Raw genomic sequence first — 260,027 nt, forward strand, 5'->3', positions numbered from 1 at the left:
GTATTGTTTGTGTATATTGGATATTCCCTGGATCTATCCATTTGGACTTTATATGGGTCAATAAATGTCTCTCTTTCGTTTTAGTCTGCCTATGTGTGCTGCATTTGGGTCCCTCTCTTCCACCCTGGACACCACCACAGTTTGAAGACATGCTGTACAAGATGAAACACGAGACAGCGTTTGCGATGAAAAGTGTTTTAGTTAGACACTTTGGTCAGACTTTAATAGCTTTTATCACAGGAAGGAGCCATTAGAAAATAATTTCACTGTAGTCATAAAGGGATGGACACAATCGGCTACATGCTGTGATGTTTAAGTGACGCTCAAGTGGCCAAAAGTGGCCCACGCCATTAGCAGCCTGAACTCTATATGCAAGGCAGGATAGATCCATGCCTTCATGTTGTTTATGTCGAGTTCTTGTCATCCAAGTGTCACAGCAGAAATCGATCAAAGCAGCCAAAATTTTTCCAATCTTCTGTTGTCTGGTTTTGTTCAGCCTGTGTGAATTATACACTCAGTTTCCTGTTCTAAGCTGACTAGAGTGGGCATCCGGTGTGGTCTTGTGCTGCTCTAGACCATCGGCTTCGTGGTTCTATGTCCTGTGGATTCAGAGATGCTCTTCTGCATACTTTGGTTATAACGAGTGATCTTTTTTGAGTTACTGTTGCCTTCCTGTCAGTGCAAAGCAGTCTCCCCATTCTCCTCTGACCTTTGACATCAACAAGGCAGTTCCACCCAGTGAACTGCTGCTCAAAGCATATTTTCTCATTTTCTTCTCTGTAAATCATAGAGATAGTTGCATGGGAAAATCCCAGCAGTTTCTGAAATACTCACATCAGCACATCTGGCACCAACAAACATACAATTTTCAAGGTCACTTAATTCACCTTTCTTCCCCATTCTGATGCTCAGTTTGATTTTCAGCTGGTCATCTTGACAATGTCAGCATGCCTAAATGCACTGAGTTGCTGTCATGTGATTGGATGATTCCACTTTTCATTTCAAATAAACTTCCTAAAGAACATGTGATGATTCCACAATAAAGTTGTATTTTAAATTCTTAGCAAATTAATCTCATCACTCCACCAAATATAGCTTTCAGACAAAAAGAAAAAGAGTACAAAAGTTCAAGTTTAAGCTGAGATATGGTTTACTTAATGCTGTGAATAAGGAGAAGAGGGCAAAAAGACAGAATTGCCCCAAAGCGTTTGTCATTATTTCATTGTTTTTTGTGAAAGAAGAGACCATAAGAAGACCAAGTAGGGAAAACTGAATATTTATCCTTGCTTTTGTTGTGCACAGCCCTATTTAAACAAGAACACTTTCCTGTATGATCCTGGAACACCGGCCTGTGTTTATCACAGAGCACAGTATGGACATTGGACTGGACTCCTGGTGTAAAGTGGAAAAAGTAAACACAACAGTAGAGAAAAACAGATGGTAACTCTTAACAGCACTAAATGCTTCCCTCTAACAGTCAGCATTGTTTTATGTTGTAGACTGTTTTCATCATGGACCTACCCCCCTCCCATTAAAGTACAGAAGCAGCTGTGTAAGTGAGCCCTCTAAAGGCCAAACCACAGGAAGCGTCTCAAAAAAGTAAAAGTAAAAATACAGATGATTAAAAAAGAAAAGCTCTGAATATTTTCTTCTGTTTATTTGACTGCATCAATCCCAAAAGCATGCAAAACAACTACAGACTGACACTGTGAGCTCCTGCTGCGACAGACAGGACCCCTCAGCACATATCAGTAGCTGCTCATGTTTAATGTCTCCTCACTTTTAAATCCAGCAAAATGAGTTTTCTATAAACCAAGCTCTGGTTTTGCAGCTTCTTAGAAAAAGGACTAAAGCTCAATGAATAATAATGTGCTTGTGGTTTATTGTTGCTACCAGTGACAAGCCTGAAAACCGAGACTTCCGCTGTGGACTTCAAAAATAAAAGCCAGATGAACGGAGTATCACAGTGGGATGCTTGTTGTGTTCTGAATGAGTACATTAATGAGATTTGATACTTCTATGTAAGTCAGACTTAGATCCCATACTTAGATTATCACACTTTACTGTGATTGTGCTCTGAACCACGCTCACCTTTGAACTCCCCCGCTGTTTTGATACCAAATACACATCAATAAGGTTTCATGAGTGCACCTTGCACAGTTCCGAGTGATTGTTTTGACGCAGACAGACTCAGACTGATAAGCTCAACTATCTCACCTAATGAATAGGCCAACAGGTTTATTTATAAAAAAATCATAAATAAACACAAATGGGCTTTGTGTTGATCTTGTAAATGCACACCGGATGAAGGTTACTTTATATGGCGTCTTTCAAACAAAAATAATAGAACTTCCTTCCTTTCTATGCTTCAGATAACACCCGCGGTCAAACTTTATTTTGATATCTACTGCACACATGTGAAGTTTGATAAGTGCATGTTGCACACATGCTATTGTGGTGATGTAATTAGTCCATGTAGAGACAAGCATACCTTCCAAAGTATTTGGAGCCTCTGTGGTAAATCGTATTGCACAGGGTGTCACCAGGATTACAAGTTGTGAAGATGTGAGGCCTGCATATGCTCCAAAAGGGCTTAAAGGAACATGTCATTGTGTTAGCAAGTTTTAGTTCTGTGGTCAGATTTTGCATACTTAATTGGTTTTATTGACAGTTGAGTAATTGTTTTGTTAAAGCAGTTCATTTAATGCTGTTTATGAAAGTGTGCATGGGCTCATGCATCATTCAGAGGCAGTAATAATCACACAACTCAAGCGGGGAATAATCACATAAACAAGTTGTTTGGTTTTTTGATTCTATTGTTTCATTTTTCGTTATTGTATGTGATGTTGCTGCTTTCAGTATCCCTGCAGCTGTGGTACACAGTGAAGACTAAGGTTCTCAGAACAACTGAGACTTAAACATCAAAAATTGGAAATGCAAACCAACACAGTTCATTTATTTGATTATATATTTACTGTTTTTTTATTAGCACACTAGACAAGGTTGATTTCATAGTGTGTGTGTGTGTGTGTGGGGGGGGGGGGTATTGTTATTAAGCATTTTGTATATTTCTTATTTTGTGCGTTTGTTGGCCTCATTGAATGTTGATATAATAATAATAATGGATTGGATTTATATAGCGCTTTTCAAGGCACCCAAAGCGCTTTACAATGCCACTATTCATTCACTCTCACATTCACACACTGGTGGAGGCAAGCTACGGTTGTAGCCACAGCTGCCCTGGGGCAGACTGACAGAAGCGAGGCTGCCATATCGCGCAACAGGGGTGTTTCCAGGAATCGTTAATGGGGTGGAACAGGATAGAAGAATAACAGGGCAGGTTGGGTGGAAGAGGGGAGGCTGGAAATCAGAATATTTGATCAGAAGTAAATACAATTTGAGGCTGGTGTAGCTCTATGCCCTAATATAAATGATGTTATATGACAGACTCTTTGTGTAAGCGAATATCATGTTTCATATTTCTTAGCCTAAAGATGTATTCATGTTAGCCACAAAGTGAAATTTGCACTGGATGATGTGAATAGACACTAATCTGCATTAAAGGTATTTCAACTTTGCAAAAACCCATGAGCGGGGATTCTCCTGACACTGCCGACAGTCAGAAATGAATGATGAGCTTACTGAAGTCATTTGAGGGAAGCTGGAGTTTAATAGTTCAACTTTACTCTTAGATAAAGACCGATGGGGGAAAAGGAGAGGGTGTGGGAAAAGCTACTGATTGTACTCCTCCTTATCCCCTTGACTTTTGGGGTTTTTCCACTGTGACTGTGCAGCGAGGCATCAAAGTGCACTTAATGGAAAATGAAGATTATACAGAATCGTCCTTCTTCAGAATCATTATCATTTTTAAAAATAATAGTTATTAGTCGTTTCCTTATTTTTTATTAATGTGTTTATCACTTTGATCTCCAAATCCCTCCCAAATTACTGAACTTCTTCCACAATCTCATTCTTTCAGCCACTACCCAGACCTCGTGATTGTAGATATCATGATTACATTAGACAACAGGTCTTATCTATGTTTAGCACTGCAAGATTAACAAGCAGTCATTTCTTTTGGGGGGGGGGGGGGGGGGGGGGGGGGGGCAGATGTCACCCTATGCCCCCCTCTGGACATGCCCCTGAAAATAAATTCCAGTAAGAGTTAGTCAGAAGCCTGCGAACTGTTACCATGTCATCCTAATAGAGCACTTTGCTCTCAGACTGCAGGTTTAATTGTGGTTCCAAGGATATTTAAAAGTAGAATGAGAGGCAGAGCCGTCGGGTTTCAGGCTACACTTCTGTGGAACCAGCTCCCAGTTTGGATTCAGGAGACAGGCACTCTTTTGGATCAGGTGACCCTGAATCCCCCCTTAGTTATGCTGCAATAGTCCTAGGCTGCTGGGGGCTTCCCATACACTAAGTATTTCTTCTTCACTCATCTTTTTCACTCATTATGTACTCACACTCCATTTTGCATTTAATCATTAGTTACTACTAATCTCTGACGCTCTTCCATAGTATTTAGTCTTTTGTCCCGTCTTCCTCCGCTCGCTCTCAGAAGATGGTTGCAGATGACTGTTCCTCCATGAGCCTGGTTTCTTTCTTTTAAAGGGGAGTTTTTTTTAATTCCCAATGTCATCAAGTGCTTGCCCAGGGAGGTTGTTTTAATTTTGGGGTTTACCCTGTATTATTGCAGGGTCTTTACCTTACTCTACACCACTTGAGGAGACTGCTGTTGTGATTTGTGGCTATATTATTAATAAATGAACTTAACAAAAAAAAATGAGAAGACACGAAATGGAAAGTCATCAATGGGTATATATATATATATATATATATATATATATATATATATATATATATATATATATATATACAAAGCCTTAGATAGTGTGCTTTTATTTTGATAATCACAAAGTAATTCCGCTCTCACACCCGACTCTCCGGCGTTTCTGCGCGCGCGTGTTCGCGAGGGAACATACTGTGTGTGTGCGTTCGATCACGCCACTGGGGATTCCCCCGCGTGACAAAAACAGCTTTGCCTTTCACATGTCAGCTCTTCCCCTTCTCGCCTTTCATTGCTCATATGCTCTCCGCCTGGAGCTCACGCATTTACCGGATATTTAGTCGACGGGTAGTCGTTAGTGTCTCGTTTCACTCGTTTTAAACCCGATACACCATGTTTTCGAAACTTTTTAAAACGCGTTAAATCGGTAAAAAGTGAACGCCTCTTCCTACACAGAGGGCACAGTGTTGTCGGTTAATGGCATGATACGCAGCGGCTCGTTCCTCTGGTTTCACGAAGACGGTGCGGCGGTTATCACAGGTGTCACCGGGCTGTCCGGTCACATCACCGAGCACCGAGCGGCTACAGCGCCCGCAGGAAGCCTTTAAATCCTCGGGGAAGGCGGGAGGGGGAAACCCAGCGAGGCCACCATCATCATCACCACAGCAGCACTACCATGGCGAGCCATGACTGTACTAAAGAACACTTGCCGGAGGATAACCGCACAGACTCAGGCATTGATTCGTACCGCTCCATAGTGAAGTCGGAGGAGCCCCGGGGGCCGAGCAATGACCTCAGCGGGCCGAGGGACAAGTTCTCCGGCGGGGAGGAATGGCTGGACTCAGCCTACGGTTCCTCGTCTCTCACGGTAGAGAGCCTGTCGGATATAGTGGAGGGCTGCACGATTTCCAGCAGCAACCAGCAAGTACAGAGCTCTGAACTCTCTGAGCAGGAGCAGGAGGAGAACTTGCTTACAACTATTACAGAGGATGGAGACACGTAGGTTTTTAATTGTTATTCATTTAATTTCCATCAAAAATAAAAAATTCTTGCTCATCTTGCTAGAATATTTGCTGAAAGGAATGCTGCTGCACACTGGTGGGTGAATACAAACCTTTTTGCATTTTAACTGTTTCTCTCTTAGAGGTTTCACCAGCTTTTTTGGCACCCGTGATTTTTATCCTTAGTTGATATGGTTGGCAATATCCTACAGTTAGTTTGCAAAGCTCTTTATGATTATCATTTCCATTATCTAGTGATTTGTACATTAATGCCACCACATTAGTTTTAATTGGATCACTGCCTGATATGTAGTGATGGGGATTTATTAGACAATGTACGATTCAAAATGATTTAAAACAAGAAAAAAAGTATATATTTTTTTTATAATTGGTGACCTGTAATTAGAAATCTTTTTGTGTATTTGTTCTAAATATTGCACAGAATAATTTAAAGGTTACCAGAATAGTTGCTGGTTTAATTTTGAGCAGGGTAGTAGCTTCTCACTTTTTTTTTTCTTCTTCTTCTTTTTTTTTTTTTTTTTTAAGTCTGCTGTAAGCTGATGAACTTAAAATCGTCATGAATGGCATTTCTACTGCAGCTGGAGTCTGTAAATCACATTAAATTTCAGGCACAGTTTTTCCCATGGCGATACAGGTTTTAAAGGGGATTTCATAAGAGTGTGATACTGCAGACTTTTATAATGAACTTTGTCCTTGTCGCATATGTGACCGGTCTCCATTGAGTTGTCGACTCTCAGTCAGAAAACAGAAGTGAAACAGATAGGTCTGGACTTCCCCCATGCAGCACAGACAAAGCACATGCTGTGAGGTAGCTGTGTGGCCCGCTTTTCATCCAAGAAACTTGTTGATCAGGACAGGACAGTGTGTACGCATGTTTTCATTCCTCACAGGCTTCTTTCTTTCCCCCTTGCTTTTTTTTTTTTTTTTTTTTTTTACTTTCTTCCCCCTTCCTTCTTCCAGACAGCTAAAAAAATCATTTGCAACTGAGCGGCTTTTCGCTGCTCTTCATTTCTCAATTTGAGTCAGTGAAACTTTTGCACACAATCTAAACACCTCAACCTCCACACACACACACACACAATCTTATCAGCCCATGCAGACCTTCTTGTTTCTTATGTGACCCACTCATCTAGAGTTGCAGCGTCATCAACCAGCAGACCGATTTAATGAATCCTGCAGCCACGACCAGCCGGTGTGATCCTGATGTAGTCACATCACACTGCACAAGTGTTGTTGTGTCTCTGACCTCTTTTCATTTCCGCTTGCTGATTGTTGGGGCCACATGGTTTCATTCTCACACCCTAACTATAGATACCTGGTGGAGGGGGAAAAAAACACCTGAAACACACCACAGTGCATTGCTTCGACTGACAGAATCATGCAAACACTAATTTTCCCCTGTGGGATTTTTTTTTTAAAGTTCTTATTCATTCAAGTCTTACTCAAACCAGGAAGTCCCTTTCACACAAAGACATTTGCTGACAGGTTTATGTCAGTGCAGCTCCATCAGTCTGCAGACGTAGCTGACATTTAAGCATCACAAAAATGTAATGTGGCTTCTCGTGCAGTATCCTCTCATCTTAACCATTACTGGGGTACTCGAGCGATGGATTAACACTCACAAGCAGCTTTGTATTTTTACATTTATTTTCATTTTCTCTACAGTTTTTGGGAATTTTACATTCCTAGAAATACACAAGGAATCATGCACTTTGTCACCTGCAGCCTTCCTAATTTACTCACAGTGAGAAATGCCCCACATCTGTTTCCTCATTGCTTCTTCTCAAACAGCCCAAAGATATTTAATTCAGTGGGGGAAAAAAAGCCAACTTATATGCTTAATCGGTGTTGATAATAGTAAAGTAGTAATACGTTTTATGTATTTATGGCAGTAACTACAAGAAATGCTTTTTTCCCCTTGTTTTGTGCCAAAAATAAGCGTAAAATATTGTCACCTTTTTAAAATAAACCTTATGCAGGTACTTTATCTTTTTTTTTTCTTTGTTTCTCAGTGTCAGTAGCTGCAAACAAAATGTTCAGTTGCATGATTAATCCTTATAGATTTCAATAACTGATCACTTTAAAAAAGCAGCTGTATTATCGCTACCGCTGCACATTAGTTTTTGAAACGCTGATATTTTAAATTTGTGACTAAATAAAACTGAATTCTTTTTCCCCCCTTTGGTGTGGGTCTTTTGAAATAAAGTAACCCCATTTACCATTTAACAAATCGATAAATGCCACGTTGTTTACTACTTTGTATAATTAGACATGTGGCACTGTAAGTGTTCAAAGCTGAGTGTACAGCGAGACGTCGTGGGAACTTTTGATCCCACTCTGTCTGCGTCTGAAGCAGCCCGCGGCGTCCAGCTTTGGGTTAAATGACATTTACTCTGAAAGCAGAACGTCTCGCTGCTAAACTAACAGAGAAGTAACTGCTGCGGCGAATCGTGCAGCAGTAAAACATCAACGCTTCAAGCCCGTAAGATAAAACCTGATGTCCGCAGAATTTGGACTCAGCAGTGAGTTTAAAGAACTTGAAGCCTCAAACTTTGATTTTAATCTGTTAAGATCCCTTTTCCAGATGGGGCCCTCGCTATGTTGCTGTTGAGTCTAAATTAAGCACTAATGCTCAGTTCCATTTCCTGCTTTGCGCACACATTTGTTTGCTACAACTTCCCACTGTGTTTTTTTTGGGTGGCGTGCTTTTTGTTTTGTTTTGTCTTTTGCTGTAAGCGTTTAAACTGAAGCCTGTGCGATTATATCTGCTCACAGATGTTTGATTTTTTTTTTTTTTTTTTTTTTAAACCACCAGCACCTTGCTGTGCTGTCTAGAATTTTTTTGTATTGCTCAATACCCCAACGACTCAGTCTTGCCATTCAGCCCACTAAGTGTTACATTTCGAGGTAGTCTCTTGAAATGAATACCGAGGAAAATTGTTAGGCAACATTTGTTGAAATTCACAGCACTGCTTTTTTTTTTTTTTGAGGGGGGGTAAGTTGCTCAATTTGAGATAAAGTAGGGCTGCAGATTTTTCCAGACGTAACGGTTAATGTTCATCTTCTCTTTTTCTTTCTCACTCCCGTAGAATCCTGCACTTAGCAATTATCCACGAAATATCACCACTTGCTAAGGAGTTGATACAGATATTCCCAACAGAAGTCCTGGACATCCAAAATAATTTATATCAGGTAGGTACAGCAGGTCCTACAAGTTGCTTCTGCTGGAATTTTTTAATCCACAAATACTTCCTCATCTGCACCTTGATTGTGGAAGCGGTGGCTTTATTTATATCTCTGTACTTCCAGAGAACTCTTGTTCCTCTTTATTTGCAGTCCGTCCTCACTCGGGACGTCACTGTGGGTGGTTCCAGTGTTAACTCATAAGGGACTTTGAATGGAAACTCCCCTCCTCTACTTCATGTAGAAATAGAACCACAGGGAGCTGTGGAGTGTATCCTTGTGTGGATGTGGGTGGAGGAGTTGTTCCAGTCCTTCAAGAAGTCCGACCAGAGACTTAACTTGAACTTGCAGAACTGTCAAAAGGAAACATATGAAGTTGAGACTCAGCACTTCACGTAGTGACTCAGTTAGCTCTGTGCTGGGCTCTTTTGGTTTCCTAATTTCCTCTTAGTAGTCATTCTAAGATTTCACATTTGGACACATTACCAAGAAGAAATTTGTTTGCAACCCAGGGGGTTTAAAATAAAAATGCATCTTCATTTCTGAAGGAAAAGGAAAACAAATGGATTAGGGATTTTTGCCATATTTTAACACGTGGTCCTGTGAGTACAGTCTTGCAGCAAAATTCTGATAACACAAAAAATTGCAAAACACATAAAAAAAAAAAAAGGGAGGGAGAGAGAGACAGCACTATCATACTCTACACCTACAGCAGTCTCAGTAAACCACAGTGCAGAGTAACCGCATCACTTGTTGTGGATTAAAGATAAAACTCAATTTCTCGGAAAGGGTTTTCCTCACTTGTACCTGAATGCAGCAGGTACAGGCCTGCGCTCTGGGTATTTTCAAAGGGAACTATTAGACTTTTACCTATTTCCTCTCATATTTATACCACTTCAGTAATGGGTGCTCACATTAAACATGGCAAAAGTTTGGTATAATGAGGTCGGTAATCTCAATGAGCCGAAATTTTAGTGAAGCTTTGGATTACTCTAACGCTCAGAATCATCATTCATGCTAAGCTACTCTACTAGAGTCCAAAAATAATAATGAGGAGTTAGAAATGAGGATAAGAGCATTCTTGGAAATACAGGGAAGCTGCAGCTGTGAAGGAGAAGTGACAGGGTATAAGGACAACAGCTGAAGAAATATATAAGACCACCATCAACCTGTTATTGTCAGTATGTTTGATGAATCAATGGACAGCTAGTATTTTTTTTGTGTGTCTTTGCTTAATATCAACTCAACATTTTAGTAGATTATTTAACATCTCAACTTAAATATGAACTTCTGACGTGTTTTTGTTTATATTGACCAGAGACACACAGGTAAAGTTTTTGTTTTGTTCCTCAGAGCCCTTTGCACCTCGCCACCTACCTAAACCTGAGAGAGGTGGTGCAGTGTCTGATGGAGAAACAGGTCAGCATAGAGCTGCAGGACCAGGACGGGAACACGGCGCTCCACGTGGCCTGCCAGCACGGGCAGTTAGAGTGTGCAACCGAGATGACCAAAGACGTTTCTCCCAGCAAGTTGGCTCCGGTCCTCGAGACCCAGAACTGGAGAGGTGAGGGGAAAACAGTCATGGCTGCTACTAAATCTGTTTATGCGAGTTTTTATGCATTAAAGTCAAAAGTTGTTTTTGTTTTTGTTTTACATTTTAATGTCGCAGAAATATTTAACTAGCTTGTCTTTCCCTGATGTCCTCCTAAAAGATACATGAGGATTTTCTTGGACAGTAGCAGAAGAAATAACGCCCACATTTAGCATTGATGTAGAACATGTTTTGTGTTGTATCGATACAGTGTTGGTCTGTATTCTGCTTGAAGTTTGTAAAAACTGTTTGACCTAAAAGTGAGCTCCACATTGCAGATTTCAGACAACATTTGTAATTTCAGGTCTTGGCTGTCTTCACTTGGCTGCACTGAACAGGCAACATGAAATTATGAAGCTCCTGATCAAAAAGGGCGCAGATCTGAATATACAGGTTAGTCTGTGGATTCCCCCCCCCCCCCCAAGTCAATGCACCATATGAGCTGTATTTGTGTAATTAAGTTTTGCATAAAGGCAGAATTCACACTAAACAGAAAGCCTTTTTTGCACTCGTGTAATTCAGCCTGAAATGATCACAAACAGTGCAGCTCCACTTGCAGACTTCAACTCATAACACTGAAAAGGAAAAGGTTGAAGGACCGGATGAAGAGTTTGTTTTTGTGGAAGCAAAGCTGCAGTCTTTATTTATTTTTTTCCCCTAAGAGGGCTTTCCGTACTTGTTTAATCCAGTCATATGTCTGCATTTATAATCACATACGTCCTGTTTAAACTGTGTTTACCACATCGGGACCTTATGTTGTGTTCCTATCATAAATCAGCTGCACCTGTGCAATGCTGATAGTGATATGAGCTGAGCTCGGGGCTTCCTGCAGGATTCAGTGAGACATAATTAGATTTGAGATATGATTAGGTCAGACTAGCCGGCCGCTCTTAACTTTCTATTGATGGTAGGGAACGTGGCAGTCCCGAAACCACCCCAGACATTCCTCTTAGTTTAAATCAGTGGCCTAACATATCAGTCTGCCTCACGTCCGATGTATTGAATTATTCATTATTCTAATTAGAATGTACTTTGACCTTTTTACTAGCTGATTTCAAGAATGTGGAATTGCAAAAATAAAACTGTGAAACTGTTTAAATTTCATAATGAATTTCTGCCCTTTTTGTGGAATTTCTCATCGCTTTTCTTCGTCCGCTCCCCTCGTAGGAAGGAACCAGCGGCAAAACGCCTCTTCACCTCGCTGTGGAGCTGCATGACATCACATCTGTGAAGCTGCTGCTCGGCAGCCGAGCCAACGTGGACGCTGCAATGTTTAATGGCTGCACACCCCTGCATCTTGCGGTGGGGAGACAGGACGCCACCATCGCCACCATCCTCTGTCAGAATGGCGCCGACAAAATGCTGCGAAACATGGAGGACGAGACGGCGTTGGATTTGGCTGACGGCAATGATGATGTAAGCAAATATTAAGGGTTGAAATGCACTGTTGTACATAGTTTAAATAATAAGACTTAAATCCTGTTTTAAAAAAACCCCCACAAAACAAAACCAGCAATATGTATGTTTTGCAGACTTTCAGTGGTAACTGTGCACTAACTCGACGCACAAACCTAATCTGTCAAGCCTCCTCCTACTGCCTGACTGAACTCATTCTTCGTTTACTCTTTAAGTGGTTTAACATCACTAACCTACCAGTTCAGAATAACCTACCAAAGCATACAAGCAGGGGACCTGGTACTCTTTTAAAAAGCAGAGTAGTCACAGCAGAAGTGGATTTGGTTCATTTGTTTTCATTTATTTTACTCCAGTTTGTATGAAGCTCACAGACAAACACTATTCATGGTTTCAATTTTGACCTCTTGTGCTCTAAATGCTCTGCTTAGTTCTGGGTTTCCTAGAAAGACATTTAGATAAGGGATAAGTCATCTGTACGGCAGCGCTTGTATAAATGCTGTTCTCTGGTATTTTTTCTAATCATTATTTAAGGATCAGTAAAGTTTGACCTGCTTCTTGTTCTTGTCTTTCAGATTCTGGCTCTATTTCCTTTTGATGACATCCAGATCTCTGGAAGGTCGTTGGTTGGCGTGAAGTTTTGAGCTGAGTCACGGGCTGAACAACAGTCCTCTAATTGTCTGGAGCCTCACTGCAGCTCATATAAATAAAAATTTTAAAAACCTATATTTTGAGCTAACATTGTTGATTAGTATACATATGCTTAGACAAGTATGTGCACAGTATAAATCTCACTTCGCTCTGATTAAACAGAGTAGTACCGCTTAATTGAAAGATTTTACAAGCTTGGTTATTTTGCTTCTTTCTGCATGCCTCTGGAGATGGTTGTACTCAGCTGTAAAACCCCACCTCACTGTGAGTACCAGACTGTCTCTAAACCTGTTCAGTGCCCACAAAAAAAATCTACCTCTTTATCATTTTGACCTGGTTTCAGTGGCTACAAATAGAGTATGCAAAATGCATAGTTTCGGTTTCTCAAACTTTATCAGTGACTTTGCATTGAAATTGAAGTAAGTTTTCATTTTTTAAATTTTGTTTTTAACTCTGAAAATGTGGCCTTTCACTGTAGTGCATAAAAGAGATTTTTGGAAGAATGCAATCAGAGGTGTGAACAGATATTTAAAAAAATGTAAATCCTGCAAAAAACAAACTATTCTCATCTCTGCTTTTGCTAAAAAAAAAAAGTGACAAGTGGTTAAAAATGTAATGTATATAACAGGAAATGCAGCTTGATCTTTTTGATTTGTAGTTTTTGTTTTTTGCTTGGAATAGTGAAACTATTTATCTCAACCTAGCTTTCATCAGCAGAAACTGTTCTTTGTGTAATTACACTGGCCTGTCTAGTTAAGAGTTCATTTATTTTGTAATAAAAAGACAGGAAATTCATGAATGTTGTCTTTTTTAATTGCAAAAACAGTCATGGTAAAGTACGTGTTTAATTTTGAAGGTTTTACATATCAGCACTTAATAAAAAAACTAATCAGATCTTAAAATTAGCTGAATACAGCTTCAGATAAACTACAAAATGTGGCACGGTTTCATTATTTATGTGTGGAAAAACTAAGTACAGTCTGACGTCTTTAGGAACTAAATAGATAAACAGCAGCCAATCAAGTAGCACGGGCAAGTGTAAGCACCTCTATGAAAATAGAAGCTTTGGTAATTTGCTGCTCTGAAACCTTAGGGTGTGTGTTAACATGATGACAGAGGAGGACAAATCTGGGAAGGATTATACAGCCATTTCTTCACAACTGTGCAGACCAGCTGTCAAGCACAGTGGTGGAGGAGTCATGATTTGAGTTTGTTTTGCACTCACTGAGTCACTTGTAAAATCCTCTGTTTACCAAAGTATTCTAGAGCCGAACATGACACCATCTTTTCAGCGTTTAAAGCTTATTCAGGACAATGATCTCAAGCGCAGCAGCAAATCTACAACAGAAAAGAATCAAGGGAGTGCAATGGCTGAGTCAAAGTCCAGACCTGAACCTGCCAAATGCCTAGGCGGGGCCTAAACGAATCCCCACAGACCTCCTGAGGCAACGTTGTAAAAAGGGAGAGGCAAAATTCCTCCGTAACGATGTGAGCGGGTGATAGTGAAATAGAAACAAAAATGCTTCTACAAGTTATGGAATCATGGGGAATATCGAATTTCTCACATGCTGCCAGTATGCCACGTGTTGCTGTTCATCTGAGGCTGTTTACCTAATTTAAAACCTGATTAAAAACTGGATTTTTTAAAATCTCCTCATATGTAAAACCGTAGAATTGAAAGAGGGTGTCCTATCTTACTCAAGCATGCATCTCTATCTAATGTGTGCACGTGCACAAGCCTGACACGGTTTACCAACGGTCTTACATGTGCAATTCCAAGTTGTTGAAAGCCTCAAAAGAAGGTGTTTCAAATACGCACAGAGACAGGTGATGCAGATATATTTTAGCTTCCACTTAAATGAAAGTAAAGATGAGATGATTAAATGTTATGTTGTACAGGAATGCTCCTAACAGCAAAAAATCAGCTGACTGGAAACATGGTTTATTTTTGTTTTCCTGTAAGTGGCTTCTTCCTTGTGGGTCTTACAGTACAATGACCGGTGGAACTGTGGAAATTCCAGTTGGTTGGATTTCTATTATAAACACATTACCCACCGCAGAACAGGTTCACTTCATGTTCATACAGGTATATTGACCTGACTAACTACCTGGCAATTACAAAATTACTTTCCTTTGACCAGGTAAACATGACAGCAGAAGCAGTAGCTGCAGATTTGTCTTTATCTATTTCCTGGTCAAATTAGCTGTATGGTTGCAAAGCACAACTCAAGTTTTATATTGAATATAACAGTTAATTTTATGGGATTTTCTCATCTTTCATTATCACATGTGCACAAACAAAACTTATGGCAACAGCTACCAAACCGACAAACCTCTGTGGTCAGTAGCTAGAACAGAGTTATGAAACTATACCAGTCTACTTCTCCATTCAAGTGTAATCTGGAAAACTGATACTGTTGTGTTATGTACAGTAAAGACCATGCTAGTGCTGCAAAAGGTTTTAAAAATGGTGTGTTCAAGTCATGTATTCCGCTCTGTGCGATCCTTCTCAATCAACATCTATGATGATAGTATGCGTAATACACTCAGCAGGTCAATTATCTCATCAGGTCTGACTAACACTCCTGGAAATAACATTTCTTTCTAATGGAATGCCGGAATTTCCATTCTTGCAGACATCCACCTATGTGGACATAGCCTACGTGGGATATTATTCAGATAAATATATCAGCTGCTATTATGTGATATCTTGAAATACGGTTTCGCTGTAATAGCTTGGTTTAGTTAATGATTAGCTGCTGTATTGAATTTGTTTTTATGACGGAATGTCTCTCTTCACTTTTGCAGTCAGAAGGAAACAAAGACGAGACAAACGTTGGAGGAATTACTACTGAGGTGTAGTGGAACGAGGGCACACATTCCCCTGCGTGAAAATAAAAGGAATTCCTTACTGGTGACCTGTTTTAGAAGTGAGTCAGGGGTACGGCAGGCACTGTGGCGTCGTTGAAGAAGCAGCTCAGATGTGTTTATCAGCAACAATGACAGCAGCCTATTTCGATGCTCACTCACTGGCATGAAGGAAGTGCTTTACTGTGCACGTGTTTATGAAGTAGGATTCATTTGAAATGCCTCATGCATAAGGCTTTCCAGCACAGCTTAACCTTCTTCAGAGATGCATAGAGTGGATGTCTTGGTTGTCTGGGCCTTGTTTACTGTCTTTTATACTGGAACTCTTCAAAAACTATATATATCTTTACATTTTAATCATTTTTTCTTATATATACATATAAAAACGGTATGTCACGTCTTATATGCGATGCTTCATGTTTCCAAGAAACGGCAGAAATGAGTCATTACATGTAAAGAAGAGAAGATCTGTTTGCTGCTTTTGCATTTATTTGTATTTACTTACATATCAATAAAAATAAGGAATGTCATCCAGACAGTCATCTCTATGAGCAGGGGGGGAAAAGCCAAATTAAGAAACACAACAACAGCTTAAAAGTTTAGACTATGAAGATTTTCAGACACTGAGCAGTGGGAAGCACTGGCATCAAAGTAAAGACCTGTATCTTTACATTTTAATCTTTTTCCCCCTGTTTGTTTGTTTGATTCATTTTCAAAGATCTGAATCTTTGAATTGTTAATTTTCTTATGTTATGCATTTACATTTACACCACAAATATGATATGTTTTGGTCCAAATTTAGGTATTTCTTTAACTAGAGCAGATAATTATTTCAGGCTCATGTGCCATCTTATAGATATGGTATATTTATACTTTAAAATGTGACAAATAGTATGTATGTCAAGCTTTAAAATGAATAACACGGAGTATAGAGTGGAATACTTCCAAACTATAGCTTCCACCATCTGGTGTAAAATCTTGGCCCAAAGAAGATTTCAATATTAGATTGGTTGAGAAACTTGTGCTACTGTTGGCCAAAGAGGAGAGGGGGAAAGAAAGGCAAGAGTGTGGAAGTGAGTTTAATTACTTCTGGAGTTAACCATCCAAAGCAAAGGACAATGCACAAGAGAAGTGCAGGAGAGAGTGCAAGCAAGGTGGAGTGAGTGTAAATGAGTGTCAGGGCTGAGGATTGGCTCAGGATAAGTGTCAGCAGCAATAGTATGAAAGTTTACAAGACGATGATGTAGACAGCAGCACTGATAAAAAGAAGGCTGAGCTGGAAGTGGCAGAGCTGAAGATGGGCGTAACCAGGATGGACAGGATTAGAAATGAGTAGATCAGACTGACAGCTTAGGTTGGGCCTTTTGGAGACAAAGAGAGGCGAGGCTCAGGTGGTTTGGACATGTGCGCAGGAGAGATGGTGGATATACTGGACAAAAGATCACCATGGTGAAAATTCATGGCATTCCAATCACAATAGTTGATCACAGGGCTATGGTGGGCCCACTCAGTGCCCTGCTGTCTGTGCACGTCATAGCCCAACAGCTCTGCAGTTCCTCCTCCACACCGACAGGGGTCAGGGCCGCCGGGAGGGCGCCGTTATCTCTCGCCAGCATCCTGTGGTGATGCTGCTGAGTAAAGAGGAGGTGGCCTTTCCTGCTAAAGTGAACACATCGGCTATTGAGGAAAAGTCGAAGACCTCTGATCTAAAGGCGACTAGCCTGAAAGAAAACAGCATCTCATTATTTAGTCATTTTTCACCTGGCGGACCCACGGGGCTTCATGGTGTGTCACAGCGGGGACGCTTGAGTCTGTCGGCGTGTGTGCTACGCCGGGTGTCGGCCACGGAGTGCAGGGAAAATGCCTTCTTTCTCACGGAGGTAATATTTTTCAGACAGAAGTGTAGCTAACTGGGAAAATGTGTCACGCTGAAGATGAGTTTGAGGTATGGGCTCATTCAGCTCACGGTGAACCTTTCTGTGATGCAGCCTTACGGGGGCAGATTTTTGAAGCTGTAAGCAGCCTACGGAACTGGTATTAGCTTACACTAATTTAGCAACTAACGGTCCGACCTAAACACCCTTTCGTTTGCCAGCCTTTACCATAAATGGGTTAATTTAGTTTTATAGCGAGCGAGAGAGAGAGAGTCCGCTTTTTCTGTACAGTCTACGGCCGTTTGATAGTGGGCGTGTCTGTCTGCAGGCAAATATGTTGAAATATGTTTCATATCTAAGTCAGTTTACTGCAACTAGCCCAAGAGTTATGTGTGCATTCATTAAAGGTTTAATAAATGGTTCCAACACCTATGGAAAAATACCTAATACTGGTACAAGTATTGGTGTTTTTCCACTCTACACTTTCTACATCTACCCCACCAGCCTTTTTTTTTTTTTTTTTTTTTTTTTTAGCAACTTGGGAGAAACAGTTCCGTTATTGTAATGAAGACCTGTTGCTCCAGTTTTAGTGGTACATATATGTGCACACGTCAATCTAAACAAGTGCTCATTTTCTCTGTTTGTGTGTCTATGGCGTAGCAGCATGTAGGATGGCTTGTCTGGTGCAGTGCATTCCTTCATGTAATAAGCTTCTTGTTCAGGGCCCAGGTCTCCCTGCAGTAGGCTATTGGCTGACCAGGGCGCTGCAGAGTCCCAACACAAAGAGGCTCTGTGTTAGCCGGGCTCACAGGCCCCCACAGGAGGAGGCCCTGCCTCACTCCAAATGGGATACATCTCAGTGCTGTTGTCGGCAAGGAACACACCTTTTCACAGGAAGCCTGAGTTTCACCACAGGTGTCCTTTAGTCATTAGTAACACTTAAGCTGTTTGTGGGAATGGGTGATGAAGAACATCTGATGTCTTCACGGCTCAGTTAGCAAGTTGGTTGTTTTAACTGATTCCATCAGCTCATTTCATCATCCAGTGCTCTCATGCTGTAGCCACAACCAGACTACACTATGCTTGATGCTTTATTATTATGTTATTAGCTTGGAAAAAAGTTTTAAGGTGGGATTTATGGCTCTGGAGGAGGTTTTCTGAAAAAACTGCCCTATTTATTTTTTTTAAAATGTTTTAACATGCTACAAACTGCATTTAAAAGATAGCAAGTTAAGTTTATAACTATTTTCAAGAGAAAGCTGCTTTTTTACAGGATGCTACAGAGTTAAATGCACCGATAGTGGTAAGTTGCCCCATAGTTTTGGAGCTCAGGTCTGGAAGGAAGGCAGAATCCCCCTTAGTTTCAGAGAAAGGGAGATATTTGAGGACTTGATAACCCAGTTTGGAGAATAAGGGTGTAGTGGTTCCGTCATATAGGTGGATCTGTAAATAGACAGATCCACCTACAGACAGACAGATCAGGGAAAGATAATTAATTAAAGATATTGTGAAGATGCATAATGTGATGGTGTTTTCTTCTGCAGTATTCGTCAGTTTAATCAAACCTTCACCCAAACTGTGATTGGGGACAAGGTCACATATGTCATTTTACGGGCATGTTTTCATTTTTGCTAAGAATCGCTACTCCGTGTAGAGGATTGATTAGATTTTAATGAAAGTGCGTGAAAATTGAATAACCATTGCAATGCTCACAAATTAGCTTTAATTTTAGATGCTTAAATGAGCAGACATAAACAACATTTGTGTATTGTTCATTTAATATTTATCATCAGCCTTGTTAAAATAGAAAGTAATGTAAGCTGTCTTGTTTATGTGTATAAGCTGTAATCACCAGCAGACTCTCATTGATATTGTTTCTGTTATGTAGCCTGATTGGTAGTTTTGTGTCACCCTGTAGGATTTGGCCTGCACTCGTGTTGCTCCTGTTCCCTTCCGCTGTGACTGCAGAAGAGCCTTCGCTGCTGGATGGCTGGCACGATGTCTGGCTCTTCCGCTTTCTCGTCAACATGCTGGGATACTCAACCATTATCATCCCTGGCTACCTCCTCATTAGCTATTTCAAGCGCACCAATTATGCAGAAACAGGTTCGGGTTTTGAGAGAATTTTACTGTCTTATTTTTAAATGCACGAAAGCTGCTGATCTAAAACTCCTTGGGCTTTTGTCTTTCTCACGTTTATTTAGGGAGTGGGTTTTGCTTTCCTCTCATAAAGACCTGCGTGTTTGGAAACGAGGCCAAGACCAGCTTGTTGGATGACACGTCTGCAGCAAGCAGGAATGAGGCTGATTCGGGTTCAACACTCAAACAGGCGTTAAAGTTAATCTTTTGCGCTGCCGGACTTCAGGTATCCTCCCCCAAAACCTTCAGTCATTAATTGCATATGCTAATGCTACCACATTATGTCCTATTTCTGAGGACCCAATGTTTGGAGGTTGAAGTATGCCACTGTTTGTCGATACTGTATTTAGAGCAACATCCAGCACAGTGCAGTACAGCAATAAAGGTACTGATCCATGCAGACAAATTAGTTATTTACAAGATTTGTTCAAGGAGTGAAGGTTGTATAATTCTTTTTTTTTTTTTTTTAAAGGCGGCATGATGGTAATGTCGTCACAGACCAGTCGTACTGGATACTTTGTTCTCTGCCTTCATTGATAACAGAGCTCACTACAGGCAGACCGGACATCCTCAGATTAAAGCAGATCGCAAACACGCCACACCTGCTCGACCATAAATTTCACTTGTGTTGAATTAGACTGGCGACCGGGGATGGCTGCTTAGGGTGTGCCCGCCTCTCACCCAGTGATAGCTCAGATAGGCTCTCCTCTTTGTTTAAAAACAGAGTGACCGTAAGCCCACTCCAGTGTTGTCTGAGTGACTTTAAAACAACACTGGAGTGGCTTTGGGATAACTCTTGAGCGGCACAGTTGAACCCCCTTCTCAAACAGAAACATACATCGCTGGTGAGATCTCAAATTTCTGACACTCATCTTCCATTGTGATAGCGCTTTAGATACTCTGCAGTCAAGAATGGCAAAACATTTCCAAAAACGAGGTGTACAAAACTTCAAAGCTTCAGCTAAGTACTCAGTAAAGGGCCTGAATACTTCCGCTTTCCTTTCAATATACAGGCAGTGAGTTTATAATAGGGGAAATGATGGATTTAATTCAGCCGTTGACAGTAACACGGTTAAATGTAAAAAGAGTAAAGGGTTTGAGTAGTAGTAGTGTGATTCCTGCTTTTAATACTACAGTGGCAGAAACTGGGGTCAGAATTCACACCACCTGAAATAACTCTTTTAACGCTCTTATTTGATAAAGTGATTTAACTCAGTGTTAAGAATAAACTTCTTTTCTTATCTTAGGTTTCATATTTGACATGGGGAGTCCTCCAGGAGAGGGTGATGACTCGTTCTTACGGAGCCGCAACTACAGATCAGGAGGGAGAGAAATTTAAGGACTCGCAGTTCTTGGTCTTCATGAACCGTATCCTTGCTCTGACTGTGTCAGGCATCTGGTGCGTCATGTTCAAGCAGCCTCGCCATGGAGCACCCATGTACAAGTACTCCTTCGCCTCGCTCTCCAACATCCTGAGCAGTTGGTGCCAGTACGAGGCCCTCAAGTTCATCAGTTTCCCCACTCAAGTCCTGGCCAAGGCCTCCAAAGTCATTCCTGTCATGCTCATGGGCAAGATCGTGTCCCATAAAAGCTACGAATACTGGGAGTACTTCACTGCTGTGCTGATCTCGGTTGGCGTCAGCATGTTTTTGCTCTCAAGCAAAACCGACAAACATCCATCCACCGTCACCACTTTCAGCGGGGTCATCATCCTCATCGGCTACATCGTCTTCGACAGCTTTACCTCCAACTGGCAGGACAACCTGTTCAAGTACAAAATGTCATCAGTGCAGATGATGTTTGGAGTCAACCTGTTCTCCTGCCTCTTCACCGTCGGGTCGCTGCTGGAGCAGGGTGCCTTCTTTGAGTCGTTGGGTTTCATGACCCGCCACTCCGAGTTTGCCTTTCATGCCGTGCTGCTGTCCGTGTGCTCGGCATGCGGTCAGCTCTTCATCTTTTACACTATCAGCCAGTTTGGTGCTGCCGTCTTCACCATCATTATGACCTTACGGCAAGCTTTCGCCATTCTTCTCTCGTGTTTCCTTTACGGTCACACTGTTACCTTAGTAGGTGGCTTTGGTGTCGTTGTAGTGTTCCTGGCACTTTTCCTACGGGTGTATGCACGTAGCCGTATGAAGTCAGGTCGGCGGGGAGCGCAGCCGCTTGCACAGAAGGTGTAGCGCTCCAAACTGGGAACTAAGACCACGTTTTCTGTGGTGCTATTTGTCTATTTGTGTGCATCTTTCTTTCTTTTATTAATTTTTTTTTTACCGTTCAGTTCTTTTTAATTTTATTTTTATTAGCAATGGTACAGAAAGGGATTCTGCAGTTTTTACTCTTACACCAAGGTACCCCCAAGGGGTTCATGTGATTCGTTAGGTCAGAGAAGTTTTGAGTGCCTGCAAACTGCCTCTTCAGCTCTTTGTTATCTTTTTTTTTTCCTTAAACCTCCATACGTTGCCCATGCATCCAGTTTAGGGTTTCTATGACCATGGAAAATGTACGAGTTTAATAGCTAGGCATTATTTCCCAAGCGTTACTGATATTGTCCCTTATTTAACTTTATCCAGGCTAATGGCACCATTTGTTGGGTTATCCTTCAGTCGCAGCAGCCAGATGTTTATCTATCAACCTATTGTGTTGGAGAGCAGGGGTCTTTATGTGGCTTAAGATGGTGTCAAAACATGTTGCATACATTTTAGTTTAATTTAAAATATATTAACATGTCACATAGGCTAGCATCAGTTAGGGTTCAGGTAGACAAAATTCTGGGTCATAATGAAAGAATCAGATGCTGCTGTGGGTTGTTTTAGAATTTTTTCTCCACACTATGTTTTACTTAATGTTTTGAACTTTGGGCAAAAAAAAATGTGTGTATATATATATATATATATATATATATATATATATATAAAATCTTAAATCAGTTTTTTCAAGCCAACTTGTCAGTTGTGTACTTTTGTAAAAGGACTGCTTTGATGTGAATGTTTGGGGAACACTGAATGGATGATTCTGATGCCTCATTGCTGTCACAAATGATGTGAAGATACTGTAGACCCAGGGGTCAGTTTGCAGAATGGAGTGCATACAAGGGAAATGCAATGTAACTGGTACCTTGTTTTTATCATTCTACTATTTCCTCTGGTAACTGGATTAATATTAAAATAACTTAATACTATCAAGTGTTTTGCAGTGATGTTTACATTGTTTTTATTTAACCAGAGGAGACTGAAAAGAAGGTAGTAACATCTGGAGAAATTGAACCAGCCATGTCGCCAAAGAGTTATTGGACGTCACCTATCATTTTTCCTGTTTGGCCTCAGCCCGACATTCAATGGCATTGACCACAATCTTAGAACCTGGTATTTACAGGGAGTTCATTGCAATGGTTTGAATCATTTTTATCTAATACACTCCATTTTTTGTGTAAATGAGCAATTTCTTTGAAGCTATCATTTTTTATCAAATTGGGTAAAACCAGCACGGTGGCACGGTGGTTAGCACTGTTGCCGCACAGCAAGAAGGTCCTGAGTTCAATTCCTCCATCAGGCCGGGGTCTTTCTGTGTGGAGTTTGCATGTTCTCCCCGTGTTTGCGTGGGTTCTCTCCGGGTACTCCGGCTTCCTCCCACCGTCCAAAGACATGCAGCTTGTGGGGATAGGTTAATTGATTAATCTAAATTGTCACTAGGTGTGAATGTGCGAGTGAGTGTGAGTGGTTGTCTGTCCCTATGTGTTAGCCCTGCGACAGACTGGCGACCTGTCCAGGGTGTACCCCGCCTTTCGCCCTATGACAGCTGGGATAGGCTCCAGCGCCCCCCGCGACCCTGAAAAGGAGAAGCGGAAGCGAATGGATGGATGAATGGATGGATGGATGGATGGATGGGTAAAACCAGGTGAAAAATACAAAAAGAAACTAGATGGAGTTATACCTTTTTCAATCAAATACAATGGCATTGTATTATTCGGACCATGAGGTGCACCAGATTATAAGGTGCACTGTTGATGGATGGGACTGTTTTCATACATAAGGCGCATTCAGCGAAATGAAACAGTCAGATAAGTCAAACTTTACTCAACTCATTTTTCTTGCTTTCTCCACTTCCGTACCATTGATTCATTAATGTTGAATTCTCTTGCAGCTGCTCTGTTCCTATGTTGTTGCAGTATATTAATGACTAATCTCGTATTGTGGATTGATTAATTCATTTGTTCTCATGACTCAAGTTTGGTCCATTTACAGCACCCTGCGTTGCGATTGCATTTATCCCTAACCATCAGAAACCCTCACGTTAACTTTTTTCGAGTGGAAAAAGTAAGTGTTCATCCTCCGGCTTCACTGTGTTTATGCTAACATAGCTGTGTCGCTAGTGATGTCATAGCAAATCATTATATACCAGCTAGTCCAACTTCAGTAACCCTACAACAGTCACTGCTGTTTAGTTTTCTGTCTTCATTTATGTTGGAAGTGATAGCAGAGCTGTACGTTTTAATTTTTTTCAGAAATCTCTCAGTCAGAACATGCTATATCATGCTTAGGTAACTAGCGAGCTAACTTCTAACTTATTTAAATTTAATAAATCCTGTTTTCATGGATGCTTGGATGTTAAACTTAACTGTTACACCTGGTAAAGCAGCAACGCTGATCACTTCATTAAAGATGAAAGAATTTAGACTGTTTTTAACTCTCAGTGATCCAGCAGTGTAGGGCGGGGCAATATGGCCAAAAATATTCATCACGATATATATATTTGAAAATTTGCGATAACAATATAACTGACGATATAATTGACATGAGACAAAATACTTTACATCTCCACAACTTTATTAGTGCAAAAAAAAAAAAAAAACCCCATTGATGTATTTTTACTTAAACAAGCAGCTGTTTTTTATGTGCATTGAAGCTATATAAAAATTTAACAGTGCAAATGCAAATTCCTTGCTCACAGTTTAACCAAAAGGCATTTCCAGTGGAAATTGGCCAACATATCCTGAGCATAACCATGTATAATTTCCACAAAACTTAAAAAGAGGTTATACACACTAGAGGTGGGAATCACCATACATCCCAGGATACGATATTATCACAATACTTAACGCACGATACGATATTATTGCAATTTTTTAAAATATTTTGCGATATTCAGATTCTGTACATAAAGGTAAACTTTATCAATATTCATTTTATCTAATATCAAAGTCTCACACTCAGTCTTTCTCTCATTTCAGTCAGTTTTATTGTTGACAAACTGAACGGTTTGTATTAGTCTAGTCCAACTTAACTGAATGCAACCGTCTGGTACAATTATAGCTATTCTGAACTATGCAATTTATGAAAACTATGCAGCCCATTCAGCAACTGAAGAATTTGAAAGTAAATTAAAACAAAATATAATTTTACATTAAATAAAAAAGTTTTAAACTTAATTAAAATAAAACATGTCTTAAATTAAAATAAGTAAACTGTCATGTTTGTTGCTGCAAAAAAATAGTTAAACACATTTGGACAGTGAAGGAATGTCAGGATTCTTGCTCAGAAAAAGGATCAACATGCTCTGAAGTCAGAGCATGTTCCAGTCCACAAAAACCTTTTTTGTAACAAAATATCGATTTCTGCTGTCCCTGTATCGATACATTATTAGCAAACAAAATATCACGATACTACACAGTATCGAAGTTAAGTGGCAAACGGTCATACCTAACTTACATTTGTGCTGGAATTACTCTGTGAAAGCAGCAATGTGCATAAACTACTGACGGTAGGACGTTTTGCCAAAGTAGGATGGTTTGTCAGAACACCGTGTACCACATAAAATCAGTTCGGTAATAACGACGGCCCGCTTACATGCTCTACCAAAAATGTGCTTTGGTGTGTATCTGACGGAAGAAAGCCAAACCAGTTCCACACCACTGAAGTTGCACCATTTTTACAAACCAATTCTAGTTCAGCTTTAAACAATCCGCTTTCGCCCTTCTCATTCTCCGTCGCCGCCCTGCTTTTTCCGCTATGTGCGTATAAAAACAAGGCCACTGCGCATGCACGTTTTACCCATATTCTATCACGATATTTCATTTTCTTATTATTGCCTGACATTATACCGGTATTACCGTGAACGGTATGATATGGCCCAGCCCTACTGCAGTGTTCATTTGACTTTGGGACCTGAAGCAGGCATAGTTTTGGACCCAGATCACTCTGCGAGGCTCCTGACTAATGATCGGTGCGGCTTTGTACTTTACCAAAGTGGTACAAAAACATTTTTTGACACATTTGTGAGCGCTGTGTACCACATAAAATCGGTTCGAGGTCAGTAAGCACAACCAGAATTCATACATAAGGCGCACTGTCGATTTTTGAGAAAACTAAAGGATTTTAAGTGCGCCTTATGGTCCTCCTTCTGTGATGTGATTTGTAAATTCCAACAGTGTGCCCCATGAATCAAGCCTGTTTTATGCATTTCTGCATGAATACACCTGTGCATCCTTGATTATAGTTAATTTAGCAAATTGCTTCTTGCTTGTAGTTGCATTTCAGGAATGAAGACCTCCTTCATTGTAGTATACTGAGATTTGTTACAGGATCACAAGCAGGAAGAAACTTTACTCTACTTTTCCTGTAATCTTGCTCATAATGAGTCAATCACCAGTGGCCCAATGGCCCACTGGTGATTGACTGGTGTAAATATTAAGCAGACTGTCTTAAGGTTAGTCTATGATAAAATTGGTGTCACATTTTGTATGAGTGGTATTTGATTTACCGACTTTTTCTGAACATGTATGAAAAGTTCAATGTGGTTATAAAGCACACTTGGCAGGTCTGAATCTGGTGATATTATTTCAGTAATCTTATGTTGCTACTAAGTTCAGTCTGAGTCACATACAACACACTTTCAGGAGGTGTGAGGTCCCGAGATGGTAAAATCAAAGTACAGTTTTACTCTCTGCTCTTTCACAACCAATAACTAGAATCTCGGTTTTGTCTTTTGTCCCTTGGAGGTTACTTTGGGCCATCTGTTCATGTCAGAGATACAGATTTCAAAGGAGTAAATTTGGCTTTGGTGAATAGGATTTACATCTGTGTAAAGGTGGGTGTCATCTGCAAAAAAAAGCTGACAATCGATTTTCATGAAGCGAATGTATATTTCTGTATTGGCAGCGATAGCAGCAGCAGCACAGTGCTGAGGCTGCTGTGCTTCAAAGCTTTAGGGGCCTGAGTTTTTACCATAACTGCAAGTTGTTCAGTTCAAATCATTTGATTCTCTTTCCGAAATGCCACGGCTCCCGTGTCCCTTCCACCCTCTCCTGTCTCATCGAGCGACAAGACAGCAAATATAATTTTCGAAATACGTTTGAGGTACTCTTTGCGCTTGTCACTGATTCATTAATCAGTCCACTATTATGATTCACTGAACATCAAAACGAAGACCGGGTTTGACTGTGAAGTGCCAGAAAACATTTCCCCCTGGTTTATCGATCTCAAAGCGGCTCAATTGGGGAATTTCCCTACACCTCTCGTTTTCACAAGTCCTACACCCCATCTGGGTTGTAGAAGTGCGTCACTGCGTCAGTCTTAGCACTCTTCTTTTCAGTGAGAGAGATTTAAAAAGAAACAAACAAACGAGAGGTGGGGTATAATAAGAGCTGCAGACAGATTGACCTTTGGTTTCAGCCCCCACTGGACCAGTCACTGTGAGCTCTCGCTCTGACTGCAGGGATGACACATTCCGAGTGTTTTTTATTCCTTTATTAAAAGAACATTTGACTGTTTCCATTACTTGGGAGCTTCCCGAAACAATATTTTCCTTCCACAGAAGCTGCACTACTGTGCAAAAGTCTTAAACCACCCTAATTTCTTTCTATTTTGAATATGGACAATGAAACATGCAAGCTTACATATGAATACAATATATAGGATAGAAAACGCTGTTTCTTTTTTAGCGGTAACACTGCAGCACCAGAGAAATGTGAAATGAATAAAGATCAGTTACAAAGCATGCCTCAGAAATCTGCAGTTTCAGAGATAAAATGTGCTATTTCTTCTGGATTTTGATACATGAAATGATAATATGATATTGATAATACAATCATATGGTAATATACACCTAAAGAAAATATATTTACTGCTTTTATTTAGAGCCCAGCTTGCGAGGCCAAGGGAAGATTCTGTGGGGATGTTGTCACATGGATAAATGTCAGCTCATTAATAACCTTGAATATTGTGACACAGATGCAGTAATGTGCAAAAGGTCTTGAGCCACAACTTCATTTTTGTTTTAAATATAGTGCTTAGAAAATGGGAAATGGGTGTTGCAATTTACTGAAGCATCCGCAACCATACAGCATATAAGCTTGAAAGTCAATACTTGGTATGATCACCTTTAATCCCAACATAGCCTGAACTCTCTTAGGTAAATTGTCTTCTGATTTCTTTAAGTAGTCATCCGGAACAGTTCTCCAGGCTTCTTGGAGAACATTCAAAGCTCTTCCTTGGATCCTGGCAGCCTTTTATTATTTTCTTTGTCAAAATAATCCCACACTGGCTCAATAATGTTGATGTCCGAGCTCTGGGGAGGCCAGTCCATGACTGATAGTTCAGGTCAATTTTACTGAATTGGCAGTGTGTCTGAGGTCATTGTCCTGCTGAAAAATAAAGCAGAAGCAGCTGCCGATCAGATAATTTCCATATAAATGGTGGATCGAAATCTGACAGTAGTTTTCCGTGTTCATACTTTCATCAATTTTGTATGTGATGTATGTGAAATGTAGGCCCAACTTACTTTCAGATACTGTTCATCTGATGTACTTAGTTTTTTAGGCCTGTAACCTCTTCTGCCCTCCATTAATTCAGCTTCCTCAAATTTTGTAAGGACACAGTGCACACAACGGCGAGATACTCTCAAGGTCTCAGGCTAATAACTCTTTGGGAATCACCTTGTTGCTGCAAAAATACTATACTGTTGAACCAACACTGTGTTATGTTTGACATTTTTCATAGATTCAGATAAAGAACTAGTAAAAAAAAAGAAAAAAAGAAAAAAAGAAAAAAGAAGCCATTTGTCGTGTGTAGATGCATCACTGATTCTTTCCCTTATGTCTTTTTTATGCTTGGATGATTCATAGGTCATTTCAACAGCATATTATGAAAATGAAAAATATTACGTGCGGTATATATTAATATGCTTTTTTTTAAAAAAACAAAACAAAAAAAACCTTTGTCTTTTAGTTTTTTAATAGATTTCCTCGTTGAATCAGAGTACAGTTCAAAAGGTCAAATAATGAAAATCTAAATATAGAAGGAAATTTTAAAGAAATGGGGGGCAGCTTAGGAATTTGCACAGTACTGTAATATAAACATTTGAATCAGTCGAATTAAATAAAAATTATAAATCATTTTTACCCTGAAAAGACAATACAGAAGAATTTGTCTTCACTGGTTTGACAATTGTGAAGGAATCAAGAGGGAATTTTGCAGAGTTTAAAACAATGCAGATGTTACCAGACTTCAATAAGACTTGATATAATGATAATGACTAAAGGTAGTTTGCTTTGTGAGTGTAAAGGATTTAGGAACTTTCATAGACAGACTAGGGACACCATTTTTTTAGGTCAAAGTCATGAAGGTTTGAAGTCATGGCTTGTTTTTGTAATTCTCCAAACTCCAACTTCATGTTTAATAGCAGTATTTTCCAAAAGACAAAGATCTCGAAATATAATTACAATTCCAAGAATCAGAGCATCTGGATTTCTCTTTGGAATCTTATTTTTAGGGGGGAATTACATAAAGATGGAATGTGTTTAGATTTCCAGATTAGCCAGAGAAACTGACCTGCAGCCAGAATGCTTCAGAAATAATTACAGTAAGATTTTACTAACTCTGGGTCACTGAATCTGAAACAGATGCTTAAAATGATTAGCTGTCTCTAGTTTTCATGATATGCTGAGAGGTCAGTTCTTGGACCAAAACTTCTTAACTGAAACCAGAAAGGAGTAAAACACATTTTGACCAATGGGTATTGACAAACAAAGACCTAGATGTGAGTCATTTGAGTCAAGTATTCTTTTATTTTGTAGGAACTGAGCTTTTTTTGAGTTGGATTTCCACCAAGTCTGAAATGCCGTGTCCAGTTTCAAATACTAAACTTTCTCTACTTGCCTTTTGACCTCTGCTCTGACGTTATGTTTGAATCTTAGTACTCGGAAATCCAGATAAAATCTAGATAGGAAATCTATATATTACCACAAGTAATATTTTTCATTTTCATAGTATGCTGCTGAAAGTTCTGTGACTCATGGAACTTTCACCAATGAAATTCACTTAACCTTAACCTGGATTTCCTCTCTTGGTACATGTAGCTATGATGAAACCAACATACAGTACTATGCAAAAGTCTTGAACCACCCTTATTTCCTTACTCTTTTTGCTTCCAAGGAGCCAGACTTTCTTGTGCTTTTTAAAGTGGTCTTAAGAAATAGCACTCCAGGGTTTCTGAAGGTATTTTAAAGTTTGGGAGTTTTATTTTTATGACATTCACTCGTGGACTCGCCAAGACCTGAGATCTGGCCCTTCAGTTAATCTAGTGACTGTTCACCAAAGCTTTGTCTGAAATGGGTCAGGCAATTGTCAAGAAGCCATTCTTAAGGGAAAGAAAACAGGGAGAAAAGGCTGGGGTATGTTATTTACACAAGAATCAGTAGAAAAAGATTTTATGGATTGATATGAATGCAGGAGATCAGAAGAGAGGTACAACAGTGAGTGTCTACAGTCATCTGTAAAACACGCTGGAGGCTCTGTCATGGTTTGGAGCTGCATTTCAGCCAGTGGTGTTGGACATCTTCTTAAAACTGATAGAACCAACAACGCAGAGAAGTACAGTCTTGCCAAGCATCTGATTGGCAGTGGCTTTATTTTTCAGTTGGACAATGATCCCAAACACAGTACCAATGCAGTAAACTCATATCTGGATAGATAAACACACAATGGAACAGCATCCGTCATGGATTGGCCTCCCCATAGACGTAGCACAAACTTTCATGTAATTAAAGCATTAAAGCAGTGCGGGATTCTCTCGACACAGACAGAGCAAAAGGACCCCAATATCCAAAGATATTAGAGTGTCCATCAAGAAGCCTGAACCAATTCTGACGACTATGTAAAGAATTTATAAGAAAGTTTAGTGAAGAGAGTTCAGGCTGTGTTGGAGAATAAAGGCCTGAATTTCCACAAATGCTTGCACATCTTTCAATAAATCGCTGCATATATTTCCCATTTTACTAGCAAAATATAAAGAGGGACTGGCTTTTCTCCATGTGGTCACAAGAGCTTCACGTGGCCTGGCAGGCTGAGGTTGAGGTGGGGTGGTAATAACTCTGCTATGTTTTCTAGTATACTATTTCAAATTCATTTTTTAAACTGTTAGATTAAAAAAAACCAGTGACAATATTATCATATGAAGCAATCATAAACAGATAAGAAGGCTGATATTACAATTAAAAATTAACCCTCATTTAAACAGTGTACACAGGTGTAAAATGTAAAACACTGAATGGCTTTTTTATTCATTTTATACCACTGAAAACTGTGTGCACATGTGCACCTCACTTGATTTGCATTTCTCTGGCACCACAGCGTTCCCCCTAAAAACTCAGTAACAATTTAAACCAGATTTTACTTTAAACACTCTCTCAGAAGTTTTCCCTGGGCTGTAGAGCAACACAAAGAGCTCGTGTGCCACCCTCTTACAGCTAGTCATAAAGGTTAACATTTAAACCGATGTTTGTGTTTTATTCTTCATGATAAACTGTTATCTGCTCATCTTGCTTCCTTCCTACTTAGTGTGGGTGTTTATCCTGTTCCTGTATAGTATTTACTAACTGCTGTCAATATGACAATTATAACACCCTGCCTTATGGGTGTAATAAAAATGTTTCAGATCATGAGTAGAAGTTATGATTTTTCTGACATTTAGTATTTCAAATGTCAAGGAAACGAAAATACGCCACGCTTAACACATGACACCAAGGTGATGTGGTCGCAGTAAGCATTGTAATGTCAAGTTAGATTTGCGGTGTATATGATAGGTATTGTTTACTCATACTAAAACTACACGTCCGTGGTGGTCTGTTATCAGTGGGCCACAAACACACAAACTCTCTCGTTTAGGTCATCATGACATAGGCAGAGCCACACAGAGAGAGGAGCATTTCGATTTCTTCTCAGGGTCCTCCAAAATTATCAGGAGCACTCCTTTGCAAGAGCAAAAGCCGTGTAGTCTGACGCATTTTAAACCAGTTTCTTGGCATTTCTGCGCTGGTATCGCGCACCAGAGCAAGACAGACTGCAGTCTGCAAAGGTCGCAAGATGCATTCACAACTGTGACGCTGCTGCCAAACAGCAGGAACCCCTCCATTATTGCGCTCAGCATTTGTGGGCTGAGAACAGACTTGCAGAAAGGAGTTATGTTTCCACAGGATGTCTTTTGTTGAAAAAAGAAAAAAGACAAGTCAGATCAGAAGCACCTTTCAACTTTACAAGGGAAACCTATTCTGACTCTTGATTAACCTCACAAGGAAATTTCCATTAGTGCTGTCGGAAACAGATGTCACCGTATATTAGAACATCCCTTTGAGGTTACCTATTTGTCAGTCTAGATTCAGTTTATTGGGAAAAACAGTTATGCATCTATCCCTGTTTCCCCTTTTTCCTTCTAATTAAATCTGCCTTTCCTCTAAATGAAGAACAACCATCGTTTTTTAGTGTTTGAGTTCAAAATGTTTTTTTGTGCATGTAAAAAAAAGCTAATTCTTCAGCACAGGCTAGAATTAAACTTCATGTTGTCCAGCTAAAAGCATGTGGACTACCAACAGTTCATCACACAGAGGACTGAGAATGAGTAAAGGAATTTGATACATATAAGTAAATATCCACTTTATTAGGTACACCTGCATAGACAGACCAATAATCAGTAATAATAGCAAGAATACTATAAAGTGCATGCATGTAGGCAAGTCTGTTTCACAATACTTTTCTTGTTGGCACCAAAGTTCATTCATGATAATATTTTGCATTATGGGGGCCAAACCCAGACCAGTAAACCTTTTTTTGGAACACCTGAGTGCCTGAAAACGGTCTCTTTTTAGCGCAAAGTACAAGTGCAATCTGAAAAACTAGTATTTTAATGATAAGCTGGGAAAGAACATTTTTTTAAAAAAGGGTCCAATTTGAATAATGTGCCTCAGCATTTTCACATTTAGTCAGCTTACTGATCCACAGTGGTCATGTTTATTGTTTGCTATAAAGGTGTGATGATTCAGACTTCTGGCTCAGATGAAATTAATAGTTCAGCCACTCTCGTGCTGTGATCCATTCTGAAAGACTCGTGTCACCGTGCTTACTGGTGCAAAATGCAGTGAAAAGTCCAGAAATGGGTTCTCCTCCTCCTCCTTCTGCTCTTCCTCCTCTGCGATTTTCACACTTTACATAACCATGCTAGGCCGCACTGAACCCTTTGGGAAGCAAGTTCAGACTCCTGGTGTGCATCCATGCCGCAGCAATAAAGGTTTTGATTATGCTCAGCGTCAGTGTTTGATGCATTAGCCTGCTGATGTAGTGGAATCTTTCTTAATAAACGAGTGAAAGAATATTAATTTACATTTGCTCACATGCTTAAATTTCATGTATGGTTGTGCTTCAATAGTTTGAAAAGGGAGTACGCTCAGAAGGCAAGGGCGATGATGACATGTGGGGATATCGATGTCCTTGCCAGATAAACAAGATGAGATTCTCAGGGCTGTCTAGACCAGGGGGTGTTAAACATAAGGACTGGGGGCCAGAATCGGCCCAGCAAAGACTCCAGTGGGGCCCACTGGATTTCTCTGCAGAAAAGGTTGGAAGAGAACATATATTTTGGACTTTTAATTGTACTTTCATAAGTTTTACAGCTTTTCCTCTTCTCCTTGGCCCTTCATGCTACACCAAAGTAATTAAGTTATAGATTTCTGTAATTTTACTCATTTGCTTCTTAAAATTTAAGCCCAAGGAGTTGTGCTGAGAGATTTCTTCCTGTTAAAATAGCACTTCATTTTTTTATATAAAATATCTCAGGGATTAAATGTGTAGTTAAACTTCTGTACACTGGCAGAAAGTACAGTTTCAGTGGTCCAGGCAAGTTCCAAGTTAAAATATTCCACACATTTGATCAAACCTTTAAGATCAGCTATATAAACACATAACAAAAACTAACATTTATAGTGTTATTTGATTTACCTCATCTAACCCTTATCCTTTGATGAGTTTCCACAACATATTTATATACACGTGCTTCTGGGAGAGCAGAAAGAGTATCTAGAAATGATGAATAGGACCCTAATATTTAGGAAACTGGCTCATATGCCCCAGCTTAAAATGAGACTGAGTTTTTAGAATTGTGGTTTTTAAGCTGCCAAATAACCAAAGCTACAAACATCAGCCAGGAAAACATGACAAGGTATAGCAACGAGTGGTGTACCTTCCAAGCCAACCTCAGGCATGTCTTTATCTACACCATACCACATGGAGAGAAAAAGACTTGCACTGCTGCTGCAAGGTGAGTAGGGTTTGCAAAGACACATCAAGGGAACACACAGTTCCCTAACTGTGTCATGGGGATGGTCTTATCCAATCCTTAAAGATATTTAGATTTTAAAAACATACTACTGTATCATTAACTACTGTTAGGGGTTTGAGTGGGGGATAGGCTGGGATAGGCTCCAAATGCACACAATGCTCTTAAGTGGCTGAGAAACGTAGATGTGTTGATTATACGGTGATATTTACACTGATATCCTTAAAAAACCAACTCATTTACTTTTACAGAAATGGACTGGTTCATTATGGTGTTACTGATAGGACAACACAGGGTAGAGAATGGCACTGAGGGACACGGTCAGCCCAAGCTTCACTATATGGCTACACCCCTGATTAAAGGGGCTCACTGCTGTAGTAGCAACTTAATTTTCATGTTCAGTGTCCACATATTTATTGTAATATACTTTGCACAGTCAGCTTTCCCTTACTGTCATGGCAAGTTTAACATGACCTTTACTAACCGTGCCTGGTTGATGCCATTAGTCCCGCTGTCACTTTGTGCCGTATTTTTACATTTATTTACATAACGTTGTCAGTATTTGCGCACACAGCGCAAGTCTTAAGAAGGTGGTCAAGTCATAGAGATAAGAGGTGGCAAAGAAGCAGCGGAGTCAGTTTCTGAATGACAGAGCTCAAGTTTCCTCACTATCACTTTGACTGGAGCGAGTGTGAGTGAGTTAGTGTGTGAGGGGACAGACACCCACACGTCACTGTTTTACTGACAAGAGTAGAAAAACTGCTGCCACCTACTCAAGCTTGTACAAAACACGACTTCCAGGAAAGCTACACGCTCTACATTTCCCCCAAGTGTTCAGCTGATACCGCCTCACGCTTTGAAGAAACACGTGCCTCCAGCACATGGCTGTCCTTTAATGCAACGATCTGCATTTCTCAGTGCCGTTCTTTGTCAGATTAACAGGATTACTTCGTTTCTTTTTACTCCCTTCTCAGGCACACCTGCACTGTAATTTATGCAGCTGTATGAGAGGTCTTAAAGAGAAATTACAGATTTTAGTGAGAAGTAGATTTACATTAAACTGACCAGATCATACATTAACTCATTCACTGCCAGCCATTGGCAGTGAATGAGTTAATATGTAATGTAGTTGGCATTTTGATGCAGCTTTAAGCAAGGCGCAGGGCAGGTCTACTATTTACAATAGTAACACTTACAAAACTCATTCTTCTGGTTCTAAACCACTTGCATGCTGATGTTTGGAAATGGCTCTCACACTGTAGCATGTCCCCACCTAGTGGATACATTGACCAACTGCCCCAGTAAGAATTTTGAAGAAGTGTGCCAGGTCCAAGTATGTGTGCAAACACTTAGGGAATTTAAACTAAGGCATAAAAATACAAGACAAATAAGGTCTCACATCTTTAATTTTTTTGCAAAACAAGACTTGGAATTACAGACGAGCCTGAACTCAGGCAAAGGAATCATACAGTCCTCTCTCCATGCAGTGTTGCACGTGAACAGCACTCCCCAAACCCTCCAGATGCGACTGTGGAATGTACTTGTGTTCACACATTTACCGCTCTGACATTTAAAACTCAGTGCAACAGGGTTCTCATTAAAACAAATGTGGCGTCACCATGAACTTCTACAGGAAAAATCAAGACAGCCTCTTAAAGAGCTCTTCAGTGTGAGGTGCCACACTCAAGAGCACCAATATTGGTCCACCACACAACATTAATAGCTATTTTTTTTTACAGTTTAAGGATGAACAGTTGGAAAGGGAGGATTATGTGTTGAAATTTGGGGTGCCATCTTGTTTAATCCACTTCTTCCATGCGTGAAGCATCGTCCTCAGCTTCGCCTTCTAGGGGAGGCATCTCATCTGGGACTGCTGTAGTGGTGGTCTCCTCTGCGGGAATGTCGTCATCGTCAATACCTGAGAGCAAAAAAAGGAAAGGAGTTGTTCACCTAGATCGATACCCACTTCTAGAAAGTAAAGAGGGTCTGGATCTGCACAGTTTTCTTACCAAGACCAAGTTTGATCATTCTGTAGATGCGGTTTGAGTGAGTCTGTGGGTCGTCCAGGGAGAAGCCTGACGACAGCAGTGCGGTTTCGAACAGCAGGATGACTAGGTCCTTCACAGCCTTGTCGTTCTTGTCAGCCTCAGCCTTCTGCCTGAGAGTCTCCATGATGGGGTGGTCAGGGTTGATCTCCAGGTGCTTCTTGGCCATCATGTAGCCCATGGTGGAGTTGTCCCTGAGTGCCTGGGCCTTCATGATCCTCTCCATGTTGGCGGTCCAGCCATAAGTACTTGTCACAATGCAGCAGGGGGATGACACCAGTCTGTTTGACACAGTTACCTGAAGGAGAAAGAAGACATTAAGATTTAAAGAGGCTCAGGTGACACATCTGATAATTTAAGGAGACAAAGTCAAGTTAGTCAAGCATGTTAGAAATAATACCAGCACATTACAACTTTAAATCTAGTCTAGTTAGTTTACTTCCCCAAATCCTTGCAAAAACGTAAGTACTAGATGCACATTACTGCAACAAGCACGAGTTTGACTGCATTCACTTTAGGGTTCAGAGCCACATCTGGCAAAGAATACAAATCATTCGCATCACACCAAGACTGCAGGAACTCACCACAGTAGAAGTTGGGACCAATTAGACTACCTGTTACCAAACAAAATCCTGTCATCTACAGCTGTGAACTTTGAGACCCTAAATGTTAGAGCACGAATGGAAGTTTGGGTTAATCTTAGTTGGGCTCTCATTAGGATTACTGACCTTCTCCACTTTCTTGTCAAGGATCTCCTTCATGAGCTTGCAGAGGTTCTCAAATTTAGCCTTGTCATCCTCCATCTTTTTCTTCTCCTCCTCATCCTCTGGCAGCTCCAGACCCTCTTTGGTGACAGAGACCAGGGTCTTGCCATCAAACTCCTTCAACTGCTGGACACAGTACTCATCAATGGGCTCCGTCATGTACAAGACCTCAAAACCACGCTTACGGACACGTTCAACAAAGGCAGAGTTGGCCACCTGATCCTTACTCTCACCTACAAATGACAAAAAGCGATAAAGTTTGAATAAAACTGCATTTTTAAAACTTGTGTAAATGCAGTTCTCTCCTACCATTTCAGAAGCTACTTAAGGTTTATTTTACTCACCAGTAATGTAGTAGATGGATTTCTGGTTTTCCTTCATGCGGGTCACGTACTCCGAGAGGGAGGTAGTCTCGTCACCGGACTGGGAGCTGTGGTAACGCAGCAGCTCAGACAGCTTCTTGCGGTTTTGCGAGTCCTCGTGCACACCCAGCTACAAGTGAACAAATAAGATTTATCATCTTATCCAAAAACAACCTCATACACCAGTAGGTTAATGGATTCAAGTAAAACGTCAATCCCACCTGTGTATGGTCAGGTGAGATGGACTGCCAACAATGTCAGAATTCTAGTCACACTGACATTGCACACTGCATGAATAGTTTGTCACTTTAGGCTTTTAATTAAATTCATGTTTTCAGGCTGCAGCATAAATGTAGGAAGTTCCTATTCCTAATGCAGATTTGACTGCATGGAATTACATAAATGCCAAAACAGCTATTCTACTGGGTTTTAAATATCTGTTTACTACAAAAACATCTACACTACTTTGAAGAACAAGAGGGCTTTACAAACCAGATTAAAGAATAAAGAGGTAAACCTTTGAGGTCCATGAAGATGCACGGACATGAAACGAAGAGAATTTTAAGAGCCAACTTTCCTAAAGTCAAAGAAAAAAAGAAAAGTATCTAGAATATTATAAATACCTTGAGGTTCTTTGAGAAGGCTTCGTAGAACTTCTTGTAGTTTTCTTTATCCTCACCCAGTTCAGCAAAAAGCTCAAGACATTTCTTGACGATGTTTTTACGAATGACTTTCAGGATCTTGCTCTGCTGCAGCATTTCTCTGGAGATGTTCAGGGGCAGGTCCTCGGAGTCCACAACACCACGGATAAAGTCTGGAATAGCATACAAATGCTACACTAAACCTTTGCCTTTAAGCAATTCTTTACTGTGTGCTAAGCTGTAAATTAAAGTACTTTCAGACTAAAGGTAAAAAGCAAGTCATCTTACTCAGATACTCAGGGATGAGCTCTTCACAGTTGTCCATGATGAAGACTCTCCTGACGTAGAGCTTGATGTTATTCTTCTTTTTCTTGTTCTCAAAGAGGTCAAAAGGCGCACGGCGGGGGATAAAGAGCAAGGCACGGAACTCCAGCTGGCCTTCCACTGAGAAGTGCTGTAGAGGAAAATGACTCAGTTTAGCTTTATTTGTAGTTTATGACTAGATTAAAAGCCCAGTAGGCCAATTAAAACATGGAAGAGCTGTTCAGGTTAACCTGCTTACCTTAACAGCGAGGTGATCCTCCCAGTCATTGGTCAGACTCTTGTAGAACTCGCCGTATTCTTCGTTTGTGATGTCGTCAGGATTCCTGGTCCAGATGGGCTTGGTCTTGTTCAGCTCCTCCTGGTCGATGTACTTCTCCTTGATCTTCTTTTTCTTCTTCTTGTCCTTGTCTTTAGAGTCCTCCTCATCATCTGAGCCAACATCCTCAATCTTTGGCTTGTCCTCACCTTCCTCTTTCTCCTCCTTTTCTGCCTTTTCTTCCTCTGCCTCGTCGTCACTGACCTCCTTGTCACGCTCCTTCTCCACCTGCAGAGTCACATTACTTTAATTTTTACTTTGCTGTTCTTCAACGGTATTCTAACAACGTCCTCTCTACAAGTCACTTACAAAGAGGGTGATTGGGTAGCCAATGAATTGAGAGTGCTTCTTCACGATCTCCTTGACCCTCTTCTCCTCGATGTACTCTGTCTGATCATCCTTCAGGTACAGGATGATCTTTGTTCCACGGCCGATGGGCTCACCTGTGAACAGTTGTGATGCTTTTAATACATTTTGTACTAAACAGTGTCCATGGATTCAAGATTCGATTTTTTAGATACTTCAACTCCATATTTAAGCCTCTAAAGGACGATGCCAACTTTAACGCCAAGAATGAAAACCACCCTCGTAATATTTTAAAGCTACATCGTAACCTCAGACACATGAAAAACAATACACAATTAACAACATCAAGACCATTAATAGTAAGAACTGCTTCCAATTAATGCGCAATCAGGGACATCCTTAGATGTACCCACAATATTTAAAAACAGGTTTAGTTCTGATATTGTAACATCAAGACACTTACTGTTGTCAACCTTGACTGTGAAGGAACCTCCAGCAGAGGACTCCCAGGCATACTGCTCATCATCATTGTGCTTTGTGATGACAACCACTTTCTCAGCAACAAGGTAGGCAGAGTAAAAACCCACACCAAACTGACCAATCATGGAGATGTCAGCACCAGCCTAGAGGAACACAGTCAGTTCTAATGTTAGATTTCAGCTCAATTGCGAACATGGAAAATGCTGTCCTCTTATAAAGCGTCCCTACAGTTCCATGATGCATTCCCTTCATACCTGCAGGGCCTCCATGAAGGCCTTGGTACCAGACTTTGCGATGGTACCCAGGTTGTTAATGAGGTCGGCTTTGGTCATACCGATTCCAGTATCGACCAAGGTCAGGGTGCGTTCAGCCTTATTGGGAACGATGTCAATTTTCAGATCCTTGCCACTGTCGAGCTTGGAGGGATCAGTCAGGCTTTCATAGCGGATTTTGTCCAGAGCCTGCAAATGTTTAAACAGGATTAAAACTAACATTCTTCAAAGCATTCAGAAACACAAAAAAAGGCTAAAAATAAATGCATTAGTACTGAATGAAAAGCTCTGCGCCTGCTAACTTACATCAGAAGCATTGGAAATCAACTCCCTGAGAAAGATCTCTTTGTTGGAATAAAAGGTGTTGATGATCAGCGACATCAGCTGAGCAATCTCAGCCTGGAAGGCAAAGGTCTCAGCCTCCTCATCTTGGTGCATTTCTTCAGGCATCTGCATTAAAACAGTTTGTGTATGCTTTAATAAAATGGGTGGATTTCGATGGAAACAGGATGATAAAGCTAATTACGGGGAGACAGATCCGGTTAAACTACATACATTCAACTACTTTCAGTTTCGCAAATTGTATCGTCGTTTGATCCTGTCAGAAGTCGGTTACATAATATGGATAACTGCCGTCATGTTGCGGAAGTGGCCGTTAACCAACATGGCGTCGAGCGGCAGACAATGGACCCCGCAAACACGTGCTAAGGAAAAGCTACTGATGAAAATAACGAAAAAAAAGCTTATGCAATGCGGCAAAATAGGTTCCCCCAGAAGAGCAACTTAAAGCCATGTATTAACGACGGCAAACGTGACTGTCATATAAAACGGCTCTGCCACCAATTCGAATAAATAACAGCTAAAAACACAAGTCACTTAAGACTAGCATAAATCTGAAAGCATTGGCAACTTGAGACTAACTCGTGCGTTTTATAGAAACGCGAGAGCAACGTGAACAACGGGGACTAAGCGAAATCGACTCAAGCCAGTTCACTTTATTCTTATAAACATTTAAGAGGATTTATTCTGTTAATGTGGACCAGTCGTACAATATATGAACAGATACAGCGCTGTCATGTTCGCCACACCACACCTGCCTTGGTACTACACACGGCTGGGGCAGTGCGGCAGAGTGCAGCATTTACACTGCTCGACGTCTACATGACAAGTGTAAACATTTCTTACTCCACAGTAATTAAAATCCAAAATTCTGACTACTACAGTGATAACTGTGATATGTTAGCTGTCCCTGACCAGAGTTACTTAAGGTTACAACCGTAACTCGTGAGAATAGGAGCTGTATACTTCAATGACTGTTTAATAAAAGGTCAAATATCAAAGGTTAAAGCACGTAGCAACCGACAAGAAAACGCTCGTCTACATACCTTGTTAATTTCGTTGACTTTTCTTGAATAAAATGCAACCAAATCGCTATCCCTTATGCTGTCTGACGCAGAGAAATGGAAAGGGGCCTCCTTTTAATAGACCGGTATCTTTATACACGTGCTTCACGGTGCAGTCGTATCCATCCGCGGTGCGCCATCTAGTAAGGAGAAGTGCATCAAGTGAATTACAGTTAATGTTTTAAGGCTACATTCACCATGTGATGAGTTTGAATGAAGACTTGAGGAAATACGATAGCTAAATAAATAAATATGATATTATTAAGACATTTTAGCAGGTATTAATTCAGTGGATTGAAGTGCAATGTGTACTAAAGAAAACAAATCTCTGGAGATTTAAAGCCATTATATTAGGTATACAAACACAAGGGGACTTTTTCAAGATTAATTAGTAAAGTGAATCCAAAAACACTATACTAATCTCCTGGAAAACACAGTATTACAGTTTTATTTCTGAGACAAGCGCATCATTGCTGCCATCTTGTGGCCGTTAAAACCAAAAACGAAAGTATTGTAAGAACCGATCTATTTTATACCAGTTTCCAGAGCTGCCGCGATATGCTATCAATGTAGAATTTAAATCAGTCTAACAAATAAAGTCAATAAAACTCACAAGTATACTGTTAATTTCCCGAGAGACCAACAAATACTTTGGATCTTTTTAATCTGATGGAGGAATATTCAAAAACATGCAGGGTGTGCTTCGTTTCTTCTAGCACTTTCCATGAAAATCCCGCCTAAAGTGACGTCACGCGATGTCAGTCGCAGTCTTCACATAACAGCCGCTGTCTCGGAGAGGCACCGACAAAAAACAAAACGAACATACAAACAAAACAAATAAACAAAACCAAAACGCTGCTTATGCAATAAATAAATAATTAATCTTCAGATATTTATTCTGTCGGATGTCAAAATTATTATTTTATTCGTAAAAGACATTATGGAGGATCTCCTATGCACAAATAATAGACTACGTCTTTGGATTACATATTAATGTAATTAAATAAAAATCTAAATTGACGGTGTCTTAAAATTTCCACAAAGTAGTACATACAAGTGCAGGAGTTATCTTATAGTATTGAAATCTATTTTTAACCCAGCAAACCTTCAACATCGACAAACGCTCCCTAACGTTATGTTTCATTAACCTTCTAGACGACCTTTAGGAATGCTATCTAAATATTAATAATAATAAGAGTAGTGATTTTTCTTATGGATGTTAATATTATAATACTAGTATAAAACTATACTCTAATGCTAGTAATAATAGTAGTACAGTTATTGCCGCAGTAGATACTAGTATCGTTAGTAAACTCCGTCCAGTGGTCAAGTCTTGGTGTACAAAGCAAGCGCTCATGTAGTGTTGCTCGTAAAGCGCTTGCGTCAAATGTTTTTTTTTTGAAGGCCCGACTAGCCAACGTGCTAATCCAACATTTGGAACGTTAGAGGAATTTTCACAATTACTAACCTTCTGAGAATATTTTTATTCTTTTAAACACCGCCTGATTAAAGGTATGTATACCTGGGCATGTGTAGATTTATCTTGAACTTTAACCTAGCCCGCTAATAGTTGAGTGTTGTTTGTTAAGTAACGCCAGGTTGCGCTAATATTAGCTTAGCCTAAGTCTATGCCGGGGACACTGGAGCGTGCTCGGTGCTAGCTTTAGCTAACTAAGCTGCTAGTTTTTTGGCCGCATAAACAGTGAACAAATTAACTCGTTGTAACACAATAACAATACGTGGCTCCTGGGACTTTATAATAGTCACCCTACAAACGCCATCCCATTGAGCTAAGCTAAGTTTAAGTATTGTTGCTGCTGGGCAGCAGAAGTCACCGACGGGTACTTCAAATTCATATGACTAGATACCAATGAACATCGCTGTGCTTTCTCACTTATAGTGTTGTTGGGTTAAACTAATCTTTTTACAAGTTTGGCTCTTTGTTCTAATTTACATTGTTTAGAGGACTTGATTTAATTACACATCTGGTGCTGCTGATAACGGGTATCTTGGTTCTTTCTTCAGGTTGGTCCAGTTCACTTCCACAATGTCCTTCCCCCCTCATTTAAATCGGCCGCTGTTGCCACCTCCAGGCATCCCTCCTCAGTACACAGGCTTCCCCCCAGGTAAGCACCCTTCTGTTTGGCGTTCATCTGTTTTGTTTCAGGTTTACCACAATGTCATTATTAAGAGGCATATTCGCAACACGGTAGTTGAGATTCGCTACATTACTGAAAATATTTGAGAATCGTTTTACTAATCTGCAGTCATAGATCTTAAGTGAAAATGGTGTAATTGCTTGTTGCATGTTTTCTTTGGCTGTTTCAGGAGCCCCTATGATCCCAGTTCACATGGGTATCATGGCCCCCACACCAGTAATGGTTTCTTCAGTACCAGTGCTCAGCAAGCCTGCAGTCCCTAAGAGGGAAACCATTGCTGTGATTGCCAAAGACAGTGATGAGAACAGTGGCCCCACCACAACAGTGTTTGTGGGGAACATATCAGAAAAGGCTTCAGACATGTTGATCAGACAGCTGCTGGCGGTAAGATGGGGAACACCCATTCTATTTGTAGAACTACACCAGCAAAGGCAGACACCCTCTTAAGTTGACAACTTTATTTTTTCTTTGTAATTATATAGAAATGTGGAATTGTTTTGAGCTGGAAGAGAGTACAAGGAGCCTCTGGCAAGCTTCAAGGTAATTTTTATTATTAAAAGATGAAGAATATCTAGATACATGGCAAACCGTCAATTCAGTCTATAAATAAACATTTGATCATGCCCTTATGTCTATTTATATGTCAATATTTGTTCCAGCTTTTGGTTTCTGTGAGTACAAGGAGCCAGAGTCCACACTGCGAGCCTTACGACTGCTTCACGACCTCCAGATTGGAGATAAAAACCTACTTGTGAAAGTTGATGCCAAGACAAAAGCACAGCTGGATGAGTGGAAGGCCAAGAAGAAGACTGCAAATGGGGTATGAATTTTGTAACAGCAATTCAAATAAATGTTTGCAACAGCTAGAGAAGGTGAAAAATTGCTAAACTTGACTCATTTTATTGACAGGATAAAAAGAGTGAAGATGCAGGAGAGGATGAGGAAGAAGTGTTAGATGAGGAGACAAAGAAGAAAGATCAGATTATCAAGGGCGCCATCGATGGACTGATGCGGGAATATGCTGCGGAACTTAATGCACCTTCACAGGATGATGAGTCCCAGCGACGAAAGAGAAAAAAGGAGAAAAAAGAAGAGGTGCTAACCTTGATTAATTGTTAACTTGTGCTACTGTTTTGTTTACTCCTTAGCTTGAAAGTGAGCATTGTTATTTCAACCTGTCAATGCGTTGTTTTTCCTCAGGATGACATAAACACTATTGACATGGAGGAGGACAAGAGGGACCTGATTTCCAGAGAGATTAGTAAATTTCGTGACACTCACAAGGTAAAGTGGCTTCTTTGATCTTGTAGTTGACATTTCAGGTTTTGGACAGCAGTTCACTCCTAGAGCTTGCACATTTAGTTGACACAGTTGTTTTTTTGTTTTTTTTTTGCCCTAACTCAGTAACATGCATACTCTACTATAGATTGGCGGTCCCTAAAACAACACCACCAAACATATTATTCTGCCCTAAACTATATGAAATGTTTTATTTTCAATGTTTGAACACTACAAGTGGGCAGACAGCTAGTGTATTCTTGTCACCTTTCTCAGGCGTGATTTGACACCTGCCACTATTGCCAAACTATCTAGGTGTGACCATTATAGATCCATATCTTCATTCATCACACAAAAATGCATGGAGACGATGTAAAGTTACTTAAAAGCTAATCTATTCATTAAACCCCACCATTATGATAGTGATCATATGGTGACTAAAGCAAGATGAATCTCAGAGCTTTGGAAAAAGTTGCCAGGATAGGATGTAAGTATCAGCCTTCATTTACTATATACATATACTGGGCGTCCCCCTCTTGAGGACTTGCATTGGGGCAACTGTGCTGCTCAGTTGTGTGTGTGTGTGTTGGCCTTGATTTAGCCAACCTTTCCACCACGCAAAGACAGTTTCCCTAGATCATCCTGAATTTATGACAGCATTGGTGCTTCACTCGAAAGCTGATGAGTCAGTGAACCTGTGCGAGTCCTCTGTAAATTATGGTCTGTCATAATGGTGTTCATGTTGAAGCACAAGGACTCAGTAACTACTGCAGTGACTTTGGCTGTAGCCTTATTATTCTAGTGTGGGGTGGGGGCGCCCTCTCCACAGCAGTAAGATGATCTGAAGACTAACAAGGTACGTGCTCTCTGTATGTTTTGTTGTGGAATTTCTTTCTTCTCTCTCTTCCATTTGATAAATATCTTACTCTCTCTGCATTAGTTTTTATTTTTTTATGAACGATTAGTTAGTGAGTTTATTCAATCAACTGTTTAAATTCTAATTTTTATTAAAACAACAGGGACGGTAGCAATCTAGTTGGGTTTTGGATGCATAACTGTGGTTTGCTTGAAGTGTCCTCCAGCTGTAATCGTGATCTTGCCAAAACAGCGTTTAAACAAAGGGAGAAATTTCTGCTGCCTGTTGTGACCTACCATATTTGGGCTGATTGATTTTTAGCCCCAGAGGAAAAAAAGAAGTCATACTTAATTCAATATCATTATGATTATTTAATGTGGTTAATCAGTTTTTAGTGAGTGACTTTGCAGGGAGTGAATTCAGGCTTTTTATGGGGAAAGAAAATTAAAAGAAGCACTTAAATGCTGAAAGTATTTTTGCAAAATGTTTTAATAATACCAGATTTTTCTTTATAATTATAAGTTTGCCTAAATATTACTGCTTATATACACCCATACATGCTTACTATAAATAAATAGAATTAAATTTATTTTTTACATGGTCGCATGTTTATTTAGCCTTGGCAGACAATGCAGAGGTAAGTAAAAAAAAAAAAAAAAATAATTAAAAGAAAGGAAAAAAACACCTAACGTGAAATCATAGATTTTAATTAGAGCTAGGGTATTAAATAATATAAAGACAATTTAACTGGAGCGTTATAGATTTTTAAAATAATTAACATCTATGTTATCTCTGTCATGTCACATGTTTCTTTCTCTTGAGATGCATAACACCCAAGGCTTTTAATTAGTTAGTTATTGTAAAGACCAACTGACTGCATATGACTTGTACAAGAAAACTTTGTAAAGTTATTTTCCATCTAACCTCAAATACAACAGTGCCAATGTAAGAGGAATGCAAAATGATGAACATAGTATTATATTAAGGCTCAGTATATTCAATCATTGTTTTTAAAAGTCTTATTTTGCATCAGATGCCAGTATAACTGCAAAGGAATTCTGGTTAAAGCCTTGTGTGTGATGTCCATAAAACCAGAGTTTGGTGTGTATGTGTGTGTGTGTGTGTGAATAATCAGTCCTGAAGAGCTCCTGAAGACTTCTGCAGGGGTAAGACCGTTTCTACAATTTCATTTATCTGTTCAGAAATATAACTGATGTTCATAATGTTTATTTTTTTGATTTTAGCAAAAATACCAAATGCCATGTTACTCATTGAAGGAAAGGCTGTTGTTGTTTGATGACGATGATAATGATGATGCTTAAGCAAGACAGAATCCCATAACATTTTTCCCTTGTATACCGTGTGACCTGCTTTCCTCCCAGGCCTAACTTAAAAGGCTTGTAAGGGCAGCGAAGGGCTGAGTCCATAGTTCAACACCTGTAAGTCACAAATAACTAGTTCAAAAAAAAAAGACTGATGCCTGTTTTCTGTTTTTGTTTTCCTTGTTCTGAGAGGAGGACTCTTAAGGAGACAAAAAGCATTGTCATTTCCCGCGTTTTCTTTTGTTTTTGTTTTTTTTGTTATGAATGCCTCAAGTTGGATATGTTCCACGGGTCTTTAAGGCCATTAAAGTGGTTTCCAGTTCTATTCTTGCTAAGCTGTAGTTTATGCTGCAGGCTTCAAGCAATAAACTTTGTCCTATAGTTTTAGATTAATGTTGAAGCTGTCTCTCTGTGGGGGGAGAGCTTTTTGATTGTTCCTGGTTTTCCATTTAGGATTCTGGCTTCTTATACAAGCTTTGCGCTGATTAGCAAAGAGCATGTTCATCTATGAAACCAAAACCTGGAAACCACTTGATCTGTGCACAGCTGTGAATTGGTTGCAGGGGCTCCCTGCATCTTGTGTGGCATAAGCTGAACCTGTCTGTATTTTACTCTGCAGAAACTTGAGGAAGAGAAGGATAAACGAGAGAAGGAGCGGCTGGAGTTTGAACGTGAAAGGAGGGAACGGGAAAAAGAGCGAGAGCGGGAAAGAGAGCGGCGGGACCGCGAGAGGGAAAAGGAGCGAGAGCGGGAACGGGAGAGGGAACGAGAACGTGAGAGAGACAGAGATCGAGACAGAGACAAAGACCGTGACCGCAGGACCAGGGAAAGGGAACGAGAGCGAGAACGGGAGAGAGACAGAAGCCGTGACAGGAGTGCCGACCGCAGCCGATCCAGGTGAAGCAAAAAAACCCCAGAATAATGTATAAAGACACATGTTGCAATTAAACACATGCAAATGTTTGCAGGTACTTTGCTGGTGACTGAATTCTGACAAGTTTCTGCAAGCTGATTTTCTCAGGATTTAATTGAAACCGCTTGAATTTTAAATTGAAATGTTAAAATTCATATCATCTCATTTTGATGAAACTCCTTAAGACTATGTACCATGCTTGATCAACACCTTAGTACTTGGATTTGCCATGTGTTTCTATATGGTCACAAATAAAAGAAAATGTATCTATGATTTCATTGTTGCAGGGAGGTCAGCCGAGACAGAGACAGAGAAAAGAAGAGAGACCAAGAGGATGAAGAAGAAGCATATGAACGCAGGAAACTGGAGAGGAAACTTCGAGACAAGGAAGCAGCCTATCAAGAGGTGGGACTGGCTGTGCTAAAAATGATAAAAGCCATGCGCTGAAGAGCAATATAAGCTATCCTACTAGCAGTGAGGTCACAGCTTCTATTTCCTACTATACAAACTGTTTGTCTGAGAAAGTCAATACAAGCAGTAAAATTCAATTAAAATGATTCTTTATACGTCAAAAAAAATCCAATAAATCTTCAGCATCATTTCTATTTTTAGCAGAGTAACAGCCCTTGTATTACTCGTTTACCTTAGCTAGGGGTAGTTCTTGTGTGATGTTTGCAGCTTGCCTGACAATATATTTGTTGTAGCGGCTGAAAAACTGGGAGCTGAGGGAGAGGAAGAAGGCACGGGATTATGCTAAGGAAGCTGAGAGAGAAGATGAACGCCGACGAGAAATGGTAAGCGGGTTCTGAATGATCACTGGTTCTGTACTATTATACAAGTTAAGTTCATACTGTATTTATTTAACTTGGGGTTTGTATAGCAAAGTAACTTTGGGGTTAACTCTGGGGTTACAGAGTTAAAGTGGTTTATTTATTACCAGACTACATTGATATGTTGCGCTGCAGACTTAACCTGCTCTGGTAAAGGTTAGAATAGAGATAAGAGATGAACACACAGAGCCACAGCCTTCAAACTAATCAGTTTTCTGGAAATGGTATTGCCTTGTTTGGAGAAACCTTTGGACCTCAGGGTGCAGGTAGTTGGAGGCTTTGTATGTTTTTGAGATGGTCTGCACCCTAAGCCTTGTACTCGCCAAATTTAATTTAAGATTTGCAAGAAGGCTAAACCTGCTTACTAGTTTGAATTCTTTACTAACAGACCCACTAACACACCCTGTTCATCTGAATGCACTTATAGTTAGACCCAAGGCTGCCTTATCGAATTGATAACCACCTTTGTGTAAATGCTTAGCCTAATTTTTTTTATCTTGGTGTGATTAAAGCCAGATAAGGAAGTCATATCCTGGGTATGTTGATTATATTTTATAGCAGAGCAGTCAGTTTTTCCCGCAAAACTACCTAAACACGTCTGTTTTTCAGTTTTAAGCTAAAACGTTGAAATGTTGTCTTTGTGGGATGCATTTAACGAGTTTGAAGTCTGCTATTTTTGTCAGTTAAAAAGAATTCCACTTCATATCTTGTGTTGTCCATGCTGTGTTCATATGATTTAGTTTACTAATTCAGACAGGTAGAATTTGTTAGAAGTAATTTTTGTGGAGAAGTTCATTTTTGTCCTTTGTTTTCATTAGATTAAAGAAGGCAAACGGTTAAAAGAGTTTCTTGAAGACTATGATGATGACAGAGATGACCCCAAGTATTACAGGTGAGTGTTAACCCAGGTCATCAAAAACAAATGCACTTATGCAGGATCCTAATTGGCTAATTATAGGTCACTATAAATCCACTCTAACAAATTTCCTATACATATAATGTTGTTTGCCATACACTGCCGATTTCCTGTTGCCACCAGGCAGCACTATGAATGTGACCTAATATTGACACATACAGTGAAGGAATTCAAATTCAAATTTTATTTGTCACGTACACAGTCATACACAGTACGATATGTAGTGAAATGCTTGGACAACTGCTCGTGACCTAAAGAAAACAAAAAAGGAAAGGCTATGAATAAGATAGGAAATAAATATGAAAAATTAAAAAGGGTAAATTTAACTAGGAAGGAATAAAATATAAATTAAGGTTAAAAAGGAAATAACTGTACAACACAAATTAGAATGAAGGGTAAATTTAACTGGGAAAGAATAAGATAAAATATATAAATTAAAGTTGAAAATAAAATAACTGTACAACAAAATACACAATATAGAACTATATAAGAATGTATGAAGAAATATAAATATATACACAATAACAGCAGCTGTACAAGTATTAACTGGAAATGAAGAATATAATGTCCAGTGTTGTGCAATCCACATTATGTCTTGTGCAGTGCAAATATGCTTAAAGTGATTTAAGTGATGAAGTGAAAACAATGTCCAGAATGTCCAGTGTGTGTGTGTGTAAGAACTATATGTGTGGGTCAGTACTGTGTGGTGGTGTGATTGAGAGACCGTATCGCCTGCGGGAAGAAGCTCCTCCTCAGTCTCTCTGTGTTGGTCTTCAGGGAGCGGAATCGCTTTCCTGACCTCAACAGAGAGAACAGTCTGTTGTTGGGATGGCATGGGATGAAATGAGCAATCTCAAAATTTTATGGTAGTGGCTGCAAGAGTTTTACATGACATTTCCAGATGGCAATATGTAACCATATTCATAGCCGCTAATCTATGATTATAGTTAAATACTGCCACGCCCATGTTCAGAGGCAGACCCTTATCAAACATGAGAAGTTTGGTTAATGAGTGAATTACAGGAAATTAAAATTTCATGGGGAATGATTGAAATTTTCTATGGCAACATAGGGGCGCTCTTCAGTGAAAACTTAAATCCTTTGCAATTTACCTACAAGAGTTTTTATTTATTTAATTTTATTATTTATTTATTTATTTTTGTGTGTGTACCGTGCTGTGTTACGTATGTTTATTAAATGTTATACATATACACACAACACAGCAGCGGGGCTCCTGTTTTGCAGAACGGTGCTATAGAGTCATTTTGCTCCACCCATGCACATGCCCATAACATGTGTATATTATCAGTAGACCTGACACGTGCAAAATTTAATTAGAATTAGAGCATGTGTAGGACTTTAAATAAGCCAATTTCTTTTCTTATTATTCTTTTTCTTTTTTCTTTTTTTTTCCTTTTTTGGGGGGGGTAAGAAATAAAAAAACCAAAACAAAACAGAGCATACACAATAGGGCCTCCTCACTATCAGCAGATCCTGTGTGACCCACATGTGGCTCATGGCAGCGCATGCAGTACTGCAGCCATTGTTCTGAAAGCTGTTATTTTCCGTATGACCCCTAGGGGCAGTGCACTGCAGAAGCGTCTCAGAGACCGAGAGAAGGAGATGGAGGCGGATGAGCGTGACAGGAAGAGGGAGAAGGAGGAGCTGGAAGAGATCAGACAGAGGCTGTTAGACGAGGGACATCCAGACCCAGACGCAGAGCTACGCAGGGTATGCTTGTCTGTAATGTAATATAAATGTGTGTGTTTGCCTGTATCTGTCTGAGCTGAGTGGGGCATGCTGTCTGTTGTCTGTGTGAAGGTCACTTTATCGTCTGAGTCGCTCTGCACATTATGTACGTCTAGCTGTCATTATCTGTTGACCTTCTTTTCTGTAAAATGCTGTGATTGGATGATTATTTTCTGCATATCTGCCTGTTATTGGTCCAGATGGAGGAGGAAGAGGAGGAGCGTCTGAGACAACCTCCCATCATCCAAGAGCCAGAACCTGAGGAGGAACGTGAGCGCCACAGGGGTTCACGAGATCACCGGGAGCGCCGACAGGAGCCGGAGAGGGCAGATTCACGCTCACGACCCCCCCAGTCCGACAACGAGGTGGAAGAGGGTGAGGAGGAAGATTATGACAACGATGAAGACAACCCAGACGTGAAACCACGCCTAAAGCCCACAATGCGACCAATCACAGCAGCGCCTTCTGTGTCATCAGCCAGTGGGAATGTGTCTCCCAACACGCCCGGGGAAGAGTCACCCTGTGGCATCATCATCCCCCATGAAAACTCCCCACCTGAGGCTCTTCCGCAAGAGGAACACCGGCCAAAGATTGGCCTCAGCCTGAAACTGGGTGAGTCTAAAAGATCTTTTACCTCATTACAGAATGAACAGACACACAGCATACCCATGTAAATATGAATTCAATAATCGATTAGTTGATGGGCAAAAAGTAGCAAAATGTTCAATAAGTGATAAAAAAAAATTCATAACAAGGAAATAAGTTTTTTGCATTTTTTTTAAGTTGCATTCTATAGACAAATAATTGTTTAAAACTGGTTTTAGGGTTAAAAAAAAAGAATAATAGGTGATGTGTTGCTTTTCTTCAGGTTTTGATCTTGTCTGAATGTAGTCAAGGTAATTTGGCACCTGCTACACTGTTTGGTTAGTGTGAATTGGACTGAAGGAAAGGATATTTCTATATTTTAATTTATTTTGAAGCTAAATAACTTCATAGGAGCAAATCTATAATACACAGATTCCTACATGGATCAGGCCGTGTTCCAGAAAGCATGTTTAACAAACTCTGACTCCCGTCCACTTCATTGTTTCTGTCACCTCAGTGTCTTCACTTTGAGTGTTTGTGGGTATTTAAAGAAAGCCATCATCAATGGAGCTCAAATACCAATATTCACCATGGCAACAGATAATTAAAGAGCAGAGCCTCAATTTTCATCTAGTGGACTGAGGAATATGAATATGAATCATGAAATTCGTCTGAAAAACAGAGGGGGACTTATTTTAATCGGTGTCATCTGCTCAGGCATCATTTATCAAACCTAATTTTCCTTTAATAGATGAAATCTGGCAGAATTCCAGTTTTACATCTGATGTTTTCTTGAATCGAAATTTTAATCCGACAGTAACAAAATGGAAGTTATGACAGTGTTTTTAGTGTTTTTAATCAGGTACATTTTTGCAAGGTAATGTGCCTGAATATGAGCTTTGATATGAACTATATGAATGTCAGGCAGGTGTTTCAATTGTTTCAACATTTTCAGATGCTGTTAAGGGCGTTTAAATAACTCTGGGGTTGCAGAGACAGAATTCTTGCTCCTTAACTACAGACAGAACAGTAGTTAAACTCTGTGTCCTTGCCAGGTGCCACGGGAAGCCCCAGTCAACCCAACGCCGGCAAGAGGAAGAAGCTTCCGGTGGACAGCGTGTTTGACAAATTTGATGACGAAGAGGCCGATGAGCAGCCGCGCAAGAGGAAGCTGGTGCCCCTGGATTATGATGATGACAAGAGCCTCGGGGTGGACGGTGCTGGACTTTCCAGCATAAAGGGAGCCAATGCTGAGGAGAAACGCAAACACATCAAGAGCCTGATTGAAAAGATTCCCACCGCAAAGCCCGAGCTCTTCTCGTACCCACTGGACTGGTCCATGGTTGACACGGTGAGGAGAAGAGGGACAATTTGTGGCATCTCACTGAGTGTGTCTTATTTTTAATCCATTTATAATTAAGCAAGTTAGAAAAGAAAACCTGTGCTAAGAATATTTTACTCGCAGGATTTAAATGATCAAGGAGGGTCAATTCACAACCTTATTTTCTGCTTATTGCTAAAAAATAATATAGAAACGGTGAATATTTCTCTTTGTCATCCCTTTTCCTACAGACGTTAATGGAACGGCGTGTTCGTCCCTGGATCAATAAAAAGATCATTGAGTACATCGGAGAGGAAGAGCCAACGTTAGTGGACTTTGTCTGCTCCAAGGTAATAGACATGTCACTAGTTGACATCTGTCTTAGAGAAAGTGGAACGATTAAAATGTAAACTTTCTGATATTTTCCTCTGTGTACTTTCAGGTGATGGCCCACAGTACACCGCAGACTATCTTGGACGATGTTGCCATGGTGAGCAAAGACACAGTTTATAGATGCTTGTTTATGTGGTTTCTCTGTGATTGTATTTCTTGCCAGGATGCAGGTTTTTTTTATTTATTTTATTTTATTTTTTTTAAAAACCTCCTTACTAACCTTCTCAATCAAATTATACCAAAATACACTTCATTAGGTACACCTGTTCAGCTGCTTAATGTCAATATCTAGTTAACCAATCACATTGCAGCACCTCAATGCATTTAGGTATGTAGACCTGATCAAGACAGCCTGCTGAAATTTATACTGAGCATCAAAACGGGGAAGGAAGGTGATTTAAATGGCTTTGGACGTAGCATAGTTTTTGGTGCCACAAGCATGGTCTAAATATTTCAGAAACTGCTGATCTGCTGGGATTTTCCCATATAACCACCTCTAATGTTTGAAAAAGAGAAGATATTCAGTGAGTGACAGTTCTCTGGGTTCAAAAGCGTTGCCAGGCTGCTCGAGCTGATATGAAGGCCACAGTAATTCAAGTTTCCCACTTGTTACAAATAAAGTATGCAGAAGAGTATCTATGACTACACCGTGTCAGACCGTGAACCTGAATGGGCAAAAGCAGCAGAAGACCACTCCTGTCAGCTGAGAACAGGAAACAGAGGCTTGGATCACACACCGTCTCATTAAAATCAGACAACAGAAGATTGAAAAGTATTGAGTGATCTACTGAATCTTGAGTTCTGCTGCAGCAGTCATATGGTAGGATCAGAATCCTACCTTATATCAACAGTTTAGCTTGATGGTGGTTGCGTTATAGTGTATGGGGATATTTTCTAAATCCGTTTTAGATCCCTTAGTACCAACTGAGCATCACCTAAACTATGCAGCCTACCTGTGCATTTCTGCTGAACATCCGTGTACAGTGTACTCGCCTTCTGATTCCAGGAGGATGTGTCACAAAGCTCGTATCATTTTAAACTGGCTTTTTGAACATAATAGTGAGTTCACTGTACACAAATGGGCCTCCAGTCACCTGATATCAAACTAAGAAAGCACCTTTTGAGATGTGAAAAAGTGCAAGATTCACATCATATCAGCAAAAATCTCAGCGCAGTGGTTCTAGCGCCTTTAGTAAATCAGGGACATCAAGAATTAAGGCAATTCTGGAGGCAAAAGAGTGCAACAGGTATTAGCACGGTGTACCTAATGAACTGAAGAGTATGTTAGTTCCATCTGATTTAAGATGTGTGGGGGGAGATTTATGAGGGGAGATTTCAGGCGCACCTCTTATCGATCAAGGTGAGTGCCAGATAAAAATGTAACCCTTTAAGGCAACTGAAATTGTAACATTTGACTAAGAGTTCAAGATCTTTAAAGAAACTGGCCTTGAAATGTTTTAATGTCTCTCATTCGATGGCACAAGTAGAGCCATGTCAAATGAGATGTATTTTAATTAGCAGTTCATGGTCAGTATTTTAACATATTCACCTTTTCCACATTCTCGTCATGAGTTTTGGTTAGTCCTAAGTTTCTTTCGATATCTAACTTTCCGTTTGTTCCGGGTCAGGTTCTTGATGAAGAAGCTGAGGTCTTCATAGTGAAGATGTGGCGGTTGCTCATTTATGAAACTGAAGCAAAGAAGATTGGGCTGGTAAAATAATCGTTGGCTGACTGAAGATGAATTCCTCTTCTCCTTTACCTTCATTGTGTATAATACTGTAGCGAATTTATGTCACCCCAGAAGACGTGACTGACCATACCAGTACAGACTGTAACTGCAGATTCTGCTCATTCTCACATTTGCACCAGTTGTTAGGTCTTTTTTTTTTCCCCCTCCTTCTTCTGTTTAAACATACTCAGGCTGCATCCACCTCCTCCACTCTGCAGGTGCTGATTGTGTCTGTGCTTTTGTGTATATACAGTTTGTCATTATTTGGTTATGAAGAAGCTACAGCTCTGGCCACCCAGGGTCACTGTGTTGGAGATGAGACCCTTTAGTCGCATACTTTTTTTAAAATTATATATATACATGCCAACACACACCGAGTGAGAACAGTTTGCAGGTTTGCTACAAACAGTTCACCATTTCTCAAACTATTCTTTTGAGTTGTGAAATTGGGCTTACAGTTGAATGTGGGTTGGTTAAGTAGACACAAACTAAAGCGTATAAATGACTACAGCTATGTTTTTAAAATAATTACAGGGGTATTTATTAAGGGTTTTTGGATGCAACTGAATTTTATTTCTGTAATCAGTACACACAAATTCTTCCCCTCTCCCTCAATTTCTTGTCACATTCCTGACGAACAGGCATGTTGTTTTCAGACCATCTCTAAAACATCTAGTTGTCATTTAAAATGTGTCTACTGACAAGACCCATAGGCACTGTGTCATCCTCAATGCTGTAAAAGCACACGTCATAACCACTATAGGAAAATGAGCTAAGAACGAAAACAATTGAAATTGTGAAGATGCTCTCCATTTGTTTTTGTATTGGTGAACATTTGAATAAATAATTTTTATAATCATTTGACTTGAGATCTAAGTTTTCTGAATATTAAATCAATGTTGAGGGGTTTTGGCATTCATACGCTGATATACAGTCAAACCTATCTCCAGTTGGCTTCATTACAATCTCTCTATTTGAAAAAAACAAAACTAAAAGGCGAGAGTAATGGACAGGATTTACCTTTAATTCATCCAATAATTGCTGCTTTTTGGGAGAATAAATGTTATTTCTTGTTGGTGGAACAATTTAATTAAACTGACAAAAAGGCATTGAGATCAAAACTTCCAGATCTTTATTGATACGATGGGAGCTAAACAAGAGCCAGTAAAAACCCTTTAACTGGAAGAGAATCAGCACATAAAGTCACCGCTGGCCGGTGTAGAGACAGACGAAGCATATGCGTTTCCCCTTCAGTCAGTCACATCCAGCAAGCAGCCGGAGATAAAGCGGCGTGGATACTGAAGACACCGGGCTCTTAAAGCAAGAGGTAAAATGAAAGGCCACAGCTTGAAAACAGCTTTTCTTGTCTTAGAGTTATTTAATCAAATGGGGTACTTTAAAATAAAAACTATAAGTGATGTTTAACTTGTAATTTAACCATCCTTGTGTCCGTGTCTGGTTAAAAAGACCGCGTTTCAGTTACCTTCTTCTGAGACAAACCTCTCTTGAACAAACTGGGATGTTGCCAATAAAAATAGTAACACCAGTTAATGGTTGCAATGTGAAAGTTAACATCTGTTGGACTGGGTGACTGAGGCCAGGTCTGTCCACGTTTATTTTTCTTCTTTCCTCCTTTGATGCTTTTCTCCCCACCAGCTTTCCAAAGAGGACCGACTCTTAATCCTCTGCTTTGGCCTCCATCTCCTCAGCGTCGTCGTCTCCATCCACCTCGGCGTTCTCGCGCTCTAACCTCTCCAGCTGCCGGGCGAGCTCTGTCTCATCCGTGTCCGTCACCACCTTAGGCTGCAGGACAAAGTTTACAGTATAGGCAGATGAGCTAAAGACAAACATGTCCATCCATCCATTTGCTTCCGCTTCTCCTTTTCAGGGTCGCGGGGGGCGCTGGAGCCTATCCCAGCTGTCATAGGGCGAGAGGTACACCCTGGACAGGTCGCCAGTCTGTCGCAGGGCCAACACACAGGGACAGACAACCATTCGCACTCACATTCATTTACACATTCACACCTAGTGGCAATTTGGATTATCCAATTAACCTATCCCCACAAGCTGCATGTCTTTGGACGGTGGGAGGAAGCCGGAGTACCCGGAGGGAACCCACGCAAACTCCACACAGAAAGACCCCGGCCTGATGTTGGAATTGAACTCAGGACCTTCTTGCTGTGCGGCAACAGTGCTTGCCACCGTGCTGCATGATCATGCCAAGACAAACATGATCATGAAAAAAAAAAAAGAAGAAAGAAAGAAATCATTCACCTCCATCTGGATATTAAACACGCCCCTCTTCTCTTCAATCTTCTCCTTGATAGCAGCCATGGCCTGGTTGAGGACAGAGAGGCCCTCTGTGCGCTCCAGGGTGGTCGTCGTCATCACATAGCGAGGGGGAGCGATCAGGTTGATCTGTAGAAGGTAAACACCATGAGAGACAGATCCAAGTAGAGCCTACAGCTAGAGACTTTTTACTTCTTGATGGAAGAGAGAAGGATTACCTTGATGGGCATGGCCTCTGTGGAGCAGCCCAGCCCAGCCCTCAGAGCTTCTTTCACGGCGTCGATCCCCTCGTAACCATAGCACGCCACTTCAATGTCTGCACGAGGTAGAGGAGGTTATCTTCACATTTCTAATTTATTCCTAAGTCCAACTGAGAAACACTGTGAGTAAACAGTCACCTGCTCTGATTTTGACAGCCTGTGGAGTGAGTCGCCTGTTGATGTTATCAATCAACACATTCCTCTCCTCCTCTGTTAAATCCAGGCCATCCAGAATAGCAGGATCTCTGCAGAAAGCCATCAACATGTAAATGTGTGCACACACTGAACAACCTGTGTTTCATTTTAATAAGAGTTGCTGAAATGAGAACTTACGATACAGCCTGTTTGAAGACATCATAAGCGCCGTATCCTGGCCGCTTGTATTTCTCGTCGAAGACCCATGCGGTGCGCTGGTACAAGCTCTCTAGCTGCTCGTCCTTACTGTACTCCAACACCTCTGCCACGTGTCGCAGGATGCTGTAAACCTGCAAGCACTTTCAAAATCAGCTCAGCGCAAACAAACAAGATAGACATTTACAATTTCTTACAAATACACGTCTCACTTGTCTCACAATATTATAATGAACGCCTGAACCAAATGACCACTACTTTGACCACAACAAGGCTCAAAGGCAAGTTCCATCTACCTTAACTTTACACAAGACAAGGAAGTCCTCTCCAGGCTGGGCAACTTGCACCAAAATGACCGAGACAGATAAAAAGCACCTGACCAACTTACAGTTTTAGATTTGGTGAATTTATCCTCACACTTGATGGCCTCCTCTGGCGAAACTCTTCTTTTTGATAAATCAATGTATCCTGAGAAGAAAACAGAAGGAATGTAAAAAAAGCTGTTTTAGTGCAGCAAGTAGTTTCTTACGATTAGGAATGATACGATTAACTAACAGGGAGGGATTCGATGGCCACTTGCTGGTCTAAGTTTCAAAATGTGCTCGTCTTTATTTCCTCATTACCACCTTTGCATTTCCATCCTGTGTCTCTACTCGAGTGTCGGTACATGGATCACCTGTCAAATCTGCACAACTATCTATATAAAGAAAATAGCCACGTAATACGAGTCAGATGAGCTGCATATTTTGCGATTAGCAGAAAATGTCCAGTTCAGTAACTCAGTTCAAAGTGCTCATGCTTAATTCATGTCAGTTTTGTTTTTCCTTTTTTTTTTTTTTTTTTTTTTGAATGTATGAAATATGCCGATGTGTTATAAACTCAAAAATCATCATCTTCATTCATCTTATAACGAGCCTCAGTTCACCCACTCTCTCAGACAAGCTGTTTAAGGCAAACTTGCATCTGATTGGGCTGCTGCTGGTGGGTGGAGCTGCAGTTCCCACAGAACTTTTGAACAGATAAAGATATCACCTTCTAGTGACATCACACAGAGCCGAAAGCACAAGAAGGGTCTGAAACGGTGCATTAAAAAGCAGCCTGAAGCCTGAGCTTCAGGAATTACTCATACATATGGTGACCTCATCAGGTCCCCTTTAATTATTCCAAATGAGATATTCTGTGTGTCATGTGAGACTGTCCTGACATTAAACTGGTGAATGCTATAACATAATGCAAGTTATTGATCATATTACCAACCACAGCCTGTCTCAGTCCACCTGATGTCACAGAATAACACCTCTAGCTTCAATTCAAAAAAGGAAATGTGGACCACACAAAAAGATCTCATTTCATATGGTTTTTATTCCACCACTGCCCTGCAGATCCGACACACCGCCAGTTTCAACTATACTAATCTACACTCACCCTTCTCTTTGTCTACTCGGATGACGACCACGCACTCGTTGCGGCCTATGCGGATGAGCTTGTTGATGGAGCGGATACGTCGACGCGACAGCTCGCTCAAGAGGATCATGCCCTCGATGTTGTTGTACTCCAAAAGGCTGACGTAAGCACCCATCTCAGCGATGGACCTCACGTTCACCATCACGACATCCTCCACCTCTGGGAACCGGTGCTGGTAAAATCGACAGCTGAGCCCCGGCATTGCTGTGAGGTCAGAAACAGTTAAGAAGACAGGGGGAGCTTAACGTCTGCAAGTCATGGCACAAATCTTCACTTTGCAGTTTTAAACACTGTGAAAAGTGCTGCTCGGCCTGTAACTTGGTGTTTCGGTACTAATAAATACAGTTTTTATTCTAGTTAATAAAAAAAATAGTCAATAACTTGTAACTAGCATCTCTGCCTCCACTGCTTCAGTTTTCACCAAAGGTTGTTTAAAAACAAGTCCCACAACTAAACACAATCAAAGCTCAACATTAAATTAGCAGAGAACCATGTATAAATTATTTCATTCTGGTTTTCTTTGTCTTTTTTAATCTCAATCATAGTGATTTGTGAATAATCTGTCACACCATCCCTCTGACAATCCTCCTTTTAGATGTAGTGAAAGAGACATGCAGAGCACGTGTCAGAGCAGATGCTAGAGACAGAATGAGAGGATCTGGTGTGGTGACCCCTAAAGGGAGCAGTCACCTACAGCACCTACAATGTAACCTAAGTAAAGGACCCATGACCCATTCATGCTTGTGTATGGTCTATTACGTGTTAATTACTTAATGGTTGTGAATCAGTGTTTTATATGTGGGGTCAGCCACAAATTATAGAGCCAATGATTATTATTCTCTCACTAATAAAATACAAACTATGCTGTGAAAAAGTAGACAGAAATGCACAAGAGGACTCAAAAATACAGAACAATCGTAATAGTTGTGGGCTGCGTCCACACGATGTCTAATTACATGTCAGGTTACAACATAGGCTTTCAACACAGAAGCACAAATCCCTTGTTACCAGGGCACATCACCGTGTTAACTTCTAGATTAGCTTGTATGAAATCACTGCCTAATGACCAAACAAACTCTCCTTGAAACAGCGTCATCATTCCATTCAAGATCTCCTGAACATTTTTCTGTTACAAACACTCATACCGCTGACTGGTCTGCAGCAGCCGTGCTGCTGTCGGCCTGTATTATGTGTATGACCACTTTATATTCTTCTAATATCACAGTTGTCTCCTCTTTAAAATCAACGTCCCTGCTGGCAGTAGGCTTATCCAGGTTTATGACCGATTGGATGCTGCTAATGCAAACTCTCTCATGTAACTGCACTTGTAGCTAGACTGAGATGACAAATAAGGGGACAGCCTTGCTATTCCCCAAATCTTTTGCTTTTAACATCCTGTAGTCCCTGTAACCTGAGGACAGCAGCCTACCCCCTGGAGTGTTTGACCCTTAGATCCTATCACCGTTGTTTTCCCATTCTTTGATCTCATCACTCCTGATTGTTGTCTTTAAACTCTAGTATCTTCTGCTTCTGTTTAACATTTACATATAAATCATCTCCTAGTGATAGTCCAGTGTGTGAATGTGTGTGAATGGGTGGATGACTGAATGTGTAAAGCGCTTTGGGGTCCTTAGGGACTAGTAAAGCGCTATACAAATACAGCCCATTTACAAATACCATGCCTCTTTGGTGGGTCAGAGTTGGCTCATCTTCCAGGACCCACTATCTGGGCTAGTATATGGCTAGTCCATTTCTTTGAGAGTTGATATCACATCAAGATGATAACCACCTTGATGTGATATCATGGTTATGCAGGCCACAGACAGGCAATTGGGACACAATGTCAGCAACCACAAGTACTCTGAGTTTGAATAACAATCTGTTGGGTGTAAAATGCTGCAGTCAGCCAATTAACATCAACCCCTTTCTACATCAGAGTATTTCAACTATACACTGCAGTGCCTGTAAACTCAGCTACCAGTAAAGACATTCCTTTATGGAAGAACACTGTAATGAAAAATATCACTTTTTCTATTTTACTCAGATTTTAAAATATTAGCTGTGGTCATTTTTAGAGGCTTTAACCTATAAGAAGACTTTGGCCATACAGATGTTTTCTCTCTAATCCTTAGTCTACTATCAAGAAAGGTGTGGACAAAATAGAGAGATACCTTCAATATTAAACGAAAAGTCTCAGGATGTTTGAATGGAGCCACTTATGTGTGTTTCTCTGTTTTCCCACCGAACAAAATCCAATGCCCAGGTTTAGCTTATAAAAATATCCAGGACATAAAATAAAAGCAGCGAAATGAAACAAACTTCTGCCATTTGTCGTTTTCTCCTGTTGCTGTGAATGGACTGATGTAACGCATCATCATCGCAGAAAAATCACTTACTGTTTAAAAGACAGAATCGGCGACAAAATATGGACACAAAAAGCTGCTTACCAAATATTTAGTACGTGTTACCAGCGACTGTATGACTTCCTAGTTATCACATTTAAAACCACGAGAAGAATGTTCATTCAAGCGCAGAAACGCTTTCTTTCAACATCAGTTAGCTTCCCAGCTAATAACCCGGTGCCCAGCTCACATGCGGCACACGCAGGCTAAGCTGTTAGCCGGCTATCTGCCAGTTCCGATCGTTCCCCAGTCCCCGCCAAACGACATCTTCATAAAACAAACTCACCTGTGTCATAAGGTTACAGAACGACGCGCCTGAATGTTCCGTGTTGACTTTGTTTAAATGTCAGATTCGGTTTTCTTTCTGGTGTTTTTTTTTTTTTTAATGAGTAACTCGGGCCCGCTAGCTCACATTCATGGGTGTGCTAATTTGTCGACCCGGAAAAGATCGTAGGGACCTTCCACACTGGCGCATGTGCAGAACGAGTTTGGTTCTTTGGTCACATGACGCGGAGGGCCAGCTGATCATCGCCGACAAGATCACGACCGTCAACTCGATCTGCTCTTCTAATCCTACACGAAGAGCAAGATTTTAGCTGTTATATGTCTAGATTAATAATTCAGGATTCGAGCTAAAGTTGTAGTGTTGATTTAGGGAAGCGGGAGTGAACTGAAAATCTCAGTAATCGACAAAAAACGGAAAGATGTCTGGAAAAGACAGGATCGACATATTCCCCTCCAGAATGTAAGCAGCTTGTGCGATGGCTAGTTGCTAAAGCAATGTAGCTTCGTTAAAGCTCATATACCACTGTTTTGTTGACATATTTGCTTTTATTTATGAAAGTTGTGGATAATTTTCTGCATGCATTTGAAAAGCAGGGATCGCCGTTTTGTTTTGTGCCAAGGTTACCGTTTAAAAGAGGAAGAATCCTGCTGCTGTCATGTGATATTTCTAACGTTATCCAAGTGTGAGCTGTCAGTCGGAGAGACTTCATTTTAATCTAATTTCACCTGCTTCCAGTTATATTACATTTAGGACTACTGAAACTGTAAAACACCGAGGTTTGACCCTTTTATCAGGTCCTGGGTGCAAATATCAGTGAGCTGTGTATGTAGAGGAGTGGTGCAGATTGTGTTGTTCCTTACCTTGTTTTAAAAATAACGCTATTACACAAATCACAGCATGTGACACCTTCTGTCCGTAGACTCTTGGATCAGATAAGATCTCCTGAAAAAAAATCTGAAATTTTTGAAAATTTCTAAAATTCTGAAATGGTGAAAAACAGAAGAAATCTCAGGAAAATTAATGGGATCTCTCTTCCATGATGGGAAGGGATTCAGCAGATGTTGTACAGCATAGAGCAACAAAAGTAAATTTATATTATAGACGATCAGGATGACATCGTTAACAATCTAACATGTAACAATCTGTGAGTAATGTGACACAAAAGTGGGCTTGAATGTTGATGGCTGTATATTTTCGGCTGCTCCCTTATTCACAAAGAGGGATCCACAGAAGATGGATCCCCATATTTAACTGGTCTTACTCCAGGGATCTCTAACCTTTACACTATGGAGCCATGTTAAATTCCAACACAGGCCTAAGGCAGCATATGAGTCACCTGCTCAAGTCTGGAAAGAGCTGGGGAAAGATTCTGATTTGGAAAATCTTATTCAGCCTTTATTTAAATTGAAAGTTATCAGTCATGATAATTTAAATGAAAAGTCAATGAAGAGTCAATGACAAGTGAGTTACAACTACTTAGCCATTTAGCAGATAAAATTCAACTTGTCAGCAGCTCATTGTAAGGTCTCCCACCAGAACTACAACACATGGACTTATATATTAGCTAGATGAAAGAGACGAACAGATACTACTACTTATTCATTTTTAAGGTAAGCTAGCAAATGGCTGGATGAATTACAACCCAGGCCTCCACACTATAGCCCTATAATATACAGGTTTTCCTGCTAAAACCAGTGAACCACACTGGTGCTCCAGAACAAACTACTACTCTTGACAATTAGCATTTAGTAGCCTGGTAGAAGAGGGAACAGAGGAGTTTCAGTAGTGGGTTTTTTTCCGCTTCATGGGCGCAGGATAGCCCTGACCTGAGGGCATTGAAATAAACTCACTAGAGAGAATGTGGCCACCTTGATTAATAAGACCCTTTTCTTTCTGAACTACACGTTTCTTTGGACTTGGTACTCTTGGAGTATAAGACTTTAATAATGCTATTAAGGCTGTTCCTGTCCTTCAGAGATGACCCATTGAACCAGTATATGAAATGGGGAAAATAAGAAGCAAATCCATTTTTAAAAAAAGAGCTTTAACAAGCATAGAGGTCGAGAGAGAAAAGAGGAAAATCTGCCGGTTTAAAAAAAAAAAAAAAAAAAAAAAACTGGGGTGAGGGTATCAACTACCAGAGAAGAGAGACAGAGACCTTGGGATGGCCTAAGGTCTGAGTGAAAACATGACAAGGAGATGAAATGAATGAAACTTGGTTGTGTCATTTTACCCCTAATTTAACCATCTGATTCAAATAGTGTTAAAAATATGTGGGTTTTCTCTGGATTTGCAGGGCTCAGACCATCATGAAGGCTCGGCTGAAGGGAGCACAGACCGGCCGCAACCTGCTCAAAAAGAAGTCCGATGCCCTCTCCATGCGCTTCCGTCAGATCCTTCGCAAAATTATTGAAGTCAGTTTAAAATGAGCCTTCGTTTTTGGTCCTAATGTGGTCAAAAGAACCGATGATGCAACAAATACTTTATTCATACATCATGATCTTTGGTTGGAGGCTGTAGCTCATGATAATGCTCAATTAATCTGATACTAAGAGGTGTTTCTATAGTAATTAATTGGGTACCTTCATTGTTATAAACTAACAAATTACAGCCAGTCTGAATCAAAACCTCATGAAATAAAATCTTCCTGAAGGCTTTCAGCTACATGTTTCCCAAAAGTGTGTTTATTTATACTTTTAGACTAAAACCAAGATGGGAGAGGTGATGAGGGAGGCTGCCTTCTCTTTGGCTGAAGCTAAATTTGCTGCAGGAGACTTCAGGTAAGAATGAGAATAACGTGTCAGCGACGTGATGTTGTGTTCTGGTGCAGATACACAAGCAACTTCCATCTGTTGTTTTTGGCCTACAGCACAACTGTAATCCAGAATGTTAACAAAGCCCAGGTGAAGGTCAGAGCCAAGAAAGATAATGTGGCAGGTTAGCATCAAAAAATATTTTCTCATTTTTAATCATTTTTTTTGTTTTGTTTTGTTTAAAATATCTGCTGCTTTTCTTCTTTTAGGTGTCACCCTTCCAGTATTCGAACACTACCAAGAAGGCGGAGACAGTAAGTCCAGTCACACGTCTGAGTTTGGTGTAACTCTACATCGGGTTTGAAGGGAATCGCAGAGAGCGCTCACCCCACGATGTGTTTGTGTCTGTCAGGTTATGAGCTCACCGGTTTGGCGAGAGGAGGAGAGCAGCTCTCGAGGTTGAAGAGGAACTATGCCAGAGCTGTGGAGCTGCTTGTGGAGTTGGCCTCCTTACAGGTAGGAGGCGCTGTTACATATTAAAAGCATGCTTTATAGTTAGGGTTTTTTCCCCCCAGTGGTATTGTCATTGAAAAAAGCACAATGTAACGTCCCTCATTGAAACTAAAATTGTATTGATGATCTCAAATGTAACTGTGCACAATGTGAGTGTATAATCAAAGGCTCACATCCTAAATGACCAAAACAACTCGTGAAAACAAAGGGGTAGCGTCTCCCGCTATAGTTTGTGTATTCCTGCTGTGTGGCATATCACTACAACATTACCACAAAGGATACATTCGTACACTGAGCCTGTGTGGATTAAAGATGCAGATAAAATGTAATCTATACTCTAGAAAAGCTGAAGTTTAAGTGGAAAAAATTGCTCAATTTTGGTTTGCAGACATCTTTTGTCACTCTGGATGAAGCCATAAAGATCACCAACCGCCGTGTGAACGCCATCGAGCACGGTAAACACACTTAACATTCAACTGCAACCTTTTATTAATACATTTATCTATTAATTAATTTTTTAAATAAAAAAAAAAAGGGTTGGTGCAGGTAAAATAATTTTGAATCCGCTTTGCAGTGATTATTCCCAGGATTGATCGCACCCTCACCTACATCATCACAGAGCTGGATGAGAGGGAGCGAGAGGAGTTTTACAGGTGATGATGTTTTCTGTCTGCCTCGTGAAGGTTTTAGTGCATAAACCTAAAAAAAAAACTTATCAGGAGGCATCTTTTGCATGTTTATTAGATATTCTTGTTCCAACTGGCTGTCCACAGCTCCGAATTCATTCTGTCACTACCCCAGCAACTTAAGTCCAAAACCAGACTGCCCAATCCTCAACTTTTGGTTATAACACAGAATGTTCTCTGCTTTGCCAGACTGAAGAAGATCCAAGAGAAGAAGAAGCAGCTAAGGGAAAGGACAGAGTTGGAAATAGCCGCCCGTTTAGCTGCTCTGGGACCCATCGCTGAGCCCGCCAACATGCTGACAGAGGAGGCGGATGAAGATCTGCTGTTTGAGTGAGGAACATTACAGGCCACCGACTTCACTAATCCTTTTATTTATTCTGTGCCTCTCTGGCCACGTCTGCGTGTCTTTACGTCAGCGATGAAAGTTCTTTGTTTCTTTTTTTGTGTCCACGTCGTGATGATTAGTTCTGAGTGTTTCCAGATGTGTACAGGGATCAAAGTGCTGTTCGGTATAATACACAAGTGAGACCAAAGCAGTCTCTAACAAATTAAGCAAATATTACAATGAATATGTTTACACATGGTGTGCAAGTGATGATAAAGAAGCGTCCCGTGTGACCGATCACCTTGTAGATATTCAAGTTTTATCATATATAGAGGCATTGCATGCTGTACAGCTTAAAGTGGTTGTGGATTTCAGAGGGTGCGAGTGTGCGCCGTGGAGACCCGTCCTGCTGCTCACTTCATATCGTGCGGTTCCTGTTACCTCACTGCAGGCTGTTTACCATTTCACCAGAAGCCCCAATGTGACCCTGTTGTAAAATGTGATGTGCAAGTCAAAACAGCCCAACACTTCATCCAAATAAAGATGTTCTAAATATTCAACCACTGAATTTCTTTTTTCCCCACTGAAGGGAAAACATTTTAAGTTCCATATGTGAAGACTGCTAAGAGACTGCTTCAAAACCTTTAATCAAGTGCAAATTATACTGTGTTTAAGCAAAATTAAATGTTATCTTTTTTCAAAGGAGATCCATTTCAGAGGTGTTCTCACTATTGGATACATCCCATTTAAGTGAGAGGAGAAACTGAATAAGGAACTTATGTTAGTTACCCAGTGGCTCTGGCAAGAGTGGCACCACAGTAGATTTAGACACATTAACACTGTGTTGAAAAATGTTTTTAACTGCAATCTAAACTTATGAAAGAAAAAAAACTCTAGCATGCTGATAAGTCTTTTGCCAGTTTGGTCAAATTTGTTTTGTAAACGTGCCTGATGGCCTTGATGGACATGGTTATTGCTTCCTGTTCTTAGCTGCAGCCGGTTTGATAGTCTACTGCTGTCACCCATCTGCTTCAAGGTTCAATTGTGCATTCGGAGATGCTCTTCTGCATACCTTGGCTCTGACAAGTAGCTAGTGGTTTAGACCAGCGCTCCCCAACCCCAGGGCCACAGACTAGTAACAGGTATCAGGCGGCGAGAGTTGAGGCTCGGGTGTGAAATTGATGGTTTTCAGGGTTTTTATTGTTAACTTGTCCTGACAAATACCCAAATATAACCATATAAAAAAATAAAACTAACACTGAAAACAAAACCTAAAAATTCTCAAACATTAAAAGCTAAACTCAAACCACCAAACCTGGAATCTGAACTGAAATGGAAACTCAGAACTACAGAAAAGATAAAAAGAAAACCTTCTCTTTGATATAAAAGCCAGACAAAATATGTGACTTGTTCACATGTGTTTTATTTTATTAACAATTCATGAGCACAAAATTGTGCTTATGAATTTGCAAATGAACTGCAAAGAATCAATACAGTATTTGTTGGAATCACACTAACTGCTCTTATCAATACTGATAGAAAAAAACAAAAAAAAACAAAACCAGAAACTCGGCAGTACTTAGCAGCATTACTGTTTGTAACGACAACCAGCTACAGTGGTTTGTTATCACAGCGTAAAATCATAAAATGAGACACAAAATCAAATACTGACAATGGAAGTAACTCCAAACTGTGCAGATTACAGCAGATCTCTCTCCTGCACTTCTGAGTGGAAGACGGTGCCCTGCAAAAAGCACTGATGCTTCTCTTCTGTTTGGTACCTAAAGAGTTTCTGATCTGCTGCTTCATTAGGGAGTCAATTAAAAACCAACACATAAAGACTCCCACACACAAACTGTAACAGTAAAACACTTGATCCTTTGGTCTAGAAAATATGTATGTACAGTTATAAATAACTATTAAGCATAGAATAGAAATGGTTCTATTTTGTTGATAAATGACTTTGCATAAAACTGAGATCAACAGAGAAACAAAAATCACCAACAGACACACGCACACCGACAACAAAATCAAAGATTAAAATTGAGTCCATCCCTGTAACGATCACCTCCTCTACAATCGAGGAAAATGTGCAAGTCAAATTCCAGTGACAGTTTACCAACCGTCCCTGGTTCGTTTTTCACTCTCCAGTCTTCTGTTTACGTCCTTCGACTCATGGTGCTGGGACACAGTGACCTCTAACACAGCCAGGACGTGGGCACCCACTGCGGCTCAGTGTCCAGTTTATCTATCATCCTGCGCAGCTCGTGGAAAGCCTGGTCTGGATCCACGTTCAAGATGGTTGCATCAAAGTAGTGGCTGAAATTTTGCTCCATCTCGCGGGCCTTCTCAATGACCTCCTTCAGCATGTCCGGCTGTGCACAGGACATGGACATCAGTTCAAGAAACTGCAGTAGTGACTCTTATTATCACGTGTCTTCATTCTCAAGAGCAGTCTTCATGAACAGAGGCAATGTTTATTTACTGATTTTTATATCTAAATTGGGATCCAATACATTTAAACAACGGTGTACACACATAAAAAACGTGCCTGGGACTTTTCCCCACATATTAACTGCGATCTATAAGAATGTGTCATGTGTACTTCACACCATGTGTACACACATTTTTTTTTAAGAGTAAGTCTGTTATGAAGTTCAAGTCAAAAATAGTGTGATAAAATTTAAAATAATTAAAAAAGGCATTTTTTTTTATTATGGAATCACCTTTTGTTCTTCATAAAATAATAAAACTGATTTGCCTTTCTCTTCGGGTGATGCTATAAATTCTTTTCTCTCTATAAGTTAACGCATAAATGAAAAGGATGAGATCTTGTTTTTGTTTTTTGATCCATTTTTTATTTTTATTTTTATATCATCATCTTGGCCAGCACTACTTCAAAGACCGGTGCTGTGCTGACAGACTTTTGAAAAGCCGATGATGTGATGATGTCATTTTATTTAGTAAAGTGAGTAAAATTTATTTATTAATTAAGCGCTTTTCACAGACAAACAGTCGCAAAGTGTTTGTGTGGGCTTGGTTGTTTCTGAGACCATTAAACCAAACACCTTTCCTTCTCTCTACTTCTTCAGTCACAGTTTTGTCTAAGAGTTTATGGTCTAAAGAGTCTTTTTTCACAAGCAAAATTACCCAGATTAATTCATGACTAAAGCTGGGATTGGGAATTGAGCTAACAGTGTATGCAATTTATAAACAGGACTATGTACTGCTCTCCATGACTGATGAAACAATGCCCCTTTCTGCCTTTGTGTTTACACACAATTTCACTTTTGTTTGGTTTGTGTGCATCTTGCCTCTAGTTTTACTATCTCATGGCGATTCTGTGAGTCAGAGACCAGTTTTTATGCAATATATGTGAGTAAATAATGGTCATTCCCTGCTCTGCCTGAACTATGTTTTCTTTTCTGAGCTGGTCAGCGTTTACCTTTGGTGTTTTCCCCTCTGTGGCCAGCAGGGTGCGTAGTCGCTCCTGAGAAGGAGGAGCTATGAAGATCACATATGGCTTAAGGTTGGAGGATCTCAGGACTTGCAGTGACTGACAGAAGAAAAAAATCAAGGCACAAAGAAACAAAATGAATGGAAAGAGCAACACAAGGGGAAAAAAACAGATTAAATATGGTGTCTTCAAATGTGTTATTTCAGCTTTGATCAGGCTTAGACAGGATTAAGACTTATGTTGAGGAAATGAAAGGGGGTCATTATGTTCTGGCAGGGCCACAGTGGTTAAGATCACAGATGAGGAAGGATCTAACGGGCTTTGTAATTAACATGTTAGTGTCTGGACAGTAACGAGGTCTCTTACCCTTGTGTGTAGGCAGAGCAGACAGATGCGTCCAGAGTTGATGACGTGTCGGACGGAGTCTGTGCTGGTGCCATACAAGTTCTTCTCGTACTCCCCCGATTCAATGAACTTTCCCGTTGCCAAGTCGGCTTCAAATGCAGAACGGGTTACAAAATGGTACTCGCGCCCATTCCGCTCATGTATCCTCGGGCTCCTGGTTGTATCTGAGCCGTTAAGAAGGACAGATATAACTGTTTTACATTTTCTGAGCTTTAAGTTGTCTATATATATATATATATATATATATATATATATATATATATATATTATATTTTATTACTATTTTTTTTTTAAATTTATCTGTGTGACAAACAGTTGTGCATTATGTGATAAGTTAAATGGTTTCACTTCTTTACTGAACACCAGAAACACGTTCCGCTCATCATCTGAGGTCTGTGTTTAACATTTCACGTCGCCTCGCTCTGGGCTCTGTTGCTTTGACCAAGCGGAGACTTACGTGGAACAGCGACAGCAAACTTCTCAGGTTCGATGGAAAGAAGCCTCCGGCGCAGCTCATCGTGACCGCTGTTTGTTGGGCCGATCAGAGCTATGGGGCGTTTGCGGTTGGCAGGCTGGTGATAGAGCGACATCTCCTCATAGGTCAGGATGTCATCGTAGTCTGAGGAGACAGCATGGGAGGGGTTATTGAAACATCCCTGACCTACATACCAAATTATTTTGAGCTCTTGGGCTGACCTGTGACCTCTCTGTGGAGGATAGAAAGATGCATGGGATTAAGAGTTCAATAAATTTACTGTGTTTGAGTAAAGTTTTTTTTCCATAGTGCTTCATATCTGACCCTCATGGCTCACAGTCTGCCACTTTTAGCCGTGGATCAGGTTCATTAGAACAGTATGTGTGCTACTTAGTGAATATTTGTGTTTCTATGTGTGAGCCAATCACAGCACAGGTTCCTCCAAGCCATTTAGGCACCTGCTGGTCACCTGTTCGTGCGCCCTCTGATCCTGTCTGTGAGGGTAGGACTAATCTGACCGGAGACACACCAAGTCTGATCAAGCTGAAGTGAGAAAGACGAGACGTGTCAGCTCTGGTGTGGAAGTGGTCTTTCACGTGTGACAAAGACAGAGCGACACTGGGTTAAGACTGTAACCAGAGCCCACTTTTAAATGGGATTATTGCTCAAACCACTGAAGAGCGACACAAGAGAAGAAAGCCTTACCTGTACTTTTGCTGGACTGTGACGTGCTCTTCTTCCTCTGTTTCTTACTCTTCTTTGGGTACCAATTCTTCCCTGTTATTACAAAGAAATTTGCTTTAAAAGGCAAATTATCACAAGACTGTTAAAACACGCTGAGCACGTTAACTTCGTCTTACCTTGCTGCTCTCGACTTCTGTCTGTTAGAGTTTTCTTTAATGTCTCTCTCTGTTGCTGGAAGCTCTTACCTAAAAAAAAAGAGAACGTACAGACAGTTATTAGTAATTTATATAAATTCTATTATACTGGAACATTATTTGTGCCTAGACTGGACGATTACTACGTGGCCAGAAACCACCAATATTACAAATCCTAAGCTTTTGCAAGCCTACTATTGTTTTTCTTTCTCTACCTAAAGAGGGGGAGACAAAAAGATGGCCCGCTTTCGTCCCACCACAACAAGGCCTAGGTCAGAAAGTAATCACAAATAATTCTCAGGTGTTTGCTTTAATCTGCTTGACGTGCCAGATGGATGCTGATTCCTGCCAGGGTAGTAGTGCCAGATTAGCTATTAGTCACTTTCAAGTACTCTTCTGAGACTGGGTTTCCAGTTACTAGAAGGGGTCGAGCACATTACTGGCTTATCATTATTTTATAAGAAGCTCTCCTATGTAGCCCATGCATTAATTATTAAAGATTTTATTTCATGTATCATCTCTCAGAAATATGCCATTTTGGAAAGTTGTTACCACGATGTGAATTAATTATGTGTGTACGCTACAGGCAGTGTCACAGTTATTCTTTCTGGCAATTTTAAGTGTGTAACCCCACAAATAGTATTCGCTTTGCATATATCCATATACGGGCTCCAGTTTTTTGTGTTGCTTTTCCATTATAGATGATACTCAGTACATCTAGTAATGATTAATAATCAACAAATCTACCCAAGTTATATAATTTCATATCTTAATGTACACATTTCCACGTAGCATTTTGTTTGTGCTTACTGACCGACGGTTTAACCTGACCACAAAAATAAATACAATTCAATTAAGTTTTATTTATATAGCGCCAAAGTACAACAACAACAAAGCTTCGGTGTGCTTTATACTGTAAGACAAAGACCCTACAGTATTCTGGAGAAAACCCCAACAATTAAACGTTCTCTATGAGTAAGCACTTTGCGATGGTGGAAAGGAAAAACCCCCCTCTTAACAGGAAGAAACCCCCAACAGGACCAGGCTCAGGGAGGGGCAGCCATCTGCCACGGATGGTTGGGGTGTGAGGGGAAAGAGAAAAGAATAAATAAAAAGAGCTACTCATACCAAAACAGGAGCTTAACATTAAATAACATTTTACTGCTCCTCCTCTTACACATTTGAGCCTTGTACATTGCAAAAGGTATTAAAAAACAGCATGTATATTTTAAAATATAATACGATGTGGGGTTTTTTAATATAGTTATATGTCTTTTATTACTCCATGCTGTGTGTATGACATCACAACTATATGTATTTGTAAATATTATGCAGCATTATGTCCTTGCTGTTATTATTTGTCCTTGTTAAGCAATAAACTTCATAATGAAATTCAGCTCCGGTCTGACTTCTACCTGGAATGAGTCCAGCCAGGGGCTGGTTTTCCTCATCTCCATCCCTGTAGGCTTGCCACCAGTTGGAGTCATCCTGGCTGATGACATGGAGTATATCTCCCTTCTGGAAGGACAGGCCCAGCTCTCGACACGGCACGAAGGGGTCATCAGACGGGTCGTAGTCAAAGTACGCTCGTACGTGCATCTGAGGGCAGGGTTTTACATTGTGAAGGACTCTTGCACGCATGCAGACAGGCCATCTCACGCACATACGGCCACATACTGTAAGATACTTACCACAGTCTGTCTGTGCAGGGCAGGTTTAATCTGAGAGCTGGGGATGAGGAGGAAGGTCAGAGTGCCATGCATTTGTTGCTGTGGAAAACATGAATTGCAAAAAAATTGAACACAACAGGAATATGAAGAGTCATTATTCATTTACTTGTAATTTAGGAGATGGATTTTATATTCTGAGAGCACACTTAGTTCAAACAACTATTATTTGCATATCTTTTTTAAATGACAGCTTGAAATTCAATTTGCCTAAACAACATTTTTTTTAGCAGTAACATTATTTTATCTATTAATAAGAATTATATGTTAAAACTCTTTTAGAAATATTCATTTATTATTTCAATTTAGAAATAATCATTTTTTAAAGTTATATTCTCTGTGAGTGAAACCTACTGCAACCAGCATCTCAAGTAAGATACCTGTTTTATATATATATATATCCCGATGCCCTTTGTGACATTAAAGTTACAAACAAAGTGTCCAGGCAGCAGCAATCTGAATGTTCATTACAACATGAAAAAGTATTTGTCCCCTTCTTGATTTCTTAGGGTTTGTTTTGCATATTTGTCACACTTACATGTTTCAGATCATCAAACAAATTTAACCCCTTAAAACCTGAATCATGAGAGACCTGTCAGAAATCTTTAATTTTTTGATAATGGAGTGTTTGTTGAATCTTTAGACAAAATATATAAAAATATATCAAATCTGCATATGTGAGTTTTAATTTGAAGAACATTTGCTACATAAATAATATTTTCGCAATTTAGTAATTAAAAGTGTGTCATGCAATTTCTATCATCTTTTGGGGTAAAAAAAAAGTCACACTGATGATGTAGAAGTCTCAAAAACTCACAAAAACACATGTATCAAATATGATCCGCTTGGCTTTAAAGGGTTAATAGTAGTCAAAGATAACCTGAAGAAATACAAACTGCAGTTTTTATTTTTGATTATTTAATTTATTAAGGGAAATAAAATCTGCCCACTTATTAACTGGTTGCGGCACCCTTGGCAGCAAGAACTGTAATCAATAACTGGCAATAAGTCACAATTCTGTGGAGGAATTTCTGCCTTTTCTTCTTTGCAGAATTATTTTAATTCAGCCACACTTAGTAATCCTTACTTGGATTAACTTTTGATCTTAAAATCTGTTTGATGAGCTGACGCTTAAGATTAATTTAACATTTATGGGGGACAAATATTAAAAAAAAGAAATCAGAAATGGGACAAATAGTTTTTCATGTCACCGTATTGAAATACTTTGTGCCATTATTAAAACAAAACAAACTGCTATGAAAAATAAAAGAGCACTTGAAATTACCAGCAAGTCGTGGACTTCATTGACGTGTTTCCCACGGATAGAAATCCCGTTGATCTCCAGGATCTCATCTCCTTCACTGAGGAGGCCACTCCGCTCTGCTGCTCCGCCCTTTACAACACGGCTCACCACCACACTGTCCATGTCATTACGTACTGTTGCACCCTGATGACCACGCACAGACACACACTTACAAAGTTTGTACAGATGGCATAACAAGAAAAAGACCTTACATTGAGCAAAGACACAAGTCTGAAGACACAAGGAGAGGAACGGGTGTGAATACAAAGAAATGCGACCACCACTTTCATTTCCAATTCATTCCCATTGGATATGGGACACTCAGGCTGACAGGGATTCATTCTCCTCCACAGTTTGAATGCAACAACCCTTCCAATTCCATCCTCATTTCACAGGAAACCAGAGTCAAAGGAGAAACATATGTGGGCGCTAGGGCAGGTAGTTAATGATGACTATGTACTGGTGCATGAAGACATGACTTAAGTAATTTCTGCTAACTATTCTCCCTCGGAGGCCAAAGGATGTTATAGTACAACTCTACATTTAATATTAAAAGGATTAGTATACCTTGCTTGCATTCCTAACATGATGAGCCACCTTTGGGAGTGGTATTGTAGGCTCAACTGAAAACTACCGTCTGGTATCTGTTCTCTTCTCTACTGATGAAGTAGGGTCAGGTTGACAGAGAAGCTGATGTACGCTACTGAAAGTAAGCAGTTTACAATCCATGATGAAATCACAGATGCACATGTGCAACTGGTCAGAATGAGACTTTCAGACAGTGAACTCAAAGTAAGAAGCAGCGCAGAGACATACGACGAGATAATCTTGAAGGAACACTAGCAAAAATGAAATCAGGTGAGGCATTTTTATGACATAGCTAATTTTTATGGGTTGTGTTGCAATAAATTATGATTGACTATCCTTGTTACCATGTTTCTTATTCTTTCTTTGCAGATACAACCAAAAAAATTGATGACATCTCACCAGTGGAGTGTCTCTGGCCTTCTCCAGCCGCACTAATTTAACCGTCTCTCCGAGGTACTGGGTCACACTTTCCTCTGCCATTTCCTGCACTGCCACGCTGTCATGGGCCTGCATCAGTGCCTGCAATGCAAACACACACATATATTGTAGAGAAAGAGTATGATCATGCAGAAATATACAAACATGTAATGAACAAAAATAAAGTGTGAAAGGAATAAATGAGGACTTGAGGAGAAACAAAGGATGCTGCGTTCTATAGCAGTTGACATGGGAAATAAAATGATCATAAATCTTATACGGTTTTAATCAAATTCTTCACGGCTGTGATTTTTTAATGTAAAATGATGAAAGACGAAGTGATACCAAACAAGTTTCCAGACCCCTTTGACATGCACCTGCAAGCAGAAGCATCCTGCCACCCAATCTTTTTTAACAAGACCAGTCTGCAAACCCACCTCTAAGCCAGAAATAATACAGATATTGCTCCTTCACTTCATTTAATGTGACAAGCGCTCGGTACCCCACGATTAATAACCGTCGGTCCAAATTAGTTTCTCTATCCTGCAGCAGAGGGGACCTGAGAGAGCAGAGGCCGGGCTAAGCTTTGGCATACACGCAATCCGTCTTAATCTCCCCTGCATTTAGGAGTCAAAATGCACGGCCATCAATCATCAAACACCTTTGGCTGGACTGCTCCCGAGGAAACGGTGTCCCAGAAAACAATGAGAGGGAGACAAGGGGACTTGAGGGGGCCCTGCTCGTCTCTCACATGTCTCTATTAGTTTTTCACATGAAGCCGTTTACCTGTACTACAGGGTGACTCATGTGAGCCTCTGCTCCCTGCAGAGAAACAAACATAATCTGTTCCAATTTCTGTGCCACAAGGCAGACTCACATCTCATCACTCTGCCCCTGCCGGCTACACGGTTCCAACTCAGTGGAGGGGTTAACCGACATCGGTGGTGGGAGATTGCGATGCTTCACATGGTCATCTGGGTCAAACATCAGACCCCGTGGCGCTCCCCTGTCAAGACCCTCAACCATAAAAATCATAGCAGAGTAACGCACCTGGGGTCTTTTCTCACCTTAGTGCCTCGCTAATAGACGATGACAGCCTGATAATGTGACTTCATTTTTTCCTACAGAGGAGTCACTTTAGTCTAAACTGACAAAGGCAGAGTGTCACGCAACATCAAATAAATGCATTTTCTGTTGTTCTTTTCACGTTGACACACCAATTTTTTTTAAAACAAAAACTCCCAATGTAATGCTGCAGGGGTTACCCAAAATGAAGCGTGTAATGTTTTTTTATTTTGTTTTTCTTTTAAAACAGAGCTGTGGGAGTGGCCTTTGTCTACTGCAATGCTAATGTTTCTGTAAAGATGCAAAAAGCAGAACATGAGAGAGGAGCATCTTAATTGTCCAGTTGGTCAGCTAGGCCAGCAGCAGCCTTTGGCAGTGTACTGTCAGGTCATTACTACACGGGTTACGGACAAGTCGGACCTCGTTATGTTGAACTGTAGCCATGTCACAAACAGTGGACAAAAAAGCTCTTTAAGCAGTCCGACAAGAAGGTTGCTCAAAATTACATATGCGTAATTTAAGGACAGATATAACATTTCACCAATTTACAAATTACATATACCTAAAGTCATATTGCCACATTTAAGTTTAAATTTTAAGTGTCCCTCCATAACAAGTAGGCATGGGCCAGAATGGTCCTTTTTTTTTTTTTTTTAAACAAATTCAATTTGTCTGACATCATTAGTGCTAATTTCAGTGAGACAACTCCAGTTTAAAATGATTTATTACAGCGGCAAAACATAGTTAGAGGCTGGCATCTAATTTCTGAGCTCATCCCTCCCTGCAAATATGATTGATGAGTAAATACCCCGCTGGAGACTACATATGGATACTGGGTTGGTGAATGGCTCAAAACAGGTGGGAGTGGAGATGGGCAGGACTGACATGTCAAAGAAAGTGATGGTATATTCTGCAACTTGAACAGACCGGAGGAGGGAGTGTTTGGACACATGAGCATAAAGTGCTAAAGCTTGAGCTCAGTGTTTGTACTCCTTGCAGGAAAGCTCACCAAAACACTACTGCTTCAACAACACTACACATCTATATTAAAACTTATGGTTGTGCTCAGTAAAAATGTGTAAAAAATAAACTAGCATAACAAACCTAATTTTTCACAACCTTTATTAAAAAAATAATTTCATTAAAAAAATTAATTTAAAGGAGGTGGATGAACAACACACCAAATGGCTAATTTAAACTGCTTGAGGAACAAGTTGATCTTGAAAAAAAGCCTGACACACACACAACCTGAATAACACCTAAAAATAAGAGTTTTAGAATTAATATGTCATAGAGGATTTAAGGTCTTTAATAACCATCCGCCCTGGCCAAGTGTCCTTGATCAAAACAGTAAATTCCATCCATTTCATAACCCTGTGGCTGTAATGATGGAGAGCCTGACCTCTATATCTTTCATTCAAGAGAAAGGGCCCTATTTCACCTTCTAATAAAGTGCACATGACAGCAACAGAGATGTAAAACTGTCCAACTGTCTCTGAGCTGGTAGGCAGCCAAGTCTTATGGTTTATTGGCATATTCTATACTTCCACTAGGACCTCTGACATCCTAGTGGAAGGTGCAAGAAAAACAATTAGCCTTTTGGAAAGAGTCCAGTAAAACATTAATTATATTTCCAGTTGTGCAATTATCAGAATATTAACTAAATAAATGAGTTGGCCCAAAAGGTTCTGCAAGCTTTCTCGGCCTCAATGGTGCTGCCTTATAATAAAATTGCGGGTAAGGAGAGGTCATGGCTGGGAGGCTGATCTCTGACCTGGAGATGAGGATTGGTGAGCAGAGCTCTGAGCTCTAAACCCTCCTTATGTTGGCTGGACTGGAGAATCTTCTGTACCTGAAGAGAAACAGAGACACACCACAGTAAAATAATTCTGTCAAGAGCTATAAACAGTGCATCAAGTCAGAACAAACTGTCAACGGCTAATTAAAAACGTTTAACACAATAGGGACAATCAACCTCTTAATCTTTTATAACATGACTTTTAAGTCATCTAATAAGTCACAAGAATCCAAGTAAAATTAGAAAGTTAAATCCCCCTTTATCAAATTAACAGATATCAAATGTAGACCTCAAGGATAATTATGTATCCTATTTACTAACTTTACAAGGTTAGTTCTTCTTTCACACTTTAACATCTGAAAGCAAACACTTGATAGTTCCATGGTCTTCTCCTTACTGTACAGCTAAGGGGTCTAACTTTTTATGCATAGGAGTAGAACGCTATGATGAATAATATATAAGTAAAATGTGCATGAAAGGTTTCAACTAATGACTTTATCACCATTGTCATGGACATTATTTTCTGAATCTGCCCTGTTGTATCATATTTTACAAATGTAGCTCTTTCATCTTGTGACCCTCACTTGTTTTGCTGTCTGGGTACCAAAACGTACATACTGTAAATATCTATATGAAGTTTAGATGCTAAACTGTTCCCATCCTAAACCCACGTACACCATAAAAACCATGCTAGTGGCACATTCTGGTAACAAGCCTGTGGCATGGAAGAAACGTTTTCCAAGAAAACTGCAAGACAAATAACATGATCTATGTATAACACAAGAATTTCCAAACATTTGGGGGGAAAAAAGTATATCTTTCAAAGTGCACACAAACATAGGTCCCTCACACAGAGTTAATTTGGAACCGCTCATGTAACTCACAGCAGGAGTTCGAATTCCGTGCAGAAAACTGCTCTACATACAGTCTTGTTAAATGCAAGTTTCATCCTGTGTTTATAATGTGCGAACTTTGTGTTTCACCAAATTTAACAAGCACTGGGGACTGGAAAATCCCCGATCTGAACGGCAGCATGTCAAAATTCTGGTCGATTTCCAGCCTGTCAAAAAATGTTCCGGTTTTCTTTCTTTCCTCTCTTTCTCTCTGTGCCATTTTAATCCTTTGGCTCTTGTGTTGTAATTTCATGAAACAATGCAGTGGCTGTGGCTTTGGACTCTTCATGAATAATCGCTAATTATTTTGGCCTTCTGTTTCTTCCCCTTCTTCTCTTGTTTGGAGCTTAGTTCATCCGTTACACTAATCAAAGCTCTCACTAACAAGGTGACGCACTTTCCCTCCCCCCCCCTTAGTGGTGCGGCGCCGCGGCCCACGCTGCTGTAAGCTGCTGGAGTTTCTTTTTCTGGCTGCCCAGATCCTGGCTTCCTTCCCGCAGTGCGCTGCACTGCTCAGCCAGCATCAAGGGCTGCCGAGAGATTAGTTTACCCAGTGGTCAAAGTGAGTGTCACACAGAACAGCCACTTAGTTTAGACATGCTGCAGCTCAAACTTTAATGCACTGATAAGCGCTTCGGGAGCTGGCCCGGCGGATGGGTGCGCACACTGATTTACTGTACACAAGAAAGGGAAGGGAAGACAATGTGCTGTGTGCGTGAGGCAAAACAGATCATCACACCCAGCCTCTTTATCTTCAAACCACTCCTGTCATGACTGGAATAGCAATTCTGTTGCAGTGCTGCTTGCTGGCCTTTGAATGAACTCTACACAGCTCACAGTCTGTTTTGTTGACACAAGTTGTACTATTACACATCTAGCCATCAGCTAAACATCACACTGAACGATGTCCTGAAAAGTCTCCATTACATTCTTTCATGTTACACCTATCACAAGTTGACACTAATCCTAATGAAGTGCCTATTGTGGGTGTAACTTGCCACAGATATACAGAGCTTCTATGTGTTTCATGGCAAACCACATCAGAATTTCAGTCTTTCTACAAGGTCTGTTCTGTGTGACAGGCTCTATTTTGAACACTGTGTGCAGAGGCTCAGTTCTGCTGGGACACAAATCAATTACTGCTGCTTTGCTTCAGCAGAGACCAGCTGGTGTTTTGTCAACAAGGAATTCAGGTGTGGCAGATTACCACCTACTCAAACCTAAAGATTGAATTGGTTTGTTGCTCTCTGTCACCTTCTGTACTGCAGCTCTGCAGGCACTGTAAACTGTTATTTAAATAGAAAACAGCAACTACCCGATGAAAGGTATCAAAAATAAAAAAAAATAGTTAAAAAACACTCATTATTTTTTATATTTACAAATAACCTGAAATACACCTTCCTCCTTTATTTCCCTGTCATATCATCCACTTTTCAACCTAATTGTCATATTAACGTTCTTGAATCTCTTTTGTTGGCAGCTCACTCAATTTTTATGCGCAACCTGGATTTCACATATCCCTCATTTTTGTTTTGACTCACCTTGTTAACCGCAAGACAATTTACATTTCATAATTATTCAGACTGGCATGGCTGTCTTTTGGGCAGCTTTGTTGAATTAATCATCACCTCGAGCAAAGATTTTTCACGCTTCACTGAGTTTGCTCAGTTGCTTTACTCACATATGCGCTTTGAAAGCAAATATAAACTGAAAGGGTCCAAGGAATTAGGAATTGCAGCCCGAGTGCCTTTTTGCCTTTATGCATAAAATGCAACCTCTGCAGAGGCCACCCTTGGACTAATGAGGTACAAAACTGGTTTTGTGACGTGGTTCAAATAATTAAAGTGAGGACTTCATTATTCTCACCGCAAGACTGTGAACAGCTTCATCTGCAAATATAGTATTGTATATTTGTATACATAGTATTGCCAATGTTTCAGCCGTAACAAACAACTAGAAAATGATCATCCCACATACCTCCAGGCAGAGGTCTTGAGCTTGTGATGTAAGGGGGGAGGTGGGACTGACTCTACTCATCTGCTGAGACACAGCGCTGTATATTGAATAGGCAGTCCTGAAGTCTTCCTTAGTGAGGAGCTGCGTTATAAGCTCCACATCCTGCTGGCTCTGAGCATCAGTCAAGCAGTGCTGCACCCACTTCAGAGTCTGCAGCAACTCCTCCAGCTCTGAGAAAGAATCACAGACAGTGAGTAGGGGAACAATAGTACAGAGGCAATGCCGAGGAAAAGTCAGGACTTTAGCTTTTAGTCCTTTAAGTTTAAAATTTTCCTCATTGTTTGTCTTCTAGGTTTACTTTTCTGGCAGCATAGCTTCTTACTGCAATTAAATTCTAAGTCTTATACCTGTATATCAAAGTTTTCCACTAGCACATTCTGTATTTGGCCCAGGGTAATCTCTAGCTATATCACACATAGATCTACAACCTTAGTACTGCAGCACACAAGCTGTCTGTTGCTCTTAAAACATGTTATTTCTAAGTCATGTACAAAATATTTTCATTTTCAGAGGCATAATTACTTTAATTTTAGTGGAACTAGAGCTGATTTTGCTCCACTGCTTTCAAAGGTAATAGCCACCTCTGCTGCAAAGCCACCACGCATACTGTACATAGTATGCTTCTGCTAAATGAATAGTTGTTTACTTTCAGTGCAATGAAAATATAAAAAGAAGGTAGAAAATTTTAAGATTAGCAGTGCAATCTTCAGGAGTCATGGCATAAGAAAACATTTGGGAGCAAAAATCAAAACAATAATTAGACATCTTGCTGTGGAGGTCCAGAAATTTGCTCCCAGGCCACTAGTTATCTATGAGTCTTTATTTTTAGTCAACCTTTGTTTCAGTTCAGTAGTTGCTACAGTGTTTACACTGGAGATTTAATATGGAAGATAGTAAGAATACATTTTGTGGCATCCTTTTTTTTTCACTTCACATTTTCTTGGACAACGTTCATGAAGTAGTTTACAGTCTAGAGTAATGTTTATTATTATTTACTACTGACTGAAATTAGATTTTTATAACTGAACGTGCTAAAAAGTAGCTTGACACCAATATCATCTGAAGTATTTATATAGTAAAGAAATAATAGAAACTTTTAACTAATCCTACAGAATATTGTGTGTATTTTATTATACCACAGCAAAGCTCTGTCAAACCAAAGTCTTAGACGGGTCAAGGTACACAGGGACTGTCTGTGAAAAAAAAAAAGATAAGACCCTGAAGACCCGGTAAAAGTTACTTCCCAGGAAAATCACACTGTTTCTGTCCAGCTGTGATAAAAAAATTTTTTATTATCATTATTATTATTACTACTGTTGTTGTTGTTGTTATAAATACATTAGAGTATGGGCTGAAAAAAATGACTTTAACAATTTGTATTTTACCCACTAAAATAAGGCTCATACTACATAAATCATGATCACTGAGTGCATCCTAGCTATATACTGATGACCTTAAATGATCTTAAACTGTATAGAAAATATAACAAAGACACTTTTTTCAACATAAACAAACAAAAAACATGTTGATCCATAGTGGTGTGCTCTTAACAAAACGTATGACGCCTTTTGTATGGCCTGCTTTAACAACGTGCTAACCTTATTTACAATCAATATTGTATGGATGTAAATAATGGTGCTAAAGATACAGAGGGCTGTTAAAAAAGAAAAAGAAAGTTTATCCACTCTTCTTCTAACAACATTTTTTTTCCTGGAATGCTGAATTTTTTATTTTTTTATTAATTTTATTGCTATTTCTGGTTTCTGTTATTTTATTACCGGTACTATATTTATATTTGTATTGTACAGCACTTTGGTCTACCAGGTGTATTTTTAAAGTGCTATATAAATAAATGATGATGATGATAATGATGATGAATTTTGTGCTGGGTTCAGCTAATCACGCACCCTATGGTAGCTGGGATAGGTACCCTGCAACCCTGAAATGGATAAGTGGAAGAGAATGGATGGATAGGTTCAACTAATCAGTGGAAACTGGACATCAGTGACACCAAACCAACCATCTTTAGTAACATCTTTCAATTTACCCTTTCACTGTTTAGTCACTAGTTTGACTCTTTCTGTTTTACCAAATTTTTTCTTAAGTATGCATACATCCCATTCTTTCAGGCATGTCTTCCTCACTGCAATCTCTCACTTCACACCTGTTAACTCACCGACTACAGAATCCAGGGAACATGTGTCTTTGGTGGCCTTTTCCTTTCCCTCAAAGGTGGGATTGTCAATGCCCACTTTAGGGTTCTGCGACAGCTTCTTGAGCCTTAGGGAAGAGTTGAGGTCAATTTCATGCTTCAACCTGCTGTCCTCTTCCCTCCTTTTTCTCAGCTCCTCTTGGTAATGCTGGATCCTCTCCATGTGGGCACTGCACTGTGGAGATTTGACAAGGCTGCTTTCATCCCCTGGACAGTCCACGGCCCTCTCCCTGTGGCTCTTGATCAGGCCTGAGGCCTCTTGCACATAACCGTTCATATGGGATGTGATCATCCCTGCTGCAGCAGTGTACCGCTCAAAGCACTCCAGTGTTTCCTGAGATCTGCTGGAGTGTTAGGAGGGACTGATGCTGAGACTGCTCAACTCAGGGGCCATACTGAAGCAGTGGAAGATGTAGTCCTTTTCCCTTTTTCTGTAATTTGTCATCCTGAAATTCAAACAGAAAGTTTCAAAGGTTTAAAACACTTCCTCTAAGTGTTTACATGCTTAATTCTAAAATATCTTTGAGGTCTTTGCTGCCAGCACATTTACTTTTTCTATAATTTTACAGATTGTAAATTAAAAAGAGTGTCACTTAATTTATAAATAAATGATTTGTTTCTTGTTGTTGTTGTTATATGCTCTCAGCATTTATTTGTTCACACTTGAAATAAAATACACCCATAGAAACATTTGCAAGCCTTATTAATGTAGTCTATGATCATGTAATATAAACTATGATTTAAACACACTATTTAATATTAATTTATCATTTAGACCTATTTTCAAACTAAATATGCAAAGATTTCCTACTTAGTTTCTCAAATTGTTTTCCCTTCACCTTAACTTTGCAGTAAAGCGAATATGTTATAGGACTGTTTTCTGCTACTACTAAGTAGCAGTTTCAGAAGTTGCCGTCTGAACCTGAATAACTGTGTTACTAAAAAACTTGCTCAGGCATGTAAACCTCATACTGAATCTGTGATGTTTCAGCAGCCTAGACTTGTCATGTTGAAGTTCTTTAACGTCTCAAATGACTCACATTGCAAAATTTCAGTCATGCTGAGACTTTGTGTTGCCTGTTGATCAGTGCCAGCACCGGCTCCCACGTCCTCTCATCAGTCTCACCACTAATCTAACTCCTAACAGGAAAGGCTTTTTAACCTTAGTCAATTAAAATCCCTTGAGTGCAGCTCCATCCAGCCATTTTCTTGTTTACACTTATCCCTAATTGCTCACCTGAAAAACTTAATCAACTCTATTGTATGTATGGGTGCCCATTATTCGATTACATACATGTATATAGTAACTGCTACTTTATTTACTTTTAAGGACGTAACATGCATTCATTTGATTCTGGTAGTACAGCAGACATGAAGCTTTGGTCAATTCATGAGAAAACCCCCCAAAAAACTTTCAATAAGTGAGTAGTGAAAGTGTTTTATAACAGGACATGTAGAAAGCCAAAACCATGTCTTCATTTCTTACATAATGTGTTTGTGTAAATACCATATTGTGGAATAGCTAATACAACCAGCTATGGCTTAAATACATTTCAGGATTAAAAGCTTGATTTTGAAAGCTTTCACCTGACCTTATTGCAAAGGCTTTGCAGTTAAGACAACCTTTACATGCAACAATAAAATAAATATAAACAAAAACTGTTGCTGAATGCCACCTCGCTTTTGTAGTAAGTCATATACTCACGTCACCCATCACTACACGGCAATCCCCCCTCCCCCCCCCTTTTACCTACTTCTCAAAGCTAATTACGGCTGGCAGTCTTGTCTCTCAAAACCCTCCCTCATGGAAGCATTTAGCTGTGTTTAGAGTGGCGATGTACTGCTGACAAACAGCAAAGACTGCCAGCGTACCATCTGTTCCCAAGGGCTTAATTAAGCATGGGATCTCATCCTAGCTTGGTGGCCACAGCAGAAGTGGGAATATGCTGGGAGGGGACAGGATACCTGTGTGGAAGACTGAGCATGAATGTGCACACACGCACACAGACCCACTCACCCACCCACCTAAACATAAGCAAGTAAGACAATACAAACAAAAAAAAAAAACTGGTTCCAGTTAGATATTTGCTCAAGGGATTAAATATTTCTGGGAAAATAAATACTGATGCCAAATTAGACAGCGATAAATGACTCAAATCAGCTCACCTACCTACTAAAAGATTTAGGTGACAGTGGAACACCAAACATATAAAACCCTTACAAAATAACATCATGAAGGAGGACATCCCATGACCACACACAAATAAATAGGAAACGTTATCGTGAATCACCCTGAATTCCTAGTTTTTCAGACTATGGCTCCATTAAACTTATCACCCCGAAATTAGCTTTGAGCAAGTCCTGGAATATTTGTCATGTATGTCATTTACTTACTGAGAGCAGTTTAAAAGTCCTGAAAAATGTTTGTCAAGTGAACATGGTGCACATAATAATTTTGCAACAAAAGTGTTAAAGCCTGCTCCGAGGATAAGGTATTACAACTCACTGTAAAATGCGGATAGCACCCTACACTGGCATGCTTTTTCTCGGCCAGTTTCTCTTTATATGGCCTTACAAATGATTTCATAATAACTAGTAAACATGGGAAATGGGCTTGTACCATTCCAGCATAACAGTAGATACTGTGAAATGTCTAATAAAGGCAAATAAAGACACAAAAATGCTTCTTAGTTAATTGGTAACTTTAAAATTTGCACAGTGAATCTTAAAGCACTTGTAATTTACTTTCTATTCCCAATGAGACACCAACTGTCTTGTTAGTAACAAAGGTAGAAATAAAATAAAATAAATGAGTTTCAGTTCATAGTATCCATAATTCACTGAAAATATGAATATGATAAATATGACATGATAGCTGGAACAGGCAAATTGTAAGGAGTTAGTGTCTAAATATTACTTATTGGGTTGAAACATTAATTTGTAGCTTCGTACAACTATTAAAAAGTAGCAGCACATTTCTACAAAGCAGTACCACATCCGCTTAGAATAAGCAGCGGTCCTAATTTAAAAGTGTAAAATTGGATTTTTAATCAGCTAACGTAACAATAGCAAGGAACTTAGCTTAGTAGCATGGTACCGCTAACTGCGTAGCTTAACGGTAACTGTCCCGCAACAAACTCGGTGTACTTACCGCTTTAAAAAGAGCGAAGTGGATGAGATTTTCGTATTATTTTACTGTCCGTCGCTCAGAAAACGTGTGATTTGTTCACACAAGTACGAGCAGGATAAGGAAGACGTGTCTCCCGGTCTTCACAGAACCATGTTCAGCCGCTGCTGTGAGTTTTGTCCGGGCACAGTCGGGAACACTTGTGGCCATTGCTGTGGAACTGCGCTTGTTGTTTTGAGTCGTCTCCGTGGCAACACTTGCGCCCCACAGCGCCCCCTCCCTGTCAGGCACGCGATGACCCCCAATCTGCCGAACTGCACCATGTACTTGAAGCCGATTAGATCAGTGACGCAGTGAGTAAGAGTGAAAATTTCCCCCATAAAATCCCTGTTAAAAGTCGTGGAATCAACAATAAGGTTAATTTTGTTTTCTTTGCTGAAATGCTGTGTTTATACATACAACTTGTGTGCAAATGTGCAGACTGCATGACAGAAAAGCAAGGTTCTAAATTACTGTTTCATTTTGTTCTTACATTAAAGATAAGATCAATATCTTTTAATCACATGATAGATCACAAAATGTCAACAGTTAGGGAAAGAAATGCATTTATTTTTAATAATTCACACTATAAATGAAAAAAAAGTGAAACCCTTTAGAATATAAACAGAAATAAAACTGGATAGTTTCAGAAAACACTCACTTTGAGAAAATATCCTTTAGAGCACTGTATTTTTAAATTCTTCCAAATTCGTATTGGAAACTCGCAAATAATGCTTCATTTCTTGCCCAATCCTATACAAGGTTTTAACCTCAGCAGGCTTGACCACGTCTAAATGCCTAAATGTGGTTTCTCCCATGTGATTGAGTAATACGATATTTGCATAAACAAGAAACTGAACAGATGTAGCTAAAAAAAAGTGACCAGCGGGTGTGAGTACATATGAAACATCATTCATATGATTCTTCGCAGACTAGCGTGTGAGCGTTACTTTAATGCCGCAGCCTGTAAAAGTCAAGTTAGTTCTAAGCGCTATATAATTTATTTTGTGACTACATTTCTTGAAAATGTGCTCTAAAAGTCCAAGCTAACTGTAAATTAACCTGTCTTTATTTTAGTGAAGTAAAAGTGGCATAATTACCTCCAAAGTATAAAGTAGTATAAAACGGAATTAATGACAGCACATCCACAGATCACAAAATATCACAGTGAATTTTAAGGAAGCGTGTATAAAATTATGACTGAAGATCACAGAGGAAGCTGCATCACACTTGGAGGACTGCCTTATTCTCCTCCTAATAATAATATTACTTTCTATAAGCTTTTTCAAAAGGTTCAAACAACAACTTAGTATCTTCAGAGAGGCTTTGACTGATCATAAATCCTTTCATTTGTTTTTTTAATCTAAATGGCCTAATTTAGTTGAATGTATTTACAAAAACTAGACACTTATGTATATCTTCTAATGAATAAACACAGTCATTGCACTTGAGGGTATGAAGAAAGCGCCATTATTCCTGCCGTCATCTTCACTCTTATCCTCTTACATTCAACACATTTTACACACATCCACACTGATGACTTTAACTAAGTTCTTGTCACAGTACTATTATTCATTGCAAGCTAATTGGATCTACTGTCATTTTACCTTGCTGAGAAGAAGAGAAACTGTCTAATCTCAAGCTGCCTAAGAAATATCTCCACTGAAGCCAGGAGCTGCCTTTTCTAGCCGTACTTTCTATTTGGTTAATCCTTTCTGACACTTTTGTGCTTAACCTCTTTTCCTTGTTAGGCTCCCTTCTGCCAGTTCCCAATTCTTAAATACTTAGCTTCCCTAGAAAGATAGACAGTTAAAACCTCCTAGGCTCTTCCAATGCAACTGATTTTTTCATGTTTATCTAAGGAGCAGTGAGTAAAAGAAGTACTAAAAAAGTAACCGCAAAAATAAATAAAAAAAAATTAACAGTGTAAAAACCGTTAAACTGTGAAAAAATCTCAAGCCATCTCTATTTTTTTCTATATATGCTAAGAAAATGGGAAACAGATGCAGTGATTTATTGAAACATGCGCAAACATACATGGAAATGCATTGAGGCAAAACCAAGTTGGTATAATTCTAATGAGCTTGAAAGTCAATATTTGGTATGATCACTTTTATTTCTCACCACAGCCTCTCTTAAGCCTGTTTTCCATTAGTATCCACTCAGATCAGCAAACTCTCTTATAATTTCTTTAAGTAGTCTTCAGGAATAGCTTTTCGGGCTTCTTGAAGGACATTCAAACCTCTCTTTTGGAATTTCGGTGCCTTTTATTCTTTTCTCTGTTGAGATGATCCCACACTGCTTCAATAATTTTGAGGTCTGGGCTTTGGGTAAACCAAGCCATGACTGACTATCCAGTTATGCATCAAACAAGACCTCAAGACAAGATGGATAGTGAACTGCAGATGGATACACTGAAGGTCTACATGCTTCTCTTAGGTTGTGTTAGATTTTTTCCCTCTTCTTTATGTCATTTTTTTGTAGATTCAAGTAAAGAAATGGAAATAAATAAATCTTTTCTTGTGACAGGCTGCTAGTAACGACGTGCCTAAAGATACAATTTAAAATTGGTTCCTTGATAAGTTTTCTGATATGTGTAGCCACAACACTGGTTCATCTCTCGAGTTAGGTGTGATATTGTTGAATGATTTACAGGTCAGAGTTAAGTAGCTTAAAGAAGGAAAAATCAGCCAGTGTCCGAAGAAAGACTTTGAAAGCCCCTCAGAAAGCCTGAAGAACTATTGCTCAAGACCACTACAAGAAGTCTGGCTCCTTGGAAGTAAAATCTTAAGAAATGAGCAATGACTCAAAACTTTTGCACAGCAATGTCCATTCACAGTCATATAAATGAAACCACATTAGTTCAGTATTAAAAAACAGACCCTAGTTTTAACAACTTTACATGCTACTCCTAAGGAGGATGAGAAAAATAAAGGGATAGAAAAACTGTAAAATAGTGGAAAGCTGAAATTCTTTGGACCCTTTAAGTTAAAAGTCACAAACCAAAAAAATAAACAGAAATTGTGATTTTTCTTGAACATTTAGTCAAATCCATATTTAATAACTGTATTCACTGAGTCCCTCTTGTTATGATCAGTGATTGTTAAGGCTGGTAAACTCTTGATTCATTCATACACTCCTCTAACCTTCACGCTACTTTTAGCCCCAATGAAGAAATTCACTGCTTTTTCATTAGATATATTTTATTTAAAAAAAAAAGGAAACCCAACAAGAACTTGTTTTTTTTACATAATGATCAAGGATTTTATTTTCGTAGTCTCTTTCATCAGTTTCATTTCATTACAGAAAATGTTATAGTACAGCGTTGTTCAATGTCTCCTCATTGCTTAATAATTTCCTTAGGAGTGCTGGTCACATATATCTGTACAATATGATTCTTATTTTTTTCTGTACATTTTTTGTGAAGTTGGTTAAAAAGGCTGTCAGCACTTAAAGAAGCTGTTTCTTTTCTTTCATTTTTTTTTTCTTAAATAGTTGATCAAATAAAAGATTATTTTTCCCAGGTTCAGCTCGCTCGTGGTGGGGTTTGGGACGGAGTTTACACCCGGTCACCATGAATATAAGGAAGCTTTAGGGTCCTGGGCCGACTGGGGTGTGCCCCCCCCCCCTCCCCACCCTCCCCGACACCGCCTCTTCCTTGCCCAGGCATTTGGCACTGCGCACATAAACAAGACTCACAAGATAAACAACAAGCAAAGCTCTTTGTGAAGCCATTATGATGCATACTAATGAGAGAAAAACAGAAGTGTCACCTTGATGGGCACTCCAAAGAGGAAGTGGCCTTTATGTGCCCCCCCTCTTCCTCTTAGCTGAGCACCGTGGGGAATCTGGAGCCTTCCTCTGTGTTTTCTTTATTTTCATAAAACAGAGTATTTTTTTTTCCCACTAAAGATGAGAAAATAATAATTTTCTTTTTTTTTCTTTTTTTTGTCCTGGCAGGCACCTACAGCTGTCTATTAAAATGCTACTGCTATAGATAAGGTCTAGCATTGAACACACAAAGCAATTGCAATGAAAGGAACAAAGTTGCCTTAATATAATAATGATAATAATAAGAATAATGATAATAATAATAAGAATAATCATAATAATATATTACAGAATAAATCTCTTTTTATAATTAGATTTTTTTCATTAAAAGTTATATTTTCTTTGTTTGAAATACTATAATCTTTTTAAATTAGTTTTTTCATATGTATCTAGGTTGTGATCAAGATGTTGACTATACCTCAACGTTATCCAAATCAATAAAAACTAGCTGTGCCGTTGCATATTACAGAATAGTCAATGATATGTGGACATGCACCGTGAACCACCCATTCCCTCGCTATGTGACGCCGTTTCTCCGTCCCTCCGTTATGACATCATAGCCGGCCGATGACCATGACGTCGACCACCTCGCCCTTGTGCAGCTCCACGTATTGCTCTGTTTTCGGAGGTAGCATCAGGAGCCCGTTAGCACTGCGCATGCTCATCAGTCTGCTGTTCACCTGGTTCCCTGCATCAGAAAAGATGATGAGGGGAAACAATAATTGCTGTTAAAAAGAGCAGTTTTTATTTTTTCCACTGCCAAACTGGCTAGTATTCAAAAACTACAGAAACCATGTATTTGAAGTAGTTTCACCTGCAGTAAATCAAAGAAACCCCGAGGCGAGCCTAGTATGGAATCATGTCTACTTCTGCTCCGTGTTCCATATAGAGATTGTGAACACTGGTAAGTCTCTTTATTATTTCCACTCTGACGAATACTAAACGGCCAAAATGATCACACGTTTACATGACTGGGAATCGAAATGCTGATCTTCAAACTCGTCTAAGAAACTGCTGCCAGTCTTGTCAGTCCTGATAATTTAAGGTGTTCTTAAATGATTGCACTTATGTTTAAAAAAACAACACAATTTTTGTAAATCACTATAAAACTAACCACACCTATGAGTGTTATTTTATCATTGTGCTCAAATGTTATTTTCCCCCCACAGATGCTGGTTTTATACCTGTGCTCTGTGCCCACGGCAGAGGCTCCTGGTGATGCCATGTCAAAATGCAGCGGTGGTATTCAGGGCGAGGGTCCAGCTTCACATCACAAGACAACTAGAGCGAAGAAACACACAACATAAATTCTAATGCTGCATCACCCTTTTTTAATCACCACTGTGCTTGAAGTATGAAATTGAAGAGGATACACCCAATGTAGTGGAGAAAAAAATGCAAAATTTGCTTTCAGACAATTTCTTGGAATCCATCTGGCTCTCATGTTACTGTTACCTGGAACCACAAAGACAAAAGTCACAACAGGAGTCTTGCTTGAGTTCAGATGTTCACGTACACTGATTACAAAATGCTAAAGATGCTGGTGAAAGCCACAATCTAAAACATGCATGACTTTCTTTCCGACTTTCCTGTGCACTCTGGTCTGGACAAGCTTTTGGACTCAGTCACACTTCATGTTTATTTAGCATGTCTTTTAATTTTCAACCAAGTCCCAGAAGTTGAATAATAAACAACCTTCCTCGGTCTTGAATGCCACACAATAGATGGCATATCTATACCAAGTGAATTCCAACAGAGCTATAATTTAAAGCCTAGCAGAAGTGAAAAAACCAGGCTCGTCCAAATATGGCCTCTTCTAAAAAAAACAGAGTGCAGTAATCTTCAGAGCCACAGCCATCTTTTATATACAGTCTATAGGCTAAACACACATGTACACACACAAATCTTCTAATGGCAAAAATCCAGATCTGAACTGTCACAAAATGTAAGCAAGTTGGGTAAAATTCTGCCAAACACATTTAAAACAGGGCAAATACATTAGTTCAAAGATTATCTAAGTTTGCTGGCAAAAGGAAAGGTTTTCTCAGAGTATTATCTGACCTGTGTCTGATGCCATCTGCTTTGGGAAATTGTCTGGCTACATCTGGCGAAGGCCATCATTTGCACCCCTAAGTGGCAGTAATGTGTTCAAGTTGATTTCTAACTGCTTTATAACAGCAAATGATGTAACACTGCACCCTGAATAGCACCCATAATGGCAGGGGACCAGATTGCTCACTCCATGATGTTAGTTGGGGACATAGGCTGTGTGTGCTCACTGTGTATTATCGTGATATGATTTTCTCACTCTACAGTTATGAATATTCATGACCGGGGAGCAGGCCTTTGGGTCAGTGTGGGCCGTGATTGGTTCCTCTGTCAAATCAGAGCAAAACACTGTGGTCATAAATATGTATCAAGCAGATGATGAAAATTATATCAAATCATGGCTGCAACGGGCTGCAATAATACACCCTGTTTTTTTACGTATAAACATAACTGTAAATGTCCCCATATATTATATATTCTCTCTGTTGCAGCTGATTGCATCGACACTCTTAAAGCCTATTTGTTACAACAGCGACTTTGAATCATCCCTCACAGGAGCAAAGGACACTTTTTGCACTTGGGAACGCGATGAAGTCAGGATGTCCCAGTTGCCCTGTGTGTCCTACCCTCGCTTTGATGATGGTGGGCCTGGGGTCCAAAATACCCTGCATCTTTCTCAAGGCAGGGATGACAAAAAGATTACAGGTGACAACAGCAGACACGGGATTTCCTAGGACAGACGGGGGGACAGAGAGAAGAGGGCGAGGAGAGAAAGCAAGGGGGGGGGGGGGGGGGGGGGAAATATGTGAGTAACATCTCTGCGCAAACAGCGGAGTGAATCACTCTTTCTCTCAACTTCACACACTACCTGGGAGGGCAAAGATTAGTTTGCGAGCACCGTCTATGTCCAACGTGGCAAAAGTTGTTGGGAGACTGGAAAAAAAGACAAAAACAAACATAATTTCTAAATTCTCCACCGGCTGTCATTTTACACCACATGACTCCTTCTGCATGTCATTTGTATGTATTGTTTGTGAAGCACTTTTGAAGCGGATTCTTTTTCTTACCCTGGTTTCATGAACACACGACCAAAATGGATCTGAGCATGAAGATCGATATCCAGCACCTGCTTAAGGTAGTCCTAAAAATGATGTTAGAAAGAAAGAAAATTAAAATCCTTAAGAATACTCAACAGACATGAAGAACAAGTACTCCAAAAAATGTGTTTCATAAAATAATGAACTCAAACGAACTGTGAAGCTCAGCTGTCTGGCTATCAGCTACCACATGGTGTCAGTACAACACAACTCTACCACTGGACTTTCTGCCACTGTACCTTCTCTCCCATAGACACTCCTCCTGAGGTGATGATGACATCAGCACGGCTGATGCCTTCATTCAGAGCGTTGAGAAGGTCATCGGGGCTGCAGGGCACAGACAAACATATACATACAAATGTCAAGCCCCCCGCGACACCCAGGACAGAGAAATCACAGAAAATGAGAAAACTGGCCTATCTTTGGATAAGTACACAGGGCTTATTAAAAGGACAAAAGCATAGCTAAAGGGAACTGTGGCAGAGGCAAGATCTGACGGCATACTTGTCTCCCACGATGCCCAGATTGATAGTGGGGTAGCCATGTTCCTGAATTGTGGCCAACAGGGTGGAGCGATTGCTGTCCCTGATCTTTCCAGGATGGAGGTCATCTTCTGGGTTCAGAAGCTATCGCCCAAACAAATCACATGTTAGAAACTCCTATTTGATGGCAATCTTTTATTATTAGTTGTGAAAATCATTAAATAAATCTTTTTGATTTGCGATGAGGTCTGGTAAGTAAAAAAATAATTATTCTGCTGGAAGATGAGACAATATTATAATCCTTATGCAAACTTTTTCATTTTTGTACCCAGTCATGTAGTTACTATATTTAACATGCTCTCTGTACTGAATAAATCTGCTTTGGTTCTATTACCCTTGAGTTAAAAATGCTGCATAAAATAATACTTTAAAACTGAGAAAAAAACACTTTCTGAAGTTTCAAATTAGCAACACCCATCTGTTGTTCGTGCTAAAGTTAGTGTCATCTAAACCAATGCACTTTAAAGATGTCAGCTTGGCCTCTGGGAACTTGTGAGGTGCTCTTGTCACCATTTTGTCACATTTTAAGACTAAACAGTAGAACATGACTGACACATTTAAAAGTCTGAAATACACAATGTTGCAACAGACAGATTTCCTTAACATTTACTGCGTGTAATTATGTAAGAGTCTTTACAAAAATAATATGAAAATGCTTTTTAAAAATAAACATTTTAATTGCACGATTATTTTTACGATCCACCTGACTCTTCTTCTTGTATTACAAACCCACCTGTCACCATGTTGTCAACCTGGTCTTTCATCATATTCATTACTTTTTAAATGCTCATTTATTGGCTGTTATCAATGCAGACACTGATATATCAGAAAAAGCTAATATCAGCCAATATCTTAGAGTCACTGCTTTTCCATTGCCCCTCTCCTTTTCTTAGTCCTTCCATGAGATGAACACGGGCATACGCATGTGGTTCATGCAGTCTTTCAGCTTCATGTTCTAAAAGCGCTACGCTTAACTGACGGTGCCACCACATCTTACTTCCATGTGGCACCATGACACTCTTTATAGCACATCACCTGATCAGGTTGGAAAAGAGCTTCAATTAGCCAAAGTCTGCCGTCATGGATTAGGTTTTGTAATATCTGAAACTGGAACACTGAAGAGGTACAGAAGTCTAGTTGTATCTTAAAATCTTTGAATCACAACATGTTAAAAGGATATCATGGATTTTTTTTGTCCACTGCCACCAAAATAAGTGCTCATGAATAAAATGTAGCTGCATCTAATCCTCTACTTCATAAGACGGCAGATGAGTGAAATATGCTAACAAACAGGTGATAAAGTTTAAATATGGGTCTGCACGGCCCTGAAAATGGAGAGCTATGCATATTCATGCACCCCATGAAATTTAAACTGCGCATTAGTCACACAGAAAATGCACAAATCTGACTCTACTGTTTAAACGAAACCACCTGGTCACAGATAAACACGTTCTTCACAACTGAAAGCACATGTGAAACAGCTGACTGCACATTCACTTCTAAATGATGTTCTGTTGTCGCCAGCCAAAGCAAACAATGGTGATTGTGCATAAATATGAACGTGGTGTGTTGTTAGGAAAAAAAGGCATACTGTTGTACCTTTCGCAGCCAAGTCGAGAGGCATAATTCACCACAACAAAAACTAAGATTTTCTTAACCTTTACCTCATTTCCTGTGGACATGACGGCCACCACAGGGAATTTTTGGACCTCCACCTCTGTAACTCCAACAGTGGCCAGGAGGCCAATTTCAGATGGGCCCATATGGGTGCCCTTGGCCAGCACGCACTCGCCACGCTTGATGTCGTGACCGATAGGCCTATGAAGAGATGGGCACTAAACATTTAAAGCCTGCAAGAACAAGGGTACTGCTACATTCACCATAGATGTTCTGGTAAAGACATGAAATGTGTTCTAAGCATCTGTTTTCCTTCAGTCTTCATCATTATTATAATGTTAAATAAAGAACAATAATAATCAAAAACATGCAGACAGACAGAATTATAATAACGGCAGTAGTAGTGGTGCACTATACCTTGCATTAATCTTTTTCAAGTTAACTCCCAACAGTGTCTTCCAGCCTTACAGTATTTAATAAGTATAATACATAGCAAACATCTCAGTCACGGACTAACCTGATGTCCTGCCCTGGGCGAGCTTGTACTAGGATTCGTACCTCCAGCTCCTCCGTCCCCTACCGGAAAAACATTTATCACATTGAACAGGCTGGGTCAGTGCCAGATAAGAAAATGATGCTTTCAGTATTCTGTCCATTTCTAGGATAAAAGACACTATATTGCCAAAAGTAGTCACTTGTTTCCCTTCACACATATATGAACTTGAGTGGCATCCCATTCCTAATCCATAAGGTTTAACATTATGCTGATCTGCTGTTTGCAGCTATGAGAAGTTTGAATTCTTCTGGGAGGGCTTTTCATAGGTTTGTTTATGGGAATTTTTGACCATTCCTCCTAGATGCACATTTGTGAGGTCAGACAGTGTTAGATGAGAAGGCCTGGCTCACAGTCTCCGCTCTAATTGATCCCAAAGGTGGTCTGTCGGGTTGAGGTCATGACTCTGTGCTGGCCAGTAAAGTTCTTCCACACCAAATTTGTTTACTGTCTTTATGAACTGCTTTGGTCTGCAGTCATGTTGAAACAGGAAGAGGCTTTCCCCAAACTGCTATCCCACAAATTTAAGAGCTTGAAATTGTCCATGACTGGAGCCCATCCCAGATGTCACAGGGTGACGGGCACATAGTGGACATGTCACCAGTCTCTTGCAGCTCCAACACATAGACAGTTAACCTAGCATTCATGTATTTGGAATTTGGGAAGCAGTTGCAGTACACAGAGAGAATCCCAACCGATCACTGCCTGAACCAGACTGCCTGAGCATGGTTCTCCTGGAGCTTTCTTCCTGTTAAAATTGAGTTTTTCCTTCCGACTGTCGCCAAGTGCTAGGTCATGGGGGTCAGCTGATCGTTAGGGTTTTCTTGTCTTTACCTTACAACATAAAGTGATTTGAGTTTACTGCTGTTGTAATTTGGCACTATATGAATAAAACTGAACTGAATTAAATGAAACCTTTCACAGGTTTGGGTTAAAGACAACCTTATAGGATGGTTATAATAAACATAGCTGAAGTTTTTAATAAAGATACTGGCATGTTAAAAAGGAAGTGAGACAAAAGCTTGGGCTTGAGGGCGCCATGGATGTTTGGCTTCTAATGTTTTTCTTCTCTTGACCAAGCTAACATCAGCTTGGGATGGATTTCCTTTTATGGCCAGGTGTGCCCTTAGCTGTGTCTGTGGTGTGGAATTGGTGCTTACATGTAGTGGGCATTGCTTGCAATAGCCAGGTGAGGGGCAACCAATTAAAAGAAAGCAGGCCTCGGGCCTTAAAGAGACATGCGCTTAACAATCTTGTTCAGACAGTAGATGAACCCAGACACTGCATCAAAGGCCAGTATATAATAATAATTATTACTTTTTAAAACTATGAATCATGGAAAACTGAGTAGTTTTAGATTCAAAATATGAAGCTGGAAATGAGCATACTAAGGCCTTTTAGCGTTCTGATTCTGACTGTCCTTCATTTAGCATGAAACTTCACGCTCACGTCTTCTGATTCGCGGAGGAGCTCGGTATCTTCCACCTGGACTACAGCATCTGCCCCACAGGGTATAGGGGCACCCGTCGTCACCCTCATCACTTGGCCAGGCATCACTGTCTGGGTGGGCTGTGCAAACACAGAAAGGTAAACATAAGTCAAAGATACAGGAAAGGACAAACAATATCATGTCAAATTTCAAACACTGGGTTAACATTTAACCCATAGGTGTTATGGAATAAATGACGGACTGTTTGTGACTGAAGTAATCTATACAATAAAACAGAAAACTGACTTTATGTACATCATAATTGCAATTTTAAGAGCTTATAAAGGCAAACAGGAAACAGATGCTTGAATGTGTGGTGATGCTGTTTGAGAGGAGATGTGAGGGGTTGTCGAAAATATGTCAGGCTTACTTTTGTCTCAGTGATCTCATGTGTTTACACTTTGACTTTCTGGCCATGCTTTGGTGCGAAGGGCTTTTCATCACCTGCTAAGGGAACACACTGATGTGCAATTACAGGCTGGTCAAGGCATAAGGTGAAGGGCAAAAGTGAAGTACTTTATTTTCATATCCAGCTTATGTGGGTGTTTGTGTGAGACCGACTGTGTGAGTGAGGGTGTCTTTGTGTGCTTGCAGAGGTGTCAGCGTGGACACAAACCTGCTCTCCAGCTTGGGACTCTCCAATGATGAAGCGGTCGCCTGGGCCGTCAGCCGCTAGAATAAAAGAAAGATTGAAAAGTATTACGCACGAGTGCAGGCGAAAACCTGTGGGTGTGTGGGAGTGTGTATTGAGCTGAGTCATTTATTTTGGTAAAATACAGTGGGAAATGATAAAAACAAGATCTGGGGGGAAAAGTTTATTAAACATCTCCAAAATAGACACAAACAGTACTACCAGGGCAAGCAGATTTTTACAGTTTTAATCAAAAATCAGTCTGATAGCCTTTGCACAGCCCAACCCTTATTGTTACTGCAGCCAAGTACTGTGACCGACCAGAGCAAACACAAAAATTGAGAAATCAAGAATAATTTTTAGCATCCCTCTTTATCAATTAACAAACACACAGAAAGAGGAACGAAAGTCATCACAAGATGCTCTTTGAACACGGATATACTGCATCCTTTGACATTAAAAATGTCCTTGCCGGGTGAATCTGCCATTCTCTTTAGTGCAGAAAGTTTAAAAAATCCCATTGATGACATCAAAAATCTGTTTTGACATGAAGAGGTTTTTCACATTTTTGGGAAAAACCTGAGAGCCATGATGGAAATATAAGTTTCTATGGGTTTTTATGGAGCATCTCTCCTCATCTAACTCTGCTTCATACCAATGCAGTTCTTAGTATTAACATCTACTGCATTTTTACCTGTTCACACTACACACGTAGCAGAACCCAGGACTTCCCTGATCACTTTTTGGATGTTAACCAAGGCTAATTTGTCAGCTTCTTGGTGCTTTTTATTACTTAAAGTGACAATAAAAGGCAGAAGCTACACTTTGGTAAAAGGAAAAATTCAAGCTCTAGACAACAGACTCTTTTCAGACCCATATTTTAAGCACTATAATTTCTAAAAAACACACGTATCCTTTAGCAGGCAACAGGCCCTTAGGACAGATGCAGAAAATCCTGAGAGATCTGTGGTATTCTTCTCCTCCTACTCGTTCAGTAGGAACCAACAGCAGATGTTATGTACAGGAGGTTTTGAGCTGCCTGAAGTCAGCGAGTTGTCACCCTGTTCTTCAGGTTAACAGAGCCCTCAGTGCTTTACAGGACTCCCTTCATTTAAAATACTGACAGAAAATCTCAACCAACGTCTTCTGAATCTCACCTAGAAAAACACTAGAAAGGAGTTCTAACAGCCATAAGGATGAAACTCTGAGAGTTGGATGTCTGAACAAAGGTAAATCCTCCACCATTTGAGAATTATCTCTTGCCACCTGGCAGCTGTGGAGGACAGCCTCGTTTATGTACAATAATTGAAAGGATCACCGTTCAATCACAGCGACAGAAAAAGCCTTTACATTGTCCAACAAGCAGTTTTTTCCTGCTCCGGTGTCCTGCAGTGATCTCACTGGGACAGAAACAGTTAGTCCTTCTGCAGCATCACTGCTCTGTTACACAGCAGTGACTTTACGAATAAGATGACATGACAGGCACGTACAGCTGCGTCAATGTGAGGTAGAATTCAAAAAGTAACCTTGATTAGTTTTCTTATTTCATAATTGTCTTTTCAACTGTCAGATTTCACTATTAAAGCTTTGTCTCTGTTATACCTTATAAATATGCTCGGATCAGTTGAAAAAATTCTGCAGCAGTGCCTAACGGGAATCAATCACAATCCGCCATGTGAGGAAGGACGTGTGAGTGCACAGTATTTCCTCAAAATAATGTGCAATCTATTTACACTATTTAATTGTATCAAAAGGTTGCACATCTTTTCAGGTTTGTACTTGCTTCAGTTTCAGTCCATCAACTTTTTAATAGTGCTGTCAGCGTTAATCTCGTTAAAATGACCTTTTAACGGCATAACCGCATTAATGCGGCAAATCTCCGTTAGCAAGTTAGCACGGATCACCCTGTGCGTGGGGCTGTACGGTGTCAATGCATTAGCGCGGTTAGCTTGTTAACACGTTAGCTTCAGTCTCAGTCCATCAACTTTTTAATAGTGCTGTCAACGTTAATCTCGTTAAAAGCGCGTTAACGCCATAACCACATTACGCATTAACGAGCTAACCGCGCTAATGCGTTGACGCTGTGCAGCATGGGGTGATCCGCGCTAACGGAGATTTGCCACATGCAGCAATTTTAACGAGATTAACGCTGACACCACTACTCTTAAGTATATGCACTGCTTTTGAAGTGATCCACTTCTTTATGTTACTTTTGTTTAACTAGATCGGCAAAGCATAATCAGTACAGTTTTGAATTTTTCTTTAGTTTTAATTTTTAAATGAATATTTTATTTCCATTTAGTTTCAGTTAGTCAGTAATTAGTAGTAATTTTCAATAATTTTTGATATTTGTTATATATAATAAAAATGATAATGAGGCACAAACGTGTATATAAATTTAATAATAAAAATAAAAAACTACAGACATTTCCTAAATATTTAGGATTTTCTTTTAGGTAAGGTTTGTAACAGTATTGTTTCAGTTAGTGTTTATGTTTTCTTGTGACTTTGTAAAATGTAATTTTATAAATGGTTTCCATTTAATAATTACATATAACCATGCAAAGTTTGCACTTACGAACACCTGGTTAAGCAGGCCTACTGTCTCATTGCTCTCATGGTAATAACAAGAGGTAAAAAAGGACCCGTAAACAACTAAAAATAAACATAAATGTGTTTGATTTTTAGGTAAGATGTGTCATTTGAACACAACAAGGGCTATATATCATAAATAACAGTATAATCCTTGCAACATTTACACTTATGTACATTTTTGATAAACTGAGGATAAGATCCAAAGTACTAAATACTGAAAGGATGTCAGATGGATGGGCAACAAAATGTGGCAAAGACAAGAATGAGAGGATATTATTCAATTAGCATCACCCGCCGTAATTGATGTTACCTACCTCTCACAGCATAACCGTCCTTGACAGAAGCAGGGAAGGGTGGCAGGTTGTCTTTGGCGTAAACGTCCTGAGCCAGGACTCGACCCATCCCATCTGTAGAAGAAGAGGAAAAACATGAGTGTGGAGTGGAGAGGCTGGTTGAAGATTGGTGGAAGGAGAGAGCAAAAGTTAGAGAGAGAAAGAGAGACAGAGGCATAGAGGGTGAAACAGTGCATCTGATGAAGATACAGAGAAATGTTTGAGCTGGAGGTGTGTATATGCGTGTGTGTGTGTGTGTGCATGTTTTAAAGAGAGCCATAGTGTGACACCACGCATCAGCATCTCTCTGCATGACTCACCGCCTGACCTGCACACACGGACATGTACTTGCACACTGCGCTATTTTACCTCAGTTTACCGATTTGCACACCGCAAGTGGGGGCTTGCAAATGTTCATGTGCACATTTCTTTAGCATTTCCAACAGCCAGACAACTTAAAAAATGTCAGGGAGGAAATACAGAGCCTCTTCACTGAGACAATGGCTCAGAGAAAGTAAAGGAAGGAAAGAAAGACATAGAAGTCAGAAGGGAGAGTGGGTGGAGGGAGAAAAAAAGATCCAGGCACTAAAATACCTTAAGCTGCTGTGTGCCTATATATAGCTGAGCCTTCATGCTGTGATTATGTGGGTGTTAATATGAAGATCTAAGCTTTGATATCAACGAGTTTAAGGGGAAAAAATATGCATGTGCATACAGACACCCACACACATGCAGATGACAGGAATACTGAGCTGCTGTACATAATGCATCTCCATCATGGATAAAGGCACACATGCTCGTGTCCAAATCCTCCCATCTTTTCTCTATATTAACAGTATTTAAATTGGTGTATTTTTACACACAAGCTGGAACTGAAAAGCTTGTTAAAACCATGTGCTGAAGCTGAGCTGTGACTAATAATAGAACAGAGGTGATGTCTTGTTGCAGCAGAAAAGTGCACGTTTGATAAGGTGCTTTTCAAAAAGAAGAACCTCTTTTTGTAAGATGTTCTGGACACCAGTCTAAGCCAGCAGTTCCCAGCGTTTCTGAGGCCAATAAGACTGAACCTCACACCACCTCGTCTGTTGAAGTGTATCAGTTTAAACTTATAAAAGCAGATGTGGTTAAAATAATGTCTCATTCAGTTGAAATGCAAATGTTTACGTCAGTAATTTAAAAAGTAGTGTGAGCTAATATGTATCGGAAAAATAAAGTAAAAAACACAAAAAACAAAACAGGTTTATTAAATCTTTTAATGTCTACGATTTCTGCTTAAGAAATAGCCCTATTTAAGAACAATAACACTGGTTATTATGACAGGAAAATAGGGAGGAACTAAATGAATTTTTTGTTTTGTTGTTTTGACAAATGCGCTCACTTCCTTAACTAAAACTCGATGAAATGACTCACTCTCATGCCTTTGCAGAAAAGTACATTTAAAGCCAGTGAGGTTAGCCCAGCGTTTAGCCTGAAAACAAGGGCGGACTAAACTAAAACTGCTCTGAAGTAAAAAATCTGAAGGTCTCTGTGTTTAAAACCAACCAAGTGTAACCGAGCATGTTGTTTTTCTCCCTGTTTCAATTGCTGGGCTAAGTTAACCTCCAGATAGTTAGGGCTTCATAATTCACATGCAGATAAATATTTCTGTCTAATTCCGGGCGTGAAAGAGAGTAAGCATTTCAAACTATTCCTTTAAAGTGTTTTAGACTGTTTAGCATTAAATATTAAACTGTCAAGAACTTCATATTTAAGTACTGAATCACAGCAAATGTCTCTACGATACAATAAGAAAGATAAACAGGGATCTAGTATTAATTTATACTATTCCTCCAGTAATAGCTTACGTAGAAATATGTAGTAACCAATTATAACAATAAAATCAGCGCTAGACACCTCTAATTCAATACTCACTATATGCAAAAAATGCAGAATACACATCCATTAGCAAACACACACACACTGTTCTAAATCCAGCAGGGGAGCTGCTCCAGCTGTTGACTGTCTAAATATTTCATCTCTCAAATCCCCCCATTCTCTCTTCCTTACCCAACTGTCCGCCACCCAGCTGTGCTCTTGCAAATCCTGCAATCCAGTCCCCTATTCCATAACATGAAACATCACTTTACACCCGGAAAACGAAAGCGCTCCTGCTACCATCATTGATCTAGAAGTCATGTGCGCTGCAGGCCATTATTGCCGCTAGTCTTTGCTACGGTTTCTACAGATGAATTAAAGACTGTGTTTTCCCCTCCAGCCCTCAGCTTGACTCTGTGTCATCCTCCGCTGGCACTTAAGCCACTCTGCCAGAAGGATGACAAGACCCTCAGGTGCTAAACCTACTTGTCTTGCAAGTTTGTACCTTAGAATCTGGATGTCTGTTTAGACTTGTAAGCACACAATGCAAAAATACTGCTACAGTTAACTCATACAGCGACATGAACACACAAGCAGTAATGTGTACATACAAATGTCATGACAGACACTGAGAATTATATAAACAGGAATTAGTTTTGCAACTGCATTAAAAATTGTTACTATTTTGACCACTTGGGGGCAGCGGAAATGAGCTGTAAATAATCCTGGTATACTATCAACTTTGAAAATTACTGGCTTTAGCTATTTGCTACACAAAAGTTATATATAGACCCATATACCCATGAAGCAAAAGCTAGCTTCAGCCTCAATTTGTCTCTTGATGTGTTGTGATCTCAATTTCAAATGCCTCAAGTAACAAAAACATTAGTTTCACTATTCTTTTGACATAATATTGGGGCCACAATTCTGATAATTTTTGCTTTTGTAGAATTCAGTTCTGTTTAGCTGAAATGTACTCTGATGGAAACACAGTAGCGCTCTTATGGCTAAGGAATAAAGCTACAATCACGTGCATGTCACTGTCGGTTACAGAGAAATAAAACGAAACTCCAACCTGGTACATGTTAATAAATGAATAAACAAACAAATGCATCAGGTGAGCAAAAAATTGGATCCATTGTCTGTATAAAGTGTCTCACAAGCTGTGGGAAGTCAAACAACACACGCAAGTCATTTGTTTGTTATGCATTTGACCTTGTAGCAAAGACAATCTGAGTCTGTGTGACTGACAGCGTGGCCTGCGTACAGGAACTGCTGATTAAGTGAGGTGTCTGGTTGTGAACAGGTGGTGTTTAAATGCTGTCATGTGTACTTAGCAATCGGAAAGGAGTACCACCACAACATCCCAGCATCTATATGAGCTGGATATGCAAAAAAAGGAAAGACTTACAAACTAGAAGCTTTTCTGTAGCAGCATGGCTACAGGCTTTAAAGGGTAACCACCTATCTGTCCTCCTCACCCCTGTAGTTGATGATCTCAGTGCCCAGGACTGCAGTCATCTCTAGCACAGTGATGAAGGCCTTGTCCATGGAGGTTAGGGGGAAGGGGGACATACGGTGCCTCCGGGCCACCTTGGTGATGTCCACAGCACTGTGACCTGAGACGATGTGAAACATACAGATGTAGTCATAAAATCCACAAAATCAGGTTTAATTCTCCATGTTAAATTTGAACAATTAAAAAAAAAAGAAGAGAAAAAGTATTTATTTTTATTTAGACACTTTGAAAGAGGAAGACTGGAAGATAAGGAAGGAGAAGAGTGAGAACTCTACTGGGATTCACTCCCAAGGCAGCAGGCATCTACGTGGCTCTAAAAGCAGGGAACTGAACAACTCTGAACAACAATTTTAAAATCTCAAACAGAACCTCGCACTCTGGATTTTCAGCTGTTAAGTCCAGAGTCTACATGACATACAGTTAAAATGCACAAATTATCATTATAAAAAAGGATATATCAACTAATATGTCTTCACACCATGGTAAGAAAACTGGATTAAGACGACTTATTTTTGCTGCATGTAGGCATATGTGTGCTATTTGAATGCCATGAGGAGGGACTGGCAAAAAACAGTCCTGTTTGTTTGTTCCTGTGAAACGCAGCTGGATGACAGAGGTGCTCGATAGCAGCCATGTTGGTCTAATAATACCTCTCTAATAATTCCAAAGGTAAAAGGAACAAAGCAAGGTGTAACTAATGTGTAATCTGCTCTCTCTTTCTTTCTCTCTTTATCTCTCTCTGCCTCGCTCTGCCTCACAGCGAAGAATAGACGCCGTGCTTTGATTTCCCTTGACCCAATTTCTCTCCTTTAAACATACACTTACGCTTCCACAGCATATTCTGATGCTTAACATGAGGCTTAACAACCTCTGGCAAAACATCACAAACACACAGGGACATGTAAATGCAACACAGAAGCCACACACACACACACACTTAAAATCTATCTGAGTGTTAGAGGGCACAGTCTGTGACGTGCAGATGTGAAACGTGAAAGTTGGTGCTTACTTGATCTTAGGATATTTTCTTTGCTGCTGCATCGTGACTGCACCTGGGGATTGAGAGGGTGATTGGGAACGAAAGACAAGAAAGGGCAAAAGGAAAGAGAAAAGGAAAGAGAGAGAGAGAGAGCAGAGGTGGTGGTAATTTGAGATAAACCAAGCTGCTCTTTTCACATGCTTGAAATGACAAGCTGTTTATACAACAGTCAGAAGCACTGGCAAGAGCTTGCGTCACACTACACTGTGCACTTTGTCCTGCTGCTGGGAGATGGTTACATCTCCCCCATGACCATTATGATCACTTACGGTACACTACATCATCATATCACAGGTGGTTGTCACACTGATAAATGCACTGACATGTCACACTATAATTAAAGCACTTTAAAGAATATACGGACAAAGGCAGCAACATACAGAGTGACAATATTGTATCACAAGATGTTTTAACTGTGCTACAGTGTAACACCAAATGTAGTGGAAATGTAGTGCTGAGTTACGATAGTGGCTGTTCAGATGTGGCGCAAGAGGGTTCAGATTTCTCTGGAAATTGCTGATGCTGCGTTTGAACGCTACCCGTGATCTACGGCAAGGTGGGGAGGAGAGCAGAGCGGGTTAAAACTGGGCTGAGTTTCCCAAAAACAACCTGAGGCTGGAGCTCAGGTGCTGTCCATGGTTGAGAGAAGGCACGTGGAGCTTGTAATTTTCCTATAAAACTCTTAACTTCCTCATGTATAATCAGTGTTGCCAAAATTAGCAATAATTGCATTTACATTTCCCATTGACTTCTGTCTTCCTGCTTGAGTGGCCTCTCTGGATTTTTGAAGTTTATTTTGGAGGCTATTGCTGTGCCCCTGCTCTATACAACATAGTAAATGCGCACAGTATGGGTGAGAAATTTGAATTTTAAACATTACCGTTTCAATCAAACTTTGTTATACAGACTTTATATAAAAGATAAAAAGAAGATGATGTTGTATTTAATAATAATGTAACGTGAAAGTCTGTAAACTCTGTAATTGTCCAATGGACTTCAGGATAATCAGACTTTTCTTTCCAACTAGAGGAGCTGCCTCATTATTTCAATTATCTGTTCAAAGATCTTTTATTTACAGTCTATGGTTGGTTATTGTTTTTGTGCTATAGGAAATCAACCTGTTGGAAATTATTTGGATGGCAACATCAGTACTGAACCAAAAATAAAACAAAAAATGCTTCCTGTTTCTCAAATACAATTTTAGGACGATTCTCAAGTTTTACTTCCAATCGTCAGTAAAAATGTCTCCTAAAGGGCTTGCGAAATCTTTGGCGACCTCCAGGAAGAGCTGATGGAGGATGGAGACAGTGACCAGGAGAGGGAAGTCTGGGCATCTCTGTCTAGACTGTTGCCCCCTGCCACCCGGATCAGGAGAAGTGGTAGAAAATGGTAGAAGACGATCAATTGTCAATACTTCCTGCCTTCTTTTGTGCAAGACAGTAACGTTTTAGAAAATTGTCATGTTTGCTGACATTTTGAGTTAAAACAATGAAACTTCTCAACTGTAAACACATTACATGCCAAAAGGAATGTAGTGTGTGTCTGGAACACAGTTTTGTTCCCAATTTTAAGTACCTTTATTCTGCTTTACATTTAGTAATTTAGTCCAAGACTAGCTGCTAGTGAAAGAAAAGAGATGTGATGCCAAGCAGCACTGATCCATGGACATGCTACTGCTCTAGCCTCCTGTCTCTTTTAGCTGTATTTCTGGAAATCAAGCAACGCTTTGATGCTTTTATGTTAAAATGTTGTAGCACACCTTTAAAAAGGAAGATGCTGGCTTGCAGTAATAAGCATGCTTTTGGGAAACTCAGCCTTAGGGAACGATAAATAAGGGAAGAAGAATCACAGGAGGCACTTTGTTAAGCTAGTTTGGCACATAATCAGAAAGTAATTATTCTTTAGACACATACACAAATAGAGGTCCGGTTGGATACACTGGAGTGAAAGTATGGGATTTGTGCCAATGTTGTCCACTTCTTTGGTTTTGGCTCTCCCTTTGTCTTCTCGCCTGCTCGTTAGTCTGGCTGTCTTTCAACCTTAATATTCAGATTTGTCAACTGACATAGCTGATTGTACTCTGGCAGTCATTATCTGTCTGCGCTAACATGTCTTTCAATCCCTCTGGGCTCTGAAAGTCCTCTGAAACTCAGTAACTTCTATGACCCGTGGTTATCATAAAAGTTGGGTGTGGGCAGTGTGCTGTGTATGGAGAACCAAAACACCCACGGTGAAGGTGAAAGTCTCTCTACTCACCCACCCACCCCTCTCTTTCTCCTCCCCTCCCTCAATGCCTAATACTGTGACACCACTGGGCACCAAACAGCCAAGGTGAGAAGGTGGTAAATGGGAGGTGAGGCAAAGGTGGATGGGATGGTGGAGAAGGAGGGATGGACAGGCAGAGAGATAGAGGAGACAGGTAGACAGATAGACAGGGAGGGTGGGGGTGGAAGGATGAGGATCAGCGTGACGTGGTCCCACAGCCCAGAAAGAAACAAACAAAAACAGGAAGCACAAACTAGACAGACTTCACTAAACTACAGAGCCGAGACATAGCAGAAAAGAGGGAAAAGAGGAAGAAAAGAACGAAAACAATAAAGACCATTAGAGCGGCCTGATGGCATCTACTTAACAGACATCCAGCACACCAGACATAGCTACTGAAAGCAGAGCATGTTAACCGGAGAGACAGAAACAGAGAAAGATGAGCAGATGGAAGAAGAGCGAGAGAAACAAAGAGAGAAAGCGAACAATAAGAGACAGGAAAGTGTGCGTGGGAGACTGAGAAAAGAGGAACCCTAACAGACCGGACAGAGAAAACAGCTAGACAAAGAGTGATGTAGAGTGAGCGACAGATTGAGTACAAGAAACAGACCAGTGGCAACAGACAGAGAAAGAGAGGGAGTGAGAGCTAGAGAGATAGCTAGGCAAGCGAGTAGGGGGGTGGGGTGGGGTGGGGAGGTACAAAGAGCAGGACATTTGTTTTGCGCGCTCCTCGGAGGAGGGTGAGGGGGGAGAAGGGGAAGAGGGGAAAGAGGAGAGGGGGCGGGGGCGGGATAGTTACTCGAGAGCTGAAGGTCCTCCTGCGATCATCTTTAAGCCCCTCCAACCTACACTGGAGCTAGTGGAGATAAAGCATCGAATCACAGGCATCAGTGCATCTGTCCCAGCAACCAGAACACCACAGACAGACAGACAAGACACACAGACGGACGGACGGACAAACGGACAGACAGGCATCCACTACAACAAGCAACCCTAGCAGGAGCTGGGGGGAGAGGAGCAGAAAGGAGAGAAAGAAGGAAAAAGAGCTAAAGAGAAAGGTGGCATAAAGCAGGGCCATAAAGAATGAACACCTAGTGGCTTTTTGGCTTCCTGAAAACTTTCGCTGAGGTTCATGTTGTGATTATGCTGATCTGGAAATAATGGATGCGCTCTATAACAATCAGAAGTTATAATAACATATTAAACCGCGATGCTTTAAAAATGTTCAGTTACAAAAAATGATAACAGAGCAGATTTTTTTCTTTTTCACTGGGAAAGCTTGACTTACTACACTGTATCGTAAACCTCTGATGCAGTGCTGGAGCAGAGCCAGTTCTGCCTTTCAATCTAGTCCCAGTCCCGATGTCAACAGTTCCTGCATGCCGCTTGGATAAGTAACCCTCATGTGTTCCTACTTTGTGTCCAGCAAATTTAATGTAGCCATTGAAGCCATGTCCACCAAGGTTTTCACAATTAACTAACACTAAAATAAAAGCTAAAATTAGATGTGAGAAAACATTTTAGTTAACTAACTTTTGAAAAACAAATTAAACTAAATGAACGAAAATTGAGTTAAAAAAAAAAACTTTAGTTAATTTTTTAACTAAAAATGTAGTAGAGATATACTTAGTTGTAGTGTTTATTAGACTGGTAAAATAGTTTATTACAACTTGCCTGATGAGTCTCAAAATACATAATATACATGTATAATGGGTCTACAATTCTATGACACACTATGGATCAACCGCTTTAAAAAAGTTATGTGTTTCTGTAGTAATACACATACTAATTGTCATCAATTTTCCCTCTGACATGTGCCCTCCATACAATAATAATTAAACTGACTGAAACTAATAAAAAACTAAACTAAAACTAAACAGTTTCAAACAAAATAACTGAAAAGAAAATTCACTCTGTAGACTAAGGGAAACTAAACTGAAAAAAGAAGACAAAAAAAGTCAAAATGAAACAAAGATAAAAAAAATTAGCAAATACAACTGTATAATAAATTGCTATAATAAGGCTATTACTTTGAGGGCGACTGACATCTTTTATTTAACGTAGATTTTTATTATTAAAAAAGAAAAAAAGAAAAAAAAACCTGTCTTAAAAAATACCTGAACATGTGTGGACATAGCCTTAGATTATAACCGTACAACGGCACAGTTTAGGCGGACAGAACACGTGAATGAAACACCAGTTTCCCCTTCAGCATTTTAACCCCCATACTGCCATGTTGGTAAGCTGTATACCCATATTGACATTTATGAACAATTTTCAGCAGATGCAAATGCTAACGAAGTTTTAGTTTAGGCTGGCAGCAGATAGGTCACCACGCAGATGGACTACCTAATATTTTGAGGACTAGCAGTAACACAACAACTGTAATTGTTGACATTAGTACTTAAGAATCTGATTTCTGGATTTAAAATGCCTCATCATATTTACAATTTTACCACTTTCTCTTAGTTGGTACAAGCTTTTTTCAGCGGATGCCATGATGGCAACAGCTCATGCTAGCAAATTTGTGCTGAAGCTCGAAAGCCCTTATATTTCTTTTATATAACCCTAAATATAAGAGAGAGAGCAAGCGAGAGAGTGATAGAGACAGGGATAGAAACAGAAAGAAACAGAGAGAGGCAGGCATGAAAAAACAAAAAAGGACAAAGGTGGGGATTAAGGGGGCTAATTACAGCTACAGCAAGGCACAGATCAAACTTGCAGACATTGAAAAGCACATATGAAAACTAGCGACTGACAGCTAGGGCATTTTTTGTACAAGGTGTGCCATTCCAAGAACACTAGGACTAGGACATCTAAAATAAAAAAAAAAAAAAAAGCATAACAATTACATCAAAATCTTACTGCCTAACTGGTCTCCTTAAACACACAGATAAACCACAAAGATCAAGTTTTCTTCTTCTACCTAACCCAGTTTCACACTCTGTCGTGTAGTAATGGATCATTAGTCTGTCTTGCAGCAATATACGGTCACCATTAGCTAGCACATAGCGGAAAAACCTCAATGCAATGTGGAGTGATGACACTAATGCTGACACAGGTTGAAAACAAAACCTCAGTATGGCAAAAAATAGCTCAGAAGAAAAGATCATACCATCAGAGAGCCAAGGGGAAAGACAGTTTGCATATGGAGATGAACACGGGAAAAAAGCTACAGGGGGATGTGTTAGAGGCGAGGAGGATACATGGAGAATGAGTACAAAGGCAGACTGGGATGTTTTGGACGTTTAGAGGAAAGGCATAAAAGCAGACTGTCAAACATTCTCGCACTCATTTCTAATCTACCCTTCGCTGCAATCCCCTGTTACTGGTGAGAGACCGACCAAGTGAGAGAAGAGAATGGGCTTGTATGAGGGATGCAAATTTTAACAGGCACACATCATACACGCAAGAACAACAGTTTCAAAACTCCCTGGATAAGCAAAAATAAAGGAAATAAAAAGCAGGCAGTTTTCACATTCATGTGTGAGTGTTTGCAACGAAGCATTAGGCATGTTGCAGGGAATGCAGACACACACGCAAATGGAAAAACCACCGGCTTTCGTGCCAGAAACACTAAGCGCTCTAAACGGCAACCTTGCCGTCACCGCGGAAACAGCCTGACAACGGGTTGTCATGGAGATCTGCCCGGAAGATCAATGGGCTGGGGAGCAGGTGACGGTTCTGTGTACGGACACAGAATAGCGAACACGGCCAGGTCAGCGAGACACGTGGCCCGGCATCTGTGAGCCGCCCGGGGAAAAATCGATGGGGCCAATAACTAGCCGGCTAAGGAGATGTTCCAGGAAATGATGGGATGCAACTGCCGCGGTGCTGAGCTCAGCACAAAAACAAAGGAGCTGTCAGACAAATTATGCAAAAAGGGGAAGATTAATACATCCTCTGCAAGGAGGAGAAGGCTGTGACAGGGCATGGAGGCTTGCTGTAAACTGGCTTCAACCGCCTCACCCCTTGTGACGGAGTGAGAGAGGGATGGAGCAGAGGACAAAATGCCAGGATGATAGAGACAGAGTAGTAGAGGGCAGGGGGAAATGCTACTGTGGCAATCCAGAGCGATGGCTTCAACCTCCTGGAGAGTGCACTCATGGCTTCCCGTGGGGAGGTCAGTTACTGTTCAGTGATCCCTCTGTGAATCCAGCACCACACTGGCATATCCATATCAGGCACAAACACACAAATACGTTGCATCCTGTGCAGAAACCAGGCACTGACACACACATCAAACCTGACAAATGACCAGATGGGGGGATGAATGGAAGAGAATGAGTGCTGGTGGAGTTCTTGAGATTGAGGCATGGAGAAGAAATGTTGCAAACTATTGAAGATGGTGGTACACAGGACAACTTATAGACTAAAATCAGATGGAAATCAGTGTCCAAATACATCTGACTTTGGAAAACACTTCATTTTGTCTTTTTGCCCATGTGTATCACCACTGCACTTCTAAATCTGAACCTAGCTCTGCATGGCTCAGGCAACAGACACCTCTGCTGTAGAAATATGCAACATGTGGACGTGTCCTATGTGTGTTTGTGTTCATTAAACAAGATCCCTTTTACACCTGCTATACATGATTTGATTTGTGTCCACACAGGTCATGCAGAGAATATAGACTGGCCTTTGCATTTGCAGCTGGTAATATTAAGCTTTCTACTTATTTGCAAGTAATTTCCAAGTAATCTACTTTATATGCAATTCAGTTTGGAGCAAACCGGCAGACTTAAACACTTAAAAGTTAGTTTGTTAAGTTTTAGGCTGACCAATTGAGATGGCGGGAACAGTCTCACCCTGCAGTGATCTCTTGCATTTAGATGTTTCATATCTCCGTCTCTCAACTTAACATAAGCAGTTAGATACTGTCTATAGTAGTGCCAAGTTCTCACCTGCTCCAGTGCTGCAGGTACATGCTATAGCAAAGTGAAGCCCATTGCAATCTAAAATACAGCGTGCGCCTCTCTGTCCCTCCATCAGCCTTCCTGTCTGTGTACGTGAATGCTTGTGCATGTCACTAGTGTGGTTAGGTGCTCAGTGGGATGCCAGTGGCCTGCATGCCGGTAGAGAAGAAGTTGCTAGAAGGTTAGCGGGTTTACCTGGTCCAAGGTAGAGTACCTTGACTTGAGCGTGATGACCTCATCCAGGTGAGCCCTGAATTCTCTCCGTGAGGCCTGGGGGAAGCCACAGGATAGTCACTCACCTTCATAACATACACACGCATGCGTATACACACACACGTACAGACGACAGGCATACACTCCCACTCGGACTGTTGCAACACATCAGATACTAGTGTTTTAAACACAGCTGCACACACAGTCTGCTAATTTAGCATACTAATGCAACAAATACACACACACACACACACACACACACACACACACACACACACGCCAGAAATAAGCCATTGAATGACATACATTCGGCAGTCAGACAAATTTAAATAAAAAAAAAAAAAAGTGGCAAACAAGTCACTGGAAAACTGCCAAAAAACTCAACATAAGGAATGACGGATGAGAAACAAAATCAGTTCAGTGGATCTGACAACAGTTCCAGGTGAGCTCTGCTAGCATAAATACATTTTTGAACTAACGTGAATGTTAAAGAAGTGAACCCAAGCGAGTGCTTGACCCTTGGCCCTACTCAACGCCGCGCTCTGTGTCTTTGTTTTGTTTTAATGATGTACATTTAAAAAAAGAGATTAAGCTTTATTAATTTAATTAGTTATTTTTATTCCTTAACTCATTTAGTTACAAATAAATATTAGAAAACATGCCTCTAAGTGCGTAATTATTTAAATTTTATACCCTGAGACCATAAGTTCTATTAAAATCAATAAAATAAAAAGACATATATATCTTATTTTTTAAGATGAGATTAAGATGGCCACCAAAAATATGAAATTACACATAAATACAACTTTAAATGATACGGAAAGTACCTGAGTAGGCCTGTGCTGGGAGCACTGCAAAAATTTCTAAATTACCTCAAATATACTGCACATTGGGCATTTCTGTACTGCAGTACCTTGTTACTTATATGCATCCCATTCCAGTACATGACAAGATCAGCCTAAGTCTAAAGCAAGATTAAGACTAATGGCATACATAGCACACTAAATAGGCAACAATTACTTTTGAGTTAATGTCCGATTTTGCATTTCAAAATAAAACTGAAGATAAAAAGTTACCTCTAATGCATTAGTGCTGAAAAAAAAATTGAAATTGAAATGTGCATTAGCTCGCTAGATAATTTATCTTTAAACACGTATTCAAAATCTGTAGTTTCATTACTGTGCAATTACAGTTAATCAATGGGCTTCAATATCACAGTGGACAGCGCCAGCACCATTTGACGCCCTGCACAGAGGTCATGTCTTTATCACTCACTGATCAGAGTCACTTGGGGCCATGACCAGTGTGCCAAGCACAGCAAAGCTGCGAAGCTTATATTTACCGGGCCTTTTCTCTTTTACGCGCTGATGAATGTGTGTCAGCGAGGCGCTTTAAAAAGAACTGAAGTGTATACACAGAGGGAGAGAAACATACTTTGTTTGTGCAACCAGTATCACTTTCATTCAAATACATAATTCAAGCAACTTTCAACTTCACTTGTGAGGTTGAAACGCGTTTGAGTAATATGCCAAGTGATGGACGTTTGTTTATTCTGGAGGCTGTGTGTGCATGGAAACCAGGCAAAGGGTTAGATACAGTATGTGTATGAGAATCAGACAACATTTCACTACAAGACTCAAATACGCACAAAAACACAGGGAGAAAAACAAAGGATTGTGGGTTGTGTGTCAAAAAACACAGAGAGACAGCAGGAGTGTAGCAGGCAAGTCAGCATACACACAAGGGAAAGGAAAGGAGGCAGGAAGCAGTCATGCCAGGCAGGAAATTAGAGGTGCTGTTGGAGAGGGAAGGAGTAGGAACTGATGCCACCATGATGACCGTAACGATGCTTTAGAACACATGCAGGAGTACCTCAGCAATGCTTAGGGTGGATGAACAGGAGGGGAGCCGCGCCTGGTGCCGCGAGAGAGAGGAGGGGAGAAGAGAAGAGGTTTAACAGAGCCAAAGCCGGGTTGAGCGGGGCACAGAGGCACACAGAGACTGGCGGGTGGAGCGGACAGCGCCCTCTGTCTTTCAGGAGGACATCTGCATGACAGCTCTCTGTGTGACTGTCTCAGGTAGGCCATGGCAGCCAAGGGCATGAAGGACAAGACAGGACAGGTCAGGACAGCAGGTAGGAGTTACATGGGGATTCATTCCCCATCAGAACAATAGGAGAACAGGTTTCACAGGAACAAAAAAATAAATAAATCACACATTAATGTAACATTTTCTTAGCCTCTCAATGCATTTTCCAGAATTGCCATGTTTTTAAAATTGACCAGAGAGAATCCACATGTATCCACAAAGCTCTCGCTACTTTCTGCTAAGCCCTTTTCAGAAATCTGAATGACCAACCTATTTCCATTCCCACGGTGGCAGATCCATCCATGCATATCTGTGAAACACCAAGTTCCACTTGCACCACAGATAAACACAGGGTGTCCTTCAGCATTGGGGCATGTTATAAGAATACCCAGGCAGGTTTCTCACTCCCAGTCTGTCAAATTAAGTCTAACTGAACAATTTTAAAATCATTACTGATACAGACATTTGAAAATCCAACATATCTTCTTTTTAGACACAAAACATAAACAGATTTCCCCAATCCTTGCTAAGAGAATATGACAATGCTATTTAAAAAATATTGTTTTGCTGTCGCAGCATGTCGGTGATTAGTCATTTATAGGGCTTTGGAGCGTGATGTCACGGGAGGGGGCGTGACCGCCGAAGCGCCATTTTAGCAGGCCAAACAAAGGGCTAAAGGAGCGAAAACACACAGATAGCATCAGCAATGGTTCGCACTTGCTGTGTTGTCGGTTGTAATGTGAGACTACTACCCGACTTTACTGCTTTCCCCATGGACTTTGCAAAGTGCCCTCTGGTGGACAGACTATGCAACATAACCGTTAATAATTCAGTTAAAGAGTGTTTCTACCATCTCCATTGTTCTTTTACATTTCTCATCAACTGGCTATTATAAATGCTGATAATGATTTCCTGTTTTTCACCAAGCAGAGGGTGAAAGCAATAGTAAAAAAGCACATGTGAAGAAAATGAATTAGCGACTGAAAAAAATAAATAAATTGCAAAACTCAAAGATTTAAAACGCCACTCCTAACATGGCCACACTAATGCCAGAGGACACCTTTCGCATGTCTCTGCAACACCAGGGATGAAAATGTGTTCAAATAAATGGTTGCAAAACTAGATTATCCCATCATTTTGTATGTCACCATCCTAGACCAGGGCACTTTGTGTAAAAGCAAATATCAGTGTGATATAGGGCATGTATAACACACTCATTTGCTGTTGACTATACACTACTCGAACACAAGGTTTTACGTCACGTGTAGTAGAAGAACTGAATTCACCAGAGGTGCCATTTGAACTGAAAAAGAATGCAAACCTGACCACAACACAGTAAAAATGTCAGTTCTACAGTCAAGACAGATGTCAGTCACGGATCCAACATGCCTCCAACTGCAGTTTCACATCACATGTGACATACTGTTAAAAGGACTCCGTAAGCCAAAAGCACATGGGGAATAAATGAGGCAGTGTAATTTATTTCTACCATCCCCAGGTATCACCTGTTACTGCTCCACTGGGGTCACCCATGATTGGTGTATTTTTATTCAAGCTGTGGTACAACACTTTAATAACAATCCCTTCGCCAAAAGGCACATGAAATTTTTTATTAACTCCCCTAATGAAGCTATAAGGAAGTTATGTCTCAGCCTATTTTAGGGTGATATTTCAGGACAGTGCTCGTAGACTATCCAGTTTATCTTACTTTAGAGACACTGAATCATTAGATTCATCAGATTTCAGAGATCAGATTAATTTGATTTATTAAGATGATCATGTGCTAGTCGGAAAGCCAATCCCTGTGTCTATGACAACTGCTCTACAGCCTTTCATTCATGTGCTAGTTTGCCAAAATATCCCAAACAAAAACTGCACATAAACGCAGCCATCTGGGTCGGCTGTTTGTTTCTGGTCGAAGAGCCTTCCAGCTATGACATATCACTGGGAAACCCATTTAGAAGTATTACATCTAGTCCCCAAATAATGCCTAACATGAAAGCAAAGCTCAGTATGAATTATTAGCAAAGTCATTAGACAGTTCCTGACTTTTCCTCATGAATCAGTAACATTTCAGATTATATAATAAATAGCCTTTGTAAAGCAGCACTGTGAAGGAGATGAGCATCTCATCCTTCCTAATTGAAATGCTCTACATTCACAGCAGTTGCCCTCATGTGGCTCACAGCTCAGATAATAGACACTGGCAGGAAACCATAGGAGGTTACAAATTGAAACTCAGAAGTAAACTACACAAGGTTTTCCTAAATACTGTAGCGGTGAGGTAGGGCTCAATTCACTACCATAGACTGAATACATCGATTCTCTTTTTTCGAACCCAGAATTTTAGTCTACCATGTTCTATTAAAATCTAATTATATGTATATGATAGCAGTTGTGTAGACTGTTAGATGAGGGCTGTTTTTTGAGTTTATTGTGGTGATGGAGGGTTGGTCTCAAGAATATGACAGTGTTTTGTAATGAAACTGGGTTACATAATCATCCACAAGATGTGAGAAAGTTCCCTGTTAAAGTACAGCAACACAATGCTAGCAGATAGATCTCCAAACATCAGAATGTTACTTTGCAATTAAACTCTTGTGATCTACAATTTTTTTCTATGAAATAAATTAAGGTGTTTTATAAAATAAAGACTTTCCAGTATAATACTGTCAGGTTGTCATTAGACTGTTATTTTAGGTTCTTTCCATCTCAAATCATCGAAGGCTTTCTGCTCGACCATCTCTGATTTGCTTCAAAATTTTATGGTATCCATCCATCGACCAATAATGATTTCTACTAAATTTTATCTTCATACATCAAATACATTTTAAGATAGATTTTTTTCAGCTTTCATGCTTTATCACACAAATCTGAGGCACAAATCTCACATCTATTAAAGATAAAAGTCTAAACTTTGGACTGGCCTTTCTTACCATAAAATTGAATCATATTGCCAAAAACAGCTAGTGACAATTTCTGAATATTATATAGATATATTGCACTACAATAAAAAAAAAACGTATACTCTACTTTATTACATGATTGTAAGGTTAACGTCAAAATATACTAACAGACATTAAAAACGCAACAATGTAGCATTTTCATATAGTTTACTTCTCTTGCAGCATTTGTTCCAGGCAGCATGCCGATCTCTTGATTGATCCTTACTCGTATTGTGTCAATCACATCATGTGGACACAACAAATCGGCTACTCTCATGAAATGAGCTACCAACTCCTTTTTCTTTACTCTTTTTTTTTTTTTTTTTTTTACTTGTCAGTTGTTTTGCTATATTTATTTGTATTTACAACAAAATTTGCAGTGGTAAAACATCTAGAAAAGTATTTGATACATGATAAATGAAATGTTACAGATATAATTACCTACGTCCAAATTTTAAAGCTCAAAGATTTTTGTCAAACAAGCTCATTTGAGATGGAATGACTTGTAAGATAAGATATTACTCTTGGCCCAGAGATATCAGCCAAATGTTAACACTGTTCTCAGATACAAAAACACTTCACAAACCACATCACACATGTGCAAAAATCAAAATGTAACAATGATCATAACACCTCTTAGGTAATAATTTTTGACAAATAACAATGTGTCTTTGCACTCGCTGAAGACAAAAAAAAAAATCTAGTATATTATATTAAAACGTTGTTTACACAATTTCTTTTCATCAATTTTTTTTACAGCACAGCCTCTGTTTGGAAAATTTTAATAGTGAAACGCAAACTAATTTCTTCAGAAACCATCATACACAGCACTTTAAATAAAGCCATCAATGGGCAGCTAGTTCACAAATTTCTGTGTTGCTATTTGGTCAGATTTGGAGACATGCATTTAAAATCATCTATGTGAAAATGGGGTTAATAAATGTCCCACTGTGCTTCATATTACACACAGTGATATTCGCTGGGGTTAATGGTTCCCTCATCTCTGCAACAAAGGTAAATGTGAAGCTAGCATGACTAGTATTAATAGAAAAACAAGGTGAAAGACAATGTTAACATCAAATATTTCCAAACATATTAATAGGGACAGTAATAATATTCATGCATCAGAATGCCACCCAATCAGTGCTGTTTCATGTTCATATATTTTAACTGATACATCGGCACTGCAATGCACTGAGTACCTCTTAACCTCATAACTGTGTTTGTAGTGTTGGTGCCTTTTGGATCCTTTTTGGACCTTTGGATTTTGCATCATTTTAATGCAATTGTCTAAAAGTAATGCGGCCATCCAAACATTCTGTGCTCAATTTCTAAGAGTGTGAATGTGTTATTTAATTTAGGTCTAGCAGATGCACCTTGCTAATCTGTTTACCTCATAACTCACAGCTCAAGCAGAAGTCTAGAAACTAATGGGTGACATCATCATGCTGGATACCTTTTTTTTTTAAATGCAGTCTATAATTTACTTACAGTTCAAAGTATGAAAGTAAAAGAAGAAGAAAGAAGAGAAAATGTAACACACTTAGAGTTTCTGGGATTAGATTACACATACGTGAGCTGAATTATAGATTTAGTTTGGTTGAAGTAAACATTTTTTGAATGATATCACCAGCTGATTGTGCAGGTTTACGATGAGCTGCTTTCTTTACTTGTCAAATTAAACTTTCCTGCTGTCACTGCTTTAAAGTAATTTCAAGTTTTTTGCTTACAGTTTCAAAACAGAGTTACTAAAGAAAAACAAAAAAACAAACTCTGCTCTCCAACAGCTCCCTCAAGAATAACTAATATTGGCTAAGAGTCCACACTGGAAAAGCCAAACAACTAGTAGCCAGGCTGACCCGGAGCATGCGCTGTGTGCATCTTTATCTTGTCCCGGTCATTCATCACAGCGCTCCTATGCCCATGTCTACATATGTTAGAAATTAATGAGCTACTGAGTGAATTTTCAGAGAGCGTGGCATTAGCACAGCTGATTTGACAGGCCTGTGTTATATCGCTTACCAGTCTTCCCCGCTTCACATTCCCAGCCCACATGGTGATGGAACACACTCAGTACAGCTGGTCAGACAACTCATCCACTCTTCTTAATGCCTTTCCTGTCTGTCTTTCTGTCGTCTCTTCCTGCTCTTGTTCTGTCCCGCTGTTCACTGCACTTGTACGCTTTCTATTCTCCCTCGACTGCCCTAAAGGCAAACGCTCTGAGTCAGTGGGCGTGAGTAACTCGAGACAAATATAATATCGCACACGGTGCACGCAAACTTCACACATGCAGATGCGTGTCTGCGCTGCATGTGCGTAGAAGACATGAAATTTTAAATGGATGACGCTGACATATAAAATATACGCTCCTGAATATCTAATAATCTCGATAACAAAAGTGGAAAATCCACCGTGTGCGCACATGCTCTTTCCACACATGAACAAGCACATTCGACTTATTTTGATTTAAAGCCTACAGCAGTTTGACCCAAATGGTCAATGGGTTCCTGGAGCCAAATAAAGGCAGGGAGGGCCAACTGTGTGTACATTAATCAGAGACAAAAGAGCACTTTCCTCTTGGCCATAGCTACTTTCATCTGGTCTTTTCAACACTCACACTTATTACAATACAGTTGGTTCCCTTTAAGCTTTCTCAGCCATCCTTCTCTTCTGTACCTGACATTTTGCAGCGCAGTCACTCCTCACAGCTAAATAACATCAGTCTACCTTTTTCATCCAGTTACTGAAGGCTGTTGTGTCTCTTCTGAACACTCTGACATCCATGTTTCTGCTTTCCTTAAGGCTACATAAAGACCGGATTAAGCAGGTTTATAAAAGGGAGAAAGAGTAGACAAAGAGTCTAAGGGTCTCATTTCTCAAAAGCAAAAAACTGTCAGTATGATGTGAATATTTTAGTGTCTCCAAAGTGAACCAGCTTTTTTTCGCGTATTTTCTAAAATAAAAACAATAAATCTGAAAATCCAGTGCAGCAGCCAGTATTGTTTTGTCTGGTTTCAATACACAGACACTTCTAAAGCAGTCTTGTAAAGGACTCATTTGAAAAGGAAACAGGGATGACGGATTCTGTCACTTAAAATTTTCAATATTTCAAGAAATGTGGTTTCTTTGCTTCAGCAATATACAACTATCATTTCTTTATGGTAACAACAGCCCTTTACGTTTGGCCCCAACCCTTTGGTGACCAAACGACTATTAGACAACCTAAAAATACACCAACAATCAATTTAAAACATATCTATAAGCAAGAAAGCCAAAAAGCTTAAAATGTCCAACTTATCTTTTAACAAAATGCAATTTTCTGGATTCATTTTTTTCCTAATGTAAGCTATGTGTGGTTTTCTTTTGGTCATCTCTTAGTCCAAACAAGCACAAAGAGGCAGAGCTCTATTTTATCCACAGGTTCTCACAGGCTCTACAAAGCATAGCCTCCATAATAGCCATTATTTTTGCCGTACCTGACATTTAGCTATTAGTGGCATCATTCTCCACAGTTACATCAGTATCTTGCTGCTTCTCCTTGTCAACTGTATAAAGCCATCATGGATTTCTGAAGGCGCTGCTTCCACACTTCTTCATCCATATTGCCCTCATTTCCATTTACAGTAGTGCTCCAGCTAAGCTGCTCTGTTATTGCCTGGAAGGAAGCACATGATAACTCCAGGGACAAGGAATAACAGTAAAGGCATCGGCATCATGGGCTTTCTGATTCCTGTTCTGCATAAATTGTAAGGTGCTTTGGATAAAAGCAGCAGCTGAGGGAGGAAGGGAAATGTGGATGGAGTGTCATCTACTTCTTAAGTGACTGACTGACTGCTGGAGTGCAGAGCCCTATGAGATATTGTGTCGCTTACTCATACTCATCATCCTTTCTTTGTCTTTTTATGTAACTGCCACCGTCCAACACGACAGTAACACCACCACCAAAACATGAGGCACATAAGTCCCTTACTCTTTATCCACACTCTGCAGCCCACCGCTAGTTTAAGCTAGTCAACAGTATCCTACATTACTCACCCTCCTACCTCCTAACTAATCCATGGCCTGACACTGTACCTCCTTCAGGCGTCAGCTTCCTCATCAACAGCAGCACACATGCACAAATAACATTTGCAAAACACAACGCTGCACACGCAATATATCCACCCCCCATGCCCACTCAGCTAATAATACAAAATCCTTCACTTATTAAACATGGACACAAGCGACCTCCGCACACACAACCCTCCACACTCAAAACCTGTAAACACTCTCAGATATGCAGGAGGAAAGACATTACTTACCATCTTCTGCCTGGAGTCGAAACAGAATGAGCTCCCCAGCACATGCACACACGAACACACACTTTTACACACTCGCTAACTGTGAGAGGGTGAGTGAGGAAGGGTGAGCAAGAGAGTGAGAGAGAGAAAACGCGATAAGAAGGGAAGGCAGGAGCAGGAAGGATGCAGAAGACAGAGAGAGTGGCGAGGAAATGCAACAGCCAGAGAGACAATGAGGAGGAGGAGAGTGAGGAGGAGGGCATATAGCTGCACATACGGTGATGTGTGCTGTCCTAAATTGTACATGCATGACTGAGGTCTGTGTGTGTGCGTGTTTATGTGTGCGGGAGTGTGTATTTCCCATGAGCCTTTCCGTTGAGGGAAAGTGACAGATGTGACTTTCTCCTCTTCACGATCATCTTTCTTTCTTGCATCTTTCAACTTTATTCTGCCTCCTTCTGTCACATTCACACTGATTTGAGATGAGTGAACCAGGGGAGGGGAGAATGCTGAGGCTAAGACGAGGTGAGCTACCGGACTCAACCTCTGGGATGGACAGATGAATAAAGACTGACAAAAAGACACAGGCCAAAATAGCTGAACTGTCCTTACTGTTCACTCTGTGTGCATTTTAATTTCCTTCCATCACCCTTTCGCCACCTCCTACTCTCTCCCAGTCCCCTGTCCTCTCGAAGTTATTAGCTATCTATCCCTTTCACGCCCTCCCACTCTTTTCTTCTCTCCTTCTCTCTCCTTTCGCCTTTCTTACTTTCTCACTCACTCCATCATAAATCCTCCACACCTCCAGCAGGCCAGAAGACGAGGAGTCACATTTATGAGCCTTACTGCAATGGAGGAGGACAATAACACATATCTAGCACTATTGCCGCTTTGCCGAAGACACATACACACACACACACACACACCAGCAGACACACAAGCGGTCACTACTGTCAAGTTAAATCAAACATAATAAAACTTTCAGCAGAACACAAAGGCATATAAAAAATCCTATCTATCACTTGTGCAGGGGAATAAACCTTAAAAGAACGACGATGCGAGCTGTAAAGAAGCGCCGGAACGTCACACTGCGCCTTCGCTCCAACAGTAAAGTATCTCGTAACACTCTCGCCCACTGCAGCATACAGTAAATAGTCAAATGTAGTAGAGTAAAAGAAAAGAGCATTAAAGCAATCAATACATTTTACCTGTACTATGTGTGCTTTTATCAATTAAGTTTGATTAGGATCTTCATAACAATGTACTGTACTTTACCATCTCCATTGGAAAATCTGTCCTGGTTTGACGTGCTGCACATGCATTAACCACTTCCATAAAAGAGTCGAGGCTGCACGCAGGGCAGCACCACAGGCCACACTGAATATGGGATTTGTGAATGGCAGTTTTTAATACCATCTCTAATCTATGTGGCACCGTTATTGATCCTAACTCTTCACTTAAAGGTCACAGGTCACCAAACTGCATGCTCAGCATATTATCCTCATCTGAAACAAAACTACAGCCATACGCATTTAACTGGCTTTAACTGAATTTTTAACTTTTTTACTTCACTTTTACTTTCAGTTTTAATCACGTTCTGTTCTAAGTTGTCATACATTAAAATGAACTGAGGCCATTTTCAGTTATGCTTTTTCTTTCTTACTTTCTTTGACATTACCCTTTTAATGAATCTTGTAACTGCGTGAACTGGATAAAGGCGCTAATGACCGAATGGCAATATCTGGGAACTAAAAAATGAAGCCGAGGCAGAAATGCGAAAAACTGCAGTGCAACTTGAAGGAGACTCCCATTGTAACGTCAACAAACACACAGATTCTCATTTTTTAAAAATGCTCAGTTTTGCAGCACAGAAAATGAAGCACACTTACAGCCTGGTACAGATGTTTTCATAATGTAGGATTCTCTGCACTCATGTAGAGTACTAAGCATTGCTTTACTGCTTCAATATGTTATTAAGGTGTTAAGCAGAAGTCAGAAGCTGCTAACAAAATGCACTTGAAGTCAATGTCAGACTGTGCAATGCTCAGAAAAATGCAAAAACAACCCCAAACAAACAATCCAAGGCTACATATCAGACTCTACAGGCCTTGGTTAGCTTGTTAAATGTTAAAGTCTATGACGGCATAATTAGAAAAAGACTGATCAACTATGGCTTGTTTGCAAGGGTTTTTGGGAGAAAGATGCTTCTCTCAAAAAAACAAACAAGCAAATAACCCCCCCCCCCAAAAAAACAACAACAACAACAACAACAACAACAACAAAAAACATGCCAGCACAGCTTAGTTTTGCAAAATTGCATCTGAACAAACCACGAGACTATCCAGCACATTAGCGGCGGATGGTGGTTTGGGCTCATTTTCCAGCCAGATGAACTGGGCACCTTGCACTTATTGAGTCGAGCATGAACCCCTCTGTATACCAACGTATTCTACAGTCAATATGAGGCCATCTGTTCAACAGCTAAAACCTGGGTGAAATTGGCAGCACCAGCACATCAACAGCAGAATGGCTGAAAAAGTACAGAATAAAGTTTTTGCAACGACCCACTCAAAGTCCAGACCCTAAACCAACTGAAATGAGGACTTTAACAGAGCTGTGCATAAGCTAATACGCACAAACCTGAATGAACTAAAGCAAGGTTGTAAAGAAGAGTGGGCCAAGATTATGTGAGAGACTGATAAAGTCACACAGAAAACAATTACTTCAACTTATTGCTGCTAAAGGTCTAAAACCAGGCACACACACACCTGGCTTCATCTTCACAGTACCAAACTGAGTGTAGATGACACACAGAGAAACACCTGCATACCCACACTGTACCACAAACTCTTACCTTGGACAGTCAAGAGTCATATCTCCTGTTCAGGGTTACAGAAGGAGAAATCTGCCATACAAGCTTACAGATCATTGATCTGTCACGCATAGAGCCAGCTGAGCTGACACTATAATGGGGCATTCGCATACAGCCAGGGCATAAATCATTCATGTCCTGCTGACAGATCACTTCAGTTTGTCAGTGATCCTCTGTCACTACATATTTGCAAGTGATGATGCTGTGATCTGAGTACAGACTAGGCCCAGGCCAAACTGCATGTGCATTCTTTTTTTCATGCTCATGTTAAACATCACGTTAAAACGTGCATTTTGACATCTGTCAAACTCTTGCAAGGGACAGATTATCAAGACTGTTGAAAGCCGAGCTACCCAAAAATAGAACAAAATCAGAGTAGTTACACTAAAAGGAAAAAGGTGTGGAAAATTCAGATGAGTGCAACAAACAAACAGCTGATGATTAAGTCAGAAAAATAAGAAATGTGTCATTTTAAAATTTTAATCAAACATGAATTTATAAATATTAGACTCATTCCAACCCAAATCAGCTCATTTTTAGAACATTTTCTGCTCGACCATCATTTTAGTTTCATATATCAAATACTTTTCAAGAGAAAAAGTATATATACTTATATATATATATATATATAAAAATGGCACGTCGACTCCACTTTCAGGCTTCTTTTTTTCCCCACACTGAAATCTGCTGCAATGTTTGAACACGCATATCTCAAAAACTCTTAAATATAAAAGGCTGAAATTTTCACTGGTCTTTCTTAGCTTCAAAATGAATCAGAATCTGTGATTTAGATACATAAAAAAGTCTGAATATTGGCTAGTTAAAATATGAAAAAACAAACAAACCAAAAAACATCCAGCACTCCTGCAAAGTTCCCTATTACAGTACACACTAACACAGCAAAAGACAACTAGTGACAATGTCTGAATGATATATAGTTGGATTTCTCATTAAAACACATACTGTAAAATAAAGCACGTCGAATACTTTTTAACATGAAATTTTTAGGACACAAAAATGAAAAAAAAAAACCCAACCCACTTTCATTTAAATTTCGTGCTATTTTAAGCTAATATGACGAGTTGTGTTGTACCACAAAAACAAAAATATTGATAGATGGTATAATCTGAATATAACACTGTTCTAGATGGTACGATAATGACAGCTATGGACAAATCAGAGATAATGGAGCGGAAACGGTGTAAAAATCGAATGACCCAGGTCTTGAAAATGAATATTACTCACATATTTAACTATATTATTTTCTGAGCTATAGTTAGAGTCTGGAAAATCCATACTTTTACTCTATTTTGACAGACACTCTGAGAATTTTATTTTTGTTGTAAAACTTGTCATATTTGCTCAATACAACAAGAAAGTTGAATGAAAATGTAATTTCTTTTGTTTTTGTGATCATGAAAATTATTTAATATATGAAGCTGAAATTTCACACCAATAATTTTATATGTATAAACTTTGCACCATAAAGCTTTTATGCAAATTGGAGAAGGTTGAGCAGAAGGCTCGTGTTGGTTTGAATGACCCATTATTTCTTTCATAAATTTGCCTCTCTGAATCTTCGATGAAGATGCTTTCCCATTTTCCCCGATCAATTGGCAAACTAACAGTTAACTGGTAATTAAATTTACTGTAATTAAATTGATTGCATTCGTGTGTACATTAATATTCCCTGTTGGTCTGCAGCAGTCAGCTGAATGTCAAATATCCACGGTGAAGGTTACCGAAGTGGTTTGGGATGCAAAGTGACTCATGTCCTACATTGCAGAGGAGGACGTGATTTCCATAAGCCCTGGCTTTGGCTCCAAAGCCATACATCAAACCACTAATAAAAAAAAAATGCTATGGGACCAGGGTGGAATGAGGCAGTGTCCTCTAGGTGCTCAGCCAGCACCTGTGCAAAGGCACCATCTGAAAGTGAGAGCATTGAATATTTTAATCAAAATAAATGCTCAAATCTGACAAGCTGATGGGATGTTTGGAACAGTATACAATATATTGACGGTAAATAATATTGGCTCTGGAAAATGCGTGGCGATCAAGGCGAAAGGTCTGATGGAAAGGGGAGTGTAGATGTACAGTAAGGGCAGCAGCCACTCTAAGGCAGGAGTATTATTTTAAAAAGGAGGTGAAACTTTAATTCAATACTAAAATATTCAATTCCATAAAGAACTACTGGCAATAGCGCCAAAAGACGGCAGTGATTATAAAAGTCTTTTACCAACAAGAAAACAACCTCACAATGTAAATGAAATATTACGTCCTCGTTTTTGGTGCTGAGTTTTGAACAACTCAACTCAACTCAATCTACCGATAGGTAATCAATAAATGAGAGTAAGAGCAGCCACGAAGTAAATACTCATTAACCACTTCATACTTTCCTTACTGGGGAATTTTAGCGCTTTTATCGGATGACTGATGAATCAGTGAGAGGAGTATTATACTGGATTATCAAGGTTACATTAGATATTGCTTCAGATATTGCTTCCAGTCAATATTGGCAGCAAATGTGATGCTACCCAGAAATCAAACAAAAATGATTTCAGACACTTTGAGTTCAGCCAAATGTTCATGCAGAAATGAAACCTGCTGTGACTGCTGCATAAAACACAGAGAATCTACTTACATATCAACTTGTTACAGCAACAGCTCCAGGGATTTTAAGAGACTATGTCTTTACAAAAACCAAAATAACAGCAAGAAAAAAACCTCCCAAACTTTATACAAATGAACATAAAAAGCCTAACTAACTAACCACTTAAGTGAGAATAAGAACAGGAGACACAACCCCAGAAAACACTGGCAAAACACACACACACACACACACACACACACACACACACACACACATTGTCAGCCATCCTCTGAATCAAAGCCCTATCTCCCATATGGTTCATTAATCCAAACTCACCATTACGTAACTGTACTAAATGCTCACAAGAGTGGAAGGGTACAACTACTCTCCGTACATCTTGTGCATGTGCATGTGGCATCTTTCCGTGTGTGCGCAACTAAGAAACTGTATGACAGAGACAGAAATCTGGTTACATGAATGGTTTGTAAAGTTGCTCCTGGGCTGTATGCTGTGTGGGGAGTGTGAGAGCAACACAGACACCTTCTGTCTGGAGGATGTGAGTCAAAATTTATTACATGCAGTGTTTGTGTGCATTCCAAGTTGCCGTGCTGCAGCAGACACACAGGTCTGACCATCAGTTCGTTCCACACGCTGCACTTACGCACAGACTTTATACTTAGCAGCGAATCCATACGTGCAGGATCCAAACTCACACACACGGTGTTGATGTGCACATTTAAAAGTGACTTCATTATTGCAAACACATTTGCTGTCCCCTTAAAAACAAATAAGACTGCATGCATAGTGTCATAACTTGACAAATGTGACCTGAACTTAAAGTGCTAACACACCACCTCTGTGGATTTATACACGTTTCTATTTGGCAAAAAATAAGTGGCCCTTTTGCTTCTGTTTCGCTCTGTGAGCTGAGGTGTCGGATTGGCATGTACAGAAAACGCAGCAGCAGCTCGGGCAGTGACAAGATTAAGACCTACTTCATACCTTTTCTTCTTAAAGCAACCACACAGCCTTGCCAACAAGACCTAGCTAACAAACTAACACAGCCCACAGTGGCACATGAAATGCATCAGTGAACAGAGCCATTCTGGCTGTGGCTCTAGGGACAGTGTGTACATACTGTCAGCAGCCGCTTGCAATGTGGGAATTTCAAAGAACATATGGCAGCTTGTCGCTGGGTAAAAGCTCATGTCAGAATCTAAACAAGCTAAAAGCTGTACCTAGAAAAGCCATTAACTGCCTGTTATCTGCCATTCACAAAAACACACATTCCCAGGCATGCACAGTACACACAAACCCTGAGTAATATGGCCGGAATGTGATCATGACAAGCTGGCGATAACTCAAATGGGGTCATTCGCAAAGAAAGGTGGAGACACACGTGTGCTTGGGTGTTGCGGGAAAGGAATGGGGTGAGGGCTACCTCGATGCATTAGTGGAGCCAACAGCAGCATTAAAGCTCCCCACTGTCCAATTATTTACAGCTCCACACTCTGTGGCTCAGTCGAGGTCAAAAACACCTTGGCTCTCTAAATGTGATCAGCGGGATAGGCTGCGATCACTACAAGCTGTGGACCAGAGCAAGAGGAAATCTGGAGAGGAACGCAACAAAACTGAGTAAAGTGTGGATTACACCTATAGACCGTGCATAAGTGATAAGCGTATCTGAAGCATATCTGAAAAGCAAAGTAAATTACCCTCCCTCTCATCTGATTTAATACAGTGAAAAACAATTTCCCTAATGGACTTACGGCTTCAATCATTGTTTTTCATTTTTATTCATAACAGCATAATACTCATTTTGTAAGTTATGGGCCCTTTTAGGTTAAAAAAGAATGATAAAGCAATGATAAAACATTAGGAACTTTTCTAGGGTCAGCGAAAGAAAGAGGAGAATCAGAAACTGTATTTCTAAGTTTAGCGCTAGTGTGTTCATATTTACACACAAAATAATAAAACCCAGAGACAAGGAAGTGTGTTTCACCAAAGAACTGATATTCACATACCATCTTCTCAAAGTTATTAACCTCAGACCTACAGTGCCTTGCTCAGTGGCCTCTTGGGAGGATGAATATTTTCAAGATTCATTTTCACCAAATAGATTTAACAGAATCCTTACTCACTACACCATGTCATGACTAACTTCTCACTGCCTCACATCTTGCTGCTTATTTATACTTGCAAATATCTTTAAATATCTACATATCTAACAAGCCTGTTAGAAATTACTTGCAATGATTTATTGCCTGTCTGACCTTTCACCACTCCATGTACACCCAAACACAGCACAGCAGAAAGAGAGAGCACTGTTCATGGCTGCTTCCTCAGTTGCATGACCCATCTATGCACCCGCCCTCCCTCCTTTGCTAACATCCCATCCCTCTGTTCCCATGGCAACCCCACTCATCTATTCCCATGGCACCTGCCTGCTGTCCGGGAGACACACGGAGACGCGACACTGACAGATGAGGTGAGAGAGAGAGAATAGAGAGACAGAAAGAGAGACTTGACACCATTTGGCATTTTAAAAACCTGCAGGAGAGATCAGTTAAAACAGTCTTTTCACAAAGAATTGTGCAAATGTTCAGTTAAATAGCCACAACGAGACAATGCCAGGGGAAAAAAAAAATGGGAATACATATAGACGACATGTTCAAGTATCCCATTAAAGCAAGCCCAGAGCAAGTGCATAAAACTGCAGTGAAACCTGCTAAATAATACTGTTAGCATCCAAGCATAAAAAACCACAACCTGCTGTCTCCATAAACACACTCACACATAAACATATAAAACACATAGAAGCAAACACAAAACATACAGAGAAACACAGACACTTATGATGCTGTGACACTGAAACCGGTCATTGAAGTGTGTGTGCGCTGTTTACACAACATAATCATTTTACACAACATCACATTTACTAATAATCAGATTTTAATTGTGGAAGATGCAAAAAATAAAGATTTTAAGAAAACATATTCCTCTCTATATTAAAAAGAAATAATATGATGAACTCTTGGTTTTGTCCAGTATTCCTATTCCTGTACAAGTCTATAAGCATTAAATGTTTGAGTCAGGGCATGACAAATACAACTGAGCTGTGGGAGACGAACAGTAGGGCTGAGCAGAAGGGAAAAATGGGCTAGGGGCGGCCTTTGTTTGTTTGTGTGAGCATGCATATGTGTTGCTGGAAGTGCATGTCCTTGTACTTCTCTCCCAGTGAGAACCAAGTACACAATCTGATTTGGGGCTTGGGTTGAATTACATTTACAATTAGTATTTACAATCAGATTTAGAGGTGCTTTAGGAACTGAACCAACCATAAAGCATTAGAGTTTTCTCTTGACCTTGACAAAAACATTCAAGATCTACTTACCAGCTTTTTCAAGAGTTCAGTCAATGTCTGCAGCTTGCTGACATTCAAGCTCAGTAGCTGTCACTACTGTGTTCATACCAGTTTTAATATCTGTATGTCATTTTGGCTTAAACGTTAAGAATAAATTAGACAATTTGCGGAAAACCTGAATATAAAAAAGTGGAAGTACTTAACCAAAGAAACCTTGAAAAGTGCTTTGAACAATGTAGGAACCATCGAAAACGTTCTTTCCAAGCGAGTTTCCCCTCTACATGCACATATTGTGAATCAAATTGTACACAATTTTTCTTCTTCTTGTGTATTTCTGTCTATGTTCACTGGCTGCTACTAACGTTCAAAAAAATCATGGACTGTATATCAAAGATGGATGCAGCTACTGTGATGTCACTAAGTGGTCCTTTGAGAACCCTCAAGATGCATTTTAAACCCAGACATGTAGAACGAAGAACAAACCAGATTTATTTAGCTGCTATGCAACCTTTTTCAAATTCCCACAGAGTCACGTGTTGCCAGACAGCAGCTAGTCACAGCAGAATCCAGCAGACCCCGTTTTACTTCCCACAGTAAGATACCTCACTCGGTTCTCAGAGAACCAGAGTTATGTTGGTTACCAAACATTTTTTATAGATTATACGAACCGGGCTCAGAATTAACGTGTGCTAGAAAGCATTTGATCTTTTAAACAGAGCTTGGGTGACTGTTAAATAAGTTAATTAAGCTATAGGTTGTAAAGATAGCTGCATTTTCCATGAAAAGCAATCCTGTTTCATATAACAGCTTTATAAACAGCTGCTGAGCTTATCTAGCAAAAATTCTATCTGAATGATAACTCCATGAGCAGCAAGAGCTAAAGCTCAGCTTTGGTAAAGTTCCTCCAAGTTTGCTTAGGATTACCGGTATTGTTCGCTCGCTTGCTTTAAGTCTGTTTTTTTCTAGATGTGTTCTCTTCACAACTGAGATGCAAACCTTATACGGCTGATGGTTAACGTAGCATTTTAGATTCCCTGCTAGTGTAATTACATGCCGATGCGTGCCACTGGGTGTACTGTATGCTTACTTACTTTGGGTGTGGGACAAGAAGCGGTAGAGAGGCGGGAGGTGGCCTGGGCACGGGGTGACTCTGAGGGCGTGGTGCTGAGAGAGGCCGCGTCCCTGGGCAACACCTGCACACCCCGCGAGATAATGGAATCTGGGATCTGAGATCACATACACCCAAACACAAACGCACATGCATATAAACACCACGTACGCACATACACACACATACCATGAACCCATAGCACACATCCTGACATTGAAAATTCAAAAAGCTGCGCATGAATAATTCCTACAAACCTATATACATGTAACATGACCGTGAGGACAAAGTCTTTCAACATTTTTAATAAAATGCTAGAGAAAAATTGGACCTTTTAAAAAGAACATTGATTGTGGCTGTTTGGTGGAGTCTTACCAAGATCAATCTATGACTGGACAATGAGATGAGATGTTAGACTGAGAATGGAGTCATTAAGCAGGGTCCAGGCTGCAGACTGGAGGAGTATGGAGACGTACTTGATGTTACATGTGAATGCATAGAGTATACACAAACCCACACACACAAACACAAAGGCAGACAGTCACAACACCATGATATGTTAAAGTTATCTGAGGAGCTTCTTTACGTTGTACGTCTCATCCAAGAAGCTTCTTCATTTCTGAGACTAAATGGTGGAGAGTCCAATTTTTAAGCGCTAGCATGAGTTGTCGCCTAAGAGGATTGTTGACCCAGTATTGATCATGCACCTCATCGAGGTGTGAAAAAGGGTGTGGGTCATTATCAGCAGAGGTTTCGGGTGAAACCATTGTGAGACTGTGCCTCATCCAATCGTGTGACTTATTGAGATCAACTGACACAAGATGTGAGTGGGCGTTAGGGCGTCTGGGAAGGGACAGTTGGTGTTGTAATGCTGATGTTAATGCCACAGGAGGTTTAGAGATCTTTAGAAAGATCCATTCTTTCTCAAAGGCTTGTAAAGACATAGCTAGATGCTTTATTTTACACACCTGTGGCAAGGGGACTGAAAACAAGTGAATTCAATGATGATGCAATATGGCCCAGTATTGTTCATATAGAGTGTCTGCAAAAAATAAATATCATGGCACTATCTTATCTGCCTGGATGAGCAGCAATTGTGCATAACTGTTTTCTATTTGAACTCTCAACTTCAAAGAAAGATCAGAAAAATATACTTTGCAATTGCTATTTACATAATTTTTATAATTACATCTCACTGGCACAGGCTTTGTTATATTCAGTTATTATGTTCAACAATTTACTGGTGCTGAAAGTACTACTTTAACATTATCTTCTATGAATGACGTGAACACGTAATGACGATGAAATGGATGAAATCATATCTGAGAAAAATGTCATTTTTATGGAACAACCAAGCCTCCCCTCTCCTCTTCTCTGTCCTGGTACCTTGGCGGCAATGGATGCGGCGGTTATGTGGGAGGAGGAGCTGTCCTCGGTGGACGCCACACCGCTGTCCTTCTTTTCCTCATCTTCCTCCTCACATTGCACACCTTTATCCTCTGTCTGGCGGCGTGGCGAACTGTTTGGAGGTGGCGAGAGGGGCGGTGGTGGTGAAGGCAAGTCCTCCAGCTCGTCTGCTGCCTCCTTTACCTTCACCACTGCGTCCCGAAGAAGGTCGATGGCGTGCGGCAGCGCTGGAAGGATGAACTGGAAGCATTCCTGGAACAGATTAAGCACAGTTGTCCTAATGAGGGTTTAAATCATGGCACAATCTCATCTAATAGCTGCCAGCATGAAGAAAGTGAAGGTTGGTTGAACACATTTGAGTGTTATGACCTGAACCCGAAGGACCTTTTCTGTCGGTGAAAGAACAGATTTACAGTTGACCTCTTTCACACATTTCTGTATCAGTTTTTCAAACCCATGTTGTTTTTTTCCCACTAATTAGATTACGTTTTCTCTTCCTGTAATTTTAAATCAACATTGAAGTAGTGCTAGTTAAACGCAACATTTCCAGGTCATACAGGACTGCCAATATTCTCAAAATTACAGTGTGAACATGATGTTCTTAGGCTTGGAGGCTTTTAATGTAGAAAATACATGATAAAAATGTTAAAGATTAACTTAAATATTAACAGTGTTAGGGAGTAACGAAATACATGTAGCGGTGATATGTATTTAAAATACAAAATATGAGTAACTTTATTCCGTTACTGTTACCTTGTTGAAATAAATGTATTACACTGCGGTCTTTTCCTGTTTCATATCCCCTCTCTAATTTTGGTAATTCCACGCATTGTCGGAAACCCAAACAAATATGCAAATAAAGGCTCTGACAGGAAATCTGAGCGTGCAATGCAAACTCAATGCAACTGTTTGCCAGCAACCAAGCTGCTCTCAGCGTCAAAAGACTCCACCTCCAACCTAAAGAAACATCTGGAAGTAAGTTCTTTTCTAAAAACTAATGTTAGCTTACTAAAACCTCCTTGTTTTGGTTGTGGTAGGTACCTGGGTTATGTGGTGCATTACAACCTGCTAGCTGTAAATAATCATGTGCAGTTCTGAAAGAAGACAGAAGAAAACATAATACTGGTAAAGACATAGTTTTCTATACGAGATCACTGCAAAAAGCGCAGCCTTACCTAATGTCCACCCTACTGTTACTCATTTTATATTAAGATTTAAAGATCTAGTTGGTATTGCTTTCAGAACTGCAGAGGATTATTTGCAACTAGCAGTCTGCGGTCTATGAACTAACCTCAGCTAACACCAGCTAACAACGTTAGCTAGGTGGCGAGTAGCCTTCAGTCACAGTAATAAATCACACAGCAATAGTACATTCATGTAGTTGTAAAAAGTATGACAATATGTAAAGTAACCCAAAGTATTCAGAATATGTTACTCACATTAAGTAACTTAACAGAATACGTTACAAACTACATTTTGGGCCATGTATTCTGTAATCTGAATATTACAATATTGTTTAAAAGTCTCAAGCCATCCTACATTTCTTTAGTTTTTGCTTCCAAGGTGCCATACATACAAAGTGGTCTTGAGAAATAGTTCTCCAAACTTGCTGAAGGTCTCCCAGTTTTTCGCTGAACATTAGTTACTTTTTCACTCATTTCAGTCCAGTCCATGACCATTTTTTTGTTTCTTAAGCCGTTTTAACACTGGCCTATGATTTATACAAGCATAAAACAACCATCTAACCCAAGAGAAGACCCAGCAATGAACCAACTTAGCAATAACCTTTTTCAAATTGTATATTTAGCCAATTATTACTGAATATATCACAGTCGGACACCAACAAGGTGATTCCCAAATAACTTTTAGTCAAAAATTGGCCCTGTTCTGTCCTTTAAAATTTGAAGAAACTGGAATCTGCATCTTAAAGCCACGGTCTTAAGAACTACGAAAAATATCCAAGAAGTGCCTGACCCAGGACCTGAGAGATGCATCTGGCCCTTCAGTGGATCCATCTACTGTTCCCTGAAGCTTCATCACAAATGGCCTCAATGGAAGCTGTCAGCCATTCTTAAGGAAGGGAAACATGGAAAAAAGGCTGAGTTATGCCAAATTACTCAAGAACTGACTGAATATTAGGGGCAACAGGTCTTATGCAGTAAATAATCTAAATTTGAAAATTTAATCCATCATGTAATAATATCTGTAAAGTATTTGATTTGCAAAATCTTAATTTTCAGCATGACAATGATCCCAAACACACTGCCAACGCAGTAAAAGCATACCTGGATAAAAAAAGATGCAATGGAGCACTATTAGTCATCGACTGGTCTCACTGGAGCCCAAACCTCAACATTATTGAAGCAGTGTCAGATCATCTTGACAGAGAAAAAACCAAAAGGTAGCCGACATCCATAAAAAAAAGCTTTGAATGTCCTTCAAGAAGCCTGGAAAACTAATCCTGAAGACTAATTAAAGAAATTAGAAGAACACTTGCATAAGAGAGTTCAATATGGTCAAACCAAATATTGACTTTCAAACTCACTACAATTATACAAACTCACTTTTTGCTTGTTTGTCCATGTATGTTCACATATCTTTTAATAATTCCCTGCCCGTAGTCCCCATTTTCCCAACAGTAAATAAATAATTGAGTGATGATTCAAGGCTTTCACTCAGTACTGAGAGTAAAAGTTTATTTAGGTAAAAGGTGGGAGCAACGTATTATCATAGTTATGACAGACGTGCAGGAAGTGATGCATTGACATTCCCGCAGACAGAAGGCTCCTGGAGAAAACATGCCTTAAACATGTGAGGAACGCATTTCCGTAATATACAGTTTGTGAGATTTTAGGGTGCAAACTACTGACCATATGACACACAGAGGTGCGACCTGTTTGAGGCACAAAGATTTCATTTGAGGAAATCACAGTTCCTCTCCCTGGCTACACGTCTATTGGCTTTTGCTCTGGTACTTCCTCTCTGCATCCATCCCAGTTTCCTTCTCCAATGTCTCCATGTATGTGTGTGTCAATGTGCCTGTGGGCTCGTCGGCTAAACGCTCCATTCTCTTCACTCCCAAGACAAGAGCTAATCTGTGAAATTATTTATCTTCCTGTGTATTTCAAGCATGGAGAAGATACATTATTAATCGCCCCCACACTTTACACTGCCCGTGAATGGGCTTTCGGGGCAACTCTTCCACTCCACTGTCTGTTTTAATGTGTACATATCGGAATCCGCATTAAATCTGACAATGCTAACCTCAGCTTGACTGAATTCAAATTTCATAAATCTAAACTGCAATTCATGCATTACTGAGACAGCATTCTCAGCACCAATGTGCATAAACATCAAAAAAGCCAGGCAGGAGGACTCAAAACAGTAGATGAAAGCTAGTTTGTCCTGTTGCGTAGCCGCAAGCTAACCTTTACACCCTACATCCCCATCTCTCGCGTGCATTTTCCTCCAAAACCCCTCAGCAAAATGAAGGCTGTTTATGTCTCTCGCTGCTGAGTTTGAAGCCTACATCTGAGCATGTCTGGAGGATGCAGAGAGAAGGACTGGGTGGGTTTGAGATGTACAGAGGATGGACTCCACTAAAGAATGAGTGAGGATTGTGTCAAGAGCCTGGATATATTCATCCTTTACAGTTTTGCACATTTACAGTTTTTCTCAAATGCTAAAACACATGTCACAAACGTTACCACCAGGTCCCCCAATGTCCAAACACAACACCCTTCTCTAAAGCTACATAAACACAACCACACCTTCCCACTGCAAAACTCAAACTCCCACACCAAGAGAGCAGCTCGAAGCTGTCAAAACTGTAAACACTATACACAGCATTACACACTACAGCAAAACAATTGAAAACACAATGCTCAATTTGTGAGAAGGTTCTTTGTTTCATAACTGCCAATGCATATTTTAGAAACTATACAGTAACGGATCGTCGTAGATCTCTGCAGAGGATTAGGCATTTAGATTTGTGAGTTTCATATGAGTAGTATAAATCTATAGAAAATCCTGCATGTACGTACACTACTGTAACACAACTCAATGCAAAAACAGAATCTATTGCACACAACAGTAATCTTGAAAACATGAACAGGGTGTGAAGTGTATTTACGTTATTCACACCACACACACACCACAATCACTGTGCGGCATCATGTCGCTGAGCTGTTGCTCGCATCTCGTCCGTAATGATGGTGCGAGGTTGTCTTGCTCTCCCTCCTGGACCTTCTCCTCTCCCATGTTGGCCTTCTCCTCTTCCTCGTTGGTCGCTCCTCTTCCTCCTCTCATTTGAACTCCTCTTCCTCATTGGCCTGCTCCTCTTCTTCCAGGGCCAGCTCTTCTCCCTCCTCTGCATCAAATTCCTCTTCCCCTGACTCTGCCTTCATCCATTGTGTTTGTTTGGAACCTTCAGCATACTGTGCACTCTGAACTTGCTTTTACATGTGGGTACAGCATTAGCAACAAGTGTCTTCAATTTTGAGACATTGTGTGTAGTGAATGATGCCAGGTGTGTTCCCTGTGTTCAAAGATTGGTGACTGTGGCAAGCATTTTGCATCACATGGGCTTTCATTTGAGAATATGAGCAGAGTTGTTTTGCAACATGTGTTTTAGCAAGGAAAAATGTGTTTAGATTTATGAGTACAGAGGGTTGTGTTTTGTGACTTGTGTCTTCATGTGACATGTGTTTATGGTACTGGAATATGGTGGCTACATTTAGTAAATGTGTTTAGACTACTGGTCATTTGGGTTACAGGATTGGCTTTTGTGTTTTAACATTTGAGAAAAACTGTAATACATGCTGGGAATTTTTTCTTTCTTTCTTTTGTTTAGCTACATTAGGAGTGGTTTTTTTCTGCTCTTATTCTCTGTTTTGTCCTGGAGGAGAGTAACTGTCAAGAACACTAAAGAGCAGAATCCCTACCAACAGATCAGAAACACGAGCAGGAGAGAGAAAGAGGCATGGAGGAAGAGGGGAAGGCATTGCTGTTCTGAGAAAGGGTGAGAAAGGATGACAGGAAGATGGAAGGAGAGAGAAAAGTAGTGAGTGAGATGAGAGTGGATGAGATCTCAAGAGATAAAGAGTTTTGGGGTAGAGGAGAGAGAGAGATTCAGAGAGATCTTAAAGATCTCATGGACTATTATCTTGATGTTATCTTCGTTATCGGTAAGTGCCAGCACTGAATTAAATTAAACAGAAATGCAATGTTCATTACGTAAATGAGACGTAATGAACAGAGACTAAAAGGGCAACAGGACAGAACCTAAACACAACTGTGGTCAAAGCTCTCCAAAGCAGTAGAAAAAATGTACTCTAAAGAGGGGACTGACTTTTGAGTCACGTCCTGAAAATAGGCTGAAAATCTCACTCCATGTGTATCTTGTAATTTTATTCTTTTAGTCTGGAAACTTGCAGGCACTTTTTTGCTACCACTTCTCTTTCACAAAACCTAAAAGGAAAGCTGTCCATAGCCTCACACATGCAAACAAACCAAATGGCCTATTTCTTTCTGCTTTAACACTGAGTTGGACTTGCAGACTTTGAATTGTGTAAAATTATGTTTACTTAACAAGAAATGGATGCTTGAACAGCTTGCCTTGCAAAAGTCTTAATTTCCCCAAATCATTTTGAAAAAACCTCTTCAAAAATTAGACAATTAAGCCCCTGTAAGTAAATATTATAATGCCTATAAATGATTAATATTTATTATAAAACTTGGTGATGGTGGCCAGGAAGAACCCCGTTTTTTATAAAGGAAGAACCGTTCAGAAGACAGGACTGAATGGAGAGCCATCTATCAAGTCTGGTTGATGAATGAAAGAAAGAAAAGTGAAAAAAGAAGTGCATGGGTAGTCAAAGACAAAACATAAACTATGGGAGCCAGTGGTGGCTTGCAAATGCATAATGGCAGAAACTTGTGGAGGTGAGAAAATAATCTTAATGTATGATGGGACCTCAGCAGCCTGAGCATATAGTAACATAAGTAAGGGATGATACAGGGCCACCTAATCCAGCTCCATCTCTAAAATCTGTTAAAAAATTTAAGTTTGAAGCATAATCTAAAAAGTAGAGAGATTATCTGCCTCTTGAACCACAACTGGGAGCTGTTTCCACAGGTGAGGGGGCTGATAGCTGAAAGTTCAACATCCATGCAACATTTTTCACTTCTCTTTCCCTTCATCACTCAACCAGACTTGATACATAGCACCCCATCTGGTCTGGTCTGCCGAAGGGTCTTCCTTTTAAAAGGAAATTCTTCCTTCCCATCATCACTAAGTGATTACATTGTTCAACAATGTTACATTGTTACATTGTTCAACAATGTAATTACTTCTGTACAGGACAGTGGACACACCCAGTCTTCGAAATATGCATACATACACTGTGTGAAAAATAAAGCTTTTGCATATTTTCCATGCATTAATTTATAACCAGCAAATGTAGAGGTTTTGGCAGTTTGGTTGTCTGGATCATTCAGGTGTGTGTTAATATAATGCCACAATCTTCCCAGAAGTGAAAGACAGTGGTAGCAAAATTACTCCAAAAACAGACTGTGTAATGCTAAGAGACTGCAAAAAACAAAATGCCTTCATCTCAGACTCTAAAGCCTCAGTTAGCATGTTAAATGCTAATGGAGAAAATCTCTACAAAGAACATGCAGCATGGCTTAGATTTGTAAAGTCGCATCTGGACACACCACAAGATTTCAACAAAGTCAAATCTTGTGCACAACTCGAACAATTTCCTTTGGACAGATTAGAAAAAGTAGAAATGTTTGGCACCACATTTGGTAAAATCCAAACACAACATATCAGCACAAACACCACATTCTGTCAATCACGGTGGTTGAGTGGTGATGATTTGGGCTTGTTTTGCAGCTACAGGACTAGGACACCTTGCAGATATTGAGTCGACTACAAAGCATCTTCTAGACCAGATATTCTTGAGTCAAATGTAAGGCCTCAGCTAGAAAGACTATTCTATCATGGGCTGTGCTCATGACTGTACACGCATAGATAAAGCAAAAAGGAATTCAAATGTTTAGTTGTCAGAAATGAGAGGTGAAAATGTTAAACAGTGTATGGCTACAATAAGAAGGTGTAAATCCATGTTGAAATGATATAAAGCTAAATTAATTTGCATCAGCTCTGCAGGTTTTGCTTTCAGTAAGAAACTAAAACAAAATTCGCCCACTGGACAAAAATGTCATTGCACTGTGCAGAAATGCCTTTCTCACTATGGTTTGAAACATTGTTACCAACAATATTATTAGCATATATTTTAATGATGAAGTCAGCATGAAATGAAAGAAATAAAATTGTTCACTTTCCAACTGTAGTGTAACTTTTGCTAAGTTATTCTTTTATGTAGCACTTAAGTAGCACCGTTTGAGAATACATAACATGTCTCCACACTCCAACACGAATGGAAATTTGGGGGAAGAGAGCAACAGCAACCTGCAGTTATATGGTAATGATCAGTTTCCTATCAATTACAGTTTGAATCTAACATATAAAGCTTCTATTAGACTAGATGTGAGAAGAAAAACACTGTTGCCTAAATTATGATACCTAAGCAAAAATGTTAATACTGCACCCAGAAGGAAGGATAACAAGGTTGTCACAAGAGTCCAAAAGTAGCATGCTACTGAGCGGCATCATGGAAGATACCGATTTCCAAGCTTCACGTCAACAAATGCGCGTTTGCTGCTTCTGTTTTTTCATGTCTTGTGATTATTGAAACATAATAAAAAAAAAAGTACCACTGGCAAATCACTGGAGCACCCTTTCATGTCATTTTCATATCAAAAGTATTTCTACTTTAGTCAGAATGTATTTATAAAAAGCAGTTACAGAACACAGTCCATAGAAGACTACCAGCTTACTGGCTCTGAGGGTAAAACCATGTTCTCATCACCATTATTTCAAAGTGTCTTTACAGTGGAGACAGAATTAAAGCATCAACAACACATATTAATAATTCACTGTACAAAAAAAAGAAAGATCTAAAGTATTTAGCTGAAAACTTGATATGTAAATGCTGCAAATGGACATGCTTTGGATTATATCTGCAGCATAAATGAGGCCAAAGAGACTAAATGAGGAGCTAAAAGGTATGCAGCTGACAGTTGGACACAAGGGGCTTCGTCCGGCTGGCTCAGCTGGACATCCCTGTTATCTTTATGACAGGAGATCATTGTAATAAAAGCCCGCAATGGGCTTCCTGTACCGTTAACTTTAACTGGAGGTTGTTCAGGGAGACACTAATATGGCAGCAGATGGGGAGAGGTGGTGTAATTGATTGAAAGAAATACTAAAATCGATCAGGAGATGCGGGCGTGTAACGAGACAGAGATAGATGTGCAGGTGAGCGAGGCGGAGAGGGTGAAGAAGGTCGAGAAGGAGACAGCAGTAGGTGAAAACAAATTCATGTACAGTGATGGGAATAACGGCGTTACAAGCAACTAACGGTGTTACTTTTTTCAGTAACGAGTAATCTAACTAATTACTATTTCTATTGTTACAATGCTGTTACAGTTACTAACAACAAAATGCTGTCCGTTACTATTTTTCAACAAACAGAAGGTTGAAGATGTGTTCAGCTTACCGCATCTTATATCAGTTGCACGGTAGTAGCTGTAAGTAATCTGGGCGCTACAGCTTCAAGCAGCTGCGCGCGCTCCTGCGGACGGTAATCACGATCACTGTCTAGCACAACACCTGGAGCTAAGGGGGCAAAACGATCGCATGGGTGCTGCTGTTTGACTGAGGAAGAATAAAGTAGTCGTGGTAAGCCAATCACATGACCACTTAAAGACAAAGCAACAACATGATGATTTACCAGTTTTTAAATTGTGTTGATAGGCCACGTAAAACCAGAGTCATGATAAACAATATATAAGCGGTGTTTTTTCCTCAATAGCTTAGTCGCGTTTACTGTCTAAGGACAGCGCTAGCAAGCACTCTCTGCTTATGAGAGAAAAAAAACCAAAAAAACAACAGGGGAAGTTTTAGGAGTGACGGCGAGAGAGAGAGAGAGAGAGACAGCAGAAAAAGAGAGAGAGCAAGTGTTCAGATGTGAGAGATTTGTGACATTTAGCGTGTTTGGGGTGTGTAGTTAATGTGTTGTCTTGTGTAGTTAGTGTTTAGTGTTGTGGATAGTTTTGTGTTGTGTGTCAGAACAATGAGGTGACTGCTGTCTCCAGGTAGAAACAGGAGCAGTGATACACCTGCTGCTGTCAGACCTGCAGGTATCAGGCTGTGATGTTCTCCCATAGGGCAGGGATAGCTCAGTGGGTAGAGTGGTGGCTCCATAATCGGAAGGTCGGGGGTTTGATTCCCCTGAACAGCTACCCTGAAGTACCCCTGAGCAAGGTACCATCCCTACACACTGCTCCCCGGGCACCCAATGGCTGCCCACTGCTTCACTGGGTGAATGGGTTAAATGCAGAGAGGAATTTCCCCATGGGGATCAATAAAAAAAGTACACTTTATAGTGGACAGAAATTATGTTTTTGTAGTGGCACAAATAATTTGTGTGGCATCTTATTGAATGCAGAACAGCTGATTTTTCTGTAAATAGTTTGAAATGGTTATTTTAAAAGGTAAATGGATGCAAATAACTTTGTTTGGAAAACTTGTGCATATGATTTTAAAATTGAAAATTTATATTTGTATTTAAGGTTATGAAATATGATTCATTAAACATGTTTGTGATTTTAGATCAATTGTGTTAATACAGTATGTCAAAATGAAAACATAACTGTAAATTCAGACACGTAAGGTTGTGCCAAAAATGGGATGATACCAAACAAGGCAAAGTAAATAGTTTTTAAAGGTGAACTGTGGAGGGAAAATCAAAAGTAGTTAAAAATGGCCAATTATACCCTGGACCCCAGAGGGTTCAACGTTTTTTTTAAAGTAACGCAATAGTTACTTTTCAAGTAATTAATTACTTTTAGAATATTGTAACTCAGTTACTAAGTCGGTTACTTTTTTGAAGAAGTAACTAGTAACTATAATTAATTACTTTTTCAAAGTAACTTGCCCAACACTGTTCATGTATATATAAGTACAAGCGTATGTAGAGTTTTACATTGCAATAAACAAATATGAGCACATATATGAAATCACATGCACAAGTTATAAACTCAAACCCACAAATTAATTCATTAAACCGTTTTGCAAGCCAGGGCAAAATGGTTCATTGCGTCACTGTTGGCACTGTTCATTTCTGGTGAACATGTTTGGTGCCCTGGTTTGCACCAAACATGCTGGATCCCATATAAACCAAACAATTTTATCTCATGTGGACAAAGAATGTGCTCCCAATATTTATCTAGTTTCTTTTTATTTAGCAACTTTTAATCGTACATTTTTGAGGTAAAGAGAGAGGAAGCGAGTTGCACCGTGTCGCCATGGCTTGTTTTTTTTACTGCTCATACTGTTGTTGTCCTGTTTCCCCTGCTTTTTATCTGTTCACCAAGTCACCTACATCCTTTTCCGTCCTTTGTAAGGTCTAAAAATCAGACTTTTCTAGAAATTATTTTCCGTGTGGAGCCATGCTAATGCAACCCACAGAACTAAAGTTCAGACAGTTCTGGTATACAAAGGACATTTTCATGTTCACGCAAATAGACCTACTAGTAATCACAGGTGTATTCGATTATCTTTCAGTGATCACAGGTTTTCTGACTTTTGTATAAGTGATTGCAGTTGTATTTACTACTAGTTTAATGAGTTTCTGAGTTCTAATGAGTTTGGAGCCTGTCATTGCTTAGAAGCTCTTTGTAAAGATTCTGCTTATCAACTTAGAAGTAATGCAATCAGTGTAATGGCTCATTTACACTAAGTTAAAAGTAGAACAGTAACATCCTTGTGACATCCAGGACATGAGTATGCAATATCCTCAAGCTCTGGGTGACCACTTCAATCACAAGGCACTTGCACAGGTTGCCTAGTCGGTGTGTCTGATTGCAGTCATTAAGTGAATTTGATCACAAAGAGGTATCTAATGCTGGACCAAAAGCCTTCTAGTGATTGATTCGTTCGGTAGCAGATTGCTGCGGTTACCAGTAGTTTGCACAGACGATGCCAGCTATACATGAAGTCTCACCCACTACTCAGTCTACACTGATTTTATCTGTTTTGATTTTATATACTGTTGTTTGTTTGTTTGTTTGTTTGTTAATTAGTTAGTTAGTTTATTTGCTTGTTTTATTCAATTTTAAATCATGCTTTTTATTTGTTCTTGTTTCTAATGTCTCTGTAAAGCACTTTGAATCACCTTGTTGTTGAATTGTGCTATACAAATAAACTTGCCTTGCCTTGCCTTACTCACAGAGATAAAATTTATAGAGTCCCCAATTTGCAATTTTCACTCATTTGACATTTAAGTAATGTTGTCCAGAGATGCGCTAACCTTTATATTAAAGCAAATCAAAACATAGAAACATTAAAACATCAATGTGGGCTTACCATGACAACACAAACACCAAAGTCCACCTGCAGATCAGTCTGCACAGAAGTAATCAATCATTCAAACCGAGCAGACAGAGGCACACAACTACACCATACAACAACAAATCCATATACAAATGGTGCACCTGGTGTTTACACGCACAGGGGTAATGAGTAAATGCAACAGTGTGCAGAATCCAACATAAGATGAGCTTTAGGTGTTACAACATTAAGCTAATGCTGTTCAGGCAAACAGGTCATAGCAAACTAGCTAAAACAATAAATAACCAGAAGCACTACCATGAACTCTGCTCTTTACTTTGTTTCAAAAGAGGTATTTTGCACAGAAAGGTCTGCCTAAAATTTGAAACAAACACAGTTGGATACAGTAACTGTTCAAGAATAATTCACTAAGCTCCAAATTTCTAACTCTACATGGACTAACTAAAATATTTTACAATATGTTTTGTTGGTTGGCAGTAAGCAAACATGTCATATGCAAACAGGTCTAATGATCTGGAGCAACTAGGTTTTACAGGTCAGATAAAACAAATTTAAATTAAATATTAGCCTACAAATGCTACAGTTCCAACAGTGTGGAAAAAAAGACTTTGCAGGGTATTAGGATCAGCATAAAAACATATTCACGCATTTTCAGCATCACAAAAAGAATGCATGCAAATTCCAGTGACAGTGATGTATTACAGTTTGTGCTGCGGCGACTTTGCAGGAGTGCTTCATTCTGCGGTGTCGGTACAATAAGACTTAAAAGTTTGGATGTATGAAAGACGTGTTCAGCAGAGAATCTGTATAGCACAGAAGCATAGCGTAAATGAAGGCTTGCAGCCCATTTTTAAGTAAAAATGAACACAACCTGCTCCAAACCAGGGTATATACTGTAAAAAAAATAAAAAATAAATAATGAAACGTGAAAAAGTGTTTGCCTCCTTCCTGTTTTTATTTCCTGATTTGCCAAAAATCATTTTGATGATCCCCAAGACTTTTGGGAAAATATTCTTGTTGAACTTTGTGGAAGGTTTGAGTCCCATTACATCTGGAGTAAAACTAACACAGCATTTGATAGAAAGAACATCATACCAGCAATCAAACATGGTGGTGGAAGTGGGGCTACTTTGATGACAACCTGGACGATTTTCCATATTTAATGCAATCGTAAATTCTGCTCTCTACTAGAAAAGGAGAATGTCTGGCAAGCTCAAGAGCACTTGGGCAGTAGAACAACAGTCCAAAACATACCAGCATAGGGCTTAAAAGGCTAAAAAACAATACAAAACAAAACAAAAAAATCCCCAACTGTGGGCTCTTCTATTGTTTCCTAGTCCTTATTGTGATTTTTACTTTTGTAATTCAGCTCTCTTTGTCTGCTAGACTATATGTGTGCCAGCAAACTGTCAGCTTCCCTGCCCGCCTGTGATTCTCCTCTCAAGTTTGCATACCCTGCTTGGTTGCCTTCAATAGCTAGAGACCACCGACTACTTGGACCCCTCAACTCGGCATCCCCTTTTGTGTCTAAACCTTTTAAAGGTGTTTCTGCGTCTGCCAGCACTGGCTTTAAAAACCGTATCGGTCTCACTCTAGGAAGCTTTCACACAGATTGTGATGTACAGTATATATTTGAACCACATAAATATGAATGTTCCTCTCTTACTTCAGGTGAGTCTGTTTTTTTTTGTGTTTGTTTTTTTTACATCCATGTAATGGATGCTTGCGGTGTCTCCTACCTGGGAACCTTTCTTGCTTCCTGGTAAGTTAATAATAAGTGTCTTCCCTCGGATACCACACACAGGTCTGTAAACAGACAAGAGAAAGTTTTAATGAATACAGCGGAACAAAGTGCTGTGAGAAATACGCTAAATTATAGTGACAAATGTGGGTGCTGCTCTTCTTTCACTGTAAAACCAAAATCTCCTTAAATCAAGTGATAAAAATAAAAAAGTGTTATGGTCTTCTTAACCATGAGGAAAGAGGGTCTACTAAAAAAAACCTGCCTAATTACCTGCCTTGAACACTTCTAAATACAGTAATTTTAATGTCAGATTCACAGGACATTTTAACATTAGCTGAGCTGCAGTTTAGTCTGAACTTGGAATCACTTTGAAGGGAAAACTTTCCTCATGTTAGGGTGATAAGAGAATTAAATAATGAAATGAAAATAAAATGTGTTTTGTCGTAACATATTCACTGACATTCCTAAATGTTTCCTCTGACATAAGTCCTAGAACATAGACACTAATAATGAAAAAGACTAAAACTAACACTGAAACTAAAGATTTTCAAACAATAAAACCGAAAAATCAAAATGAAATAAAAATTACTTAGAAAATGCAGTGTTATAATAACTCTGGTGTGTGTGATTCTGCTGTGCTGTCTGTACTAAAAATGCGTCTGACCTGGAAAGCATGCCTAGTGGTGTGACGTTGAGGGATCCCATCAGCATTGCCAGAGACATCCCTGGAGCCTCGCGCTCTATCACCTCCTTAGTGGCCTGGAGAGACAGGAGGAGAGTTGTTAGTGTGATCATTGTCCAGCCAACCATGCGAGCCATGCCATGTCAACTAAAAACATTGCTGCTGTTCCTTCTCTGAGCAAACTGGAGCAATATTCATTAGGGGAAACACTGGAATTATATTATATGCTGTAAAGATCTGATGGTGGTAAACACCTGCATGCTTGAAAGTGTTTAGCTGCTACTGACTCTAATCAGTGGCATAGCATAGCATGACAGAGCTGCACACGAGAAGGCAAACATCCAATCCAGTCTTATCAGACTTAAATAGCCTTTCACCTCCTAACCAATATAAGAGCACAGCAGACAATTGCCAAATGAATTCACAGTGTGCAAACCCAGCTCTTAGCAGAAGCCTCTGAAGTGGATCTCTTGTTGTGTGTTGATGCGAGAAATTGCAAATATAACTAAACTAATCAATAACAATAGAAACCAACTGTATTCCCATGATGTCAGCCAAAGGGCCAGATGCATCTCTCATGTCCTGCTGGTTTTCTTCCCATTTCTTAAGATCATGACTTTCAGATACTGTTCATCTGTTGTAGTTGTTTATTAGGCCTGCCATCCTTTCTTTGCTTCTGAACTCATCCAGTTTCCTCAAAAACTTTAACAGCTGCTTGGGAATCAGCTTTTTGTTGTGAAAATGCTATTTTATGCTTATCAAACTGTGTAAAGTTTTTTTTGTTTTTGCAGATTTAATTAAACAAACGGAACAAATGATGTTTTGACAGGCTGCAAGTAACAGGGTGCCTAAAGACACATTATCTGGTATGTGTGAGCACAACATGGCTTCATCTCTTGAGTTATGTGCTTTTTTTTTTTTACACTTAAATGATTCATAGGTGAGTGTTAAGTGGCATAAAACAATTAGACAGTGGTACCTGAAAGTGGTCAGGTACCAGTGTTCAAAAAAAGCCCAGAGAACTATTACTCAAGACCACTTAAAAAGTCTGCAAAATATCAAGAAATGATTGGTGGTTCAATACTTTTGTACAGACTTTTGCTGCCTAAGCAAAAACGACTATAGGAAAAAAATAATATATATAAAAAATGAATAGTATCTCGTTGTTGCCCATAATACGCAAGTCAGACAGATTAAAGGCTATATGGTGGAAACAGCTCTTTATTAAAATATTTGATTTACATTTTTTAGTACACAGATATGTTTATGGGACCAAAGTTGATGCAGCACATTCCTGACAGATAGATGGCAAAAAAATGCCTGGTCCTCCAGCTGTGTGTGTTGGGTGCCCTTGAGTTGAGTGACACTTCAAACGCACCATTAGCGAGGGAGAGGGGAGAGGAAGAACTTCAAAGGAGAGGAGCCACTGGTGAGCATCTCAGGCTTGGACTCAGGAGAGGAGAGGGAAGGGAGGGAGGGAGGGAAGGGAGAGGGATGAGGAGAAGGGAAAGAGTGTGGGAGGGAACTGAGGAAGAGTGAATGAGAAACAAGAGGGAAGGATGGAGACAGTGAGGGGTTAAGCTCGACTCATACTTCATCGAATACATCACGCAGAATCAAGAAGGCGGAGATGTATGCCTGATGTTCGACTCCACAAATATTTTTGTGGCATGCTTTTGATGAACTCTGCCAGATTTTACAAGTTTTTCTTCACTTATAGACAAAATAATATGTGATTTTGTTGTTTTTTAATTGATATGCATTTGATGACAGTATGAGATGACAGTATATGATGGCAAGTGCAGGTTGAAGAACTCACAACGTAATGTTATGTGATGGAATCTTATTTAATAGGAACCTGAAAAAGATTTCAAATGTATCAAATATCTAAATGCCGAGTGATGATGGTTTGCACGTATTCATGTAAAAGTAAGAAGTCATTTAGTTTTAAATCTTGTAAGAATGGGATTTTTACATTAATAGCTTCAGAAAAAATATGTGCCCTTGTTAAAGTCATACACTGAACACGTCCTTCTTAAAAGAAAGCTATACATCCGGATAAATACCGACCCGTACGTAAGGTTTTGTAAGCATTTGTTTTCTTCTTCTTTTTAACTGTACTTTAAGATGTTTGTAGTGAAGTAAAAACAAGTGCAAAGTGCAGGTTTTTATTATTTGCACTGTTGAAACCCATTTTAATATTCCTGACAGAAGTTGTGCATTTATGTGGATGCAGTAAATCCGTAGCATTCATTTCATTGTTTAGTAGCAGATTTTTAAAAATTTTTTTGTTTTGATCACAAGTTTTTGTTTAAAAGCATGTTAAGGAACATTGATCATGTTTTTAAAGTGTTATGTATTTAAACAGTTATAAATTTTTACTGTAGTGCACATAACATATATAACATATCACATAATGGGATGTTTTATAACCCCTATATATTACTACCTCTACACCTATATGTTGTCAATACAACGTATTGCAGTAAGATAGTTTAAAATTGGTCTATATAGCATTATTATTGCTTAAGATATTCAGATCAACAATATTAATCTTGTATGAGGGGTTAAAGGTCAAATGTGACATGACATTTTAAATCCTCATGCAGTACTTTCTATATATTGACAATACGCACCACATTTTTAAGAATAATAGTTTAAAGTTTTATGGGATTTTGTCAATAAATCATGAAGTTGACCCTGAACATCCTGATGGGTTAGTGTTAGGCAAATTTTAATAGATTGTGTCAAGTGGGGTCATGTCAACAAGGTTTTATTAGAATTTGTTCTAAACTTTTCGGGCTATCACGTTTTCAGAAAGAATGACACATGAAAACTACCAAAAACATATCCTGCTTGGCAGAGGTAACAAAGCCAGTAAAAAGACATAAAAACAACATAAAAGGTAGAAAAAAGCAGACTGAAGCAGAGAAAAGCAGATGCTTGGTAATGTATGGTTTTCATAAAGAAAAAGGACTTGTACTAGCAGCACATCTACAAGACAGAGTACTAGCAATGAAATATACAGTAACTCAGTTAAACTTCTTCTGTTCATGTCCTTAAAAAGTAAGTAAGACTCACACACCATCTTCTCCATAATGCAAACAAACATTGTGAATAAAACAATTAATGCCCAGTCAGTTCAGGTTTGACTTTACAGTCATTCAGCATTAACTGTCTTGATGGATAGATGCATGAATTGACCAAGAATATATTATATATATTACTCTAGTGATTTGGCGGCTAATGCTGATAAATGTAGATGAAGAGCAAGCTGATCAGATGAGGATTTATTAACATTCAGAGAGCTGAGACAGGGATTATTATAGTCAGTAATGGATGCAATGTAAAATTCAGTAACATGTAGTGTTTAAGAATAAATTAACACTTACAGCTAAGATGAGATTCACACTTACACATCTTTTTAAGCATTTGAAAGCAGGTACAGAGTAATGAAATTACTGGTAATTTGTTAATAAAGTGTCACTGTTACTTCTGTTATAACTAAAAGCAAGTCAGAGCAGTTACATGTGTCATGTACAGCCTTCAAACATAGAGACAGACAGAAAGATATGACTGTTTCCAGCATGCAGGGTTGAATCAGATAGCAAGTATTATCAGTGACTACAGCGTGTATGCGTATTTCCTTTTCCAGGAAGGTTGCTGCTGTCTCCCGTGATTGATGAGGACCAATGATACTGCTGAGAACCACAGATTGCTTGTCTGCGTTTGTGTTGGTGAGTGTGATACTGAGAGGTTTGCTGACTGCATGCAAAGACAAAAGACTTTGTGCACAGCCTTCACACTAGGCTCTATTTACACGTGCATGAATATGGATTCAAATAAAATATAACACTAAAAACGTTGTACTTCATATTGGCTGAAATCAAGCTAGATGTTTTTGATACAGTACCGACGACTACTCATGAATAATTAAAAAAAATATATATATAGCTGTAGCAAAAACTACAACAAACACTTTTCTGACTGTGTACTGACAACATACACTCAACCACAACTTTGTACACTTGTTCCCCAAGCTTGTTAACACTAGAGCAATCAGCCAATCACAGGGCAGCAACTCATTTGAGAATGTAGACATGGTCAAACTGAGCATGAGAATGGGGAAGAAGGGTGATTTAAGTGACTTGTCACATGGTTGTTGGTGCCAGATGGGCTGGTCTAAGTATTTACAAAACTGCTGATCTAACTGGGAGTTTCTCACACAACCATTTCTAGGGGTTACAGAGAATCGTCTGAAAAAGAGAAAATGTCCAGTGAGCAACAGTTCTCCAGGAGAAAAATCACTTGTTGATGGCAAAAGTCAGAGGACAACAGCTAGACTCAGGTGGCAGCTGAACGGTCACCCAAGAGGCCCGCGTTCAATTCTCTGGGTCATTTCCTGTTTGCTGTTCCCTCTGCTCTTTCTCTTTCCTGTGTGCTCCGCTGTCTAGGCTACAATATTCAAAAATAAACCTCAAGAAAAAGACAAAGAGAATGGCTTGACTTTTTAAAGTTCAAAGAAAGGCAAAAGTAACTCAAATAAACACTCGTTATGAAGAAGAGCATCTGTGAAAGCACAACATGTGCTGCAGAAGACCACACAGCCAAGAAAGGGAAACTGAGGCTACAATTGAAACACAGGCTCACCAAAATTGGACAACAGAAGACTGTAAAAACATTGTCTGGTCTGATGCGTCTTAATATCTGCTGTGACGTTTGAATGGTAGGCTCAGAACTTGACGTAAACAACATGAAAGCATGGCACCATCCTGCCTTGTATCAACAGTTCACGCTGTTAGTTGTAGGGGACATTATTTTGTCATACTTTGGGATCCTTACTACCCACTAAGCATGGTTTAACCATCACAATATACTCAAGTATTACTGTTGACCATGTCCTTTCCTTTATAATCATAGTGTACCCATCTCCTATATTGAAACGGGATGTGCAACCAACAAATGTGCAGAAACTGTGTGATGCCGTCATGTAAACAGGGACCAAAACCTGTGAGGAATGTTTCCATCAACTTGGTGAATCTGTGACATGAAAAATTTTGGAGATTATGTATCAAAATTTAAGGAGCGGGACCACGCCTCCAAACACGCTCCCTCTGGTTCTCATCTATATCGGTTCCCCCAGTTCTGTTCACTCTCGTTTATATGCCCCACCTTCCCTCCCCTTTTCAATTCGTTAACTTCTTCACTTCTATTTAGTACATGGGGATCTGCCAGGCCCGGGAGCCGCCGCCAGTCCCCTTCGAGGCCTTCCCCAAACTGCTGCTCAAGTCATGTCCAAGCCATTCACCTTGACCACTAAAACGCTGTCAAACCTAAAATGAGGATGTGGGCCCAGCTAATGAAAAAGCAGTTATGGAGACAATCGGGGGTCCAACCAGTTATAAGCAACCTGTATCTAATGAAGTGTCTAGTGAGCGCAGTTGCTTCTGTAACTGCTAAATAAAGTTGTTCAGGCTAATTTCAACCAGAGAATTTCCCCCATTACTGATTTTGTGGATTTAAAAGAAGTAAACAAAAACTGTGTATTTTGCATTTTGATGGAGGCATTAACTAAAAATTAACTAAAGACTGATTCTGGACACAAAAATGAAATCTTAATTGTGTTTACATTTGGAAACTGCTATGGCCTCATGTTGTCAAGTAAGCAGAAAAAAAACCCTCCCCGTGCAGCCATAATGCCACATGCCACCCATTATCTCTGAGTTATCAACAGCACAGCACATTTGTTTATTTATTTTTTCAAAGGGAGTCAAGAAGAATCTTACCTCTTATTTCCCATTTGACTGTGGGGCTAATTACACTGTGTGTTTATCAGTGCTGCAACACGCGTATGTGATCTGTATAAAAATGCTGCAGTTCTCTGAATATAGCACGTGCAGCAAAAAGAAACACCTGCCTTTTAAATCCGCTACCCTCTAAAGCTCCGTTACGTGTCAATATACTGCAATCATTCTTGTGTTTTAGTAGTATGACCTTATTTGCCTTACACGACCTCTTAGAGAAAACAGTGCCCATATTTCAACTCGAGCTGTCCTCGCTCATTCTTATGTAACATGTTTCTAGCTGCATTTCAGCTCAACCCTAAACCTAATTTTACAGTTATGAAATACTGCAAGCAATAAAATGTGATTTGTGAAGCATTTTCATGAGTTAGCACACGTGTCATTGCTCTAAAACCAAGACTAAATTCCCAATGCAAAAAACATTCTGGTGTGCCTTTGCCCTCTTCTGCACCTGCACCACTGACCCCCTCATTGCATTACTGAGAGAAGTGATACGAAAACAAAGGGCAGCAACTCAGTTCCTGAATGTAAACATAGACAAGCATGGATTATTAAATCAAGAGGATAACCATTCATCTTCTTCTGCTTTCTATCCAATTCAGGGCTGCCGAGGGACTAAAGCTTATCCCAGCTGCCTGCCATAAAGCGAAAGGCAGGGTACACCCTGGACAGGTCGCCAATCTATTGCAGGACTAACACAAAGAGACAGACAATCATTCGTGCTCACATTCACCCGTAAGCACAATTTAGAATTACAGGTTAATCTAACTTCATGCACGTGTTTGGACTACAAGAAGAAGCCACAGTACCCAGAGAGAACCGACATAAACATGGGGAGAACTTCTTATTCATTCAGCGTGTGAACGCAGTAAATAATAACACTGAGAAACAGCTTCAGTAAGATGCATGCATAGTGAAGTGCTTAGCCACGATCTTGTGCCATGACACCCATGCTCGCTACTCCAAAGTCAGCATTAAGAGTTTAAAGCACCTGAATACTATAGTGCAGTACGTCATTATGTATTATGCGTAAATCCATTGCATGACTCGAATGACACGTGTTCATGAAAAATGTGTAAATTAACCTCTGGTGTGACGTCTCTGGGGGCGAAGCCGGTGCCTCCGGTGGTGAGAATGAGGTTGAGTTCCTTTTCGTCGCACCAGTCCACCAGTGTCTCCTGATAGAAAGAACACACATGCGAGTACAAATTACTGCTCACCATGGGATCGACCTATCCAGATAAACAGCAAAGCAAAACAAACAAACAAACAAAAAACACATATCCTGTAATAAAGGAATACATTAAATAGATGGCAGTTACCTTAATTTCATCAATTTCATCAGGTACTATCTTGTAGGCCGCGATCATACCACCCAACCTGTAAAAGGTAGAAAAAATGATTTGATCACAAAGCAGTAATCCATGGTCACCTCTCACCAGAGTGAGGTAAAAAAAAATTCTTTGCACTCAGTATATACCATAAGTCTGTATTACAATATTCTTGGCTTCAAGGTCCAAAAAGGGAAGCCATTGAGAAACTGCCTGGCCAGCAGGAGGCGAATTCTCTGTTCACTGAAAAAAGTCCAGTGGTATAGGAGTCCATGTGGAAATCACCCTACTTCTCATTTGATTTATTGACACAGAAAAACATTTTCCTAATGAGTTTCTGGTCTTAATCACTAATTCAGTTTTGTTTTAATACTTCCTGATGTTCACTTTGTAAATTTCAGTCCCATTTAGATTAAAATACTGAAGAAAATTTCTACCTTGCGATCGAAGAAAGTGAAGAAAGTAAGTGTGCAGCATATCCACTGCATTCTTTGTGACGCCTGGTTTATAATCAACAAGAAACTTCACAAAGGAAATCTGCAAACTCAAGCGGATGTTGTCCATCATTTACATACACAAGTGAAAAGCCTTTGCAAAACAGCAGGCTAAAGCTATTATACAATATTACACTAATATTACACAATCTCTTATATATTTCCCAAAGCAGCAAAGCAGAAAGTATTGCTTGAAAAAAGCAGAAATGAGAATGTGGCATATTTTTAGATAGGTTCATCCTCTGTCCTTCAGCTACCACTGGCCTTTAGAATAAGGCCTACACCTTTATTACACATTCAAGAAAACACACAGCTGTGGACACACTGATGGAGAAAATACAGAAGAGAAGACAGAGACTCTCAGGATGTATTTTAAATGTGGGCGAAATGAAGGGGATGAAAACAGTCTACGAGACTGAAAACAGAGGCAGGAAGGAGCGAGAGACACAGCTTTACAGCAGCAAAAATGTCCAGAGAGAGAATGCCCTTGAACATCCCTTCCTGAAAGGATTTTCCACAGGATGGCCCAGTGAGGAAGGAGCTCTGTCAAGGACAGGGCCGTGCTTCAGTTTAAGAGCGAGCCATAGTGACCTCCTGTGGTTAGTTTCAGTACCGCACTAAGAAAACCCCCCCAAAACAAGGCAAGAAAAAAACAACCCCAGGCTCAAGGTGAAGGCTCTACACAGACACCCCCTTATGTAATACCTTTTCTTTTTTTCTCTAACCAGCACTATTTTGGGAGACTTCTGCATGATGTCTCCCCTCCGCATCAGACACTTAAACGCTATGATACCCTCCCTTAGACAAACACCCATTAACTCTGAACATTAAAACTCTTTTTTCTGCCTTTCAGATACTTTTATCCACATGGGAACCCTAACTCTTCACACACGGAGTTACAAATTGTGCGCCCTGGAAATATAATTTGCTGAATCCATTGGCTCTGCTTCATTTTCAAGCTGTGCGATGGAGCAGCAGTGAGACGAGCCACCGCTAGACAACACCGAAATACTGCAGCAAGCATGCATGAAGATGAAGCACGAGGTTCAGAGGGAAGCTGCTTCTGACAAAAGATGTAGAGAAGTCGGGAAGAATCATTTAAGAATGACTTTTGCATGTAACACTGCACATGTAGGGCCACTTAGCATCCACTAACTTGTGCATTCATGCACAGACACACAACCGCACAACTTCCCTGCTGACATTCCTGTGATGGCACGACTGATTTACTTCTCTTGATGTGTTCGGAAGGGGTGGGGGTTTTGGCATCTCTGTATGTATCTGCGCGTGCATGTGAGCGCGCATGTGTGTATACGTGTTCATGCGCGCGCACTTGCCTGTTGATGTGTCTGTGCGTGCGTGTGCGTGCGTCTGTGTTACACCTCGGGAGAGTAAAGGAGCTGTCAGGACAAATCACCTCTCTCGCTCTCCTGGGGTTTTTATGCCTCTCTGTTTCAGCCCAAATGAAAATATGCTCAACACAAATAGCTAGGGTTCCTTCCCACCGTTTCCTAGGCAACCCCTCCTGTCTGAAGCCTCCAGTTGCTGTGTTGTTCAATGTGAGAGAGTGCGTGAGAGTGAGAGTTTGTGTGTGCCGGTGCATGCATGCGTGTGTGTTTTGTTTTTGGTAACTATCGGGGACACCAGTTGTCTGCAAAAGCAACAATATGTTGTGTTGACTAGATGGGTTTTTTTGAGCATTTGTCTGTAGGTACATGTTCATGAAAAACAGACAAATTAAAGGAAATACCTCAACTTTATCAATTCGGTGCTTCTGTTATGCTGTGAGGGGGATTTTTGTGACGACTTGTCCCCTTCAAAGGAAAGGTCACTGCAAATCTGTTCTTCTGAGTAAAAACTTTTACTTTATTTTATTATCAGAGCCTTTATTTATTCAGGTAAAAGTCTAACTGAGGTTAAATGTTTCTTTTTCAAGAATGACCCGGCCAAGGGGGCAGCAGGCAGTCATATAACGGGTGAGGTCTCTTTAATGCCCCTGATTAATAGAACAAGAGGTGTCACTGAACGGTTTAATGAGGGGGACCGTAATGTGACTCACATGCTATAAGGCCAGATCTCAACCCCACTGAAAACACCAAATGAGGGACAAATGGTGTTCACGCCTCCACTAGAATTGCAGAGATGCACTCTAGTGTGTGCGCTGAAACTGTTCATCAACATGGATGTGTGTAGATGCCTTTTATTTATAATAGGAAGAATGGATAGCTGGATATTGCTTACATTATAATAATATGTGCTAACTGTATGCTATCAGTATATAGTATACCCATCAGAGAAAAAGCAAAAACTTTAAGAGAGACCAAATGAACCACAACCTGGTTCTTTAAAAATACTGCAGCTGCCTCCTATTAGATACACTCACGAGTATCAATTTCAAAATCCTATGTCGCCTTGTTCTCGAGTTATTGCATTCATAAAATTATCCAAAACACTTGACATCTGACCTTGACCTTGAGGTCGATATCACTGAAATTCCAACTTGTCCGAAACTTTTTGCAGATGCACCTGTGGTATCAATTTCACAATCCCAGGCGACTTCCTCCTCGAGTTATCGTATTCACATGATTTTCAGAAAAACATGAACTCTGACTTTGATCAAGGGGACTGAGATTTCAACTTGTCTGAGATTTTTTAGCAGATGCACCTGTGGCATCAATTGGAAATTCCTACATTGCTTCGTTCTCCAGTTTTTGGATTCAGAAGCTTGGATGTCCACACAGAGTGCATGACCACCCTGGTGGGGTGACGACAATACTTCATTGGCCTTTTACGGCTAAGGGATACAGAAAGAATACACTGGCCAGCTTAACAATACCAAAAGATCTGAAAGAACATGGATGAGTAAAGTGGATGATTGACATTTCTCTACTGACTTTCTAAAACCCCCATCACAATATCCGACCAAGTTAATAACTGTCTTGAGGAGGAAGGTGTATCATAATGTGATAAGAAAAAGCAAAAAGTTCACAAAAATCTTTGCTAATGGAAATACAGCATTTACAACAATGTGCAAACCACTGATTGCACTTAACAAAACGAGATTAGACTTTGCAGGGAAACATCAAAAAGAAATCGCACTGTTCTGGAAAACTTTCTTTTGCCAGATGAAACCAAGATGAACTTATAACTTTAGAATTACAGAGAAGAAGAGAAACTGCTCATGAGCTGAAGCATACCACATTATCTGTCATACAAGGTGGAAGCAATGTTATAGAATGAGTATGTGTAGCTGCCAGTGGACCCGGCCCACTAGTCTTTATTGATGATGTGACTGCTGATAGGAGCAGCAGGACAAATTCTTGCACAGAGCTTTACCTTCTGCTCAGATTCAGCCTAATGCTGCAACACTTATCAAAAAGCGCTTTACACTGCAAATGGATAATGACCCAAAACAAACTGCAACCCAAGGGTTTTTAAGTGGGGATATTCTTCAGAGTCCAAGTCAGTCATCTGATGTCAACCCAATAATAGCTTTTCGGTTATTAAATACAAAACTGAACGCAGAAGGGCCCACAAATAAGAAACAACTGAAGGTGTCTGCAGAGGCCGAGCAGAGCATCTAATAGGAGGAACCTCAGCATTTGGCGATGTTTGTGGGGTCTATACTTCATCCAGTCAAAAACTGGAAAGGATTTTCATCCAAGTATTAAAAAACATTTTTATATTTAAAATTATGTTAGTTTTTCCGATGCAATTTGAGCCACAGAAAATGTGGTTCCAGGTATAAACATGTCTGTAACTATACAACAGTTAATGCAAGACTTCAGTTAAATGCCTTGAATTAAAGCTGAAAGTCTCCACTTCAATCACATCTTGACTGTTTGATTTAAAATCTCCTGTGGTGGTGCGCAGAAGCAAAATCACAAAAAACTGCAATTGTCTAAATATTTATGGATCTAACTAAATGTTTAAATGAAAAAGAGATCTGCAGTAAAGGCCTGGCAAAGCATTACGTGATGCCCGAGTTGAAGCTGCAAGTGCATGTTTTCAAATCTATTGCAGTGGCATATGGAGACAAAATTTCCAGACCTACCTGTGTATATTTCTGTGCATGTTTGCACACAAATATGTGTATACTATTTAAACATAGACATAGAACACAGATGTGCACCACTAACTTGAATGATACTTTGTGGGTGGGATTAAGAAAATGGGGTATCATCTTCTTAGTTAGCCACCTCCCACCTACCTGTGAGAAAAAAAGTAAGAAATATGGCCGCACACATGCCTAGGGGCAACCAAAGTTTAAATTAACAAAAATATTTCAAAAGGATGAAATTGAGGAGGTGCTCCTTATCTCTGATGACTACTGATGTTTTTCTTCTTTTTCTTTTTAATAAAAATGAAAACACCAGGAGTGTACACAAGTTTTTACTGATGGCTGGTACAAAACAAAACAAAGAAACCCTGCAACTCAGCAAATCCGATGACATGAACACTGTGTGAACCTAGGTAGTTGAATTTACTTTGATTGCTATCATCACCCTACCACTGCCCACTTATTTCCACAAATGCAAAACAGTGGTTTGTTCATTCACATAACGCTGCTTACAGTATGTGAACATGCAAAATACACATACATATTTGTGCACATGGAAGTATCATGCATCTAGGATGTAAAATGGTTATTTATACATATGAGAGTATATGAATAAATTGTTAGTTTCAGCATGACTGGCTTCTTCTTTGCAGATAGAGTGCTTGGCTGTATTTTAGGTGGGTGTGCTCTGAATTGAGAGAAGCCTATTAGAGGGGAAAGGGCTTGCAACATTTTAATCTCCAAAACCCATCTATGTCTCTTTCTACTGCAGGGGGTTATGGCATATAAAGCTCTTCCTCAAACTGCAGGATGGAGGTAGTCAGCCTGGTAAAAAAAGAAAAGAAAAAAAAAAGCTTTTTGTTTGAGGTGTGGACAAATCCTGATGCGGGTGGAGGAAGGAGCAGGGGGAAGAGTGGGGTAAGCAGAGAGAGACCGGGGGGTGTGCATGGCAGTAGTTTTGGCCTGAAAGCCTGGACGCATTGGCCAAATCTGTCTATGAATAAAAGACGAGCACAGAGAAGAGGATAAAGAGAGGAAGACAGAATAAGCAAGAGAGGCACAGAGTGAAAAGAGCAAGAAAAAAAAGAGGAAAGAAGAGGGCTAGACCGTCAGGGGCACACTTAACAAGAGAGAGGAAAAGCAAATGTGTGTGTATGCATGTGAGCCAGCTGCAAATCTCAGTGGTTGTGGGACACTTCCAAGATGAGACCCATCTGCCAGGGTGATTTCATTAATAATACAAGCTCTTTGTACAGGGCACTCAGTCTCACTCACTCCTTTTCTTGCTCTCTTACACACTCACACTCCACCCAGGGAGGAGACGAGAGACTTGGACATCTCCACACTCCTGGTAGTAGCATGGAGCTGAGCCCATTAGAGCTAAGTTGTTGGTTCATCCATATGTAGGAAAGCTCTCAAGAGGTCACCGCTCAACATGTTCGCTGATAGAGGGAACGATGAAGGGATGGAGGGGGAGGAGTGGACTAACCAACCTCTTCAAGGTCCTACTGTGATGAGAGCTCTGAGTGCCCAGTTCCACACCCATGACTCCACTCATGGCCAATAAACAACATGCAAAGAGCCACAGAAACAGCACACCGAGTCAAGTTTCAATGACGTTAGACGTTTGCAACCTTGACTGTAACCTAAACCGTAGCTACTACTACATGAGCCTTAACTGAACCTTACCCTAATGTTAAAACATGTCTTTTCCTTAAAATATAACTATTTAAACAAGGATGTTGCTTTTTGCCCCCATAAGGCAGACAAGTCCCTACAATGAGACTGTATATAACGATTTAGATCATTAAAATAATGCAGCCTTATTGACACACAGCTGAGGGCACTGTGGTGATAAGGTTGTCTGTTTTGACCTGCCCAGACCTTCAGAAAGGTGCAGCTTCTTTTTTTTTTCATTTCAAGTATTCAAGTTGGTCTTCAATGTCTGACTTCAATAGCAAACATGGTTGAAATACTGATGTTATTTCCTCCAGTCAAAACTGGTCACGATATGATGGCAAAATATGCAAAGCAGACCGTTAAAATGTATGCAAAGCAATAAAGAAAGTAAATGCTGTTTTTTGCACTTGTTTTTTTTTCTTCTAAAGTACAACAGTGCTTTATTGTCAGCTAATTTGATAATGGTTACGAACAGACAGCCACACATTATTCACTCCACATGCATATTCTTCTTTATCAGATTTATGATTTTACAGAACTTAATGCAATCCTGTGGAAAACTAAGCTAGGAATTTAGAGGGTGAGAAGCAGCCAGGTGACGATAATTAAATTAACTGATGATCAGAAAGAATGAACATCTTTATAAAGCAGACGTTTTGGCAGTTTGCTGGTGTGGAGCATTTAGATGCGTTTACACAATGCCACAACAGACCCTATAAGCCTCATTTAAATAAGAAAGTTATGTCTTACTCTCTTGAAAAAAAAAACCCCATCCCAGCACTGGTTAGGGGTGCACAACTGCATCTGAACAAATGATAAGACTTCTAGAACAAATCCATTTTATTAAATTAAGTATAACAAAATACTGCTGCGAGTACATGTCGTACAACAGCAGGCAGTGTTGTACTGCAGAGATTTACTAAATTTACGCAGGAAGCACAGAAGTAATTCAATTTAAATGTAAGCACAAATACAACAAAATGTGCATTAATTAAAAATAATTATTAAAAAAAATTAAAAAGGAAGAAAATCTATGTTGTGATTGTGTAATAGCATTTAACTTTCCGTGAACCACTGATGAGCTCAACAGATGAAGCAACCAAAACACTTCTGTGGTAACCTCTGGTTCCTTTCCTGAAAGTCACCCATGCCAACCCACCGGTTCAAAGTCAACACCACCCATTTTTGAAAAAAAAAAAGTACCACTGTTTATGGTGGCAGTAACCATTAGCACGGGTGCAGATTTATCCAGGTAATCCATAAAATCCATAAAAACATTCAGGATGCAGTGCAGGTATATTTAAATTCTTACTGATGTGCACAATTACTTCGTATGTATTTGAGAGTTACACAGAGAACTACATACTGCAGGTAGTATGTATGGATACATATAAATTCACTTCTTGCTTATATTGTGATACAACAGTGTCAAAATTCCAACTGCTACATAATAATAATGCTTGCAGAAGTAGCAGCGCTCATGGTTGTAGGAGTAGTGTTAACAACAGTACTGACAATATTAACTGAGGTAGTAGCAAGGAGAGGTTTACACTATTATGTGACTGCTGTATAAATATATATTCATAAAGTATATATTAAAATGTAGAATGAGTAAAAAAAAAATAGGTAAAAGTAAAGTAAACATGTTGATATTTAACAAAGGTGTCAAGTCAGGTAAAAACCAGGAATCTTCCATTTAAATGGTCAGCATTTTAATGTGAAATAACAACAAGTCTGGCCTTCGACTGTTTATTGGTGCTGGATCTCTAGCAGCACAGATTTACAATTGCGTCTTTGTCCCACGACCATCTCCTGACAATAAAATTAGGCCTACTATCATGCATCTGATTGGCTTCTAGCTATTCTTAGCCATAATCATTTATAAAATTGACAAAGGGTCGTTACAACACGAGTCACTGGAAGGCAGAGACCAGAAAGACACGAGATTAACTGTTATGAAGGGAGGGACACATACACATGCCTTCATACCTTTAACATAAATGCTAATAGCTACAATGACCCATGAAGCAAATGTCATAGATGTAACATTTTCTTGGCAACAGATGATAATACGCAATGTTAACTGCAGTAACCAATTAACATAAGCCAGAAGGAGCCTAAGTTTCCATGTATCTATTGGGTTATATAGCTTTGCAATCATTATATCTGGGATTCATGTTCATAAATTGGCATGCTGCAGCTTTATTAAAGGTAGAGCGATGAAGGGCTAAAGAGCATTAACACTTGTAAGTTACAAAAAAGAACAAAAAGCAAAAAAGAGGAAAATGCATGACAAAAAATAAAAATAAACAAAACAATAACAAAGAAAAACACCCATCAGCATGGGCTTTCAATCAAAGTGTTATTTTGAATTATAGTATCATCAGAGATTTTCACAAAAAGTGGATTGATAAAAAAATATTTCAGTCAGGACCGCTATAGTGTCCTGACCACATCTGTCCTCCGTAAATTACAAACCAATATAGATCGACAGCTAGATAGAGGGATCTCAGTGTCCTTACAGAAAGGATATATACAGAAAGCAGCAACACCATCCCCTAAACCTTAAGTCAGACAAAGCATGATAGGTTGAAGTGCAGTCTGCAGATGCACAGCAGCTGTGTTCAGGAAAAAAAAAGTGCCAGTAAAATAGAAAGCTATCACCTGAACCTTAAGCTGATATTAGACTGCACTGAGATCAGCTGATTGCCTGGGATTGCAGCTGGGCTCGACTAACGCTATGCTAAATTACTCAAATGAAAACTTGCTGACACTTTGGTATGAACGCGTACAAAAAGACACATACAAAGAGCCGCTTGTTCACGCATCCACCTCATCCTCATCTGTGTGTCCCTGACTCGAGGTATCGTTTATTTGTCCCCCTCTGTTACTTGCCACACATCATTTTTCTCTCGCCCTGACACACACCTCTGGATACCCCTGAATGTCAAACTGGGCAGACTGATTGATTGCATGTGCCAATGTGTATTTGCGTGCCTGAAAGACACTGTGATTACAGTTTATGTTATGTGTCCTGCTGTGCTGCAATACTCTCTCCCTCGCTGGCTCCCCTCCACTCTTTCTGTTTTCATCTCTGTCTATGTGCCTTTGTCATGGCAGCAGTGGCACATTGAGGGCACGGCGTTCTGGGTGGTCAACCTGATGGAGCTGCTGACTTGTGGTGCGGTGTGGATTAACATGGCATGGAGACTCTTAAGCCAGGGGAGGTCAATCATCACCACGACCCAACAGACCAGAGAGAACAGATGCCAATGCTGACATTGCCTTCCAATTTCCAGTTTTATGCTTAACAGCAGCTGGTTTACCACTAGTCATCTCTGTCAGTTAACTGGTATAAAACACACTCGTCTCAAGTGCTCTTTAGTAGCATGAGAGTCCCTCAAGTCAGTGGGAGCCCAGCATGGAGACAAACATCAAATACGTGTAGCCAACAGTCTCACAATGAACTGGCTATAACAAAATTATTGGCCACAACAGAACCTTTTATCAGCTGTCAACAGCCAATTGCATTTTCTCATATCCCAGTTCACAACGAGCGAGCCAAGAGTTCTCTGTAAGTCTTTTACATCCCTCATATTAAAATAGATCCACCTATTATATTCAAATATCAACAGGGTTGCCCGTCTTTAACTCTTACCCTCATGAAGATGACGTCTGACAACCTGCCGAGTACCCTTAGCGACAAGTCTTGACTCTAAATACATCAATAAAGATGTGGTTTGATGACCATTAAAACAGATTATGTTTTTTCCCCCCAGTTAACTGTATAGGAAGAGATCGCCTTTATTAACTTCTGATGTACATCGAGTGATTTTGTTCTGGAAGCAGGGCTGGAGTATGATAAAAACCGCTCAGGTCACAAAAGAGATACAGGGTTACCCCTAGTAGGCGTCCAAGGGCTAAAGAGTTAATGCAAATAAATGCAATTCCATCAATACCAGAAGGAAACTGAAGGATCTTTTAACACTGTTGTTGCTTTGCTTGACCCGTCAACTCTAAAATATCTTTCGAAAATATGTATATTGTAAGGCACGCAGCCACACACACGCACATGCACGCACACGTGGTTTAAAGCATGCATGCACTGATAGATACACAAACAAAATGAAACAAGCAACTTAAAATTTCTACTCCTGCTGCACAACACTGTACAAACAAGCATGTCATGAATCCCTAATCACTTTCTGGCACCCTGTCGAGCGTGACGCACATGACATGGCATAGGGCTGCCCACACTCCCTCTTTGTGTCACACGGAGTTGACACATGAATTACACATCAGGCTCAAAATAAACATACCGTAAAGGACATGACAAGCATGGATCAGTCCAGGGTCCCACAACAGGGGGGTGGTGGGGCCTCGTGACACTCCAGTGATATTGAATAGTGTGAGACAGTGACAAGGGAGCAGGGTAGCTCCAGCAGGTCTACGGTCACATGAGAAATTGCTCGGATGTCTAGAGAAGCGTGTCTGAGGCTGGTGTTGGGGGTCACACTTTTTAGTGTTGTATTCGCAGGATGAGATGGCACTTCTATGTGTGATATTTGCAGGGGTATAAAAAGACTCTCAAATCACTAAATGGAAGAAATACAAGACAATGGTGTGCTTGAAATTTTACGGCTTTCCCTGACTGGCTCACGCAGAATTCTGACCTCAACCATTTTGAATCCCACCTTTAGGATGAACTTAAACTGTGAGCCCGGCCTGACTTCACTAATCCTCTTGTGACTGAATGAATGACTTTATTTAAGAAATAAATGATCCAAATGAGCACGGTGGTACTGGGACATTTTTAACAACTGTTGATTTCCCCTCCTTCAACTTCTTTTGAGTAAATAATGACTTCTTGCGGCTACCAGAATTCATCCTTATAGATAAGAGAACTGCAAGCGCTTTTGTTGTTGCCATGCATGCTGGGAAATTCTCTTCATGAGGGGCAACACTGATGTTGAGCTGAAGAGATATTTTTAGCTTCTTAGTTACACTCCTGCACTAAAAGAAGGCGGCTTACACTCAAAGACGCACACATGCAGGAGACTGTGCATCACATTTGTGTGTGGTAGATTTAAAACAACTTTCATCTGTGTGTTTGTGTGTGTGTGTGTTCATTTGTCTAGAAAAGGGCAGTACTCACAGGGAGGGATCGTGGACGAGATCTTTGAGGTTGACCCCACTGCGGTCCTCTGCTAGGTTTCGAAAACAGCTGTCACTCACTGGATAGGCAGCGATAGAAAGAAGAAAAAATGCGGTTAGCTCCAAGTTCTAATGTTATATTACATGCATAGTCCAGGAAAAAGATTTTTCTTTGCCATAAATGCAAGTAATTTCAAGGGAAAAGCAAAAGAAAACCTCAAGAATTTACGTTCATAAACCTTTTTATTCTTGTGTCTGCCTCCTAATGCAGTATGCAAGAAAAATTACTATTTTTTACTCCTCTAATTTTCCAAACTGTGCCTACCTGTGACTCCACAGTGGGAAACTGAACTGATTACCAGATGAAGGAAAATAGTGAAATAAACCAAAACGATTCTCCTTGTGAACAGATGAAAAACACCAGAGGAGGAAAATCCAGGAAACATCCCTCCACACGCACCTTTAAATGGATCTCTGCTGTTTTTGTTTTCATTCTTACATTTCACACCTATGCCTTGGCAAACAGAGAATCTCCAGCACACAGGTTTCGTCCTGTCAAAAACGGGGACAACAGGATGCTGATATTTGTTGCAGCCACACTTGTCAGCTGCGACTATTATAAGGCAGGTGTTTCTGTATATCAGAATCATGTCTGGTGTAACTGCTATATTGTCGCCTGAACCCTGTCTTCCAACCCAAACCATAGTGCAAATTTAAAAAACGGTCAGGGTGTGAGAAAAATACATAGTGACACCCTTCCAAACCCTTCATTGTGCAGGCTTTTGATATCGGTGAGCCTATGGAAAGCCACACCTTCACGCAAACCCCCCTTGACTGCAGAGCAGGTGTGAGCCACATGAGTCATCACGGTGATGATAGACAGATAGAGTGATGGATAGAGTACGACGGGAGGAAAATGAATATGTGGAGAAAGAAAAATGAGTAACAAAGCAAAAGGAGACAGAAAGAGACATTTCAAGATAATGGAGAGAGGGATAAGGTGTTTTGTAATCCGATGGGTCAAACATGAGCAGACACGCACTCGCATCTGAAAATAGATCCAAAACGAGTCAATGGAGGGGGTGATGGCGGTGGATTTAAGCCAAAAAACTTGATGCACTAGTCGTAGCCAACACTGGAAATGTCATGATGTTACTCCAATGAAAGTGCCATGATCCATGAACAAGAGCGGGTGGGGAGGGGGGAGGGGGGGTGGGGGCGGAGGGATAGGGTAAGGACATGGGTGAAGCAAGAATGGTGCAAAAAATGGAATTGAGATGGCAAAGGGGAGGAATTCAAATGAAGAGAACGCAACAAAGCTGTATAAAAAAGATGGGAAAGTATGGCGTGATCTGAGTGCGGGCAATAAAAGATTGAGTTGGGGAAGAGAAAATGGGAAGATGTAGAAGATGAAAAAAAAAATTGAAAGAGGGGGAAGGGCAATGGCGAAAAAAGCTGTGCCGATGGGGCAGCGCTGTGGAGGTAAACAGAGGGAGCAGGACGTTGCTCTAGGCTCTGGCAAATAAATAGGAAAGTGCTGACATTTGCACACTGAGCCTTCTCAGAAAGAGAGAAAGAAAGGCAGAAGCAAGAGAGACAGAAAGATTGTCGGAGAGGGGTTGTGGCGAAGCAAAAGAAAAAGTCTGAGGGAGGAGAGAAAAGGGGATGATAGCACATGGAATACACACCACCTTGGCTTTACAGGGGGACTGCTGCATAAGTGCAAGGATGTGTATGTGTGTATCAGGTTGAGCGTATGTATGTGTATAAGGACGAAACTTCGTTCAAGACTGCAGTATTCCTTACAAACACACTCTTGCACACGCGCACACACAGAGCCCTCCTCAGTCTTTCTCTCCCAGCTACCCCTTGATCTAAAAATAGCCGTTCCACTCTCCTACAAGAGGCAGCAACCATTCTGAACCAATCAACACGGTCTGTCAAAGGCATCGGCATCCACCACCCCTTAGTGTGTATGTGCGTGCGTCCATGTGCGCGTGTATGCATTTGTGCAACAAGGGGAACTCCTGACTGAGGGTAATAAAACTGCCCCTCCCTTCTGCACCGGTTAGAAATGGTGGGAAAGTGATCCCTCCTAGAAAACAATAGCTCGGAAAACAAAAAGAAAGCAGGAGGGAGAGAAAGGGGAACAAAATGAGGAGGGGAAAGGAGTGCGGGTGAGAGAGGGACAGGGAGATCTGGCTGCAGTTGAAACAGGCTTCAAAGGAATATTAATGTGATCCTGTGCAAGAGCTGAAGACAGGGGAAGAGAAGGGGGAAGAGGGAGGGTAGATGGGGAAGAGAGAGAGAGAAGGCAAGGGGAAAAAGGGGCGTGAGAATTTATGACATCGCTATCTCCCATCCGTGTAGCTCCACCCATGCACCTTTCTCCAGGTGAATCTGCAGCTCAAGCCTTCACTGCCCGCCTGCATTCTACTCACACCTGATGCGGTGTAGTAGCCACCAGGGATTTAATCATCAGAGCAAGCACATGCAGAGTTTTACTTCCAACTCTACAAGCACGACGATGATACCTGATCAGTGAGCAGCTGAGAAAGTGCAACTCTGTTCCCGGTGACAGTAAAGACGCAATGCAGTGACCTCTGTCCCACCCCAGAGGGTGCTATACCCCATGCTGCATACTGTACATACTGCAACCTAAAGGTCAATGCTTCTACATGACTGGACATCCAGCAGGAGACAGACGGCTAAACCCCAGACAGACTTCTATTTGACTGCTATTTTGTGGTCAGGCTCATATCTTTTGAGAAAAGTTTCAGTTCTGAGCAAATGCATTTAGTTTTTATATTGGACATCAATGATAACAAGTGCAACCAAACATTTCCCTTGAAGTGTCCTCTTCTTTTCAATGTTATTTATATTGAGTCTAGGGATAAATGTTCAGTTTTTTACATTGTTTTTCTACATTTATGTCACTGTCTATTTGTCTGAGTCATATTATATTAAGAAAGGAGAACCACTAAGTAACTATTTACAAAGTTGAACCAATGTTATAGTGCATTGCTATTGCATTGTTTCAATGATTAAAAAATAAATAGTGAAAAACAAGTATTTTGAGTACTGATTTAACGTCCCTAAAAGTATTGCATTTATCCATACAGGTATCTCCGTTATCCTGATCAATTTTCTATTTAATCTCTTTTTTTCTGGGGTGTCTGTCGGTATTGACTCTTATCATCTTATATTTACCTGTGAATGTGTGTGAGTGCACAAGCTCGGATGTCCCCAGGCTAAAGTAGTGGGAGGGGAACAGGAGGCCTGTGCTTCAGAAGCATTACGCAGGGCAGCACCACGCATGAGATCTAGATCACACCCTAACGCAAACACGGGCTCCTGCACATTCTTAAAGGGTAAACTGCTAGTGCACGGGAAAGCACAGGAGAGCACATCAAGAGTACAAAGAAAAGAGAACTGATCAGGAAGTGGAAAGAAATGTCATCATAGGACAAAAGTTTGATGCTATGTATCTTTGACCTTGGAATAATGGAGACAATGCCAATAAAACCTGTGGAAGAATGCCCGGTACAGTATAGATATCTTGCCTACACATCAATCTAGAAAACCAGAAGCAATCATTGGCTGACTGAGGTGTGTTTGGCCATCGAACATCTGGGCTGATACTTTAAAGTCCATTTAAAAAAAAAAAAAAGCAAATAAAAAGTTAAAGAATTAAATAATAGCTAGTGGTTTTGAGATGTCATTCACAAGTCTTTTTTCTTCTTTTGCTCTTCCTATTGACTGTTTGCTTTCTTGCAACTAATGTCTTCCCTACCGTGACCAGTCTTTAGTACTAAGACTACAACATGGACTACAAGAGCAAATGGAAACTTTTTAGTTTTTTAGAAAGTACATCTCATTTCCAAGAGGCTTCCCTTCTAGAGGTTACATGACAGAACTATGTTAAGGATCCTGCAAGAAACCTTGCTGACTGTTCTTGTTCTTATATTTCAGAGGGTTAGAAACTTTCAGCTGGACTAAGACTGCGGGGTCGAAATAATACACATTGCTTATTTGTTAAGGAGTGACAAAAACAATGTCATTTACAAAAAAATGCTCATTTTTGTTTATGTTAATAATAAGTTATGCCTCAGTAAAAGGTGTCTTTTCATTGCCATCTGCTGTATGTAGTGGTGATGATTATGGTAAACATCTGTGCGCACATTAATATAACTGAAAATAAAATCACATCAAAACTGCAAATCCCGATCTTCCATTTGAGCAAGTCCCACACACACACAAAACAAAACATGACTAGATTTGTCACATCAGTGAAGTTATTCCAGACAATCTAAGTTATCTCCAGTTATTGCGTTCACGAGATTTTCAGAAAACTTGACCTCTGACCTCGAGGTCACTGAGTTTCGAACTCGTCAGAGATGTGGTATCAGTTTGAACCTCCTACGCTGCCTCCTTCTCGAGTTATCGCATTCATAAAATTAGGTGTCCACTCCACCTGCCCGCCATTTGCCATTCTTGATGATGTCACAAGATGATGCAAAAGACTTATGCATAAGCAAACATGCAAAACAACAGACAAAACATCTGAATTGTTGTTTTCAAGTTGTGAGTAGGATCTCCAAATATTGCACTGCATTAATTAGTTATAGTCTATTCTTTGATTAGTATAAACCTGAAGTGATAAGAGGCTGTAGCTCAGGTGATCGAGTGGATCACCTTCCAATCAGAAGGTCGATGGACTGATCCCTGACTGAATGTTACTAAGCACTAACAAAGCATAGATGAAAGTTAAGAAGGGGAATGAGTAGTAAAAAAGTGCTTTATGTGTTAAATAGCACTATATAAGTATCAGTCCATAACTGACTTAGAATTAGTTTATTTTGGTTTATAACTCGGACTCAGCTGCAGCCTCAAAAATAAAACTATGCTATTAGTGATGGTGAAACGGACAATGAAGTCAGCAAACAGACCAGGTTAGGTGTCTCTGTGATATAGGTAATGCTAGCATGCAACTAGGCAGGAAGCGTCTGTAAAAGAGTAAGTTGCTTGACTAGCTAGCTGTCTGTGTGCTGTCAGTCTGTTAGCCGCTAGCAGAGACTGCTGCTTCATAAACCGCTAGCCTGTTCCACTTAATCATTTCCAGGACATAAAACAGTCAACTCTCATCATCTCCCTGGGATTCCACACTAATGGGGTTTTCTCTTATAACAGGTCCTTCCACACCCATCACATAGCTTACACACACAGTGTGCCGGTGTATAGATGTGTTTAGATGCCTATTAAATGTTGCACTCTACTTTCAAGGTGTAAGAACACACCTATACACTGACACGCACAACCTTGGAGGCTCTTATATGGATCAGCAACGGGGCTTAGCTAGATTACAAATCAGTGCAGAGCAGAATGGATAAAGTTTGCTTCCAGTCCCATTGTGACACTTCCGCCATGAGTAAGACTATATACCCTGCTGCTTTGAAAGAAGGACACAGAAATCCAGCTGGCTATAAGTTGCTCATTACATCTGTACATGTGAAAAAAATCTGCAATTTCACTAGCGCTGGGATAGTAGGGTATCGTCTCATTTTCTCAGCAGCCCACTTGGCACCTCTATTGTTTTTTCTTCTTTATCTGCTAACAGCAGTGCAAGTGGCCCGCCAGCCCCGGAGAAGCTACTCTGGGGGGTCAAACACTGGATTGGGCTGACATCTACCGGTGGGAGGGACAACACCTCTGCACACCAATAAGCCTCTACCAAAGTGATATCACTACCTCTTGTCATCTATTTTACTGGCTTGTTCTCCATCAAATGGAAACACTGGGCCCCAGGCCTTGGATTAAATGGGCTTAATGATGAATAGAGGTTTGGATCCGCCTCCAGATTGTAACAGGGTGGGGTAGACATCTGACTAGGGGGCTTTCAGTACTACAACCCCTTTCTTAGCCAGGAGAGGAGAGGAGCAATGGTGCACAAATACCAGCATCTTCATTCCATGGCAGGGTAAATTTCCAAATTAATAAAAGCTTCACGGTGCTGGGTAAAATATAGTAACAGCAATAACGGCAGATAACCTAATCTAATATAAGCCCACTGTATCTTAGCAACCTTGTTAATTCTGTGAGGAGCAGTGGGGTAAGCAGCAGAAGCACAGCATCCATCATCAAAGACACACCCAGCAGCAACACACACACGCACACACACCAATTACTCAAACTCCCAAATCCACGACACCATGCAGATGCACATGCTATCTTGCCATTACCTGCTATCTCAATCACACGTGCTAAAGATCAAGGCATACACATGTGCAAGAGTACGCATATAGTCACATGCACACAGAACCTCAGGCTTACTGTAAGCAGTCAGGAGAATGGAGGGGGTGTGGAGCGGAACAATGGGATCCTAATCGTCGGGCTGCATTTCAAAGCCTCTCCCCTCTACAACACTGTTTCTAGATAAGATTTGAAAATGCTATTTATATCCATGGGGAAAGGAGCCAACCAGCAGCTTGATTTTCATTTATTTGAAGTCAGATCTAAATTGGGGTGGAGTTACATAATGCAACTAGTGCGACACTCCACCTGCTACTACTGAGCCAGCCGCTGAAGAAAACTACAGAGGGAAACAACTCAAAAAGGCACTGGGCCCACGCTAGCACTGTGGCTAATAATTAATCCATTGGCTTAATAACCACTGCTTACTATAACCAAAGGAGCCTGGCTCATCCGTGTGGGCATAGCAATGGGCCGATTTGCATCTCAAATCCAAACCTACTACAAAGTGGCCCGGCCAAAATCCGGCAGCCGTGTCGCGCCAAGGACAAAACAACACAGCACAGCATGGCCCAGTCCCCCCTACGCACCAGATGTGCAGAGAAAGAAGGACGGAGAGAGGAAGACAGTTCTGTTCTTCACAGCTGTGTCCCAGGCATGCAGGGAGGGACCATTCCCAGCCCGGCTCATGCAACTCTCCCCCTGCCTGCCTCCCTGGAGATGAGGCAGCTCCATCCCAGCCTGAGTAAAAAAAAAAAAAAAAAGGAGGAGGAGAGGTGGTAGGATGGACATGTGGAGTTGAGGGAGGGTAAATTGGAGCCCAACCCTGAGAGGATTAACAGAGCAATTCACACTGGATAAAAAAGAAGGTGAACACAGAAAAGAAGACAGATGGGAGCAGCAGTGGGAGTACTCTGAAAACAAAGAGGGAGGACAGAAAAAGGAAGAAGGAGAGGAAAGGGAGTTGTACGGTAAAATGGGAAGACGGGGAAAAGACTGGTAATGGGAGTGTGTGAGAAGAGAGATGCAGAGGAATAAATAAAACACATGGAGATGAATAGAACATATAAAGGTACAAGAAAAGAAGAAGGAAAATGGGGGAAGAGAACCCCGAGTGCTCCCAGATACGCCTGACTATCTATAGTTTCAGTCTCTCTTTAGCCTCACAATTTATTCCGTTCTTCTGCCTAAATAGGCAAAGACTGTGGGGAATATTCGTAACTTGAAAGCCAAGAGTCAGAGTCAGTATATAATTGTTCTTTGAACATGACAGAATGACATTTGATCACGAGACTCAACATCAACACTTAAATGTTTTTTCAAATTTTTCCTTATCAAATTGTCAAAAAGGTTTGGAGGAGTCCTTAAAAAAACCCTGGCATCTGCCTGATCAAGGAAAAGAAAACTACTGCATTGGCTCCATTTTTCCTGTGCTCAGGAATTGTTTATTGATAGCTTGGGTATGAGGTAATAACTGTTGGGTGGGTTCTTTGTTTAGTGTTATATGTGTGAACAGCATGTACAGTGGTGTGAAAAATTGTTTTCCCCCTTCCTGATTTCCAAGTGTCTGGAAAGGGTTACAAAGACATTTCTAAGGCTTTGGGACTTAAATGAACCACGGTGAGAGCCATCCATCCATCCATCCATTCGCTTCCGCTTATCCTTTTCAGGGTCGCGGGGGGCGCTGGAGCCTATCCCAGCTGTCATAGGGCGAGAGGCGGGGTACACCCTGGACAGGTCGCCAGTCTGTCGCAGGGCTAACACACAGGGACAGACAACCATTCGCACTCACATTCACTCGCACATTCACACCTAGTGGCAATTTGGATTATCCAATTAACCTATCCCCACAAGCTGCATGTCTTTGGACGGTGGGAGGAAGCCGGAGTACCCGGAGGGAACCCACGCAAACACGGGGAGAACATGCAAACTCCACACAGAAAGACCCCGGCCTGATGGTGGAATTGAACTCAGGACCTTCTTCCTGTGCGGCAACAGTGCTAACCACCGTGCTGCCCCGGTGAGAGCCATTATGCACAAATGGAGAAAATTTGGAACAGTGGCGAACCGTCCCAGGAGTGAACGGCTGACCAAAATTACCCGAAGAAGAAGACAACGACTACTCATCCAGGAGGTCACAAAAGAACCCAGAACAATATTAAAGAACCGCAGGCGTCTCATTTAAGGTCAGAGACTTTTTTAAAAAAGTGAGTAGTTATGGTCTACAAAGAACATTTACTTCGACAAGTTTTCAGGTCCATGCATTATTACAATTAAGGATTGCTGGTGGGTTTTTTAGTTTGGTTGTTAGTGAACGGTGAGCTCTCTATTTGTGAATTGTATCAGCTCCTTTGCAAACTCCTTAACATCTTTTTCCTCACTCCCCTAAGGCACACAATATATTCTCAAATTATTGCCTCTCAGTCTATTCTGCAGGTCTTCACATCTAGCTGTTAGGTTCATATCTAGGCGCAGCAGATATCTTATTGCTCTCTCTTTTCCCATTCTCTTCTGCGGCATATGATATTCCACCTCTGTAGTTCTTTTTCTATTTTTACATTTCAGCTTTTAGTTTCGCCATAAATGCTTCTGGCTTTGCAAGGTTGTGTTAGCATTGTTTTAGTATACTTGATTATGTGTGTTAGCACTTGCCGTGTCATTGCCAGGTTGATTTTGTTTCATTCCTTTACTTCACGTTTAACTGTTTACTTGAGCCTCTGCCTCTAGAGGCTGGTGCCATTGTAAAAATACTTTATATAGCTGAGATTTCAGAGATTTGTTAGGATATTAAATATTCAAATGGACCAAGCTCTGCTTTTAAAGCCAGATTTACTAAACAGGGCAAAACAAGGCTTGTGAGGGCAAACCCCAAATGGGTTAGTTTTGCGGTGATCTACAAAGGTTTTGCTGTTTTATGCATATGTCATGCCCAATCTGCCAGCTGTGGGTAATTACTAACAGGACAGACTTGTTCACTGTAATCAGAAAAGCATTTAAATATAGGTCACACGTACACGTTAAAAGTAGGCCTATGTGGCAGTCTGCCTGACAGAGTCATTATAATGGAAACAAGCTTCATTAATTGACAGGTTCCAATGTAGAACTGTAAACTGCAACAATATTTTGACACAGCGTTATGCAGCATTCATGTATTAAGACAACTTACAACACTTGAAGGGATAAAATGAACCAGAAATGTTTGATTGACAAACGTTTATTTCTATACTTTGCAACTGGTGGACAGTACCAGCACAATTTATCTATGCTATCTATCAATGTTAATTAAAAGGATAAACAATCATAGATTACAGATGTTTGCCCATCTGTGATCTATCCCTCACGTGCTGTCAGTGCATGCAGCTGAATTTGTGTAGATCTACGACTAAAAACAGCCATATTCGATCATAGCTACGAAATCAGAGTGAAAACTGTTTGCACTGTCTGTGGTTCAGTTTAAGTTTACAAGTTGAATTAATATTTCACTGTTTAAGTGTAATAAAACTTTATTAAGGGAAAAATGTGTTTAGTTTATTAAACGGACCAAAAACAAAAAGCACCTTCAAACTATCAAACCATCTAAAACATCAAAATGAAAAAATAGACCGCTTTTTAAGACTTCCTGTGCCTGATATCAAACCGGGGCCTGAGTATATTCAGGATAGGGTCCAAAGACAACATCGTCCTCGCTCTGGTCTCTCTGTTTTTCAGGCATTTAGCTTTGAACCTCATGAAATTCCTGCTACAGAAGCCACAGTATTCTGAAAAGGACCAACACCAAAAATGAAAGAGTTGGAAGAATTTTGTTGTTGCTGGTGTAAGCTGACTCCCTTTGGGTGAAGGTTCGAGGTCACCTCTGAATTCACTAAACAAATTTTGAATTAGGTGGCTATATAATCTATACCTTTTTTTTTAATCCAAGAGGCTCAGTTGCAAAAACGCAACCTCCCGGCTTCGTACACACAATCTTCTCAGTGTCTTTGTAGATACTGACAGCAGTTTGTTTAACGCCATAAAAACCTTAGTAAATCTGGCTCCTACCTTTATCAATGCGTTTTTAGTAGTTTCAGTGTTAGAGGGCAAATGTCAGAGGCAAGATTTAGGAAGATTTAGGAAAATCAGCACTGGTATTACAATAAAACACAGAACTTGTTGAAATAAAATTGACTCTCATCCAGTCTTAAAAATTACCGCCTTCAAAGGCTCATCAGGCAAGTTTTCTAATAAAAAGTTACCATACTAATAAATACTAAAACTAAGGATATTTCCTCTCTCCTTTTGATTTGATTTTAGTTACTTTTTTAAAGTTCACAAAATCATTTCAGTTACTTTTACTGTTTGTGAAAAGTTTTCATTTGTATTTTAGTAAACTATAATTTTTTTCCACATCTAGTTTTACAGTGAAACCTTTGAGAGTGCACTGCAAAAGGAAACCTAGATTCTTTCCAGCAGTTTCTTTAAAGAAGCCTATGTGAAAATGACTGAGCTTCTCACTTTATTTAATACCAGAATAAACATCTTAATGAGTTTATGGTGTCAATTGCTAGCTTGAAGTCTTCTTTAATGCATTGTGATGTTCATTATGCACATTTTGGTCCCATTTAGAGAAAAACAGGTGATTAAAAAGGAAAGTATGCATTAGAGTGTGGCAACATTGTCATTTACAATGTTCCCTGCTTCTTATCCATATTCATACTTTGCTTGTGTGCATTCATCTCCAAATGCCCAACTCAACACTTCAATGCTTGATACAAAACCCGTCCAAAACAGCGTCCACGTTAATGCAGTTTATGGTTACTCTACAACACTACCTACAAACAATATCGAATGACAAAAGTACCAGCAGTCAAAGCAGGTGGTGTGAGGCAGTGAATTGCAAACTACCCACCATCAGAGTTGCCACAGTCATCCAAATGTTAGTCCCACCACAGGTGAGCTCCTTGCAGTCACTCTGCATCACACTTACCTGAACTTCTCTTTATGATCCAAATATTACTAAAAACCTGCAGCCACCTGCAGCTCTCCACAAAGGCCTCAGGTACTAATGTTTTATTAACATAGCCATAAATATTGAAAAGACACTCACTAATGAAGCTGCGTAGAAAAGTTCCAGAGACAATTTACAGCAGCAAGGAGTACGGGGGCCTTGATTATGTCACCCTTCTTTCTCTTTCGTTGTCCTTCATCTTATTTCCCACACCATGGCTGGAATGCCCCTGCAGCTCACCCTCCACCCACCCACACACACACACACACACACACACACACACACACACACACACACACACACACACACACACTTACCCCTCAGCAGCCTCCATCTTCTTCCCCAATCTATGTTTTTCTTGTTCAATGAAATCAATGGATTGGAGGGGCTTGACAATCTGCCACACCCCTTGCAAATATTAATCATAAACCACAGGCTCTGAGTATAATGAGGCTTGTTTCTAATGACAACAGGCGTGATGAATGTGTCTGTGGCTCGGCGTTGCATTACAATATAGCCAGTCAGGAGTGCGTGCACGTGTGTGCATGTAGTAAGAAGGTTGGGCGAGAGTGTGGCTGTTGGGGGATGAGGTATCACAGCTTTTCCCCCATGTAGCATGACATTTCGATGGCAGAGAGCCCACGGCAAGCCAGCTCTCTGTGGCATTTCCAACAGCTGTTTATGCACACATACACACAAGCTAAATGTTCACTGGGCATTTTATAAACACGAGTGCTAGTATGTAGAATGCACGAGAGCAAGCATTCACACATTCATTTTACTATAGGCCTATTTTACTATAGCCCTATTACTATTACTACTATTACTATTACTATATGCCATTTGAAGTATAGGTGAGGGCAAAAAAGAAATCAGTAATTTTCACATTGGATGTACACAAGTCACAGGGGTTCAAGCAGGGAAACACACTATCTATAGTAGCTGACAAGAAATTAAAAAATAAAGTATGTATATAGTGAATTCTATTTTGCCACCAACGCTATTTCACAATGTGGGTAATTTGGGTTTTTGTCTACCTAGTATGACACACGCCCACATCCACTAAATGTAATTTTCTCAGTCTCTCACTGCAGAAGAATGTTTTTGAGGTTCTGATTCCAAATTTTTTTAACTTCCTCCTGAAAAATGATTAGATTTAGTTTTTAATGTTCGCAAGTAAGAAAGGCTGGCTCCAATTTTTATTTTATTTTTTTTACAATTTCCAGCTTAACAGCATTAAAAAGCTTACAGCTTGGTACACACATGGTTTTGTTTTCTATGGATGAGTTTTCCCTTCATGTCATCTACACCGTGGGTGATTTTTTGTTTTTCATAACGCATCCATTTGGATACTGTAAAGCGGACATAGCTTGCGCCATTGCTCCAAAAGCTGCCAAACAGAACAAATAATATGACTTGCTGTGCAATACAGGCTGTCGAAAAAAAGGCTGCGCTACAGTCTTGGTGAATGACACTATTAGTTCTTTATTAGTTTGTTAGTTACTACACTAACAGGCAGATGTGTGTGTTGGTGTGCATCACTCATACACTGGAAGGTGTTTACTAACCAAGCTTACTTACACAACCAGGCAGCATTGCATCCTCTGCAGAGATGGGCAGCAATGCGTTACAAGTATTACAGTAACGCATTACAAGTAACGTGTTACTGTAATCCGATTACTTTTTCAAGTAATGAGAAAAAAGGGATTACTATTGCAAAAAAGGTAATTAGATTACTGTTACTTTCCCGTAAGCACGCTGCGTTACTGCGTTACTAAAACCGTGATTCTTTGCGAGCAGTGTTGGGACTAACGCGTTATTAAGTAACGCGTTACAGTAACTACGTTATTATTGTGGTAACGAGCACGGTAACTAGTTATTATGCCAAAATCAGGAACGCGTTACTCGTTACTGGGATTTTAGATAGGGTCGTTACTCGTTACTTCGTGTGGTGGCTATCGCGGAGTTTCCACAGATTCAGTAACATTAGCAAGTGGTGGAGGCAGCAGGTGGATGAAGGAAAAGGGACGCAGAAGGAAAAGAGACCCGAGGCGGCCGCCGGTCCAAGTGTGAACTGAACTTCAGGTAAGAAGTTATGACCTGCAGTCTCTCTGGGTCAGATATGAACCAAGTTTAGGTGGAGTTTATTTTTGTTATTCTGACTTTTTCTGTACTGCGTGCTAGCTAGCATGACAGAGTTTCTATACAGCTGGGTGGTGCTATGAAGTTAATGATGTTGAACTTTATTTTGTTCATAAGTTATTAGAGTTGCCAACCGTCCCGCCTGGTATTCAGAGGAAATATTACGCGTTTCTTATTGAGGTGAAAAGGAACAGTTTGTGCCGTAATTCAGCTACAATGAAAAAGGCACAAAGCTGGAGTTATTCTGTGTCTTTGCTGCACAGCTGCCTCTTCTTCTCTCATTCTCCCCCCTCCCTCTCCCGTTTCTACTTCAATCATGAAAACTGATCAATGATCAGCTGATCGGCTTTTCTCTCTTGTTTGTTTATCGCTCACTTTGCGCCAGAAAGAGGAAACCAGCGGAGGTCGCGTTAAACAACAGCAGCACGTTTAAGCTTGATCAGCTGTTGTTAGAATTTATTTAATATTAATTTCTAGTATCAGCTGATGTTTGCTGGAGCCACAGCTGTAAAGCTGCTGGTCATGATATCAGTTTTGTTATCTGGTGAGAGGGAAACATGAAGATGAAACCAGGAGATGTCCTTACTGAATCATAAGAGCTGTGATGGAGAAACAGGTTTACCTTTTAGGTGACATGAATGAGTTGAAGGGAAGTTATGAACTGTTTCTGAGAGACAAATAACACCAGGATCCCTTTCTATGTAGCTGACAGCTGGTAACTGTGCAGGTGCGGATCTAGCAAAGTGTTGCCAGGGGGGCCAGGTAGGGCATTAACAGGGAAAGGGGGGCACAAAGAAATACTTTTCTTTCTTATTCTCATTTAAAATGTCTAGCTTTTAAAAAATAATTATCTGAATCTTACAACAAACGATTGATAGATTGATACATATATACCATCAGAACAGTGTACATCACTGTCACAACAGTGTTTATTTTCATTCAAAGGCTTTATGATTTTTCCTATAATGGTGCCCGGGACGATTTTCTGTCCCAGTCCAGCCCTGTATGCAGCTCATCTGCAGTCTGGTGTTACCTACATCTTCCTATTCAGAAGGCAGAATTTCCGAGTTCTGAGTACAATCGAAAGCACCACGACTGCAGTTTTTGTGTTGGATGTAAAAAGCGAGGATAGAATGGCTAGGATAGAATCAGGCGTGGGCTTTCTCTCGTGGAAATGTGCACATTATTTTTTTCCTTTCTATTGGTAGGTGGCACAGTGCACTGTGGCAAGTAAGCAAGCTAGAAGACTGGCAAAGTTATGGAAGAAACACATTAACAAGAGAATTCTGAGTAAAACCAAAGTTACTTTCCCTAGTAACTAGTTACTTTGAAAGTAACGAGTAACTTGAAGTAACTGAGTTACTTTTGAGAGAAGTGACTAGTAATGTAACTAAGTTACTATTTTAAAGTAACTTACCCAACACTGTTTGCGAGTGACTCATGACAGTGACGTAAGCGAGTGCCACGTTCGTTGCAACAGCTGCGTGCAGATCAACAATGGATAATATAACGAGTGCGGAGGAGAGTATGACCGTGCAGCGTTTAAAGCGTGGAAGTACTGACCTTACTTTGAGTTTGTTTCCGTAAAAAGTGACAAAAACATTAGCGTCCGCTGTTCACTGCGTGGGAAGAAAACTTCTTTTTACAGCGAAAAAACCCCTAAACTTCCGAGCAGAGCAAGCACCGACAGTACGCCGCCACGGGAATGTCAAACTCCCAGATCCTTCCACTGACCACTACGACACACCTGCACCAGGGCAAACCTCCGCCTATGCCACTCCTGCTATACAGGTGAAAATAGAGCAACAGGACCGCTGAGTCTTTGATTTTATTTATTTTCTGCTGTGGTTTACGTGCATTTATTTGAAAGAGTGAATGTAAACACAAAAAACTATTTTATTTTATGTGCTGGAATGTGCAGAAAATAGGTTTAAATGTTAAACAAATTTCTTCCAGTCAGAGAATGTTGCATATAATTTAATGTTTGCTTCATGCGTAAAGTTAAAAGATTAAAACTAATAAAACTAGTTTCAAAAAGAGGCTTTTTCTTTTGATTACATTTTATATGATGGATTATGCAGAAAAAATAGAATTGGGCTGAAAGATCTATTGCTTTGTTACGGTTGTTATATTCATCTTTTATATACAGTTAACAGATGTAGCTTAATTTATAAATAAGCTCAGTGCTGAAAAACTCTTACCTTTTTATTTCCTAATAATCCGTAATACCACTTTGTGGCTACCACTTGGGATAGCAATAAACAGCATGACCTGTTGACTAAATTTATTTGACAGTTCCTACTTTGCCCAAGTACTGGAGACCCCAAAATTAATACTGATGTGATATGCATAACAGTTTAATTTAAGAGACTTCGCCTGCATTTGATGTGCAGGAGCATATCTAAAGGAATAGTCACATCTCAGATGGGAGGCTATTGTGAAAATAACATTTATTATCCAGATTTTGCTCAGAATTAACAAAATTATGTGCCGATTTCAAATTTAAACTGGCTATCAGCACAAAAGTCCTTGTGTGCTACCAAAAAATTTTAAATATAGGAAAATTAGATCAAAAGTATTTTTCTGTTGTGTGTGTGTGTGCAATTTCTGTGAACCAACTCGCTGGCTGATTTACGGAATTCAGAAAACAACATATTTAAAAGATAATGGATATTGTCATTTTGAGGATTACAAAATGCAAACAAATACCGAGCTGTGTGTGTTATATCTATGACTGCTCCATTAATCGGCCAGGTACCATTCTCTTGTTAGAAGCCAAAATGAGTTTGAGAGCAGCTCTATTGATTTCAATAGAAGTGCTTACACTGGCATCGGTATAGCTGTACATTTTTGATATCTCCTTTAGAAGCCCCCCACCCCCCACCCCACCCCTCTGCCTCCAATTCCCTTCTCTCTCTCTTTCTCTCTCCTCCACTTTCTTCCACCCCCACCTCCTCCTTTATCCTTCCAAGATGCTCATGCGAGGCTGCAGCAGTACAACCACAGATTTACGCATCCCAGTTTGAACATGGAACAACAACATGGAAAAAAAAACCCCCCACTCACCTCACTTATTAAACGTCAATTAAAATGAGTAAAGATCGAAGGGTGGAGAGCGGTTAGCCTCTGAAATGTATAGCTATTGGCTAAGATAAGCAATGGGGCTCTTAATCTGTTGGCGTTCAGGGTTTGTAGTGGTACATATGTGCTGAGGCCTAATCAGATCAGGTATCGATTGGTCTTCATAGAGGAGGAAGCTTAATGCTCTCCCTGCTCCTCTGCGATATGTCTCACTCATATGAAGGAAGGTAGAGAAGCTCAAAGGCAGAGGGAGGAACAGACCAACGGTTATGGTACTGCAATAAGGGTTACAGGTCAAGGTTATACTTACAGAAAGCCACTGAGAATCAGTGTCTCATTTCTGATCAGAGCAAATGGTCACATTCATGCTGAGAGGGGAATCATTTGATGGGCAGGACAAATGCACAACCACAACTCCAATCCTGATTGGGACAAACAAGTCCCAAGAGGTGCAGCTGTCAAGACGATTTCTGGGGCAAAAGAGTCGTCCATATTGTAAGTGACACATTGTTCACTAAGTGGAAAGTTAATCTAAACTGCATCTCCACAGGGTCCCCATGTAGCAAAGATGGCAGCTTCATCATCGCCTGGTCTACCAGCTGCCCTCCCCATGACCAGTCTCCGCTCTCTGTCCACAAATCCCATTTCATGCCAGCCTCGCTTCTAAAAAGGCAAAACAAAAGCCTGATCAGCACAGCTGCGGCTTTAGGACATTGTGCCAACAATCATCGTGAAATCGGTGGAACAGAGCAAAGTAAAACTCTGCAGCAACCAAGAGTACTGAGCACTGCACTCTGCAGCTTTAAACAATATGGGCTTCTTAGGTGTGGAAACTTGTGGCTACTACTTCCTAAAAGTAAACAATGACACCTGCATTATTTAGCTGGTAGGTGTTGAAAGAAAGTGAAAAGAAGCATGAATCAGAAACTGATGCTGTTCTAATGCACCCATCCACTGACAGATCCATGCATCAACCTTCTAAGTATTATTCAGTTCAGGGTTGTGGAGTAGCACTGTAAGCAAAGGCATCCAGTGTTTCCCAGAGTCTCCTTGTGGTTGGACATGCCAAACACTTGAAGCACCTCAACAAGCCCAAATTACACTTTCCACATCCACATAGGCCTGAAGAGGAACAAGCAAAGTGTTTTGCAAATCCCTCAAGTGCGTAAACGATTAGTCGAATAAGCAATTCAATTGAAGGGAAATTAATCAGCAACTAAATTTGCTAAGCTTTTGCTGGCTCTAGCTTCTCAATTCTAAATTGTGGCTTTCATTCTGTGACTTATTTACATAAAAATGAATATCTCTGGGCTATGGACTGTTGGTTGAATAAAACAAACTGAAAACTGTTATGGGATTTTTGCTGTTATGTGATCTTTTAAAGACCAAACAGTGCATTGATTAAATGTAGACATTATCAGCTGAGTATGGATAAGGGTCATTAGTTGCAGGCCTACATCTATCAGTGCATTAAATCTGACTACATCCAGTATAAGCGCTCAAAAATGCAGTGCAGCATTGCTGCAAAGAATTAAAGATCTTTCACAGGATATGCAAAAAGTGATATATTCAGAAATGGCGTCATTGTTGAGAAAATGTACCTAAAGTTGCAAACTCACAGTGGAAATAAAGTCCTGTGGATGAAAGTTACGATGAACACATTCCACACGTTGCCAGTGCTTGTTGATGTGTTTGTTAATGTGTGAGTGGGTGGTAATACATGGGTGTATCAGTATGAATGTGTGCAAATGATTTGACTCCCCTTATTTCCCAGGATGCAGAGTTTTACATGCCCACACACACACACACACACACACACACACACACACACACACACACACACACACACACAGAAAGAGGAGTGCCCCGGGCCCAGCTGTACTAATGAAGAAGCCTGTAAGCAGCTACCTTCATTACATTCAATCCTCTGGACAGTGTCAGCAATTACATTGCAGCTTCCCACTGTCAGAGCTCACACATGTATGTACACACACACACACACACACACACACACACACACACACACACACACACACACACACACACACACACACACACACACACACACACACACACACACACACTACAGCTGGATACTTCTTCTCCAGACTAATTGAGGTTGATGCAGGGAGGAGTTCCTGTTCCTCTTCTTCTTTAGTAGTGGGTATTTGGCTCAGGCTTGGCTCTTTAAAACCCAAACCTCTCAATGCAAACTTAGATCTACCACCACATCACCATACCCCCTGTGACGACTCACTCTACCAGCCTCTCTGTATGGTGGAGCAGAAGGGAAGCCTGGAGGCAAAGGGGGAAGCGTCCTAATAGAGTGCTCCACTTGCCATATTTTACACATCTCATCACTTATCCCACTGAGACACATACATCTACATGTCACTGTGGGGGCAACTGAAGAGGGAAGATCCTTAAGGATCAGAGAGTTTTTGGGACTGGTGTGATTGTGTGTATAATTCTGTGTTTAAATAAAATCCATTCATCCATCCATCCAGCTTTTTGTGTGTGGGGGGTGGAGCCTATCAAATCAATCAATCCCACTATTGCTGATGAAGATATCCATATAAATAATCATAAAGTACACCACTTTGACAAAAAGACTAAGGTAATCTCTTCACAACTAACTGTAAAAAAATATTCAGTTAACTTTGATATATGACAAAGAACAGCATTAAATCTTCATACTTGAGGAGCAGGATCCAATAAGTGCTGCTTCACTTGCTGTTAGTGGTATAATTGTTATGAATGGTGCATTTGGGGTACCTCCATGTTGTTGTTTTGAAGCCACAGGTGACAATTGACAATACCAGAAGGTGGAGTGCCAAGTTATCAGCTATATAGTATAATATGAGCGTATGGGTGCACTGCACAGACACATACGCCTGCTAATTTGTGCTAAGAAGAATTGAAATTAGCTGGGATAGCTGTCAGCTATGACAGAAAATGCTATCATCCATCCATTTTCTTCCTCTTATCCAGTTCATGGATCAGTTTATGGTGGGGCTCGAGCCAATCACAGCTGTCACAGAGCAAGAGACAGGGTACAGCCCGGACAGGCTGCTACTCTGATACAAGGCTAGATAGCAAGATACACAACGATTCAGTTCTAAGGACTTAGAATTACCAGTTAACCCAAAATGCATCTTTGCATGCATTTTACATGGGAGGAAGCCAAGGTCCCTGAAGGTAACTTACACAGGCACATGGAGAACATATTAATTTCAAACAGAAAGGCCCCATCCAGCGAGTTGATTTGAACCTTCTTGCTGTCAGGCAACCCACTACACCACTGCATGTTTAGCAAATTATATGTAGACATGGGTCTCAGAAAATCTATACTTGATTCAGGTGTTTTAGTCAATTACAGAACCATTTCCAACCTTCTCAAAAAAATTGTTGAAAATCAAATATGTGATCCTTAGCAGAGGAATAGTTTAATAATAACAAGAAATCCAGCCAGGATTTACAGCACAGAAATTAAGTTACACTAGTGACTTACTAGTTTACTAGCTTGACTTTTAGACTGACTGGTTAGTCATGGAGTCCCCCAAGGCTCTGTTCTAGGTCCCATACTACACATTACACATGGTTGTTTCGAGCCATATTATTTAAAAACACTGCATACATTTCCATTTGAATGCAGATGCCACTCAGTTATATTTATCTGTGAAACAAGGTTACACAAATCCTTTAAATAAACTATCACCATGTCTTAAAGAACTATAAGGGCTAGATGGCATGTAATTCTCTACTGTGATATGCATACAAAATTATTGCATTTGCACATATAATTCTCAAAATCATGTTTGTCTTGCCAGATAGTTACTCTAGAAGGCATTTCCTGGCCTCCAGTCTCATTTACCTTGCACATTAAACACATTTCCATGAACCCAAAGGGTCACTAGAGAAGCTGCAGTTTTTGACCCCCTATGTTTTGGTTTCATTTATCCTCTCTGCAGCTAAAGTACATATAGATTAAACTTAAACAAAAGAAGCTTGTGTTTTTTTTTAAATGTCCCCAAATGGCTGAAGACTGCTACAACATGTAGATGTGCTTATGCAAATCTCAGTAGCAACAGTGCAGCACCACACTGGAATTAGTGAATGTCTGTTTTTCTATTGCATTAGGCAGAATTTCAAGGTAAGCCACAAGTATTGATAATTATTTATCTCTCGAAATCTGCTGCCAATGTAAGAAAAGACAAAACAAGTAAAAATAAGAGGGCTAATGTAACAAAACTGAAGAAACTGAGTGAGACACTCCCTGACTCACATCTTTAAATGTCCAGTGTCACGTGCCAAAACTGAAAAATCACCAGTCATGCCTGTTGCAAGACCATAAATGATGCAAAAGGGCAACAAAGCCGTCAAGCCTTGTCAATCAAATTGACTTTTGTGTTCATGTGTTGAAATTTTATGGCTATGATGTGTGTGAGTATGCGGGCGCGTGGGTGTCTCTTAACATTTGATTCCTAGGTGCCATGATCTGAAAGGATTTTGTGGTAGAAACGGAAAAGGCATGACACTGAATAATGGAGGAGGAGAATAGGAGAACACCTTGACCACACACACACTGGGACGAGGCCGGCCATCAAACACACCTTGTTAGGGGAAGCTGGCCTCCTCCATTATTCACAGGCACATGCTCCCCTCATACTGCTTTGCCGGGGAAGATGGAGTGAGCCGAATGTAGACAGACAGCAAAGGGAAAAAAATGATAAAGGTGGACATAGAAAGAGAGGTGAGGAGACAGGGACAAATATAGTAGGTGAGAAAAAGGGGGAACGGTCTGGGATAAATGTGTTATAAGAGTAGAAAACGTAGGGTGAATGTGTTATATTTATCTCTGAAATCCTCAGACTTTCTTCAAACTCAATGTCAGTCATCACTGATTCAGAATCGATTTGTGAAACTGACGCAAACATACATGTGCAAGCAAGACAGTGACTTAAATTATCGCTGTCAATTATGAATGCAATTGCAGCATTGTCTCCATAGCGACACCAAACACTGCAGGGGAAAACCTTCATAATGGGGACCACCAAACATGATGGTTAGTGAGAATACATTTTCAAAAGAAGAAAAAGAAACAAAACAATAACAACAACCCCCCCAGTGTGGCACCTTTGCATTTGTTGTTTCTAAAATAGAAGCAATTCAGATGACGGAGGTTCCCAGAAGCATGTGTCACACACATCAATCAGCACGTCTCACCTCGACATGGCTGGTCTTGTGGCCTCGGGAAGGACGGATAATGGTGGGAGAGAAGAGGTCTGAAGAAGTGACGAGCCAATGGATAAGCTGGCGGAAAGTCAAGAAGCAGTGGAAGGGCCATTGCCAAGGGTGACAGCCAGAAGTCACACAGCACCACAGCACTTCCCAGAGGTCCTTTTCCTCCTTCTTGACTCGTGTTTTTGTTCTTATGAATGGCTGATGTTGTGTGCTGCTGACTGATGCTTTCTAACCTCTTTTATTTGCATGTCTGAATGAACATTAAAGGGCTTGTGGTTTTCAATCGTGCACACCTTTTGGGAGAAAAATATTACCGTTTTGAAAAATTATTTTTTCACTTGTCATAACTTTGCTTTGACTTACTCTGTTTTGCCTCCTGTGTTTCATTCCTCATCCCTCTTCAAACTGCACCCCACTCTCCTGCTCTGTTTGGCAAACAATAACAAAATGTCGAAATACTGGAAACCTGAGTGATGTTGACATAAATGAAGTTCCCCGTCTCTTCTTGCAGGGAAGCAAATTTAATAGCTGCTGCACTACATAGAAGATCTCAGAAGCCCCCCTCTCAGCGCATTACTCCTGTCACTGATGGTGGTCCGGGGGTGGGGGTGGGGGCATTTTGTTACATGGCTCATGCAGCATGTCTTGCATTTTGCCATTAAAGTTATTTAGCTGATAAGTATATTGGAAAATTTTAGAAATGAAATGTTTGCATGAAAAGGGGAACTACCTAAGAGTATCTCCTAGAAGTCTTTCACTCCTTATATTGTTGCTGCACAACGGAAGTGGCTAAAACTTATGCAGCAGCTATGAGATTCGTCTACACTTCCCCTGTTTTGCTTACACTGCAGGTATTGCCAATTTGGGAAAATAATTGCGAGAGGAGATAACATGTCTTCGTTTTCCTGAAGCCTTCATTACTTGCTGTGTTAAGTAGACACATATCTTTGGCCAAACGGAATGTGATCACATTTCAGTAATTCCTGTGCATCTTTATGAGATTGACAGATACGCAAACATACTGTGCAGGCTCGCTTTCATGGATGTCTGACTTGGACAAAATGCTTTCCTGGGTCTTCATATATTCATTATACTAGAGTTCAAGGAGTTGCAGTGTACACATAACTCTACAGCACTCGGCCCATGATTTGCTCTTGGTTAACATCAATTGTCTTAAATCAAAAGTATTTCCAAAAAGTGGATGATGATCAGCTTCTAGCGACAAGTCTTTGCACTCTGCTTTGCTAGACATTTAATTTTTGTTTCCACAGTCTGTTATCTGTTGTATAGCTTACGCTTAATGTAGTCTTACTCATCCAGACTAGGGAACACTTTTGCTTGGCATTTTACGGTTGGCGCGTGCATTTTCTGTATACGTCAGTCATATTCACTTATCTGTGCAAAGCCAAAATTTTCATCAAGATTAAAATTCAATTAATTGTGCAGTCCTAACTTATACCTTTCCATGCCCCAAATTCTAACACTGCTTCTGCACTAAAAATCTGCACTCTCCAAGCCAAAATTTAATTGGTGCCATTTATATATTGTCTCTGATCTTGGTTGTAGTGTGCCTTTGAATGAATTTGTCTGCCATGACATGACATAAAAAAGGCTGATAATAATACAGTTTCTGCTGACGTTACCTACGATCAATAAAAAAAATCCAGGAAATTATCCTCCGGTCTTATCACCAAAATTAACATGCATTGAGCCCCAGAAAATCAGAAAATTAAACCAATATGGTAACAATAGATTCAAGTATTATAACAGACATAGTGATTTGTGTGTGCATCCAACCAGAAAACACCAGCAGTGTATATCAAGCAGGTAGTGGGCAGCTCAGACAGTAACAGACACCAAATGTAAGCAAGGTGTTTACTGTGAGGATCTCAGCATAATTGATGTGTCCAGCAGCCGGCATTTTGAGGGACAAATCTGATTTCATCATGATTATGTCAGACATATTTCAAATCTGTACAACACATCTAAATTATATCCAGGTTCTAGCTACAGTATGTTTAGTGTCAGTGGGGGAGGACGCTCTCTGGCTGAAGAACTACTAGATCGCATTAGGAAAAGGAGTTGAGCTGCTATTTAAATTAAAGAAACAGAATATTTACGTCCAGATGAACAGAATCAACTTTTGGAGAATATTTATGGATCTTTTGGGCCAACTGAAATGTTGTATTGCATTGAAGCAGACACCAGGTGAGACAATCCAGAAACCAAAGCATTTGTTTCAAGAAAATGAGGCCCTACCTATAGACTATTAGCATTGTTACCCTAGCCCCTGCTCTCAACAAGGAGCTCCCTGTCTCATCAGCACCCAGTCAGTCTGCAACAAATCTTAGATACAGGCGATCTGACCTTGTCCTCAGAGTAAAACATGGTGGAAGCATATGTTTCAGACGCCTGTTAGATCAGGAATGATAAAGTCGCATGGTGGCATCTCAGCACATGGAGGCCACTGATGCTTTTCCCCTTCGTTCTTTTTCCATCATCGTTTATCTTTTGCTTCCTCCAGCCCTAATTAACAGCTCAAGCCAAGACAGAGGATCCAGCATTAAGAGTAACTCATCAGTTAAAACCACCACTCTATCTTTTATCTCCATCTCTATCTCCATCACTCAGCAGCTTCTCTCCTCGCACAGGTCATCGCAGAAGACGGACCTGAGCAAAGGAGGGGGGCACCCCTTGCTGTCTGTAGACAGCCCAGAAGTGTCCTTCATCTCAAAAGTTTAGCGTTCTTGGAAACATATAAACATATAATACATATAATAAACAATTATTTAACAATAACTTTGCTTCTGATCATTTTAAAGGGCATGGGATATATCTCCTGATGGTAAATGGGTTATTTATTTTACTGTTGTTGTTGTTGTTTTTTTGTTTTGTTTTTTACAACAATTAACCTTATTTGTTCTCTTGCTCCAAAGGTCAAATTACATTGTTGTCAAAGTGCAAAACTTCTCTTGGAAAAGAAGACAGAAAAAGTAGAGTAATTGCAGTACTTACTCTGTACTTTGATCCAAGCCATTTCAGGTGAAATAGGTGAAAAATATTTAAATATACACAAATTTTTGTACTGAGAACAAAAACCAATAGATCTTAAATTACATAAATGCAGTAGTGACTCTTACACTGCACTGAAGTAAAACAAATGGTAAATAACTTCTTCAAAAGTTCAATAGCAAAAACACTGGGCTCGATTCCTCCATTCTCATTTATGATTTCCCTGCCTTTGACCATGAGAAGCAACAACATAGCATGATGGTGCCACCACATTTTTCTGGAAAAGTCTGCACTAAACAGGAGATGAGGAATGCCTGTCAAGAGTGGCTTTCCTCTAAATACTCCTTCATAAAATTGATGGAGTGCTCCTGAGATGGTTGGATTTTAGGCCAGGTGCTTCTCTTACCTCTGCAGAGGACATCAATCCTGGAACTCAGTGGCCATGAGATTTGTGGTGACCTCCCAGAGAAAAGACACCGGCCTGAGCAAAGGAGTTCAGTCTCGGTTGTGCTCAGTTACTCAGTTTAGCTGGACAGCTGCAGTCCCAGTGGTCCCAAACTTCTTGCTATTGAGGCCACTGAGTGAGCACTCAGACGTTTCGAAGTGGATTTTAGACTTTTGCTCACTGCTACATATTTCATAGACACTCAGAGAGTTCCTTTGACTTCATGGCTTGTTTTTGTCCTGATGTACAGTATAATTGTGGCACCTTATAGAAAGGGGCGTGCCTTTAAAAATTACATTTAATTAATTACGTTTGCCACAGCTGAGCTCCAATCAAGGTCTAGAGTCATCTCAAGGGCAATCATAGGCAATATGCACCTGACTCTCAAGTGTCATGACAATGAGTCTGAATACTTTTGTAAAACAGAGTTTTCAGTTTATTTTTTGTCACTGGTGCAAAAAGTTTGAATTGTTTTTAATTGGTTTAAACGAAATGCGAATACTTACTAAAGCAACTGTATGCAAATGTCTATCATATTGATAATAATAACATAATAATTTCAGTCAAGAGAGCTGGTAATAGCTCATGACCTTATGATGCCTTTTTAGAAATTTGTAGCTAAGAACTAATTGTAATAAATTTTATCAGGTACACCTGTTCACCTGTTCTTTTATGGAAATAGCTAATCAGCCAATCAGGTGGAAGCAGCTCATTGATTTAGGCATGTAGACATGGTCAAGACAACCTGCTGAAGTTCAAACTGAACATCAGACCGGAGTAGAAGGGTGATTTAAGTGACTTTGAATGTGGCATCATCAGAAATAGCTGATCTGTTGGGATTTTCCCACACAACACTCTTCGAGGTTTACCAAACACCTTCTGTAAAGGAGAAAATATCTAGTGAGCGATAGCTCTCAGGGTTGATCGTCGAGTCAGAGGAGAATGGCTTCAAGTTGGTAGGAAGGCAAAGCAGCTCAAATAAACACTTGCTGGAACCAAGAGATGAAGATGAGTATTTCTGAATGTGCAACACACTGAACTTTGAAGCAGATGGGCTACAGCAGCAGCAGACCACACTGGGTTGGTCAGCTAAGAACAAGGACCTAAATCATGAGGCTATGATTCACAAAACTGGACAACAGAAGACTGGAGAAATGTTGCCTTGTCTCGATCTCTGTAGTCATATTCAGATGTTAGAGTCAGAATTTGGTATAAAGAACATGAAAGCATGGCGCCATTCAACCTTGTCACAACAATTCAAACTGGTGGTGGTGGCATAATGCTGTTGTTTCTGATCACGTCCCTTTATGCAAACACTGTGATCACCATCTTCGTGATGTCTCCTTCCAGCAGGATAATACATCATGTCACAAAGCTCAAAAAATCTCTATGAGTTCTATGCACTCAAATGGCTCCCACAGTCGGCAGAGCACCTTTGGGATGTGGTGGAACAGGAGAGTGACATGCATGTGTTGGCAAGAAAACATCACACAGATGCCATAGAGATATCCTGTCAGTCAGGATAGTCTTTCCTGTTTATCATCAATCATTTCAAGTTAAGTGCTTCGACTAAAAAGCTCCATTCATCTATGTTCTTAACTGCCTAGGGTCACAAGTGGTGGGATAATACCTATGCCAACCCACACTGCGCAAGAGGAGAGGTACACCATGTACAGGTAGCCAGACTATCACAAAGCTAACAATTCCAAATCCTTCATTCTAAAAATACCAAGCACAAATGTCCTTTTCTTGTCTAAACTGCTTATCACGTCAAATGAATGACAGACTGTAGCACTGCTTTATGCCTAGAGGGAGTGGGAACCAACCAACTCTCCTACACCTACGCGTTTAGTCTGGGAATGGCTTTCCAGGCAGCTCCGACGGAGCTCTTCTCTGGAGAGTTGACAAGAGCCTACATAAGCGGAGGAGACCCCGCCAATACAGTCTGCCTCTTGTTCTAACTCGCAATTCCAACTGAAGACTATTTAGAGTAAGGGAGAATCATTTCCATGGGCTATGAAAGCAGAGACAGAGAAAGAGAGAAAGCCAGAGAGAGTGAGGGGTGTGTGCAATGGAGAGGAGAGGACAGGAGAGTAGAGGGGAGTCACCCCCCTCCCGGCCCAGCACACCCTGCAATCCCCACTACTAGATGCTGAAAATAATTCCTTTGCAGTGAAGACTTAATTCTCATTCTGTGTTCGTGTCCCTGATCCCGTATTGTCTATTCTGGTCATGTGGTCTGCCTGCCTTACTGCTGTCCGCTGTGACAGCTGTGTGTGTATGTGTATTTGATGCAGAGAGCGAGCGAGTGAGAGAGAGAGAGAGAGAGAGAGAACGAGTGAGAAAAGGGTCAGTCTGTGTATTACCTACTGCTACAGTATGAGCTGCACCCATACAAAAGACAAATCCTTGTCTGACCACATGCAAATAAAGGGCTCAGATAGATGTAGAGTCCAAAGAGGAACCATTAAGGTGCATGCCTGCGTTTTAACAACGGCACCACTTTGCCTTCCATGCCTATGGGATTGTAACATGATGAACATTTCCAGTTTGACAGCCTGCTGGAAGCCTACGCATCAGTGATGATGCAGGCAACAACCACCAAAGTCTAAATAAATAAAAAGAAATCCCTCAGATTTGGCTCAGAGATGATCTAAAAATACTGGAATCAGATGAGAAATAAGCAGCAGGAACAAGTATATGCTCATTTTTTTTTCTCCCGATTTAGCGCTTCTGTTCCAAGTGTATCCCTCTCAGACTAGCATATTGTTGAACAGATGCCCACATATCATTGCAAGGGATCACTCCAGTAACAGCTCATAGATGATTCAACCGTACGCAGACACAAAGAGTAGGGTCAAAACAGGAAAAAGGAGGAATAAAATCATGCTAGTGGGTAGACACACGCCTGGGGCTCACTGATTCCCATTCAAACCACGTATCTTTATATCACCAGAGAACCGACTGTTAACATTTATTTTGTGTTTTTGTTATCCTGTCATGATGTCAGCTTTGTCAGGATATTACGTTTGCCTGTCTAAGCGTCAGCGAAGTGGAAAATGGGAAGGAATGATAATAATCTTGTGATGCTAATGGGATCAATGACAGGCTGGTGGCCACGAGGGAGTTAGCAATGACTTTTTTGAGCTTGCTTTGTAGTGTAGTTGTGCATTTTTTGCCATTGCCTATGGATAACTGGCCAAATGAAGAAAACACGACACTACAACAGCTACAATGAGTTTGAGAACATCTTCCAGATTGAAAGATTGTACTGCTGTTAACTGTACAGACAACCAGAAAAGTGTGTAAACAGTTATTTGCTTCTTTCAGTACATAGTGCTGTTATTAAAAAGCAAAGAGTTTAACTGAAAAGGATGCAAATTTCGAATTAAATCTGTCTTATATCACATTTTTTTCATATAAAAATAGGCTAAACTACATATCCCATATCACTTATCCATCCAGTACTGCCACGCACTGTCATTTTACATCCTTCCTTAGTGACAATCGGTGTCCATTGTGGATAGGTTGCCAGTCAAACACAGATCACACACCTTTACACCTACGGGCCGATTAGGTTAACCTAACCTTCATCTCATCAGACTGTGGGAGGAAGCCTGAGCACCTGCTGAAAATCCACAGGCTAGAGGAGAACATGCACACTCTGCAAGAAGCCAAAACCTTTCTTTAAGATCCTATTTCATTTAACATTTGCAGACAACACTGATCAGTCTCCTGGCTCTTGTTTGTTTAATGCTTGAAGCCATAAGGTAATCCCACAATGGCTTCCCACCAGCAAAAAAAATGTCCATTTGCTTGTTTGCAACAAAGCAACAGCCCCTGGGGGATGAAAAATAAAACCAACACGTATGTGCCAAAAACATTGCAGTTCCTGGAATCGCCACTTGGCTCCAAAACCAAGTCAATCCCCATAGATTCCAATATTAAAATGGCTTTAGAGCATAAAATATGCCTACATGACTAGTTTACAGCCTGGTATAAAAATGGATTTGGTATCTATTGATAAATTCTCCCTTATTTAATGTTAATTTCATTAGGCCGTAAATAAGAAACAGCTTCTGATTGCAGCTGTAGCCGATATCTGTTTGCCGAATGACTGAGCTGAACCTCTCAACCATGTTTGCGGTGTTGTTGTCTTTAGTTCATTTCTACTATTTCATTAGTAACTTAGCATTGCTGCCCTTCACCTCCCCTAATTCAGACATGGAACTGGAACTCTAGGCCATACTGGGAGTGCTGCTGCTGCACTTAATGAAAGATGAATTACAGGGCTTGCAGTTAATTGTAAAAACAGACCATGCAGAACATGTGTTCCTTGTTTTGGTTTGCCAACATTTTTATTTATATGTTATTTAACACTAATTATCAGGTATCTGTGTGATTCAATCCTACAATTTATGGATGCAGTTTGCCAACCTCCCTGTAGCTTGCCAATTAATGCAGCAATAATAATGACCATATTGTCTAAATGCCGTCACTGTTGGCTCTAAAAAAAAAGCCCAAGATGGGAATGGCCACAATGCCAAAAACTGCACTTTGCTTTGTTGAGTCATAAATAGACACTAAGAGGAAATTGCTCCATTATTTGGCACACACCCGTGTTGTTTGGTGACACCCGATAGCATTTTGGTCAAGGTACGCTGGCAAGCTGCTCCACCTCTTGCTGACTTGACTCCTGTTACTCTTGAGAGCCTCTTTAGCACCTAAGTTGTTAAGGTGAGTTTGGGATAAACTCCAGAGATTAAATTACGTGGAAAAGCTGATTAAATAGTTATTATCCCATCTGCAGCCAGACAAGTACACACACAAGAAGGTACACTTACATCTCCGCAATCCCGTGAGCCTGCACACTTGCACACGAGCAAAATACATTAAGGCTGAAGGGAACTAATGCAAAATTTTTGTGGTTGAAATTTTTGGGGCACTGTTCAATAAGCAGGGGAAATACATATATGTTCAAAAAATAATTACTTTACTCTCCTACTTCTTTTTTCTGTTGTTCTGTCTCATTTTTAGGACAGCATGTTGGGTCTTTAACTCAGCAATAAAATGCAGACTTCATATGATTAAAAAAAAAAAGACCACCATCCTTTCCAAATGAATGCTTCATTCATTCATTCTGATGAGATTCACAGAATTAGTTCTACTTAAGAGAGGAATGGAGAGCGTGATCTAAATGTGGTTGTTTTGGGAAGCTTGCCTGCTGTCAGTTCATGTCTTTCTGATAGACATGTAAGTTTGGAGAGATGCCCACATGTCCCTGAGCCTCTCTGAGTTCTTAAAACCAAGGAAGATAGAAAAAGAGAAAAAAATATATGTGTGGGGTGGGGAGGTAGAGACAAGACCGAGAAAGGGGTACAAGGAGATCGGAGAGGGAAAAACATGTGCTGACTGTCGCACAGTGGAGCTTTCCTGCCTCGGCTCTTCGTCGGAAGCTTGGTGGTTAGGTTGTGTCCAAGTCTCTTTGAGGAAAGGCTAGCGTTAACCCACACACAACATCCACCATCAATGGAGTTTTCAGTGGGCTGCGAATCAAGCCACACATCCAAGAGCATCCGTGGCGTTTGCACGGGGCGCTGCCGTGTAATAATACTGTATGGTCCCACACATACGTGCCAGCTTTGCACAGATTAAAAGCCACTGAATGCCTTTTGCTGCTCTCTCTCTCTCTTTCTCACTCAGTCTCTCTCTTACACGCTCTCTCAGTGTGCGTGATCATGGGAGGTATGCATACAGAGGCTATATTTGGGGCTGGGGGGATTTGGAAGCTGTGTTTCCCAGCCAGAGCTTGGTATTACTACACAAAGATGAAGAGCAAAGCGGAGTCACATGCAAATGCACATACTGTGCATGCAAAGGACACACACATACACACACAATTCAGACAAAAACTGGAGCGAACCTGGACCTCAGAAGGCAAGATGTCATAGAATAGTCAAAATTTTTGCCATATTTTTATACAAAGTACATTTTGTAAATGCATAATATACATCATGCCAAGTCAGACCACTAATTTAGCAAGAAATATATGACATGTGAGTGCTTGAATGGAGCACGCAAATGCATATGCAACAAACAAGAACACACTCACAGGAAGTGAGTGCGTAGATGAGTGCTCAGACCCTGAGGCAGGCCCAGGGTGGGAGGCATAGGACAATTAAAATTCACGGTAAAGTGGAAGAAACACAGACAGTTCGAAAGTAGCCACTGAGCAATCATGCATAAAAATACACAACCACACAAGCACTTACATACAGGTAGACGCAAAAAAATAAAACAAGCACACACAAAGGTTGAGCTCAGCGTGAGAAGCTTTCATCCACTCCTAACAAAGCTCATATTTTCAATGTGATATCTTTGACAAGTGACAGCATGTTCACCCCAATTATCCAGTTTTCTACCTCCCTCTCCTCACAAATAAACCCCACCTCTTCCTCAAACGTTCAACAAAATACATACATTACCTCCCCCCCCTCTCTCTCTTTCTCTCTAATACACACACACACACTTGGAGATGCCAGCTCACCTCTCCTGCACTGTGTCCAGGGTCTAAACAGAGATGTCCCCTGGGCTCTGTCACCTGTCTAAAGAGATGTGGGGCTAAGTGATGGAGGAGGATGAGCCAAGGTCTCATCTGCTCCCTGGTGACTGAATGCAGGAGTGGACGGGTGACCTTTGACCCTGGCAGAAAAGGAGATTGAGCAACGCTCCAGACTCCATTAGCATTCTGCTCACACACACGGCCCATACCATAGCAGACTCGGAATGAACACTGTCGATGTAGAAGACTGAGGCTTAGCAACAAGGTTCTGAGTTGTAAGAGAGATTCAGTCAACCTGAATGCTTTGCTTCTTTCTGGCATCACAGCAGGGGAGTTTTTTTTTTTTTTTGCTGTCAAAATACATCATCTCTCAGTAAATTCCCCAAAAGGAGAAAAAAAACCCACCCAAAACAAAACACGCAGAGGTTATTGTAGTAATCCTAGCATGATTAGAGTCTTAAAAGACCAGGGGTCAGGTACAACATGGGAACTTAATGCCATTGTGCACCATTTCCTGCAGGATTTTCCCCTCACGCCTTTGATGCTTTGTTTCACCTGACAGTGCGAGCCTTCCTTTTCCATATGCACACACAAATACATCAAAAAGACAAATAAGCTGTCGGTTGTGTCTCTGTGCGTCTCAACATCGGCATATGTATGCGGGAATTGTCAACACTGCACAGCAAGATCAAACTGGCAATCTGTCAGTTTGCTGGGGATACAGTTGGGGATTTAAGTGACTGATGACACACACAGAAATTAACAGACTCTAATGTGGCGTGGGCCTTAATGTCAGTTTAAAAAAAATGAAAAAGGGATGAGTATCCTTTGACCTCCAGTTGGTGATGAACATAAGCCACCTAACAGCCACCAACATAATCAGAATCCACAAGAAAAGCTTACTTCCAATTTTAATGCCAAATCCTCATCAGCCGATGACTATTTCTCTTTGGAACTCCCCATCATACAGCCCAAAAACGATGATGTAGATAAGAAGAGAAATCAAAGTGGCTTGGGATGCGTTTATCCTCCGCTACATTCCCGGCTGTATCTACCTCATGCAGTATTTACTGTGGTAGGGTCAGTACCGCACTGATTTGTGAGTGACGCTTGGATTTCAGCACCACGGACAGCGCGTTGCCTCTTTCCTCCAGCGCTAGGAGAGGAGGGAGAGGAGGAGGAGGGATGGAGATGGAGACGAGTGGTTGTGGTGGTGGTGTTGTTGTTGGTGATGGAGGGGGTTTCCCTGGCAGATTTCAGCAGAGGGTCTACACAGTCATTCCTCCATCGCTGCAAACCGCCTACTACCTCCTCCGTACTGGATTTCCATACGGAGGAATACCATATGTGTGTGAGAGAGATCACGGCTTTTCATGAAATATTGATCGATCCAGCCTCATGGACACGGAGAGGAAGAGAGAGGGAAAGGGAGGGGGTGAGGGGGGAAGGTTGGAGGGGGGGTGGAGGGGGGGTATTCCTTTGCACAGCCTTTATCATGCTCCCACTACCAGCACCGATATCGTCTCCATCCCTCCCTCCCTCGCTCCATATCACTAAAAAAAGCAAATCTGTTTCATTTACTTTCCGATCATGACCACAACTGCTGATTTTCGCCTCGCCTTATGCTTTACCGATTTGAAACATGACAAAGCAGCAGTCTAACACACACACACGCGCGCGTGACAGATATGGGTAAAATGAAGGCCGGCGGCGACCAGATCCAACACCATCCGCCGTCTCATAGCCTCACATCGCATCTAAACGCAGAACGTTTCCAGTGTTGGTAAGCGAGAGACGCGCCGTCATCGCTCTGCGTTCAGAGGAATGTCGGGATTCACCGGTGTGTTCAGCCCTACCAAACCGAGCCAGAGCTGTTATCATACAGCCCAAACTTCTCGGTCGGCAATGTCATTCACAAAATAACCCCCAGTGAGCCGTCTAACACTCATTTCACTGAATTTCTCACATCAGCCACTGCTCTAAATAGGCCAAAGATGCGCTCATCATCATCACCACCACATCCACCTTCAGCAACTGTCGTGAGCAGCACTTAAAAAAAAATGCTGTGGTCAGTTGGGTGTCCGTAATGCAACATAGAGGCTGAGCATCTTCAGTATCGACACAACACACGGTCAGCTGTAATTCTCAGCTTTGACAAGCAGATAGGGGCATGAATTATTCAATGCACAAACTGAGCGCTTCTTCTTCTTCAGCATCAGCAGCAGGGAAAACGGCTCGACAAGAAATCTACACACGCCAATGCAGAGCCCACATTTACCACATTAGCACTGGTTGTCATGCATACCGGTAAGAGAGGAGAGAGGGGGGAAAAAACCCCAAGACCCGGCTTTAAATCAGCGTCGCCTTCAAGAGGCTGAAAAAAAAAAATCAGCGAGAGACTCAGAGCCGCCGCCGCCAAGCAAAGCCAGCCGACACGTATGAAGAACCGGGCCGGCAGCCGGCGGAAATGAATTCACAGAAACATGAGCGAAAGATGAAACGGGCGGTGGACATTTCTGCGTTTACCTGTCAAGACTCCGACCCGGATTTGGTGGTCGTGGTTCGTTAAAATCATCCCGTCTGACGCCATGTTCAGCAGCGCTGTCGCCCGCACCGAGAACTCACGGCAGGGCCCAGAGCCGATCGCATCGAACTTAGTCGGGAGAGGGAGGGGAGGAGGAGGAAGAGGAGGAGGAGGAAGCTCTGGAGGAGGGCTGGGATACAGCAATAAATAAATAAATAAATAAATAAATAGACGAGAGGAGTAGAACGCCGAGCGATCATCGGGACACCTACAGATAAGCGGGCAGGATGCGGGGGCCGTTTAAACCGCACACATCACTCTGCTGGCCGCCAGCCACGGTTGTAGTGTGGATCCTAGATTATTTCTTATGGAGACCATTATTTTCTGAGAAGGCTTTTAGGGAGACTGATTAACAGTAGTTACGTCTGCAGACGTCACTCAGTTTATATGTCATGCATCCTTCGGAGCTAGGAAGGCTTCATGGACCCTAAAACGTGATTAATAACAGCATCCTTTCTACGATCTGAAAACCCAATTAAGCCCCTTCCTCCGTCCAGCTCTTCCTTTTTAAGATGCCACCTGCTTTATTAGATTAAAGGGGGGCCCTCAAACAGCAAGGTCAACACTCTAGAGATGTTGCGGCTGTGTCTCAATGCAAAGGCTTAAGAGGAGATCACAGTCTGACCTGTAAAAATGCAACTACATCCCCGGGCAAAAAAGCACCGCTGCTATTTATGGACTGGCCTCATGCTTCCATGGTGTATTATTCTCATTGGGGGGGGGGGGGGGGGGAATCTATCATAATTCATCAGCACAGGTATATGAGCACACTAAAGGAGGAAGAAATGAGACAGCTCCTCTAGGTTTTTTATCAGTGTTGCCATATTCCTGTCCAATGACCCAACCAAGTGCATGGCACAGTTTCCACTCTTTTCTTACTCATCTGTTACACAGCGAAGCATCAGGGGTGCTCTGACAAGGACATGAAACAAGACATTCAAGGGCTTATTGAACGCCTTCCTGATCTTCCCTGGAAGTTTGATGTCCTGTTGTGCACTGTTGCCTTGCACTGCATACCTCAGTTGGATACCAGTTACATAACCTGTCCGAGCTAAATGCTCCCGGTCCTGTTTTTTCTCTCTTTAAATTCACATTTATTAAGGCCATGGAATACATACCACGCATCTTCATGTACTTTTTCTTTAAAAAACAAGAAAACAAAAAAAAACAATGCACACAGTCAAAAACCTTACATATACAATATACAAATAAAATGGGTGCAATCATTTTATTATTACTGACAGACAAATTCAAAACTATTTACCCCAAAATGCAAAGCACTGGAAATAGTCTTCTTTGAAATGAATACATCAAAGAGGTGGTACGATTTACAGAAGGGTGATGAGAACCTGAATGAAGCGAGGGTCTGGAGAAGGCCACACCCAAGATTCACAGACAAAACAACGTAGTACACCAACACACAGAGAAAAAAGGGAGGGGAAAAAAGAAAGAGTCAATGCTTTTTTTGACTTTCTTTTAGAAACGCTGAAAAACATGTTCAATTCGATTCAATTCAATGAAATTTTATTTATATAGCGCCACATCACAACAGTAGTTGCCTCTAGGTGCTTTATATTATGAGGTAAAGTGCGATAATACAGATGTCCGGTATTCTTCCCTCCAGCACAGCATCACAAAAGCTTACACATCTGTCAGCTTGTCAATGAGACACCAGTGTTAAATACTTACCAATTGTTAATAGTGAGGATTAGCATGCCCAGATGAACTGCGCATATGTGCACATACAATGCAAACAGACGGTGCCTCTCTCTTTCTCTTGCTCTCTCTCTCACACATACACAAATATTCGCAGACACACTCTGTGGTCCAGAGCTGGCAAGCTTTCCTGGAAGGCTGGAATTCCCTAGTTGGCATAGAGAGGGAAACTGAGAAAAAAAGATAGTAGAGGAGAGATGTACAGAGGAGGGGAGGGAGGAAGTCATCAGGCTGAAGACATTGGGGACCCCATCTGGTGTGTAGAGGACTGTGTTTATGTAGTGTGCAAATAAGTATGCTTGTGCACAAGTGCGTGTTATAATGATGGTGTAATTACCTCACTGTCGGTCGAGCTGCTCGCTGTTCATGGCTAGGTGACGGGGAGGCAAGGGCCATCGCTCTCCCCTTTTGCCTCACCATCCATCACAATAAAAAGCGGAGCCTCGGTAGACAGAGAGAGCCGTAAACATATGCATCCTCATCTTTGTGGTGAGCGCAGGGAATCCCCTTGTTTTCCCAAGATAGAAAGAAGAGAAAGGGGTGCAGCCAGAGGACAGCCGCCTGTTCTGGGTGTTTGTGTTTTACAGCATTAGAGGCACTTAAACTCTGTCTTTAGGCTGCTGGGGACTCTGGCAGGGGAATCTCCCACAAAACTACGGAAAGCAAATTTAGCTGTTGTAAATGCAAACACAGCATAAAGAGGATAACCTACTCAACCTCAGAGACAAACAAGGACATATTTCTGCATAAATGCCCTTTGTTATTTTGATTTCATAATTTCCCCAAAGTCTCTGGACTGGTGAAATGGCTGGAAAAAGTAACAGATACTTCCAATGCCATAAAACATGCAGGATGTTGTCACCAAAGAGCCGTAAAGCTTTACTTCCACTCCAATGATCCCAAGCCTGCCCCCATTCCTAAAAAGAAAACAGCAGGCTGAAGTTGTTACATGCATGATAAAGCGTGCAGCTGCAAGTTTTACAGGGTTCCACAAAGTTAAACACCACTTTATGGCGATGTACCTCATCATTTAATATAGGTCAAATATTTCATTTAAAACCAAATGTGTGTTTGATTAGTCAAAGTTCAGTCTTTCTTCTTTTTTTTTCTTTTAAGAAAGACTTAATGGATTTATGTCACTTGCATTTTTTGGAGCAGGCAGTTTGACTCTAACTCCCTGCACCAATCATATGTCGTCTTGGAAATGTTCCCCTGCTCACGGTGGGATGCTGTTCCTTAATTAAAATAAGAGGTGGAAAAAAGTAAACAAGAAAAGGGAAACTTACCTTCGGGCTTTTTTAGCATTATTCCCTGATGCCTTCTGCAGAATACCTGACTAAATGTGGCCTGAGCTGAAAAAGGGGAAGAGAGCGAGGAAGGGAAAAAAAACCCCCAAAACAATTATCCATCTGCGAATGAGCAGCAGACATTTAATTGAGGACTGCTGGGGACAAAACCCTTGTTTAGAGACAGTAATTAGGCAACAACATGGCAAGGAGGTTGGGACGAGTAAGAGGCAGGGTGGTGTACACCTCTGGTCTGCTCCAGTGAAGGGAGAGAAATTAAGGGAGGATTGGAAAATGGGAAGAACAAGAGAGAAAACATGAGAATGAGAGAGATAGATTGGGAGAGAAAGAGAGAGTGAGTGTGTGTTTGTGTGTGTGTGTGTTAGGCACCATTCTGATGAGTGCAGGATCTCTGCCTACTCCCACCACCATTACAGCAGCACAGAACATTGCTCCAGGGCTTTGGATTCAAACCCATTACATCTGATACTGGATTTCGCTCTGCACAGAATTAATGCAATGTGGACTCGCCTCCTCTAAAGCTGGCCGGTGTCGCATAGCATCGCTGTGCAAAGAACTGCACCACAAGGAAAAAGAGGACAGGGGAGGAGAGTGAGGGCCTGAAAGTCTGAGAGGGACACTGGAAAGGGAGGCTCGCTGCAGCCGAAGGAGCCTTGTTCATATTTCAGTTTTTATTGTATCTAGGAAAAGAGACGGCTGACTCTAATAACTCACACGATATATGGTACTGTGAACACATGAAGGGGGCCTATGTATATGTTGAACAGAGGCCCTGTGGTCCATTTGCATAATTAACAGACTGGCATTTGAAAAGCAGAATGTCAGCACAAACAACCTTGGACACCAAACTACCCTGGGTCATTTTTTTTCAGCTGTATAATTGGCTCCTAATGCAAAGGAGTTAAGCGTAGAGATTTTCTGCCCTTAAAGCAGAATACTAATAAAAAAAAAACCCAAACAAAACCCAAAACGCTTGTTAATGGGTTCACCGTGTGATAATCAGTCAGCTTGGACTTTTGGAAGTTTAAGGAAGGACCTCTGCTACATGATGGAGTTAATAAATAAATAAAATACCATGTATCTAGAAATCCCGTTTTGTATGCAGAATCCATTTTCAGATTTAACTGAAGCCACTTAAATACAACCATAAAATGTGTTATTCTGTGAAGTATCTCTGGCTAACCCGGCCTTCATTTTGTCTCAGCTACACCGTGTGGAAAGGAAGGTAATACACCCATCCATCTCTATTCGTAGTGACACGCCTGCACTCAAAAAAAATCAGTTGTTGGATAAACACAAGTTAATCATGGCACGTATTTCCACGTGATTTAACCAAGTACAATAACCCATTTTTGACCATGTCAAACCAACACATTTGGCATTTGGTGGTTTGATGTAATCACATTACGTTGGATCAACGTAATATACTTACATTGCCTTGAAGTGATTTATTTAAGTATGCAGAGTAAAATTTCTTTTAATTGATTCGACACAAGTTAAAAACTTCAGGAAAAAGCAATGAAATCTTATTGTTTGAACAACTACTTTGTTAATCAAGGCAGTTACTGCTAGTCTTGCTTAATGACCATGCAGGTTGATGATTTCATAGAGACAAACAACCATTTGCACTTACATTCATGGGTAATTTAGAATCATCATTTAAACTAACTCTAATTACACACAGCAAACCAACCAGATTGTGGATTTGAACCCAGGCCCTTCTTGCTGTGAGGCAACAGCACAACCCATCACACCACAAAGCTGTCAATCCAGGCTTAACAAAACTAGGAAAGCTATGATTACAAGGCTTGATCCAGAATTTTCTGTACGTTTTTGTCCTTGACAGGCTAAACCAGCGGTCCCCAACCTTTTTTGCGCCACGGACCGGTTTATGCCCGACAATATTTTCACAGACCGGCCTTTAAGGTGTCGTGGATAAATACAACAAAATAAAACTAGTACCGGTACCGAAAAAAAGAAGATTTATTCATAACACACGTGAAAAGACCCAGGAAAACCGAGTTAACGACAAAAACGATAACAAAATAACGCTGAAAACCGATAAAAACCCTGAAAACCATACATTTCACACCTGAGCCTCAACTCTCGCGGCCCGGTACCAAACGACTCACGGACCGGTACCGGTCCGAGGAAGTTGGGACCGCTGGGCTAAACCACAATAAATAGCAATAGCATACACGTGGTGTGGGTGTAGCTGCTTGCCTCTTAAAACTTCAGCGATTTTCCTGCAGTTTGACATCTAATGTGATCTTGTGAAGTTCGTGAGTCCAGGCAACTAACCACTCTTACTAGATTGCATCATGTCATCTCAACAACAAATGAAGTTGCTGAATTTCATGCAGATGCTACATGATTTAATTATGTTCACCATAGAAATATGAAATTATTTAGTTCAAATTACAAGTTTGAATCTTGTACATGTAACAATCACCCAATTTCATTTTTTGGAGTGTGATGTAATGTTTGTGTAAGCAACCATACTCTTTGTGGCCAAAAACCTGGCTTTCCAAATCACATCCTGGACACATTTGGTTTGACAGTTACTAGCAGTCTCAAGCAAATTGGGAGTATATAGGACTTTATGTAAAGCAGAACCTCAGACGATACACAACCACTCAGTTTCATTTGGGTTGTGCATTAGGGCAACAATTTTCATTTTCTTTATGTTTAATTGACTAATAGAAGGAAGTTCAAATAGATTTTGCCTTTATGGATATTATTTTATTTTATGCCACAGTCACTGAATCATATTTAGGACCATGCAGAACTGTCTGATTTAAAGTTTAATGTTAATTTGTCACATGTATATTTCAATTAATGCATTGCCCTGACAGTTAATCACACCTATAGGTGGTAGATCAGAAACCTCCATGATTCTAACCACAATAACTAAAACCATTGACCGCCTGATTTATATTTGTCAGATCTCTCTTTATAGGTCACCTTGGGCAGTATTACACGGCCTTCAGCCAGCGTAGTATTTTCAGTTTGCTCTGAAAAGTCCTCATCTAATCACAAAATGTAGACAATGTTATGGCCTGTGTATTTAGTAAGTTGGGTGGCAGTGCATGACAGGGACTAATTTATGGTATATGCCCTTGTGAGTATCAAAATCACCCCAAGGAGCATGATTCTAATGGCGCTCCACTGAAAATGTCTTTTTGGTCTCTGGGTCTAGAGAAGGTCCAATTCCAATTATCGTGATGTCAGTAAGGTCAGTTTGACAGAGAGGTTCCTGTTTCCTCTCTTTGCAAATTTAAGGTCCATATAAAATTGCAGATACAAAATTAGGGTGTTCAGGACAGGACTTGCAGTGGGGTATCTAAAATTAGTGTTAAAAAGGACACAACCTTGAAAGGGACAGGGGAAAAAATTCAATAATGCTGGATCCATGCCAGCTATGTGGATGAAAGTATTCGGCCACCTACACATTACACCTAGAGGAGGTTCTCAGCCATGGAAACCCATGCTATGAAACTCCCAGCGCGCAATTTTTATTCTAATGTTAATGCCAGAAGAGGTTTGAAATTGCAATTATCAAGCCAGCAGAGTGTTGTTGACTTTTGAAAATGTGAGAGTGAATGGTTGTCTGTTTCTCTGTGGTAGCCCCATGACAGAGGGCAAGTGGTCCAGGGTGTACCCCGCTTCTCACCCTGTGATAGCTGGGATAGGCTCAAGCCTTCCCGCGACCCTGATGGATGAAGGACAAATGAAACGCTCGGGCGGAGACTCCCACATTGGGAGAATGGGTCTGTCTGAGATCTCTGTCCAGAAGATTCCAGTCCTAGGAACAGCTGATATACTGCGCAGGACTCTCAAGATCCCAGGCTTTCAGGAGAGAACCCAAGCTTGAAGGACAAAGACCACCTGCAGGGTGAGTGGGGGATTCTTTTATATGCACATGTAGAAATGTCTGTTTTTTGTCCACTCTGACAAATCAATGGCCTTCTAGTGATTATAATATTTTTTACTTAGCAAAGATTCATGACATGACTACTCAGTAGAAATGCCTATCTGTTGAAGTTTTGTCTTTGACTTGCTTCATAGGTGTTTCAAAGTGAAACGTTTCACCAGCACCATTTTAATGTCAGCCTGAGAAACATTAACCCATAATCAAATCTGAAATAAAAAGTTAAGAGCCATTTTAAGGGCATTTAGGGTTAAGTTCATAGGTGTGCTGTTGATGCTTTTATGTCTTGAGATGCACAGCAATGTTCTGGACACCTGTGGGTGTCTTTTATCATTAAATCTGATGTGCAAGTTGGGAAACGTGAACTGAATAATAAAGAAAAGAGGGGAAAAAAATACCCTCTGGTAACCGTTCTTCCAAGCTGTTCCCTGGAAAGAATTGATTTCTGGGATTTGCCAGATGCCATGCAGCCTTTGGGATGTAATCTCACGTCCATACACACCTATTAACCTCTGCTAGCAGAGAACCTGGAATGACTTTCAAGCTTCAGTGGGCCCGGTGCAGGATAATGACTGTGGTGAGTTCAGGTAATGTGGTTAGCGAGCTGTTGGGGCCAAGTTGTTAACTCCGTGACAGAGTTAAACGTGGGTGTTGTGGTTCGGGGTGGTTTAGAAACTCAGAGGAGGCCAAAGAGGGAGAGAAGCTGGACCTGACAAGGCCTGGGAACAGAGTCAACGGCCTGGGATCAGCGGCATAGCTGGACCGGATTGGACAACTTCCTGCACAGCGCTCTCTCCTCAAGCTCAAGCATCACACATGAATGTAAAGACTCCTGTACGTGTGTCCACATTTATGCACATGTGGGGGACAAAGATGGAAGCATATGTCACCCCAAACGGATGTAAATACCTTTCCCCATAATGTAGATATTCCCTAATCTTCCTCTTGCCCCACACCTCTCATCATCTTTTGCCTCTTTCCTCCTAACATCCCCCTCCCTCTCCCTCTTTTCCAAGTCAAGATGCTTCAGGGAAGGAAGAATTCATGGCAGCCAGAGTTACATGACTTATTACTCATCTCGGCCTTTGGTGGACCTCAGAGCCTCATCCATGCCTGCTGGCAGTACTGCAAAGCTGTGAGCCCAGACTCTCCTTGTTCTGCCAGCTAGCTTGTCAATCAACAAGCTAAGCAGCCAATCTGTTAGGTACCAAAGCAACATAGCAGTTAGCCCTTTCACTGGTCCAGGTACCCCCTCCCCACCTTTCATCCTCCTCCTCAAAGATGACCACCAAAATGGATTCAGCACACTCTCTTCACACAGCTTCTCTCGTCCTGTCTGGCTTGCATGTAGAGTCTTGGCGCTCACCCACGGTGACCTCTGCATGGTCTCCCATTTCACCGCAGGAACCCTGACTCACATCCAAGCCAGTCAAAAAAATGAGGCAGCCATGCAGAAGATGATGCAGAAAGGGAAGGCATGCAAAAAAAATTTTTTTAAAGGAAACAATGAAGAGAGGAAGGTGGAGAATTTGTGTTAGTAAAATAGATGTAGGTATGAGAATAATGACAGGAGTATAAGGCGCAATATATTTGAATGGGCAGAAAATAACTTATTATTATCATTATTATTATTATTGATCCTATATTTAGGGTTAAAACTCAGACTGAGGCCTGGAAATCAGTTTAGGAGTAAAAGCGTGGTCACAAACACTAACATTTTGAAGATTGTGCCTATAGTCCACTTGTTTGTGACACAGCAATTAAAAACACGTCTCACATTTGTCAGCTCACAAGTAAAATCTTTACAAATCTGGGTATAATGGTGAAATACAGAGCATCAAACATTTCACACAACATTGAGGAAATGCTACCTTTTTCAATATTTAATCCCAAAAAGGTCCGTTTTCGCAAACAACACGAAACCATAAATATAATCTAGAATTTGAACGAGTATGTGATTTTTTTTTCTCTGAAGTCCAAATCATTTCAAGCTTGTGATTTAACGACTGAGCTGTTTATGATTTGAGGAGACAGGGAAGAGGAAGCATAATTAGAAGCCTCCTCATCTTTGGCTTTCTAAATCCTGAACCCTCCTCTGTCTGGCCCATTTGCGTTGGTGTGTCGTCACAAGGCCAGGGGATTTAAGCTAAGCCATATCAGCGGCTGAAAAGGACTCCTCTCAGAAAATACACTGGCCTGGATGTGGCAAATATTGCTTTAATGCGTTTGCAGGGGCCAGAGATCAACAATGAGGCCAGCTGAGGAAAAACCAGTGAGCTTTGCCTCTGGTAGAGTGCTTCTCAAGGACCCAGGGCACACATGTATTTTAGCACAGACATGCTATGCTGTATATCCTCAACAAGTACATGCTCTATTTAACCTTGAGCCACATCCAAAACAAGAGCAAAGCTGGTTGCTAAGATCCAAAGTGTGGTTATTATAAGCAGCATATTTTAACCTGAATCTATAACATGCACATCCACTTAGTCACCGTGTGAGACCCAGGGGTGGGTTGCGGCATTGCTGCTGATCTGGTCTAGCCTTCCCATGCGATAAAAAACTCTACAGCACACTCTAAGCATACTTGCATTTAACAGTAATGGGTAGTTTTAATGTCATGCAGATATGAATTTTTCAAATACCGTGGGACCAAACAGACAACCAACTACGATAGTTTAAATGAGTCGCACTACTGGCATCTAGCAGTGATAGAGAAGAGAAACAGAGATGATCCTAATGGTGGAGATTATTTTGATCACAGTTCTCACTCTCTCGAAAAATAAAGAAAGATAAAAAAAAAATCTTTATAGATACTAATAAAAACACATACATTTTAGAACTCCACTTTGATCATAGAGGATGAGGAAGCATAAGGAGATGAAGACCATCTTGAAATCAGTTCTGAATTTAATGATTCTGATTATGAACCACATGACGAAACTCCTATTCATAGCCTTCCAAACAAGACAATTACATGAAAAGATGGTCAAATACAGTCGTCTTCATCCTCAAATATATGTTAGGCAAAATTTTCTGCATCAAACAAAGCTATTGAGCTGGTCATGCCCAACACAACACAGAAAATCATTCTCAGAATTATTAATCTAAGGGGACAGTGTATTTTGCGGGAAGAATTGGAAGGAGCTGGATAGAAGGCATTTACGTGGATATACATGGACATTTAGGGGCCCCTCATGCTGGCCCTCATGCTGTCAAAGGAATGAATCAACAGCCAGTCTGTGGAAGTTTTAGATATATTTTTTTTTATTAAACAAAATGATATAAATTCTAATTGGACCATGACCTCAGTGGGTAAACACATCATGTTCACTGGTGAGCATAATATGAGGTGGTTCATAAAGACTCTCTGGTTTTAGGAAACAAACTGGTCTATAATGCATAGATGTGTTGAAGGTTGAAAAGGCTTTACTGTGTGCAGGCTTCTCGCTACCCACTGTCTGTCAATTTTGGACTAAAAACACATTTAAAAGAGCGACAGAACTAATTGAACATTCAGTAGTAGTCACGGCATCTCCACCATTACAGTTACATGATCCTCTTCTCACACACAACCTGCGGCGTTAACTCTGACCTCTGAATGACACTGTGTTACTTGGATAATGGCGGCAATAGAGTTGCTGCTACACTGTGACAAACGGAGGGGATCGTGACAAATATGTTAAGCAGAACGGCTCATTTGGAGTCCCGTACATGTTGAAGATGTCGACCCAGCATGCAAAATGGCCCTGAGCGGATCCTGACCTCCCAAGGACACATAGGCCAAAATCCTTGACTTACACCAGGCCGGCAGTCAGACAGGTATTAAATGGGGGCCGGCAGCGACACAGAAAGCTACCCCCCTGGCTAGAACGCCTAATACCCTGCAGTGCAAGCTTTTATCTGGCAGACCTCAGTGGCCCACCTGAGAGCAGAGCCAGTTGGGGAGCAGAGTGTTAAGCTGTTGGCTGTCGCTGTGTCATGTCTGTGTGTTAACAGGAAACCCAGGCTATATTGCTGCTGCTACTGCTTTATCTGAGGGTTTCTGTGAGATGCGTGTTGCAGTTTGATGAGTGTTTCTTGCTGCAGTGCGAGAAAGGGAGAGAGGGAGAGGGAGAAGCAGAGCATCCCTTCACATCAGGGCTTCGCATTTGCTGCTGTTTCCAGCACAGCTGCATACAAATTTGCACATGAGCGAAGCACGTGCACATGCAATCACACATTCCAAAATGCAGACATGCATTCATGGGCGCACACACAGTCACACACACACACACATATATGCATGCGGCGCACTCAGTGAGAGAGGGAAGTGCTTCACTGACCCAGCTCGGCAAGATAAGGCTGCTCTGCAATTCAGAAATATGCAACCTGCATGTTAACAATCCCTGGAGCGCAGCCTCCCCAGGGCGCTCTGCCTCCTCTCTCAGCCTCCCCACACCCCTTGCTCTCTGTGTACCCATCCTCTCCCTCCCTCCACAGACCTCTTCATCCATCCCTCCATCCCTACAGCCACACCTCGCCTCACCTGACTGCAAATACAGAAACAATAGAGAGAGGAAGAAAACTGAGGCTGGATATTCTCAAAGAATGAGAGAGGGGAGAGAGCTGCTGAGAGCATGTGCAGAGTCCCAGTGAGCTGCTTAGTGCAGAGTAGGGGCAAGAGGGCTCGGGGAGGCAAAACACAACATATGGAAGACTAATGAGGTTCTATTTGAAGGGCTTCTCAAAGAAAGGTTAGACAAGGCCAAACATAAGGGGATGTGGGAGGACGAATTTAAGGGAAAACTGAGTGATCAAACTGGGCAGGAAGGCGAGATGATAGCCAGAGAGTGTGCTGTTGAGTGGGAAGGGGAGCATAAACAGTGAGGAAAAGAGAGAAAGAATGCACAGATCCACTCTCAGCAGTAGAGGGAGATTGTCAGGTTTACGCTCTGGAGATGCTATGGAGAGTGACACGTCCACACGACACAGGCATAACGCACTGGCTTTGATACTAATATCAGTCTTTTTAGTGGGAGGTTGATGAAATTTGCATTTAGATTGAAATGACTTGGGAACGGCCAGGAGACCACAGAGTGCTACAGAAAAGGAAGAGGGAAGCAAGGGGAGAGGTGGGATGTCTTTTTAGTCACGGCTATGAGATTCTTTCGCTTTTAGTTTTTTCACCCTCCCCCAACAAAACAAACAAACAAACAAACAAACAAACAAACAAACAAACAAACAAACAAACTCTCACATGCACTTAACAACATGTCCATTCCTCACGTTCTCTGTGTGCCAGCACAGCCTTGCTGAGCCACACATGCCCGGCCCTGTCGTCTGCAAATTTCAATTTTACTTTGTCTTTAAGGACACAGGGGCAGCTCTGCACGCCACCCACATCTCCTCTCCTTCTGTGCTCCTACTACACACGCCTGACATTTGCATTGTCCAGAGGCAGAGGAGCTATGAGGAGGAGGTGGGTAGTGCGCTCAATTTGCGCCTTAATCACATTAAAACGGCCCTGTTCAATTTTCTAAACGATTTAACGAGGGCTGTGCCGGCTGAGACAGATCGCGCACTGTGTCCTAAAACTGAGCCCTGCCCACTTAATGGAAGAGAAAGCAAACACTTTATTTCACCTCATGCTTTATTGGCACTGTATTGTTTATCTAACATAATCACGGCATTCCGTAATTCCCCTTTTGCTTGTGGCAGTCATTTAATTTTTGGTCAGCTTCTTCGCGGACATGACAAAAAACGTCTAATATTGATATAGAAACTTTAAATTTGAAATAAAATCAGCTATTTTATCACAACTTAGACATGAACACCATGATCAGCATATGCAAAAGCAGAATATTGTTGCAGGAATGGAAATTAGACCAATAAGTGATGTTTATTTTCCACAAATATACCTTAATTTCTTATTTAGCTACTAAGTGCTTAGTCAAATAGCTGAATCCTCAACTGGAGTGACTCCTTTTGCCATGCATCGGGCTGGGAATGGCTTTTCCAGAGAACAAGAGCACCACCTTGTGTTAATATTTCATAAAAAGCACCAGCCTAGGCCTTGACTTGCATTCTGATCACACGTAGCCTTACCCTTTTAGTTGGCAGAGGACAAGCGACTAGACAACTTCCTTACAGTAACAGTTACATGAGCTGAATTGTCTGTCAGAACCTCGTTATGTCTCCATAAACCTAAAAAGCTGAGTCGGAACAAAAGCAGCGAAGGTTCTCTGGGCGATAAAAAAGTGTCTTTCTTGGAAAGTCATTTAATCTGGCGTTGAACCTCTTTTAATATTCTTTAAAGCAAATCTGCCTGTGGGTTTATATCACTTCAGCAGAGCAGTCTTACCAACACAGAGACGGATTTTGCTCTTTTTGAGAATCACTATTAAAATGGTTATGCCGCAGAAAAAGAGTGTCATGAGGTTGTTGTCCCCAGACAGAAGCCAGATGTTCACACCCGATTGTCAACATGTGGATTCTGATCCTATCAAAACCACGACGGTGTGTTTATCAAGCGGTATCCACTGAAAAAGTGATGATGGTGGATTTTCTGCAAACCACCAGCCATTACAGTATGCTAATGCACGCTGGGAAGAAGACGTGAATTAAATGGAAGATGGGATGGCGTTAAGTGTTAATAGCAATTTACAATACCACATCCCCTCTGAGGATTTCTAATCTTCCATGTAAAATAATATAATCCTCTCTGTCAATATAATCCTGCTGATATTATTAAAAACACCCGCGATGACACGCAGACATTACTATTTCGCCTCAGAACCAATAATCTTAATTTACCTGGTGGGAGGGAGTGTGTGTTGATAGAGAGAGAGAGGGAGAGACAGAAAATCAGTGCTCGGGGAGATGATGAGGTAGCGCAAAAGACATTTGTGATGAAGAGGTCCCAGGGGGGAAATAGCTCTGAACTACCTGGGTACTTACATTACCTGTTAGGGAATCAAATAGATATAACACACACACACACACACACACACACACACACACACACACACACACACACACACACACACACACACACACACACACGGATATTGCTGCTTCCCAACTATCAATTTCAATATGCCTACTGGCGCAGGCGCTGAGTAAAGAGGGGTTCTAGAGGAGGAGAGAAGGGTAAGTTATTCTGCTCATGAACAGAGAGAACTCAGTCCTGATAAAACTTTCCATATTTAGAGTGAGTGAATGCCCAGCCCGCTGAAAAGAGAGTGAGCAAGATATATTATAACCAGAGTAGGACACTACTCAGTGGACTGCCTCAGTCTCATAATTCATTAAAGGCAACGGTGTTTTTTTTTTCTTTCGAAAAATGCGAGAAAGTAGGACGTGATTTAATGTCTTAAGGGAGATTTTAAGCCACTCTTAAAGGCTTAGCCATCCCCCATCACAACTTAATAATGGGCTGCCATTTGTTCAAAGTCATAGGCTAATGGTCAAATCACCATATGAATACAGCCACCATGGTGTGCGGCTTTAGCTGTGTTACATTTTTATCATCACTCCAGTGTGAGGATCATTGCACGGGTTAATGGGGATCGAGGGCGACTCGCTGTAGAAGTACCGTATGTGGCCAGCAGGTGTCAGCGTAGCCCTCAAACCTGCCCGCAGATGCCCGAGAGGGGGGAGATTAAACCTTGACTGGAGTACGGAGGGGAGCGGCCTGCAGTGGACTGGCCAGCCAGAGCCGCAGTGCATCAAACACAAGGTGGGTAAATTGCTATTAATAAGCAAGAGCAAGCTCGGGTGGCCAGTATGACACGGCCTAGTACAGAATTTATGGAGCCTCCGACCGGCAAGAATCTTATAAGTCATTAAGTATAACTCATTTTTAACCATCAGAAAGTGTCAGATACTCAGGACATAAATTTGTTCCACACTCTGTGGCATGAGTGAGAATGAAAGCGTGTGTGTGTGTGTGTGAGTTAAAGAAGCAAAGAGTGCCCTATTTGGGCTTTAAAGCCATAAACCCTCCCTCTCTTCCGCCTCCCATCAGAAGCCACATAAACCAGAGACAGAGTGCACACAGGGCCAAGCAGTAATGGGAGAGTGGTGGTGACACCTAATTTGAGTTTTATCATTCTCAGGTTTTAGATCATTAGGCTCCTGTCTCTCTCAGCAGGTTATACTGCACATGCAAACATTTAACTCTTCCTGTGTGGACTTTGTCCACTGTTGCCAGTGGCTACACGCAGAGTGAAGTTCCTCCTTAACCTGATTATGGCAGCAGTGTGGTTAATGATAGAACCCGTGCTCATAAAAGTCACATCAAGGTTATACGGCTTGTGCTAGAACTAAGAAAAGCGCGAAAGGATTGGCCATCTCCCCTATTAATGTTATATTACTATTTTTCTTATTTTCTTAATGCACGCACTGAAATGCAGGAATAAAGTGAGCTGGGCAGAAAATGATTACAAATTCACTGCTGGTTAATGTGCAGTTCATGTTCTTAATGAACTGCTTAACTATTTGGTCTATAAAAATGTCACAAAATTGTAAAGAATACCTCGCTCAAGGACCCAGCATGATATTTTACAACTCAACAATATTTAACTGACCAAGATACGAGGCACAGAAAAGCAGAATATCTTCACATTTAAAGCCAGAGTTTGACATTTTGTGGAAACAGCCTTAGTTGAAAGAGAAAAAGTTGATACTTCTGCCAAATCTGACAGTTAAAATGAAGCTGTTGCCAGAAACCAATTATTTAGTTTAGCATAAAGAGTGAAACAGAGAGGTAACAAAAGGTGACAAAATCTGCACATCAGCTCCTCTAACCTCTCCAATTAAGTCATTACATGTAACACACACAAAAAGGCTAAAGCATAAAAACAACCTTTGTAATCTTACATGGGTTTGTGTGTCAAAGTAGTTATTGGCCTTTACAGTATCCCTGGCAGTTGCTGACTTTTGTTAGATGAGTCCTTGGACATAAATACACTAGATGTTTGCATGTTAGAGTCACAGCTACAGTACAAATGCTTTCCTAGCTATTAAATTTAGGTTGTGACTCGATTCTGTAAAGCTGTTTGATCTCAACTGGGTTGGACCGGAACGAAAAACACTGCATAAGAACCTATATATAAATATTTATATGTAAATGTCAAAGAAGTGCAGATATAGTCAAAATAGATACTTTCAGATCAATATATAGCTGTACAAATAATTTAATCATTAGTTATCTGCCTCCCCTAATCCCCAACAGGTCGCGGTATATGGCTGCACTTCCCTAGGCCTGGTTCTGCTGTAAGTTTCTTCCTGTTAAAAGGGAGTTTTTCTTTCCCACTTTTGCCAGGTGCTTGCTAGGTTTGCCAGGGCCGTCTGATTGTTAGTGTTTTTCTGTATTATTGTTGGACCTTCACCTCACAATGTAAAGCTTCTTGAGGCGACTACTGTTGTGCTTTGGTGCTATATAATTAAAACTGAATTGAATAATGAACCATGAATTTACAAAGCGGTGTCTCAAGCAAAAGAAGACAACAGAGGCATGCCTCAGTATTAGTTTTTCAATATTCAGTCAACTTTCATTACAATGAAACACTGCTTTAATAATTCAAAGAGTCAGCCCCTTGGCTTCACAACCTTTCTTTGTAGTGAAATGGAAAGCCAAGAAAGATTGCTGTACAACTAGAGATGATTCAGACCTCTGACTCTGATCAAATAGTTTGGACAACCACAGTCATGACATGATCCGCTCTTCATCTCTTGCACCACAAAGCATTCTGATGCAAAATGCAGTGAAAAGTAAAAAGAAACGAGGCCCTCCTGTGCAACTGTCACACTTTGCAAAGCTATTCAGTGTGCCCATTTGAACGTTTTAGCGGGCTGGCCTGAAGGCCCTATGTTTGATACACCTGCTGGAAAGCGCACCTTCTGTTGTCATGAAAGATGTTACATATAGTTTGCAAAAACATCTGCGGGTAAAGTAAACGATATTTAGGCAGCTGCGTTTATCATTTTAGTAGAAACTCCTGACACCAGGTGATAAATGCTCATGCAAATAGCTTATAATCACACAATAACCACAATAAGGTCAGCAGCTGGTTCTCTGTGCATACAAACTAGTGGAAGGAAAATGCCACTGTCAAACACTGAGTCACACATCCATGCGTTCACCATGGCAACAAGTTTCTTCTCATCCTGTGGACCAACGTACAGCATTGGGCGTGCATTGTTTTGACTCATGCACAAGTCTGAGTTGTTTGTGTGCACTCTCGATTATGTGAAGATAAAATCGGCGCTCTCTGTCAGTTCTGTGTGTGTTACTGCGAACCATGTCATGCATCACTGTGAAAGCTTAGTGTGCACAAAGTGGGAATGAGAGTAGCACTCGGTAAATGAAAACAAGAAAGGTTGAACAGCAGCATGTAAAAATGTGGATTCAACCACAAAATGAGCAGTCATTCAGATTTAAACAATGGCTTGGCGGATGTTTTATTGATTAATTTATAAATTTTTTTGAATAAAAGAAATTCATGGGAGGATAAACAAAGACTTTGACGGTTGCTTGTTTAATAGGTTGACGGTGGTGAGAAAGGAAAAGGGAAGACACACCAAACACAAACAATATGTGAAGGTAGCGAGACAGAAGGAGGCAGTGAAGGAAAGAGCAATTAGTGAGAGATAAAAAGCATGGCGGCAAGGGTAAGACAACCTCCTATTACTCCAATTAATCCAATTTGAAAAGAGAGAGAGAGAAGAAGAACTTAGCGCACCAGAAAAGCAGATCCATTTCCACGACAACAGCAAGTGTTTGAGGGTCATGAGTGGGCAGCCAGATCAGGCCTCCTGCCAGACTGAGCAGAAAACAGCATGCTGGCATTTCAGCCGGGCGGAGGGGAGCACGTGCCCCGTCAGTGGGCACATTAACACTAACTCAACATGACTTGTTGATATATTTCCATGGCGGTAATGATGTTAATGACAGTATTTTAATGCCTGTGTGCATGGAAATCTGAGGGAATATTAATGCCTCTGGCCGCTGATCGTGTCGAGGGTGGAGCACATTAATATGTATTGAGCAGGCACGTGTCTATATGTCTATGGATGCGTGTGAAGTGACTAATAACCGCTTCAGTTTCATGTTTATTTCTCTGGTGTTGAATTAAACAAGCCTTTTTTTGTAGTCGAAATAGTCATTTATCTTGCCACCAGTCTGTAAAGTGGACTTGGAGCTTATGCCAGTGACTGCTGATAAAGTCTAAAGTGAGGGAGATAACGGTTTCAGTCTGGGTTCAGCAGAGGTGCATGTGCTGTGCCAGTTGTGAAAATGGGCTCTTTTCCCCCCTACTATTTGGCAACTGATCGACATGAAAGTGTTTGTTGTGGCACCCTGCCACCACAAAGTCTTTTATTGACCCAATTAATGTGTCGCCTTAGCCACAAGTAGGCGGAGTAAATGTCCTCCACGGACGTAAGATGCATGCCACTAATTAACTCTAAAGCTGTGGCATGTCTGTGGTTTGCCTCAGTGTTCTGCTCTTTGAAAAGTTTATGTCAAAATGGGAAGAATCACGGACCAACAGTCATGCCTAATCTTACCGTTGGAAAACTAATCACTCATGCACAAACTCGCTGATAAAATGTGGTTGTTTTCTCTCATGTTTGGGTTTCCCAGCCTCAGACACGAGCGGAGAAGGCAATTTATTTTAGTTTTCGAGCTGCAGCTTCATTAGTGTTATCGGGAACTATTGTCTCAAGATGCCTACGATTACGTTCGCGTCCCAACGCGCACAATCAAAATACCATTTTCTCCACTAAACATGCTCCAACTGATCCTACAAATAATCAGTTCTATTTTTGATCAGATTACTCTGTTTTTTTTTTAGTTTTTTTTTTTTTTTTTTTTTTACCAGTGGCAGTAATGAATTAGACCTGCATGCGATAGCAAGGTGGAACAGATTGCTCTGTAATCTACTGAGTCTTCATCCAGTCCGCTTGACAGCTGTATTGTTTGAAAAATAGCAAGACAGCAGGCTGCTGTGAAATCCCACCCTGTAGGAGCTGTATAAGCTGTTCACCGCCTTAATGGCTGCTCCAGTCTCACTGATGGGAGTGTGGCTCTCACTTCTCTCCCGAATGTCAAAAATGAGCTGTTTTGTCTTGTTGCTGACAATTGGGGTCATGCTGTTGTTTTGGCACCCCATTATCAAGCCTCCACCTCCAGTAAGCACTCTTTCATCTGTCAGATATCAAACTACATAAAGGGCTGTAGCGCACTAAGTGTAAAATACAAATTATTTGAAATGTTATTAATAGAGTGACAGTAGATGTGACGTGCCAATTAGTGGTGAAATAAATATTCTTTTTATTAAGATGATTTTGATAAAAGTTGTCATTGTGATACTTAAAATTGTTACAATTGTTGGGGTACATGTATGTCTCAATTTACACTGGGCAATGTAGGATGCTGTGCAAAAGTCTTGAACCACCGCCCATTTCATTATATTTTGCTTCGGAGGAGACTTTCAGATTTTTTACAAGTGATCTGGAACAATAGGTGTCTGTGCTGTTACAGGTTTTCTTTGGACATTGAGAGCTTTTTCTCTCATTTTCAGTCCAATTCTTGTACCTGAATACTTTTAGAAGAATGCTTTTTTGTTAATTAAGCCAATCAACACTGACCTATAAATCATTCAAGGATAAAATGGCACCTAAAGCAGTGGACAGCAGTGTTGTGTCTACATATAGCAGACAAATGAGCAAAGAACCAGTTTTAAATTGTACCTTTAGATGCCTTGTTACTAGCTGTCTGTCACCCAAACACATCATTTGTTCCCATTAAAAAAATAAAGAAAAGAAATCTGTGAAAAATACCAAATGATAACAGTTTTAGGGGTATAAAATAATTTAATTTTTTTTTGAGCGGTACAACAATGGTACAAAACTGGCACCACCTTCATTTTTTAGCATGACAGTGATCACAAAGACATTGGCAGTGTAGTTAAAGCATAACTGGATAGATAAACACACAAACGGAACAGTAGCAGGCATGGACTGGCCTCCCCAGAGCCCGGACCTCAACGTTATGGGGTCATAGTGTGGGGTCATCTTGACAAAGAATGTAACAAAAGCCAGTCATCGTCCAAAGAAGAGCTTTTAATGACCTTCAAGAAGCCGGGGTAGCTATTCCTGAAGAGTAGTGAAAGAAATTACAAGAAAGCTTGTCTAAGAGAGTTCAGGCTGTGTTGAAGAATAAAGTTGGTCATATCAGTTGTTAATTTTTAAGCTTGTACAAACTCTGTTTTTTCCTTATATACTGTATTTTCTGTATATTTGCATGTGTCAGTGATTTGCTGCACCTATTTTACACTTTCCCACTTTGCTTAAATCTGCTTAAATCTGTCATATACTGGCTGCAAGTGGGACACCCAGGTATACCTCTTCAGCTGGTTGGCTGAAAAAACATGATAAGGTGCCGTTAACACCGCAGCACTGAGCGAAGAAACTCCTAACGAAGGCAAGGGCTAGGCTGAAAGGGCTGCCGGGTCACCTCAACAACTATGTATTCATTTCCAAGGGTGAGGATACCAGCTGTTAAGCCTGGAGAAGGATGGACTCCGCCAGGAGTAAGCTGCCCCAGACGCAGCACACAAGTAAGAGAGCAACCAGTAAATACAGACTCAGACAAGGGATCAAGGCCAGAAGTTTTCAGTAAGACAACATCAGTGTTTTCAAAACTGAAACATATTTCCAATGACAAGAGCATCACAGTCAGCTCAGTCAAATGCACTTCCTCTAAGCTACGGAAACATCTGTTCAAGAGAAAAAGCTAAAGGCATTAGAGATGAAACGTTTCCACCACATCCTCTGTATTTTTTTTACAAGGACCACATCACTAATGCAAAGTTCATGTCAGAGAAACACAATGATCAGACCATGCAAAGATCTTTTTTTCTGCAGTCATGGAAAAAAAGATACATGTATATAAGTAAGGAGAATGCAAGGAGGCAGAAAGAGGGAAAGATAGAAAAAGAGAGGGGAGAGGACAACATCAGTGAGTGGACAGGCCTCACACCATCCGAGAGCATCTGAGGACTGAGAGGCATGGACGAAGCTGGGCGCAATCTTTCAGTGACACACCAGTGGAGATGACTATGGGACAGGTAAAGGTAATGCAATTATACCACACAGTGACAGATGTTGGGTTTGCTGGGGTGAAACTACAGTGTTTCAAAGATGGACAGCATAAAGCATATCTTTGTACTTGGGCCCATGCTTTCTTACTACCGTATGTTGTGTCATGCAGGCAATAAAACTGTGGATAGCCCAGTGAAAATATTACTTCATTATAGATGTTGGAAGATATCAGACACAAAAGCTGAAACAAAATATCACATTATTGCTGGGGCACCTGGTCGCTCATATTTATCAGCGTGAGTCATTAGTGTGATTGAATTAAATAACTTGTTAGCATCATTTCTGATTTTGAGTATGGTTCAGTTTACGTGAATTATTGAAGCATCTTTCTAAAAAGATTTTAAAAATTCACCCAGTTCTTATCCTAGCTGCCAGGAAAATGCGATGAAGTCATTTCCTTAACTGAGTGAATTGAAGGAAAGAAAGAGTCTTCGGTCACAATCTCTGTTACATCCCATACTGCTGCTCCTATATATATTTCCTCCTGCTTCTTCACTTTTACATCCCTTGACCTCGATGGAAAACCTCATGAGGTCAAGGACAGGAGTTTCATGACAATTGTACTCACCCATCTGAACAGCTCTCTGTGAAGCCCTGCATGTTCTCGTGTCCCTCTTATGTCCCATTGCTCTCCTTGAGCGTTTTCAGACGCTGAGCTGAATGATCTCTTGAAAGTCACACGAGAATGGCGAAAAGAGCCGGAAGGCCAGGATCAACTCGAGGAAGGCAGAAGTTACTGGCAAACACCGACGAGAAGCTGCATGAAGAAGAAGAAGCATGCACAAGTTGGTGATTTGCATTTCTTCACAGTGTGCTTCTTAGATGCTTCCTTAACTAATGAATTAAAGTTCGTACAGACTTAAAAAAAAATCCCTCAACTTATTCCAAGGTATATGCTACTCATGTAACCAAACCCCAGCTCTGAGTGCTTTCTCAAAAATACTGTATTCACACTGGTACAGCCTTGCCAGGGTGCAGCAGATTTCTTCCCCTTATATTCGGCTTCAGCTGCAGCTGTGGATAAGATTCATTCATTTTCTTCCTTTCTGACAAAATTGATCATGTCTCGTGTTTTTACTTGAAATGCGCCAAAATACATGGAAATATTGAACGACGGCAGGAAGGCTGACACGACTTTCTGACAGAAGATGGAAAATCTCGAAATGAGCAGATTACTGTTGGAGTAAGCTCATTGAGTTTCTATTTGAAAGAACAGATTACTAATAGCTGTGGACTGAGGTTAAGGTCAGTTAAAGTAAGACACTGGTGGTTAGGGTTAATGTCACATCAACCTATTACGAGTGGTGGAAAGTAAATTTGCACTTTGTGTTTGAGTCCTCACTATGTGTGATTTTACACTGCTCCACTGGACTGTTTCATACTTGATTGCATTATTCATCATTTGTACATAAATGTATTATTAAATTAGCCTTTACACTTTGATTAATTTAAGCTGTGCAGTCCCACACGTGTGTTTTTCGGGTGATATAAAGCTCTGCTGTAGTTTACATGAGGTCACTATGTAGCTGATTAAGTTGGAGGAGAAATTTGAAAAGCAAGACTTGCACTATTATTCTTAATCTTCAACAAAAGAATAAATTCTGCACACAAAATGCTATGTTTCAAGACTCAGGTACACTCTAAAAGTGATTATTTTGCATCACAATGAGTATTTTCCACATCGTTATTACTGGGCTCTATTAGAGTTTCTTGCATGATTCACAGTTCAAAATTATTCTTACATTTTTTTGATTGGCTGTTCATTCCTTTTTTTCAGGAACTTCTAGGGTGAAAAATGGAGCCAACATATAAGTGTCTAAAACTGCTGTTCCTTTAATAGGCGCTTTAAGCTGGCTTAAAAAGCGAGTAAATTCACATTGAATTTCATGTAAAAATGCACAGTACCAGCCATGAAACCTTGGTAGCTTGGTACCAAACTGGTTTTAGCCTTTATAGCTAATTTCCCCCTTCGCTTCCTTTTGGAGCGCTTTTAATTGCATTATCTCATGAATAGTATAGTCCTGTGTGATTATCCAGTGAATGATATTCTAGTAATTTATTAGTCCGTTACTTAGAACTAAATCGCAGATATCTGTGTACCAGTGCAGTCTATTGCTTAATTTTTAGGACTGCGTCCATCTCCGTTTATGGAGTTATTTTCCTATGAACAGCCTACAGAAAGGGGTTTTTAACCAATGCAAATATGCTCCTGGGCAGTCCGATTGCAGGCAAGTGACAGTGGAGTTCACTAGGAATGGGAAAAGTGTTAAAACCCCCCAAAACAAAACATTAAGGACAAAAAATATAATATGAAAAGCACAGATAGTGGCTAGAATGCACACTCAAGCCTACATGGTGATGGGGCCAAAAAGATCATGCTGAAGCTTCAAAGTGACGAGTCCAGAAATCTCCATCTGCCTCCACCTTTTATATACAGTCTATAACTGAGCATTTTCCTCTTGCAATCTGAAAGACCTAAAAACAAACTGCAAACCTGCGAATAAATAAAAACAAAGAAACAAAAACCATTTCTTATACTTGATTGGAAATGGCAAGAAAATCAACTGATGTACAGTGAAGCCCTAATTCAAACAAGAATATGAGAGTAGACATCACAGACATGAAGAAAGCAACAAATATTACAGCAGGTTGTCTGTGTTTAGTCTTTTAGTCTTCAAAGTCACTTTATTAAAACAGTGTCTAAACGTATTCCCGTTAAAAGGTGTATGTGAGGAAAATGAGCTGAAATGCCAGTTGGACTGGGAATCTGCCAGGAAATATAAAAGTGACTGTCGAATAAAATGTTAATAGATTTTAGAGTTTAACTGTACTGTATCTTCCTGCACCATTGCTTATAACACCAACAGCTTGCAAAAGCTAGTGGAATTATAAAGAGCAGCTTAACTATATTTAACACTGTGATTATGGCCTTTGGTTCGAATATCAATAGAAGCATAATATTTTAGCCACATGTTGCTTACAGCTTGCGGCTTAGATACGTAATACTGCCTTTTATAAATGGAACAGCTCCTCTAGCCAAAACTCCAAATTCATACTGAGCTCAAGTTAAGTGGCGTGAACAAACAAACATGTTGGTCTTTGGCTGCTACTGGTACGAAAAAATAAACTGCATCCACGGCTGTCTTGTTTTCTCCTTTTGGACATCCAAAGAAATTGAACTTTCCCTCACAATCAAAAAAGCAACTTCCAACACTTGCAGAAGCGTACTGCTAAGTTTTTCCAAGTTAGAAAAAGCACAATGGAAATCCCCTCTCGCTGACGTCAACCAGACCAGAGAGCAGGAGGAAAAACAGTTTAAAATGATGGATTTTGAACCTAGATGGGGTCTGAAAAGTAAAGCCAATGTGGAATTTCTTTAACCCTGCATTCCCTCCAGCTCTTATCCTAGCTGCCAGTTAAATGCAACAAGGTCATTTTACTCAGTTAAGGCTCTTTCTCAACAACTTTGACCAAAAAGAAAGAAAGGCTGATTTGTCACAATTTCTGTTATATACTATACTCTTGCTTCTATATATTTCCCTGCTACTCATTTACCTCAGTTTGTAACTCCACATTTTCCAGATAAAGTTTATTGCTAGTTTTAAGTTTTATTAAGTGAAGCACGATTGTTTCGTGAAGCATGAAACCCATTAGAGTCAAAAAGGAAAATAAAGGGAGAGACTTTGAGATGCTATCTTATAACTGACAGAGAATGCAGTGTTCCTCAGTTTCTCAATCAAGTCAAACCCTTGTTTGCCAACCGACTTCACTAACAAATGAGTAACATCAATGCAACCATGTCTATCTTTTATATACAGTCTATGTTTTAGAGCAGACTGAAACCTGAGCTTTTTGGCTTCGTGTAATATCACATATTGATTACCTGATGCTGGGTTTTCCCTGACTGGGTCCTTGGCCAGTGGTACTAATAATCATATAAAACTGTGCACTAAATACATTCGTTTTAGCCGCCAAATCAGAAATAATTACTGCAATCTGGCGTGTTACAAGTGTGTTATAACATACAGTAAGACACATAAAAGGACAGAGAACCGTGGAGAAAGAGGCGAGTTTCTGGCCTTCAGATGGCCTAGAAGCAGCCAAAAGAGACATGCTCACAGGAGGAACATGTAAAATAACTGGACTCTACAGTGAAGGACGCAGGCTAATAACATCAGAACCGCCTTTCCCCACAAGGCCTTTTCATTCCAGGTGTGTCAGCCTCTACGCCAGAGCTTGAAGCTCACAATTGCTTTTTGCCAACTGATGCTGCAAAATCCCCAGGCCCTGCTGACACACAATGACAAATGTGTAAACGCTGACTGGGAAACTGGCTGTGATTTCTAAAACATTCTCTGAAATAATGGTGGCAGAAGGAGGGGAGAATGCTAGAGAGTGCAAATTACAGCTAAGGCAATGGGCTGGAAAAAGAACAGCCTTGTTGATGACAACACTGTGTGCTTTTGTGACAGAGGTCCTCACTTTAGTATCCATCTCTCAACTTATTTCATAAAACACATTGTCAGCTCTCAGGGGAAATGGACCACTGAATGGTACTACACCGTAACAGTTCCTGACGGAGATCTGCTAAGAAATATATGCGGGAGGGGTGGGGGTGGGGGGCAGGGAGCCCTCGTGACAGTCTGATATGACAGTGAATTGGAATTGATGTAAATATTATCTCAAGGTTAACTGCAAGCTGTTTGCTTTACTGTGCAGTGTGCAACTATTCAGCCCTGAAACCCCTCTAATGTTCTCAATGAGAGCTGCTCTTATGCCATATGTTTCAGCACGCACACACAAGAAATTAATTCCTGACAAGTTGCTTTCTGGCATTTCTTACAAAACTAATGGGCCATGAGTGAATTATTGATGAGTGTTGATCAAGGAGAAAGCAGAAAATAGGTTACCTATAAGCTGACATTCAAACACAGTGACATGCGTGAATATTTCATCAAAAGGGGTAAATAGGCATTTCATATGATGATAATATTCCAAAGCTTTCCTTCTAATCGCTAATTTGGAAAATAAAATGAACTCCAGCGTTGCTATTGACTTGTGTTCTTTTCAATTTATGAGACCTCATTTGACTGCGGAGCCCTGCTCAGCAGCAGCCTTATCTCTATTTCCTTTACCTCCTGCATCCCTCACTTTCCCTTTCTCCCAGTTTGCTGTGGGCAGCAGTAGCGTAAGAGTGATGTGAGTGACCTTGGCCCAGTTCTGTAGGCTCCAGAGGAAGGCCATGGCTCACAGCGATTCGTTCCTCCCCACCAATCCCGATTAGCAGGCAGGCAGCAGGCAAAGGATGGGAACTGCGTGGAGTGTCGCAGTGCAGAGAGGGCCATCAAGGAGGTGGAGCTGGATCTCTGGCCCAGAAGAGGTGTGAAGAGGGAAGGAGGAGCGGGCTTGGGACATAGGGACGGCAGCCTGTGGGGTGGAGTGTGTGCCATGAGGAGAGGGTTCTGTAGAACAAGGATAATGGAGGAACAGATCAACAGTGGGTCAAGAAGGACATAGAGACAAAGCTAAGCTCAGTGGGGAGGAAGATGAGAAGGCATAAAGGCCTGGAAGAAAGCCTGCAGCCTGGGCTGTGCTGCTCAATGCTTTACTGCTCTTCAGAGCCGTCACTGCACACTGGGATGACACATGAACAGATGTGCACGCAAACACACACACATGCATAGTTAGGGGACACCTCTTAAACTATATCATGCTAAATCATGATACTGAATCATATTTTCTTTCTTTCATCTTTCACTTTGTTCACTTCTTTCCACTCTCTAAAGTCGAGAGTATGCACGAAACACTAGATTATTATGAATGTTAAATTTTGACCTTGTAAACTGAAATTATAAACCTCTATGTTGCTGTAGTCAGCGCTACATATTTTTTAAAAGCAAGATATAGAAACACAAACACACTCCTATGTGTTTGAAACACTGTGTTACATGCTGCATGTAATAAAAATGAGAAAATAGTCTTGTGCGATGTGATAAATCTGTTGGGTCTGTACCATGAAAGGTAATTTAATGTGCTAAAACTCTTTTCTAACCACCTAATGGGACCAAAAATAAGGTGAAGACACAATGTAGACGTACTATAAATTTTTAAGTAGCAGGCAAAACTTGCTAGCAGTTAAATATTCACACATCAGTTATATCTCTGACAACCTGATAAAGTCCCACATCCACTTTCCCTTTAGTTCTAATTTGCTCTCCTCCATCTCCTGATTAAAATATCAGGTTTCTCTCTGATAATTAAATAATAGAGTACTTTCGTCTGGGAAAGCTTCCATTGTAATTATAAAGGGACAAATGGTTTCAAGAACAGCGTCAGAACTGTTCTTAAGTTTTCCTTATTAGATTTGTTTTAAATATCACACTGAAAGTTACCTTAACCTCCAGGTTTTTCTTTGGAGATTGCAACTAAACGACTGCATGCCTTAGTCAAGCCTGGAGGCTAACGTTAGGTTAGGTTGTCCGTCTCAACCTTCTCCACGCACCCTCTCTCTGCGCAGCACACGCATACAGCACTAGTGTGATGTGTACACACAAACACTCAGCAGATGGGCTCGTGCAGTGACAGCCACCTTTTCGATGTCCTTGGGTCCCTCATCATATTTACCCCCCCCCCCCCCCCCCTTCCTTTAATTCCGCCCTCTGCCCTAACTCCTTCCTCTCAATTCAAAGCCACTTTTTTAGGATGGGGTGGGGGGTGGGGTGCTGCACTTGCAAGACACATGAAAAGAAGCACTGGAAGTTTTCGATCTCTCTTCCTTGCCACCTGCAGCCCCATCCATTTCACTCTCCCACCTCCCAACTCTCCCTTCCATTATACGCTTCTCTTACATGAGGCCTGGGCAATCGACCTCAGTGATAATCCAGTCTTTCATATTGGCAGATTAATATTGACTCAGAGCCCTGGCGCTGATGCTCGGCCCATCCTCCAGGTGTTGGAGCATGCAGAGTATGAGAGATGGAGCTTAATATACATTCAGCTGGTGCCTCTCACCCCAGAAGAGCTGCATGACAGGGAAGAAGTGATTGTGGTTTGCCAGCTTTACAACTACACGTTAAGAATACAGCCACACAAGGCTTAAATTACGACCTACTCCCTGGCCTACATGTATGAGTTCATGCATGCATATGCAATCTGTCGAACATATTACTGAGGCCATACCAAAAACATGCCTAGAATGGCTACTAAAGGATATGCTGCAAGGTTTTTAATACATTTTATCTGAGCAGGCTGTGTCTGCTTTCCCGTGGAGTAACTCTGATGAACACATACTGAGACAGTCAGTTTCATGGTGATAAATGGAGATTTGATGAGGGCAAATCAATGATTTGATTACATAGAAATCAGGCAGAGACATGAAATCAAACACTCCACAACACCAGATAAAAACAACAGGAGAATATAATATAAATGAAGAGTAAATGCAGTCCATGGTATGGTGACATCTGAATCTATAGGCATAGATTGATTGGGTAATGCAGAAATGTGGAAAAGAAAAATAGACAATGGTGTTTCTGAAAGGTTAAGCTCACAGCAGAGGCTTTTAATTTTCTAACATAACCCACAAGGACACAGGATGGACCTACTCCTTCTAATCGACCAGGAACACAGTAGGATACCTCAGAATATTTGCTCAGTCTGATCCTGCTTTATTGCTTTTGCTAAGCTCGTTAACCTTCTTCTAACTATGTGTTTTATAGCCATTGTAGTTCATGGAGGATACAGGGTTGGAATGCATGTTGTAACAGTTGCTGCATCTGTAATGAGTTTGAAATATATGAAGGATGGTTGGAGTGTGTTTAAGTCCTCAAATTTCCAGTGTAGGCTAATCTTTCCTAAAAATAAGCTACTAGCTAACGGAGTGCTATCAACTGTGAATGAAAGCAATGCTAACACAGTGCTTAATGTTTTAAGTTTTGCTGTTTCTTGGCTTTAGTATGCCATCAATGCTGTAACTGAAAAAATGTTAAGTCATTGCTAAAGATGCCAAAGGTTATAAAGTAAAGTAGGAGTTAGTACCACTTCAGAATTAGTAAAACTTAAAATTAGAACTAACATAATATTTAACACAAGTTCACTCAAATGTCTAAAAAAAACTTGCAGTGTTAGGTGACTAAAAAGGGATAAACTAGTCAAGTTTTGCACTGTTGTACCTGAAACGTACACCTCATAAATGCTGACTCCAAACCTCACACTGGACACTAACCCTAAAAGTCACTTTATGTTGTCTTGTCTGTGCTATCTTGTTTCATGCATCCAGGTCGTGGTGTTCTTAAGGCCTAAGTCCACCTGTAAAATAGGCTTGAGCTCTCTTTTCAGGCGATTCAACACCCATTCACACCTTGATCCATCTGACCTTAATAACTCATATGACAGTGGGTGGGGCAACGTGGCACAACGGATTGAGACCTGGGCCCCTATGCTGGTAATGATTCGTTCCTTGGTTCAAACCTAGGATCATGTGACCCTTAACAACTACTGGTCATCCTAGGGACACCTTTTCAGACCATTTTCTACACATTTTAGCTCTTCAAAATCACTAGGGGGCAGTGTCACAAGCAAACGGTCTACCAGCCATGGAGAAAAGTGACGTTTTTACATAAAAAGAGATGAAGTGAAACTGAATGTTTAAAAAAATGAAAACTGTCCACTGCAGACGTTATCTGTGCGTCACGTAGCTTTTTGATCTTTGACATTGATGCTTAAAACGATGAGCTTGACTGTTGCTCCCTCCCCTCTCCTGATCTACTTTTCAACCAGTCAATGTTCGATCTGCACATGTAGTCATGTGTAGCACTACATGCTGTTGGATCCTTGAAGACTGCACAGGAGCACTTTAACATTGGTTGAATTTGTGTATACAAACACAGCACCGTAAAACAAGCAATCCATGATTAGTGCATTAAATAGCACTTCAGTTTTTAAATTTAAATTATTATTTTACATATAGTGTTAGATCTCAACAACAGTTGCCTCAAGGTGCTTTATAATGTAAGGTAAAGACCTTTCAGTAATACAAACTGAAGGACCCCCTGGATGAGAGGTTTTCATGAATACAAAAAATAAAAAAATAAAAAAATAAATCCAGTTGCCTTCATTTCAAGGCAACTGCATTGTACTATTATACTAGCGTTCCGTTATCAAGCTAGTATATTTGCAACTATGCCTTAGATTTTCAGGAGTTGTCTGGGATTGGCTTGCTTTGTTTTATGAACTGTAGGTATAATATTCCATGAAAAAATAAATGTATTAAATAGCCTATCAATTTGGATTGTTTGATTCTTGCCCTCTACTTGACCTGCCATCAACAACCTGGCAATAAAATCAGTAAAAAATTAATTTAAATAAATACACTGCTGAGTGTTTTACAACCAGACAGTCACATTTCCAACCCTTGTCCTTGGGATTTATCACATGCAACCTCAAGTTCTCAATAATGTAAATCTGACAGTAATGTGACTGTAAAACACAACCAGAGTTCAGTGTTAATAACCTCCCGGTCATTTATTCCCGTACCGCTCAGAAATCACAGCAAAGACAACATGACAATAAAAACATGACAAATCAAACGGGGACGCTGAGTTGGTGATGTGTGATTATTGTTTTGCAGTTTGAACATACACTCACAGTTTGAGTTTGAGCTGCAGGAGTGTGCGGGCACCGCTTGGGAATTTTACAGAGGATAACGCGCTAGATGAGTGACGTTATGATTGTTCACAGCTGCACGGGGACATTTTTTTTGTCCAAGACTTCAATTTATTATTTGAAATTGTGACACAGATCTGCAGAGATGACTCACAGCTGAAAGAAGAATAGCTTTCTGCTTTGACAAGAAAGATGTGATCAAAAAAAAAAAAGAAAAAGGGAGAGACAGCAAAAAACAGAATGTTTGGTCGTGTTTGAGAAATGGGCTACAACAGTGAGCTAGTCAAGTTGACAGCCAATGGGTGCTGATCCTTGCTGCATTTTGCCACAGTGTGACTTTCATCACATGTACATATCATAAAAATCACAAGACTGAGCCTGTGAAGTCGGATCTGTATTTGGAGTAGTTTTGTATCAAGATTATTTACGATGTTAATCACAGAGCAATGACAGATAGGAAGGCGTTATCCCCAACTTTAGGACAACTGGACATAAATTTAAAATTAACCGTGGCTCAGTAGTGCAGTAGTTTACACATATGCCCAGCAAAAGTCCAGTTTAATCCCAGGAGGAGACAGAAATGCCTTGGGGTTGTGTCAGGAAGGGCATCTGTTTTTTAAAAAAACGATTTCTCGAAACAAACGTGTAGAGACACCTGCTGTGGTGACCCCTTGTGAATAAGGGAGCAGCTGAAAGCAGCTCCAAAGGAAATAATCAGATTAATAAAAACATCATACAGAACGATTTCCCATAAAAGATGCATCTTTACATGTAAAAATCAGTAAGAATAAGTCATATTTTACTTCTGATTGCTAAGCCAAACCCAGAGGTCTTACTGAGGCATGGAAGAAATACTAAAATCTCAGTACGAAATTTTAACTTTGCATGACACAGCATCAGTCAGGGCTGGTTCTTTCTGAAGTTTCAGGCCTGACAGAGAACATACTTAGTGTAATGATCCATCGTCTGTGTGTATCTAATGAAAAAAACGATTATATGTGGATAGTTGCCCACTTCACTGGCTTGTTAATGAGTATGCATATTTGTTTGCATGTATGTGGGAGTGTGTGTGTGGAGGATACATTACAGGGGAGCATGCAGTGTAGCCAGCTTGAGGAGGAAGGGTTAATGAGCCAATCACATTCCGTCAGGGAAGCTATCAAGTGCTCAGAGGAGTCCACTGGTCATTCAGCATGTCTGGTTCTCCTTTTTTACTCCTTTCCTAAACTCCCTCTCAAGCTCTGACCATACCTCCCTTCTCTTTCTCTCTTTTGAACAGCTTCCATGCTTCACCCCGTTTTTCACACTCCTGACAGATTAGTGCTAACGAGGATATTAGCCATGGCAGTAAACACAGTGCCTTTCTCCAATCCATTTGGCCATTCTGGCTGCCCAGGCGAGCACTACCAGAGTTACAAAGAGGAGTAGGTGCATGTGTGTGTGTGTGTTGGGGTGTGTGTGAAGGAGCTGCAAGCTGGCAAAGATAAAGGCAGAAGAGACAGTGCATCAGGGGTCGGACTTTCATCAGTTCACGTTAGAGGTCATGCAATTTCAGCCATCTCACTGGCAGAAAGGAAAAGCCTTTTATCAAAGCGAGCACTCACCTGGCCAAAATACTCAGGATGCTTGCCTACTCCCAAGTTATTTGGTCCTATTTCAATGCACTCTAACTAGCTGTGCAATACTTTCATCCCAATTTTGTTTATTTATGAGGTTTACTTTGTCCTGGGGAGGAATCAACCATTTCCATCTGCAGAGAACTATACGTCCTCCCTGGGAGCACCGGAGTGGTTTAACGAGTACGTTGGGATAACCTTTGTACTCTACACACACATACGCACACCCACAAACATGCTCTGAAAAATGGGATGCACTGTGTTAGTGTGGCGCAAAACCTCAAGGGGAGGTCGCTTTGATAGAGGGGGTTTATGTCCCTCCCAGAGGGCCTGGAGCAGTGCTCACCAAACAGCCACAAATCAATATCACACACACACATCTGTCGGGAGGTGATTAAATTCTTCCATTCCCATGATATCACCCAGCCAGCACACACACACACAAATATGTATGAATGCACACAAAAATGCACTCAGATATACTCTTTGTACTGCAGGGGGCAGAGAAGAAAAAAAAAAGAAAAAAGAAATGTGAGAGGGCCTTCAAGGCCTGGGAAAAGGTTAGCACGAAGTGTTGAGTTTACACCCAGGAACAATAAACAAAACACAACTTCTCGTTGAAAACAGAAACTTTTGCTCTCTGCTCTCTTCAAGTGACACACTGACATTTGTCCTTAGGCTATGTGCACTTAGACTACAATTTTTAAGGCTACGTTGGGACAAAGAGACGGAGACTGACCTAAATAGATGAATGTAAGCTATTGGACACAATAGGCTTCTGCCGCAGAGGCTCCTGAGGACATGCAGGAAAGAAATTCATCAAAAAGCAATCATCAGCGCTAGGTGGTGACTGATCTAGCGTGGCAGCCATTCATTATGTAAATCTTGCAACCTAGCTTTCTTTATCATCAAAGACCCTCATTCTGAAAAATTAGCCATTCTCTGTCTGTGGAAAAACAACAGAACACTAAAACTGGACTGTTGCTATGGAAACTATGTGGAAGAAACCATTTTAGGGAGAACGGGCGGTGGGGGGTGTGCGCATTTGTGTGTGTGCGTGTGTGTACCGTCAAGCGGGTGCGCGAGCAGAGCAGTGTTAGCAATCAACAGGTGTACAGGCAACTGCAATATCTGAGCCCCAAATGGAATGGTAAATTAGATTTAGGATGCCGTGACATCGGACAGTGGATTAGTCTGGCAGTATGATGCCGTCTGTGTCAAGCAAGATTGAGTATTAAACTGAAGGTGCTGTACTTATTGTCACTGCTGCAGATGGACCTCATTATTAGGAGATTAGTCCAAGGCTGCACAAAAATAAATCCCATTCATTGATGTCTATCAACACTGCAGAGCAGCACTGGAGGCACCAGCTCACCGTGTCATTTACAGCAAATGTGGAATTCCTATTGAGGTGGGTTGGGTGTCGGGGGGGGGGGGGGGGGGGGGGGAGATGAAACAGCTGGGAATGAATATTGCAGGTTATAAAAAACTACAACCCCCCTTCCCCTCAAAAACCCCGGCATCATGCATACTTTTAGCCAGATGCAGCTAACGTGGACCCGATAAAAGATTCAATGGAGTGTGTGAGAGAGAGAGAGCATCTTCAAGGGCACATCAAACCCTGAACGATCATTCATGAATCGATAATCCTTGTCAGATGAAACGGGAGGGGGGGGGGGGGGGGAAGACAAAGGGTTGTCTCATCTTTTAGGGTCATTTTTGTGTTCGGGGACCTAATTTTCATTACTTGGGCTGAAACGCAGCAAAGCGTCAGAAATCTCCATTTGTCTAAGCATCGGTCATCCCTGATGGAGCCCTACCTGCTCATTTTGGAATTTATGATAGTTTTTAATGCCCCCCCCCTTAGTCGTAACTTAGGAAGATCTGACAGCAAACAAGGGTATTCGTACCGACATCCAGGATGTCTGAGTCTGAAATATGAAATGTGATCTGTGGCTGCAGCCTCTGTGTTCATTATCTGTTAGCTTTAAAACACATCATATGGGAGGGGGGGGGGATCAAAGTCTGTCCAAGCAGTTTGTTTTTCACCGTATGTTTTGTTGAGCCAGCTTCATCCTGGATTTGTTCTCAGGCCATAAAAGATTACCATAAAAGGGAGATCTTTTGAAGTCTTGATCTGTTTCTGTTGACTGACATGAGCACAGATATCAGTTTGTATGGATGCACATAAATACCACATGTGAGGAACAAAAAAAGGTTGAACAAAAAATAAAGAGTGGGAGGAATTATTTTAGTTGATTGGGGTTCCGGAAATAAAAGATGCATATTTCTAGCATGGAGAATGTTTGATGTCACTACTGCCAACATTGTTAATTTATTAGCTATGCTATTTTCCTGAACATTTATTGTATATAAAATATAGATACAGTCACTGTAGCTGCTGTTGGGAAGCTTCAAGGTAAGCGGTTCCCTGTTGCGTACTTGGCTTTTAAAACCAGAAGTCACAAGCGAGGATGAGAACTGACTCAGAAACAAATACTGCGTGCTCGTGTCAAACACACAGTAAAGCATTCCCTACATTATCATCCCTAAGGACACTAGTAGGGACCATAATTTACAAAATCAACATAATTTTGCAGTAAGTATGACTTCAAAATAGTGAGTGAGCTCGTAATATCTGAGGGACATTTTCTCATAAAGAGCTACACAATCTTCTCCGAACCACTTGAATTGTGGTTTGATCGCCATTTTAAAGGATGCAGGCTTTGCACGCGGCTGGGTGGATGGATGGAAAGAATATTTAAATGGGAAGGAATCTAAAAGGAATAAATAAACTCTGTAAATAATATAAGCAGGATGGGTGCCATTTGCTGCAGATTGGATAGGGTAAAGCAAAACAAACCATTCCCATCTTAATGAGAAGCTGGCCAGCATAAATGAAAGAATGAAGGGTAATACAATTATAAATATATTAATTTACATGCCATTTACAATATAAAATGTATCGTCTCTCAAGTTACAAAGTTGCAATGTTGAGGCATACTGAGGTTATTATTAAAATATCAATTAAAGTCATGTTTACTTTGGAGAAATAATTGCCTTTTCCCACTTCGACAGCACAACAGGACGCTCTCTTCTGCAAACCTCCAGGTATCTGTCTCAATCCACAGCTCTGTTATAAATCACTCTGATGTGAAATTACTTAGAAGGACCTACAGATTTCATTCTAATATTCTTCCTGATTTATGTGTCATAACGCAGCATCATGAACCTAATCCAGCAACCACCTGGGAGTCTGGTTAGATGTGAAAAGACAAAGATGAGGAGGAGGAGGAGGAGGGAAGGCATCATTTGGGGGAAAATGTGAGAGTGTGGTGTACTTCAGATGATTGGGTGATGAAAAAAAATGAAGAGGACGTGCGTGTGCATGTGTCGGTGTGTATGCAAGAGGTGCAGATGAGCAACTGATTGGGCGTCGTGCACCGTCACCTGCTCAGGCTCCATAACAATGTCATCATAAACCAGCGCGTGAGCACCTGTCACACACGATAGATGGAAGCCAGCCGAGTGGAAATACCTGTGTGTATACCTGAGAAGTGAACATTGCAGCCTTTCAACTCTTGATAAGTGTGGGAGTTAACAGCTCACTCTCATCTTTGGCTGCTGCAGCTGGAGCCTCTTCCCTTCTCAGAAACCTCCACATAGGAAGATTGCTATACTTGTATACTGAGAATATTACTATATAATATTCAGATCCTTAATTGGTTAAAGTAGAAATACCCCATTAGCAAGGAAAAGCCTTACGTATTTTTCTTCTTAAGTAATGGCATGCTTACGTAGTGTACTCAGCTGAGTCCTGGTGAAGTATGGCTGTTGGAGTATTAAATAATTGATTTCCTAATGTGTGAAATATAGATTTTTTTTTCTACACAATCAACTAGTTTTTTTTTTAATTTTTATTTATTTATTTTTTTACAGAGAATGGTTAGAAAAAGAGAAAATATTCAGAGAGCAGTTTTTCTCTAGGTGCCTTGCTAATGTCAGGTGTCAGCGGAAAATGACTTGAACTGACACAAAGGCAACAGTAACTCAATTAAACACTCATTACAATCAAGGTATGCATCTCTGAATGCACAACACACAACGTAACGGTGAAGCTGATGGGCGACAGCAGCAGAAGACCACAACAGCTGCAACTCCTGTCAGCCAAGAACAGGAAATCTAGGCTACAAGTAACACAAGCTCACCAAAATTGGTCAACAGAAGATTGGAAAAAATGTTAGCTCATATGACGAGCCTCGTGACAGCTGGATGGTAGGATCAGAGTTTGGCATACAGAACATGAAAGCATGGATCCATCCTGCCTTGTATCAATGGATCAGCTGGTGGTGGTGTGCGGGGATAGTTGAGCCCTTTAGTACCAAATTATCATCATTAAAAATGCCACAGCCCACATGAGTGTCATTCCTGAGCATGTGTACCCATGTGTCACAAAGGCGGCTTCTTGAACATGACACTGAGTTCACTGTGCTGAAATGACCTTCACAGTCACCAGATCTCAATCCAAAGGAGCACTTTTGAGATATGGTGGAAGGGGAGATTCACATCATGGATGTGCAGTCGGCAAATCAGCAGCAACTGTGTGACAGACCAGAATCTCTGAACAATGTTTCCAGAATCTTCTTAAATCTATACCACAAAGAGTTAATGCATCTTTGAACGCAAAAGTGAATCCAAAGTATTACCTAATGAAATATCTGGTGATTATATGAGCAAATCATGTTTATACGTGGTCCTCCAACATGTTTAGTACTTTTTTAGTAAAGATGAAGGTAAATGTCTTTATCATTTTTTTTCTGGGTGTATTGACATTGTTCTGCTCGTAAAAGCACATTGAGTCCTGATTCGTACCTTTTGATTGGTCCATAGGATGATGCCACATTTTCCCAACCAATCTCCATCTTCACTCTTCTTTAATTCTTCAGTAGACTTTAAATCAAGATTCTCTGAGCTGCAGGGCCCTCCTGATTGTTTCTTTGAACTTACTTTGAGCCCCTATGCATATAAAACAAGTTCGTCATTTATATTTGGTTAGTCAGTTGTTAGCCTCTGATTTAGTCTGACTCATTCGGTGCGCAGTTAGCCTCCTGCTGTGTATACGTCACTTAAGTTGTGTATCAGTGCAAAAAACCAAAAAACAAAGAGCAAAACAAACAAGCTCCAAGTCATGATCCGCTTGCTTTCTTTCCTCCCTGGAGCTTGTGATAAAAGCCCACTGCACTTTCAGAGCAGATGGAAGACCGTGAGATGCAGCTGAAAACCCCGTAAGCTGTCAATTTGTTGACCTTAAACTGAAGGTGGCACTTTTAACTTCTTGCTGTAATTTTTTAGGGGTTTGATCTATAACGAAATCCAAATTCATAAGGTCCTGATATAGTGTATTATTTGTAAAGTAATGAGATACTGTTGCTGTCACTTTAAATATAGTCCCTCAAAACCTAACCTGAGTATCCTAGTAAATATTTGTAGCTGCTTCTATTGGTTCCATCTTGTCAAATTTAATTTTCTTGTCAGATTCAATTGGCCGTGCCTGTCCGTTTGGGTTCATCTCATTCGTAGGTCTTCCTCATTTTATTCTACGTGATAGGGTCTGAAGGCCGTTTTGTAGCATCTCATTCTGCTCTATGCTCAGAGTGTACCCAAGCCAGCCCACTGTTCAGCGATCAGTGTGATTTTGTGGAGGATATAATGGCTTTGAGCGCAGAGCTCCTGGTTGAATATCTTGTTGAGCCAGAACACACAGCAAACGTTTCTCAGGGATCTGCTGTGGAAGGAGTTTTTTTCATATCAGCTTTGACAACTTTCCAGCTTTCATATTCATGCGGAAAAACAAATTTCACACTTCTGACTGCGGCAAAGAACAACTGTGAGAAATTGGTGGATCTTAAAATATTAAGGCCAAATTGCAGTCAGGACTGATAATCATATCAGCTTTTTCTTTCAGTTTTATACGGTGTATCACACTTAATATAATGCCTGGAAATTAGGTTATGTTTTCCAATGCATTATGTATGTATAGATTTCCAGTTTTTTGTGCATTTCTAAATATGTCAGCACTTTTGTTGTCAAAGTTTTTTAGAAGTTAAGTGCTGTGTAAGCAATCGAAATGTCCTAAATATAAAAATATGGATGTAAAAACTTTATGAAGTAGCACATTTTGGGGATTGCTTTTATGGTGCAGACCAGAGTTGTTATTGTGCTGTACTTTGTTATAAATTTGAATTTTACTCACTTTGCAGTACCTGACCAAAAGATTATCTATCATCTTCAGATGTTGTAGAATTGACCTAAACACAGAACATACGTCACTTTACCTCCTCTTTTATTTTGTCAGAATTGCTAGGGCCATGAGATGAGACCATCACTGAGAAACCACAAAGGGGTCTGAGGATGTTGGAGTGAAAGTGTGAATCGAAATGCATAGAAATGAAATACACATACAGAAAAAAGCTGTATTAAAAAAAATAAAATAATGACTCCACCTTTCCACTGGACTCCAACAAAAAAAAGTCTATTAGGAAAGTCTGTCCAAGCAGTTGACACACTCATAGTTTGGGAGAAGAGCATTGATACTGTCTGTTCTCCCTTTTAATGGTGTTTCTCCCACTGCTCAAATTGATTTTTCTATTACCAATTGACTACCAGCTCTGTCACCAGCAAATTTTGTTGTCATCTTTTTACCTTTTTCCTCCAGGCACCAATCCATTTTTTTCTCTCTCAGGTGGTTTTGAAGTTTAAAGAGACTGAATAAAAAGACTTAATCATCTTCAGTTTTCATAGACGCCAGAATTGCTAGGAAGGTCCTGTCTGGATTTAAGGTTGCTCTCTGGCTTGTACTCGGCTTATCTCTCTATGAGATATGGTCAGACAAAGTCAAATTCTTTCACTACACAAAAAGGAAACGAAGAAAAATCCCTCAAAATTGAAGAGGTTGGACAGGGAAGTGCTGCAGATTTAAGTTGAGTTAAGATACAAGACCTGGAAAGACAAGGTAGATTAAAGCGGTCCGAGTAATGGGGAGATAATACATTAAATATCAGCCTTTGCAGATTAGTATTCTGCAAAATAACTTTTTAGTTAATCTTCCATATCCACAAGCATTTTACTTCAGCCTAAATGTAATACCCCACTATTTGTGTGGGAAGTCAGTAAGGCAGCTTATGGTAATACCATAAGCTGTATGGTATACCTCAAGATGATCTATGATTCACAAATCACTACAGCGTATTATTACAAATCCTGGTTCTGTAATTGTGCTGTACTATTAGTATTTATATCTAGTGTCTCTTTAGTGTTGATTTCAGTACACCATGAGTCTATAAAACCCAAATAATGAGTTATCTCTGAGTTTTTTCCCCTCACAGACTTGGACGTAGCTTCCTTGTTGGAATGCAGAAGTGCCTTAAAACTGCAATTCTATCAAAATGCCACCAGGTGGCAGTCATCGCGGTTTCAGAAAAATGTCTTTCTTTTTTAATCTCTGTAAACAGTTTACTGGTGAGTTTATAGGCTCAGTTACTCATCTTGGGTCATATTGAGGAAAATATTGAGTCTGTTTGGTAAATCTTGTTCATATTTTTGAAATCGGCGCATTATCTGTGGTACAGCATCATACGCTCATTGGCTAACGAATGGTCAGACAGATTTTGACTTAAAATCATTAAACACATCCTTAAAGTCTTAAATTCTTTCACATTTTAATGTGATTGGGATTTTAAGATTTGTAGAGATCATGCAGATCTACAAAAATATTGCATTGACTTACATCAGTATCCTGGAGGACCACTCTCACCTTGACCATCACGTTGTCAACATAAAGCATACTCTTTAAGCAAGTTTTTTGTAAATGCTTTGCATCTTTTATAAGTCAGATGTCAAGAATTATTTAAGAATTCAATTCATTATTATAAATAAGCCAACAAGACCTTGTGGAAAACAAAATTTTTGTCATTGTCAGTCAGACATTCCTGGCTGAAAAAAGGATAAGAAAGAAAACCAAACGGGTTAACTTCTTGTAGGATCTGTGGTTCAAGAAGATTTGTACAACTGTAACAAAAGACATGCTAATTGCATCTTTTCATAACCATCCACACAACCATAAGACATTGCTTGGTAAGCAAATGGCATTATAGCTTCTTTACAGTCTTAATAATATTAGTCAACTTGTAGCTGTTTGGGGAATATAAAGCCCTGATAACATTACTTTGAACGAGTGTTTTCTTGTCACTACAACATAATTAATACATGCTTACACACACACACACACACACACACACACACACACACACACACACACACACACCCTGGGGCCAAACCCCTACCAGACAGACTCCTGGGACTCCCGAGGCCAAGGGATCCAGCTGCTCTGTGAAGTCAGCACTTTAGTGTCAGATCAAATAATTGGATTCCCATTTGTCAGCAGAATACACGTTCAGCCCACACTCAGCAGTGGCCAGGAGAAAAGAGGCGGGGTTAGAGGGCAGGACTTGTGAGACAGGACCTGGACATGCGCTTGTGCTATTTCCCAAACAGAGAGATATTACCACCAAATGATTTTTGTTCAGCGTAACGCAACACTGACAGCTAAACAACAAGATATTTTTCTTAGGCAGCTTTTCAGAAACAGAACTGAAAACATCTCATTGTTTTATTTTTAAAGTAAAAGGTAATTACACTGGTCTAATTTGAGCGGATGCCAGCAGACGGAGCAGCTAAAACCCTGCAATAAATCTTCATTTTTCATGGTCCCCTAGAAACTAAAATCCAATATCAAAAAATAAATTAACAAAAAATAAAAAAATAAATGCCTCAGTGACCCTTTAAGGCTAAAGACAAATGACATAAATGCTGTGAAAAGAGGGGGAAACTGCATCTGATTACTGTGCATAAATTAACTTAATAGCTCCATTAAACCAGTTGCATATTTCTTACAGTAATCTGATATTCACATTAGTTCAGGTTTGCATGATTTATCTGATAATCAGGTCTGTCTGGTTGCCTACAGGGCAGATCTTCACAACTCAGCACAGAAAGGAAAGTAGAAGTATTCACTGCTTGTTATTGGTTGTCATGTTGCTGTATTTATTTTCATTTTCTACCTCCCCTAGCAGAGCGATGCTTACCTGCCATCATTTAGGTTGCAAAATATAGTTGCTTTAGGTGGTGGTGGAATCCATTTACCCAGGTAAAATCTACCTGCTGTTAATTCTGTAGGATTTATTCGAGCTGCCAGGATACATTCATTTAGCTGTACATTATTCGTGGCTGGCGCTGTGTTGTGTTTAGACAGATATTTGCAGCAGTTGTACAGCGCTGTAGTCATGACAGTGTTGGCTGTGGAAAAATAAATCCACACAGCTCTCAGCTCTTTAACGCACCTTTCTTTGATAAGTTATTTGGTGAGCTGGAGGTCGTTTGAACAGATGGAGAAAAGATGTAGGTTTGTAAAGATGGACTGCAAATACCTGTCACTCATGTTTGATGAGAGGCACGCACGCCATTACCGTTTGGTGCGTTTTAAAGTGTCATACTCAACTGTGACTTCTCAGACCAGTAAGCTGAAGCGATGCAAGCAACAACAGCAGCTAAATTAGCGAGGTAATTGATTCGGAGAGCGTCTGCACGCACACACCCCTGCAATCGACTTGAGGGTTGCCAGGTTGTGATAGACAGGCTGACACTTTATGTGGTTTGTGGGTAGCATGCGTAGATTTTATTCCATGGAGCATGTGGCAACTTAGAAATGCAAAACCTGATACACAAAAATGCAGTGTGTAGTAAAGCTGGCCTATATACACATCAGTTTCCTAGAAGAATCAGCAAAATTGGAGAGTACTTTCTCGAGGATTATGAGGAATCCTGTAAAGAAAAAATATAATTATTAGTATAAAGGGAAACTATTTATTTTTAATCATTATTATATAGTCTCTGGTGAGAGTTTGCCATGTCATTCCACAGTATGTTAGAGTGTGCATTTAACAGCACTCCAAGGGGTTTACAGTGTAGATGAAATTAAATTATAAGAACATTTTCATACTATTTCATTGAAGTGAATCCCTGTATTGCCTTCTAGAAGCCAGCCAGGGCATTTTTGTATTAGTTTACCAATCAGAGAGCACTACTTAAAACTGTGGGCCAGTTTATTCAGCGTGGAATCTGACCCAGAGACTCAGTGTTATACTAATATATATATATATATATATATATATATATATATATATATATATATAGATATATATATATCTATATAGATATATAGAGATATATATATCTATATAGATATATAGAGATATATATATCTATATATATCTATATATATAGATATATAGATATATATATCTATATATATAGATATATAGATATATATATCTATATATATAGATATATATATATATATAGATATATAGATATAGATATATATAGATATAGATATATATATATAGATATATATATATATATAGATATATATAGATATAGATATATATATATAGATATAGATATATATATATAGATATATATATATAGATATATATATATAGATATATATATATAGTATATATATATAGTATATATATATAAGTCAAGTATGTGAGAATGGACATATTTTCCCTTGCTAACCACATCCACATGAATACGTAAAGTCATCAGTAATGCACAGACGGCTACTGGTTTAGCCTTAGTAAAGCCAGCATGTTCTTCTATTTGATGTTCAGCAGCAGTGCCTCAGGGGAGCTAAAAGTCAGAAAGCACCAGCTTTTTAAAGCGTCCCTGTCATGGAGCACAGCTTGACAACAGCGTTGATCCCACCCATGACAGTGGTTGGTTAATTGTTAGTCGTCCTGTGTCTCATTGGACCTTTTCTTTTCCAGTCAAGTAACTGTTCTTCCATGTTACAATTAGTCAACTTGGTGGAGTGGATGGATCTGTGGCCTGAATTATGGAAAGGACAGTTTTTTTTTTAACATATATTTTTTCATTTTTATCCATTCGTCACTTATTGTGTTTCTGTCTGAGGCAGCAAAATGCATCTAAATTGCAACCAATCTTCAGGCACCAGAAATGCATGTGCAGAACCAAGATATGGATACTGACTGCGTTCCATAAAGATAATTTATTAATTGCCCACGAAGTTAGCCACATTCAAGCAGAGCAATTATTAACTGGCTCATAATAGTACTTAGTGCACAAAGGAGGTAACTGTGTTACTGAAAGTAGGATTTCAACTGGTGTAGACTTTGTTGGCTTGAATATATGTGCAGTATGTTGAAACTTGTGTGGTGGGTAAGGGTGACATGCACCTGCTTTTTGACTATATGGGCTTTTAAAAGAGAGAGAAAAAAAACTCAGTGAAAAACATTTAAATGTGGGGAATAGAAGTTGCACTTTCCTTGGAACTAAACTACTGCCTTATGGCAATGTTGCATGATTATTGACTATGCGTGCAAATTTGTTTCACACTAATATTATTTCTGCTCATAAATGTTGCACTTGATAGATTTCTAAGTAGAGCTGGAGTTCAAGAATTTATAATTTATTGTAAGAGCAGTTCTCTAAAATATGCTGCCTTACAAGAAAGCCTCCATCAATATTCCCCACATAGACTTAAATCATATTCAAAACATTTAATTTGCAAGTGGCAGGATGACTTTTACTTCTCCAAAGGTTTATAAATAGACCATCACAGAGCGTGACAGTGAGGGAAGACGCCAACTGTGTATTTCAAAAGGGAAATTATACCAAATGGGATGCTGCCATATGGAAACAATTTAATGTGATCAGTTAAAGTAAAACTTTAAAGATCCGAGCATTGGCTGAAAAACACTTCTTTACACATCGCCGCTGTGTTTACAGTGCTTCAAATTCATGTCTGATATATGTGTTGAATTCTAGGTTTTTGCAATTGGGATGTAGAAAGCAGGAGAAATATTGAAAATAAAATAAAATGTGAACAAATACGATTTCCGACATAAATCTCATAAACCTTAGTAGAAATATGGTTTTGCTCTGGGAAGAGGAAGCTCATTCACTTTAGATTATGTGTAAGAAATTACAGTGGGTACTGCTGGAAATCTAACTCAGCAGGTAAAACTTGCACTGATAGATGTTTTATTAGATTGCTAGAGAAAAAAAGCCCACTGTGTGCGGAAATGGTTCGACAAAAACTGGCACTCAGTGGTTGATCTGTGCTGGGCTTTTGGCAGAATTTGGACAGAGTGACTAAAGGGCGCAATAAGAAATGCTGACTTCTGTGTTGTCAGTGAGTGAATCCCTGGATCTGGAGCTTCCCCAGCTGATGCCCGTAGTACATTTTTAAAGGAAAAGGGGGGGTTGGAATTTGTCGCCCGTGCGGTAAGAACTAGGCTTCTGTCTTTTTTCATCTCTTTTTCACTAGGTCTTACTCTTAGCCTACTTAACCCCAGAAAAATGGAGTTCTAAATCTACATCAATCTCACCTTTCCTTTCAGAGCCACAAGACCTATGTTCCCAAATGTTCCCCAGTGTCTTTGTTAAAGGAATAATTTGACATTTGGGGATGTATTCTTATTTGCTTTTTTTCAGTAGTTGAGAAATCAAGACATTTCAGGTTTGTTTACCTAATAATAAGTTGAGGTCAGGGGTCATTAAAACTGGGAAAATGAGATAACACCATCTGAAAGGTGAGAAAAACACAGTTGCCTGCAATTTAAAAGCATCCAAACACTGTTTAATCTGAACATAAACAAAAATGAAAATCCAACTACATGATGTACATGATGCTATTTTGTGTAGCAAGCCATATGGGAAAAATAAGGGGCTTACACAGGCAGTCTGTACTATACATTGTCTGTTACTCATATACACCAACAAGCCATGACATTAAAACCAATGATGACGTGAAACACACTGCTCACCTACTTACGATGCAGTGGTTTTCTGAAAATCCCCCGGTCCTGGCTCAGCTAAAAAAATAATGCGCCCATGCACTCTGCAAAAACTGGTTCAAGGAGCATAATAAAAGACACTTCACAGATCCCAATCAAGTCTGCTGAGTTCTGCTGGAGAACGAGACTCTTGAGTTCTTTACAGTGGAGCCAAGTGCTCACTTATAAGGATCATTGGGTTTCTATCAAAACAACTGGATAAAATTCCTTGAGAGGTTGTTGTGATTTGGTGCTATATAAATAAAACTGAATTGAATGTACTGGAACAAGCGTGATCCACGGACCATCACTTGTTGCAATGGATCTTCAGTGGCTTTTTGTCCTTATTCAGACTTAACAGGAATGTTTCTGGGGCACGAGGAGGGGGGACTAAATGGTATTACTCAGACATTTTTAATGTTGTGGCTAATAGCTGTTACTTTGAAACTGATTCAACAGCACTTAGTTGAAAGTGAAATGATATATGAAATGTTTTAAGGGTTTAAAAGAGGAACATTTTCCCTTTTGTGACGCTAGAGGAAACTTCCAGGACTTTTCAAATGTCTCTGCAAGGTCAAACTAATATCTTACTGGATGTGCGAGTGCAATCATAGCAGTCTGATCCATTTCCTATAGGCATGCCTAAAAGGTCAGACCCTGTGGTTAGAAATTCATGAGACTATCAAGCTGTCTGTTGGTCAAGACATCCCATTTGCACCTTGTCCAAATGTGCTGGGCGACCTGCAGTTGCCTAAGGGCCTCCTTGTGCCTTGAGTGCACCTGATCTCTGTATTGCATTTGGTAAAAAACATTAATAAATAGTATATAATATATATTTTTTCAAGGCTGGAAATCTTAAAAATAAGCCCCAGTTATTGCAAGATTCATTTGAAGTTTAAAAGGATATATTCATGTACTCTGCAAACAAATACACAACATGCATTTTTAATATTTAATATTCTTAATTTAGGTTTGCAGCGAGTAGCAGTTTGATTGTTTCATTTTCTCTGTTCTCTGCACCTAATGCAATGAAATAAAGAATATCAAAAAACAATACCGTTGCCATAGTTGTAACAGATTCTTAGTAATTACACACTTTAAATGCAAGTTCTCCTTTGACATTTAAATTTTTGTACACTGCCTGCGCCTCAGTTTAGTGCTAACAGACTGGAAACATACTTTTGTGTAATTTTGTATATTCTGCTAATAAAGGTAACTCGACTTTTGGAGCACAAACAGTAAACTGAGCTTATGCAACCTTGTCTTTGCATTATTATCCATACAAATTAGTCCAAATAAATGAAAAATACATTCTGCGTTGAAATATGAATGCTCATTAAGCCGCTATGAATCATGTAGCACTAATGGCAGCTGGATAAAAGGTAAGACCTGCATGCTGCTGTGTCCCAGCACAATTTCCCACCCTCGCTACTTTGTCTGCAAGTCTCCCAGGATCCCAGGCAACTCATCTATCTGTAAGGAGCAAGAACAAGGTTTTTGATTTTATTTTTGGCGTGTATAAATTATTCAGAGTGCATCCCCCTACATTTATCTCCGATGGAGCCTGGCTGTTCAGTCAGCGTCGAACTCTCTCCATCTAACTCTTGCTCCATCTGTCTTTCACTTGCTCCCTCGGTGTGTCTCGCAATCCACACTTCTTTCAAACACACACACACACACACACACACACACACACACACGGTAGATAAGATCTGTCTTTACCTCATCGCAGAGGAGCCTTGGCAGGCACTCTCAGGAATATTGATCATGACACCCTTGTGTGGCGGCCCTTCTATGCAGCTGTGGCACAGAACAGACAGAGCAAAAACTCTTTTGGGATGGATAAACTGGGATTTTTGCTCTGCGTTATGAACTCTCAGCAGCTTGTGTTGCCCAGACCACATGGCGGACAATCCTTTTCTTGAAGGTACCATCCCACAGTGAGGCACTCAGGGGCTTTGGATTAGTCATGGAGACCCTGAATAGTGTCACTGCATTATTAATCTAGAAGGAGGCTGGAGCTTACTTTCTGTCTCGTCCTGCCCCACAGGCTAGACAAATCATTTTGGTTCTCCCAGAACATCCTGGCAAAACCTGTCAGACAACAAAAGTCTTTACCCCGCTGCTACTCGAGTGCTTTTGAGCAACAAATCTGACATAAAATTGACCAAGTGAAGCTCAGCACCTAGCAGCGGACTACTGTGGTTGAAGTGGGCAGTCCCCTGGTGGAAATCTACTGTGTAATACTGAAGTAGAACAGAGCTAAAAAAGAACAAGTATGCAAAGGAACACGCCTGCTCAGCAAAACCATTCCCTGGATGAATAAAAACTCAGCTAAGTTAATCCTGTGACAATCTGAAGACACAGGCCTGCTTTGCATCTCATTATTCAGGCTGTCAGATACAGTATGTACTCATCACAATCTGTTCCACAGTATTTTTTTTGTTGATGTGCAATAGTTAAAATGAAGCCAAAGAACTATGTGCTGAAAAATGCGGTGATTTTTAAACCCTTAAACACCATGTCAAGTATTTAATAACCCCACAGAAACAGTGACAAAATGCTCAAATATACTAAATAAGTCAAGTTTGGAGAAATTCTTATAAAATCATGTATAAGAGTTTAAACATTTTCAAAGTTTAAATATTAAACAATGTCTCATGCAGAAACTTTAACAATTTAACAAGCCAATGCACATGCAATGTCATAGACTGTCATATTTTTTTCCATCTTATAAAGCAGGAAAGCAGAAAAAATGTATAAGCACACACACAAAAACATTTATGTCAAAACCACGATGGGTTGGACCAACCATGACCCTTCTGCGTTCTTGGGGACAGCTTTCATGGGAAAGTAGCTTCCATGAAAACATTTCTCTCTCCCGTAAATACTGATTATTCATCATAACAAGGACATTAGGTTTAATGCAAGGAGCTATTCCCTATCACAAGCTGTGTTCACAGAACTCTCTGCGCAAAGCAGCACAGATGCGTGAATTACTCATGTCTGCTTGATGAATCCCTCGCTAGCAGAACTCCCACTCTTAAACCATCGTAAATAAGTCATACGCACAAAATCATTTCATTTTCATTTATTTCCATTTAAGGTTTGAGGAAACTGACCATAAGAAGACATTTTTTGAGTGCAATATGTAGTAACAGCCTTAGTGCTGAAATTTATACACTATGTTCTGGCATGAAAGGTTTCGAGATAATACATGCAAAAAAATACTGGAAGTGAATAACCAGCCTATTTTTAGCATACCTTGAAACTTTGAGTTTTTATGATATGCTAGGTATAGATATTCGCTTTTTAAAAAGTAGTCACAAATATACCAACCACAGCACGTAGAAATGTACAAGGCCAAAGGCACAAAACTTTTTAGACAAGCTCATAACTTCACATTAAATATTTATATTCAACCATAAACATTTTAGCTTTTTTAACTGACTTGGATCCTGACGATTTTTGGTATTTAGTTACTTTTTTATTATTCCCTTTTTCTCACTTCTACCTTTCGTTTTCACCGACCACGGGCCGGAGTTAAGAAAGCACTCTTGTCGGTAGGTGCAACTCTGAGAAAAGTAAAGCTCACCTGGTGTGATGAATGCAATGTCAAGGGGTCCTTTACAACCCATATGTGATGAATTAGGAGTGACAACCTCACCACACTATTGCCATAACCCTGGGTTTATGGCACTTACCAAATGACACCTCGTGTATATCTGGGAGACACTAGCAGTGCTGACAAAGTGTCTTTGAGACCATGTGAGGACCGACTGGTAATAAACTCATGCCTGCTAATTCGCTTCTTTTGCTTCTTTCATTTTAGCCAATTTTTAGCACGATATTAAACATTAAAATGTTTTTGAAGTTCTAAATACTATCATGTCTGACTACTTATTGATTGCTACAAGCTCCCATATCACTTGTGTGTGTGTAATTTAAAGAAATCTGCAAAAAGGAATCAAGTGGATATTGTACAAGACTTAAAGAAAGTCAGTTTGAAAGTGAAAACTTTGCTGTAAATAGCCCATAAGAGGAAAAGTAAGAGGGAGAATAAGCCAAACCTATAACTGTAACTGTTTTCTATATAGAGTTTGTTACACTATTAGACCTCTGCTGTGTGCTGCTCTGTCTGAGTGACATTAGAATTATGTCATCTTGCATGGAAACTGACAGCTTTAAAATCAGCCTCTCAGTGAGTAACCTATGATTAGCAAGGGGGCTTGTTTGCTTCGAGGTACTGAGTATATTTTATGGATGTTAAGAAAATTGGCAAACATCTGGGAGGAAATGAATAACCTGAATTTTCCACTAAACTTGGGAATGAAATAACCCCCACTGTGCAGCTGATGAACAGCGTGCTTAGGAATCCTAATATATACTTGCTCGTAATTTCGACCCGCTCATACTGTGAGAGGGCGTCGGGCGAGGTCTCACAGCTTTGAACGGGGCCGTCAGAATCAAAAAAGCATGAACAGCATGTGCGAGAAAGTTTGATTTCTGATTTCTTATTTTAGAAAGAAATTGCAGGAATCTAACAAGGAAAATTACTCAAGGTTTGATTAATCAATAGAATATTTCTGATGAATGCTTTGGCTTGGGAGGTGGCAATCTCTCTGAAATGCAATTTGACCACAGGCTGTAATGCTGGTCAAAAGTCAGCTTGCATCACAGTTGGAATGAAAATAGAAGTCATAAGCTCCATGTAATTTCAACAGTGTCTACAAAGAGAACAAAAGGCATCCATCGATCTTGGAACCAGCGTCACCAAGGCCACACTGAAATATGTCCGAGCGCTCGGTCTGCAGGGCTAACAATAGACAATTCGGCAGGATCAGGTGGGTTACACAAACGACAGCAATAAAAGGGGCAGTATGACATTTTTTCCAGGTCATCAAAACTGGAAAAAGAAAGACAGAAATATGTCTGACTTGCGCACACACGTATCTACAAATGTGATAACACACACACACAGCAGAAGCATCTTGCAGTACCCAAAGATGACAGGGACTAGGATCACAGGAAAGTACCAGGTCAAGGGCGAGGCCATCATCACAGGGAGACTGGGGCTTGAGGCAGTAATCTAACAGCATGTCTAATCGAACCTCCAAACGCCATGAATTCACCCATATGCACAGGGGGAAATAAACTTCTTGGAATTATAGAAACTTCACCGGGCCAGGCTTCAAAAGCCTGAACCACATGCCCGTGTTACCCTCACAAATCAACTTTACAGGCACGGAGAGGGTGGAGACAAAACAGAATGCTGCGCTTTAAAATAAACGTTCAAATACGATGTTTTTAGCTATCTGCCCGAATCAAAGAGTTATAGATCCTGTAAATAGTTAAAAGCACTCTCCTTTAAAGAGAGAAACAAAAGTAAGCAATGAAGAAAATATCATCTGCAGAATTACTCCGATGACTAATGTGGATGGGAAGATTTGGGCTTATTCATAATAAGGCTTACAGGTAGTACCTTTCATCCAAAGCTCCTTTAACTGCTGCTTCCTGTAATATTAACTGGATAATTGCGGGGTGATGTTGGATACACGTGCCAGAATTAACACATGATTAAAATATGCATAAAGTGACATTAAAGCCTTTTCTGGAACTGGGGCCAGTAAAGATTTCCGGGGGGCGTGGAGATGGTGATGGGGGGGGGGGTCTATTAAAAAGAATCCTGGCAGTGAATTTGTAGCTGTGAAAATTTATGAATGAAGTCTTTTCTTGGTAGGGTGCCAACTGGCAAATGCTTCTACATTTCTACTGAAATGCCACAAGCGTAGTCCATCAGTGGAGGACATTTTTTTCCTTTCTGTTTTTTTTTTCAGTGCACTTCAATTATCATACACCATGCAGTGCAATTTTACTTTTCGGCATTATTTGTCTGAGACAGAGACAAATGTACAGTAATAAGAAGAGAGGCAGCCAAAATAAGCAGAGGCAGGTACAAGGGATGAGGTAGCCTGGCTGCTGCAGTGTCAGAAGCTTTTTAAATTTCATGTGCTAGTAGCGTTACACTCGACGAGGCAGTCTCAGGTGGTCAATTGCCCACTTTGGTCCACACCGGAATATCTTAGCGACCAGAGGCTTGCGGTGACTTCTCCTTAAAAATATTCATGCTGACATCAAAATGAACTGTATTAACTTTAGCTTTCCGACTTCTAACTAATCAAGACATTTTTAATATATTCAGCACTTAACGCACTAATGGTGTTTCCTCTGTGTTGGCAAAAGCTGGCATGTTGGCACACTAAAATTCTGAGCATGGTTAAATATAGCGTGTCGCAGCAGTCTGCCTGTTATAATGTTTTAATGTTTAGCCCACATCCACGTCACACCTTCATGTTTGCTGATATGATTCCAGAGTCATCCTTCCTTCCTGCTTAAAAAACAAATAGTGGGAATTTTACATTAGCGGGCAAAAATGTTGTTAATCTTTAAAGTTATTCATCATTAGTGGTTCTGAGTGACAGGAGAGTAGTGACACAGGCTGTTAGTTGTCTCCTAGGGTTCACCTCAGCTAATTTGAGTTACTGAACTGAATCTCTCAAATGTGTTTCTGCCTTTAGGGGCATTTTAATGCCATTATCTGACAAATAACATGGCTTGCTTTGCAGTTGATGACAATAACAGTCATCCAAGTAATCTGGCCTCAAGTGAATCAAGTGAATATTCTATTTGTAAGTTACTTAGCAGTGATTAGCCCGTATCTGTGCCTGTTTGTTGCTTGTTGCCAATTCTGTCTGTGGCTGCATCCTCCTAACAAAGCTTGCCATCTAAATATGTATATTTTAAAATACTGGATGCTTTTTCACTCATTTTCAGTTCAGTCCTTGTACCTGACTGTTTTTAAGGAAATGCTTTTTATTTGTTTGTTTTTTTGAGCCAAGTAACATTAACAACAGAAAACTTAGCAAAAAACTGATTTTCGGGATTTTGTTGCTAGCAGCCTGTCACAAAAACACATCATTTGTTCCCATTTCTTAGGCTGAACCTATGAAAAACACCACTTATCACTTAGTGAAAACGTGTAATGATTGATGATGATGAGTGATGATTCCAAATTTGAACTGTTTGGTTCAAATCATGGTCAGTATGTAAAGAGGAGGTCAGGAGAGGTACAACAGGTCCTCCCCAGAGCCTGGACCTCAACATTACTGAAGCAGTGTGGGATCATTTTGACAGATTCAAAGAAAAGGCAGCCAACACCCAAAGAAGAGCTTTAAAAGTCCTTCAAAGAGCCTGGAAAACTATTCCTGAAGACTACTTAAAATGTGGCAAGAAAGCTTGTCTAAGAGAGTTCAGACTGAGTTGAAGAATAAGGGAGGTCATAGCAAATATGGACGTTCAAGCTTGTTGGAGTTGTACAAACCTCATTTTTGTATACTGTTTGGATGTTTCAATAAGCTGCTGCAGCTATTTCCCATTTTCCTAGAAGAAGAAAGAAATTACAGGTGGTTCAAAACTTTTGCACAGCACTATACATGACATAATCACCAAAATAACCCCGCTCTGAACGATGCAAGCGGTCAGGCATGACAGTTGAGTGTTAGGCATGACAAGTGCTTTATCCCAAAGCAGCACATGGACAAAAAAACCCCAGCAATCTATCTGCCTCCCCCCCCTTTATCCCCTTCATGTGTCAACTTCCACAGCCCGTCTGTGACACTGGCTAATAGCAGTCCAGAGCTCATAGCGAAGCCAAAGATACCAACATGACTAACGTGTTTTCATCCCGAGGTGTAACATAATGCTGTTTTGTCAGACGCAGTAGTTCCAAGTACCTTATTCCCAATGACATAATGCAGGGTGTTAATGACAGGGTAGTTCTAACAAGTCTATCATGTGTCTTGGCAAAGGTATGTCAAGAATTTATGACTTCATAATTGTCTGACACAATAATCTGACACAATAACCGTGTCGTGTCATCCCCCCCCCGGCGTAATTACAGACTGGCTGTAGACTCTTAATCTGCAGCTACCCTGACATCTACTCAGCCTGATCATCTTAAGGGCTGGGGTCAAATAGACTTAAAGGAAGTCGTTCACTCCTCGTGTACTAGATGACAGTATATTTCCTCACTCCACCTCTGCCAGTGGTGCCATCCACTCTAGGCTCGGGCATAATCTGGAAGACAACCTTATATATTTAACACATGCAAAAGCATTAAGTTGAAATTCTCACCGGGTTTTGATGAAGTGAAGGGAGATGGAGGACAGAGGTAGCGGACAGGAAAGGGAAAATGAGGCTTGATGAGAAAGGTCGATGGACAATGATAAAAAAAAAAATCCACTCTCTCTTAGTTTGTCCAGCGACAGGAGGACTTTCTGTCCTTTACTTGCTGCCAAGGCTATTCTGCTGTCACACAATGACACCATAATTACAGAGTGGAGACCAGAGGAAGAAAGCCACTGCCCACTTAGCCGCCAGTGTGGGAAAATCAGCAAACACTAGGCAATTATACAACCCTTGCTTCACATCTGAATTTAGCTGTCTGTGTGTTTACGTCCAATCTTCTCTGGATCTTCTCTGCGCTTTCCTTAAGACAACAGACATTTTTCTTTTGTGCCCTAAAGACAGCGGATATTTACTCATATATGCACGTCCAAAAGGGATGAAGTAATCCCTTTTCCAGCTGGAGGCATAACAATATGTTATGGCATTAAGATTTAACCACGAGTCCACAGACATGGCGGCGCTTTCCGAGCAATCAGAAGAAATGACATTTCTGTCATTGTCACTGCACTACTCAGAGATAGAGAGCCATCGCTGATATATGCTCATATGCTTCTTTTTTTTCCCTGTTGAGGCATGATAACATCTTTGCAGCTTTCGTTGACGGTGCTGTGATGGGTGTATGCCACTGTTCATGAATGGTTGATGTACTGCAGCTCTAGGCAGTTATTATCCCTACCACATTCATCTTACCGAGGCCATTGATTTGCAATTAGTCCAGGGGTGATGTTACACACTCAGGTCTCTCTTTTTACAACCAGGTACAGTATCTTTTGTGTGCCGCGCACCTCTATTGTTGTCGAGTCCCACTGTGTCGCCCCAGGCTCTAAGTCAGCTTGTATAAAGTATTCAGCCAGTGTGGCGTTGTCGACTTCGACCGTGTTCCTCTGAACTGCTGTGTTTATAAGTATGCAGGCGGAGTGGCGGCGTGTGTCTCCTCAGCCTCCTGCTCCTCCCCCTTCGTGAAGTACGCAGGAGGTTTTATCAAACCCTGACTGGGAAGACAGATGGCTTTGAATAGGGGAGCCTAATGTAAAAGTGGGTGGAGTATGGCGGAGGGGGAGATAAGCAGCAACTGGCCATTTCTCTCTGGCTGTGTTGGGATACAGGGCCTTAAATCACCTGTTATCTCCTGCAGCCTCAGCCAGACGCTAATGGTCATCACAGCAGGCTATACCCCGCAGGCAGCAGCAGGGGGAGGCGGGGCGGGGACCGTGAGATTTGGGCTCTTCTCTCCACTGCTGCTGCAGGATGCTTCATGTGGACACACAATGTGATAGTGGCTTTTTTTTTCTTTTTTATCCCCCTATGGAACATTATTCTTTCTGCTGTACAGCAGACGTCCCACTGACACACTGCCCATTAGTTTACTGTCAGATGTAACATCACTATCCAAGAAGAAATATAGCATAAAAGATTACTTTTTAAAATTGAATACGGTGCAGATTTAGCATCACTTCGATTGGTTTTGATAACACCGTAGCCCCTTGCACTGTAGTCAGCGATACTTCAAGTCCAAAAATGGCAAGAATTCAAGCTGAACTTACAAGCTGTGAACAAGCCAAGAGATTGACCAGTCTAATCCAGGCACAGCGGCCATGGCAGTTAATTACAGAGTGTGTTATTACTGAAAGATAAAGGATCTTTCATTAGGCTGTTTTTTGTGTTCACATGCATCGCTTTAGTAAGTTTTAGTTCAGGGCCGATCTCTCTCTATTTATCCTCCTCTCAGATAAGAAAGCAAGCGCTGACACGGAGTTCAAATGCTAAAGAATGAGAGAAAAGGAAGAGCAAAAGATCGGAATAAAAATTAAAGAAAACCTAAAGCAGAGCCTTGTTTTTCCTATTCCACATCTGTTAGTTAGTAAAAAACAAACAAACAAACAAACAAACATTTTAATGAAAAAGGTGGTGCTGCTAGATTACCTTGATGGCCCTGTGATTAAACATGTACAAGTTGCTGTTGGATGTGTAACAGGGAGCAATGAGGAAAAGTGCAGCACAGACGTTCTACTAATTTAAGTTGCTGCAAACAATTTGATTCCGAAGCAACAGGTCAATTAAAATTCTCATCATAGTGTTTTCTTGTATCACATTCTCTGTGGTTTTATGTAGGCCTAAGTTTTTTTTTTTTGGGTTTTTTTTTTAATCTAAACATTAACGAAAGCATTACATTTTTTCTAACACTGCTGAACTGTCCTGTGATGACCTGTCTGGGAGTACCCTGCCTCTTGCCCTATGACAGCTGGGATGGGCTTCACACTGCAAAGTGGATCATGTCCTTCTTTTGGCTGCTCCCTTTAGGTGTTGTCTCAAAGGATAGTGTGCCTGCACCTCACTCTATCCTCTGCATCCTTCTCTTTCACACCACTTCCCTGCACGTCCTCCTTAAATGCATCCTTCTTTGGCTTCTGCATATGCAACATGATCCTTTGCCCAAGATATTCAATCTCCCTCCTCTGAATAGGATAAGCAGATGATTGATGGATGGATGGTTAACATTTCATGTTAACAGCTGTTTGTAGGCAGTTAAGCACATTTGGAGCAGAGAATTTAGTTTCACTCTTTGCTTTAAAGTAGACTTGCTATGCTCAACACCAGCCCCGTATTGTTCTTGTTGACCTGCTAGGGTAGCAATGCATGATTCCTCTCATATGAAATCACCCTCTACATGAAATCCGTTATGTTAGCTACAGCTACCCCTCTCTTCCCTAACCCTACTTTTTTCAGATTGATTGCCCTTCATAAAGTCAAAGGGCCAGATTTACAAAATGGGGCACAATAGCATCCGTGGGCAATCTCAAAACAGCACTAACAGGCATGATTAGTTTTACGGGTAATTTACAAAAGTGGGAGTGTTTTTGAAACACAGGTGCAGTCAGTTCATTTCAATGGCAAGCACAAAAAATAAGACTTTTTAGATTTTTTAAAAATCATGTTTTAATCCAGCACCACAAATAAATTGACACAAGTGGAGAAACATTTCACTCTTCTAGCATGTGCTCTTAAATCTCTGCAGCTACCACTGTATCAAACGCACTGGACTTCTTTTGTTTCGTGAAGACGTGTCACCTCTCATCTTCTGTTCTAAAAATCAAATGATGGAGAGTCTCAGGTATTTAAACCCTAGTGAGGGTTGCCCCCTAAGAGGGTCGTTGACCCACTATTAATCATGTGCCTCATCATATGAGCCAAGGTGTTTCTGGTGAAACCATTGTGACACATTACCTCAGCATATTAAGTAACCTATTTTAAGTAATCGAAGAACTGAAGAAGCCTCTCGGATGAAACAAAAGAAGTCCATCTGCTTTCTTTGACTGATTTAAATACCTATATTTTACACCTTGAGAAAGGAACTCCCAGAAATGCATATGCAACAGGGTCAGTTACAGTTACAGTTTTCCCTCCACGCAATCTTGTCACTGCGCTCTATTTGAAAATACAGGCAGTACTTTTTGTACCCCCAAACCAGTGTTGGTCAAGTTACTTGAAAAAAGTAATCAGTACCAAATTACTGATTACTTCCACCAGAGAGTAATCCCGTTACTTTACTGATTGCTTATTTTCAAAAGTAATTAGTTACTTAGTTACTTTTTAAAAACACCATTTACAACCTGAATAGGTGATAAAGTGATAGATCTTTCAGCCCAATTCTACTTTTTCTGCATCATACAAAATGTAATCAAATGGAAAAGTCCCTTTTTAAAACTTGTTTTATTAGTTTTAATCTTTTAACTTTATGCATCAAGCAAAAATTAAATTATATGCAACATTCTCTGACTGGAAGAAATTAGTTTAACATTTAAACCTATTTTCTGCACATTCCAGCACATAAAATAAAATATTTTTTGTGTTTACACTCACTCTTTCAAATAGATGCAAGTAAAACACAGCAGAAAATAAATAAAATCAAAGACTAGCAGTCCTGTTGAAGAATCCGCGAGTTTCTCTGTGAGTTTCCCATTACGTCGTTGCGCACTCGGTGCTTGCTTGGAAGTTTAGGGTTTTTTTCCCCTGTAAAAAGTTTTCTTCCCACGCACAACGGACGCTAATGTTTTTGTCACTTCTTATGGAATCAAACTCAAAGTAAGGTCAGTACTTCCACGCTTTAAACGCTGCACGCTCATACTCTCTCCCGCACTCCATATATGATCCATTGTTGATCTGCACACAGCTGTTGTCACGAACGTCGCACTCGCTTACGTCACTGTCATGAGACATTCTCGCAAAAAAAAAAAAAAAAAAAAATCACGGTTTTAGTAACGCAGTAACGCAGCGTTCCTACGGGAAAGTAACGGTAATCTAATTACCGTTTTTGCAATAGTAATCCCTTACTTTACTCGTTACTTGAAAAAAGTAATCTGATTACAGCAACGCATTACAGTAACGCGTTACTGCCCATCTCTGCCCAAAACCCAGTTTGCCCTGGAGGGGTGTGTTAGTAAATCTGGCCCAAAGTTTGAGCAGAAGGGAGGTGTGGCTGATGGAGAGAGCTATGGCTGAAAAGACCACATTAAGGATAACTATTCTCACTAATACCAGAGCCAAGAGTGGTAAAAAAAAAACAGCCTTAAACAAAGCATTTTGAAGGCTGAGCTCTGTAATGATAGGGTTTACTTGTGTTTTACTATCAGAGGGAGTTTCACACATTCCCAGCTAAACCTACAACAATCCGCCGATGAAGTTAACGATCAAAACTAATAAACTATCGTAAGACCGAAGCTGAAGCAAACCACAATTATCCTTTAAAACACCATTGTACACGATAATAACAATATTAGATCCACAGCCATCATTATTCTGCATTATTATGACATCATTGCTAATAACACACTCTGTCTTCATGTGGCTGGTATAACAAAGAGCTTTGACTGGTTTACAACAAAGGAAGAAACAGAGAGTCGAGCGACTGCAGCTCAATTATCTGTGGCATAACCCAGCTCTCAGACCAGCTGTGCTCTTTGTGAAACAACTTGCTGTGAACAGTGTTCTGCTTTTATTTTCAACTAAAAATCAGCACACCGCTCTCAATACGAAATGGAGGTTTACAGGTATAGTACTTTAAATCTAGTATCACCAAATTTAGTGCACCATATGTAAAGTTGAAGATTGTGAGCAACAGGAAAATGTCATATATATATATATATATATATATATATATATATATATATATATATATATATATTTGTCCTTGCACAATGCATCACAATCAGGAATCCTGATGCTCACATTATGGATTTACACCTGCTTCCAAGTCATCTCCTGAAAAGCCCGAACACATTGTTTCTTTCAGTTAAACCAAATGGATTTTGCCACTGCCTTTGTCTCTGAGCCATTTATTTTAATAATAGTAACAATAACGTTTATTCATATAGTACCTTTGAATTCAGGGTTATGCAGCGCTTTATACCCCTCAGAGCAAACAAGCACAGCGATACAGGGAGGAAAAATAAAAAATAAAAAATATTAAAATGTCACTCATAAGAAAAGGGATAAAAATGAGTTTTAAAAGATAACTTAAAAGAACAGCGCTTTGATGAGCCCGAGCTCCTCTGTCAGATCAGTCAAAGACCTGGCTCACTTTAGTCTTAAAGCCAGACAGGGAAACAGCCAGCAGGTTCCTGTGGGAGGACTTCAGGCTGTGCACAGTTTGGTGGTGGTGGTAATGGTGGGGAAGCCCGGCCAAGAAGAGACTTAAGAGTAATCAATCAAATCTTTAAAAGACTA

The 260,027-nt window shown here is 40.4% G+C and overlaps 8 protein-coding genes across 18 annotated transcripts; 4 read left to right on the plus strand and 4 right to left on the minus strand.

The window, feature by feature from the left end:
- The first annotated feature begins 4,951 nt into the window (after positions 1-4,951).
- nfkbie (nuclear factor of kappa light polypeptide gene enhancer in B-cells inhibitor, epsilon) lies at positions 4,952-13,444 on the plus strand. Its single transcript, XM_086264545.1, has 6 exons — positions 4,952-5,788; positions 8,901-9,003; positions 10,348-10,558; positions 10,890-10,978; positions 11,753-12,001; positions 12,574-13,444. Exons 1-6 carry the CDS (start codon positions 5,466-5,468, stop codon positions 12,640-12,642), a joined length of 1,044 nt encoding a protein of 347 aa, XP_086120671.1. The 5' UTR covers positions 4,952-5,465; the 3' UTR covers positions 12,643-13,444.
- Positions 13,445-17,110: 3,666 nt separating this feature from the next.
- slc35b2 (solute carrier family 35 member B2) lies at positions 17,111-22,400 on the plus strand. The gene is made up of 4 exons (XM_086264542.1): positions 17,111-17,397; positions 19,310-19,497; positions 19,596-19,756; positions 20,778-22,400. The coding sequence occupies exons 1-4, from the start codon at positions 17,378-17,380 to the stop codon at positions 21,708-21,710; spliced, it is 1,302 nt and encodes a 433-aa protein (XP_086120668.1). The 5' UTR covers positions 17,111-17,377; the 3' UTR covers positions 21,711-22,400.
- Positions 22,401-35,516: 13,116 nt separating this feature from the next.
- hsp90ab1 (heat shock protein 90, alpha (cytosolic), class B member 1) lies at positions 35,517-40,094 on the minus strand. The gene is made up of 11 exons (XM_086264569.1): positions 39,945-40,094; positions 39,621-39,827; positions 39,350-39,509; positions 38,890-39,023; positions 38,503-38,808; positions 38,229-38,394; positions 37,923-38,113; positions 37,282-37,429; positions 36,902-37,170; positions 36,138-36,471; positions 35,517-36,046 (listed from the first exon to the last, which is right to left on the minus strand). The coding sequence occupies exons 1-11, from the start codon at positions 40,092-40,094 to the stop codon at positions 35,928-35,930; spliced, it is 2,184 nt and encodes a 727-aa protein (XP_086120695.1). The 3' UTR covers positions 35,517-35,927.
- Positions 40,095-42,395: 2,301 nt separating this feature from the next.
- rbm25b (RNA binding motif protein 25b) lies at positions 42,396-55,957 on the plus strand. Its single transcript, XM_086264557.1, has 17 exons — positions 42,396-42,553; positions 43,067-43,167; positions 43,370-43,584; positions 43,683-43,740; positions 43,860-44,020; positions 44,110-44,295; positions 44,401-44,484; positions 47,276-47,553; positions 47,857-47,974; positions 48,274-48,363; positions 49,218-49,291; positions 50,896-51,046; positions 51,265-51,676; positions 52,705-53,000; positions 53,222-53,320; positions 53,413-53,460; positions 54,992-55,957. Exons 2-17 carry the CDS (start codon positions 43,089-43,091, stop codon positions 55,082-55,084), a joined length of 2,442 nt encoding a protein of 813 aa, XP_086120683.1. The 5' UTR covers positions 42,396-42,553; positions 43,067-43,088; the 3' UTR covers positions 55,085-55,957.
- Positions 55,958-56,202: 245 nt separating this feature from the next.
- On the minus strand, positions 56,203-62,325 carry eif2s1b (eukaryotic translation initiation factor 2, subunit 1 alpha b). Of its 2 annotated transcripts, none has more exons than XM_086264571.1 (8): positions 62,146-62,325; positions 59,419-59,661; positions 58,382-58,461; positions 57,976-58,127; positions 57,781-57,887; positions 57,601-57,698; positions 57,368-57,511; positions 56,203-56,896 (listed from the first exon to the last, which is right to left on the minus strand). In XM_086264571.1, exons 2-8 carry the CDS (start codon positions 59,657-59,659, stop codon positions 56,771-56,773), a joined length of 948 nt encoding a protein of 315 aa, XP_086120697.1. In that variant the 5' UTR covers positions 59,660-59,661; positions 62,146-62,325; the 3' UTR covers positions 56,203-56,770. The 2 variants fall into 2 exon arrangements, with proteins under 2 accessions (XP_086120697.1, XP_086120698.1); XM_086264572.1 differs by lacking the exon at positions 62,146-62,325 and adding an exon at positions 61,905-62,054.
- Positions 62,326-62,348: 23 nt separating this feature from the next.
- atp6v1d (ATPase H+ transporting V1 subunit D) lies at positions 62,349-66,982 on the plus strand. Its single transcript, XM_086264573.1, has 9 exons — positions 62,349-62,604; positions 64,442-64,559; positions 64,846-64,925; positions 65,015-65,082; positions 65,168-65,212; positions 65,311-65,414; positions 65,800-65,866; positions 65,986-66,064; positions 66,287-66,982. The coding sequence occupies exons 1-9, from the start codon at positions 62,564-62,566 to the stop codon at positions 66,429-66,431; spliced, it is 747 nt and encodes a 248-aa protein (XP_086120699.1). The 5' UTR covers positions 62,349-62,563; the 3' UTR covers positions 66,432-66,982.
- Positions 66,983-67,825: 843 nt separating this feature from the next.
- Positions 67,826-87,031, minus strand: pals1b (protein associated with LIN7 1, MAGUK p55 family member b). The gene is made up of 14 exons (XM_086264570.1): positions 86,808-87,031; positions 83,621-84,102; positions 81,406-81,614; positions 78,512-78,589; positions 75,655-75,774; positions 74,650-74,811; positions 73,329-73,406; positions 73,053-73,236; positions 71,620-71,688; positions 71,465-71,536; positions 70,742-70,903; positions 70,246-70,448; positions 69,868-69,978; positions 67,826-68,797 (listed from the first exon to the last, which is right to left on the minus strand). Exons 2-14 carry the CDS (start codon positions 83,946-83,948, stop codon positions 68,621-68,623), a joined length of 1,953 nt encoding a protein of 650 aa, XP_086120696.1. The 5' UTR covers positions 83,949-84,102; positions 86,808-87,031; the 3' UTR covers positions 67,826-68,620.
- A 3,421-nt stretch (positions 87,032-90,452) lies between these two features.
- Positions 90,453-200,826, minus strand: gphnb (gephyrin b). Of its 10 annotated transcripts, none has more exons than XM_086264559.1 (25): positions 200,698-200,826; positions 166,454-166,532; positions 155,056-155,113; positions 154,819-154,911; positions 147,912-148,006; positions 147,243-147,309; positions 134,001-134,273; positions 132,598-132,732; positions 115,237-115,278; positions 113,347-113,421; positions 109,035-109,091; positions 105,941-105,983; positions 104,894-105,031; positions 101,541-101,633; positions 98,617-98,672; positions 97,961-98,080; positions 96,476-96,534; positions 96,006-96,159; positions 94,304-94,425; positions 94,039-94,126; positions 93,770-93,843; positions 93,571-93,635; positions 93,329-93,432; positions 91,838-91,934; positions 90,453-91,341 (listed from the first exon to the last, which is right to left on the minus strand). In XM_086264559.1, the coding sequence occupies exons 1-25, from the start codon at positions 200,759-200,761 to the stop codon at positions 91,208-91,210; spliced, it is 2,385 nt and encodes a 794-aa protein (XP_086120685.1). In that variant the 5' UTR covers positions 200,762-200,826; the 3' UTR covers positions 90,453-91,207. The 10 variants fall into 10 exon arrangements, with proteins under 10 accessions (XP_086120685.1, XP_086120684.1, XP_086120694.1 ...); XM_086264558.1 differs by having other exon boundaries at positions 93,568-93,635; XM_086264568.1 differs by lacking the exon at positions 200,698-200,826 and adding an exon at positions 173,292-173,458 and having other exon boundaries at positions 93,568-93,635.
- Between the last annotated feature and the right edge of the window lie 59,201 nt (positions 200,827-260,027).

This window comes from Aulonocara sp. 'chitande type north' Nkhata Bay, linkage group LG15, assembly GCF_057382095.1.
Source record: "Aulonocara sp. 'chitande type north' Nkhata Bay isolate Kocher_YH1m ecotype deep benthic linkage group LG15, A_spYH_male_GT1.1, whole genome shotgun sequence".
Classification (NCBI taxonomy): domain Eukaryota; kingdom Metazoa; phylum Chordata; class Actinopteri; order Cichliformes; family Cichlidae; genus Aulonocara; species Aulonocara sp. 'chitande type north' Nkhata Bay.

Bases quoted from the DNA above. Each gene is read 5' to 3' on its own strand.
- pals1b (XM_086264570.1), bottom strand. From the start codon at position 83,948: ATGATCACATCCCATATGAACGGTTATGTGCAAGAGGCCTCAGGCCTG. The intron at 81,615-83,620 runs GTGAGTTAACAG...ATTCTTTCTCAG, and splicing joins TTCCCTGGATTCTGTAGTCG to AGCTGGAGGAGTTGCTGCAG. The intron at 70,904-71,464 runs GTAAGGCTTTCT...CTGTCTCCTCAG, and splicing joins ACAGTCCAGCAAAAGTACAG to ACTACGATGACATCCTGACC.
- rbm25b (XM_086264557.1), top strand. From the start codon at position 43,089: ATGTCCTTCCCCCCTCATTTAAATCGGCCGCTGTTGCCACCTCCAGGC. The intron at 51,047-51,264 runs GTATGCTTGTCT...TTATTGGTCCAG, and splicing joins CAGACGCAGAGCTACGCAGG to ATGGAGGAGGAAGAGGAGGA. The intron at 53,321-53,412 runs GTAATAGACATG...GTGTACTTTCAG, and splicing joins TGGACTTTGTCTGCTCCAAG to GTGATGGCCCACAGTACACC.
- gphnb (XM_086264568.1), bottom strand. From the start codon at position 173,436: ATGGAGCTGCCTCATCTCCAGGGAGGCAGGCAGGGGGAGAGTTGCATG. The intron at 98,673-101,540 runs GTAGGTAACATC...CTTTTATTCTAG, and splicing joins GGACGGTTATGCTGTGAGAG to CGGCTGACGGCCCAGGCGAC. The intron at 96,535-97,960 runs GTGAGCGTGAAG...TTTTTCCGGTAG, and splicing joins TCCTCCGCGAATCAGAAGAC to GGGACGGAGGAGCTGGAGGT.
- hsp90ab1 (XM_086264569.1), bottom strand. From the start codon at position 40,094: ATGCAGATGCCTGAAGAAATGCACCAAGATGAGGAGGCTGAGACCTTT. The intron at 39,510-39,620 runs GTATGAAGGGAA...GTGTTCCTCTAG, and splicing joins CCTTCATGGAGGCCCTGCAG to GCTGGTGCTGACATCTCCAT. The intron at 36,472-36,901 runs GTCAGTAATCCT...TTTCTCCTTCAG, and splicing joins TTGACAAGAAAGTGGAGAAG to GTAACTGTGTCAAACAGACT.
- nfkbie (XM_086264545.1), top strand. From the start codon at position 5,466: ATGGCGAGCCATGACTGTACTAAAGAACACTTGCCGGAGGATAACCGC. The intron at 9,004-10,347 runs GTAGGTACAGCA...TTTGTTCCTCAG, and splicing joins TCCAAAATAATTTATATCAG to AGCCCTTTGCACCTCGCCAC. The intron at 12,002-12,573 runs GTAAGCAAATAT...CTTGTCTTTCAG, and splicing joins TGGCTGACGGCAATGATGAT to ATTCTGGCTCTATTTCCTTT.
- atp6v1d (XM_086264573.1), top strand. From the start codon at position 62,564: ATGTCTGGAAAAGACAGGATCGACATATTCCCCTCCAGAAT. The intron at 62,605-64,441 runs GTAAGCAGCTTG...CTGGATTTGCAG, and splicing joins GACATATTCCCCTCCAGAAT to GGCTCAGACCATCATGAAGG. The intron at 64,560-64,845 runs GTCAGTTTAAAA...TTATACTTTTAG, and splicing joins TCCTTCGCAAAATTATTGAA to ACTAAAACCAAGATGGGAGA.
- slc35b2 (XM_086264542.1), top strand. From the start codon at position 17,378: ATGCCTTCTTTCTCACGGAG. The intron at 17,398-19,309 runs GTAATATTTTTC...GTCACCCTGTAG, and splicing joins ATGCCTTCTTTCTCACGGAG to GATTTGGCCTGCACTCGTGT. The intron at 19,498-19,595 runs GTTCGGGTTTTG...ACGTTTATTTAG, and splicing joins CACCAATTATGCAGAAACAG to GGAGTGGGTTTTGCTTTCCT.
- eif2s1b (XM_086264571.1), bottom strand. From the start codon at position 59,659: ATGCCGGGGCTCAGCTGTCGATTTTACCAGCACCGGTTCCCAGAGGTG. The intron at 58,462-59,418 runs GTGAGTGTAGAT...TTTTCTTCTCAG, and splicing joins CCGAGTAGACAAAGAGAAGG to GATACATTGATTTATCAAAA. The intron at 57,699-57,780 runs GTGACTGTTTAC...TACCTCGTGCAG, and splicing joins GGCTGTCAAAATCAGAGCAG to ACATTGAAGTGGCGTGCTAT.